The 257,711-nt window shown below is 45.3% G+C and overlaps 4 protein-coding genes and 3 pseudogenes across 6 annotated transcripts; 4 read left to right on the forward strand and 3 right to left on the reverse strand.

Annotated features, from left to right (window-relative positions):
• Window positions 1-13,285: 13,285 nt before the first annotated feature.
• PPFIBP2 (PPFIA binding protein 2) lies at window positions 13,286-124,427 on the forward strand. Of its 3 annotated transcripts, XM_065883166.1 has the most exons (24): window positions 13,286-13,349; window positions 31,760-31,974; window positions 63,890-63,982; window positions 68,127-68,240; window positions 80,115-80,246; window positions 91,293-91,385; window positions 96,074-96,185; window positions 98,656-98,717; window positions 99,811-99,886; window positions 101,001-101,104; window positions 103,205-103,272; window positions 104,832-104,889; window positions 105,822-105,863; window positions 109,851-109,989; window positions 111,161-111,193; window positions 111,623-111,764; window positions 112,447-112,575; window positions 119,544-119,694; window positions 119,978-120,089; window positions 120,290-120,378; window positions 120,690-120,812; window positions 122,007-122,132; window positions 123,062-123,250; window positions 124,233-124,427. In XM_065883166.1, exons 1-24 carry the CDS (start codon window positions 13,286-13,288, stop codon window positions 124,425-124,427), a joined length of 2,661 nt encoding a protein of 886 aa, XP_065739238.1. The 3 variants fall into 3 exon arrangements, with proteins under 3 accessions (XP_065739238.1, XP_065739239.1, XP_065739240.1); XM_065883167.1 differs by lacking the exon at window positions 111,161-111,193 and having other exon boundaries at window positions 80,115-80,252; XM_065883168.1 differs by lacking the exon at window positions 111,161-111,193.
• Window positions 124,428-137,505: 13,078 nt separating this feature from the next.
• Window positions 137,506-146,947, reverse strand: CYB5R2 (cytochrome b5 reductase 2). The gene is given in 11 exon segments (XM_065882402.1): window positions 137,506-137,666; window positions 137,669-137,677; window positions 138,559-138,658; window positions 140,011-140,054; window positions 140,057-140,074; window positions 140,784-140,866; window positions 141,475-141,614; window positions 141,887-141,993; window positions 144,755-144,827; window positions 145,083-145,211; window positions 146,933-146,947. Coding segments are annotated over 11 exon segments (879 nt in total).
• Window positions 146,948-184,428: 37,481 nt separating this feature from the next.
• OVCH2 (ovochymase 2) lies at window positions 184,429-200,350 on the reverse strand. Its single transcript, XM_065882404.1, has 14 exons — window positions 200,263-200,350; window positions 198,028-198,137; window positions 196,058-196,149; window positions 194,193-194,365; window positions 193,746-193,841; window positions 193,368-193,519; window positions 192,538-192,727; window positions 191,409-191,432; window positions 189,637-189,727; window positions 189,386-189,510; window positions 188,475-188,615; window positions 187,967-188,097; window positions 185,145-185,238; window positions 184,429-184,619 (listed from the first exon to the last, which is right to left on the reverse strand). Exons 1-14 carry the CDS (start codon window positions 200,348-200,350, stop codon window positions 184,429-184,431), a joined length of 1,698 nt encoding a protein of 565 aa, XP_065738476.1.
• An 8,641-nt stretch (window positions 200,351-208,991) lies between these two features.
• Window positions 208,992-209,891, forward strand: LOC136126778 (olfactory receptor 5P4-like; annotated as a pseudogene).
• Window positions 209,892-230,010: 20,119 nt separating this feature from the next.
• Window positions 230,011-230,950, forward strand: LOC136127210 (olfactory receptor 5P4-like). Its single transcript, XM_065882675.1, is given in 2 exon segments — window positions 230,011-230,466; window positions 230,468-230,950. Coding segments are annotated over 2 exon segments (939 nt in total).
• Window positions 230,951-239,730: 8,780 nt separating this feature from the next.
• LOC136127616 (olfactory receptor 10T2-like) lies at window positions 239,731-240,594 on the reverse strand (annotated as a pseudogene).
• A 2,113-nt stretch (window positions 240,595-242,707) lies between these two features.
• LOC136126962 (olfactory receptor 10Z1-like) overlaps window positions 242,708-257,711 on the forward strand; it is a 19,263-nt pseudogene continuing 4,259 nt past the window's right edge.

Genomic DNA, 257,711 nt, shown 5'->3' on the forward strand with positions numbered 1-257,711 from the left:
CTCACAAAAGAATACCATGGCTGCTTTAAAATTAGACCATTAGGGGCTTCCCTGGTGGCACAGTGGCTGAGAGTCTGCCTGCCAATGCAAGGGACGCAGGTTCGTGCCCCGGTCCGGGAAGATCCCACGTGCCGCGGAGCGGCTAGGCTCGTGAGCCATGGCCGCTGAGCCTGCGCGTCCGGAGCCTGTGCTCCGCAACGGGAGAGGCCACAACAGTGAGAGGCCCGTGTACTGCAAAAAAAAAAAAAGACCATTAATATATGAATTTCTGAAGTCTACGTTGGTAAAAGCCAAAGTTTGTTGGCTTTGGCTCACAGATCCCAGATAGAGGCCCAATTCTACATGCAACCTTCACAGTCTAATCGACATGGATGAGAGATGAAAGATTTTTGGTCCTTTGTAGGTAAATAACATAGTCTTAAATTCATTTCCTTTTCCCCTCATAGCATCTACCACAGGGTTTCACAGATGATAGAGGGGCAAATAGTATTTGTTAAATAGATAAACCAATCTAAAAAAAAATAATATATTGATTTTTGTGGGTTATGCATCTTTATGCGAATTGTTCTCCGTTCTGTGTATCTTTTTTCAGATAAGATACTGTCTTGTTAACAGTTGAAGCGGGGCAGCGGGCAGAGTCCCCATGAAGATACGCAGGACAGCAATTAGCAGAGAGTCTCATGGCCCCACGTGTTTGAGCTCTTTTGGTTTGGACTTGGAAACCAGCTTCGTCGTCTCCCAGCTCTTTACTGCATCGAGCAAATCTGCAGGACAGGGCAGTGTGGCAGGGAGAGCAGGCGGAGACTTAGATGACAGACAGGCGGGACTCTGGGAACACTTCAGAGGCCTTGGGACCTCGGCACAGTCTTAATACCTTGTGTCTCAGCTGCCTCTTTTGTACATGGGGCTGATAATTGTACTATATCCCTCACAGGGCACTGTGTCACCAGGAAGATTAAATGAGATAAGGAAGGCAAAGGCTTTTTACTGGGGCTGCCGCGTCTGTTCACCCTCTGTGAACTTGCAGGCAGGCGGCTTTTACAGACAGGTGGAGACTGCCTGGGCCTGGAGGGAGCTGCTGTCATTCGATGGACTGCGGCCAGCCAGCCGTGGGGCTGGGGCAGGCCACCAGATCTCAGCTAGATCTTCTAGCGGGCGAGGTGTTTGTCGTCCGGCCTGGTCCTTCGCATCCCAGCCTCAAAGGGGACTCTCTCGTTTATGTCTGCTCCTCAGAGCAACTCGTTCTGAGACTCTCAAAAGGAAGCAAAAGAACCTCCCAGCCCAGGTTCTCTGGGCACCTACAGGGAGTCCCACCGCAGTGAAGACACGGTTGTACTTGTCTTCGGCACAGTTTTGAGGGGCAAACTGGTGGGAGGCCTGGTGATGCTGTGCCCCTGGATGCTGTCTGGCCCCCCATCTCAGTCTTCCCAAAGGCACAGGTCCCTGCCTGGAGCCACTCCCCCCGCCCCCCATCCCTCTCCTTGTTGGAGCACCTGTATCCTTTGTCTTTTGAGACAAAATATCCCTAAGAATACTTAGGGCAGCCCAACAGGGAGTGGCTGGGAATGTCCAGTGCACGCAGCTCACCGATCTGCCCAAACTGTTCCTTGGCAGGCAGGTCTATTTTAAGGCCCACGGCCTTGGTCACTGAGATTGTCGTGGCCTCTTTACCACAGTGATAAATCCTTGAATTGGGGAAAAAGACCAGCTTGGGGACAGAATGTCAAGAGCAGAAAATGGGAGGTGAGCACAGTCAGGAAGGTGAAGCAGATGTTTAAAAATCTTGAGCAAAGGCATTGAGAGAAACTCGACATCACCTCTCCTGGCTCCTTCAGCCTAGAGGGTCAGCTGAGCGGTTTGGGTGTGGGTGTGACAACCTTGCACTGTCATACCAGTTTCCCGGCCAGAGCCCGTGTTCCTCCTTGTGGGCTGGGCTCGAGGTGTCTCAGGCTCGTGTCTTTGGAGTGGTGTTTCTCTGAAGAAGACTGCCCTGTCGAGGAGGAGGAGGATGGCACTCCTGTGTCTGGGGAAACAGCTAAGCCAGGAGGGGTCCAGCTCACGGTGCCTCGAGGTGAGGTTCAGTACCTGGTGCTCACTGAATTCCTTAGAGAACACTGTTCAGCTTTGGGACTGAGGCCCCTATTACACGTTGGTGGAAGAGCTGTTTGGGATCACGGAGCCCTGTTTAAAGGACGGTGGTTTGGTGAGAAGGGCGAGTGCTTTTCAGGTAAGTGCTTAAATGGAAGCATCTGGGTTCAGGCGTGCCACAGAAGGCTGCTGCAGGAGCGGTGACGTGTGACAGGAGCTGGGCTGGGCTTCAAATGGAAGGGCCAGAAAGCCGAAGCACTCCTTCCTATGGGCTCGGCAGAGCTGGGCTCCAGCGCAAGCGTTCTTAGGGAGCTTTTGGAACTCGCCCAACAGGGAGTGGCTGGGAGTGCCCAGTGCACGCAGCTCACTAATCTGGTCCAGCGGGAAGAAGACACTAAGCAAGAAATATTGCATTTGTCCCCTGTCGCCAGCCGGCACCGCCAGCCTGCTCCTAGGCTTAGGGCCCTTCAGGGATTCTGACTTATCTTGGCACCCACTGGGCTCAGCTTAACTGGCTCACTAATCAGAGCAGCTTGATCTGGGATGTTTAGGTGGGAATGAGATGCCTTAGGTGTGAAAAACATTTCTGAAGCCAAGAGCTTTAAATGAATGCGTGTTATTAGGAGCTGCCGATACCTCAATTCGACGGGGACAAGTTAAGTGTGCTTGTTCACCTTAAGTAGCATCCTTTTATTCTCTCCTGTGCAGTTTTTCTTAGGCTATTTAAGCTTCTAGTCACTGACAAAAGAAATTGTCTCCACCTCTTCACTTTTATTAGACTCAGTTATTCACGAAAGGCGGTCACCAGCTCTGACAGCTGCTTTCTCAGCAACCTGGCCCCTCTGCTCAGCTCTGACTCCCCTTCGTAGTGACAGGGTGTCTCTGTGTCTGGCTCCCCTGTCCTGATGGGAAGTTAATGCCCGTGGCCTTGTCCTTCGGTCCTGATACAGTGTTGGCGTCTATAGGCCCTGCCGTGGTCCTGAGGCCAGGTGTGCTGCTTTTCTGCACTGTCAGGCCCGTCCCCGTGGGATCAAAGACCTCAGGGCTGGACAGGACGTCAGTCGGGCCTCGGGGTCCGTGCAGACTTGCAGACTTGCCTGCCACCCCTAGGAGCCTCTCAGCTTCCAGTTAAGACCAGTGGCCTTTATTTCTTCCATTTTCTCCCTTCTGGAATGGGAATGTCTATCCTGTCCCTGTCCTGATGTACTTTGGAAGCAGATAACTTGTTTCACTGGTCCACAGACGGAGAGGAATTTTGCCCCTGGTCAGCCTCCAGCTGTCTCCCCCATCCAACAAATGTGAGTGGACGACTTGCTCTGTGCCAGGTCCTGGGCGCAGCTCTGGGCTCGGAGGCATGGCCCTGCCCACGAGGAGCTACCACTCAGATAAAGGATCCCACACTTGTAGTGGCCGGTGCTCTAGAGAGCTCTGTGAGGGAGTCTGTCATGAGCGTGGAGAAAGGGACCGAGTCCGGGCAGTCACTTCTATCTGGGGGAAGGAGAGGATCCCTGGAATCATGACGTTGGAATTGGGCCTGGAAAGAGGAGAGGGAATGGAGCAGGGGGGATGGGGGTCGTGGCCTAAAACATTGCATCCTAAGGGAGCCTTAGAGTAAAAGTAGTGTGGTAAAAATAGCTTGGCTGTTGTGTCTAATGGTTGGTGCTCAGGGCGGGGCCAGGTATGGAATCGTGACTGCCGTGGTTGTGAACTTGCACCCAGTTATGTGCAAAGGACTTCCACACGCATTATCTCATGGAATGTCCACAACCGCACCACATGTATATTTTCACCCGCATTTTATAACTAGGGAAATGAAGCTCAGTGATGTTAAGGGACTTGTCCAGGGTATAGCCTGTGATGGGAAGAACATGGATCCAAACGGAAGCCTGGCTACAGAGCTTACGCTCTTGACTGCCTCTCAGGTCCTTAACTTCCTCTCTGGTGGTTTCCGGGGTGAAAACTTGTACAGGCAGTGGGGTGCTATGGCTAGGTTTGTGAAATAGACCCACGCTCCTGGCAGCAGTGTAGAGGGTGGGAGTGAGGAGGTGGGGGCGAGGCTGCAGGCAGGAGAAGCAGCCAGGAAGCCGTTGCAGCCGTTCTGATGGGAGATGATGTGGCCTGAAGCTGGGCGGGTGAAGATGAGGGCACAGATCTGAGCGGGGGTGAGGAAAGAGACTTTACTGGCCATGGTGACCAGCTGGATGTGGGTGAGAGAAGGGAAGGCCAGGGATGACCCCCGGGTTTCTGGCTTGGTGACTGTCGTGGCATCACTGAGGTGAGATGGGGAGCAGTTTGGGGAAGGCCATCTATTGGGATCCACTGAAAGTGAGGGCATGGAGAGGGAGGGGGTGTCAGATTGTAGGAAGGGGGATGGGCCACCTGCCGCTCCTCCTCCTCCAAGCCCCCACTATCTCCCAGGCTTTAGTTTCCCACTGTTTTTTTTTTTTGTTTTGTTTTGTTTTTGCGGTACGCGGGCCTCTCACTGTTGCAGCCTCTCCCGTTGCGGAGCACAGGCTCCGGACGCGCAGGCTCAGCGGCCATGGCTCACGGGCCCAGCCGCTCCGCGGCATGCGGGATCTTCCCGGACCGCGGCACGAACCCGCGTCCCCTGTCTCGGCAGGCGGACTCTCAACCACTGCGCCACCAGGGAAGACCCCACCGTTTTATTTTATCAGTAATTAAAAGTTTCTTTGGGGCTTACAGAAGGGGGGATGCTCTCGGGGGCCCAGACCCGTGGAAGGCTCGCAGAGAAGATGGCTGTGTACAGCTGCTCTCACCCTTGTCCTGCAAGGTCAAAGAGATGGGGAGATCACGTTTAGGTGGGCAGGGTCAAGCACGGTGTTGGGCCGGATCCTGTAGGCCTACAAGGCCTGTGCTTGCCCAGCTTCAAGACCAAAGAAATAGCCCAGAGTCAACAGCAGAGACATCGGTGGTTTAATGGATGGGGGAGCTCACGTGTCTGAAGCAAGGTCCTGGAGCGACACCCCACCATGTGCAGCAGATGGCGGCAGGACATGGTGGCAGTCTTCGATCCTTGGGGAAGGGGAGAGTGCCAGTTATGGGGGAAACTGACATCAGATGGCCTTACTAGTCACCAGGGGAACCAGTAGAGGGGCACGCCCCTCACCACCCCTTTGGCAAGCTGTCATTAGCGGGGGCCTGAGGCAAGTATGTAGGAAGGTCAGTCACGTGCACAAGTTACGGGTAAAGCAGGCACTGGTTGGGCAGGGGATGTACAGAGAACAAGAGAACAGCCATCTTGAGTGGCCTAATCACACACATGGTTTTCTGGAAGAATTGGCTCGAAGAGAAAGTGGGAAGTTAGTAGGGAAAGCCTCTGGCATGGGCGTAAAAGCAGGAAAGCCACTGGTTCAGGCAGTTAACACCTAGAATCTGTCCCCTGATGCTAAGACATTTGGTTGGGATGGGGCAGAGGTTTGCCAAGGGATATGATGAGAGTTAGAGTTGCAGCTGAGAAGACTGAGTGGGCGTGGTAAGAAGCATAATTCTGCCCCGGCTGGTGGTGAGCCCCCAAGACTCATGACCAGGCAGAAGAGTGCCTGGCTGGGAGCTGCGTTTGCATTCCGTCAGTGGCTCAACTTCGGTCAGTCTCAGAATCGCCTGGCGCTCTTCTCCTTCGATGAGCCTGGGCCTCGTGCTCCACTGGCTCTCCAGGTGATTCTGACGAACTCCCAGACTCGAGGGGCACTGAGTAGGTGAGCCCCTCGTGCAGGTGAGCGAAGAGGCTGCCTGAGGCGGGGCAACCAGTCAGGCCCTTGCAGTCGAGGGGGAGGTAAGGGAGGGGCAGGTGGGGCTGTGAAGCAGGTGAGATCACCTCCAGCAAGCCTTTGGGGAGAAGATGGCCTCTGGTTCTACTCGGTAGCACTCGGCGCCCCTGATTTTGTCCTCTACCCTGAACGCTTCATTTGGTTTCTAGGGCACCCCTGTCTCGGTTCTCCTCTTCAGCCTCTTTCATTGGTTCTCCTCCCTGACTGCACGTTGGAGTGTTTCAAAGAGTCCTGGGGCCTCTTTTCTTTTTTTTTGGTCTTACACTACTTAACTTACTTCATGCAGTTGTTTTAAATACCACCTTTATGCAAACGGCTCCCAGATTATCTCCAGCCCAGATTTCTCTCTGAATATCAGACTTGAATATCCAAACGCCTACTCAGCCTATCTCTCTAGATATCCCGGGCATCTTAAACTGAGTATTTCCAAAACCAACCTCCTGATTTTACCCATCCCTCCCTTCCCCCCACCCCCCCCACCGACTGTTGCTCCTGCAGTTCTCCCCGCTCTCCCAGGGGCTCAGGGCAAAAGCCTTGTAATCATGTTTCACCCATCTCTCTCATGCCCACGCCCAATCTATCAGTAGAACTTACTGGCTTCGCCCTCATAGAACATCTACCATAATCATTGTGGTCCAAGCTGCTTTTATCTCTTGCCTGGTTTTCTTGTGTTCACTGCTGCACCGCCCCACCCTCCCCACCCGCACGCAGTTCAAGCAGCAGCCAAAATGATCCTTTTAAAGGGTAAGTTAGACCCTCCTGTGCTCAAAGCCCTCCACTGGGTTCCTGTCTCCGAAGAAATTTGGAAGGGAGGAAGAACAGTGCCCATCCTCAGGCACGTTGCTTAATCTGTTTGCTCCTCTGTAAAGGGGGAGAATAATTCCTAAGTGGCACGAGGGATTAAGTGAGATAATGTTGGATAAACTCTTAGCAGATAGCTAACAGACACCTGCCCAATAATACAGTAGCTGCGAGGAGAAAGGAGCGCACGTTAATCAAATCTCGACTCTGTGCCAGGCACACCACACATTTTATCTCTTTTAATCTTTTTGATTGTTTTTATTTTTTTCACTACTATATATCTGCACAGTTTAAAGGCTCACATAATTGTATATGATTTGTTAAAGTAGTCGTCTCCCCATCTACCCACCCCCATTGCTCTTCCTCAGGTGCAGCCACTTCAAACTCTTTTAGTATTTTTATCCATATGACTGGGAAAGTGGCTTGTTCTGCTACTTTATTACTTTTTTTCAGTTGTCGTTATCTAGTGACTTCTGAGTTCCCACCCTAGAAGATAAGGAATCAGCTCTCTCTCCAACCTTGTTCCCACCACTCACGAGGACTTTTCCATCTCCCCATCCTGCCAGTGCAATTTCTGTTAAATCCACACGTTTGTGATGTTTTATTGTAAGGACGAAGATTATTTTTACTTTTTGGTTTCCTCGGAGTTCTTTTGTCATTTGCTTGGTTTGCTATTTTCTTATCATGGAATTAAACAAATTCTTCACCAACTGTATAAGATCTCTTAAGATGTTCAGAGGCATCAGGTGTTCTGTTAATTTCCTATTACTAAAGAAATCTCTCCCAGAGCCTTTGGAAGCCCTCCAACATGGACCAACTGCCCTTTTCTGCTTGCTGCATAGCTGTCGCCCCAGCATCACCCTTATGTCTCTTATCACATTCTCCATGTTCCTGTGGGTTTATGTCTTTCAAAATAAATTCCTCTTGTTTCAGTGGGTAGCTAAAGTAGACGTTTGACTTCAATCTCCTATATTTATCTGAGCTCTACCTCTTGTTTACTTTTGCCCATAATGAGATTGGTTTTATACTGATTTTACAGATGAGACAGTTGAGGCTCAGAGAGATTAAGTAATCTCTTTAAAGACCCACAGCCATTATGCAGCAGAGCCAGGTTTTAACTCAAGACAGTCTGGCTATAAACCCTATGTTCTTACTTGTCCTTTAAAAAGAAGGTCAAGGGGCTTCCCTGGTGGCGCAGTGGTTGAGAGTCCGCCTGCCGATGCGGGGGACATGGGTTCGTGCCCCGTTCCGGGAGGATCCCACGTGCCGCGGAGCGGCTGGGCCCGTGGGCCATGGCCGCTGGGCCTGCGCGTCCGGAGCCTGCGCTCTGCGGCGGGGGAGGCCACGGCAGTGAGAGGCCCGCGTACCGCAAAAAAAAAAAAAAAAAAAGAAGGTCAATATTGGTCGATATGGGATGTGATTGAGAATGTAGGCACTGCCATCAATTTTCTTTGTATGTCTTCCCCATCTTTATTATTGTTTTTGTAATGCTGAAAATGGCTTCTTGCTCTACTATCCCAAAGAGATGTTTCCTATATCCTTTTTTTTTTTTTTTTTCCTATATCCTTTTAAGAGGCCATCTCCTCAGCTTAGGGATAAAAACAGGTATTCCTTTAAATAACCATTTGAAGAACGAGCCCCTGTGGTTTATGGGTGACCAGTAAATTGTGGGGAAGAGTCTTCGGTTTGTTGTGATGTGGTGATACTTCTTTACCACCTGTTGACCATTTGGGGCCAGGAGAGGTCTAAGATGAGTCTGAGTTTGGTGGTGGTGGGTTCTTGGCTGAGGGCTCCTTCCCCAGGTCTTGCTTTCTACGCAGGAATGCGGGCGCCCATCTGGCTGCAGCTGTGAGGAGTTGAGGTGCAGCCCCGGCAGGAGACCCTGGAGGGTACCAGGGACTCTAGATCTGTTCCTGATTCCTTCCTCCATCCAGGACAGTCCGAGCCTGCCCAAAACACTTGCATCCCTAACCACTTTTAGTGAGAGAAAAGTGGTTTATAAAATGGAATGGAAGCTTGCATTTCAGCGTGGGTGGGACAAGTTAAGATTTAGTTGCCCAAGACTTACTTAGTCAGCCATTCCTGCCTCCTTCTGATTCTCTGTTACTGAGCATGGGGGTAGTTAATACCGTATCTAAGTTACTGCCTTAGAGTCCACCAGGTGATGGGTGACTAATTGTGGCTCACTTTCTAAACTTCACCTAACCGTGCCTCCTATTCAGATTCAAAGTGCCAAACCAGCCTCTGTATGACGCAGATCATGTGACTCTGACACCTCTCACAGACACTGTCCTTCTAAAATGTGGCTGTTCCTTCCTCGCTGGCTAGTCTCACAGCTGCAGGGTTGTTTCCTCCCTGGCTGGTAGCAAAGAGGAGGGTCAAGCCCTGTATTAGGGGGGCCCAGCATCAGGTACCTTCACAGGTGGGCAGATGACAGCCTCTAGAGAGGCCTGTGGGGGAGGGGAAGGATGCATGAAGAATGGACCACACCTTTTCTTTCCTTAAACAACCTACCTTAATCTTTGCGGCTCGGGGTGAGCCAGTTTCTTGGTTTGAGAAGGCTACCTGCTCGTCAGGGTCAAATGCAGGGCTGTGTTAATAGTCCAAGTGTCCACAGAGAGTGAAAACCGCTTTCGGCCAATACGACGACTGTCACTGGACTGAGCGTGTTAAGAGCGCCGCGTCCTCCTCTACCTGCTCCTCTCCTTCCTGTGCTGGTGGGGCGCCCCCCCTTCAAGTCCCCAGGGCACACTCTCAGCTCCTCTGCTGTCCAGCCTGGGTGGCTGCCGCCGCTCCCCTCTCATGGGTGAAGAACTTGGTTTCACCTCCATTCCCCACCACCTGCTTAGAGGCTGCCCTGCCTTTCACGCGCCCCTTTGGAGTTTGCACTGGATCCTGCTCTCTTTCCCAGCACTTGGGTTACTGCCTCTTCCAGATGTGCCTCCCCCCCCCCCAGCCTCGTCACCTTACTCCTCTGCGGGGGGCCTCCTCGCACGCAGCTTCTGGTGCTTTGTGCACTTAAGCCTCACATCCCCGGTGAACCTAGGCTCCCGAGGGAGGTGCTGTGTCTCTGTGGGGATGAACAGATACACTGAGTGCAGCCGGATCGCACGTTTGCCTCTGGGACCCCCAGTTCCTTGAAAGCAGGGATTGATTGTCCCGGGGTGCGTTACTGATGGGGAGCTCTAACCTTGTGAGGGAAGGAAATGGCTGTAGCTGCCAGAATGGGAATGGTTGGTGAATGGAATCATGGCTTCCCTATTCCAGAGTGTCCGTGTTCACAGATGGGCCTGGAGGCCTAGCTCCTATGGCATATTTGGCCTTTCAGCGGTCCCCCTTGTACCCCACACCACTGACCCCTCATAGCTGCTCTGCATCAGAGGCTGGCAGAGCCCGTTCTCCCTGCATCCTGCCATCACCTCAGACCCAGAGCTGAGTTCCTCAGCCGCCCAAAGCAGGTTCTGCCTCCCGAGCGCTCAGTCTTACTGGCCCAGGTCCTGGGCCATAAGGATGATACACCTGTGACTCATGTTTCACTTCTCACCAGCTCCTACGGATCCACCCGACTTGCTATCTGCCAAGTACAAACTCATCCTCGGGCAGAGGGCCCGTGGGTCATCTTTTATGGCCTTTCTGTTGCAGGGGGCCTAGCTGGGCCCTCTGGGCTCACCACCTTCTGACTGCCCTCTTAGCTTTCACCCAGGTACTAAGGCCCCCAGTGGAGCCAGTCTGCTGAAATATGAGATCTTTCTTTTTAAAAATCTCTATCAAGTTTGCATCTGAGGCCACTCGAGTTGCCAAGCACGGGCGTCCAGATCCCTGAAGCCGTGGGTGTAATTCCCAAGCTGCTCTCGTTAATCGCCCTTATCACGCTGAAGTGAATTCCGTGGAGGGTTTTGACTCATGGTGAGCAGCCGGATACTCCTGTATAATTTCGTCAACCGTTCTGACATTTGCCAACTACATCCTGTCTTTACATGTTTTCCTGCCTTTCATGCACTGCCCCCTCTGCCTGGAATCGCCCTTGTCTACTGAGAAAGTTCCTACCCATCCTTTAAGGCCCAGGGAAATTGCGTACCCGCCTCTATCAGCATACCTCACACTGTGTCATCATTATTTGTTCATACTTCTGTCGTCTCCACTAGACTGCATGGTCCATGGGAGCAGGGATTAGGCCTGATTTATCAATATTCCCTCCAGTGTCCAGCACAACAGGGTTCAGGCCGTGTTGGCCACATGGATCCATCTTTTATTCACAAGTATTTACTCATAAACTCCCTTGTGCCGGTCACTCTGCTACGCACCGGGCACGTTGGGGTGAGCAAGGCCAGTTAGCAAGGAAATGTAGATGGACGAGATTCTTTGGAACCGCTGTGCTGTCAAGGGGCTGCTTTAGATGCAGGCATGCAAGGAAGGCGTCTCTGAGAAGAGACTTCAGAGCTGAGGCCCGAAGGCTGAGGCCTGATGAGCCGTCCAGAGAGCTGGGGACGTGAGCTCAGGACAGAGGGACAGCAGGTACACACTTGCAGAGGAGGAAAGGGGGCTTGGAGTCCTGGGGGAGCAGACAGGGACGGAGGCTGCCGAAGCATGGGGATCGAGGGGGAGGGCCGTGTGGGGTTGGCCTGGCCGGATCCTGCCGAGCTGCTTCCGTTAGGTCACAGTATGGACTTTGGATTTTTTTTTTGCTGGGAGCGGTTGGGAAGTCCTCAGAGGGTAGGACATGTTTCAGACTTTTAATACCCCATATGGCCAAGCAGATGTGCATGTGCTGAATGTTGCCCCCCTTCTGCTACCTCCCCTTGTCCTGCTGCCTCTTCTCCACCCACACTCCCCTCCCCAGCTTGCTTCTATTCGGACCCTGAGATCTGCGCCCACACTTGCTCTGTAGCGGTCTGGGCTGCTCCTATTTGCAGCCCTGCCTGGTTCCTGCCACAGCTCTGAGGTGCCAGTGAGGTTCCACCCCACCCCCCCCACCCGAAGCTCCTTTTCTCACTCCCCTGAGCTGATAGCGTGGCGGTTCTTGCACTGCTGCGGCTCAGCGCCCATTTCTGACCATTTCTGGGCCTTTGCACCTGTGAGTCACGCCCTCCCCTTCCACACGCATAGCTTATCTTTCTTTGCGTGCTTATCTCCTCCAAAGGACCAGCCTCTTGGGCTTCTTTGGGTTCTCCCTCCCGGAACCTACCCCATTTTAGTTTAAAATCCCTCATCCGGTGAGCTATCCTGGCACAAATACATCCTGAGATTATCTCCTCACTTTAAAAAGCAAAAAAAAAAAAAAAAAGGCTGAAGTTTATTGAGCCCTTACTACATGCAAGACATGCATTTTCAATGAAATATTAATTACTCATTTAACCATGACCTCAACCCTGTGAGTTAGGTGCTGTTATCATCCCTATTTTACAGATGAGGATACTGAGGTTTGGAGATCCCACGGTAGATGGCAGAGCTGGCTTTGAACCCAGGGTATTTAACTGTTCCTACCTGGTGCCGTCCAGTGTGGTTCTTTGTGGTCCTGACATTCTTATCCACAGCATCTCCAAAGCCACTTTCCGGTAGTTGCTCACTTTCCTCTCTTCACTCCAAAGGTCTAACTTCATGGGTAAGATGAGCAGCAGAACCCCTTGTTCCCTGACCTGTGCCACCCTTGGGTCCAGGAGCTCTGCCTCTTTCCTCCGTCGCACTTAGGCCTCCAGTTCACAGACGTGAGCTAAGCCTCTTCTTAGGATTACAAGTGCTGTCGTGTCAGTCTCTCCCTGCCACCCAGGAAGGGGGCGGGAAGCAAGAAAAGTGAGAAGAGGCTGTAAGAAGACAGTTGAGCTGAAAGACCTTTCTAAGAGGCAGAGCTGTCTGGAGATGGAGCCAATTACCACCTCTGCCATTAGAAGGGAGACTCAGCGTTAGGGGAGCGGCTACAGTGTATTTTTGGAGAAATTCTCCAGCCCTGGGAAGATGGGATTATGTACCTTGAATGGTGCTGGGTGGAGCAGAACTAGAATGGTAAGAGACAGTGCTCCTGGGTCCAGGGACGGTACTCTCCCCACAGCAGCGCGCCTGCAGCCTTCCTAGATGGGGCCCATTAGCCCACTTGAGAAGTGAAAGCTGCAGTTGAGGCCTCTCAGCCTGGGTCACACCTGCCCAAGGAGAGCATTGCAGGTGTGAGACAAATGCAGATAGAAGACCGCCAACGCCTGCTGCGACCCACGGCTGCGGGGCACATCCCGGCTTTCTTTTCCCCAGCCTTAGGGGAGCCTTGAGCCTCCCCCAGGGGTGGCTGGAGCTTCTGGAGCCGTGACTGTAATGATGGTAGGAGTGGCAATCGCTGTCTCGCTGCTGCAGGTCACTCCGGAGAGCCCTAGTGGCTTTTCATGACACAAGCACATGCTGAAGATTCATGGATTAAGAACACTTGTGCCTGGAGGGCGAAGCCATGGAGATGGCAGAAACCACACGTGGGCTACCGAGATTCCTATGAGAGAGCGGTTGTGATGGTGGAACTGAGAGGGCTTGGCGGTCTTGGGTACGTAATGTGGAACCCTGTAATTTTTCCTTTGTTCTGTATTTGAATTTTCAGTGAGAAGGAGGAGACTAAGCAGGGAAAAGGACTCATGGCTTCTGATGCAAGTCACGTGCTGGAAGCTGCCCTGGAGCAGATGGACGGGATCATTGCAGGTATGGTCAGGGGTCCTGGCAACCCACAGCTCATCCTCCGCGCTGAGAAACCGTTTCCTCTCATTGGACTTCTCTTTTGGGTGCAGAGAGAAGGCCCCTGTTGGACTTCTTTTCTTCTACTGTGTGTGCCATCTCTTTTTCAGCAGCGCAGACTTGGACTCTTTGATATCTGGTGTGAGTCTAGGGCCCTGTGGAGAGCACACATGCGCCATCTTTTAGCATCTGTATAACTGTATCGCAGTTTGGATCCTGGCTGCAACAGGTGCCGTGAGATTGATTTTATCGTCAAGTTTTCAGAGCACATCACGGCTCGCAGTGCAATCTCGCAGACTTTGCCCCGAGCACTGGTGTCAGCTCCCTTTCCCGGCTGGTCTCCAGTTTGTTTGAGAGTCAGGAAGCAGTTTCGTATCGATTCACCTAATCACCTGAAGAATGTTCTATATGTTTTTTATCCATCGTAACTGTTTGGCTTCATGTTTGCCTTAGCCAGTTAGGATTATTGTCTAGAAGAGATCCAACAAAACTGGTTAATTGGAAAGGACTGCCAGTGGGCTGTTTGGGCTGATTAACTCCTCGATGGGGGCAACGGAAGCCCATACTGGTTAGAATAAGCCTGTCATTTGTTGGAAATCTTTCCCTGCAGGCCCCAGTCCTTCCTTCTGTCCTTACCTGATACAGGTCGGTGGCCTTATTTGTTGACTGGGTGTGTTTCTTTGGGACTTTGCTCCTCATTGTATGGAGCTAGGGCTGCGGGAAGAAGGTTTGGGCTGAGTGTGGCTAGAGCCCAGGGCATGCACAGAGCACCGGGCATTGCCCCCTTGCCTTTCCTTCCGTCTGCAGATACACCTGACACACTGAGGGCTCTGGGTGTTTGCACCTGGGATAGAGGACGTGTTCTAGCTGTCATCTGTCAGGCTCTTAATTTCTCAGTGGACAGAAGGGTCCTTGGGAGGCCGTAACTAACATCCCACTTTTCAGAGGCTCCAGAGGTTGGGATGTCCTGCTCTAGATCAGGGTCCCTGAAGCCCTACTGAGAGGAAATGGCCAAGAGCATGGGTTTCCTAGCAGTCCTTTCAGAGAGTCGCATCTGGAAGCTTCTGGGGCCCCCTGTGCATTGAGATCAGAGCCACAGGGTCAGACTCTCAGACCATCTCAGGCTGTCAGCACTGCTGAGCCCCCAGCCAAGGGGCAAGGAAGAGACTCTGCGAGCCCCTGGAATGAGCAGAGCTCTTGGATGGCTAGGACGGATAAATGGGACACCGCCTAAAGAAGGTAGCCTTGTGTGAGGTCAGTTCCTCCTCCTGCCTCCTAATTTCCCCACACAGGCATTCCTGAAATAACAAAGTCTCTGGCAAAATCCCCTCTGTCTGTGGGAGAGGACTACACGTCTGGACCCTCGGGGCCTTGCCTCGGTTGGGGCTCTGCAGTGGGTGTGGAGGGCGGGCCCTGGTGTGGGTCGTGTGGAACCCGGAGCACCCATCCTTCTTCGCTTCCAGTACTACATGCTCCCTCCTTCTCCCATTTCCTTAGGCCTCCACCCTGGCAGGCTTCTTCTGGAAGGGTTCCCCAGACTTCTCTGGAACAGACATGAGAGTTTTGCAGAGAGGTGGTCTAAGATGTTCCAAGGCATTCTTTGTGGGTTAGTTGGGGGAGCATCTGTAGCCAGACTGCTTGGTTCAGATCCTAGCTCTGCATCAAGTTACCTGCATGAACCATGCCTCCGTTTCCTCATATTAAAATGGGAATAATAATGGAACCCACCTAAGAAGGTTGCTGTGCTTATACGTGTAAGGTGCTTAAAACAAAGCTTGGCATATAGTAAGACTGTAAAATATTAGCTCTTGATAAATTAATGAGGGACAAAAAGTCTTTACCACGCTAAGTCTTTTCTAGGGACACAGTGGAGTTCTCATTTATTCAGGTCCTTATTTCACCCGTCTGTGTTTTGTAGTTTTCATTGTCTAGCTAAGGCTTGTGCATGCCTTCTAGACTTGCCTGGGGTCTTCAAGATTAATGCATGGTCTCTGAGCAGTCTCTGCTCTGCTCTTGCCCCCTTGTAGCCTGTCTTCCACAGAGCAGCAGAATATTCAAATCACATCACTCTCCCCACAGCTCTTCAATGGCTTCCCATCTCAGGATAAAAATCTGAAGTCCCGGGCTTCCCTGGTGGCGCAGTGGTTGAGAATCTGCCTGCTAATGCAGGGGACAAGGGTTCAAGCCCTGGTCTGGGAGGATCCCACATGCCACGGAGCAGCTAGGCCTGTGAGCCACAACTACTGAGCCTGTGCTCCGCAACAAGAGAGGCCACGATAGTGAGAGGCCCGCGCACCGCAATGAAGAGTGGCCCCCGCTCGCCGCAACTAGAGAAAGCCCTTGTACAGAAACGAAGACCCAACACAGCAAAAATAAATTAATTAATTAATAAACTCCTATCCCCAACATCTGGAAAAAAAAAATCTGAAGTCAACACTCTATACGATTTGGCCTTTGGCCGCCTTTGTGGCTGCACCCCCTACACTTTCCATCTGGCTCGTCTCACTTTAGCACTGGCTGTCTCAGGGCCTTTGTGCTTGCTGTCCCCTCTGCTGGAATGTTCTCCTCCAAGTACACTCAGGTCAGATCTGTACTGAAATATCACCGTGTCCGAGGCCTTCCCTGACACTCTCTAATATAGCATCCCCACATCAGCCCCGTCCTTTTATCCTTTTTTTATTTCTTTATAGCACGTATCACCATCTGACCCATTACGTTCATATCCGTCTCTTTTTTTATCATGTGCCTCATGCATCAGAATGTAAGCTCTATGATGACAGGGGCTTTGTTGCTGCATCTTCAGTGCAACGCAGAACAGGGGTTTAAGAGATATTTGTCACGTGTATTTTATTTACTTTTGTGGATCAGCTCCCCTGTTCATTGGTTAGGAGGCAGTTACTGGTTTCCGTGCCTATGTCTTACCTGGCTGCATGCTGAACTTCGCTGATTATTTTCTCTACTTGTACCTTTGTTTGGCTGATTCTTTTGGAATAATCACTAATTTTCTCGAAGAGTCTGTGGTTGGCACCTCCCGTGAGCCATCTCTTACGCAGTAATTGGCTCACACAGACGTTTGAGGGGAGCTATTTGACAGAGAATGCAACACTGAGGTTATTAGCGAGTGTCTGGAGGGCATATGTTCTGTGCCATTTGCAATAAAAAGAATGATAATTACTGAATGCTTTTGTGTGGGATACTTTTCCTCAAGATTATTAAAACCATCCTCATTTTCAAGTTGGCTGGGCCAAATTGGGCCACAGAGCTTAGGGATTTTTGTAATTAATTAATGTAGACTGCAGAGTTAGAGGGGCTGTGGGGATTTGAATCCCAGCTCAGCCACTCACTACTAGCTGTGGAATCTTTGCGCGAATCGCTTAATCCCTCTCTGAGCCTCAGTTTCCTCATATATAAAACCGTGGCAATAACAGCACCCATCTCCTATTATTGGGAGGATTAAATTAAGGCAAAGAAGGCACTCAGCACGGTGCCTGGCACTTAGCAAGTGCTCAGCTGGTCTAGGTTACTCTTGGTTTTGTTGATATTAGTACTGCCCAAGCTATAGTGCTGGTAAATGACAGAACTAAAATTTGAGTCCAGGGCCATCTGAGCCTCTTCTGGGCTCCATTCACTCCCGGGTTGGTTTTATGGCGAAGTTTAGCCAAGCCCTGGGGTTCTGTGGGGCCATCTACAGGAGAAGAGAGTTAACTGGGTGGAGGGTCCAGTCCTTTTCTTGCCCATCCCCACACCCACCCCCGCCCCCTCCCCTTCTCTTGGCCACAGTGGCTTTGCTCTCTTCTCTTACACATTCGACTGCCAAGTGAGGGCTCCTTTGCTTAAGGGTGGAGCAGCTGAAAGAAAGTTTGAAGATTGTGGCAGCAAATCATGATACACAGATCCTGCAGAAGTGACGTTTTTGTGTTAACATTAAAATCGTCCTTTTTAAATTTCTATTCTCTCGTTCATTTGAAGTGGAAGGATGTCAAGTAGCACCACCAACACTTTCAACACTCAGTTGCTTTTGCATCTGTTAAAGTACTCAAGCAAGTGCGCGAGGACTGTATTCTCTCACTTTCTGAAAACACAATTACACTTATTTCAGTGGAAGAAATTTTTATGGGCTTCCTGCATGCCCGAAATAGCAAGCACTTATGCAGAAACAAGAGGGATTCCTACTAAAATAGACACAATTCCTTGAATAATGATTATTAATAATCATAACACTATATAACAAGGACTTTCCCTTTATTAATTACTCTATAGTATGATAGGCTACTCTTCACTTTCCAAAACTCTTTCCTTAGGGCATGTGATACCGCTGTTGATGTAATTAAGCCTTTAATGCAAAGAAGGTGCCCCCGTCCTCCAATGAATGTAAACAGTGTAAATAGTGCAAGAGATTATCGCTGGTAGAAGCAACCAGGCCGGGAACACTTGGAGGACATCCTGATACACAAGTGCCAAGTACACCCCTGCAGGGCCAAACATGGTGACCCTCATCTTCTCAAGGCATTCATCTGCTCTGGAGGTATGAGAGGAGGAAATGCCTTCTAAGCAGAAGTAGGAAATGAAGCAGAAATGTGAAGTGAAACTCCTTGCTAAGATGGATTCTTGAAACCTGAATAAGTGTATCCCAGGTGTGACTGTACTTAATTAGAACCCAAGAATTTTATAGCAGAAAGTTGAGAAGAGGTGACTGTTAAAAAACCCAGGACTCTTGTCAAAATGATTTGTTTCTAATACAAAAGACCATTGTTGTAAGTTCCAGTATGATGTTAACCTTTGATCTGGTCTTCCTCCTGATTAGTCCCTGTGATTCAGCCTACAAATAACACCATAATTGAATTACACTGTTGATGATCGAAACTGGACACTATACTGCTTAATTACACCCCTCTGGATAGCCCAGAGCAACTGCCGCATAAGCTAATTTTGCATAGGGCTTCATCTGTGGGCTAATGGGGTCAGCGGCTGCGTCTGTAATAGGACCGGAGAACCCCTGGTCAGGACCCAGGGGACCACTGACTCCTCTTCGCTGGGGCAGGAGGTTACTCCTGCGGTTATCTATGAGCTATACGTATTGATGAGGAATAGTTAGGAGGAATGTGTTTTATAACAGTTAAACAAAGAGGTTGCTCTGCCCTGGCCTTTCTGCCAATTCTGATTAGTGTCTGCTTTTTTTTTTTTTTTTTAAAGACTGTGTGAGGGCAGAGAAAGTTCTGATCAAGACTGTGATTGTTCACTTTGGCCCATGAATGATTTCAGCTGTGGTGTTAAAGGCTGATGACTGAGTCCAGGCTCTGAACATTTAGTTGGTCTTGTGGTACCCTCTCCGAGGCCGATCAGCACAGAGTGGTCCTTGGTAACACAGCCACCTGTTTCCCAGTCAGGACTCAGGTTGAGAGTCCTCGGCTATGAAATTGACCTGAGGAGAGTCAGGGTGGAATTTTAGAGGTGCCTAGCGGGCTGAGATGTCAAAGACTGCCCTTTGTGTGAAGAGGTCGAAATGGCCCACAGTTGGGGCTGCGAGTCCTATTCAACAGCCAACATTCTGTTTTCTTCCCTTGCTTGGCAGAGCCCATCTGTCTCTCCTTTATGGCTCTGTAGCCTCATTTTCTAATCTCTGAAAGAGTGTGAGTAAAGTTGGAATTATCATTTGTTCCTTAAATCCTTGGTTATAGTTGTAATTATAGGATCTGACCTGTAAAACCATCTGGACCTTGGATTTTCTCATTGGAAGACTGTCTTTTTGTAATGGTTAGGGACAGTCAGGTTTTAATTTTTTCTCTATTGAGTTTTGGCGCATTTTATTTTTCTAGACATTTGTGTACTTTACCAATGTTTTCCATTTTGTTAGCATATGGTTGCTTATTGTATTTTATCTTTTTAAGACCTGCTGCCTGTTATATCTGTTTTTTAATCCTAGTATTGCTTATTTGTGCCTTCTCTTTATTTTTTGATCAATCTTGCCAGAGACTTTTTTTTTTACTACTTTTTTCAAAGAATTGACTTGTTTTTGCTGATCAGCTACCATAGTAGGTGTGTATATTATTTATTCTGTAAATAGTTAAATGTGTATATGTATCAGCCCAGGTTCTTCAGAGAAATAGAACCAATAGGGTGTGTGTGTGTGTGTGTGTGTGTGTGTGTGTGTGCGTAGAGAGAGACACATAGACAGAGCAAGAGACAGAGAGAGAGAGAGAGAGAGAGAGAAAGAGAGAGAGAGATTTATTTTAAGGAATTGGCTCACATGAATGTGGAAGCTGGCAAGTACGAAAATCTACAGGATAAGCCAGCAGCCTGGAGTGCCAGCAAAGAGCCAGTGTTGCAGTTCAAATCCGAAAGCCATCTGTTGGAAGATCCCCACTTCTTCTAGAGCAGGGATCCCCAACCCCCGGAAACCCCTGTTAGGAACCAGGCCGCAAAGCAGGAGGTAAGCAGCGAACGAGCAAAGCTTCATCTGCTGCTCCCCATGGCTCGCGTTACCACCTGAACACCCGCCCCCACTCCTGCCACCGCTGGTCTGTAGAAAAATTGCCTTCCACAAAACCGACCCCTGGTGCCACAAAGGTTGGGGACCACTGTTCTAGAGAGGTCAGTCTTTTTCTATTAAGATCTTCCACTGATTGGGTGAGGCCCACCCACACTATGGAGGGCAGTCTGCTTTGGTCAAACTCTACTGATTTAAATGTTAATCTCATCAAAAAAATACCTTCACAGAAACATGTACAATAATGTTGACCTAATATCTGAGTACCACGGCCTAGCCAAGTTGACACATACAATTAACCATCACAGTATGTGTAGATAAATAGGCATTATGTATCTATGCTTAATGTATATACATATTTAACTTCTTTGAATATCTGTTCTTTATTGTTTATCATTTTCTGCTCTACTTACTTGAATGTATCTGTTCAACTTAACAAATCAACCAATAATATATAACAATATGTATTTAAAATTGATTGCTAACTTAATTCTGTTGTGGTTAAAGTGTTTTCTGATACTTACTCTCTGGAATTTATTGATACTTGCTTTGTAGCCTTGACAAGAACATTGCCAGTTTTCATTAATGTTCTATGTGTGCTTGCAAGGTGTGTGCGTTTTCCAGTTATTACGTGCCATGTTCTATAATTGTCCATTACATCCAACTTATTTGAATCTTCTCTACCAATACTGGTTTTTTTTTTTTTTTTTTTTTTGGTCTGCTTGATCTTACCAGTTTCTGAGAAATACTTATTAAAATCACTCTGCTAGATGCTGTATTTGATCCCCTATACTTGTGGACATTTTGCCTTCTATTTTGAAGGTGTTTTAAAATTTTTTATTTATTTATTTTTAAAAATTGAAGTAAAAAAAAAAAATTGAAGTATAGTTGATTTACAATGTTGTGTTGTTTCTGGTGTACAGCAAAGTGATTCAGATATATATATATATTCTTTTCCATTATAGGTTATTATAATATTGAGTATAGTTCCCTGTGCTATACACTAGGTCCTTGCTGTTTATCTATTTTATATTTATATATAGTGGTGTGTATCTGTTAACCCAAACTCCTAATTTGTCCCTCCCCACAGCTTTCCCCTTTGGTAACCATAAATTTGTTTTCGATGTCTGTGAGTCTGTTTCTGTTTTGTAAATAAGTTTATTTGTATCATTATTTTAGATTCCACATATAAGTGATATCATATGGTATTTGTCTTTCTCTTTCCGACTTGCTTCACTTAGTATGATAATCTCCAGGTCCATCCATGTTGCTGCAAATGGCATTACTTCATTCTTTTTAATGGCTGAGTAATATTCCATTGTGTGTGTATGTGTATATATATCATATCTTCTTTATCCATTCATCTATTGATGGATACTTAGGTTGCTTCCATGTCTTGGTTATTGTAAATAGTGCTGCTGTGAACATTGGGGTGCCTGTATCTTTTTGAGTTACAGTTTTCATCTTTTCCAGATATATGCCCAGTTGTGGGATTGCTCGACCATACAGTAACTCTATTTTTAGTTTCTTAAGGAACCTCCATACTGCTCTCCATAGTGGCTGCACCAATTCACATTCCCACCAACAGTGTAGGAGGGTTCTCTTTTCTCCATACCCTCTCCAGCATTTATTATTTGTAGGCTTTTTGATGATGGCCATTCTGACTGTGGTGAGATGATACCTCATGTAATTTTGATTTGCATTTCTCTAATAATTAGTGGTGTTATTGAGCATCTTTTCATGTGCCTGTTTGCCATCTGTCTTCCTTGGAGAAATGTCTAGGTCTTTTGCCTTTTTTTAATTGGGTTGTTTGTTTTTTTGTTATTGAGTTGTGTGAGCTGTTTGTATATTTTAGAAATTAATCCATGGTCGGTAGCATCATTTGCAAATATTTTCTCCCATTCCATAGGTTGTCTTTTCGTTTTGTTTATGGTTTCCTTTGCTGTGTGAAAAGCTTATAAGTTTGATTAGGTCCCATTTGTTTATCAACTATTTTATTTTTTGATTTCTATTTGTCCCGCTCTTTCTACATTTCCCTTACCCCCTTTTTTTTTTTTTTTTTGCGGTACACGGGCCTCCCACTGTTGTGGCCTCTCCCGTTGCGGAACACAGGCTCCGGACGCGCAGGCTCAGCGGCCATGGCTCACGGGCCTAGCCCCTCTGCGGCATGTGGGATCTTCCCGGACCTGGGCTCGAACCCGCGTCCCCTGCATCGGCAGGCGGACTCTCAACTACTGTGCCACCAGGGAAGCCCCCCTTACCCCTTTTTAATGTTTGAAAACATCAAATTGTTTATGTGTATTCTTATTCCAGAATCAAGGCCAAGTTTCCTTCCGTGGGGTGATTTTTTTCTAGTTGGTAGACTGAGGATACTGCCCTTTTGCATCCTGGCTTTATGCAGAGGTCTTCCATCTGACCTCTCCCTTTGCTCAGGCCCTAAGCTTTGTCTCCTGTCCTCAAGTGGCCCATTCAAGCTGAGGTGTTAAGCCACCAGGGAATTGGCCTGCAGGGCAAACACCAGCTCACATGCTCTCTTTCTCCTGAGCTACTGAGCTCTGAAAATTTCCTTCAGTTCAGTTGCTTTAAAAAGTGTATGTGTCAAAAAAAAAAAGTGTATGTATGTTTTTTAGTTTTTTAGTTTTGGGTGTCCTTAGGGATTTTTCTGAGCACAACTAGTCTGTTACCACCTGCCCTGTTGCAGCTATAATGCAGTTACCTTCCTTGCCTCATGGCCCCTTCCTCCATCTTCAAAGCCAGCAAGGTCAGGGCAAGTCCTCATGTCACGTCTCTCTGACCCATTCTTCTGCCTCCCTTTTATGATTTAAGAGCTCATGTGATTAAAACTCCAGGATAATATCTCCATCTCATGATTCTTAATCACATCTGTAAAGTCCCTTTTGCCATATTAGGTAACAAACACATTCATAGTTTCCAGGGATTAGGATGTGGGCATCTTTGGGAGGGTCATTATTCTGTCTACCACAAAGATTAATAAATAACATTCCTTACAACACTGTAAATCAGCTATACTTCAATAAAATATTTAAAAAGAATAACAGCCCATTATTCCCCTCCTAGTTTGGTTCTAGTCAAGGAACAGACAACGTAGTCAGACAGAAAGAGATCAAAATATCAGCTTTATCATGAGTTTTACTGATTAGGAAAGTTAGCTTGACCTGAAGCCACAGTCAGGAAGGACCTTGAATCCACTCATCCTACACACATACCCCAAACTGAACTCAATCCCAGGCTACAGACTTCCACCTTCTGGGGCAGAGCTTGTCTCAGAAAAAGCTTCCTCGGAAGCTAATGCTTGCATAAGGGGACGGGCAGCTCCAGAGAGAATTCCATCTTTTAGTTCTGTCATCAGAAGAGGCCTTCCGCCACTGAGGAAAAATTGAGTAAGGGGAGGCAGGTAGAAACCACTCTCCCCTCCCACAGAAATATGGAGACTGGAATAGTACCCATGATAGCGATTCTTGATTTTTGTCGAGGCTTTGTGTATGGCCTAGTCTATAGTCAGTTTTGAAAAAATGCTTTACATGTGCTTGAACACAGTGTGCCATCTCTAGTTGTTTGGGGTGTAGTTCTTTATGTGCCTTTTGCTGTTTTGATAATCACCACTTTATTTTTTAATTTTCTTTTTAGGTCTGCTTGACCCGTCATTTCCCAAAGGAGAGGGCCTTTTTTACACACTGTGGGATTTAGTTTTGTAAATTTGTGTTTAGGATTTGATATGTGAGTTCATCAGTGAGAAGACTCGTAATTTGCCTTTGTAGTACTCAGAACTTCTAAATTGTTAAGTTCCAGGGGCACCTTTCACACTCTGGTCTACAAGTTGTACTGGCAGGCTCTCCTTATCGAGACAGCTGGGAGCGGTCCATCCTTTTCTCTACTGAACACCAGTTAGATTAGAATTATTCACTTCCTGAACGTTGGCTAGAGCTAACTTGTAAAAGCATTTGGCCTGGTATTTTCTCTGTGGAAAAATATTAAATTATGGCTCAATTATTTATAGGTCTATTCAGATGATTTTTTTTTGTTTTTTATCATTTTATCCAGTGATTGTGTGTGTGTGTGTGTGTGTGTGTGTGTGTGTGAGACTGGTTTTAATATTTTGATCAAAAATACCTAATCCAATGCATGAAGTCCTGAGTTTTATTTTTTGAACACGTTAAATTTCACACATTCAGTGTCATAATTTTTTGTATGTCTCTCTTAATAACATCAAAGAACTGGATTACTTTTTCTCCATTCATATTTTTGCGTTTAAATAGGTGTTTAGTGCAAAATGGATGACTAATAAGAAAAATAAATAAATAAGTAAATAAATAGGTGTTTAGTGCATTTATAATTATTATAGTTACTAGTATATAGGTATGTGTGTACTTATTTCTCTGTTTTATGCTGTTGTTTCTTTTTAACTTTTTTTTACTTGCTTTTGGTTTTGCCTTGCTGGCTTCTGTAATATTGATCAAGTTGTTTTTAAATCTCTTTTAGGAAGTTAAACATCTATTTCTACTTTTTTTTTTTTTTTTTTGCGGTACGCAGGCCTCCCACTGTTGTGGCCTCTCCCGTTGCAGAGCACAGGCTCTGGACGCACAGGCTCAGTGGCCATGGCTCACGGGCCCAGCCGCTCCGCGGCATGTGGCATCTTCCCGGACTGGGGCACAAACCCGTGTCCCCTGCATCGGCAGGAGGACTCTCAACCACTGCACCACCAGGGAAGCCCTATTTCTACATTTTTAATGCTCATCCTTGCACTTTTTAATGCTCACGTTTTTAACATGCATCCTTAACACATAGGCTAAAAGATAAGTATCTTTATAGAATAATAATTCTGTCTTCCTCTTCAGTAATACCTGACTCTTAGAATGCTTTAATTCCCATCACTGCCCCCCATCTTCCACATTATTTTAGTTTTGTGTTCTGGTGTCATCTTGATTTATAGACCCCAAAATATTATGCTATTTATTTATTCATTTATTTATTATTCATTGAACATTTATTTTTATTGGATATCATAATGCATTATTTTACCTAATCCTTTTGAAACTTGTGAAAGATGAACAGTATTGCCACCCCCCCTTTTAAAAAAAATTAATTAATTTGTTTGTTTATTTTTGCCTGCATTGGGTCTTTGATGCTGTGTGCCAGCTTTCTCTAGTTGTGGCCATCAGGGGCTACTCTTCGCTGTGGTGCACGGGCTTCGGGCTTATTGCAGTGGCTTCTCTTGTTGCGGAGCACAGGCTCTAGGCGTGCGGGCTTCAGTAGTTGTGGCTCACGGGCTCTAGAGCACAGGCTCAGTAGTTATGGCGCACAGGCTTAGCTGCTCCGCGGCATGTGGGATCTTCCCGGACCAGGGATTGAACCCGTGTCCCCTGCACTGGCAGGCGGATTCTTAACCACTGTGCCACCAGGGAAGCCCTGCCACCCCCTTTTTACAGACAGGAAATTGAAGCATAGATAGCTTAACTAGAAAGCATAATTAGGAAAAAATACAAGATCCATCAGATCTCAAAATCTAAGTTCTTTCATCATCCATATTACATAAACTAGTCTTAGCTCTCAAAGGAAGGTGCTGAAACAAAGACCTTAGGTCTAAGTAGTTGTTAGAGAATGTACAGGACATATGGTCCAATGGTCTCCGTTCTGGGTCTTCAGTGGAGGTGTCTGATGGTGCCCAGGAGGCTGCAGATCTGTGTCTTGAGGGTGAAGCTGCAGCTCCTCTGGGATTCAAAGGCTCTGCCTGGGTAGCAACTTGCTATAAATATTCTTGTCTCATGCATTTTGTCATACTGTGTACCCCTGAAGAGCTTCAAGAAGAAATAGAAAATAGTCCTGGAGGCCAGAAAGTCTGAGATCAAGGTGCCAACAGGGTTGATTTCTGGTGCGACCTCTCTTCCCAGCTTGTGGGCTATCTTCTTCTCACTGTGCTCTCACATGGCCTTTCTTCTGCTGGTTTTGGAAGAGTCTTGCAGAGAGGCAGGAGGTGGCTGCAGCTGACCCTGGGAAACAGACCCTGGCTGCAGCCACTCTTGGATGCTCCCCCCGCCCCCCCGGATGTGTTTTTCATCCCACTCCTTTTTGGTTGGTGCAGTTTTTCCTGCTTCATGAAGTAGATCCTTTAAAATCCCTTCAGGAATAGCCTGCCAGTAATAAATTGCATGAGTCATTATGTGGAAAATGACCTTATTTTAGTCTTAATCTTGAGTGGTAGTTTGTCTTGTACAGGTTATAGGTTGGTAGCTACCTGTAGATATTATTTTGTGGTCATCGGGACTTTGCTGATGAGAAGTCTGTTGACAGTCTGTCTTTTATCTCTGGTTGCTTTAAAATTTCCTCTATCCTTGGTGTTCTTCAGTTTCACTGCGTTGTTTCTAGGATGGGTTTGTTCTGATGTATCATTTTTTGGGACTCAGTGTGTGTCTTTTTTTTTTTTTTTTTTTTTTGCGGTACGCGGGCCTCCCACTGCTGTGGCCTCTCCCGTCGCGGAGCACAGGGTCCGGACGCGCAGGCCCAGCAGCCATGGCTCACGGGCCCAGTCGCTCCGCGGCATGTGGGATCCTCCCGGACTGGGGCACGAACCCGCGTCCCCTGCATCGGCAGGCGGACTCTCAACCACTGCGCCACCAGGGAAGCCCTCAGTGTGTGTCTTTTAAACTGAGAAGACTCAAGATTTTATTTGTGACAAATCCATAGCCATTTTCTCTTTGCTGCTTCTGCTTCGCTCTATATACTTCCTTCCACTTTCCATTCCAGTAATTTTCTTACCTGTTATTTAACCTGCGCACTTAACTTCTCACTTGAATAATTGCATTCTTCGTTTTGGTTTCCAAGTGGTTCTTTTTCAAATTGTCCTGTTCTTTTCTCGCTCCTTCTTATTCTTTCATTAAAGTTTCTATTTCTCTCATTTTTTTCCTTCAATTATGTAAAACATATCATATATGTCCAAATAGATTCCCAAATAGACAAGTACTCATAGCATTAATTTATTGATTAAGTTACTTGTATATTTATAAGCGTTATGTAAAATAACTATGGATTTCTTATCTCACTGGCACATTTTTAATAATAATTTTATTCAAGCGTTTTACATTGATCTCCAACATACTGTGTTTATCATTATGAGAGCTGCTTGTTGAATAATTTTAACATCCCAGAACAGTTGAAGAGCATGTGGGGATGCTGATAAAATGTAGAGGTGGGGTCCGAGAGTCTGCATTTCCACCAAGCTCCCAGGTAATGCTAGTGCAGCTGACATGCACAGCACTTTTGATGTGCAGAGTTTTAGAGCAGCGGTCCCCAACCTTTTTGGCACCAGGGACCGGTTTCGTGGAAGACAATTTTTCCATGGATGGTGGCAGTGGGGAGGGGTGGGGGGAGGTGTTGGTTCAGGCGGCAATGCGAGCGATGGGGAGCGGTGGGGAGCGATGGGGAGCGGTGGGGAGCGATGGGGAGCGATGAGGAGCGGCAGAAGAAGCTTCGCTCTCTCGCTCACCCGCCGCTCACCTCCTGCTGTGCAGTCCGGTTCCTAACAGGCCACGGACCAGTACTGGTCTGCGGCCTGGGGGTTCGGGACCCCCATTTTCAGGCCCATCATCTTCACTTTTCAGTTGTTGTAAATACAGCACTTTAAAAATTCACATATGATGCTCTCAATAGATATTTCATCTTATGCCAGAGAACCCCCATCTGCATGATAAAGGATCTTTGTTTTTAAACATCCACAGATAAAATATTTTATTTATTTTTCAACAAATGGTGTTGGAACAATTGAATAGCCATAGTTAAAAAAAAAAAAGAAAAAAGGACCTTGACCTAACCCTCATACTTTGTACAAAATTAACTCTGGATCAATCATAAATCAAAATGCAAAACATGAAGCTACAGAACATTTAGAATAAAGCATAGGAGAAAGTCTCTGTGGCCTTGAGTAATACAAACAAGTGTATATTAGAGGTAAACAATAACGAATTTATGACAGTTTGGATGTGCAGGGTAAGGTCATAAAGTCCTGTTGTACTTGCCAGGGAAGAAGGGAAAGCTTCACAGTGGGTAGTGGTCAGTGGAGGAGAAGCAAGTGGAGGGTCCCTTTGGAAGCGACTTTTTTTTTTTCTTGTGCCATTTTTCATTAAGTGTTTATTAGCCTTTGGGGGGCTCTTGATAATCTTAATTCAAATTTCATTGCATAATAAAGCGACAGGGACATCCTGCCCTCAGCATGACAGCCAAGGGAGCTCTACAGATCCGCTCAAATGTGAAGCTGGAGAAAATCAGTTTTTACAAAATGCAAAGAGCCTTTCTCTGGAAATGATCCTGAGCCATTTCACTGAAGAGACATTTTATTCCATAGAATCTACCAGAACTTGGTAAGAACTATGAGCGTCTGTGGTCTTTGAACCAAGGTGTGTGCCTTCCCTCCCTGCTCTGGCTCAGCAGGGCAGAAGCCCACCCCAGGCTGGGGGAGCCACGCACACAGGGACCCCCGCTCCTGGCATCCAGCTAGCTGCTGGGCTATCTTCCCAGGAGGGCAGCATGTCAGCGTTTCTCATCCTGCCCCCCCAGAGACCTGTGTTTGGGGCTAAACACTGAGTGAATGTGGCTGAGAGGTGGGGGGTGGGTCCCGTCTCCGGCTCAGACCCCCTCGTGAGACCAGACTGCACACTGGGCTCAGAGCACTGAGGATGCTGGTTCCCTGTTACCCTTGCTGTGGCTTGTGGCAGGTGGAGTGGTCCATGCAGTAAAAGATCATTTTTTAGAAGTTTGTCTTATATGTATATATTTCTAAATTGTTCAACATATTTATTTTGTGTAAGTGAAGACAGGCTAAGTTATGCTGCAATAACAAACAGTCCCAGAATGTCAGCAGCTTGAAACAGGTTCCCCCCGGGTCTCCTTAGAGCTCTGGTCCACATCATCTTCCCTTTGGAACACGGGCTGATTCAGTCCCCACCGTTGCCAGAGACCAGAGCAAGTGAAAGAGATATGAGGAATTGTGCTCTGGTTCCTAAAGACTTTCTCCCAGAAGCGACACATATCACTTTTCATGTTTATTGCCCAGAGGAAGTCGTGTGGCCGTGAGTAACTTCAAGGGGCAGAAGTGTTATCCTACTATGAGCTTAAGTAGAGGAGAGCCAAAACATTTCTGAATAACCCTAATTACTACTACACCCATACTTAGTTGCTTTTGAAAGCGATCATTAAAAGGCTTTCAGTGAAATCCTATATTTGCATTTTATGTTGTCTTACCTTCCCCTAACAATTACTGAATCTGTATTAAATTTTGGTTGTGGGTGCTTAAAATAAAAATTCTCAGGTTGTCCTCTCTAAACATCAGAATTTGACATCGATCAGCGTTGATTTGCTAGTCAATGATTTCCACTTAGGCTGCACGTTAGAATCACCTGGGGAGCTTTTTGTTCTCCCAGGTCAGCCTCAGACCCATCAAATTAGAACCTCTGGAGGTTGGGACCCTGGCATCTGTAGTTTGTAAAACTCCCCAGGTGATTTCAGTCTGCATGTAAAATTGAAGTCCCCTGTGTTAATCTATCTTCCCTAAAGAGTGCTTTGTTGTTCAAGATAAAGTAATTGAGAGATTGCCCCCAAAGAGAAACTTTATTTGGGCTTGAACATGAGGTGAGCTGCTGTTTTCCGAGACGTAATTTAGGGGTCAACACCTTGCCTTATGTTATTGTCTCTTTTGTATTGTTTCGTTAAACCCAGGTATGAAGGCATGCATTTTCTTATTTGTTGCATCTGATACTCCGATTTTGATGTATTTTCCTCTGTGATTGTAGTTTTTCCATAGGAACTGATCATCTGTAGGGAATGTGTGTGGAGTATGGAACTGAGTCTTCTGGGTGACTGGTTTTTTGTTGTTGTTATTTCGGTCGCGCCACGAGGCTTGTGGGATCTTAGTTCCCCGAACCCAGGTCACAGCAGTGAAAGCTCTGAGTCCTAGCCACTGGACCACCAGGGAATTCCCTGGGTGATTGTTGCCTTTGCTAATGCTGGGCCTTAGGGGTTTCACCATTCTGGACCATTTTCTGAGCCTGTGTGTTGATGAAATTGCAAAGAAATAGAAATTAAAGTCTTTTACGTGTGTATACATGTGTAAAAATAGACACAGATACACATGTACTCATACACATTTACACACATACGCAATATTTGAATAGTAAGGAAGAATCCCAAGGATTTAGGGCAGGGAGGGGCCCAGAGAATGGAAGGAACTTGTCCAAGGCCAAGGAATGATATCAAGTGAATGAAAATCTCAGTCTTCCCACCTACTCCTGGCCTGACTTATCCTCCATTTATAAATGTGTGTGTGTGTCTGTGTGTGTGTGTGTGTGTTGAAGTGTGTCCAGGATGCAGAGGGATTACTTAGCATTTGTTTGGAGATTGGGGGGTCTTGCCCTGCTTCTGTTCATTTTCTTTCCTGACGTTTTTGGCTGTGGCCTCTCCTAGTCGACTCTAAATTGTATTTGCACGAGCCGGAAAGCGCTGAGCACACATCAGAGTGTGGGTAGTAGGGCCGTTTCCTAGTTCCCCAGAGCCATGAACTTGTTTGTGGATTGTGATCCGCGACTCCCTCTATCCTGCCCTTTCAGAAAGCAAACCGGCAATCAAATAGTAATTGTTTCCTTCTGTGTGGATTTCTCATTCCAAAGACTGCCATGGCAAGTAGGAAGTTGGCTTTTAAAAGAGCAGAGGAACCTGGAATTAGACGTCAGGCCTGCAGTGCAACCGTGGATGTGGTAGCCCTACAGCCCACATTTTCCAGCAAGAGTCCTGACTTCAAATATTTTATTCTGTTGGTTTTATAAACAATCCAAATGCCCTAGAAATTCCACTACGAACCATATTTTCTAAAGTGTTTCTTACTGATGAAAGGAGCACAGAAATCCTTTGTTAGACTCTGTTGCCCCAGTTCTGGTTTGAAAAATATATCACTGTACATATTAGGCAAAGAAGACTTTTTTTTTTTTTTTAATGGTGGGGTTTAGAAAGGCAAAAACAGTCCTATTTGGGACATACCAGTTTAGAAAAAGACCCAGTATCCCAGATCTCTGGGGAAATCCAGGTACTCTTCCTCTTAGCTATTCATCCAAGCATACGTACAGACATTCAGTCCAGTTCCCCCTCACCATCTACTGGTCAGGGGGCATGATGACTATGTTAGCTAACTATGACAGGGGCTCTGCCCTCAGAGACTTCACAGCCCATAAAGGGAGATGAGATATGGATACACACAGTAATAAATACAAGTCAGAAGTATACCCTCTGTATTCTATACCCTCTGAGTATGTCAGAGGGTATAGAATTTCCCAACTGGGAAGATCTAGAAAGATTTCGATTCACTCAACCTCACCAGACCCCACACAGCATCCCTTCCTCTTCATCCTGCTGATCAGAGCGAGTCACTAGACCAGCCCAGAGTCAGCATCCACCTCAGGATGAGGGGAGTAGAATGCCCACACGAGGATGGGATGGATTTTTGGTGGCCATCTGTGCAGTCTACCACATGAACGTAGAAGAGGACAAATTTATTAATATCAGAGCTGAAGACGGGCATCTCACCATTTTAGCGCACATGTCCTTGGTCGTGGGTGAGGTCTAGCTGTGCTTTCCCAGTTGTCTGAAGTTGTGAGCTTCCCTAAGCCAGTCCCAATGGGCACAGTCATGTGCCTCTCTCATGCCCAAGCCAGGATGAAAGGTGATTTCTGCAAAGTTCATGTTGTGAGTGATTCTGCTGAGGCAGAAGTGGTTCCTCTAGGCTTCTTATCCATCCCTTTCCTCTCCCCTTTCACTAACTTGGCTGTTTATCAGTTCCTTGCCCGTGGCATCCACCCTTCTTACCGAGGTTCCCGCCTCTCTCTTGTTCCAGGCACTAACACGGGGGTAGATATTAGCGATGGTACCTGTGAGCCTGGACTGGCCTCCGCGGCTTCCTACATGAAGCCCTTCCCGTTGCTCCATCTCGTCGAGGACTTGAGGCTGGCCCTGGAGACGCTGGAGCATTCTCAGGAGAGAGCAGCCCTCCTGAGCCAGATCCCAGGCCCCACAGCTGCCTACATAAAGGAGTGGTTCGAGGAGAGCTTGGTGAGTAGGCCCATGGCCTGGGTGGGGAACACGGTCACGGAGCCCCTGGCATGCCACCACCACCTGGGGCTGTTACTTCATCTGTGCACTGTCCAGTCTTTTCTTGCTTCCTGTCCAGATTTGGCCAACCCGCAGTGGGTGGTGGTCCTTCCCAGCAGAAGGGTAGGGCCTGGTCAAGCAGCTTAAGCTCCACAGTCAGCCTGCCTGGGCCCCTCCCGTTGTTCTCCTGAGAAGGGGAAATCCAGGGCCAGAGAAGAGCGAACATGGAAGGTGTTTCCCCCCAGATAGTACATGCACAATTTGCTGTGTTATAATCCCTAGCTGGGGTCTCTATTTTCAGCTGAACCCACCATGCCCCTCGTTTCTTACAACAAACTAGAACCTTGTTGCCTCATCCATCCCGTTATTGCTGTCCCTACTCTTCAGACCACCCTGCCCTAGAAGTCCTTCCTGCCCCTAGAGTGGAACGCAGGTTTCCTGACTCTCCTTCTGCCCTCTCTAGATCAATCCTGCACACCTGCTGGTCTTTAAGGGAAGCAGATGAGTAACCAAAGCTGTAAATTTTTGGCTTTTGTTACCCATCTCCTTCCCTGTGGAGACCAGCCAGTCAGCTTTAAAAGACGAGTAATAGCTGGGAATGGGTAAGGCAAGGAACCAGTCCATTCTGGAAATGATCTGGATTTGCACCCAGTCCAGGGCTGGTAAGCCAGAGGGAGCATGTGATTGTTACCCAAGCTGAGTCTGAGGATGAAAGCTGGGATGCAGTCTTCTAAAGCTAGAATCCAGTGGATCTGATTCAAAATCGGGAAGTATGCACAGAGATGGGATGACAGGAACAGGACCACTAAATTGGGAGGGGCAGGTTGGTGTTGAAAACCACAGACGAAGGAGGTTGAGATCCTCTTTTCTGGAGGCCAAGTCATTTGTGCTTAGACGGGTTACATCCCAGATGTCCTAGCTACTCCTCTTCAGGAGTCTGTCAATACAGTCTTATCCTCATGCCTTCCTCTGAGCACCGAAGAATTCTTTATTATATCCATTATATGTGTTGTTCAACATTTTCATTACATAGGTTGTCTGCCTGGAGTTCTGTAGCATACCCATAGGTAGGGAGAATAACAGCCCTTCAAAGATGTCTACATCCTAATGGCCAGAACCTGTGAATAAGTTACTGTATGTGGCAAAGGGGAAGGAAGCAGGTGGAATTAAGGTTGCTAATCAGTTGAGTTTAAAATAGGGAGAGCAGCCTGGATTCTCCAGGTGAGCCCAGTGTAATCACTGGCGTCCTTATAAGTGGAAGGGGGCGGCAGAAGACTCAGTGTCTGATGGATGTGGTGGGGGAAGGAGTCGCCCGCCGCCGCTGCTGGCTTTGAAGGCCGAGAACCGAAGGGTGCAGGCAGCTGCCGGGAGCTGGAAAACTGGGCTCTCCCCTGGAGCCTCCAGAAGGGAGAGCAGCCCTGCCAACAGCTTGATTTTAGCCCAGTGAGATTCATTTCAGACTTCTGACCTCCAGAACTATAAGGTAATGACTTTGGGCTTTTGCAAGTCACTACGTTTGTGGTAATTCGTTACAGTAGCAACCGATAATGCCCAGAGAGGAAGGTGAAGGTTGCTGGATGGGTCTCGGGTAGGCCTGTTACAGGTCAGGTTTGCAAGCTGGCTCCTCATTCCTCCCCCACATGAAGGCGGTTCTTGGGGGTCCTCTCAGACTTGTGCCGATAATGGGACAGAAGTCCCCACCTGCTTCTCCGCTCACACTCTTAACCAGGTTGGGAGTTGCTGGGGGATGGCTTCGGTAGTTTAGTTCTCCTTCCCACAGCAGAAGGATCCCCCTTTGCTTCGCTAGAGAGGAACTCTCTGGCTGTTACCGTACTTGCAGCTTCATGATGTTGATCCTGGCCTCTCCCCTGTCATGTCTCACCATCTTCTGCCCACCTCTCTTTGCAGCTGCGGCTTTCCAGCTCACTTTACACCTGGCATGGGCGCCCATCCCTCCCTGCAGTCCTGCTAAGTACTACTGACTCGGGCTGTAGTGTTTACAGAAAATTTTATGAAGCTTCAAGAAAATGATAGGTCCATAATTCCTCAGTCTGAAACCCTTGGGTCCACATGCATTTTAGAACTCAGAGCTTATCGAACTTTAGAAAGGTGAGACGGTGCCTGTGTACTGTACAGTAGGTACCATCTCTGGCAGATATAGGGCAGGAAACACGTGAACATTTCTTCAGCGAAACTTGTGAATATCTGCCTGAAGTGGGATAAAGAAAGACTACAAATACATAATTTACAGTGACTGTATTTTTACCTTGTATAGATGTGCCTGAATCTATGGAACCATTTCTCTAATGTTGAATTGAAATTATTTTTAATCTTTCACTAATGATACGGCATTGCTGCACAGACTGTCTAGAAATATTTGTTGTTATATCGAAAGATTTTCGGATAGAATCGTGAAAGTAGAATAATAGAGTTAAAGCAGGGTTAACGGACAAAATACAGAATGCTCAGTTAAGTTGGAATTTTAGATAAACGATGAATTTTTAATAAGTATGTTTCATACAGTTTGCTAAGTCTGGCAACTCTGATCAAAGATATTAATCTTTAAGCCTTGTGACGCGTTTTTCCAAACCACTTTTCAAAAAGATTTTACTCATTTATATTTTCATTGGCAGGGTTTGAGGTATATCCTGATCAACAAGCACTAAGATTGAAAAGATAGCTTTACTCATTTCATAGGAAAAAACGGCTTCATTTTATCTTTGCATTTCTTTGTTTAGGAAGGCTAAATTTTTTTATTAGCTAATTAGTATTCCATATTGTCTCCAAATTTTTGATTTCTTACCCCAATATGAAAAAAATTCCTTCTCCAAATACACATTCGTATATGGAAAATTGTCCTAATATATGTAAATTGTAAAACATAGTCCCAGATAGAAAATCCTTTTTAAAGGACAGGTTAAGGAAATAGCTCTAGAGACTTCCCTGGCGGTCCAGTGGTTAAGACTTCACCTTCCAGTGCATGGGGTGCAGGTTCGATCCCTGGTCTGGAAGCTAAGATCCCACATGCTTGGCAGCCAAAAAACAAAACATAAAAACAGAAGCAATATTGTAACGAATTCAATGAATATTTTAAAAATGGTCCACATCAAAAAAACTTTAAAAAAGAAAATAGCTCGAATATTTTCTTCACACACCTCCCCACCCCCACCCCTCCAGAGATCACCTTGAGTCCCTTGGGTGTGCCTGCCCTAGTCTGGTCTGTTAATATTTTGTGTTCTCTCACCCCCACCCCTATTAGGATTTTAGTGTTTTTCTTATGCTTAAATGACTTTCTACTAGCCCTTTGCTTTGTGGCATTTCTTTTCCTCACTTTATTTTAAAACGTGGTTTATTTATGGTGGTTTTTTGAGGCAAAGACTTTAAAAGGATTGTAACTAATTAATTTTATCAGTCTTTCCTGTTTGAATTTCTTCTTTTCTTTCTAGAAAGGCCCTGCCTGACCTCAGATCAAATAATATTCACCTGTATTCTCTCTCAGTAGGTTTAGTTTGATTTGTATCACATGGTTTACTCGAATTCATCAATCTTTTTAGTGTGTGGCATGAAGTATGGATCTAACTTCTATAATTTACCAAAAGAGATTCTTAAAAAATATTTTTGATCCCAAAGTAGTTGATGTGGTGTTTGCAAGATGCATGGCAGAAAACAGCTTGCATTCAGATTTGCAGATCTGTTTTGGGGGCTATTTACAATGGTTGGGGGAATGCTTGCCTTGGAGAGATTTTTCTAAAAGTTGTTGCATTCATAAAACTTTTTGGAGTAGTTATGGCCATCAGCAACCTATGAATGGTGTACTTTTAGGGAGGTCAGAAGTTCATATAAACATTCCAAGAAACCAGGGCTGGCTGTTTAAGGTTTTGATTCTAGACAGAGACCACCTGTGTATATTTTAGGTCTCAGAGACCTAAAGTCATTTTACAAGGCACACACATTCCATAGCAGGTCTTATCTGTATGGAGATAGAAGCCAAGGCCGTGAAGAAACCCACTGCTCCTCTTTAGATTGGTTTTAGATTGCCTTAGGTTGGTACTTTTAGTCAGAAGATGTTGCTGTACAAGTTGTGGTCTATGGACCAGCATTTTGGTATCACTTGACAGCTTGTCTTCAAGAAAAAAAAGTTAGAATTTGCCCCATCCACTGAACCATTTCCAGGTGATTCGTATTCACATTAAAGTTTGAAGCACTGCTTTAAACCAGAGACTCGCTTGAATTATTACCAAAAAAAAAAAAATCCCATGTGACTTAAAATTGGAGCTAACAAGGTAGCTCGAGGGCTCAGGCAGGTAGTCCTAATTCATGGTATCTGTACGTCCCTTGGGTGTTTGTGCTGTTCTCTTTCGTCGTAAACCTCAGTTACTGCTTTGTCATATGCTGGCCTGGCGTGATCCAACCCTGCCTTATGACACCTGTCAATTGGGATTCTTTCTCAGAGAAAGAATAAACAGTAAGGCATAAACAGTAAGGAGTTTTAAATGTCACTAACGAGATGTCCAGAGGATGGGCGGTCCCAGGGTTAAATCAGTGACTCTGGGATGACCTCAAGGGCTCCAGCTTTTCTTATCTTTCTCCCCACCATCCTCAGGGTGTTGGTTCTTTCTCAGGTGTGTCCCCTAACAGTTGCAAGAAGGCTACTGCAGCTCCGGGCAGCCTGTCCTCACACACACACAGCTGTGTCCAGAGGTAGAATATGTCCTCTTTTTATAAAACTGGGAAAGATTTCTCTGAACCCCCCTAGCTTCTCATATGGTCCCAATGGTCAGGATTTGTTCGCATGTGCATACCCTAGCTGCCAGGGAGGCTGGGGAACCAGTGTTGGTGCTTTCACTGATCATAGTGGAAGGGGGGGCGTCTGTCGGGAAGGAACCATGATGGAGGGGGGGAAATGTCCCTTAGGAAGACAGCTCAGGGCGACTGTCACATGTCCTTTAGGTGTGATTTTATTCTTGTTGACTGACAAGTTCTTATTTTCTCTGTGTGTGTGTGTGTGTGTGTGTGTGTGTGTGTGTTAACCCCTGAAGGAAAGAATCTCATTGGGTTAACTCATAATTTGAGCCAAGCCCTCCAGGTCTATGAAGAAATGTTAATTGCAAAAGAAATAGAAATTCAAGATTTTCATTTATGCTCAGCTGTGGTTGGTTTTGGAAGATGCATTGCAGAAAACAGCTTGCATTTAGATTTGCAGATCTGTTTCGGGGTCTGTTTACAATGGTTGGGGGAATGCTTGCCTTGGAGAGATTTTTCTAAAGGTTGTTGCACTGGATTAGCTGCCCTTGGGTCAGGTCTCCACCCAAGGGCCAATAATTAGCTGGGGTGAGAGGGTAGGAATCGTGGTCTCCTGTTACTGTTCAACAGTAAGTGTAACTGGGATATTCAGTCACAGATACTGGCAGCTGTAGCACACAGAAACAGGGGCTGCTGAAGAGGCCGCAGTGGATGTGGGGAAGCGGTTGGCTGTTCGAGCACATAGCGGACTAGTCCTGGGCCCCCGCCCTTATGTCTTGAACGGTGAGGGAGCTGTGGTCCTAGTGCAAAGTGGTCAGAAAGCCCGTGTGTGGGCAGCTGTTTCTTTACAGTGGGGCTGGTTCCTCCTTGCTGGGTGCTGGCAGGGCTGGACACAGATTGGCTGGCAGCAGCAGCGATTCTCGGCCTGGGAATAGTTACAAACAAGCCAGGCTTATCCTAAAGACAAGTATCCATGGAACAGAACTGCCCAGGATTCAGTGGTGCTAGGTGGTGGGCAAGTTTCCAGGGCTTTGGGGCCTAAAACAGGGTCCTCCCTTCCTTGGCCCCTAATAGAATGAGGAAAGGTGGGCTTCAGGCCTGGAAGGGTATGTGCGGGGCTCTCTAAGCTGGGGTCCCTCTGGGACTTCAATGAAGAAAGGAACAAAGGGCCTGGATTCCCCTGTTCTAGGAGAACTGTTACCCAACCAGGTCTGTTTCCCTGATGCACAGCAGGCCAAATGCTGAGATGCTGTGGTTTACAGCCAAGAGTTTATTCACAAGGCAGCCAAGTGAGAAGACTGGAGAATGTCTCAGATCTGCCTCGCTGAAGGCGAGGGGGTTGGAGTGTTTATGGGATAAGAGGGTGGTCTTAGGGGAGAAGTGGTTGGAAGTAGGAAAAAAGTGAGGAAATCGGTGTTCTGCGCAGGTGTACCTGGGTTAATGCTTCTGCATATTCCAGATGGAGGCCCTCAGCATCATCTGAGGATGGAGTTTTCCAGTCCTTTGATGTCAAAAGGCCACTCATTAGACATCTGCGCAGGCCCAGTTTTAGGGTGGTGCCATCCAGTCCCTTGCGGGCTCACACTGGGCAGGAGCTGACTCCAAGTTCCTGTAAAACAGCTGGGCTGCATGAAGCTGGGATGGTATGCAATTAAAGGGAGGAAAACAGAAAGAAAAAACAAGTGAACTTAATGAAGGCAATTTACAAGCAAAGGGGTTTTAGCAAGCTGTTCCCTTATCTGTTCTATAAGACAAGTTCAATCATTTCTATTATCAGCTTCTGTTAACTCTGTGGGGCACAGTTTCAGTATCTGAACTCTGGGCTTAGCCTCAGAAAGTTGGTGAAGTGCCAAAGCGCTTCGGATGGGGCTCTTGTATAGGAAAGGTTCCTGGAGACCAAGGCGAGCGGGGATCACGGAGCCTGGCCTGCAGAGAAGCATCAGTGAGGCTGTCCTGTGATAGCAGAAGAGTGGGAGCCTCTTTCATGGTTGGCAGACGGGGCTCGGCTCAGAGTCAGGACTCGTAGAGGATGAAGCTGAGGCCCAGGCTGGAAGGCTGCAGCATCTCTGCTGTGATGGGAATGGAGCTGAGTTCCGGAAAGGGGCCACCTGTTCCTCTCCCTGCAGCTGCCTCCTAGGCCTGTGGTGACCTGGGGGGATGAAGCCCTCAGGGAGAGTGGAGTCCGTAAAGGGCTGGTCAGCCAGCTTCAAGTGGGCCCTGCAGGGCTGGGGAAACAGCCAGCTAGCGGGGGAAGCGGGCGGGTGACCCAGGTTCTTGGGAGATGCCCAAGTGATACCAGAGCCGGCAGGGTCTGCAGATGGAGCAGCTCCGGGGCCTTCTCTAATAGTCGGGTACACACACTCCTCATCTGCAAGGCATCGGTCTGTTCCACTGTTTCATTACTTCAGATGTGGGTCAGGGAGATTTTTGAAGACCTGAGGCTTCGGAGGCTGAAGGTGAAGTCTGAAGAAAGGCAGGTAAACCCAGCAGCCGCGGAGTGTGGGCACGTCAGGGCAGAGCCCGGGCTCCAGGGCGGGGGGGGGGGGGGGGGGGCGGCTTGGCAGAGATGCTCCAGAGGGGCTGTTCTCTGTGCCGCCCTCTGGAAGCAGTGTTCGTGGAGTCGGTGTGGCCTCCCAGAGGGCCCATGCTCTCCTCAGCCAGGGTGCAGGTGTCCTGGCCAGCGTGCTTGGGCAGGTGGAGGGGAGCAAACCAGGGTGAAGCGGTGTGGGATGAGGCAAAAGGCCAGCTCTCTGCCACTCGCGTGTGGCCACGGGTGAACCTCTCTTCCCTCCTGTGGGACTGTTTCCCTACTGGAAAGGAGAGCTGGTCTGACAGTCCGTCTGCAGGATCCGGCCACGCATTTCAGTCCTGCAGTTTAAAGGCTATAGAGCGGCCCCCCCTGGTAGCCACCAGCCCCTGCTTTCCTCAGTCTAGACATTTAGGTTTGCAAAGGGGAGACAGGTTAGGGAGCCCCTCTAGGCACAGCTGCCCCATGTCGGGGCTCGGCCGAGGCCGCCATCTCTGATCATCTCCGGAGCCCTGAAATGGGAGGCCCTGAATCGGCAGCTTCCTCTGGGCCTGGCTGTAAGGGAAGTAAGGCCCCTCTGGGGTGTGTGCTGACCTGTGTCAGTCTGTCCGTCAGATGTTCGCGTGCTCTCAGCTACCTTCTTATCCAGTCTCTCCAGAAACAAAAAGACCAGCCCAGGAGGGTGCACGGCCACCCCCATTGTCAGTGCAGCCGCCGTGTCACAGATGGCGGCTCCTTCAGCTCCCGGCGCTCCGACGTTCCCGCTAGGTTCAGCCCTCAGTCTTTCATTCCGGCCAGAGAAGCAAATCTGCTCACCATATTAAAAAGCCAGAGGAGTTACAAAAAAAAATAAAGGCGGGGGGGGGGAGAAGCTGTTTTACAAATTATAAACCGTGAGCTTGAGTTTCTTGTGCCCTGCGATTCATCTCTCTTCTCCGCTCAGGGCCAGGAGCAAGAGATGGGTGGGGTATTTATGTGGCAAACATGTTCATTTTGAAAAGTCACAGACGGGAGTTTTATAGGAAAATCTTGGCTTTCTGGATGTTAGAAAAGGGGAACTTTGGTGATTGTTTTTCAAAAAAAGAAACAAGTGAAGCCTATGCGTGTTTCTTGCTCTCCCCACTATAGGTGTGAACTTGAGAGCTCGAGAGTTGTAGGTGTCAGCGCTCTCTTTCCTGTGCTTCTCTCCCAAGGGACTCCTGCTAGGCTGGTGTGCTGGTTGTGGGGAGGCTCTTTGTCTCTGTGCAATACTGGAAGAAGCCACTAGGTGGGAGTCAGGGACAAATGCTGGAAAGTCTAAAAGCCCAAGGAAGAAGGTATGGGCTTTTTGTGAGAAAATAGCTGCCTCCCCCGACCCCCTCCCAATGCTTAGAGGACATAAGTTCCTCTCATTAATGAAGCCGCTGGACAGTGTACCTGAGTCAGCTGGAAAAAAGAATTATTTTCCTTGGAGCCCAGTGGATAAAGGGTAGGCCCGGGAGGCCTCCACTGTTTGTGGCGGGGGAAGACCAGAGGGATGAGGGCCTGTCCTGGGAGCACAGAGTTGACCTTCCATTGTCAAAGGCGAGAAGATCTCTCCAAATACCCTTTTTTTTTTTTTTTTTTTTTTTTTGCGGTACGCGGGCCTCTCACTGTTGTAGCCTTTCCCATTGCGGAGCACAGGCTCCGGACGCGCAGGCTCAGTGGCCATGGCTCACAGGCCTAGCCACTCCGAGGCATGTGGGATCTTCCTGGACCAGTGCACGAACCCTTGTCCCCTGCATCGGCAGGCAGACTCTCAACCACTGCGCCACCAGGGAAGCCCTCCAAACACCTTTTAATTCCAGTGCCTTTTGCTGGTGCGCTATTAATTAGGGTGGCCTCCATTTGCTGACCTTGCGTCTGTCGGGCCCTGCCCTAGAGAAGTCTCCTGTACCTTGGGGGATTTTGAATACGTTTTTTTCCTGTCACAGCACCCCAGATTGGGGTCTTTCAGCCACTACAAACTTAGCAGTTTTAATTTTCCTGGGTTTTGGGTTTCTCTCCCCGCCGTCCAAGTAAATTGTACCTTACTAAATTCCAGAGATCTGGCTTCTTTCAGACTTGACTTGAGACTGTTTCAGTCCCTCAGAACCAATGTTTATAAGTGATCAAGAATGTGCAAACACTGGTGAAAGAGCAGATAAATCCTTCCCCGCTAAATCTCCTGCTTCGGGCCCAGGGGACGTGATGGGCAGTGTTGCCCGGTTAGCATGACCTGAGGTCTGAGCATATGGACACACCCCCAACCCTCCCCCCGCAAAGAGGGCTTTGCCAGCACACCACCGGGCCTCCTTCCCTTTCAGGCACCCGCTAGCAGGTAGGGAGGCTCCAGAGGAGTCCCACTTCCAGGCAGGACTGTTCAGTACACTGGGCTCCAAGACCTTCCGAAAGTAGTCTCCTAACCTCTTACTCCTCACATATGGTCCTGAGACCAGCAGGTTGAGCATCACTTGGAAGCCTGTTCGCGATGCACAGTCTCGGGCCCCATTCCCAACCTGCTGGGTCCGAATCTGCATTTTCACAAGAAAGCCCCTCTAGCCCTGGTGATTCCTCCCCCCGGGGTCAGCAGTCTATGGCCTGTACTTGGCCTACTGCCTATTTCTTATTCCCTGTGAGCTAAGCATAATTTTTCTGTGTTTCAGTGATTGAGAAATCACAGGAAGACAATTTTTTGATGTGAACATGATGTAAAACTTGAATCTTGGTGTTCACAAAAAAAAGCGTGGCTGGAACACAGCTACCCTCACTGCTTTCCACATTGGCTGTGGCTGCTTTTGCGCTACAAATGGGAGTCGACTGTCACAAACCATATGGCCCACAAAGCCTAAATCATTTGCCATCTGGCCCTTTACGGGCAGTGTGCCGCCCCTTCTGCTAACTCGTTTTGGAGGTGGGTCTTCGTGCTTGGACACCATGGGGACCTGGGCTGCGGTGGCCAGGATGCCTGTTTCACAAGCAGGACTTACTTGCCAGCCCCGAGGAGCAGTGACCTCAGGCTAGCTCTTCCCTCTCCTCCCCTTCCTCTTCCAAGAGGCAGGCCCACGGTGCAGCGCACCTGTTGAAGGGCACAAGCCCGTCTGACTTACTAGGTCCGTCCTGACACCTGTCACCGTGGCCCGGAGGCCAAGGCTCAGGGCTGCACTGGAGCTCCGGATGCCAGTGAGAGGTCAGCGGAATAGCACGTGACCCCTTCTCGGTCCAAAGTTGTGCCCAGTTAGATGCTGCTGACTCCTGGCCGCTGGCAGGAGGAGAATCTCAGGAACTCCATCCCCAATCATTCCCACGCATACATGGGATTCCGGCCAGATAAGTGACTTTCTTGGGTTCCCCTCCTGGACCCAGGGATAAGGAGGAGGGCAGTCAATATGAGTTCCCCTGACCACTCTGGCCTCTTAGCTGTGCTTCTGCTCCCCAAATGCTCAATTGCCTGCCCTTTGCCCTCAGCTGGCTGCCTCGTGTTCCAGACCGTAGTGAGTTGAGTCTGGTCGATGTGAGTTGCTTTCGGGAAGGCTCCGAGGGCCACAGGGTCACTGTAATGACTCCTATTGATGTATACTACGTGGTTCCTGAAAACGTCTCTCTTCAGTGATGGATCCAGGGAGTCCCTGGGAGTCTACTTCACAGGGCAGTGCTATAGAAGTAGGACCGCCCCCATCCCGCCTTAATAAGGGCAGCCTAAATCTTTCTGAGTAACTACTAAGACCAGATAAAACCCAGGCTTTCAATCTTTTGGGAGTCATGGATCATTTAGATGACCTGAGGAAAACTATTTCAGAGAAATAGTGATTTATATACATTTTATGAACGTACTCAAGGGCCTGTCTGATCCTCCGAATCCCCTCTGTGGCCTACGGTGAGGAGCCCCTGGCTGGGATGGCCTTCGGGGTGAGGGGCTGCAGCCATGGCTTTGCTTCTAGGCCTTTGGAGTGCTATCTTGTGGATTCTGAGTTGAAGTGCAGTATACTTAGGGGTTTCAAAAAAAAAAAAGCCTGAGGTAAGAATTGCTACTTGAGGATACCGTGAAAATATGTCAAGAATCTAGCTGCAGCGCGTCTGGATTCCCTCCCTCCCTCCTTTCCCTTTCTCCCCTCCTCACTCCCCACCCCATTCATCACACATGAGTTGAGCGAATAGATGAAGCTGGCTCTGTCTTGTCTTCTCTGAGTCGAGCATCTTCACCCTGGGGAAACTCGTTTTCTCCACGTAGAGTTTCAGGTTTATCTTTCCAGTCTCACCATTTGAGCCTCACTCTTTCACGCGGAGAATGTTCAGGTTCTTACCGTGTGCTAGGAATCATGCTAGGCGTGGAGATCAGAGCCGTCAATCAGGGCTCACGCGTGTGCTCCCGTCTGGTGAAGCGGTCAGATGTGTAAACAAGTGTGGTTCAGTGCCGCAGGGCAGGTGGTGACACGGGGAGGGGGGTGGGTGGGTGCCGGGGAGCCAGCTTCCCCAGAGACAGGTCGGAGTCAGCGAGGCTGAGGGGCAGCCATGTTGCCGCCTGGTCCCCTCTTTTTCCTCCTCTCACACCAGAACCTACCAGCGGACACTGATCCCCCCGCCAAGGGTGGGCAGACCTCTCCCCATACAGCCCCCAAATCAGCTGTCTTGCCTCTTCCTCCCCGGAGCCCCAGGAACACCTTTATCATGTACCGCGTGGAAGTTCTTTACCCAGGGCAAGAAGTGGGTTTCAGTTGCCTTGGATGCTGGGCAGACGTGTGTTGACCAGATGAATTCATTTGACTTTCCCAGGTTTTTAGACAGAAAAAAGTAAAATGGCCTACCCACCCCTGCAGCCTTAGGGACCTTGACTAACACATCCTATCCTAGTTCTGGGCAGGGAACCTTGGCGGGTGAGGCCCGGGCTGCATTCTGGAACTGAGCCAGAGGCCAGAAGAAGGCCCTAGAGCTCAGGGCATGGGCAGCTGAGCCTGCTTTTCCTTTCTGGCCTCTGATCTGGGTGTGTCTCCAGGAATTTACTCCTCCGCTCATGCCAGCTGCTGGCCAAAGCCCTCCTCCTGCCGCCTCTGTGTTCTGTGTGGGCTGGGCCAGCCTGCCGGGGACTGTGTGTGTTTTCTGCCTTGTCCTCGGGCCCTGCTTCTGGGCTGTGGACAACACCCAGCAGAGCCCTCTCTTGAGGTGGGAGCTCCAGGAAACCCCCTGGTGACCCCCAAGGGCGCCAGGGAGGCCCACGCAGTCACAAAATGTGTGTCTGCAAGTCATTTCGGGCAGCAGGGCTCAGAGCCCTTGCGTGTAACCACAGTTCCCATTGCACCCACATCAAAGCCTGCTTTCATAACCGGTCAGAGCCGAGGGCCACACGTTGAGGGCTGGGCAAGGGAGAAAAGCTGTTTTTAGGGGAGCTCTCAGAGGAGGCGGGAATGTGAGGAAGCGGGGGGCAGCCTGTGGGGAATGCTGGACAGACCACCCTGGCAAGCCAGCATGTGACCTGCCAGTAAGAAGGCAGATACAGCTCCCTGTCTCCTCAGCCTGCTGCCTTCCCAAGGCTCCCACCCAGAGTGCTCCCTAGATCTCACGGACACACGTGAGGTGGCCTCACCTGGCTTGTGAAGCAGCTAGTCTGGGCTGGGGACAGCCAGCGAGGCGGGCACTTGACAGAAGCTCTGCGGCCCCGGGGAGCCCTGTGGTGATGGCTGACAGCAGAGGTCTCGCAGCCTGCAGCACCGGATGGCGCCCCCAGTGCCCAGGACGGCAAACCCCCAGCAGGGCCAAGAACCCAGACTGGAGCTGCTTCTGAATTTGTTCTTATTTGGAAACGACTGGCTTCCCTCAGGGCACAGCCCGACACCAGCCTGGAGGAAGAGGGGTAGGCGTGGGCTGCTGGGTGGGAGTCAGGCTGTGTGTGGGAACCAGCAGTTCCTCCAAGAGCAGCGCTTATTTTTAGTCTTCTCCCCAGTCCCAAATAAACTGAGAGCAGCTGGGAGCCTGTGGGTAAATGCAGAGTGGAGCTGAGACAGGAAACCGGGGTCTCTCCCTAATGAGTTCCAGCCACTCCAGAAGGGGGAAGCCAGACGAGGAATTTTCTTCGGGACTGCTTCCCTCTGGCAGGCTCTGGTATTATCACCGAAAAGAATGTTCCCGTGTGTGTGTGTGTGTGTGTGTGTGTGTGTGTGTGTGTTTACAATTCCTGGCCAAGTCTGTCTTCCCCCCACCCCCCCACCCCCCTTCTGCTAGGTTCCCCTGCTCTGCAGGCTCTGTGTCCCTGAGCTGGTGCCTGTGTGTGTCCGGGGGGGTGGGAGGTGGATACAGGAGCAGCACGATCTGGTCTGAGCCACTGTGTCTCTGAAACTGTTTAGGGAAAGGCTGCCGGACGCAGGCCAGGGGACTTGGGGAAATTTGAACACAGCTTGACGTTCCTGAGGGGGAGGGGGCAGAAGCAAGGAAGAGGAGAGAATTTGGTCTCTGGCCAGAAAAAGGGCTTTTTCAACCAAGGAATCTAACTGCTGACATGGGTACCCAGCATGGATGGGGATATTGATGTTTACAAGCATTTCGCGTGGCTGAAGAGGGTAAGTGACTGGCTGCTTTGTCTGGGTCTCCGTGGAGATGAGTGAGGGGAGAGACACTGTGTGTGTGTGTGTGTGTGTGTGTGTGTGTGTGTGTATGTGCGTGCGTGCGTGCGCGTGCGGAGGGGGGAGGTGTTTGTCCAGCGAAGCCCTGTCGTGGCCAAGTTCTCCATGAGAATCTAATTATAGACAGTAGAGGAGAAAACAGTCAGCTGTCTTTGTTTCTCCTCTGACATTCTAGTGAATGAGCCTCTGCAGAAAGGCAAGAATGAAGTGAGGAGAGTTCGTTATTTTAACTTGAGCACGTGAACGGTTGGAGGCTCCAGACACCGTGACCTGAAGAAGGTGCCCACCACTTTTGGTGTGAGGATGCGGAGAGGCCGTCTGCCTTTCAAACGCACTGGATTCAGAAGTTGTTGGGCTTCTTCTCTGCTCGGAAGTCATCTGGTGTGGAGATTAGTCAGTGTGCTGTCAGCCAAAAGAGCTGCTGCGTTGCGGGGGGGAGGCTCTCTGAAGTCCTCTTCTGCGTGTTTCTCAGAGGCCAAGGGCTGGCGTTGCAAGTCGTTCCTGCCGACTCTGTAGGGGTTGAGCGTGAGAGTGTGGGGTGAGTGCTGGGGGCTGGAGTAGCGTCCGCACTCACAGAACCCAGGCTCGCTCTTCTGTCACCATCTTTGAGCTGCAAGGATGGGTATCCATCTATTTTCACACTGCGGCTGAATGTTTTCAGAGGGAGGAAGGGCAAAAGCAGCTGACAGATAAGAGATCTGACCTTGTAACTGTAGAACAGGAGGGACAGGAAGTGTCCGGCTCAGAAGGTCCCCGACCCCGGTGCCCCAACCCTGGGCCTGCTTTGGCGTGCGCCCTCTGCACTTCTCACTCCGCAAATATTTATCAAGTTCTGGGTACTGGGTGTCCAGTGGTGAGCACAAAGTAGAACCAGTCTCTGCTCTTGTGGATCTCCCATCTACCACTTGGGAGATGCCAGTTAAATAGTCCCAGGAAATAAGCCTGAAATTTACAAGTTGATAAATACAGCCAAGAAGAGGAACTGTTGGTAGCCATCATCAAGGGCTGTTACTGATTGAGAAGGAGTAGTCAGGGGCCCTCTTTGAGGAAGTAACACTTCATTGAAAACTGAAGAAGTAGGAGTGAGTCAGGTGGAAAATGGGGTGAAGAACACGTCTGAGGGCGGTGATGGTTAGGAGCTAGGGGTGGGTTCCGGATCACACAGGACACGGAAGGCCACAGTAAGGGTTGTGGGTGACGTCGTTTGTATAATGGGAGACTTGTAGTAGGGAAGTGTCATGAGATACGTTGGGGAATCTAATTTGTATTTTATGAAAATTACTCTAGCCGTGATATGGTGTATGGTAAGCTGTGTCACGAAAAGTGAGGCAAATGAACCAAATTAGAGAGCTCAAGGGCTTGTTGGGATCAACTAGTACAAACCCCTCATTTAAAAAAGCCCAAGAGGGGGGCTTCCCTGGTGGCGCAGTGGTTGAGAGTCCGCCTGCCGATGCAGGGGACACGGGTTCGTGCCCCGGTCCGTGAAGATCCCACATGCCGCGGAGCGGCTGGGCCCGTGAGCCATGGCCGCTGAGCCTGCGCGTCCGGAGCCTGTGCTCCGCAACGGGAAAGGCCACAGCAGTGAGAGGCCCGCGTACCACAAAAAAAAAAAAAGAAAAAAGAAAAAAAGCCCAAGAAAGGCTAGGAACCTCATGGCTATTAGTGTTATGGCTATAAGTGGTGCAGCCTGATCTTGAACCCTGCTCTGTCTCCCAGTCCAGTTCTCTTTCCTCATTTCTATGGCCAAGTAGGTAGAAAATTATGGGTTTGGAACCCAGCAGAAATCTGTTTGTGCTCAGCCCCATCCCAGCTTTGGGATGGGGGCATTGCTGTCACCAGAGAGCATGCTGAGGTGACCAGACATTTTGGTAAAAGTTCTCATCCATTGTCTTAAGAATTGAAAAAGCCTCGTTGAAAAGGTTTTGGAGGAAATAGGTGAGAAGTGCACTTCCCATCACTTTTTATTTTCTTGTATCCAACTGAAGCTTTTTAACCAGGAGGTCTTAACAGCCGCGATGTGCCTGGGATTGTAGGTGCCATGTCCCAGCCGCTGGGACAGATAACTTGTGCAGAAGTTGTAACTTGTGCAGAAGTTCTGTCTGTGGAGGAATTAATTCTGCATGCAAGGCAATGTAAGGAGGTTCTTTCAGTCCTGAGACCCAGGCTGTGAGCTCTGACTCTTTTGGATGGTGGGAAGTTGGCTGGGCGAAGCGCTAAGTGAGGAGACTTCAAACCCCCTGGGAAAGACTCATAGCAAAACATTTTTCTTCTACTTTTAAGGAGCATTAAAAAAAACACACAAAGTATTGGATATGTCATAGGCAGTATAATCAGTATCTTTCCTATTCTCTACCTGAAACACAACTGCCAGACTCTTCTTTTTAAAATCCCCTTTAAAAAAAAAAATTCTGGGCTTCCCTGGTGATGCAGGGGACACGGGTTCGTGCCCCAGTCGGGGAAGATCCCACATGCTGCAGAGCGACTGGGCCATTGAGCCATGGCTGCTGAGCCTGCGCGTCCGGAGCCTGTGCTCCGCAACAGGAGAGGCCACAACAGTGAGAGGCCCGTGTACCACAAATAAATAAATAAATAAAAATCCCTTTTCATCCTTTGACCCTGGTTGTAAGCCCCAGGATTTGCCCTTAGTCCGGACGAGAAAGCCGAGGCTTTTCTGCCTGCTTGGCTTTTAAGACTTTTTTTTTTTTCTTTGCGGTACGCGGGCCTCTCACTGTTGTGGCCTCTCCCGTTGCGGAGCACAGGCTCCGTTCGCACAGGCTCAGAGGCTGTGGCTCACGGGCCCAGCCGCCCCGCGGCACGTGGGATCTTCACGGACCGGGACACGAACCCGCATCCCCTGCATTGGCAGGCGGACTCTCAACCACTGCACCACCAGGGAAGCCCTAAGACATTTTCTTAACCTGGCCTCAACTTACCTTTTTAGTTTCATCATTTATATCTATTTATATTTACTTTAATTTCATCTTTTTATATCTGACGAGCTCCCACATGTAGTCCCTGCCTTTTCTGAGCTTCTACCTCCATATCCTCCTCCTACTTCCCACCCACTTCATCTGACTCCATCAGGGCTCTCCTTTTCCATCAGTCCTTTGCTGACCTCCTCCCTGTATTGCATGCAGTGGACTCCAGCCTGGGTGCCCAGCACTTTCCATCTGCCTGGCTCACCCACCCGCTTCCCACGTGCTTCCTCAAGCTGGGGTGGCTTGGAGAGCAGGTCTCTCTTAGCTCAGGTTTTTGAAGGTGGAAACATGCTGTTTCTTTCATGTTCCCACACACGGGGTGGTTCCAGCAGAAGAGGTGCCTGGATAAGGTGTGACCTGGTAGGCTGGGAACCCTTGCCCTTGGACCAGTCCAAGAGGTCAGTGCCTCGGAGCAAGAGAGTCTTTGAATTTTGGGACAGTAAGGGGAGATGCCTATGGCTAAGAAGGCCCAAAGCTAGAGGAGAAGCATTTGGTGAGAAAAGAGACATTGTCTCGTGGCCTTTGGAGGACGGGATACTGCGTACTGTTTAGCTAAGCACATGCGGTTTGAAGTAAAGCCTGGGTTGGGCTCTCGGCTTCGCCACACTTACTAGCTATGTGATCTTAGGCATATTATCTCAAATCCTGGAGTTCTTCATCTATAAAATAAGGAAGGTAATAGTGCCAGCCACATACAGGTTTTATGAGGATCAAGTAAGATAATGTATGTTAAGCAAAGACTGGCAGGAGACAGCTGGGACCTGGCCCACCATGAGTAGCCAGAGGCCCCAGTGGCTGCTGAGAGAAGGCTGACCAGGGCTGGTCCTCCAGTGCCTTCCCCGACAGACAGATCCCTGGGACAAGGTAATCTCCTACCACAAGCGTCCAGAGGGTCTCCGCCCCTCAGCTCTTTGGTTCCTGACTGACTCACACAAACAGCTCACACCTGCCCTGCTTTGAGATCAGAGGCTCCAACCCACATAGTCCTGAAAGAGCTTCTCAAAATAGCAACAAAGCAGGGTCTGTGGAGTCCAACCGCTGCCCTCTGAGCAGGAGTTTGTTTTCCCAGGAACAGAAATCCCAGTACTGTGAGCATCTTCACACCACTGCTGGCTTCTAGGACTCTGTGTTGGAGCCAAATTCCAAACCGAAGTCACAACCCCGTCCACCCCACCCCCACCCCCTAAGAAAAAAACAAAAACGGAATCATCATGGCTCCCCCATGCAATTGGCTTGGGTTCTGTAGTACAGTATGGGATGAACTCAAACTGCTAATGTGAGACTTTATTCTGTGTCATCTGGTGCTCAAACGGTTGATCCAGTAGCCTGGCCACTTGGGCCAGGAGAGCTGCAAAGACATCCTGGCCCCAGACATTGACTTGCCTTGTACTCAAGTCAGAGTGCAATTAAAGTTGAAGTAGGCAGCAGCTTCTGTGAAAGTTGTTTGCACTGGATAAGAACGCGGATCCTGTATCGAACTCCTTGGGTTCATATCTCAGCTCTGTGTGACCTTGGACAATTGATTTACTCTCCCTGGGGCTCAATTTTCTTGATTGTAAAATATGGATAATAGTTCAATGTATGTAAAGTGCTTAGAAAATGCTTCATAGATGTTATGGTGACGATGACCTCGGCAGACAGCCTCTGGTTACTCTAGAGCCATGCGCCCAAACTTGATTCTGGGCAGAGAGATTTTTTCAAGACCAGGAGGAGGATGACAGTGGGTATGGTTACCCAAGGGTTCTAGCTGTCCTCATTTTCCTAAGGGTACATCCCATCTTTAGCCAATGCACCCAAAATGTCCACCCATCATATTCTCCAGCATAGTTTAGGAGCTAGAATTTTGCCATCTGTGACTCCTGTCTGCCAGCTGTTTGGAGAGGCCCTCACACGTCTTTCCCAGCAGGGTTTGGCAAAGGGGCATCATACCAGGGTCATTTGCTGAATAGCTTGGGTGGGTGCTCCAGAGCAGCACAGCCATTGGTAGTTCCATGAACTGGCATCGGCACTTGGGGGGTGGTGTCCCTTGACTCATCCCTGCATTCTTCCCTCCCCCATCCCTGTATCAGCTCTTTCACACTTTTCCATTTGTCCCCAACCTTACACTCCCCTCTCAACTGATGTCACCACCTACTTCATTGAAAAAAATTAGCCACACATAGATGAACTTCTCATCTTCCCTCCCCACCACCACAAAAGGTAACAGTATTCATAGCCATCATTTTTCTTTTTTTAAGAGGAATATGAAAAGCGTGTTTTTTTTATATAAATTTATTTTTGGCTGCTTTGAGTCTTCGTTGCTGCACGTGGGCTTTCTCTAGTTGCTGCGAGCGGGGGCTACTCTTTGCTGCGGTGCATGGGTTTCTCATTGCGGTGGCTTCTTTTGTTGTGGAGCACAGGCTCTAGGCATGTGGGCTTCAGTCGTTGTGGCACGTGGGCTCAGTAGTTGTGGCTCATGGGCTCTAGAGCACAGGCTCGGTAGTTGTGGCGCACGGGCTTAGTTGCTCCGCGGTATGTGGGATCTTCCCAGACCAGGGCTCGAACCCATGTACCCTGCATTGGCAGGAGGATTCTTACCCACTGCGCCCCCAGGGAAGTCCCCACAGCCATCATTTTTCAACTTCCTTTGGTTTCATGGGTCAGGAGTCCCTTCTCTCCACCAAGGCTATCCCAGTATCCTGTTCTCCTGATCCAGTGCTATTCCACGTCCTGTTGTTCTCCGATTGTTTCTTCTCTTTACTCTGCCCTGCCTCCTTGTCCCATGTCCTTGGCAGAAAACGCTTCTCCTTGATTCTTAGAGAAAAACAAAACTGTCTCTGACCATGTACTTTGTCTCTCCATGCTGCCTTATAGAACTTACCCTCTTTTCACCATCAGGAATCTTGAAATCAAGAGCAGGCTAAAAACATCTCTACTCCTTCCTGGTCACTCCCAAACCCACTTCACATTGGCTTTGTCCCTAAGAAAGCTTTTGAAGTCCTTCTATAATGTTCTTATTGCCTCTAGTTCCCAAGCAACGTTTCCCATCCGTTTTCCCTGGAATTCATTCCCATTTGGGCATCTTGTAGGTTTAATGAAATTCCTGTGACCAAAGGACCAGCTCCTCTCTTTGGCCCTTACCTAATCCCACATTTTCCACCTGTGGATCTTTCTCTTACGCTATTTGATTGATGAAATGCCTGGACCTTCTATCTCAGGAGCCAAGATACATCAGGCCGTTTACTTCTAATGCCTCCAGGTGAGCTGAAACAGTCACAATCGCTCCTCCGTCCCCAACTCTGGCACCTGATGCTGCCCCTCTGCCTCCGACAGGCATTTTTAAGAATCATGCGTCAGTGTGTCTCTTGGAATTGGCCAGATGAGGAAAGAGCACCACTCAAAGAGCCTCCTGTTCTTCCTCTGCTCCTGGCTTTAGTATGCTCCCTTCACAAGATACTAGCACGCTTGTAAATACCACTTCTCCTACAGTCGAGTGCTGTAGGTTCCTTACGCATCCAGCCACCTGATCAAGAGAATTTAGCAAGGACTAAGCTTATGCCAGGCTATAATTTTGGAACAAGATCTTGGTGAATCCAGGGCATTTCTCTCACCTCCAAGTCCTGCTTCCCAGGATGATCAGTTAGGAGCCTTGGTGTGCATCACACCAGCCCCTTGGTTGGAAAGCTTATAGATAGACTGTCAAGAGATTCTTTGTTTTCTGTGTTAGTTCTGGGAAACCAGAATATCTGAAGGGTGGCGATCGTGGCTTCATGGATAGCCTATCTGTATCAGGAAGACTCTTTCCAAAGATACTGTTCTCTATTCTGGGGGAATTCCGTCGTAGCTTTCAAGACTCAGTCTTTCAAGTGGGGACTCCACTGTAAAGCCTCTCCTCCCCCTTGAAGGTATAATCGATTTGTCCCTCCCCTATGCCACTGCTGCTGGCTTACACACAACTAACTCTATTACTCAGCCATAAAAAGAGACGAAACTGAGCTATTTGTAATGAGGTGGATGGACCTAGAGTCTGTCATACAGAGTGAAGTAAGTCAGAAAGAGAGACAAATACCATATGCTAACACATATATATGGAATTTAAGAAAAAAATGTCATGAAGAACCTAGGGGTAAGACAGGAGTGGAGACACAGACCTACTGGAGAATGGACTTGAGGATATGGGGAGGGGGAGGGGTGAGCTGTGACAAAGCGAGACAGTGGCATGGGCATATATACGCTACAAAACGTAAAATAGATGGCTAGTGGGAAGCAGCCTCATAGCACAGGGAGATCAGCTCGGTGACCTCCTGGAGGGGTGGGATAGGGAGGGTGGGAGGGAGGGAGACGCAAGAGGGAAGAGACATGGGAACATATGTAGATGTATAACTGATTCACTTTGTTATAAAGCAGAAACTAACACACCATTGTAAAGCAATTATACTCCAATAAAGATGTAAAAAAAACAAAACTAAACTAACTCTATTACAGTACTTAATCACGTCTCAGTGTAAGACTACAGAGCTCTTTCAAGGCAGGGACTGCCTAGCACAGGGAGTGGCACCTAGTAGGTGTTCAGGAATATTTAGTCACTGAATAGATAGCTGAATTGAAGCATAATTATGTGAACATTGGTTGACCAAGCTATTTAATTTGCTATTCATGAACTTTGCCCGTCCCTGATGGTGGATCATTTGATAGTGACAACCCCACCAGCGACACTTAGCCTCCCCTTATATATAATTGCAACTAAGAGAGGTGGAGGGCATAAGGAGGTCAAGGTCAGGATAGGATCTCTCTCTCGTTGGGCTCCTGGTAGCTAAGGACCTGACTGTACTCTACTCACGCTGCATTTGAAGAAACTTCTTTACCTCTGTGCCAGAGGTAGTGGATGGGCTTGGCTATTGTTGGGAAAAAGTGGTTTTATAATAACTTCCAGAAAGGCCTTAAATTCCTTAACCAAAACATCTAGGAGAAGTTTTCCTTTTTACAAGCACCTGCTTGCATTCATTCTGCTTGATTCCTTTGGTGATGGGTAACCTGAGCCATGTAATAGAAGTTGTAGCTTCTATGATCTACTTCTTTTTTATTTTTTTGGTCCTCATTTTTTAAGGTCTGCATTTTCCAAGTTTCTCAAAAGCTTGTTATGTGAGTGGTGGTCCTGAGCTTGAAGTATAGCCTTACTGACTTTCACATCTCCCCTGTGCTTGGCAGCCATGGCTCTCTTGAGGTGGGTTTTCTGGATTTGATATGATCCCCTTGACTAGGAGCTGTCTCACAGGGGAGCTGACTTCCTTAGGCTTTTCCCACACTCCGTGCTCGCATACCAAGTGACACCCCCCACGCGACCTCTCCTCCACACCACTTGTTTGTTCTGGAACCAGCACTTTCCCCGTGTCCAGTGAAGTGCCATGCTGACAGGAGGTCCCGTGGGACATTGCCTTCACCCAGCATCCCCGAGAGTGTGCCAGAGCACGCTTGGAGGGCACACACAGGCCAGCAGAGGCCAGCCAGGTTGTGAAGGAGTCAGACTCCTGGGGATTCTGCACGGCCCCCATCCGTGCCACCAAGCACCCCCTCCAGAACTCTGCAGAGACCTAATATGGCCATCCCTTTGCCAAGCTACAGTGGAAGGACCAAGAGCGAGCAGGCATCGTGGAAGCTGACCAGCCACTAGAGTCAGAGGGTGATGGCTCTGAGGAGGCTGCTGGGGGCGGGGGCTGGTTGGTGGGGGCACAGCTCAGCTGGAAAGCTCATGTTTAACCTAAATTTGACCTGACTTTCAGATTGGAACAGAAAGAAAAATGCAAGTGTTGATGATTAGTCATTATTAGCTATTGAAATTTTCACTGTGCTCGTTATAAACTGTGCTCCTGTAGATGCAACTCCAAACATGGGCATCTTTTCAGAGACGATGGAAAGGGAACAGGTTCGAGGCTGTGCACCGCAGGCATGATTCCAGGGCTCTTAGCTAACAATGGGTTCTGTGTTGTCCCTTAGGCACTTGTTTTCTTTCCAGCCCGAAAGTATTTTGGTTATTGTAACTTTGGGTTGTTTGTTCAGATCTTTAGATACTTCATAGGTATCCTAATCAGAAATGTTGCCTTCTTTTGTTCTTTTGCACAAAACGAATGAGTTCATTAAAGCTGTCCGTGCAAGGGAAGAGCTGTGTCTTAACTGCATTTCAGTCTTTTAGTTTAAACAAAACCATTTCAATGAGTTCCGTGTTTCCGCGATCATTCAAAAACTGTTTATATTACATGGAGGAAATATTAGAGCATCCTGCTCTAAAGAGCTTTCTGCACTTTTTTTCCCACACGTCTTTGTTTTTAATGACCTAACTGATCATCTGTGTCACTCTGTGAGGTATGATCTCCTCTATTTAAAGGATGGGAAGCTTGAGATGAGGTGACCTACTTGAGCTTGTGCATGGTTAGTGCAGCCTCACCTCTTAATCGTTCCCAGCTATCATTCTGCACAGGAGGTCCTACCTTGTAGAGGAGAAGGCTGCAGGAATTCTGTACATGAATATGGAAGCCCCCAACAAAGTCCCCAGGGATCCCCTGCTTTGAAATCCAGCTGAGCAAAGGGTGGGAACAGGGAAGCTGCAGCTCTCAGACCTGGCATTTGTACAGCTATACAGGACGTGTTAATTCTTTCAATATAGCTTCTTAAACAGTTGTTAGGTGTTTTTATGTTCTTATAGCCCTTCATTTATTCATTTCCCATCCACCCTTATATCTTTTAGCCCTACTTTAGCTTCCTGTTTATTTCTTGTTGTGTTTTAACCTATTTTTGTTTATTTCATCTCCCCCCCCCCACCCCGCCAACACACCCCCGGTTGATGCCATGGGCCTGCTGCATCTTGTATCATTCCCTGAATTAACCTTCTTGTTCTGCTTGGGAAATAAGAATGGAGGCCAACAGGTGGTGGATAGAAAGTCATCCATTTCACACACAAAGGAGAATGGGTTCCTTTTTTATCCTCATGCATCCCACACAGACACACCCTCTGCCACAAAGTAGATCCCTATTAGCCCTTGATGATAATCTTGGTTTTAACTATATTTGGCCCAGAACTGACAATTCTGTCTTTAAGTTTACCAGTGCAAGCAAATCAAGCAATGGTAGGTAGAATCCCTTTGTAATTCAGTACTATATCCAAATAGCAGGAATGCTTTCTTGTAAGTCTGTTTCCAGAGGAGTGAATTTCAGTCAATTGACTGATCACCATTTGAGACAAATGCATTAGCCAGGACTTTTGGTTGCAAGTAACAGAAACTTGGTTTGAACCAGTGTAGGCCAAGAGGGGACCAATAGGAAGGGCAGGGATGTATCATTGCCTTTGGACAGCATGAACCAGGGGTGAGAATGCCACCAGTCTCTCTTCCTTGGCTTTCATTTGTGTGTTGGCTTCATAGCTTACTCCTGCTACAAACCAACTTCCTCCACCTGGAAGAAGACATGTCCACTGACAACGTTTGAACCTTGTAGCACAACTACTACCATCTTCTGTTTCCAAGTTTAAAAATGCAGAGGAAAGATTCCAACCCTCTAAGCTTTGCATCAGGAGGTTGGAAGGGGTGAGAATATCTCTAAGGAGATGGCAGCCCTCACTCCTGCCACATAGTTATAGCAAAGGTCATGCCCCCAGCCTGTTCCTTTCTCTTAGCAAGAGAGCAAGAGGGAAATAGACTAGTCTGGTTTTTTTTTTTTTTTTTTTGCAACTAATGATAAGGGTTTTGCCTGTGTGTGTGTGTGTGGGGGGGGGAACCTTAAATATCCTCTGATAATCACGTCCCTGATAAAAAGGCAATGTCCCCCAAGATATGGAAAACCTATTTTATTTCTTGAGTCTGCTAGCATTCAGCTCTTGGTGCATGAGGAACTTAACCGAGAGTAAACTCCTTATTCACTGACCCGTGGGAAGAGGTGGAGGCAGGACTCAGATTAGTCTAGTGTTTTTGTGTAGCCCCGAATGCCCTTTATATAGAGACTCTGTCCATACTGGAATCTTGGTGGTCAGTCCTGTGCTTCCTGGACCCACACGGTCCTTTCTCCATCCTCCCACTTCTCTCCTAATCACTGAGTCTGATTAACTATCGTGGTCAACTCCATGACCCCCAACCGTGGATCAGCCTGCACGGCTGCTACATCATCCTGAAGCCTCTCTCTTCCATTTAGAGATGGCTTAGACGATAGCCCCACTGTAGGCTGTTGATAGCTGGAGCTGTATATTAGGCCTGTGCAGTCTCAGCATCAACAGTGTCTTGGGTCTTCTAGAAAGAGGGCCACAGTCTGTAAGAGTCAAGGTGCTGTGTTGTCTCTGTTCCAGGAGACTCTCAGCAACGTCACTCTCAAGGCCTGGGGAAGACCTTTTTTTTTTCTTTTAATTGAAGTATAGTTGATTTATAATGTTGTGTTTTTGTTGTATAGCGAAGTGATTCAGTTATATAGATATAGACACAGATATTCTTTTTCAGATTCTTTTCCATTATAGGTTATTATAAGATGTTGAACATAGTTCCCTGTGCTATACAGTAGGACCTTGTTTATCTATTTTATATACAGTACTGTGTATATGTTAATACCCAACTTTTTTTTTTTAATTTATTATTTTTGGCTGCGTTGGGTCTTTGTTGCTGCGCACAGGCTTTCTCTAGTTGCGGCGAGTGGGGGCTACTCTTTGTTGCCGTGCGCGAGCTTCTCATTGTGGTGGCTTCTCTTGTTGCAGAGCACAGGCTCTAGGCACGTGGGCTTCGTTAGTTGTGGCACGTGGGCTCAGTAGTCGTGGCTCATGGGCTCTAGAGCGCAGGCTCAGTAGTTGTGGCGCACGGGCTTAGTTGCTCCTCAACATGTGGGATCTTCCCGGACCAGGGCTCGAACCCGTGTCCCCTGCATTGGCAGGCGGATTCTTAACCACCGCACCACCAGGGAAGTCCCCCAACTTCTAATTTATCCCTCCCCCATACCCCCTTTCCCCTTCGGTAACCACAAGTTTGTTTTCTATGTCTGTGAGTCTGTTTCTGTTTTGTGAATAAGTTTGTTTGTATCACATTTTAGATCCACATGTAAGTGACATCATATGATATTTGTCTTTCTCTGTCTGACTGACTTAGTATGATAATCTCTAGGTCTATCCATGTTGCTGCAAATGGCATTATTTCATTCTTTTCTTTTAATGGCCGAGTAATATACCATTGTATATATATACCACATCTTCTTTATCTGTGGACATTTAGGTTGTTTCCATGTCTTGGCTATTGTAAATAGTGCTTCTATGAACACTGGTGTGCATGTATATTTTTGAATCAGAGTTTTCTCTGGATATATGCCCAGGAGTGGGATTGCTGGATCATGTGGTAACTCTATTTTTAGTTGTTTTTTCTTTTTTTAAAGAAAGGTATTTTAATTTTATTTATTTTTGGCTGCGTTGGGTCTTCGTTGCTCGTGTGGGCTTTCTCTAGTTGCTGCGAGCAGGGGCTACTCTTTGTAGTGGTGCACAGGCTTCTCATTGCAGTGGCTTCTCTTTGTTGCAGAGCATGGGCTCTAGGCACACGGGCTTCAGTAGTTGCAGCATGTGGGCTTCAGTAGTTGTGCCTCGCAGGCTCTAGAGCGCAGGCTCAGTAGTTGTGGCGCACGGGCTTAGTTGCCCCACGGCATGTGGGATCTTCCCGGACCAGGGCTCGAACCCGTGTCCCCTGCGTTGGCAGGCGGATTCTCAACCACTGCGCCACCAGGGAAGTCCCTATTTTTAATTTGTTAAGGAACCTCCATACTGTTTTCCATAGTGGCTGCAGCAACTTATATTCCCGCCAACAGTATAGGTGGGTTCCTTTTTCTCCACAGCCCCTCTAGCATTTATTATTTGTGGACTTTTGCAGATGGTCATTCTGACCAGTGTGAGGTGGTACCTCATTGTAGTTTTGATTTGCATTTCTCTAATAGTTATGTTGAGCATCTGGGGAAGACCTTGATGTGACGTTTCTGAGCTGTGTTTTATATTTGCCTCCAAGAGATCTGGGTTTTAGAAGATGGATTCCTTTATTCAAGACTTTGTCCAGCCTCTTGAGGGTAAAATTTTGATAGAAGCAAAGGTGGTTTAACTTCAATAGTCTTGGCTAAAGTTTCTGAGTTATTGACAATATACACACAAAAAGAACTCCCCGTGCTGCTTCAGTTCTGTGATATGAGAGAGAGGGAGTATGTTTCACTGTGGCGCTCTTCAATAAGCGCCGCAAGAGGACGTGGAAATGTCAACCTGTAGTTGCCATTTCACCTCCATAGGGTATGCAGATCCCTGGCCTTCACAATATCTCTTGGTCCCACACAATATTATATCAGGTAACTAACGTGAATTATAGTTTCAGGGATAGCTTTGACGATGGAAAGTTTAGATGAGAAGATTCATTTTTCCCTGTCACATTTGTAGAAATAACCATCAAAACAGAAGAGAAAAATGTGATCAGATATATGTATATCACACCTTAGCACATCAGAAGTCCATTGTACAGGTCTAGCCTAGGGGCTTAACATCATTAGGTGAGTAAAAATGACCTCTTTTTAATTCATATTTATCAATGGGTTGAGCATCCTTAACAGGGTAGAACAGTATAGAACTCTCCTTTAGATCACTTGCCATCCCAGAGCGGGGAGGAATCGAAACTTAGCATGTAACATCCTTCGGAATTCGGTGTGACTTTGTCCTCCTCGGTGGAATGCTGGCATGGTTCTCTCCGTCTGACTTTATGCATAGAGAGCTGGGCAACTGCTCTATCACCAAGTTACCTAATAGAGAATATGGACAAGACTTTTCCGAGACTCCCAAACCTGGAATCACTCAGGGACCCAGTTGATGATCTCAGTATTGATCCAAGACTTCTACTACAATTCCACTGTTAGAATTAAGGAAGCAGATGTAGCCTCTGAGAAAGCAAGCGCTTCTGAAAGTCGGGCAAAACAGAGCTGTGTCCCGACTCTGTCTTTTTAAACATGTTTATCAATAATTTTCATAACCTTCTGGCCTTTTATGCCCTGATGATACAGCCATTTTATAATCCAAGAATGATGCCCAAAAGTGACTGAACCTGTTGCCTAATTACTGGAATAAGGAGTATGCATTTATTCACTCAAAACTCAAATCCTCACCTTTGGCTAATAAATGTTGGCATTCGACAAGATGTTCTTCTTGGCCCTGTTCTCAGTTGCTTTCCAGGTTCTTCAAGCAGAGGTGTGTTTTATCCTGGTCTGTGACCAGCTAAGGCTTGAGTGCAGTTTTCTTGAGAGCTGTCCGTCTTCTGTAGAATGTGACAACACAGGACTCTGAACTTCACCAAAAGCAAGGGATAACGATGTAGCAGACTTCTTTCTGGGACATTGTTTCCATCTCGCTCTTGTTTAATACCTTTCAGAAGCTTGCTAGAGAACAGCAGTGATTTTGGTCAACTGGATGAGAGGAAGATGCCCTGCTCGTCTACAATGGTGATTTGGGTCGAGGGAGGCACTTTTCTGCCACATGCAGCCCAGCCACATGGGCCAGTGTGACTGCTGGGGAAGGATGTGCCCCTCAAGTCTGTTAGGGGAGGAAAAAAGCACCGAGAACTGTTCTAGCTACTCAAACGGTGCTTCTAGATTTTAAAATATATTTTAATTACTCAAGTAAATAAACTTTTTTTTTTTTTTTGCGGTACGCGGACCTCTCACTGCTGTGGCCTCTCCCATTGCGGAGCACAGGCTCCGGATGCGCAGGCTCAGTGGCCATGGCTCACGGGCCCAGCCGCTCCGCGGCATGTAGGATCTTCCCGGACCAGGGCACAAACCCGCGTCCCCTGCATCGGCAGGTGGACTCTCAACAACTGTGCCACCAGGGAAGCCCAAACATATTTTTATAAGAAGCTCAAATATTATAGTTAAATCCCCTCTTGACCAAACCTCCCACTCCCAACTTTTCGTAGCCCAGAAACTTCCCCAAAAGAGAGCACTGTTAAGGGTCGTTCTGTAGCCTTCCAGACACTGGATCTATTTACCTTCATATATATATCAGTACTTGCGGAGCCGGATGGTACTGTTTTCTAGTATCACACCGCACGGTTCTTTGGGTCTTGCTGCTTTCACTGTCCAATATGTCTTGTATTTCTATGATGGTTCATAAAAATCTGCCTCGTTAAAATGCTACAGATTGTCCGTAATATGGGTGAACCACAGTTTATCCACTCCTCTATTAATGGATACTTAGGTTCAGACAGCATTTTTACACCTTATTTTAAGTGAACTTTCATACAATCACAATGTATAAAACAAAATGTATACTCATCTGTTCCTCAAGCTGTAACAGAGAGCTTACTGGTTTCGTATATGGTAACTTGGGCAAATAATCCATTTGTGCCTTGTTTGTATACTTTGTGTCTCAGTTCCTTTAAGTGTAAAATTAGAATAAAAATAGTACCTATCTAGCAGAGTTGTGGGAAGGATTAAATGAATTAATATATGTAAAGTGCTCTCGACAGTGCTTGGTACATGGTGAGCGCTGCCTAAGTGCCCACTTTGTGTCTAGAGCACGGTACTTGGACCACGTTGTATTGGTCTCCATAGAATTGCTTTGGTTTTTGGCCCACGTTATCCACTAACCTTTGACCTATTTTGAGAACATCACAGGAAAGCAGTGAGTTCTGCTGGGCTCCGTTTACTGTGAGGATATCATCACGAATGTTGTTTATCCCACTACACAGTCTCTCTGTGGAAACAAGGGATGGTTCTCCTTTCCTTAGGAAGAGCTGTGCTTCTCCTAGGCAGTTAGCTTGACTTTGCCACGCTGATCTGTGCATCTTTTAACTCAGTGGTGCTTCCCTTTTTCCATTGGCTGCTAGAGTAGATTCAGTTTTTTTTTTTAATCTACTTCTAGCATGTGTTATGGACTCTATGGCACGCATTTTGTGTATTAACTGAACTTACGATATCAACTTCCTTCCTTCCTCCTTTTTTTTTTTTTTTTTTTTGGTCAACTAGCTGCCTCTCTGGGTGATTGCGTGGGTAGGTCTTTTATCGTACGAACACACTGCACTCCATTTGACTGAGGCTCAGGTGGTGCGGTAGCTGGCCGGAGTCTTGTGGAAGGAGCCTTCCCTTCGTCTCCTGCTGGAGAAGTGCCAGCTGCCAGTGGTGGGTGGCCCTGTGCATGTGCTGACTTCGGCGCTGGATCCACACAGCTTCACTTGGGTGCCTGGGTCCTTTCTGTTCTCAGTTTCTCTCCTCTGAAAGTCACCATCATGTGGGTTCTTGGACAGAGGAGCAATTGACCTGCTGCTTAAGAGCTATTTCCTTTCTTTTCTTGTTAGGCTCTGAGAAATGTAGGTTCTAATTATATCTTTGGATACTAGTCAGTGTTTGACCGTGTGATGACTGGAATATTAATTAATGGAACAATAATAAACTGCTATCAACACAAAGAAGCCATTAGTGATTGCTAAGGCCCTTTGTTTATGGTATGAAAGAGCTTCCATAACACTGAACAAGATGCAGACTGGAGAGGGGCTAGGGGAATGGCAGGGGTGCCCTGTCTGTCTGGCCTGTGCCTGGCACAGCTGCCCTGGGAAGTGGCCCCTGGGCTCACCCTCCCGCTGCACCTTCGACAGACAGCCAGTGCTTCCCTCACAGGTGACACTCCACGGCTTGAATGCAGATTTCTTGGTCCCTGTTTCATTTTGGAACCAGGCCTGGCTCTGCCGCCTGCCCTCACCTAGGCAGTGCACTGGGGAAGGGATGGGATGAGGGAAGGCAGGAGGTATCTTTTCCTAATGGGGCAGGTGGGGGTGTGGTTGGAAAGCCCATTCTGAAGGTTGGAATGTGGCGAAATGGGCTCAGGAGAAGGGGACCACTTCTGGGCCCTTCTCTGTGCCTGGTCTCCTCTCTGACATTCTCCTTTTACAATCGTGACTTTCCTTTGGGATATAGGCTACCCGCCTTACGAACATTGGAGCATTGACTCCGCTGGACCAGCCCAGGTGTCAAGGAGTGTCATTTCCCCGTTTAGCAATAAGATCTGCTTTTTCAGACCGCTGAGCCCCTGGATGGCCTACTGTGCGCCTCTGGTTTGGGCCCTTAAATTCCTCGTGGAAGAAAGGTGTAGTCACAGCACTGGGCCAGTTCAGTTCCATTAGCAGCTACCTCCCTCCTCCCTGCCTACAACCAGGGCAGACACACCCAGGAAGTGACTGCAGCTCCTGTCTCTAGCTCAGGGCATTTTATAAGCTTTGCCTCTCGACTGCCATCTCAAATCTCCCTTTCCTCTGTTTTCCATGGTTTCCTACTACTTGGTATTTCCTGTGTTTTCCCTCTGCTTGGCCCTTGAGATCCCTCTGGCTGTCATTTGGGTTCTTCTCAAGACGTTTCATCTTAGCTTATTCCTCTCAGCTCTAACACTGTAGCAACTCCACGTGCCACCCTGGTTGCCAGAGCCCTTATTGAGGGGTGCGATCGGCCACTTCTGAAAGGGATGTGCGAGTAGATGAAGGGCCTTCCGTTTGGCATCCCTCATCCTCCAGGCTCCCTGCGATGTTCAGGATGGGCCTCCACGCCACGAGGTGTGCCTCGGCTCTGGAGAACTTTGGCGTGAGAGTCAGGAGACAAGATCTGTGCAGGAGTTGTTTCCATATAGTTCCTCAGTGAATGGTACCAGCTCCCTGGTCTCAAAGAGTAGACCCTTATTGCTATTGGTGCTTCTGGCCGGCTGTGCCTCCAGCTAAACCAGACCCAACACGCCCAGTCACGTCAAGCACCACCGGGTCTGGAGTTCCACCGAGGCCTTTCTAGCCAAAGGTGAGGTCACCCAGGGGGTGGTTTTTGCCACCTTTCATGGCATGCCTATCAGTGGCATCTGATCTGGTCCTCCTCGTAGTAGTTTTGAAATCCTGTGGTTTCCTGTTTAGGTGGGTGGTTTTGCATAGATAATGAGCGAAACTGACCTCACCAATTGCATACTTCATTTGGAAGTTGGTAAGATGTTTTTCCAGCCTTTTAAGTGTGTGTTTTTCTCCTCTTCCCTTTAGTCCCAGGTAAATCACCACAGTGCTGCTAGTAATGAAACGTACCAGGAGCGCTTAGCACGTCTAGAAGGAGATAAGGAGTCCCTCATATTACAGGTGGGTCCTTTTTGGTGGGAACCAGCTTATTCTGTTACCTCCAACTCTGTCGCTGCCTTAAGTAGGAGGGAAGTCCAAAGGGTTTTCTCTGTTGGATGTTTCCTGCTCCCAAAGTGTATGTTTTTCAAAAGACTTTTCCTGAAACAAAGGAGAAAGTAACTGGGGGCACAGTTTAACTCTGGCCTTGGCTTTTGGGGGCTGTGAATGGATTCATTTATTTATCATGGACTACAAGAGTGTCTGCATCTATACACTGGAAGCTCTGTGGCCAGGCTGATTAATGGGGCCCTGTCTTCCAGAAGTCTTGCAAAGGAGATGTGTCCTCATGTCACTAATAAAGCAAAGCCTCTTAAAAAGCCCCAGGGTGGATGCTAACAGGATCAGGCCCAGTTGATCCGGAGCTGGATCTAGACTGATCACTTTGAGGCCAAACCCCCTGGAGCTGTTAACATGGGTTAATAAGCCTTTGATGACTCTCTTACTTTGAAGAAAGGAACTCCAAAACTTTTCAGAGACAAAGAGTCAAAGACGTAGTTTCAGGTCTGAAAACTTGCATTGCATTCTGAAAAGTTGATCTTTCTCGTGGGATGCTTTTTGCTGAGGTAGGAGCTCTTTGCTGTGTTAGTTCTCAAACACATAAATCAAGCCTCAAGGACTGGTATGCCTCAGACACTGATTGACAATTAGAGAATAATAAGACTAATATCGTAATCCCAGCTCATTAAAAAGCTTGAAGGGTGGTGATTAAGACTGGTAAGTGGGATGGAAGCGAGGGGGCAGGGAGGGTTCTGGGACCCTCCTTAGACTATGGGCCTTAGCTTAGAGCACTAGAGTTAAGAGGCTGCAGTATGTTTGGCTTTTTTCCTTCTGTTTTACCTTATTTCTTTTATTCATTTCACTTCATTTTATGAATGTAGGTATAATGTCTGATTATTTTAGAAACTTTGGAAAGTCAAAAAGAATTTAACATGTTCGCCCTTTCTTCCAGTCCTTTTTTTTTTTTTTTCCTGTCCTGCCCCTATTTCAAAAAATTAAGCTCAGACCCAATATACAATTACACAATTTTGCATCCTAGGTTTGTTTTTTTTTCTTCACTTCATTGATTTGTTCATTAAAAACTATTTGCATGCCCACAACTCAGTGGATACTGGTTTTAGGTGCTGGGGTTGTAGCAGTGAAGAAAATAGACTAAATCCCTGTTCTCAAGCTTCCATTCGTGTGTGTGTGTGTGTGTGTGTGTGTGCACGCGTGTGTGCGCACGCACATACATGTACGATAAACAAACCAATTCACAAAATGTTTCCAGTGATGATAAATGCTATGGAAAAAAGTAAAGCAGGATAGGACTGTGTGGTCAGGGAAGACCTCCCCGATAGGAGGAGACTTAAGGACCTGGGGAGGGAGTCCCATAGAGACTGGGAGAAGCACGTACCAGGCAGAGGAGGTGGTTGGTCCAGCGAGCACCTTGAAGTAGGCATGTGCTTGGTGTGTGGGAAGCACAGGAAGGGGCTGTGTGGTTGGAGCTGGTGACCCTGAGAAGCCTGGGAACTGCCTACTGAGAGGTAGCAGGGGCCTGGTTATATAATATAGCACGTTAGAGTGCAGACATTTTGCGGGGTGTGTAATTGGAACCTCCATCCCAATGACACAACTGATGGAAGAGCGTCCAGTTTAGAATTTTGCCATAAACAGTATCAAGCTACAGACTAATGAACCCGGAACCTTCATGGCTGAAATGAGACATTTCTATTTAGAGGGTTACAATTTAATAAAGAATTCCTGTGTGATAATCTCTCTGATATTTTAAGAATTCCGAATTCTTGAATAATCCTTAATGAAATAACTCTAGCACAACTGGGGAGCTGCTTATCAGGAAAGTCAGAAGTGGATCCTAGTGGTTTCTGTCCCTCCAGGAGCTTGTGGGCGGACTCTCAGAGTTGCTCTTACGTGCTCACTGCCGTCTCTAGAGGCTCCACGGAGCAGCTTAGACAGATCCTCAGCATGGGGGAGCCACTTGCTTGATTAATTCACAAGACAGCTCAGCCAGACCGAATTCATTGGAGCCCTTGGCCCAGAATGTTCTCCTGGGTTTACTTGTGGAAGAACAAGGGAAATCACACAGGGCAAAATACTGTTTTCAGGATTAAACAACAAATTAAACCAAAATCTTGTATTTCTTCATTAGAATGTGACTTCTTAATGCAAGGATTTTCATCTTTTTCTTTTTCCCCCACTTCTGTGTCCCCTCGGTTTTTAAAATTATGCCTAGCATGTGGTAGGAGCTCAGAAAATATTTTTTCTTGAATAAAGGTCACATTTAGAACCTTTATACATTTTCTCCCAATTTTCTACACCTCTACATTCATAACCTAGACTATTCACGTTCATAAGGACCCCATAACCCGGTGTATCTCGAGTCTTAAGAGCAGCTGGGCTATGAGCTATAGAATGCCGGAGACCACGTTATTCCTCTTGGTACCTAAGACCACACGTTATTCGTCTGGGTACCTATTCCGCTGGGTATCGCCAGCCCATGGCCCCAAGGCGTGGTGCAGACTCTCTAAGTGTTAATCATCCCAGTAAGATTAACCACGACACATCCCCAACAGAAACTCTGGAACCCAGGGAGCAAAGGCCACCCCTAGCATCCTACTCTTTTGAAATTAGAGTTAGTAGTAGAAAAGGCCAGGGGCTTCCCTGGTGGCGCAGTGGTTGAGAGTCCGCCTGCCGATGCAGGGGACATGGGTTCATGCCCCGGTCCAGGAGGATCCCACATGCCGTGGAGCAGCTGGGCCCGTTAGCCATGGCCGTTGAGCCTGCGCGTCCAGAGCCTGTGCTCCGCAATGGGAGAGGCCATAACAGTGAGAGGCCCGCATATCGCAAAAAAAAAAAAAAAAAAAAAAAGAAAAGAAAAGGCCAGGACGGCTGATCATGTTAGGCAGAGAGGATAAGACGCCCATTTTTGGATTATAATTGAAATGTTAGCACACCATGCATCAGCTCCAGGAGTATGTTTCAATAATTCATTAATCACTTAGGAACGTAAAAATGGAAAGCTTAAAGCAGCCATATTCATTAAGATTAGTGCCTCTGTAAAAGGGAGCTTTATAATTCATAACTTTATTTAAGCATGCATAAGTGAATTCGCATTAACTCTCATGCTCCAGCTATCATTCCTTTACAGACTGAGAAATAATTTATGATCATCTTTATGTAAATGGTGATGAGTCAACCATTGGTTGAAAACCAAAAGGCTATAAAGGATCTCAATTTACCAGTCCTTGATTTCTTTATTTTGGGGGAGGTCACTCATGCTTTCTTCCTCTTCCTGCTCTGAGGCACCTTTTAATAATAATTATTTAATAGTAATACGGGAAAGGATTATTTAATAATAAGGAAAAGGGCTGTTTGCTGATAGAGGAGGCTTTGAAAATCTTCTCAGTCTGTATTTAGGGTATAATTTAAATGATTTATCGTAAACGGATTTTTATTTGCTAACAATTCCAAGAGAGAGTCTCGATGTTCTTCAGAAAGACGACTGTTTTCCTGCCACTGTATATGCAGCGTGGCTTGTGTATATTTATGACTTAGTCATGTTTTGGCCTGTGAAGCACAAAAACCTTTCTGCAGCCAAGTTTTGTCAGTGCTAATACATGCCCTTTACGTCCCACATTCCTTAATTGCTTCAGAACCCTCGCCTGATAGGTGAGCTGTCCTCACACCCTGATGAGAGGGGTAAGGTCATTGGCTACTCTGCACAGAAGTTTGGATTGCGCTTCCACATGAGGTGGCAGCAGCCCTGGCGAGCCAGCTGAGGTATTCCTTGAGGTCGGGCTGCCCAAGGGAGCTCTGTGAGAGGCACAGGGAGCCAGAGGCCAGCCCAGAGGCTGGCTGCTGGGTGTTTTTCTCCTGAGTCTGTCAAGAGCAGGAAATGTGACCAACCTGGTCCAGGTGGTGGCTGGGACTTCCCGGCCAGGTGAGAAAACAACCGGGGTTCCCTTCACCCAGGACACTTCCCCCACTTACCACCCACCAAAAACAGCAGCCATTCTTCTCCCATCTAGAATCAGTGGTGTGGCTTCACGGCTCCCCTCCAGCGGGGAGCCGGTCCCAGCCTCCACCCTTGCTTTATTTCCTGGGACAGGTGAGCGTCCTCACAGACCAAGTGGAAGCCCAAGGAGAGAAGATTCGGGACCTGGAAGTGTGTCTGGAGGGACACCAGGTGAAACTCAATGCCGCTGAAGAGATGCTTCAACAGGTAAGGGTGGGTGGGACCCAGGGCCTTGGGCAAGCCCCTTTCTGGGTCCACGTTGCAGAGCTGCTTCCATTCCCGTCCTGCCTGGAGGGGAGGGTTGGCTACTTAGCCTGTGGTGTTTACACAGCAGGTGAAACCGGAGGGGGGAGGGCAGGGAAGGGCTGGCCCGGGAGGAATAACTTGTTGGGCTGGTTTGACAGATTCCCAGGGCACTTTCTCCTGGCCTGGTTCAGTGCAGAGCTCTCTGCTGGCCATGTCCCCCTCATCTTATCACGCCAACCACACTGGACACACTTAACTAGCTAACTCCTCATAACCAAGTAACCCACGGTTCGGGCATGGCACTGTTGTCGCCTTTGCCCTGTAAGTGGCATCTGGGGTTTTCGAAAGTCGATTAACTTATTTTGTGCCTCTTTCCTTCCCTCACTCTTTCCCCTCTCACTCTGTGTGGCTTTCTTTGATAAAATCGATCACATATTACATAAATAATACTTTAATATAATTTAATACATGTTAAAATGAAAAAAATTAGCTGCTCTTCTACCATTCAGAAACATCTCTTAAATGTCTTCTTGTTTCTCTTTGGGCCTTTTTGTTATATGTACATATAATATACAAAACACTATTTGCACCAGAGATATGATTTAGTCCTCAGCTTTTCTATGCCTAACGTCATAGAGTGAGTTTTTTTCCATTTTTAAATTTTGCTGTATCGTTGTCTTCACTATCACTTAGACCTTTTTTACTTTTTTTTTTAGCAAAAGTATTATAATTGAACTGACTCTTCTTGAACAGTCTGACCCCATTGTAAATAACGAGCTGCAATTTTTAGGAAGTGGTGTTGAATTTTTATCAAAAGTCTTTTCAGAATCTGTTGAGATGCTAATTAGAAATTTTATTTTATGAACTCTAGTAATATATCTAATTTCCCTAACTTGCATCATTTTTGCACTTCAGTTATTTTGAAAAATAAACCACGACTGAAGTTTATGTGTGTATGCTTTGTAGGTCCTGGTATAGTACTTGGCACATAAAAGGTGCTCACTAATTATTTAAGGAATGAAAGTCCATTTCTTAAAATGAGTGGGTTCAATTAGAAGACTGTTTATAATCTCCCTCCCCCATCCCCCAAGCTCTAACTTTTTTTTTTTAATTGCTTTGGTCAGCAGAAAATTCAAATTGTTTCTCCACAGCATAGTAATGAACAGAGGCTTTGAATATGACCTTTGGTCTTAGGGGTAAATATCTTAGTTTCTAGGTGTTTCTTAGCTTTGAGTGCATTTGAAGAACTTCTTTTAAAATCAATATTTTTATGCAAATGTCTTTGTAGAAACTAGTTCTGACAGCTTGGAAGCTGTTATTAGTTTATCCTTTCATTGCTGATTAATAAGTTACCACATTCTTGGCCCCATTTGATTTTCTGTTTAAGTGGTATGCCATTTCTCTTGCTTATCGTATTCCCTGGAAATCCGAGTAGCAATAGGAGTGAATCTTTCTTTTTATTTACTCTTAAAAGTTGAATCTTTCTTTTGAAGACCCAGGAAAGAAAATAGCCTGATGGAAAAATCTCAAATGGCACAAAAGCATTTCCACAAGAGTGCATGGGACAACCCACTAGATTATATTTTCAAGACAGCAAAAGATGTGGTTCTGGGGTGGGGACCAGGGAGGAAGATGACAGGAGGGGCTGTAAAAAAAAAAAAAAAACCTAGACAGAGACCAAGAAAATTTGCATGTGGAAGGGAACACGTCAGAAAAACGGCAGAAGGCTGATGTTTCAGGAAGGCAGTGCCTGGTGAGTAACCACACGATTGGAGGTCAGAAAATGACCCCATCGTGGTGCCTGAGCTCTCTGAGGTTGTCTTATCCTTCTAAGCATTATCCCATAGACTGGATTTTAGACTTTTAAAAAAAGCCTTAAGCTCAACTGCCCCTTATATCCTGTTTATTCTAAATCTTCTTTCTTGTGTGCTGTGGCCGAGGTAGCAGTCATGTGGTTTGCATGTACCGTAGAGGTGAACGTGTCGGCTTGCTATATTCTGGAGTGCAGTAGCTCTTATTTGCTACCTCTGGGGTTGAAAGATCTTCCTGAACTTAACCAAGTTATTTTTATGCCCATAACTTTGACTGTATTCTCTCAGCCTTTCAAGGGTGAAATGAAAGGAGTTTGCAGTACTTTCCTGGAGAATTCTGAGTTCATGTCATAGGCATTTGAGGCTCCGCTCCCACTCGTGTTCTCTGGGCTTGATGGTGCCTGAACTGGAGATCATTGGGTTGCCAGCTCTAAATGCCACATTGAATGTTCTGCTTATGCTAATGCTTTCCGGAAATCTGCTTGATACTGTTTGAAAAGACGCTTAATTCTCGCATCACAGTGCTGATGTGATGCCATCTATATATAGCGTGGAGTACATACGTAAGTGTCTATGAACTGGGGATAGGCAGAGACTTGCCTGGTTAGACTGTGATATCCTGGGCCCCAGGGCTCATGGTAGGAGCAAGCATGACTCACGTCCTTAAGGCAGAGAATGGAGGCAAACAATTGCATCTTTCTTTCTTTTTTTTAATTAATTTACTTTATTTTTGGCTCCGTCGGGTCTTTGTTGCTATGCGCGGGCTTTCTCTAGTTGCGGCGAGTGGGGACTCCTGTTGTTGCAGTGAGCGGGCTTCTCATTACGGAGGGTTCTCTTGCTGCAGAGCATGGGCTCTAGTAGTTGTGGCTCGTAGGCTCTAGAGTGCAGGCTCAGTAGTTGTGCACGGGCTTAGCTGCTCCGCGGCATGTGGGATCTTCACGGACCAGGGCTCAAACCCGTGTCCCCTGCCCTGGCAGGAGGACTCCCAACCACTGTGCCACCAGGGAAGTCCACAATGGCCTCTTTCTGCCAGCCCTGAGCCAAGCCTGGCCTCCTGTTAAAGGCCTGAGGAGCTCTGAAGGAGATGCTTTCACTGTCACAGTGTGGGGCCTTCTGACTGCCTATTGACACTGCTTCCCGTGGGGAGGCAGCTCCTGCTAGCCCTTACACACTGAAAACATCCTTTCTAAAGGAGCCAGCAATTCTAGCTGACCACCCATGGAGGCCCGTTACTGCTTTTCACAAGAAGCTGGAAATCCAGATGTAAAAATTTAAAGATCAGTCTATTTTAAAAACATTGGCAACTAATTTAAATGAAAAAGAAGTATTGTGTGAACCACACAATATTTATTGTACCTTTAGGCCAATCCTGGCCCACCGATCCAGTCTGCAACCTCTATTCCAGACTTCGCCCCCTTGGCTGGCTAGAAGACCTCTGGGGGGACTTAAGGAAACCCAGACCCAGCCAGTATCGTCCAAACCCTGTGCATCCATGGGTTCCAAACCCCACTGCGCTGTCTCTCCCGACAGCTGTTCTCCTGAGCAATGTTCCCCACCCGACTCACGAGCCATGGACCCCTCAGCCTGGCTTGGCCTGGTCCCCTGCTAAGTGCTGATCTCTTAGCTCTCATCTGTTTTCTTCTACACATTAATAACCCATCTGGTCTCTAGAAAGGGAGAGCATGAAGATCCATGGGGTTAGACAGGGAAACCAGGACCAAACAGAATCAGCACAGAGGCAGGGCCACGTGAGCCACGCATAGATTATAGACACATTTGAGGGCAAAATATTTCTTGTCTGCAGCCTGTTGCAGGACACAGGGTGGGAACGGGGTAGCTACAAGCGTCTCTTGGAGCTGCCTGTGGAAACACCTACTCTGATACGGTCTCTGACTCACTGAGCGTGTCTAGATTCCCCAGGGAGCCTTCCCCATTAGGAAGAGACATCTACCAGGAAGTGTACAAGTGGGTCTTCAAAGACCCACAGCCTGAGTCCATTTTCATCTCCTTTTTTTTTTTTTTGCGGTACGCGGGCCTCTCACTGCTGTGGCCTCTCCCGTGGCGGAGCACAGGCTCCGGACGTGCAGGCTCAGCGGCCATGGCTCACGGGCCCAGCCGCTCCACGGCACGTGGGATCGTCCCGGACTGGGGCACGAACCCGTGTCCCCTGCATCGGCAGGCGGACTCTCAACCACTGCGCCACCAGGGAAGCCCTTCACCTCCATTTTAAGCAGGTCAAGGCGTTGCCCAGCTGCATCTTTGAGGGCTGCACACTGAACCATCCGAGCCCAGAGCCCAGAATAACACCCCAGGAACACACGTGTGGACCAGCGCCCTCCCCATTGTGATTGGCCTAGACCATGTTGGCAAAAAAGTCTATCACAGAGAGAGAGTTCCTTATGCTCTGTGATGTATTTGAAGTCCCTGGTGACTTTTTCTAAAGTGGCCTCCATGGGTTCTCTGGGGTTCTGTCGGTTCCTGCACAACAAGCTCCTCTGCCTCTGATCACTGACCCTTCTCCAGCGGGCGATGATTTCAGGGAGGGCAGCCAATGCTCTTCAGTGGAGAAGAGGCCTTATACAGAGCTGGCAGCCAAATGGAACACTGTCCAGAGGCTGGCCCTTGACAGGTGTGATCAGTGCCAAGAGCAGCAGCCATGTTTAGTGCCAGAAAGAAGACAGGGTAGGGAACCCAAGGGGGGAGGAAGAAAGGATGCAAAGCTCCTTGTGAGGACACAGCCCAGCTTTGGGGAAACATGGAAGGACACCAGGCTCTACCTCAGTCCTCCAACCTGAGCCGGAGCCCCAGGTGTCAGGCGACCTCGTTGTGTTGGCTGCCTTTTAGGTGAGGTGTGGAGAGTGACAGATTTAGGGGATTTGGAGTCCATGGACGTGACTTTCTGCAGATTTGCCACTTGTGGTTGATCTGGGGGAGTCAGTGAACCTGTGTTCTTATTTATAGAGAACAGAGGTGACAGTGTGGACTCTGCACTGCCCACCTCCTAGAGCTGTAGTGCAGTTGTTCCGGTTTTGTTAAAGCTGGACTATTGGGCTTCCATGGTGGCGCAGTGGTTGAGAGTCCGCCTGCCGATGCAGGGGACGCAGGTTCGTTCCCCCGTCTGGGAAGATCCCACATGCCGCGGAGCGGCTAGGCCCGTGAGCCATGGCCGCTGAGCCTGCGCGTCCGGAGCCTGTGCTCCGCAACGGGAGAGGCCACAACAGTGAGAGGCCCGCGTACCGCAAAAAAAAAAAAAAAAAAAAAAAAAAAGAAAAAAGAATGTACAGAACTGGACTATCACACGATGGCCAGGAGGTTACGGGACCCAGGACACAGGCCCAGTTCCTGCCCTTGAGTCGAGTGAGGGAACGGTGTGCCCAGGCGTGTGAACTAAGCAAAGCGTCGTCAGCACCCAGCTCATAAATTCCCCGAGAGCACCTTTAGGGAGGTGTTTCTACCTCAGGAAGGATATTAAACAGAGCTATATGCACCTGACCCTGTGGGAGCACAAATCTGTCCGAGGAGACAGGACACTTGAGCGAAGAAAAAGGGGATTTGCCACTTATTCCCTAAAACTCCCCCTGGGAGATTTGTGAGGCAGAGATAACTGCTTTCCTCAAGTTATCTCATTTGATGTTGGATCTCCAGACCATAGTGTGAGGTAGGTGCTTTACCCTTTTTTTTTTTTTTAAACAGATAAGGGGACTGAGGCTCAGAGAGACGATTTAGTTAGTGGGGACTGAGACTGGACTCAAGCCCAGGTTGACTACGAGCCCCTCTCCCTGAAAGAGGCTTCCCGGCAAGGCCTAGGCCTCTTACTTCAAAGGGCAGAGGGACATACTTTTCCTTTCAAGTCGTTCCATGGCCTGTTCTTTCATTCTGGTTTCAGGTTGCCAGTCTGGCTCCAGTCCCCCGTCATTGGTCAGAAACTCCCTGGGTCAGGTTCCACACTTAAAGTTGGAAGTAATCGCTTCAAGATGTGGCCCTTTACGGAGAGCAAAGTTGAAAGGCCAATTCTCTTTATCAGCTCCAGTCAGACACTGAGCTTTGGGAAAAGGAAATGATGGTTTGCTCTGAGATGGAGGCTTTTCTTCATCTCCCAGAAAGGAGATGTATTTGTCCTTCTGGAAGACGTTACTGGTAGTGGTGAAGTGAGGGGGCAGTGATCATTTTATTCGTTGGTTTTCTCCGTTACCCAGTTTCATGGTCCTGCCTAGTAAGAAACAAACCACCGTCCTCCCATACCACCCCGCTCATCCCTTGCCCTCTCATTTACACAGGCAGCCTTGAACCAATGAGGAGAGCAGACACTACTGCTGCTTATGAAACCTCTGCCCCTTATCTCCAGCCCCCTGCCTCCCCACTCCCCCCACCCCCCACCCCATTGCAGTAGCTCTGTGATTCCAAGAGCTCCCAGCAGGATTCCCACCCTGCAGGTCTCAGTAGGTGCCAAGCGTTGCCTTCCTGCTCTGGACAAACAGGCTGGACCAGATCACTGCAGTCTTGGGGATGGGAGCTAAGGATCCAAGAATGTTACTCTTAAGGGGTAGACAGGATAAAAGATGCCAGCAGCGAAGACAAAGGAGAAAAAAGAAAGGTCAGGAAAATGGGACTTCCCAGGTGGTCCAGTGGTTAAGACTCCGTGCTCCCAATGCAGGGGGGCCGGGTTCGATCCCTGGTCGGGGAGCTAGATCCCGCACACTGCAACTAAGACCCTGTGCAGCCAAAAGAAAGAAAGAAATAAAGGTCAGGAAAATGGAAAGGGAGGGCGGGCTCACACTAATGAGGGGATGCAGGGTGAGTCAGTGGGTTGGGAGCTGAGAGGTGAAAATTGCCTCGGAAAGTGGGGACGCTGGTCCCAGAGGCAGGGCTGTTTCTGCGTTCTGGGGAAGGCAGAAGCTGGGTTGCAGACATGCAGACGTTTTCCGAGTGGATTATGCTTTTCAGAGCTTGGCTGTGAGGGGGAGAGGGGAGGGAGGAGAAAAAGCTGGCGTTCACGCTCACACCACACCCAGAGTGCGTTTGCCTAGCCTGAGCACTAGGGAGCTGATGGTGGTCCCTGGAGGGGAAGGAAGGTCAAGAGGGAAGGTTCTTTCCAATGTCAGAAATTTGATCATGTTTATAGCCTGAGGGATGGAAGCTGATGGTGAGGGAGAGATTAAATGCCTGTCAGAGCAGATGATTAATGGGCCTACCCCAGAGTAGTGTAGACTTGGTGAGAACTTCCTCAAAGGCAGTACAGAGGGGAGGGAGGGCGCAGGTCCCTGTGAACAGGCGGCGTTCTGCACTACCGGCTAGAGGGAGAAACAGGACCAGGACTCGGAGAACAAAGCCAAAAGCTACTGGTTAACCAGGGAGTTACCTGAATCTTCATTCAAGCTGCATGAGGATGGCATGGAAGACTGGTCAGCAACAGGAAGGTGGGTCAGGTGGAGTAACTCAGCAGCAAACTCGGGAATCTTTGTGTCCTTTAACATGTGCTTTTAATGTGCAACCTGGAAACTTATTGGGCTGGGAACAGTTTTTAAAGATAGAAGAACAGAGAAGTCGGCTGTGTGCAGTTATGTCCGACTAACCTCGGAAAGGAGGTGCGGGCTTGCCTTCTGTAAGACACGGATTCAGGAGAGAGGAATGAGAGACGATTCTGGGAAATTTTGAAATAGGAAGGATGTAAGTTCAGTGACTGATCAGATGATCTTTTCAGTAAATAGGTTATTTAAGGAGAAGAAGGGGATAGGGTGGGGTTTAGGGCTCGAGGAGAACGGAAAAGATCTGGAACAATCTCTGAAAGGAACCAGCCAGAGATGAATACAAGTTTTGCCAGGCAGTGTTGGAAGATCAGCTGTAATTAGATAGCGTAAATTTGTGTGGAAACCAATTGGCATCATTAAGTGACTCTTACCAGCAATTCTCAGGCCGTGGGGAGTGGAAACATAGAAGTCTTTGAGGTTTGGCATGGAGTGGGTGCGGGTGAAGCAAGTACACTTCAGATCTAGGGGCAAGGATGAGTCAGGAAGAATTTTCTGATGCAGAAATGATACAACTGAAATGATAAGCCTTAAGGTACAGGGTGGGTAAGGAGGCAAATACTACTTAAAGGAAGTTGTTGGTAAACTAGGAAAATAGGGAGTTGTTAAGTAACTAGTAGCCACAGAAGAAGAAATTGAAGATGATTTGAGTGACTAAATGGGCCAGTTGGAAAGGATTGTGGCCAGAGGAGAGAATTTCAGAGGTGAAGATTTTAGAAGTGAAGGACACAGGTTCCGGATCAAGACGAGTGTCAGGCTGTGGCCATACTACTGAGAAGCTGAACTGAGGTGGAAGCAAAGCCTGTCGGTGTCAAGGTCAAGAAATGTGAAACCAGGGTGAGCCCTGACTGAAAGATTGATTAACAAGGATAATCAGTGGAAATGGGAGACTATCTTGGGGTCTGGGTATTTGGGGAAAACGTGACTTAACTGAATGGTGCTGCCTTAGAGGAGGAGGAGGGCAGAGGTAGGAGATCTGGAAGAAGCAGTGTTTAACTGGGAGAAAGGTGTTCTGTAAGTTGGGTTGCTGGAGCAGAACGGCCTCTACTTGAGAGGACTGGGAGGGACGTGTCATGTCATGCAGACGTCAGGGTTCGGTTTCTGCTGGAAGTAGAAAGAGCAGTTTAGAATGTAGGGTATTTAAATCCTATTAAGACAACTAGGATAGAGGTCACAGTACATAACAGTGGCTAGAGGCCATGCCGGGCCTGGAGATGGGGAAGTGGGGCTGGGCTGGGATAAGGCTGTCAAAGGCTGATTTTGAGTTCAGGGAGTCGGACGGTACTTATTGATGACAAGGACCAGGGGTGATGATAATGAAAGGGGGAAGCACACGCTAATAGAATCCAGGAGACAGTAAGGAGAAGTTTTAGTTATCAGTGGACTCTGTGAAATTAAGCAGCCCCAGGCTTCTCATTAAAACTTTGGTGTGTCTAATTGAAATGTCCACTTGGAATGTTAGTGTGACCAATCAGAACCCTGGCATGACCAATTGGAATGGCCATTGGAATTTTAATGCAACCAATTAGAATATTATCCTCCTTAACTGGAACATTGGTATGACCAATTACAACCTGGCAGTTAAAACAGCCAGAGGGATTCTGGAAATCATGAAAGCAGAGTAGATTCTTAGCTTTCAAGAGAGATGCCTTCTGAGGCATTGTTACATCCCACCGAGGCAGTATCTTGAATGCTGGTTGGTAGACAACTGCATTAAATACCTTTTTAAGAGACTCAGGAGCTCAACAGGGGCTGTACTTCTAACTCTCCTACCCCTAGGCCTTGGCATCTGGTAGTTGAACAAATGATGGAAGTCTCATGGAAGATTTTCTGAGTACTTAGCAGTCCAAAGCAATTGTTATTATCCCGTGGACCTTGAGTTCTAGAATTGTCCCTTTTTCCCTTTGCACTGCTGGCTGGGAAGCTCACATACACGTTGTACTCCATCTCCAGCTGTGAATAGAACTTTAGGGTATGAGTTTTATGCCGACAGTCACTCTGGCTTCAACTTCTTTCCTTACCCGCTTTAATTTTTATGGTTTATTTTTTTTTTTTTTGCAGTACACGGGCCTCTTACTGTTGTGGCCTCTCCCGTTGCGGAGCACAGGCTCTGGACGCTCAGGCTCAGTGGCCATGGCTCACGGGCCCAGCCGCTCCGCGGCATGTGGGACCCTCCCGGACCGGGGCACAAACCCGTGTCCCCTGCATCGGCAGGCGGACTCGCAACCACTGCGCCACCAGGGAAGCCCTATTTTTTCACTTGAGTTGTCTATTTTGCAAACTACCTCAAATCATTTCTGGAACAAAACAGCTAAATGAAAGGACAGAGAGAAAGAATGAGGTGGTGGAGACAAAGGAGAAGGTGGGGAAGAGGGAGAAGGATGTTCATAACGAGCAGGCGGCATTAGGAAGGATTACATCTTAAGATACTCAAGACCCAGAAATCCCATCTTCCTCACCCAGGGAAGAACATTTTTGGGCCTTTTATGGCCTGCATAGCCTTAGCACCAGGCCCTAGTAGATAGTATGTGTCCAACAAATTCTTAACAGTTTGAGCAGCTCTTTCCTGGGCTCAGTGAATATTTGTTGATTGGCTTTTTTCAACAGTTTTTTTTTTTTGTGGTACGCGGGCCTCTCACTGTTGTGGCCTCTCCCATTGCGGAGCACAGGCTCCAGACGCGCAGGCTCAGCGGCCATGGCTCACGGGCCCAGCCGCTCCGTGGCATGTGGGATCTTCCCAGACCGGGGCACGAATCCGTGTCCCCTGCATCGGCAGGTGGACTCTCAACCACTGCGCCACCAGGGAAGCCCCAGCATGTATTTTTTTATTTCCCTTGAAATTCTTGGACTTCTTTCTCTGTTTGGGAAACAGTGTGATACATTAAACAGAAATGAGTTTTGAAGCCAAACAGACTTTGGTTTTAAAACTAACTCTGCTGTTGATTGGTGTGTGCCCTTGGCCAAGACAGGCCAGTCTCTGGGCCCGTTTCTTCATCTGTAAAATAGGGATAGTAATGTTGACTGCCAAATCCCTGGGAGGGTTTATTGAGAGGATGTATGTAAAGTACCCAACAGTGTCTAGCACAGAGGAGGCACTCAGCGCATCTATGTCCACTCACCCCCAGTCCCAACACTGGACATACTTAGCTGGCTAAGTCCTCATGACCAAGCAGCCCGCAGTTCTGGCGTGGCACTGCGGCTGCCTTTGCCCTGTAAGCCAGCTTCAAGTCTGGCTGGCCCAGGAGGAGCTGGGCCCCTCAGCCCAGTACTAAGCTCATTTTGCTGAATTCCTTGGCTTCTGGATGCTCTCCCTCAGGTTAGCAGATGGACAGTTTGTAGCCCACCTTTCTGAGGTACTGATGGCCTTTTGCCCAGGGAGTCATGTTTTCCAAGTTAAAATCTCTGACTCATGCGGTTTGGTTTTATGAGTTGAGGACAGTTCAGAACGTGAAATCATGGCTGTAGGGTCAGATTGTTGAGATGACTGTTCTTGTACTAGGGTTGGGTTGCCTAAGATGATAAGGAAATTTCAGACCGTGGCAGGATGCTGTGTCCTTTCCATCAGCTCATTTGGCCGGTTACCCTCCTAGCATCGTATCGTGGTCTCCTTGCCAGGACCTGTGTATCCAGTGTCTCCAGGTGCCAAGATATGGGATCTCACACAACATCGCCTTTTGCCAATGGAGAAATGTTACCCCTGGACTTTGGGAAGTGCTCCTGGCTTTTGAGGTCCTTCATAATTCCTAGAAGTGCTGAGCAGGTGTTTCACCTATCACCTTTGTTTTGTCTTACTTACGCTTATTAAGTGTATATATTAATGGCTGGTTGTTGTCTGCTACTGTTTTAGGCTTGGCAGGACTACTAATAACCTCCCCAGTCTGTCCTCAAAATAAGCAAAGAACAATTTTCTTATTTACATTCTAGGAAAGATACATATCCCATAAATAAGATTCTACTGTAACCATTCAGTAAATACTCATTGAATATCTACTTTATGTCCTAGCTCCCTTCTAGGTTCCTTGCAGTAAGGTCTTCCAATGACATGTGTGGAAGACTGGGCCGAATATTGACTGAGCCCGGGAGGTGATATGGAAACTTTGGTTTTGAAAAATGTAATGTTAACCTAAGCTGGTCTTTTGTTTGTTTTGGTGGAGAGGATCTGCCGCTTTGCCTTAAAAATAGACATGGAGAAATTTCATTCGTTGAGCAGACCCATCCTTTTTTCTCTACCTGGAAAGAGGGAATAATGGTTTCTACGGACAAATGTGCTTTTTGAGAAATGTAGCTCACATTGACTCCCAGAGCACAGTGGGTAGCGTCGGGCCGTGCTACCCTTGAGTGACCCGGCATCAGCCCAGGCCTGTCCCCTCTAGGACTGTGGCTCAGATGTAGCGGTTTCATCGTACAGTGTAGAGATTGCCTTATGTCCTATGGATGGAGGTAGAGCTGTTCTTATGGCCATGGAGGTTTATGATTTTGAGATCTGTTTTTGCCTGCAGGAGCTGCTAAGTCGTACATCTCTTGAGACTCAGAAGCTCGATCTGATGACTGAAGTGTCTGAGCTGAAGCTCAAGCTGGTGGGCATGGAGAAGGAGCAGAGAGAGCAGGAAGAGAAGCAGAAAAAAGCAGAGGTGAGTGTGACACATCACCTTCTAGGGGTACCCATACAGTCCAAAGCTCAGATCAGGAGAAGCTAGCCTAATGTGGCTTCGGGCCATCTGGTCAACCCCAAGCCTGGCAGCCACTGGGTGCCAGAAACATCTATGCACCAGAGACACAATGATCTGTTAATACCAAGTTATCCGGTTTTGCTGTGGCTGCAGATTTCAGCAATGCCCAAACCACCCAGTTTTGGCACTAAGGCTGTACCCTCAAGCTGCTGACAAGGATGGAAAGGGAAGCAGTAGTGGGGGAAGGATCAGACAAGACTTAGAGAGACCAAGATGTCTTCTGTGAGCGCCAAGGTAATGACCGCGTATTGGGATGAAGTCAGCTGCTCAGTAAGCCAGCATCGTTGTTCATGGAGTCTAGAGACATTCTTTGATGTGCATTTCACAGACCCAGATGCAACCCTTAGATTACGTGTTTCTTTCCTCCTGATGGCTCCTGTGGGTGAGCCCATGCACAGGCTTTCTCTTAGAATGTTTTCCTGTATCTCGTTTTTGTTTTTGTTTTCTCAGGCTCCATATGCCATTGACTAGGGCATGCCAGACTCTTATTTTGGATAAATGTTTTGGATAAATTCTAGGCTCAGAGCTCAGAACAGTCCATTTTAACCTTAGATAACCACCTTCCGTGTGCCTCTACCTACAAGTTCCCTATATTTATACACCATGCATTGTGAGCTGTGGAAAGAATAGCCCTAAAGGTCTAGAAACACCTTGGCTCAATTACTGACCTAAATGCTTAATAGCTCTTTGAACTTCAGCAAGTTAACTACTTAATCTCTCTGAACTTCAATTTCTTTATCTGTAAAATGGGTAACTGTGTGATGAAGTCGAAAAAAAAAAAATCACCAAAGCTAAGTCTCTATCATAGGATCTGGCATCCTCTCTTCCATTCAGGCATCTCTAACATCTAAAGGTGGACGTTGTTCCATTCAGTTAAGCGCCAACACCATCATGCCCGGAAACCTGGCACATTTCTGTTTACTGGGTAAACACTGGTGATTGAGACACTTCTAATATGTGGGGCATATTCCTTGCGTTGCTTTTGAGAACATGCTCATTAGTAAGAAGTATAGTTGCCAAAAGAAAATTTATCTCCGTTAAGCTGAGGACACTATCTTCTAGTGATTAAGAACGCAGGCTTTTGAATCAGACCTCTTGGCTGGAATCCAAACTCAGCTACTCAGTACCTTTGTGATCTTAGGCAAGTAATTTAACCTCCCAAACCTCTATTTCTTCTTCTGTAAAACGGAGATAGTAGTACTTCCTGTTTGCTCAGTTGTTCCGAGGAAGGAATGAGATAATGTATATGTGTAGTCCTTAGCATAGTGCTGGATAACTAGCTTTTATCAGTTACTTACTGATTGTGTTTTTAAGCATGCGAGAAATGTAAATGTCGACCTAGCTACCGCAGAGTCAAAGCTTATCTGTGTGAAGTGTTAGTTAAATAGACTGTGCTTCTTAAATGTTCAGGGAGAAGCAATTCGATTTTCTACAGGTTTAGAATTATTTTACCAATGTTTCAAAATGTGTGATCACATGGGGATATACCTTCAGGCTTGGGGGCAGAATTGAATAAACTCTGTAAGAAGGCTTAGAGTGGTAGAGACAACTCAAAACCAAGGAAGGGAGGGAGGGAGGGAGCGAGGGAAACAAGGAAAAGAAAGGAAGGAAAGATGGAGAGGGTTATTAGGTCACACAACTGGAATAGTCTAGGGTTTTAAAAGCTGATATCACTAGATCCAGCTGGCTTTACCGTGTGGTTAGAAATCAGGCTTAGTGTCTCATTTGGTTCTGTTTTAGCCTTATTCTCAGGAAGGCTCTCTGTATGTGGTGACAAAGATGGCCATCAGCAGCTTTAGATCCTACTAGCCTGGCAACCTCTGCAGAGAGAGAGATTCTCTCTCTCTCTCAAAGATTCCAGCAAAACCCCAGGATTGCATATCAGTGGGCCAATTTGGGTCACGTGCCTGGTTCTGAACCAGTCGCTGTAGGGGACATGGGCCCACACATGGGTGTGTGTGGGCGTGAGAGTCAGTCCATGGTGGCAGAATGCTGAGTTAGTACCGAGCTGGAGCAGCTCAGTTCCTTTCTAGGGAAGGAAGGGGAGCTCCCACTTCTGGGCCAAGCACAGCTAAGGCAGAGTCATTCTACTGTTTGCTTTATTTTTTCTTTTCTGAAGGATTATTTTTCAATCTGAATTTTTGCTTTTGTTTTCCATTAGACTATTCGTGCATGAAGCACCATAGACCCTGAGCTGCTGGCCTCAGTCCTACCCGATAACAGCCCTTCCCAGTTGCTAGTACAAACATTAGGTTTCCACGTGGAGGAGTTTTTCAGGCTGTTCAAACTTGTGATAATCAGGGAACAACGGCCATATGACCTGAAGCAACATTCTCATTCTTGTCATTAAACATAATCTTTACTGGTATGCTCAGACTCTCTACCACTGTTTGTAACTGTCTGGAACACCCTAGGCTTACAACCATGGAGAGGGCTGCTGAAGCTAGCTGCACTGCTGTCGTGTGCGTGGTGGAGCTGCTTATTTTGAGGGAGACGTTTGGCTGGCTGGGGTCGTCAAGGTTGTAGTTGTATGAATAAAGGGAACGTTGCTTCCCATCCTACACTGCTGCTGTTTTTCCAGTGAATGTGCTTAGCCTAAAGCCTGATTGCTTGTGGTTTAAAAGAGGCAGGACTTTTCTGAGGTAGCCAGATCTGAAATACACTTTCTCTGTGTAGCTCAGGCTTTATCCTAAGCAGGTATCCTGCCGCCCTGTAGTCAGCTGTGGAAGTGATTACAAATGTTTGTCTATAAACCCAAGGACTTTGAGGTGTAGGTTTCTTGTTAAATGGAGACAATCCTGATAGCCAGCCTCGCTCAGGAGTCCGTGGTGACCCTTAGGAGATGTGGGTGAATACTGGATTTCCTGTTTACTGCACCTTTTCTCCTGAGCCTTTTGCAGTGGTTCTGGGCCATTTCAGGAGACCCAAGATTGGACCAGTTGGGTTCACTCCTGAAAAGCAGGACTGCAGGAAAAGTGACCAACGTGGAAAGTAAATACCACAGTTAGGAGGATGGCACATGAAAGAAAGAGATCCAGAGGCAAAGGAAAACCTCGGGGTAGCCCACCTATCAAAGGCATGTCCCTTGGAGAGATCTTCCTTGGAGAAGGGCATCTGGCTTCCCTAAGCACTGGGGATGCAGGGAGGCCTGCAGCTGGATCCCTTTGTGAGATCCAAAGGGTTCTGCATGTAGTAACAGAGCAGCCTTTCTAGAGGGGAACAGGGATCCAGCATCTGCTTGGAAATGAAGTCAGCCCAATTGATCAGGGATATACGTAAGCCTGAAGAGAACTGGAAACGAGCTCTAGGATTTGCTGGCAGAAAATGGAATGTCTTACAACACAGGTGTCCTGCTTCTTTCTTCCTATGGGTGGGACCTTGGAAGGGAGGGATTCTGATTTCTGAACTGTTGAACCTGGAGTACAGAGCAAAGGCTGGGAAGATAGTGTTTGCTCAGAGAACAGCTGGCCTGACTTAGGAGAGTTTTATTATTCTTTTTTTTTTTTTTTTTTTTTTTTTATGCGTTACGCGGGCCTCTCACTGTCGTGGCCTCTCCCGTTGCGGAGGACAGGCTCCGGACGCGCAGGCTCAGCGGCCATGGCTCACGGGCCCAGCCGCTCCGCGGCATGTGGGATCTTCCCAGACCGGGGCACGAACCCGTGTCCCCTGCATCGGCAGGCGGACTCTCAACCACTGCGCCACCAGGGAAGCCCTATTATTCTTGTTTTTATTTTGTTTACTCATTTTTGTTTGTATAGGAAATACACTCCAACAATTCAGAAATTAAGAGTTCAAATTAAGAGCCCCAAAACAAAAACTTTGACTGTTGGCAAAGCAAGAGTAATAAAGTGAGTTGAGATTACAGAACAGGGATTAGAACCTCATAAATGTCACCTGGACTTTATGATGTGGGACCCAAGATTGAAAACACCGCTACAAAAGCCTCTGCCCTATGGGAGAGAAAAGACCTATTAAGAGAGGAGAGGGGGGCTTCCCTGGTGGCGCAGTGGTTGAGAGTCCACCTGCCGATGCAGGGGACACGGGTTCGTGCCCCGGACCGGGGGGGATCCCACATGCCGCGGAGCAACTAGGCCCATGAGCCATGGCCACTGAGCCTGTGCGTCCAGAGCCTGTGCTCCACAACGGGAGAGGCCGTGATAATAAGAGGCCCGCACACCACGATGAAGAGTGGCCCCCGCTTGCCGCAACTAGGGAAAGCCCTCGCACAGAAACGAAGACCCAACACAGCCTAAATAAATAAATAAACAAACAAACAAACAAACTCGTACCCAACACCTAGATATTGAAGGGTTGGTTTTTGTTTTTACCTTCCACCCCCCCCCCCCATTTATAGTTTCTGCCCTGAATGTAGATAAACCAGGCGAACTGCCACCCTGGCTCTAATGCTGAAGCAAAGCTAGAAACTAGTTTATGAAGTGAAAGTGATGGGTCTCTTGAGAGAGTGGCCATTGTTATTTTGAGAGTTCATGACAGGGAGGGAGGGAAGAACGCGGCATAGCCAGACATGCACTGTGGACCTTGGAAATCATACCTTTGAAAGTTCAGAAATAGAATCGATGACTCAAGGATATTGAACTACATAAAAATATACTTATTTCTGACTGTGTAACCTCACAAGTAATATACCAGTAAAAAGGAAAAGGTAGAGGTACCTTGAGAGGAACCAGTTTTCAAAGGGGCTTGTACAAAAGGTAGAAAGGACAGAGAAAAGTGCACCTGCACGAACGGCATCAGGAAGACCAAGCCCCACCGAAAGGGACAGTTCTGAGGACAATGGGAAGATTTTCCTTTAAAGTTATGTTCTCAATAAGAAGATCAAAGAAAGAATGGGCTTGGTTCCGCTGATGCCTCTGACAGGTGCACAGAACTTAGGACAGCAGTCCCCAGGCTGCTTGTTTATAAGTGAATTTTAAGGAATTGGAGAAATCAAGTGAGTTGCTGAAAAACTGGAAGTAACCATTTTCTTCTCCTCCTCCTCCTCCTCTTTTTTCAAAATGGTAAAGAAAGTTAGAAGGGTTCTATAAAATTCAGTCTGTTGAGTTTGACATCAACCCTATGATGGTTTGTGAGAAGACAAAGTAGGGATCTGTGTCCATTAAGAGTAAGTTACGTCTAATTGGCCTCATTGGTTTGGCCAGGAGTGCATCTTGTAGTGGTAGGCTGGGTAAATGCTCACTTCAGTGAGGCACTACAAAAACATTGCTTGGGATAGTCTTGTGGATAAGAGAGGAATATAGGATGAATGCTAAAATAGGCATATCGGTACCCAAGTGATAATGAATAATACCTTAAGACTACCTCTAGGAAGACTTTTTTTGCAGAGGGTCATGTCATCTGCCTTTAGTCCTCCTGCCTCGTGTGCATTTTTAGTCCATAATTTGCTGATATAGAAGGCCTTCAAGTTGTGATGACAGGAAGCCAAAGGAAAACTAAATGGATGAGTTGACGTTGGGATTCATGAAGACCTACACAGACTGGAGCGATCCATAAGTTGGCAGGAAAAGAGTAAAAGAGAGGCCAGGAGAACCTGAGTAGTGCAGAGCTGCCGAAGGTAAGGAGTAAAACGAGGGAGCCACGCAGCTTGAGGACAGAGGATGCGTGTGTGGATCTGACCGCGAGGAGGGTGCTGACCCCTTGTGTGCTGGAGATAGAGCTGGAGCTCATCTGCCTGGAGAGTGGGGGTGGGATGAGGTGATGAAAATCAGGGCCAGCGGGTCTAGACCCCTCACTTGAGAGAGACAACAATGAAGGGAACAGGAGAAGAGTGAGGGTCGTGACATCCTTGAAACTTACATAAGAGAGAGAAGAGCAGGTGTGAAGACCGGCAGGGCCAGTGACCAGGAGAGACTAAAGGTTCTGGGAGAGTGGCCAGTAGGGGAAGCATGCTGGAGGGTGCAGAGCCACTGGGCTTTTGTTGTCAGCGATCAATGTCACATGGGCCTTAACTGTGTTGCATGACCTTGAGGTGTTTTCTGTCGCTCTCCCGGTTTCTCTCCTTCATTTCTTATGGATCAAACACTTGGTGGCAAAAGGAGAAGCAGTGGGGAAAGTGAACTCACATTTGTCAGAGGCCTCCGTGTGCCAGGGCACCATGTGAGGCGTTAACCAAAGTCAGATGAGCAGGTGAAGCCAACCCTCTGACGGCTGACTCTGGGGGAGGACAACGTGGGGCTGTCTCTGGGCTAACTCAGGTGAGCTAGCTCCAGGAGAGAGTGGCTGGGAGGCCAGGAGCCCGCTTATGACAGCGCTGCCTACGTCTGCAGCTCTCCCAGTTCAAGTGGCATCGCTGGAGGGAGAGCAGGCTGGCGTAGGGGCCCTAGCAGTGCCCTCTCAGACCCAAGCTGCCATCCGGACCCTCAGTTTTCCTTCTACATTTCCTTCTACATTCTTCTTTTAGGAAACACTCTTTCTATTGGGGATGGAAAACCTCTTTCTAGCATGCCTGGACAGTTCTCATGGTGCCAGGGGGAAGACCTCCCAGTACCAGGTGCCAGTGCTCAGAATGTCAGTAAAGGTGGGCAGAGAGGGGCTAAACACTTTAATTGGCTGCCACCCACCCACCCACCCCAGGCTCTGTTGGGATCTATTGCCAACTGTCTCCTTAACTCCATGCCCCTGCCCCGGCCCCATCAGCTGCCCACAGTCCTCCCCAGGCTCTTGGGTTTCTTGTTGCCATGAGTGCCACCATCCTCCACCCTGCCAGCCAGGCCCATGACTGCTCGTCCCCTTTACTTCCCCACACAGGCAAGGGATCTCGAATGCACCTACTTCACATCACTTAGACTCGTCCCATCTCTTTGTCTCGACCCAGGCGGAATTAGTCACTCACCGCTCCCGGGAAGCCCCATAGTCTTATTGGTGTAGCACTCACAGCCTGCTGTGATTGCTATTTGCGTGTTTCTCCTCACTCACCTGCGAGCGCCATTGCTTACCGTGGCCTTGGGTCTCTGCGGAGTGACGCTAGATGCCTGTGGAGTAGATAAAGGAAAGCCCAGCAGAGCTGCTAGCGCAAGGGATTCAGAACTGAGTAGGTATGAATTCCAAGGGTTGCAGTTATTTCCAAAGTTGCCATAAAAGGTCAAAATGTTCTTGAGGCTGCAGAGGAGTTGGGTCTGGCGTCGGGCGTGAGGAGCGTTTAGGGTGGGGGATGTAGGAGCGTGCACGCGCGCGTTGTGCGCCCTACGTCCCCTGTGCACGGGTGTTGGCACGTTTGGGGAGGGCATTGGCGAGTGCAGAAGGGGTGCGTCTGTATGTGATCCCATCTCCGCTCTTGCTAGACTCTGCGCCTCAGACACTGTCATGCAAGGACGGCCCCCAGTATGGCACGAAGGCCATACTGCAGACAGGCCCACGGATGGGGCGGGTCAGGGAAAATGCCACGTCTTTTGGTCCCTGTGAAGAGAGCACATGGTCACGGACAGCGACCGCTGTGTGCCCCCTGCCGTACACGTCCGGCCTCCTGTTCTGCTCTCCTAAGGAGTACCATGTCTGAGCGCTGACTGACCCTGCGTGCTTTTCTCCTCCTCTCTCTTCCTTCCTACAGTCGGTTCTGAATGCGATCAGTGAGCTGCAGCAGCAGATGTGTAGGCTGCAGCTGGACATCCACAGGCAGATTCAAGAGCGCCTCTCACTCAGTAGGGACCACCCTGAGGAGGTGGCAGCCGACGACGGTGCGGCCCGGCCCCAGCCCTGCGGCCAGGAGTGTGCCCGTTGGGAGGGGTCACCTGTAGGAACCACACTTAAGTATATCGGAGCATGCGTGTGTGTGGCATCTCGCTGGCGGAGGGGCTGGGGCTTCTCCTACCTGGAACAGCGTGTGCTGGCTTAACATGGATCCATGGTCACCTCTGGGCAGAGCTTGGGACTCGCTCCCCTCGGGATGTGAGCTGAGCTCCGTGACCCTCACTGAACGGGGTCTGAGCTGGCGAGGCCAACCCTCTGACCGGTGGCGGTACTCATCTCTCTCAGGGCTGGGAATGAGGTGTGTCAGGTGCCCCGAGTGACGGGGCGTTGGTGTAAAAGCAAGCTTCGGGTCCCCTTCCCAGGTACGACTCAGACACTGATTCTCCCTCCTGGGCTGGGAGGTTAAATGAAGTTTCAGCTCCCATGATTTTTTTTTTTTTAAATTAAGAAAAAAATAGTATCATAAAATAATCCTCTCAAGTTTATTTTTAAAGAGGTTTATCCCCAGTGAGAAAACAGAACACGAATGTCCATATGCTGTGACAACTCCCATCATCTGAATTTCCGGGAAAAGTTCTCCCGTGTAATCACATTCGAGGGATTTCATGACCTGTGGGCCCTATGGGGTGTATCTGCCTGGGATGCTGGACTTGGCCTCTTGCGCTGGTGTCACCAGGTCCTTTGTGATGGCAGCTGCACAGAGATGAGCCTGTGCTTCCAAGGCCCGCTATCGAAGAGGACTTGGAAGCCCAAGGGCAAGTCAAGGGCGTAGTAGCCATGTCTGTAGGAAGTTGTCATGATCCATCCTCAACTATGGGACATGTTGGAAATCTCCACCCAGACTTGGGCATGAGGGGAGGGGGCCTCCGTGGGGGAAAAATTGAGAGTCAAGATGTAGGTGTAGATTTGGAAAGGGAAGCTCTGAGAGGGATGGTGAGTGGGTTACCCCAGAAGGACTTGTAAAAGGAGTTACACTGTGCACCAGTGTTTATAGCCCACGATGGGCAACAAATGGCTTAGAAGGAAGGGGATGTGCCAGAGAGGTCACAGAGCCTGGAGGTCATCGTGCTCCGTGTCCCCACAGTGGCAGCTCCTCAGCAGGAACCTGCACACTTTCAGTTCTGCCATCAGCAGGCCTGGCGTCCCCTCAGGCAGGGCCAGAAACGTTCTCAGAAAATGATCCTGGACCTGCTACAAGTCACAACAGGCCTTAAAGTCTAACGTTGCAGATCACAGAGGCAGTTACCTTAGCTTGGAAGACACGTTTCTAAAAGGGCATCAACAAGTGTTCACCTCAGTTATAAGAAAATCTTAGTGAATATCCCTGCACAATGCAAGCGTAAGCAGTGTAACTCTGGTGGATTGTCTCGGGACGCAAAGGCCAGCTAAATGATGGCTTGAATTGCAAGTGTCCGTTCGTCAAGAAATAGTGCACACCTAACTACGTGCCAGAGGTTAGCAAAGCTCACGGAGTTCACTGTGTAGGAGAACTAGCCATCAGCAATCACACCAGTAACAGTTTAATTGCAAATGATATAAGAGATGATACAGATGCCACAAGAGAGTATAGCAGAGGGACCTGATGAAGTGTAGAGGTTAGAATAGCTTTGCTCATGGCGGCCTGAAGGATGGGCAGGGGTTAACCTGGCAGAAAGTTCCAGACAGAGGGAGAGGCATGTGTGAGGGCCCAAGTCAGAAAGAGGAGCTAAAAAGTATCCAGCATGGCTGGAGCATAACTGGGGAGAGACGGTAGTACAAGAGGCAGGCAGGCAGGGTGCCGGGTTAGGCCGGGCTGTACTGGTCGTGGGTTAAAGTTCACGAGCTTTGAGGAGCAGGGAAGGGCCAGGATCAGATTTGTGCTTTAATTGTGTTGTTCCCCTGGATGCCATGGGGGTCGATGGCTTCAAGAAGGGCAAGATGACAGAAGACCGACCAGTGGAGAGGCTGTCCAGGCTCTCAGCAGTAACTGCTAGTGATGGTAGAGTTGAGATAAAAGAGAGATTCAGGGGATTTCCTTGAAGGTAGAATTTAGAAGGCTCGGGGATGAGTTACGTATATAGCGGGGGAGACAGGAGGAGTGCCAAGGATGGAGCCCAGGTTTCCGGCACAGGATGGAGACGCCGTTTAGTGAGACAGGGATGTCTGTGAGGGGGAATTAAGGGTTACACTTGGGTCACGACAGTCGTAAGATGCCTCTGTGCCATCCACGTGGAGATGTTGTGGGAAGTTTGTTATGTGAATCTGGAGTTCAGAAAGTCTATGGAAGTAATCGCTTTTATGCTAATTTTTCTGATAGAAACCAGTCAGCAGGACCATTTGTCCATTAAAGGAACCTAGGTTTGGGATAAGGGTGCTCAGCGGCGTCTTTACTAAAAGGGGTACTTTAGAAAGCAGGGGCCCTGGGGTCAGAAGATACAGCCCTGATTTCCAGCTCCACCACCGGCAAGTTGTTTAAATGTCACTTCCCCACTCAGCAACCTTCAGGGGCTCCCTACTTGCTAAAGAATGGCATCAGATTGCCTCATATTCTCATCCCAAAGCCTTTACAGTAAGGCCCCACCGTTTCCCACTGAATGCTGCCCATCCTGTACTCCAGCCCAGCAGGCTGTCTGCCCTCTCCCTGGACGCCGCCTCCCTCCCTCCTTTCTTCAAGCCAACCCCTCCTCTGAACTGGAACAGCCAGACCCGCTTCTGCATCTCACACTTAGCATTTGTCCTTTTAGCGTTTTGTTTCTGTCCTCCTGGCTGTCACTTCCTCCGTGAAGCCTTGCAGGAACACCGGCCTCCTCCCCTGGGTTCCTCAACCCCCAGCACAGACAGATGCTCCCTGTTAGCCTGCTTCCTGCTACTTTGTCTGTAACAAGCTGCCTCATTTCTGCATCTCTGTTTCTCTTGCTCCCAACTCCTACCTGTCCTTCCCCCTACACATACGTGCATGATTTGGGCACACCCTGCAGGGAACACAGATGTCAGAAAGGAGCAGGGAGAACAAGTTCTGCAAAGAAGAAGAAAGTTTTCTCTTCCTTTTGTCTGGAACTCCCTGGCCTTTGTTTTGTAACGGGCACATAGCCTTTCCTGAAACGAGGACCGTGTTTAAAGATTGGAGCCAGCCACAGCGTGGAGCCTGACGCGGTCGCTCCTGCCTTGGTATCCGCTGTGCATGTGCTTACCCAGGGTTGTAGATCCCAGGAGCATCCTGTTCTTTAACCATCAGAACTCTGTCTTTCTTCCTCACCCGCCTAGGAGTTACTGCAGGAGCTCCGGCACCTCAAAATCAAGGTGGAAGAGTTGGAAAATGAACGGAACCAGTATGAATGGAAACTGAAGGCCACCAAGGTAAAAGGCGGTTCTGATGTTTATGGAGAGGCTTTGAGGCCCAGTGGGGAGGGTCTGGGGTGTGCCGTAGCCTAAGGCTGAGGAATGGGAATTGATCCCACTGTGTGTACACGCAACAGTGCCCAGATTGTGCGAGCAGACAGATTTAATCCAGGAGGGCTCTTTTCCTGGGGAAAGCCCATGAGATTATGAGCTGCTGAGGTCGCCAAGTCTCCTTCCTCTCTCTGTGTTCCATGGCAGCCCCCCCCCCGCCGCCCCAGGCTGACACTGGGCCAAGCAGGGCCTCTACGAGCGAGTGATGAGTCCTAGGGCAGATGAATGCCAACATTGTCTTGGCTGCATCATTTTAAATTTAGCAGCCCCTCTAATAATGAGTTTCTAAAAAGAGGTATGCTTTTATTTTTAGCAATTCCTAAAAATATATACTTGTAATAGTTTTGTAACCAAATCATGTTTCTGTTGAACTGGGGAGCTTGCTATTTAAAGGACACCCACGATACATTCTTTCGTGAAATAAATTTTATCCCTCCCTCCTTTGTTTTCTCTAATAGTTTCCTCCTTCGTTTCCTCTAACAGTTGGAATGGATTCAGCCCACACATTTACTGTTTTGGCCAGAGCGTTGTGTTTTAAAACGTCGAATTAGCTGTCACTTAAGCAGTAGGCAATTTCACATATACAGTTAGACTTCCACGCAGGCAGAGGAGGGACGCTCTGGGGTTGGGGGCGGGAAGCTTTAAAACCCTGAAGCAGTTTTTCCGCCTGAGGAGCTGGCCAGGCTCCCTCTGGTGGGTGGGTGCACGCCTGCCTTTCCACTGAGAGCTCTGCAGCGCCACCCACAGGTGTTACCAGATGGTCCTGTAGGCATCTTCATCTTTACTTCTTAGAGTTTTCTTAACATCTAGTTTGTACTTTCAGTTTTATTTTTTCTGTACCTTTAAGTGATTCTAAAAACAATAACCGTTATAGATAATTTTAAACCACAAAAATTTTAAAGAAGAAAAATCATTCGTATACTGCCCAGGAGCTACCACTATTAATATTTCCTTCCAGGCATTTCTCTTTTTGGGGTCTCTCTCTCTCTTAATTTTGATGTTGATAATTTATACACAGTTTTATACCATGCTCTTAAAAGAAAACTCCGAACATGATGGTGACGTCTATGTAATATTCTATTGCGTAAATGTGAGAATTTTCTTAACTGTTTGCAGATGAGGAAACTGAGGCACAGGGTAGTTAGGCAACTTTCCCAACATCTTACAGCTAGTCAGCTCCAGCGCTAGACAATCTGCTTGATCGTCTCCTGCTCTGTTCTTATCTACGTGTCCCCTTGTGTGCACTGTGCTTCACAACCCCCAGTTCCAGGAGCACCGTTTCTCTAAAAGCTCAGAACCTTCCATCCCCATGATCCCCTCAAGCGAGTCCTGTCTTGGTGAAAGCTTTGAAGTTGTACACTCCACCTTCTATTATAAAACCAAACAACTCGTTTGAAGCACCTAAGCGCTTTGCCTTGGCATGTAGACCTTTGAGATACTGTGGATTATTTAATAACCACCACGTCTGGAGACCCTCCTGTGTGCCAGAGTGTGTCCAGCCCTTTGTACACATTTTCTCATTTGGTCCATAAAATAACCCAGCGAGGTCTATTGATTTATTGTCCTCGTTTTCCTGGTAGGGAAACTGAGGCTCAGAGTGGCCAAGGTGAGGTTCTGATCTGGATCTGTGTCATTCCAAAACTCATGCTCTTTTCCCTCTGTTATCCTAATTCCCTGCAGTTGAAACCTGCCTTGTTTTTGAAAGTTCTTCCATTTTCTGTGTAAAGCTTCTCAGTCCGTCAGTGTGCTTCATCTTTCAGCGCAGCGGCGGTAGGGCAGGGTCCCTCGGTTTAATAAGGCCCAGCACCTGCAGGGAGGCAGAGCCCCCATCTCTGCCTGGCTTTGTCCCAGACCTCTCGCCACACAGCTCCAGCCTCAGTGGCCATGGCAGTAGCATACTTTCCCCCATGGTCAGGTGCACGGCCTCTGGGCTGTTGTAGACTTCCCAGCTTAGGGACAGATACCTTTCTCAGCGTAAGAGAGGACCTGTCATTTCTGGCCTATTCTGTGAAAATGGGCACATGGGAGATTGGGCCCAGCCACTTGGTCTGTAGAGTTGTAAATAAATGACTTCACCCAGAGGCAGGCCTCAGAGAAGAAGAGCCTGGGCTCTGCCTCGATAGCATCTCGTCACTGGTGTCCACTGTGGGGCCCGCAGACAAGAGTCAGGCATCCGGATTCCTAACAGAGACCAGCTCTCACCCTGTCTACGAAGAAGGGGAGAAATGGGTGTGGAAGGTGCAAGAAAAGTTAAGAGAATATCTTCCAAGAATATTCTGGCCCTTGTAGAAATGAGAGGCATTTGGATTGAGTCCCAAGGCTAATATTTTCAGAAGCCACTGTCGCCATCGATCGTAAGCCCATGGGCTCCAAGGCCCTGGGTTAGCTGTGCAAAGCTGCCCACGGCCGCGAGTCTCTGCAAGCCGTTTGGTACAGCTGGACCCAGCTCTCTGTCCTCTGTGGGTGGAAACCAAGCAAAGGGACAGTGCTCTGTAGGGACTTTGGGTAAGGAAACCCACCCCTTTGCCACCTCTTTGTTTTTACATGGGCCCATTTTGGGGATGTTAGGGAAGGTTTGTCCAGAACCCCTTGAGGTGGGCTCAGGGAGCCCTCTCCCCATAAGAGGAGCCCTCATCTGTGCTATTAACTCAGCAGCAGACAGCCCAGGCTGGGTGGAGCCCTGGCTTTCGAGCAGGCAGGGTTCACGTCCTGGCCTGGTCGCTGAATAGCTCTGTGACTTGGGAGTCGAATCCTTCCCTACTCCTGTTTTCTCCCCGGTGACATGCAGGGGTACTGCTTCATCCCATGGTTTCCTGTGAGGATTGAGTGAGGGTTGATGTAAGAACGCAGTGAGAATGGGGCCGATGGAGAGTAGGCTCTCAGCCCGTGTGTCCTGAAGCTGAACACAGGCCTGTTTAGTGGAAGGGCCACCAACAGGACCAGTGCTCATTTGATTACTTGACTTGTTCAAAAATGACCTCAGGATAGGACGAGCCCATACCGTAACCTTGCAGGGTAAAGGTGGGGCCCGATTGGGCTACCATATGGGGAGAGGGTGCCCAGAGTAGAAGCTTTTGCTGTGTGTGCCGTTGACTGGCTGGGAGTTAGTTCTCACCCCCTTTCTTAGTCTGTTTTGGTTTTTTTCCTTTTTATAGATTTTATTTTATTTATTTTTGGCTGAGTTGGGTCTTCGTTGCTGCGCACGGGCTTTCTCTAGTTGCAGCAATGGGGGCCACTCTTCATTGTGGTGTGCAGGCTTCTCACTGTGGTGGCTTCTCGTGTTGCAGAGCACAGGCTGTAGGCAGACGGGCTTCAGTAGTTGTGGCACACGGGCTCAGCAGTTGTGGTGCACGGGCTTCAGTAGTTATGGCTCGCGGGCTCCAGAGTGCAGGCTCAGTAGTTGTGGCACACGGTCTTAGTTGCTCCGCGGCACGTGGGATCCTCCTGGACCAGAGATCGAACCCGTGTCCTCTACATTGGCAGGCCGACTCTTAACCACTGCGCCACCAGGGAACCCCTCTTAGTCTGGTGTGATGCTCAGAGCACTAGCTAGTTATCCATAAGGGAAGGAGTAGGATGAGAGCAGCAACAGAAGTGGCGTTTATTGAGGACCTACTGTCTACTGAGCATGAGACTAAGTTGTTCATAACCCTTACCACATTTACTCCTTACTGCAGCCCCGTGTGCTAAATGCTGTTTTCCTGGTTTTATAGATGAACCAAGACTCAGAAATGTTAAACCACTTACCCAACTAGGAAATGAGAGAATCCAAGTTTAACTCCAAAGCCAGCGTGCCTCTCAGGATGGGACCTACCCTGTTCTGACCTTCTAATCAGTATGGGAGCACAGGGACCACCTGGCTTGCTGTTACGTGTGCGGTTTAACCTGCTGCTGCCCACGTGAACATGTGTGTGCGCCTGTGTTGATTTACAAAAGTACGTCCCCTCAGCACACCTGAATGCTGTATGCACTGCTTGTATGTAATTTCATTTGGGTAAAGGAGCATAGGAGTCTGAGGTTGGGCAGAGGCAGTGGCTATGCATTCAGGGTGGGAGAGTTTGAGGGAGGGAACGCTTGGCTCGCTCATTGTCTACTAGTAGCGATTTGATTTCCACTGTATTTCCTGTATGGGGTGGAAAAACGAAAGATGAACGTACTTGTTACAGTGGTTTACGGACATGCTACTGCAGAATATCTTGGGAGAAGGAAGACCATGTCCAGAAAGAGAATATCCATCTTTGGACCAAGGGCAGTCCTCCCATTGAGCACGTTCCCACCTCCTCAGGCCTCTGACTTATTTTGGCTGCAGAAGGCGTGGGAGGGAAAGAGGCTGGTCAGGCAGGAGGACGCAGGAGAAAGAGCAGGTGGATGGCCAGGGCCACGGGCACGTCCTCAACGGCCAGGAAGAGCGCGTTCATTCCGCAGAGCTCCACCTTGTGGGGAGGGCAGCGAACACCTCACTGCTCACCTCTGGCAGCTTTGCTCCTAACTTCCGAATGTGTCCTCGGACCCACTGGCCCTGGGCTCTGACTTGAGGTACTTGGTCGTGGTCTGGTAGTCCCTCTGAGCTGGAAGGATGGCTTTTTCTCTTCCAGGCTGAGGTAGCCCAGCTGCAAGAGCAGGTAGCCCTGAAGGATGCAGAAATTGAGCGTCTACACAGTCAGCTCTCCCGGACTGCAGCTCTGCACAGTGGCCATGCAGAGAAAGGTAACTGGGCTGACTGTGACCAAATGCAGTTTGCCCTTTGGCCCTGGGCCCTCTCTTATAGGTGGGCATGTGTGTCTCTGGGTGTGTGTACTGCTGTGTGAGGAGGCATGAAATGTGCACGTACGTGTGTATGTGTTCGTGTGTGCACGCGTGGGCCTATAAAGCCCAGCTCTGTTGTGGAATCATTACCGTGAACCCCTCCCCTGTTTTCGGAGGACTCAGTGGAATCATTACCGTGAACCCCTCCCCTGTTCGGAGGACTCAGCTCTGAAGGCTTTTCTCAGATGCACTCTGACCATTGAAGCTCTCTGTGCAGCTACCTCTGGAACTTTTACTCTTTCCCTTAATTGAAAGGACTTGTCTTTGTATCATCACCAAAGAAGAGGCTTTAGCAATTCACTCAGTCGTTGAATGGAGCCCTGCCTGGTACTCACATAAGAGCCTGAGGTTACAGAAACAGATTCGTTATTTCCCATCCTTTGGATCTCAACTCAAATGTTACCTCTCAGGAAGACCTTTCCTGGCCACCCTACCTCAGCTAGGTGCCCCCATTTTTCTCAAACTCAGCACTCTTTTTTTCTTTCATAGTACTTATTGTAATTGACCAGTGTTGTATTTTGTGAGGTCTTGTATAGACTGTCATCTTCCTTCTGGGGCAGTGACTGTGTCTCTCTTATTTGAGACCATATCCACAGAGCTTCACATGGCATTCAGCCCATGGCTCCTAAGAAATATTTATTGAATGAGTGAAAGGATGGTGAATGGTCCCTGAGGAGTTCAAGTCTTGCTGATTAAAAATAGAGGCTAAATCCTCAAGTATTCTTAATGCGTATTTGATATTTACAGCTATTTGCCTTATATACAAAATGATCACACACCCTCCAGCTTCTCCTCTGGCCCCCGGGCTGCAGAGCAGTGCTGGGGAGCCCTGTGAATTAGCCCCACTACAGTTGCAGCTGGGCCTCGGCACCGACACCACTTAGCTTGGATCCCTGGCCAGGGTGGGGAAGCTACGCAGCCCTGAAACAATGGCTTAGGCGGGAGGAGGAAATTAGTGACCCATGTGCTCATCCCTCCGCCAGCCTTTCTCTTGTCTTCTCAAGCCACTGAGTATGTCACCTACTTGCCATGGCTTAATGTGGAGGCCGGAGACCCCTGAGATACTCTAGACTGTCTGTGATGCTAAACTTGCATAAAGAGCTCCCCAGGCCCTGACTTCTAGGCCAGGCAGGCTTCCCCCTGCACTCCGTGCTTCCCCCACAGGCCTCGCCTTCCAGGCCCCACCGCGTTCCATCACCGGGCACCTCCTGGAGCTGATGCTCGGGGCCTTGCTCTGGCTGCGGCCTGCCCAAGGCATCGAGGTTTGCCAGTCTTCGTCTGGAGCTTACTGCCCTCCCCTCCACAGACTGGGTTGCCAAGCTGATCTCTAGCCGCCGAGAGCCTAAGATAGTGGACAGCACTCTGCACCTCCCTCTGAAGCTGAATCCCTACAACTAGTTACACAAAGTCCTAAATCCATTCTTCCTATTCTTGCCGGATGTAGCAAGCATCCCGAAAGGAGATGGGGTGACTATACATATTTTTGTCCCCTTGTCTGCTGTATTTCTCTTACGTAGACATCCCTATTCTCTGTAGTACCCAATTTGGGGACGGGTATAGGGCTTTGCTTGGAAAAACTAGCTATGTGTTAATTCTTAGACCTCCATATATTGGGCAGAAAGACCCCCAGCTCCTTTAGGCTTTAGCCTTTGACCTGGCTCTCCAGACTAGTTTGGGAAGAATTCGAGAGATTCTCTTGGGACCGAGGTGAGAGAAGGCAGTGTGTTGTCCACCACAGACTGACGAAGATCCCTTGGCCCATAGAGAAATTCTGCAGGCTTATGATGAACTAAGATTGCTTTCCGTAACAGTAGAGTTTATTTTAACATGTTTATAGATCCAGCTAAACACTGTTAGTCAATTCCGACTGTGACCTTCTAAGTTGAGCCAGTACCTGACTCTTTTTCACATAATCATTCTTTCCCTGTCTCTGTTCAGCTATAGACTTCCTTTTTTTTCTCATTTTAAATTCTCTTCTGCTACAATCCATGGGACAGTGTGATTCTCTCCAAAACTAGCTAGCAGCAGCCCAGGTACATGCCTACTCAAGTCATAGAGGATAAATGTCTGTTTCCTTGTGGAATGTCAGTTGTGAAAGATTTGGGGGTTCCTCTGTGCCACCCTTGCATAAACGGCATTTTGGGTTTTCCCCACAAATGTCTCTAAAGAAGACAAAATAGTAGGTTCATTCGTTTAATAGTCCAACAAATAGGTAACGAGACTGACTCTACGCCAGACACCATCATGGGCTCTTTAAAGAAGTAGGGAGCCACGTGTAACTTATTCATATGGAAAGTCTTAGCATCTTAGCAGGTGGGAATAGTTGTCTGCACTTACGTAAATAATTCTTCCTATACCTAAATTCTTGTAGACCAAGAAATCCAACGTCTGAAAATGGGGATGGAAACTTTGCTTGTTGCCAATGAAGATAAGGTAAGATGGCCATGGAGCGGCCCTGCCCTTTCCCTGCTGACATTCCTGGTTCTGTTTGGTCCTATTAGTCTCTGATATTTTGGACAGGGCTGTGCCCATCAGACCACCGACTCAGGGAAGTGTCAGGAGAATGGCCTCTGCCTCCTAGACACGTGGCTCAGCCACCTGCTTTTGGCTTTGATGCCTGGGAGCTTTGCCTAAATGGCATCTCCCAAAGGCAGAATAAAGCCATGCCTGTTCATGCAGGTGTAGGGAAAAAAATACCACTGAGGTTACTGCCAATATCATAGCTGCTGCTCAGACTACTAGCAAAACTCAAGAACGGTTCACCAATCTCCCACGTTCATGATCTGGTGATGGACCCATCGTAACTAGTGACACTTAATCATAAAATAGCCACCTCCATAACTAGAGAGTACCTGTCTGGCGAAAACATCAGCTCTAAGGATCACAACCCTGCATTTTACAGACGAGGAAACATACTCAAAGTGCTAATGTAGGTTTGCCCAAGGTCAGGTAACAGTAGATAGCAGAGCCAGGGTCATACCCAAGTTTATCTAGCTCTGAAATCTGTGTGGCCTCCCCAAGTCCCCAGCCTTTGCTGAAAGAAACGGTCTCCTCTGGGAATTTCCTCTATCGCATAAGGAGTCTCAGCCTCGGAGTAAGTGAGAGTTTTGAGAGAAACACGACAGCTTTATTTTAGTCTTTTTTTTTTTTTTTTCCACGTAGCTCCAGAGGACAATACTCGGACCAGGAGGCAGATTTCAATGGCTGTGTCAGGAGGGTAGGGAGACAGTGAGTTTCCTGCTTCGGGAAATGTTTGAGCCCCTCGAAGGCTGTATCAGACAGGGATTGTTTTATGACTAGAGATTGGACTCACAGCCTTCAGGTAGAGGCAAGAGTGCTTGCAGCCGCTCCGGAGGTAGACCACTGAGAACCCAGGGCCTGGACACTGTGTTTCCCTTTGGAATATTCTATGGCTTCCACACAACATTTCTTCTCAGTGTGCCCAGAACATAGCCAGGGCCCCCAGATGAAATCACCAGGTGCCAGTGGTGTTGTTTACATAGAAATCTGTCTTGTCCTGTGACAGGACCGTCGGATAGAGGAGCTTACTGGGCTGTTAAACCAGTACCGAAGGGTGAAGGAGATCGTGATGGCGACTCAAGGTAAGAGCAAGGGGGAGCTTTGCCATTTTCTCCCCCACATATTCCATCTCTACGGTGTTAAATCCAGGGGCAGACCTGCCAGAAGAGTCCTCATCTTCATTTGGAGAAATGCTCTGCTGGAGAATGGAGCTGGTTAGACTGCCCTGGGTGGGGGGACACTGGTAGCTGTTGCTCGCCAGAAGTTGTGGCAAATGGCAGAGTCAGTTCAGAGCTTCCAGGAGCTACCCAGATCGCCAAGGAAAGACAGCCTTCAACTCGAGCCATTGGCGATCCCTACCCTTGGAAGATCTACGCATCTGCCCAGGACACCTCTTAGAGGCAGTGAGCGCAGTCAAACCTGGATCCGAAGGCAGCTTAATACCCTCGTTGGGGATTAGAGCCTCCCCACCTCCTGGAGAATCTAAAAGCTTCCCCAGCAGACGCCAGGACACTTGGGGAGCCTTCTTTGAGTTGCCGGGTACCTGGGTTCCCATAGGAAGTCACAGGGCAGTGAGAGCTGTTTGTGTTGCCCTGAAGAATCTTCTGAATCACACTTTTAATGTCCCTTTATGTTTTTCTTTGTCCTTTTTTTTAATATAAATTTATTTATTTTTGGCTGCGTTGGGTCTTCGTTGCTGCACGTGGGCTTTCTCTAGTTGCGGCGAGTGGGGGCTACTGTTCGTTGCGGTGCGCGGGCTTCTCATTGCGGTGGCTTCTCTTGTTGCGGAGCACGGGCTCTAGGCACACAGGCTTCCGTAGTTGTGGCTCGCAGGCTCTAGAGCACAGGCTCAGTAGTTGCGGCGCACAGGCTTCTCATTGCGGTGGCTTCTCTTGTTGCGGAGCACGGGCTTTAGGCACACAGGCTTCAGTAGTTGTGGCTCGTGGGCTCTAGAGCGCAGGCTCAGTAGTTGCGGCGCACAGGCTTAGTTGCTCCGTGGCACGTGGGATCTTCCCAGACCAGGGCTTGAACCCGTGTCCCCTGCATTGGCAGGCGGATTCCTAACCACTGCGCCACCAGGGAAGTCCCTCTTTGTCCTTAACGAAGGAGAAACAACGTTAGGATTTTGTGGTACAATTATAGGTTTCTAAACAAGTCACGTGGTAGTAATTATCTCTTCTGCGTTAATGCTTCCAGGGCCTTCCGAAAGAACTCTCTCAATCAATGAGGAAGAACTGGAGGGAGGTTTCAGAAACTGGAACACTGCAAATAAAGGCCCTGAAGAACTTTTTAAACCAGAGGTACTGTGTTTCCGGTCATGATGTGGGGTTTCAGCAGGCCCCAGGAGCTTACCCTGGGCCTGGGGGAGGATCTAATCAGGTACCAGTCAGGTATGTCTCAGGTGTAAATCTTGACAGGTAGAAAAAATTAAATCAATGGAGTTAGCCCCCGAGGCCTTGGGAAGAGCACTGAGGCTTGGGAGCAGTCAGGGCCTGTGTTCCCGTTGGGAGGGACAGCATAGTGGATACTGGACTTCCCAGGATAGGAATGTTCTTTTTTAACTGGTTTCCTTGCTTATTTTTGCCTTTCCTCTCTGGACTATAAGCCTAGACCAAAGGTGTTCTTTGTTTTATTTACCACTGTCTCTCCAGGATTTGCAGTGATGCCTGGTACCCAGTAGGGTTCAACAGATATTTGTTGAATGAATGAATGAATGAATATTGCTCATTTGGAGGGATAGCTGAACTTTTGAAGTGATACATTCCTATTTCACAGACAACGTCCCGCCCCTACAACCAGCATACAGATTTCCTTCTTTCTTGTTTAAAATTTGATCCAGTTCTATGAACCTCTCTGGACTTAGTCTAGATACACGTAGGCAAATTAACTCATAGATACAGATCTCAGATGAAGAAGGGGTTTCAGCCCAGGATCCAAAAGGTTCTTGAAACTCCAGAACAGTCACAATAAAAAGGATCTTAGCGGTCCAACTCAACCCTTTTAATTAAGGGAGGAGCAAAAGTGTCACCCGGTGGCCCAGTTATGTAGTCAGAGCAGGCATCCCAGATTGCTGGCAATGATAGCAGTAACTGATGGCCAGTACCTCTGGGTGGTCCCTGCGATGAGCACGGCATGTGACTCACCTCATTTACTCCTCATGACCCCTTTGGGATTCTTCTTTTATTGTGTTGCAGCTGAGGCTCAGAGAAGGTAAGTAATCTGCTCTAGGTCACCCAGCAAGTAAATGGCAGAACTTGGACTTGAACACAAAAGCCCAGGTGTTTAACAGCTTACGTACTATGATGCCAGGGTTCTTTCTATGGTAGACCAAAAAGATACTGGGATCTAGAGAATCGAGGCAGCCCTTGCAGATGGGAAAGACATCAAATTGCGTCCTTATCTTCCACCAGATTAGCTCACGTTCATTCCACCCTTGGTACTCTTGCCTTTCTGGCCTCCTTGCTAAGCTCATTCTCATTTCTCAAGATTCAGCTCAAGTGTTCTCCCCTCTGAAGCCTTCCTAACCTTCCCACCAACAAGAAGGATCCTCTCCCTCCCCTTTATCCCCATATTATATTAGAGGTATTGGTATCAGAGGGACATGTTGCATTGCTCTTTCATCCTAATTAACTTACCTAACTCCCTGATGTGTGCGGTGCTTGCCCCACACCCAGCACAGGGCCTGGCAGGCAGTAGATGTTGCTCGTGTTTGTTGATTGACTATATTAATTACAGAGTTGCTCATTGCCAGCAGAAATCGACTCCGGCTGACCTTTGCCAGCAAGGAATGTTTTTTTTTTTTTTTTTGTGGTACGCGGGCCTCTCACTGCTGTGGCCTCTCCCATTGTGGAGTACAGGCTCCGGACGCGCAGGCTCAGCGGCCATGGCTCACGGACTCAGCCGCTCCGTGGCATGTGGGATCTTCCCAGACCGGGGCACGAACCCGTGTCCCCTGCATCTGCTGGCGGACTCTCAACTACTGCGCCACCAGGGAAGCCCAGGAATGTTTTTAAGAGGGTGTGCAGTGGCTCACTGAATGAAAGGAAAAGCTGAAGAACCAAGCTCAGAAAAGGCAGGGGCAGCCAGGGATTCAGGTCTCAGGACTGACTTGTCAGGACTCTACTGCTAGAATGTGAACTTAGGCCCTGGAAAGAGAGGCAAGTTGGCCAAGGTTGTTCAGTATACCTTCCTCCTTGTCTACAGCCATACCACCCTGAACGCACCTGATCTTTTCCAATATGTCTTCCTTTTTGGCATCTTAAAAATGCAGGGCATTGGAATTGATGTAGCCACCAGGGGTGAAGATGTAACTCCCCAAGAGGAATTGTCCAAAAAAGGGGAAGGATGGTGGGTAATCTCCAAACAGTATCTGTCCAGTGACTCTTCTGTTTCTGGTGCAGGTATCTCCAAGAGGTAGCTCTCCCACGGCAGGACCACCCCCACTACCGCAGAAATCACTGGAAACCAGGTAGGAGGCCCAAGCACCTCTGTGGAGCCACTGTGCTCTCCGGCCCCTCTTGGGGCTCCAGACATGGCAGTGAGTACAGCCACCATGTCCTGAGCACACCTGTCCTCCCTTTTGGCCCCAGCAGTGGTCAAAAAGGGCCAAAACGCTGGAGCAGTCATGAACCTTGCCTACCTGCCCTGGCCACAGAAGGCCTTCCCTTCCCACAGGCTGAAGGTCCGGGTCGTTGTCACTGAGAAAAGACTTGGCCAGGGGTTGGGGCCTCAGAGAAGAGGTGGCTGCACCTCATCTGTGCCCCCTAGTGGTTCTTCAGAGCATCTTGTGAGGTGTGCCTGTCATTCCCATCAGCCCCTCTGGAACGTCCTTCCTGCTCTCAGGGAATCTAGCCCTGTGACAATCCACATTCTCCAGGGAGGACCATTTCTCCTCACAGGGAAGTTGGTCCAGTTGCTTTGGGGAAGCTTCACATAGCAATGAGCTTATCACAGGCTGGCCTGTGGGGTCACTTCGCTGCCACCTGACTGATTCCCTCGAAAATGAACCTATTTCCAGTTCCCTACATCAGCTCTTTAGAACACATTTCCAAGTTATGGGGATCTGGAGCTTTACTGCCGAGAGTAGGCTGCCTTTCAGCCAAGGTATCTGGGGAAGACAGCCGCAAGTGTGGTGGGAGCTTCCCCAGAAGGGCACTGAGTCTTCAGAGGTCTGAAGCCTGTGAACTCTGACCCCGTTTCCAGAAAGCCATTGTTCCCTGAGCCTTTAGCCTCAGAGGAAAACAGCAGCGTCAAGGAGGGCCACTGGCCAGTCCTTAGTTTTTCAGAAGAAATTTGGTTGATGAGTTCACTCAGAAGTCGGCACTGAGTGACTCACACTGACCAGACTCACAAGAGACGAATGTACTAACAGATGCTGATGTATTCATATGAACTGAGAAATATCACTGCCCAGGAGAATTGACACAAGGTAACCCTGTCGCCTCTTCTCTATCCAGTTGGTGCCCTTCTCTGCCAAATAGCCCCGGAGAAAGCAAATTCCTCTGAGCAGACTGCTCAGGGCATACAGAGACAGAGCAGAGGGTTGAAGGATCCTAGCAGGTGACGCTTTGGAGCTGTGGCTGATGTGCTCTTCTCCACTCCAAGGTGGCACCACCTCCCTCGCTGGATTACTGTCAGACTCACAGACAAGGCAGGATTGGCTTTTGACTCCACAGACGTTGGCCTTCTTTTATGACCACACAACAGCCAGCTCCCACCGATGCCACTGAATTGAGTGTATTCAGGGTTTTTGAGGGATGCCAAGGTCTTTTGATTTGGATTTCGCTGATGGTCTCATGCCCTCACCAAGACATTGTCAGACCGGGCCATCCCCAAAGTGGGCCGTTCTCATCTTACGTGTAATGGTTATGATGAGAGGGTGTTTTGTTTTGGTTTTTTCCTGCCCTTGACCCTAAGCCCAAGATAGACTACCAGTTAGACATTTGAAGTGTCCTCTACACGAATGATACCACGTACCTCCTTCTCCAGTTACTGTTTCCTTATCGACTTTCTTTTGTGTTTTCCCAGGGCTCAGAAAAAACTCTCCTGTAGTCTCGAAGACCTGAGAAGTGCATCCGTGGATAAGGTCAGCCCATCAGTCTATCCATAAAGATGTCTGAGTTACTTCTTTGTGCCCCGCACGGTGCTGGGATACACAGGCTGGGTGCTGTCCCTACCTCGTGGAAGCTTTTATCAAGTTTGCTGGGCAGGCAGGAATTACAGGAACATTCTGAGAAAATGTTCAGGTGTGGTGTGGCCCAAGGCATCCTAGAGGCAGGGCAAGTCAGGACACGCTACCTAGAGCTGGTGAGAGAAGACGCTGAGGTGGGCATGGGCAGGGGAAACGGTGCGGAGTAGGAGGGAGTAAGGTCAGAGCCACGAGTCAGATGGAGCCAGAAGACATCTCGAATCCGGGCCCTGTTTCTCCAGGGCACTTGGGAGTGTTGCACAGATTCTGAATGAGGACATAATGTGGATAAAGGAGACCCCAGGGGTGGGTTATGGAATAAAGCAGATTGGAGAGGAATCTTTATTAAAGAGTCTAGAAAGGCATGAGGAGGGCTTTGTGGCCCCTCACCAGGTGGGTAACCCCCGTGCCGAAGGGGGGGTCACAGGCTCTTGAGCAGCAAGGTCATTGAAGATGCAGGGGTCCTGCCCTATAGACAACCTTCAGTGACCTTGCTGCATAGATCCCTTGATGTCCAGCAGTACACCAGACTCCCTGGTGATACAGTAGAAAACCAGGAAGGATGGAGCTGGCAGTGAGTGGCTTTGCTTCCACGATCATGTGCCTCTCGCTCCCCCAGTCAGATTGCTGGCAGCTGCCCGGGGACATGTGTCCATGAGGTCGTACAGTGACTTGTGTTTCCTCCACGGATGGTGATGATCTGACATAAAGACGGGGAGGGAGGGGTGAGCCTGGCAGGTTCAGGCAGGCAGGTGGCCCTGAATTGCTGTTGTGACTAACGCAGTTCTCCTTTTCTCCACATAACTGAAATCCTCCTTGCCATCCCATAGTGCGCCGGTGGGAACCAGCTGTCCCCAGTGGTAGAACCCAAGGTACATTAACCGCATGTCCCTTTCATCTATGTGAGCTTGTGCTGTTTGCCAGAGTCTTTTCACTTAGCAAGTTACAGCTCTGGTAACCTTACGATATGTTAACCGTAAGGGGTATCAGGGTGACAGGAACGACGAAACTTCCTCTCCTGTTTTCTTTTTATGTGCACCCAGCTGGATCCTGTGCTTTCATCTCTATTGTCTGTGGGACAGGATTTCTTGTCATCTCCTCCATCTTATAGGCTCTGATAATTCCTCTTTGACAAGGCAAAGTAGATCTGATCTCTGGGAAGGGGGATATTATGATCTCAGCACACAAGTAGAGGAATATGACAGCTCTCATCCTTTCTGCGCTGATAAGTCATGATTAAAAAACCCAGGAGCACTTCCCTGGTGGCACAGTGGTTAAGAATCCGCCTGCCAATGGAGGGGACACGGGTCCGAGAAGATCCCACACGCCGCAGAGCAGCTAAGTCCGTGCGCCGCAACTACTGAGCCTGCGCTCTAGGGCCCGCGAGCCACAACTACTGAGCCCACGAGCCACGACTGCTGAGGCTCACGCGCCTAGAGCCTGTGCTCCTCAACAAGAGAAGCCACTGCAATGAGAAGCCCATGCACCGCGATGAAGAGGAGCCCCCGCTCGCCGCAACTAGAGAAAGCCCGTGCACAGCAACGAAGACCCAACGCAGCCAAAGACAGATAAATAATTAAAACAAACAAAAAACCCAGGAGCACACTCAGTCTCGGGTGCAAGGATCCTTCTGTAGCGTCCCCTCACATGGGTGTCTGGCCCTTGCGTTCTGTGACTAAGAGCTCATGACATTGTAAGACACCCCCTGTGTTCTCTTCCAGCTCTGTCTGTTAGATCCATCTCTGGGCTTCCCTAGAAGGAGCATCTGCAGATCGGCTCTCGCTGTGGAGTCCGTGGAGTGAGTCAGTCTCCCCTGCTCCTCACAGTTCTAGAATTGGAGTCCCTCAGCCCCTCTCCGAGTTACCATCTTCTCATGGGCACAGGGCACAAGCCCTTAAAGTTCCTATTCTGTCACCTTAGGATGAGCTCTTGGTCCTCGCTGCGTGCTCTGCGTCGTGCCCTGGGCCACACTTGAGCCTGATACTGTAGATGGGGTCTGCCCCGTGCACGCCTCGCTCCAGGGACTGATGTCGTGGTTACTGCTGTCGCTCCAGACCCTGGGCAAAGGGTAATTCTCTGCGCCTCTGTGCCTCTGTTTAGTTCTGTCCTCGTGTGCTAGGCCAGAGGCAGGAATTGTTATTCTTTATTTAGAAACAATAAAACTGAGGTTCTGAGGGCCTAAAGAGAGTGAGGGTTTGGCCCGAGTCGGTCTGACTCACAGCCTGGGGTCTTCTCGCTCAGGTGTGCTACCTCTGTGCTGTTTTAGGGCAGCTGGGTCATCAGCCACGTCTGCTGCTCCTTGCCTGAGATTTCCATCCCCCACCCCTGCAACCAGGGTTGTTCCTCTCAGAGACTGCAGGCGCAGAACCGACCTCAGGCATTTCTGTTTCCTCTGTGTCGTGTTCTGATGTTGCACCCCTTTCTCCAGCAGTGAGTCCTTCCTTTCTAGCTTCTCTTCTTGGCTGAGCAGAGCTGAGAGAGAGCCCTTTCCGTTGCCCTTCGTTCCTTTCGTCGTCTTTCTCACAGGTCTCGGCCGCCTTTGAAGCCCGCCTTACAGGAGGCTCTCCCCTCTTTATATCTCAGATCCTCAGCGACCTCCCAAGGCAGCCCACGTGGGAGGCCTTGGTTGTCTCTGCCCTGTCTTAGGGAGGCCTGTGTGATGATGCAACAGGAGATCTGTTCCTGAGCCCTCCCCACTCCCACATCTCCTGTATAATATGGAGCTGGGAGGCATGCCCTTCAGTTCTCGAAACCTTTTGAATTCTGCCTTCCCCACCATCAGTGGTTCCCGGGCCTGGCTGTGCATCAGGGTAATTTGAGATTCATTTTAAACACAGACTCCCGGGGTGCCCTGCCAGAGTGTCCCAGGTGATTATGAAGCAGCCCTTGCATGGGCTAGTATTTGGAGACTGTTGGTCTTTTTTTTTTTTTTTTGCGGTACGCGGGCCTCTCACTGTTGTGGCCTCTCCCGTTGCGGAGCACAGGCTCCAGATGCGCAGGCTCAGCGGCCATGGCTCACGGGCTCAGCCGCTCCGCGGCATATGGGATCTTTCCGGACTGGGGCACGAACCCGTGTCCCCTGCATCGGCAGGCGGACTCCCAATCACTGCGCCACCAGGAAAGCCCAAGAGACTGTTGGTCTTGACCACAGGTCTGATCAGGTTCAGCCTGTACCTCGTGGGCCATCACGAATTTAAAAATTGTGTGGTCTCCATCTCTTAAGGTTCCCCTTATTTCCACTTCACCAGCCAGTTCCTTCAGAATCCCTTGAAAATGTAGCCCACTATTCTCGTATCTCTCCTTTCTGAGATGATTTATAGAGGATTAGGATTCAGTGTTCAATGACTGAATTGGATTTCAAACAATTTCCAGGACGTGCCTTTATAAGCAAACTGAATTCAGAAATTTATTGGGCACTTGGCTTTTAACTAAGTGAAACTTCAAAAGATGTCACCGCTGGGGACTTCCCTGGTGGCGCAGTGGTTAAGAATCCGCCTGCTAATGCAGGGGACACGGGTTAGAGCCCTGGTCCGGGAAGATCCCACATGGCACGGAGCAACTAAGCCCGTGCGCCACAGCTACTGCAGCCTGCGTGCCTAGAGCCCGTGCTCTGCAACAAAGAGAGGCCACCGCAATGAGAAGCCCATGCACCGCAACAAAGAGTAGCCCTCGCTCGCGGCAACTAGAGAAAGCCCGCACACAGCAATGAAGACCCAACACAGCCAAATAAATAAATAAATTTATAACAAAACAAAAAAAAGATGTTACCGTCACTGAAGTCTCCCATTACTTTTCTGACTTGTCAGTTCTGAAATCGGTTTTGTCTTTCTTCTTTTCTCCTTTTCTTCTGGGTCCGGTTAAGTGATCCACAGTTGATTACCTTGGTAACGTTGCTTTGATTTCTCTTTTCTTTTCACTCAAATGCATTCCGCTGTGTTTCCCTCAGGTTTGTGGATGTAGGGCCCATTAAATCCTTCTTGACCAAACAAGTGCCATTCTTCTTCCCCTTTAAATCAACTTGTTTCTTTGGGACCCTTTCTGTGGCTGGGGTCCGAGCACGGGGCCCACTGCACTGGGGCTGAACCTCACGTAGACTGTGGTCCTCAGTTCCTGGGGAGCTCCGTGCTGGCATGTAGCCCTCTGGCCCGCTTCTGCTCACACCTCCCCCCGAGTGTGTGCTTACCGTCTTGCTTCACCTTAACCTGGTATTTTTCAAAATAACTATCATCGTAATATATAAGTAATAGATAATATTATATATTCTAAACATACAATAAAGCGATAGGTATAGCTTTTTTTTTTTTTTTTTTTTTTTCCCGGTACGCGGGCCTCTCACTGTTGTGGAGCACAGGCTCCGGACGCGCAGGCTCAGCGGCCATGGCTCACGGGCCCAGCCGCTCCACGGCATGTGGGATCTTCCCGGACGGGGGCACGAACCCGCGTCCCCTGCATCGGCAGGTGGACTCTCAACCACTGCGCCACCAGGGAAGCCCATAGGTATAGCTTTTATTGGAATTCTGGTCTGTGTATTCAAAGAACTTGAAGGGTAGTTCACAGCTGTTGATTCCTTGAGCCTCTGAGCGCGAGGCCAAATGGCAAAGGCTTCCCTTTCTGCTTGGACTCGGCTGCAGTCAGCTCTGGAGGTGGGCTCAACTCTGTCCCCATCTCACTGTGTGGCTTTGGGCAAGTTTCTCTCTTAGAGCTCTGATCCCATTTCCTGGCCTGGAATAAATAATCTTTTTGAGGGGTCTTTGAGTCGGCCTAAGTTTAAAAATGGCTCTTAGAGAACGGGGAGTTGTTTCTGCATCCAGAGATTTCCTAACTGGGTTTGAGGCTCTCTCTCCCTCTCCTTCCAACAGGACGGCCCTTTCCTGGTGGAGCACAAGTACCCCACGTTACCTGGGAAGCTTTCGGGAGCCACGCCCAACGGAGAGGCTGCCGGATCTTCTCCCACTGCCTCCCCACATGACCCTGCAGGGAGCGGCCCGCTGAGGCTGAGTGAGTGTCCAGGTGCCAGGCTTGGCGGCCTCTGGAGCCTCGGCCTTGGCATTTCCACTGTTGCACGAGGTCCCTGCACCCCCCGCCATAGCCCACAATTGGAGAACGGGGGTGGGCACGGGTGGATGGGACAAGTCCTACCTCAGGGTGGTCCCACGTCCAGAGGTGACTGCTGTCTGTCTGGGCACAAGGTTTCCTGCCAGAAATACGTCAGAGCCCAAGAGAACCAGGGTGTGTACCCACCTTCTTTCCACCTGCAATTACTCTACCCCCATTGCCCCTCCTCCTGTCTTCCTTCTCTCTCCACCTGCTCCTGGCCTTCCCGTCATCCCTCTTTCCCTCCCGCTTAGACACCCCTTCCCCCCCACCACGGCCCTGCCCCCTCCTCCTCTGTTCTCCTGATCTCTCACCTGTCTCTGCCTTCCTCTCTGCAGCCTCCCTACTACCCATAGGATGATATCACGTGCTCTTCCAAGGGAGAGCGTTTCCTTAGAGAAGTGGAATCAGTGGCCACTGGGCAAGGCTGTCAGTCCCCAGGTATCCCTCTGGCGCTTAGCATCTGAAATGGAGGTCTCTGCACAGTAGGCTGTATCTCCCCAATAGCAGCAGAGGATCAGTGGGGCCCAGAGAGGAACGTTCTGGTCCCGACAGAGCCGTCCCTCCCCCAACTCCTCCTCCCTGGCGGAGGAGGGCTCGGCTTCCCCACTATGGGTTGGCTTCTGCCCTTGGCCAGTCCTGCCTTTGGCTGCAGGAACTCCAGATGAGTATGTCCTAGCGACACTCAGACTGGACTTCCTGCAGCTTCGGACCATTCTCGTCTGATCTAAGTGAGCTCTGGCACCCACACGGGAGCAGTGGGGGGCCGGTGTATTCAGTCCCCGCTGCCCCCCGCCCCTCCCTGCACGTGGATGCCTCACCGGCCAGGAAGCGACACCAGGAGCATTCAGTCCCCTCACACAGGGCTGCCTCTCGCCGCCGTGACCCTGTAGGTCAGGCTCAGTCACCATTCACCCCCATCCCTCCTCGTGGGATTAGTTTTCTTTCTGTTTGAGTTTTTCCCTCTTGCTTGATGACTCTTGTTTATTTCTTTGCTTCCCTGTAACTCTGTTGGGCTGGACTTTGGCCTCTCTTGCTTCTTCGTGTGGCTTCTCTGCTTCTTGGTTGGCTGGAGATCGTGGCCGGAGTGTCAGTGCCCCCGTGCTAGGTACTGTACCCTTCCAGGTGAGGTGGGGAGTGAGATTCCCTTATTTCCCTCCGGTGACACCCTCCCTTTCCTGAACATTCAGCCAGGTCCCCCTCCTGCTTGTATTCCCGCATCTCCCTGGGGGGAAAGAGAGGACGCTCCTTGCTGGAGTTACCCTGCAAGTTTTGGGACCCCAAACTCTTAGAATTTGAAGACATTTGCTCACCCAGATTTGAAACCTTAAGCTCGCTAACTCCCCAGAGAGAAAACCTGGAGTGTGCCTGAGCCCCTGCTGGTCTCTGACATCTTGCTGTAAAGCTCTGTCCTAAAGGCAGAGCTGGGCAGACTTCCTGACTCCCACTGAAGGGATGGCCCAGGCTCAGGGAGAAGGTTTGCAGAGGTCATGTTCCTTCTTGTCATTCACATACCATTCCATTCTTTCAATCTCAGGAGACACAGAAAGTGGTTGGGACGACACTGCTGTGGTCAATGACCTCTCATCCATGTCATCGGGCACCGAGTCCAGCCCCCAGTCTCCCCTGACACCAGATGGTAAACGGAGCCCCAAAGGCATCAAGAAATTCTGGGGAAAGTAAGTCGGTGATGACCGTAATTATATTGCTTGGAACTAATATTGTTCCTGAGTGGGCAGAATATCTCCATAACCCCCTGTATAATTAGATGCTGGAACAGCAGTAAGTACAGAGTGGTTATGTGTAGAGAGGAGACTTTGAATCACTTTTTAGGGCCCAGAGAAGGAGAACTATGAAAGGAGCCCATTAAATATAGCCGGTTGCCTTACGTGTCATTCATTTTAGGCATGCATCCGTCCCACAGACCCTAAGCACATCCTCTGAAGCTTACATATGTGCTTTGGAGAGGTACATGGGTGAGACCAGTTTCTTCCTCTGCAGGACTCAGTCTGTGTCTTAAGAAATCTTTGAGGACAGAAAGATGAGTCCTTTCTGGCCCTGCTGACTGAGTCTGTGAAATGAGACAGAAACTGGGGCCTCCTCTCAGGCAGCAACCTGCACTTTGACCCCCGGGGCGAGGGGTCCAATCCCAGAGGCAGGGTTAGAATTGAGGCTGGGTCTGGCCAAGGAGCTGTCACAAGTCTTGATGGTGGACCTCTGGGGAAGCACCGGGAGGCAGGGGTTCCATCCCAGTGCCCCAGAGCCCCGGTTATGGCTCGTGAGGCCCTGTGTGGGAGGCGTGCACTGACTACAGGCTTTCAGCCTGCCCTCTGACGTCTCCACGGATTCCTCTCCACACAGAATCCGAAGAACTCAGTCAGGAAATTTCAACACCGATGCCCCAGGGGTGGCCGAGTTTCGACGAGGTGGATTCCGGGCAACTGCAGGGCCAAGACTCTCTAGGACCAGAGACCCCAAGGGTCAGAAAAGGTAAGGCTCCCTCCAGTCCATCTCCAAGGAACTGTGTAAAATCCTGGTTAGGCTGGAGTGGGAAGGGGGGCTGGATGCCCCAGAGCCTCCAGAGATGGAAGGCAGGACCCCCTAGTGCAGAGCTTCTCGACCTTTCCCCTTTGACATATGTGGACATTGCTCATGATTATTTATAGGTGCACGGAGGTAAAGGCAGAGGCTGCCTACAGCCAGAGGTGCTGGGGCAGGAGGTGGCGCTCCGGCCCCCCTGAGAACCCCAGCAGCTCTGCACATCTGCAGTCCACTCTGGGCAGGGCCTTGGCGTGATAGGTTGAGAGGCTCCCCTGCAGCCATTCAGAGCACAGATGCTGGAGTCAGAGACCTGGGTTGGAATCTCTGCTTAACCACTTCCTAGCAGTGAGCCCTAAACCAGGTTCTGTAACTTCTCTATACCTCAGTTTTCTGATCTCTGAAGTGGAACGGGGGTGGGGGGGGGGGGGCGGCGGCAAAAGCAAGTATTTGTGAAAGTTCTTGTGAGGATTATGTGAGCTCCTGCACATCTAACTCTGGTATCAGCTGTCTGCCGTTCAAGCGTCACCTTCCCCTGGGAGACTGGGGAGAGAGCGGCACCTGCCTCTGGGGCGGGGTCCCCTCCTTCCACACAGACCTCTACAGAAGGGTGCCGGGGTGCCAGTCTGCCCTTATCCCTCATGACACACTGTACCACACCTTCCTGAAGGCTTAACTGGAGGGAGTTGTAAAGGGATCAAAATGGGAAGTGTTGCATGACTGTTCCCATCACGCCCTAATGAAAAAGCATCAGTAATGAAACTTTCCCAGAGGTCGCCCTGGTGGACCGCCTCCAGTCACCAGCTTTACCCCGCTTCCTCAGATCTCCCTGCTCTGAGAAGAGTGCCTCCCTTCCGACTTGCCCAAGTGAATCTTTACTCCTGCGTCTTAGGGAAACCCTCTTCTGCACCCTCTACTCAGGGTGATAATCCCCACAATACATTGTCTCCAGCGGAATATCTCCTGAAGTCTGAGTTACTCAGCCAAGGTCAGGCTTCTGGGGGCCTTCCTCAGGATTGGACTGTGACATTTTAAATCTAACCAGTGAAGAGTAAGATTTAACCCTCTTACATTTCATCCCCCTGAGATCGCCATATACCAGTGCCAAGTGCAGGTAATTACTGAGTCAGATATGCACGACTCACACGTTAATTCTAGAAACCATACAGTCTAGATCCCAATGAAGGGGGAAGAATGCTTCCCTGGTGCAACATATTGTTCACAGACCTGACCCCCGCCAAAGAAGGGAGCACACACGGATGCACCCTGCTTCCCCACTCAGCCCCCCTCAGGTCCCTAGGCTTGGCCAGGCGCGCTCACGTACACACTCAGGACCTTTGGTGAGCGTCCCCAGATCCATCCTTCAGGTGCCTTACAGAGAAACCTGAGGATGCGTAGCCTCCCGGTTCTGCTCCCCCAGGGTCGTGGAGTGATGTTTACGCTTCTAGTCACAAAAAATGCTCAGTAAACGTTAGCTTTTAGAGGCTAGAGGATCTAAGCACATGGTCTGAGAAGGCAGAGACCAACTCAGAGACATTAGAAAATGAGCCAAAGGAAGCATATCCATGTAGTCTATGAAAAGAGAATTCTAATCTACTTGGCAATCTTCTGATCTTAGGCGTGAGTGTTTCTGATGGTTCTGAGATGAAAAAATAAAGCCACCAGAGCTTGAGTGATGGATTTTTGTTCCACTTCTGGCTTTTCTTTAGGAATGATTTTTTTTTTTTTTTTGCGGTACGTGGGCCTCTCACTGTTGTGGCCTCTCCCGTTGTGGAGCACAGGCTCCGGAAGCGCAGGCTCAGCGGCCGTGGCTCAGAGGCCTAGGCGCTCCGCGGCACGTGGGATCTTCCCGGACCGGGGCACAAACCCGTGTCCCCTGCATCGGCAGGCGGACTCCCAACCACTGCGCCACCAGAGAAGCCCTAGGAATGATTCTTGAAGGGGGAATCGCTGGTCAGGGTGTAAAACTTTTCTAAGACCCTCAGGTATTTTTCCTTAGGGCCCATCCACCATCTTACGAGTCCCTTTGGTATGGGGCAACCAGTGTAGGGAACCTTCTCTGCCGAAGGCGAAACTGCGGTTCAGCCACAGGGTTGCTTTGTTTGGGTGTCTGTGTGCTTTGTAAACAGTAGCAATGGATGACAAGGAGAATGGGAATGAAGGCCTGATGAGACTGTATGTTTATCACCACTCTGCTTACGGTAACAAAAATGAGTTTGCCGGTGGGAAGGAAAGGTTTTTATTACTCTTAAACAGAAATGTGATCTAATTATATGCTAATGTCCTCTGGTATTTACAGTTTGTAGATATTTAGGTATAGCCTTAAAAAAATTTTGTCACCAACGTTCCTATAGGAAAAGTCCGTTGTTACTGAAAATCTCCAGCCCCAATCCGTTTTTTCCAGTGAAACAGTTGTTTTTTAATATAACACTTGATAATGACATTTCATAGGAACTCTCAGGTTATAAGAGTAAATTTTTTTATTTTTCCCCATTTTGCTGATTCATGTCCTAGTCGGCACTGCTGTACAGTGAGTGCTTGTTGCACCTACAGCCTTGTCAGCATTGTTATTGCAGCTTTTGTTTAAAGTTCTAGTTTTATAGACCTCCAAAAATTACATTTTTATTATTTAGTTTACATGTTTGTTATCTTATTTCTTTTGTGAACTGTGTGCATTTTTGCCCATTTTTATTTAGTTATTAATATCTTTTAATATCTTTCTTATAGATTTCTATCTGTTCTCTACATATTAAGATACTAAGCCACATCTAAAAGTTGTAACAAATCATTTTTTAGGTTTGTTGCAGAATTTTACTTTGATATATGAAATTTTCAGGTTTGTGTATAATGAAGTTCATCAACTTTTCCTTTGTGATTTCTTTCATTATTTTGTTTTAAAATTTTTTGCTGATTGTTTAAAAAACTGGTTTTAAACTATGAGTTTAAAGAAGTGATTTTTTAAAACTTTACAAGTTATCTATTTGGGGATTTATTTTGGTGTGTGGTGAGAGAGGTTTTTTTCCCCCCAAGAGAAAGCAGAGTGTAATGTTTAAGTCTTGAAAGCCACATGGCCGGATCCCATCCTTGTGGAGGGGTTTTCTGAGTTTGTCTACAGTGTATTGCCCTTAGGGACTCTAGCTTATGAGGGGTCTCTTATCAGACTGCTTCCCTGCTTCAGGCCCCATTTTACTGCCTTTCTCCCATATTCACTGTCAGTGTCAGGTTTATCATGAATGTAAGGAAGCTTAAGCTTCAAGGTCAGTTACTTGCCTAGACCCCTTCCATGGTCCAGAGAGGGTCCAACCGATGTATTGACAAGGCCGTGTGTTTTGAAATATTTTCATAAGTAAGATATTTTAAACAGTTTTAAGACTGCTGACTCTTTACTCCAACTTACCCTTGGTCTACACTTTACCTGATATCAGACGATGCTGGAATACCCATGGGCATTTTGGGGATCTGGCTATGGGGAGGTTGAGTTGGGGATCCATTTAGTTTGGATTTAGTGGGATTATGCTTATGTGGTTTGCAGTCACTTCATGTCTGGTTTACTTAGGTTTAGTTAATTAGCTGTCCTACTATAAAAATGGCTTCCAATGTGCCAGTGTGCCCAGCATGACTGATACAAAGATGCAAAGTCAGAGATCTTGTACCAAAATGAACTTGTCCTCTGGCATTTGGTTTCAGAAGTATGGGGTAGTGGAAAAAGAAAGAACATTTGCAATTTGCAAAACCAGAAGCCAGTCTGTGGAAATTCTTTCCAATCATCAGATTTGCCAAATCCTCAGCAGGAGATTCGGTTCTCTCAGATGCTTAGTCAAAACAGAAATCCTCTCTTTTCAGAAATGCACTTACTAATGAAATATATACATACAGTTGTAAGTGTACCGTGTTCTCCGTCTACCATGGGAATGGCCTATCTGATAAATCTCACATCATTTTAACTGCCATTTGGAAGGATGTTTTGGAACATGTCAATAAAACAAGTGGTTTGGCTGTATATGAAAGGTACTTTCTCTGTCATCTCTAAATTACTTAATAGCATGTTCAGCTGTGGCCCTGGACAAGAGTATGGGAGACCCTGGCACTGACAGAACCCCAGGAGTTAGGGAAGCTGGGTCTGCTACTGTAGGAGCATCACAGGCTTAGGAGAGCAGAGACCACTCACAAAGGGGGAAATGGGAAGACGATCGAGGGTAGAGGAGCATCAGAGCTCTAGGGTGTTATGAAAAGGTCTACAGGACAGAGGCTTTCAAATTACAGTCTCAAAAACACTTTATTTCCCCTCAGAACTGAAATATCCCTCTGATACATAGAACATTTGTTTCTTTCCAATTCCCAGAAACCAGAAAATAAATGAAATTGAAAACTAATAGGATATGAAATAAAGGTGATAAAATGAGCATTGAAATTGAGAAACTATTCTGATAATTTTTTTAAAAATCCCAGATCAAACCAAAAGCAATAATTCACTGAGAGCAACAGATAAATTCCAAACAAAAATAGTAAATAGGTTCCTAGAGTGTTGTTCATATAAAGTGAATTATATGAACACATTGGCAAAAGATGAAAATTTCTTCCTGATTTTACATGATATACTGACATTGACCAAGATGATGTTGCCTAATATGCAACAGCCACGAGGACATTAAGTAAATGTTATCAATTCAAAGAATAGAATATTTAAGATTAGCACTAAAAAACTTGAACGCTGTGGAATTTTACAGCTCGCATCTAAAAGACAATTGATAGAGGTTTTCCTAAATTTGATGATTCTAAAAATGTATTTGACAATACCATTTATAAGTTGTGAAGCTAAAACTTAAAAAAACTATCAAAATAACAAAAGAATATTGGTCAGTCATGCTAGAAGAAAGATGGAAAGCTTCTCACAGAAAATAGAGCCCCACCCCATCCACTCATTCAAACAACTGCAGATCGGATTTCCATTGGTTGAATCCGTGGATGCGGAACCCGCAAATACAGAGGGCTGAGTGAACTATGCCGTTTTATATAAGGGACTTGAGCATCCCTGGATTTTGGTGTCTACGGGGATCCCGGAACTAATCCCCTGGCAGATACAGAGGGACATCTGTTATAGAGTTGTTGACATATGATAAAGCAAAGAATATGCACCCCAAACGTGAAGGTAAAGTACTATAGAGGTATTTCTAGGAGTTAATTAATAAAAATATTATTTTTCTGGATTTCATGATCTTTTTCAGTTTGATTAGATTTGTAATTTTTTGTGATTTGTTTTCTTATTCTAAATAGTCATTTTGTTCCTAATTCCATATTCAAACTGTGTACTTTTCTTAGCGGGGCCCCCAAATTTCATAAGTTCCAGTTTTCACGAAACCTGGATCTGCACCTATTCGTGATTCATTAAAACCCAGGCTCCAGGCTGAGTGACCAGCACCTGCTCTAAGGTACACATCATCTCCAGCACTTGTTCTAGAATGGTGCTTTATGGTCATCCTGGCCCTTTAAGGAACACCCACCCTCACTTTAAGAAAATTTTTGATGCCTCATCTAGGCATTAAAAAAAAATTTTTTTTAACCATTTTAGGAATACTTTCTTGGAAGGAATCTTTTAGAATAGCTAGTCTTCTATATTCCATGAATCCTCCTTTAAACAAATGAATATAGGGCTTCCCTGGTGGCGCAGTGGTTGAGAGTCCGCCTGCCGATGCAGGGGACACGGGTTCGTGCCCCGGTCCGGGAAGATCCCACGTGCCGCGGAGCGCCTGGGCCCGTGAGCCATGGCCGCTGAGCCTGCGCGTCCGGAGCCTGTGCTCCGCAACGGGAGAGGCCACAACAGTGAGAGGCCCGCGTACCGGAAAAAAAAAAAAAAAGAATATAAAGTTGCTTTGTCGACCTGCATGCCCCGCCTGCCCCCAAGAGTCAACTGGGATTTTGAGTGTACCATTACCTTTACACTTTAAATGAAATTGATGTCTTTAAGAACTGATGGCTTTGTAATACCCAGGCTTCCTGTCTAGGAACATGATGTAGCTCTTCATTTATTCATGTCTTCTTTTATGCTGCTTAGTTGTGTGTCATAGTTGCCACCTCCCCCCATCCCCACACACGGTTACACAGGACCCACACATTCCTTATAAAGACAGATCCTAGACATTTCATAATTTTGGTTGCTGTGAGTGGATTATTTGAACAAAAATGTTAGTATCTGTGCATTGATGGTATATAGAAAATTGTTGATTTGTGCATGTCATAAACATTAGGAGTGTGTATTTATAACCAGCCACCTTCCTGAGTTCTCTTGGGTTTTCTAGGTGGGCAATCATATCATTTGAAAAGAATGGCTTTCTTTTATTTCTACCTTTCTAATAGCTATATTTTTATTTTTGTCTCTTCTTATATTTGCTGCAACTCTCAGACTAGTGTTACTAATGTGATAAAAAATACTGTCTTTTATTAACTTTAATGTGAATGCCCCTAGTGTTTCATTAGTAAATAAGGCATTAACTGTTGTTGATTGGAGGAAGGTTTTCTGTTTTTATTTCCTTTATGTTAGATACGCTTTTCCTAGTTTTCTAAGCATTTTCCTGAAAACGGTATTAAGCCCTGTGTAAAACATGATTCAGGTGTGGATCTTCATCCAAATGGGCTTTGGCTCGCGTGCATGTGGACTGATAGCACACGTGAGCACAGCTTCCTGAGGAGCATATAACTGCCCCAAGCTCCCGGCAGCTGCAGACTTGAGATTCAGACCAGGGGTTATCCCGGGAAACTCTAGAGTCTACCTCCGATGAGTGCATTGTAGTGGGATTTTGTTCAACTGGATCCCACGATGGGGGTTTTTGTTTAAACCTAGTCCCTTTTTGTGAGGCGCTGTTATGTTCAGCTGGAGCCCAGGCTCTCCCGATAACTGGGTCGTGCTGTTTCCTGCTTCCCAGCGATGCCAACGGCCCCTTTGCCCAGTGGAGCACAGAGCGTGTGTGTGCATGGCTGGAGGACTTTGGCCTGGCTCAGTACGTGATCTTTGCCAGGCAGTGGGTGACTTCTGGCCACACGTTACTGACAGCTACCCCTCAGGACATGGAAAAGGTAAGGGCTGAGCCCTGGGCTAGGAGGCTCCCATCTCTCCCCAAACCCGCGCACAGGGAAGTGAGGCCCCCCCACTCCTCCACTGCCCACCCACGCCCACACACAGGAGAGTTGACAAAGGAGGGCGAGATTCTCTCTGTCACTTCGGGTTGATCCCAGGGCGCTGGGCAGAGGTCCGCTTCCATGCTCCACCCAGGTGGAATACCTCCAGCGAGACACAGCATCCTCTGAGGGCCAGGCTGCCCGCCGAGATTTCACATCTGTCTTCATCTTTCACTTTCAGGAGCTGGGAATTAAGCACCCTCTTCATAGGAAAAAGCTGATTTTAGCAGTGAAAGCTATCACCACCAAGCAGGAGGAGAAGTCTGCACTACTGGACCACATCTGGGTGACACGTAAGGACAGGCATATGTGTGTGATGTTTCTGGCAGCCCCCTGGGAATGTGTGCCTCAAAGACAGCTGTGTCCTTGGGACAGGCAGACGGATTACTAAACTTTAGGGGAAATATAGCTGGAACTCAGAATGATAATGTGCTTTTTTTTTTGGCATCCACAGTCTCCCATTTTCACAAATTTCACTTCCCTGTTTCTGTAGGTTGGCTTGATGATATTGGCTTACCCCAGTACAAAGACCAGTTTCACGAATCCAGAGTCGACGGGCGAATGCTGCAGTACCTAACTGTGGTGAGGATCCTTCCTCCAGTGTTTCAGCTGTCCCTGTGAACACCCAACTCAACTTAGGTGTCCCCATGGCGGTATTTAAACTGGATTCCACACCTCCCTCATATCCCTCGGGTCTAAAACAGTGTCGTTTGTCACATAAGAGGTCCCAATTAGCAGAGTACGAACCATCGCTCCAAGGAAAGCTGTTACGTGTCCACATGCATTCCTGACGTGTAGTAGACCACTTGTCTGTGTATGATCTGGGAAGGACCCTCGGTGGTGTTTGTCACTTTGGAAGCTCTGGTTCATCAACCAAAACTTTACTTTTCCAGGATGATCTACTTTTCCTAAAAGTCACCAGCCAACTACATCATCTCAGCATCAAATGTGCCATTCACGTGCTGCATGTCAACAAGTTCAACCCTCACTGCCTGCACCGGCGGCCAGCTAACGAGGTGAGGGCAAGACACTGTATCTGTCCAGGTAGCCCTGAGCCAGGACACCTGTAAGATCGGGTGCGAGAAAACCAGAATGCCATGGCCAGAAAGTGGCTGCATTTTGGCCCATGGTGCTGCGGATTCTTCCCTTTACTAGGGCTTCATGGTGTCCCAACACGCCTGTGGCCTGAACTCTGCGTCCCACAGCAGCCACTAGCCCTCCAACTCCTCCCTCCTTTTGGGAGACATATGCTATGGGCTGGAGGGCAGTAGCAGCAAGTCTTTCAAAGCCATCATAGTGATTAAAGGAGATGAGGAAATGGAGGGAAGGGCAAGACAAAATGGAAAGATGGTGTCAGAGTAGGCAGAGGAGAGAAGAAGAGGAACCCATAAGTAACCAGACATTTCAGAACAGATCTCCCCACTCGTTGGTAGAAAATTAACTGACCTCCAGGCCCAGGCGCACAGGGAATCCATGATCAGGTTTTGCTAGAGAAGAAATGGTGGAGGTACACACAGCCACCCAAATCCTGGGGAATTCCCTGATAATGTCTCAGGAACCTCGGAGTTCGGGGTGGGCCCCAAAGCTACGGGATTGTCAGCCACACCCCGTCTCCTGTGTTCATGGGAGCCAAGACTAACCCTGCTGTAAGAGCAACTCAGCTTTCCAGGGGATTAAAAATTCATCTCTCTACTCTCCGTCCCCTCTTTTCTCCCTGTTGCACAAACACATTTTGAACCTTCTATATGTTAGGCACACTGCTGGGCATTTTGAAGACCCAGGTGCCACTTGAGGGTACCCGGGTGTAAGTATCTTAACATGTGTTCTCCCAAAACATTTGGCCACACCAGTGAGATCCCGATTCTATAAAACACTCAGCTCGTAACTGACAGTCCTCTTTAAAGTTCTGTTGAATCACTGAATGAATAACTCCGTGCTCTCATGTGTTAGTCCCAAAGTAACCAGAGTCAGGGAGTAACGGGATTCTGGAATCAGATATCTCAGTGTAGAAGTGCAAGTTCAATGAGAGCTTTATTTCTTGGAAACTGGGAGGGCTCTCAGGCAGCTGGCCTGGAGGCCTGGGTCTGTAGGCGTAAGGATTGTCTTCGGCAAGGCGTTCGGGGCCGGCTGACTCACAGGGACTGGCTCCACAGAGGACCCTGGTAGGACCTGTAGGCCTAACTTCTCCACTCTCCTTCTCTCTCTTACAGAGTAACCTTTCTCCTTCAGAAGTTGTGCAGTGGTCCAACCACAGGGTGATGGAATGGTTGCGGTCCGTGGACCTGGCGGAATATGCGCCCAACCTTCGTGGGAGTGGTGTCCACGGAGGTCTCATTGTGAGTGGCTCTTTGGGCTGGTCCACCTGCCTCGGTGACACCTGGGGTATTCAGAAACTGATGTCTTAAGGGCTAGACAGGCATCCCGGTAAGAAGTGTTGATACTTCACCTGAACCCCTTGCGTAAATTGAGTCTCAAAGTAGAATCTGATCATTTGTGGCTGAGAATTAATAGATTGCATGCAAACAAGATGGCTTCTGGAAAGACTTCCCGAGCCACAGACCCAGAGGAGTCCGGGAAAAAGGGGCTGCATGAGAACTGCCTGTTAACCAGGCAGCTCCAGCTGCTGCTGGAGGAACACAGGGCTTGGGAGGGAGGGGGAGGCCACCAAAATGGACCCTCCTGCTTGTCATGATACGATCTGCATCAGCACTTACCTGTCAAGTGGCAAAGCCAGCAGGGAAAGGAGGGAGGGGTGGCTCAGCTGTCCTCCAGATAGACCCTGGGAGACAAAGCCAGCAGGGAAAGGAGGGAGGGGTGGCTCAGCTGTCCTCCAGATAGACCCTGGGAGACAAAGCCAGCAGGGAAAGGAGGGAGGGGTGGCTCAGTTGTCCTCCAGATAGACCCTGGGAGACAAAGCCAGCAGGGAAAGGAGGGAGGGGTGGCTCAGCTGTCCTCCAGATAGACCCTGGGAGACAAAGCCAGCAGGGAAAGGAGGGAGGGGTGGCTCAGTTGTCCTCCAGATAGACCCTGGGAGATAGACCCTGGGAGATGACAGCCTTATCTCAGAGGGCACCGCTCTCTGCTGGTAGGTCACAGAGCCAGGCCCTGGGCCGGGGAGACAGAGGGGAGGGGGACACAGGACAAGTGGATGAGCCTCAGCCCCTGCCCTGGGGCCACCCGGGCTCCTGGGGGCCTGTTTCTCAGTGTCATCACCTAGAGCCACCGGTGGTCGCCACGGGGTGGCTTGTCTGTGGTTTCTTCTTAGATCCTGGAGCCACGCTTCACTGGGGACACGCTGGCCATGCTTCTCAATATCCCCCCACAAAAGACACTCCTCAGGCGTCACCTGACCACCAAATTCAATGCCTTGATTGGCCCTGAGGCTGAGCAGGAGAAGCGAGAGAAAATGACTTTACCTGCTTACACGCCGCTGACCACCACAGCCAAAGTCCGGGTGAGTCGCCAGGCCCTTTCTGGGGTGGCCACAGGGGCCTGCCTTCTGGCCCTTGAGTTGGGTAGCAGCTGACCCAGTGCCTGGAGCCAAACCCAAGTGGGCTGCCTGGACAAGGAGGCTCTCTTGGCTTCTGCCTTGGTTTCTACCTTCGGTTTGATTTTGTTACTTCTGTTAGCCTAGTTCCCGGCCACTCTTGAGTCCAAGGGTGCGCAGGTTTCTTTACACAGAAATGACATACAGGCAGCGTGGGGTCCTCTCTCCCAACACTGCCTTGACTCGCTGTGCAAAGCAGACAAGCTCCCGAGTGTGGGTTCCATTTGGTCAGACCCATCTGCATTCCACATGCCACGTGGGGTCCTGGTCTAAGCTGTCTTGCCAACATAAGGAGTGTCCCTGTGGGTAGCCAGCCGTGGCCACCTTGTGCTGTGGAGGTGGCCAGCACACAGCCATCCTGAGGTCCCGAGGTCATCCAAGCACCAGCGCCGCTCACTGGGGCTCTGAATCCCACAAAGCCCGTTCCACCTGCCTGAGCTGTCCTGCCAACTCAGGACAAAGCTGGAGCAGGGAGGAAGGGCCGCCTAGGGCTGTCCGTGTGGCTTCCCAAGGTGCTGTGAACAGAAGGCAGGGGGTGCTCCACGTGTGACACCAAGTCCTCTGAGCTCAGCCTCTGTACAGACTGTGGCAGCCTCTGGGAATCCCCAGTTCCCCCCGGGGAACGTGAACATCACTAGTGGGGCAGCAGGGCAGGAGTTTCAGGCACGGCGTCTTGGAGGAGCAGCTCTACTTGCTCACGATGATTTATCTGTTGGCTTTTCCCAAGAAGGGCAATTGCTTACAGGAGCTCTATTTTGTTAAGAGTTTTTCTAGAAGCGGTTTGCCTTATTCCTCTCCTCGTCGGCCTGTTCTAAAATGTATTGTCAGTACTAGCCGCACGCTAGCTTGATCATCTCTTTCTCATAGTCTTGTATCTGCTGTGTTTTAGCCAAGGAAACTGGGATTTTCACATTTTGGAAACATAAGAAAAAAGAAGTTCGATGAATCGACAGACTACGTTTGCCCAGTGGAGCCCAGCAACGGTGTCGGTGACAGTCACAGGGTCTGTATGGGCTACCAGGGCCTCAGCCCCCTCGATGCCCCTGAACTGGATGGACTGGGCCAGGTGGGACAGATTAGCTGATGCCTTTGTCACCTGTACTGTCTGTGCGTCCTGAGAGCTCACAGTAACTCCGTGTGTGTCACCATGTAACTGCACCTCACCCCCTGTGTATGTGCATGACTTGCAGAAAACTTTCCAGCCATTGTGTACCCGTGGGCCAGTCTTGCTCCAAAGCCTGCGGGTGGCCAGGTATGGAGCTGCATCTTTGCTAAGGGGCCAGCCTTGGGGACTCAGGAGGAAAGACATAAAGATGCTTGTAGGTTTTCAGTAAGTCTGAATGTCCACCTTCAGCACCAGTGGCAATACCTGAGCTTGGACACAGGTCCAGAGACCACGGACAATCCCGAGGCTGAGCTCTCAGGCCCCTCGGCTGTGCCCCCGTTGAGGGCAATCCCAAGCGCCTTAGGCCTGTGACCACAGTTTTGACTGAGGCTGAAGGAACAGCAGCAGGGACTTCTGCCCCAGTGACAGTGGAACTGTTGCGCCTTCCTTTGGAGGCGGTCGCTTCTTTCTGGTAATAAAGCCTATATTTATGTAGAAAGCAAATTGCACAGCATCTTTAATCTTGTCAAGGGAAGTGAGCTGGGCGCAGCTAGAGATGGAATGCTGCTCATCGTGCAGTTCGAGAGCCAGCGCTGCTGAGCTGGCTCAGGATTTGTGGGTGTCCTGGGTTGAGGGGGCTGGAGCAAGGAGGGACCCCCATCCTTTGGAGGTCTGTGGTGTTGCTTCGGGCTCCACTGGCCGGTGTGAAGCTGGGAGGCACTTTGTGTCTCACGTCCTGACTGGAGGTCACATCTGTCGTGCAGACCCCGAAGTCGGTTTCCATTCCAGCGGGATGGGCCACCTAGTGAAGGGGGCGTGGCGAGACCAGGTGGCATTGCTGGAAAGGCCCTCTGTCCTTTCACGTGTTGTGCCGCTCCGCTGTGACTGACCGTGCTGGGCCCGTAACCCCGTGGGGGCTGGTCTGGGTTGGCAGAGCTGGAACAGACCTGTCCTCCTGATTTAGAGGCTGACTAACTGGTAATGGGTCTTCCAGACGGGCCTGGCCTGGCCAAGGACAGGGGGAGGGACACACCTGCCAGTCTGGGCTCCTGCTCATGAGATCCCAGTTAGTCCCAGTGCAGCTTTTGGCTCTACTGGGTCCCCGGGCCTCGTCTGCAGAAGCACGACGGCAGCATCATAACTGTCTGGCGGATGGGGCAGGGCCTCATGACCCCAATCTGAACACTGATTCTGTCCCAGATGGAGGCGATGTGAAGATTTGCTTCTTAAACTACCATGAGTCTCAGGCCATGGCCTCCCGGCCTCCCCTGAAGTCCAGCCAGCAAGAGATAAGGGCACAGGCTTGCCAGCTGGCATGGCCGGAACCACTGAATGACAGGTGCTCCCCGGGGCTGATACCTGGACACTGCAGTTTAGAGCCACAGTCAGGGCGGGCTTTGTCCCTTGTTTCTTATCGTGTCCTGGTGGGAGAATCTCCGCATGTGCCTGCTTGCAAACCCTGCATGGAATTGTTATGTCACTAGTTCTCTGTGCAGCCTCGAGCAAGGCCTGTATCACTTTGTGGGCCCCAGTTTTCCTACCTATAGAATGATGGATTATACTCGATGCCCTCAAAGGGCAAATCTACAATGTCCAAATAGGTTTGGGGAAGAAGGAGCAGGCCAGCATTTACCTGAGAAGGAGAGGAGGCAGGGCCCTAGGAGTGAGGACGCCCTGGCTCCCTGAGGATGCCTAGCTGTGCCTATACTGGGGCATCAGTGTCTGGGGTCCTGCTGGTGCCAGAAATTTTCAGTGTGTCCAGCACCCTGACGGCCTTCATCCCTGCCCCTCTCTGCTCCTGGAAGTAGCTGGAGCACTGAACCTGTGCTAAAGGGTCGCTCTGACAGGGCCCGTCTGTGCCCTGCTCCTGTGTCCCCTTAGTGCTGGCGCCGGGGTGGGGACAAAGAGTGTGTGTGTGATGGTGTGGGACACTGGAGGCTCTGCCTTTCCCCCAGGGACAGAAGCAGCATGTGCTCCACCCGTCACTCCTCAGGGCCTGGCCCACTCCTTGCCCGCTCGCCTGCGGAGCATGCCTGCGCAGGATAGGACTTGCATGCCACCTCTGCGAATCACGAGCTCAGTCCACATGTGCTGACCAGGCTGCTGCCCGTTTTACAGATGGCACCTTCGGAAGGCACCCTGATGCAGATAGGGCTCCTCTCCCAAGACATTCACCGCCTCACGGTAGGACTCTGACCCTCTCTCCACAGTAGGACAGGTGCTGGGGAGGCCCCGGGAGTTTGGGGGTGGTGCTGGGCAGCCCCCGGGCCTACTCCAGAGCCTGTGGCGTCAGGGCCTCTGCTGGCGGAGAGCAGATGGGGCCGGGGGCTGGAGCCTGAACCAGCCGAGACGGAAAGCAGCCCAGAGGCCTTCTCTGTTGGCCTGCTGCCAGCCTTGAGCTGAAACCAGCTAAGGTGTGCTAGGTCTCAGGCCCTCTTCCCAGGCCCAAGGCTGGTGAGGAAAGCAAGATGCTCAGCAGCTCTGGGTCACCTGCCTCGTCAGCCCAAAGCCCAGGCCTCGCCCCTGGCTTGGTGGCCACTGCTCTGCCCTCTCCATCCATGAGACATATATTTCCTATCATGCCTCTGGCTTCATGGACACCACAGGCACGTGAGCACGTCCTGGCATGTCCAGTGGGGACAAGCCATACCATATGAAGCAGCTTGGACCAGGGGAGAGGAGGCACTCTGGAGGGAGGCTGGCCTGGTCCCTGTCTGGGACCTCGGGCAAGTCACTCTCTCCGAGCCCTGGCTCCCCTATCTGTCAAGCAGGGCTAATATCCTCCTTGCGAGGCTGCTAGGCAGCCCGGAGCTGGTGGTAAAAGGCCAGTCACAAAAAAGATTTACATTGTTGAGGCCCTGTGCCTTCCAGGGCCTCACGGTTCCTAGACAGCCCCAGCACTGCGCCCACCGGCCACAGCGTCCAGCCCGCTGGGGCCTTTGCTGATTTACTGAGGCAGGTTACGAAGGCTGTATCCCAGGGCACGATGGTCAAGGAGGGGGTGGGTCTCCCCGAATCCAAACAAGATCACTGTTTTCAATTTGTTTTTTTCTTGGCTCACACACTGAAACGTTCACCCAGCCTTGCGCTTATCACTTCTATAGGCCTTTGGTGGCCTTGAAATAGCAACTTTACTTCTAAAGGTAGGAGCAATTTATTGTTGACAGTGTTGTCTATTCTGAGCCAACACGTGGGGTGCCTGGGACACCATGAACTTACAGGGCGCTGGAGTCAGGGCCACACCCAGTGCCCCGCTGCTTCCCACATCGTGGCCGCAGGGCAGCCTTGACCAAAACGCCGTTGAACAGTGCCTTCGGCCGTGTCCTTTCAGACCATGCTCAGCCAGGACCAGCTGCTGACCGACTCCCGCCTGGCCGCTCCCAGCTCTGAGGACTGGTGATGACTGTCTTATCGCTGGCAGCCTAGAGAGGCACGTCTGATGGCCTGAGTCTGCTTCGATGGGAAGCTGGCCCATGGCCACCCGTGGAGCCCAGGCTGGGCTGCAGGGCATCTCCAACATGGGTGCTGACGGGACAAAGCGGGGCTGTGGAACAGATGTCCAGGAGGTGGCCCACATGTCTTCAACTGTGCTGTGCTCTTCGTCACAGCTTTTATACCTTTTGTACTTTTATACGTGGACTGCAGACCACTTTTGTGGGGAGGGCGATGAGATGCCAGCACAGACTCAATGACTCACGCCATCCCTGGTGACAGCTGGGGGTTCCTACACCCAAGGGGAAGGGCTGTGAGTCATAAAAGCTTTGCTGGAAAAATAATTCTGAATGTTCTGAGCAGGGCGAAATGGTAGGAAGCCCCCTCCTGGGCTGCTTCCATACAGAAACGCGTATTCTATTTCCTTTCCCAGGAATCTGGCTGGAGTGACAGCAGGGAAGGAGTAACGGACTCCCTTCCCGCTGTCCTCAAGCCACCCGGTGTCTCAGGGCTGTGGGGCCTCCCAGCACCTGAGCACAGGCGTCTTCGAAGCCTTTCCCTTCTCAGCCTCAGAGGCAACTGTCTGATCAAACGGCAACCCCCTCTCCCAGCCACCCCGAGGAAGGCCCTCAGGCACCCAAATCAACATTTCCACCGCAACACATCTCAGGTATGCCCTACCTCAGGGAGAGGTACCTGCACACGTACCGGCCACACAATCCCCACCCAACCAGCCTTCCCCCTTAGCGATGGCCCTTCTTCCTCCCTGTGGCGGCTCTAGCTCTGGCCTCATCTCTATCTAATTTCCATGGTGGGTCTCCTATTGGTCCCTCACCCTTCCTTTCCAGTTAGTCCCCTCCAGGTGTTCTCCACCCCATCCCCGGAGGGACCTTCCCAGAGCACTGTTTCATCCTGTTCCCTGCTAAGAACTCAGTTCCACAACTACCACAGATTAGTGTTCAAAAGCCTGAGCTGAAGCTTCGGCCTTCCACGCTCTAGCCTGTGCTCCTGCCTTTCCCTCCCCGTGGAATGTGCTCTTCTCCTAGTCTCTGTCACGAAGCTGAATCCTGCCTGCTGAGGTCCAGAACAGCCCCAGCCTCTCTCAGGAAGCCTTGGCTGGTGTTTGTTAGGGTTGGAGGTCTCTCTCTGTCCCACGGTGCTGACCTTGGGCCCGAGCACTTCCTGGCTCACCTTGAAGTAAGGTGTCATCTTTCTCCCCTTCCACACCTATCCTCAACACAACCTCACTGAGCACCTGCTATGGATGGGTTCCCGTACAGACAGGAGTAAGACCCAGTCCTAGCCCTCTGATGGCCCAGGAGATCCATGATGCTAAGCTCTCCATCCGCCCACTCCCTCATCTGCGCAGGTTGAGTACCTCCCATTCTGGGCTGAAGAGCACTGGGGCTACAGGCATGAATGTCAAGGTCCTTGCCTGAGGGTGGGGATGGTCCACTGTGGGAGTACAGATCTGTTTCAGACAAGAGTGTGCTGAATGATACAGATGCTCCAATAGAAGTGCCTACAGCCCCAAAGAGCAAACTGTCATTTTTAATGGAGGGCTGGGGACAAGGACTGAAAAGTCTCCAAGGAGAGGTGCTACTTGAATTTTGAAAGATGAATCAGCTTCCTCAAGTATGCCAGAGGGGAAAGGCACTCCAGGCAGAGGGACCTGAAACAACCCTGCACATCCAAGGAAGTACCCGAGGTCAGTATGATGAGAGCAGAATGTCCTGACCTCTGCACTGCTGTCGTTTGGGGTTGGGTAAGTCATTGTGCTCGGGGCTGTCCTGTGTGCTCTTGGATGTTTAGCAGCGTCCTTGGCCTCTCCCTCTACCCTCTAGATGCCAACAGCACCCCTCTAGTTGGGACAACCAAAAATGTCTCCCGACAAAATCACCTCTAGCTGAGAACCAGTGGGCCAGAGAATGGGGTCAGAGTGGGAGGCCCAAGGAAGGAAGAATCAGGTGAGGTCAGCTGGAGCCAGATCGAGAAAGGCTTTGTAAGCCAGGCTCCTGAAATTTATCTTGGGGACCCAGGGTGTCCGGATACGGACTAGTGAAAGCAGTGAGAGGTTTAAAGCAGGGGACAAGCATGGTTGTGACTGGTATTTAAGAAAAACATCTGAGGGTAGGACCTTCGATGTGCAGTGCCCAGCATTGTGTCTTCCTCTGAGTAGGAAACTCACTAAGGATGAGCTCAACAGGTGGACAGACGAAGGCTAAGCTGCTGCGGGGATAGTAATTTCATCTCTAAGCCTCAGTTTCCACATCTGTACCTTGGAGAACAAAATCCCCACAGATATTTCTGGTTCATTATCAGAATTATATAAAATCAAGAGCAGGGGGGGGAGAGCAGCCAAGATGGAAGAATAAAAAGACCCAGAGCTCACCTCCTCTCTGGAGCACCCCAAAATCACAACTGTCTGCAGAAAACCCATCAATGAAAAAGACTGGAACCTACCAGAAAGGATCTTCTACAGCTAAAGACTAACCACAACAAAACAGGTAGGAAGGGTGGGCTTGCAACATAATCAACTCCCATTTACACCCCCCCACCCCTGCTGAGGTGGGCAACCTGCAAACCGGAGAATAATTATATTACAGAGATTCTCCCACAGGAGCAAGAGCTCTGAGCCCATCAGGCTCCCAAGCCCAGGGGTCCAGCATGGGGAAGATGAGCCCCACCAGAGCAATTGTTTTTGAAGGCCAGTGGGGCTTAATTTCAGGAGCCCCATAGGACCGGGGGAAACAGAGACTCCACTCAAAGGGCACAGGCCAAATCTCACATGCACAGGGACACACAGCAAAAGTAATTTGATAAGAGCTTGGGCCAGACCTACCTGCTGGTCTAGAAGGGGCTCCTAGGGGGTGGGGGCGGTTCACCCTGGGGACAGACACTGGTGGCAGCCATACTGGGGAGCACTCAGGAGAGTGAACATGGTTGATGTTGGCAGCTGCCATCTTGGCTCATTAGCTCCAAGACAGGCCCCGCCCAACAGCCTACTGGTGACAATGCCTGGGATGCCTCAGGCCAAACTAACTAGGTGGGGACACAGCCTCACCCATCAGCAGACAGGCTGCCTAAAGAGCCCACAGCTGCCTCTGGGCTCACTACTGCTAGACACAGTCCTGCCCACCAGAGGGCCAAGACCCAGCTCCACTCACCACTGGACAGGCACTGGCCCCTCCTATGAGGAAGCCTGCACAAACCTCTAGACCAGCCTCAACCACCAGGCGGCAGACACCTGAAGCAAGAAAACTGGTTCCCCAACGCAGGCCAGACCCTACCCTGGGACCAGCTGGGCCCTGCCCACTAGCAGACCCATGCAACCTTCAGGACACACAGGACCCCCGTATTCAACTGTCAGGAACTGGTGCCCCTTCCACAAATAAGCTCTGGGGTCCCTGGGTACTTCAGCTAGACCCCAGGAAACAGCTCTGGCTGCCAGGATCTGGCACTAACCCCAGGACCTGGCTTCACATGCCAGTGGGTGGGCAGCAGCCCCAGAGTCTTTGGGACTCTGACTCCACCCACCAGTGAGCCACTGCTAGCCCCAGAGGACCCTAGGGTTTCACAACCAACCAGACTAGGGCTCAGCCAAGCCTCCCAGACTGCCTACATGGTCGGTCTACCACAACAGAAGCATCCACACAGCTCTCTTGGGGGGACCCTAGAGCATATGGCTTGGGTGACAAGAGGGATGTGCACTGCTGGGATGCACAGGATGCCTCCTACAGCGGGCCACCTCTCCAAGGTTGAGAAACATAATTACCACATACATAAAATTACAAATAGCAACATAGACAAAATGAGGCAATAGAGGAAATCACCACTGCTGAACAGAAAAAAGGAAAAAGAATGAAAAGAGGATAGGATGTGCACTGCTGGGACAACATCAAGTACACTAATATTTGCATTATAGGGGTCCCAAAAGGAGAAGAAAGGATTTGAGAAAATATTTGAAGAGATAATAGCTGAAAACCTCCCTAACCTGGGAAAGGAAACAGTCACCCAAGTCCAGGAAGTGCAGAGTCCCATACAGGATGAACCCAAAGAGAAACACACCAAGACATGAAGCAAAATGACAAAAATTAAAGAGAATACTAAAAGCACCAAGGGAAAAGCAACAAATAACATATGAAGGAATGCCCATAAAACTATCAGCTAATTTTCAGCAGAAACTCTGCAGGTCAGGAGGGAGTGGCAAGATATATTTAAAAAGTGTTGAAAGGGAAAAACACAACCAAGAATATTCTACCCACCAAGGCTGTCATTCAGATTTGAAGGGGAAATCGAAAACCTTATAGACAAGCAAAAGCTAAAAGAATTCAGCACCACCAAACTAGCTTTACAACAACTGTTAAAGGAACTTCGCTAGGGAAGAAAAGAAAAGGCCACTACAGGAAACATGAAAATTATGGAATGAAACAGCTCACCAGTAAAGGCAAACATACGGTAAAGGTAGGAAATCAGTCACACACAAAGCTAGCAGGGAGGTTAAGAAACAAAAGTGGTAAAACCATCTGTATCCACAGTAAGCAAGGGACAAACAAAACAATTAGATGTAAAATACGATCTCAGAGTAATTGTGAGGGTGGGGAGAGTACAACTGCAGCGTATTTAAAGTGCATTTGAAAGTAAGATCAGCAACTTAAAACAATTATGTATACGTACAGACTGCTATACACAAACCTCAAGGTAACTGCAAACCAAAAATCTATAATAGAAATACACACAAAATAGAAAAAGGAATCCAAACAGGCATCAAGTTACAGGAGAGCAAAAGAAGGGGGAAAGACCTACAAGAATAAGTCCAAAACAATTAACAAAATGGCAATGAGAACATTCATATTGATAACTACGTTAAATGTAAATAGAGTAAATGCTCCAACCAAAAGACACTTAGTGACTGAATGGACACAAAAACAAGATCCACACATTTGCTGCCTACAAGAGGCTCATTTCAGATCTAGAGACATACAGGCTGAAAGGGAGTGGAGGGAAAAAGGTATTCCATGCAAATGGAAATCAAAAGAAGGCTGGAGTAGCAGTATTTAGATCAGCCAAAATAGACTTTAAAGACTGTTAAAATCAAGAGATCAATCCAAGAAGCAGATATAACAATTGTAAGTATATATGCACCCAACATAGGAGCACCTCAATATATAAAGCAAATGGTAAACATAAAAGGAGAAATTGATAGTAACAATAATAGTGGACCTCAACACCCCACTTACATCAATGGACAGGTCATCCAGACAGAAAATAAGGAAACACAGGCCTTAAATAACACATTAGACCAAATGGACTTAATTTATATTTATAGAGCATTTCACCCGAAAGCAGCAGAATACACACACATTCTTTTCAAATGCACACAGAACATTCTCCAGAATAGATCATGTGCTGGGCCACAAAACAAGTCTCAGTAAATCTAAGAAAGTTAAAATCATATCAAGCATCTTTTCCAACCACAAGGCTATGAGACTAGAAATCAACTACAAGAAAAAAAAAAAACTGTAAAAAACAAACACGTGGAGGTTGTTAATGGATCAATGAAGAAATCACAATACCTGGAGACAAATGAAGATGAAAACACAACATTCCAAAACCTGTGAGATGCAGCAAAAGCAGTGCTAAGAGGGAAGTTTATAGTGATACAAGCTTACCTCAGGAAACAAGAAAAATCTCAGATAAACAACCTAACATTACACCTAAAGCAATCAGAGAAAGAAGAAGAAACAATCCCAAGTTAGTAGAAGGAAAGAAATCATAAAGAGCAGAAATAGAGACAAAGAAAACAGCAAAGATCAACGAAGTTAAAAGCTTGTTCTTGGAGAAGATAAAATTGATAAACCTTTAGCCAGACTCATGAAGAAAAAAAGGGAGAGGACTCAAATCCATAAAATTAGATATGCTAAAAAGGAGAAGTTACAACTGACATCACAGAAATATGAAGGATCATAAGAGATTACTCTGAGCAATTATGTGCCAATAAAATGGACAAGCTAGAATAAATGGACAAAGTCTTAGAAAGGTACAATCTCCCAAGACTGAACCAGGAAGAAATAGAAAATATGAACAGGCCAATTACCAGTACTGAAATAGAATCAGTAATTTTAAAACCCCCAAGAAACAAAAGTCCAGGACCAGATGGCTTCACAGGTGAATTCTATCAAACATTTAGAGAAGAGATAACACCTATCCTTCTGAAACTATTCTCCAAGAAACTGGAGAAAAAGGAACACTTTTGAACTCATTCTATGAGGCCACCGTCACCCTGATACAAAAATATCACAAAAAAAATTATAAACCAATATTGCTGACGAACATAGATGCAAAAATCCTCAAGAAAATACTAGCAAACCTACTCCAACAATACAGTAAAAGGATTGTATACCATAATCAAGGGGATTTATCTGAGGGCTGCAAGGATTTTTCAATATCCACAAATCAATCATTGTGATACACCACATTCACAAATTGAAGAATAAAAACCATACAATCATCTCAACAGATGTAGGAAAAGCTTTTGATAAAATTCAACATCCATTTATGATAAAAATTCTCCAGAAAGTGGGCATAGAGGGTACATGCCTCAACAAAATAAAGGCCACATATGACAAACTCACAGCTAACATCATACTCAACAGTGAAAAATTAAAGCATTCCCTCTAAGATCAGGAACAAGACCAGGATGTCCACTCTCACCTCTTTTACTCAACATAGTTTTGGAAGTCCCAGCCACAGCAATCAGAGAAGAAAAGGAAATAAAAGGAATCCAAATTGGAAAGGAAGAAGAAAAACCATCACTGTTTGCCGATGACATGATACTATACATAGAAAATACTAAAGGTGTCACCAGAAAACTACTAGAAGTCATCAATGAATTCAGTAAAGTTGCAGGATACGAAATTAATACACAGAAATCTGTTGCATTTCTATACATTAACAATGAAATATCAGAAAGAGAAATTAAGGAAATAATCCCATTCACCATTGCAACAAAATGAATAAAATAACCAGGACTAAGCCCAGCTAAGGAAGCAAAAGACCTGTACTGTGAAAACTGATAGGCTGATGAGAGAAATTGAGGATGACATAGATGGAAAGACATACCGTGTTTTTGGATTGGAAGAATCAGTATTGTTTAAATGACCATACTACCTAAGGCAATCTACAGATTCAGTACGATCCCTATCAGATTACTGATGGCATTTTTCACAGAACTGGAACAAAAATTTTTAAATTCATCCAGAAACACAAAAGAACCTGAATAGCCAAAACAATCTTGAAAAAGAAGAGTGCAGCTGGAGGAATCACGCTCCTTGACTTCAGACCATACTACAAAGCTACAGTAATCAAAACAGTTTGATACTGGCAAAAAAAATGATACATAGATCAATGGAACAGGATAGAAAGCCCATAAATAAACCCACGTGCTTATGGTCAATTAATCTACAACAAAGGAGGCAAGAATAGACAATGAAGAAAAGACAGTCTCTTCAATAAAACTGGACACTGACATGTAAAAGAATGAAATTAGAATATTCTCTAACACTATATACAAAAATAAACTCAAAACGGAATAAAGACCTAAATGTAAGACCAGATACTATAAAACTCCTAGAGGAAAACACAGGCAAGACAGTCTTTGACATAGAGCGCAACAATATTTTTTTGGATCCATCTCCTAGAGTAATGGACACAAAAGCAAAAATAAACAAATGGGATCTAATTAAACCTGAAAGCTTTTGCACAGCAAAGGAAACCATAAACAAAATAAAAAGACAACCTACAGAATGGGAGAAAATATTTGCAAATGGTGCAATTGACAAGACTTAATTTCCAAAATATACAAGCAGCTCATACAGCTCAATATCAAAAAAAAAATCAAAAAAATGGGCAGAAGACCTAAATAGACATTTCTCCAAAGAAGACATATAAAAGGCCAACAGGCCCATGAAAAGATGCTCGACATCACTAATTATTAGAGAAATGCAAATCAAAACTACAATGAGGTACCACCTCACACTGGTCAGAATGGCCATCATCAAAATATCTACAAATAATAAATGCTGAAGAGGGTGTAGAGAAAAGGGAACCCTCCTACACTGTTGCTTGGAATGTAAATTGCAGCCACTGTGGAGAAGTGTATGGAGGTTCCTCAAAAAAACTAAAAATAGGGTTGCCATACGTTCCCGCAATCCCACTCCTGGTCATATATTGGAGAAAACTCTAATTCAAAAGGATACATGCACCCCAGTGTTCATAGCACTATTTACACAAGGCAAACATGGAAGCAACCTAAATGTCCATCAACAGATGAATGGAATATTACTCAGCCATAAAAAATGATGAAATAATGCCATTTGCAGCAACATACTAAATGAAGAGAAAGAGAAATATCACATGATCTCACTTATATGTGCATTCTAGAAAAATGATATAAATGAACTTATTCACAAAACAGAAATAGGCTCACAGACATAGAAAGCAAACTTATGGTTACCAAAGGGGAAAGGGAGGGAAGGGATAAATTTGGAATTGGGGATTAACAGGTACACACCACTATATATAAAATAGCAAAGATCTACTGTATAGCAGAGGGAGCTATATGCAATACCCTGTAACAAACCTATAATGGAAAAGAATCTGACAAAGAATATATATATATATACACACACACACACAACTGAATCACTTTGCTGTACACCTGAAACATTATAAATCAACTATACTTCAAGAGCAGAAGTAATAAAAAAAAAATCAAGATTATAAGTGATTTTATCCAGGCACAGATAACAAAGCAACAGCATGTCATCCTGACCACAAACAACAGATGGTGATAGTGAACACTTATACCCTTTGCAATAAATATGAACGATTTGAGGAATAGCCTTAGGAACATAATTTTGTTTGCAAGTTCAGAAGCTTCTGTACTAACCACCCCTACCTGACCACACCAGAATTGGGCCTGGCATTTAGAGGGTCCTTAACAAAGAAGCACCCCTTACCTCCATTTGTGGTGTAAAGTGCAGGGAGTCCAGGATTCTTGGAGCCCACGTTGACTATTGCCCTGATGTGTATTTTTAACACCATTTCCATTTCAAGGGTCTCCTACAAGAGAAGAAAGAGTGCACATGGAGGGTGCCTGAGCCCTCTGATAGGTGTGACCTTAAAAACAACACTCTAGAAAGAGGGGTTAAAGAGAAATTGGGAGTTGACACGACCCCCCCTTGGGGACTCTCTCCTGGAGTTCTGCCCCAGTATCTTTGACCATTGTGACCCCCCCAAGGACACAAGATGCCAATTCACATGTGGGGCAGGCCAAGGCCTTCTACCTGTCTGGCAGGTCCCCCACAGAGCCACACTCAATGGCTATCTGCTTTGCACTGAATTTTATTTCAGTAAACTATGGAAAAAGATACTGAAATGGAATTCCTTCAAGGCTCTTCAAGCAAGGAGGCCTCAGAAGCTACTTTAGAGAGGAAGGAGTGCCAGCATACACAAAGATGCATTACAAGGGACTTTTGAACACTTCCCAGTATAACATGGTGAAGCTGAGCTCACTGTAAAACATGAACGGGACCAGGCAAATTTGCTAAGAGCAAGGGAGGCATTAGTAGGTGAAAATCATGTCCCTGGTGTAACCCAGTTTCTCCAAGTTAGGGTGCACGGCTCTCTGGATCAGGGGTGGTGGGCCACACACCAGGATGAACGAGAACCTCCCAGGAGGAGGGAGATGCTCTTTGATCGTGTCCTCAGTAATGAAGCCTGACTGTACTTCCAGCCTGAGATTAAGCAGAAAAAAGCTGTTGCGGGGGCCAGGTTGCGTCCCTGACCCCAGGCCCCCTGCCCGCCCTCCCTCAAGCCGGGAAGAGGAACACAAGGCTATGCGCCAAGGCGTAGACATCTGCACTACTGCTCTCCGCAGAAAGCTGGGAGTAGAGGGCGTGGGGGCCCCAGAGAGCCCTTTTCAGTACTTACCCCAGACCCCAGGCTCACTGCTGGGGCTCTGAGTCCCTGGCTGGTGTCTGTCTGCTGTAAGCACCGGCGTGGGTGAACGCCACCCTGAGACAGGTGCACCCGGGTGCGGCGTGAATCGAGGCGGTGAGCAGGAGCTGTGCCACGCAGAGGGTGTGTGGTTGTTTGGGGACTGGCTCGTTTGGGTGGCGCCCTCTGCTGGGCAGTGAGCTGTACGACGAGGCAGGCACAGCTCAGCGCTGAGTGGGAGAGGCAGCCTGTCAGCGTGAGGGCTCTGCGGGGTGCGGCGTGTGCGGTGGCGGCCGGGGCTCGGCTTATGAGGACTGCTGTCCTAGGTGAGGTGCGGGGTGCAGGGTGAAAGGGTCAGTGGCCGTACAGGAGGCAGTGTGAGTGATGGCTCTGCGGGATGCCGTGTGGAGTGGGTGTTCAGGGTGGCCCGGGGCCTCAGGGTCCCCCCTGACGTTCAGAGTAGTGCGTGGAGTGCCGCTGAGATATCGGACACCTACCCGATACCGCCCTTACAAGCAGGTCATCCCAAATCCTCTCTCCCTCAAATTCCTGCATTTCCCAAGTAGAGACATAGTCCAAGGCCTCAGCCACCCAGCCCAGAACCAACCAACCCAGGGACTGGCCCCTGACTGGGTCAAGGGTTGGAGCTGACCCACGGTGGGGACAACGGGGACCTTACCAACAGGAGGCCTGTCCAGGGTGTACCACAGGTTGAACTGCTTTGCGTGAGTTCTATCAACTTCTTCAAGCTCCTTTCTCACCAAGATCTCCTCCTGTGTCTAGAAAAGAAGCAACACGAGCCTCACCCCTCCAGGGCATCCCGCTTGTTCCCCAGACTCAGTACACAGGTCAGCACGTTCCCACCCCGGCCACCCTACTCTAGCTTGAGTGCTCCCTGCAGACTCTGAGCCAGAGTTCTGCTGAGGCTCCGACACAACAAACGCCCTCTGGTGGAGGGAGGCGTTGGGTGACTGCCCTCCAGCTGGAAGGCTGTGTCTGAACACTGGGGGTCCCAGCCCAGCTCCTGCATCCACCCTGAGCGCCAGGCAAGGCAAACCGGACTGGCCCAGGATCTCCTGCAGGGAATGCGAGCAGCTAAGGCAGTGATATATGACACGATATATATAATCTATGGCACTGGAGAGCTACAGCAGAGGAAGACAGAGGCTATAGCGTCCGCTGGGGAAAGTGCACAAAGCCAAAAGATCTGTTGCAGGCTCAGAGATGCTGCACACAAGACCTGGACCGTAAAACCCGTCACGATCGTTGTCCCAACAATTCCACTTCTGCGATTCTGCTTAATAAAATAATCTCAGCCTAGGCACAATTATTCCTCACTGTATCATTTATAACTGTGAAAACTGAAAACAACCTGAATGGAGGAGGAGATTTAGTAATGATGGTGCGACTTGATATAGACTGATGGAAATACTTGTAAAGAGTTTTAATGAGAAGGAAATGGGGGCTTCCCTGGTGGCGCAGTGGTTGGGAGCCCGCCTGCTGATGCAGGGGACGCGGGTTCGAGCCCCGGTCTGGGAGGGTCCCGCGTGCCGTGGAGCGGCTGGGCCCGTGAGCCGTGGCCGCTGAGCCTGCGCGTCCGGAGCCTGTGCTCCGCAACAGGAGCGGCCACAGCGGTGAGAGGCCCGCGTACCACAAAAAAAAAAAAAAAAAAAAAAAAAGAAAATGCCTGCGTGGTAATGTTGAGTAAAAAAACTAAAAATGAAAAACAACATATATATAATTGTGAATATATAGCATGTATAGAGCAAACAAAAAAAGAAGTAAATTATTTATATGCGTCCATATTTTCTGACATTTCCACTAAGGGCAAGGCTTCTATGATTTTACACTGGGAAAAGCACAGAATTATATATTAAAGAAAGAAGGAAAGCTTCGTGCTTATGGTTGTTTGGGGAGACAGAGTTAAAAAACAAAAACAAATGGAAAAACAGGCCTGGACTCAGCTTCTATGGCTGCCAGCAGCCCTACTTGAGGCCAGTGAGCCCTCCCATAGCTGCAGGCGCCCCGAGCAGCATGACCGTCGGGAGTGGGGAGGAAAAGAATGCAGAGGCCAGCTCAGCAAACAGTGGAACTTTCCTGCCTCGCTCAAGGCTGACTCAGCAGAACTGACCTGGTTGGCACAGACGAGGGACATCCTGGTCTTGCCGCTGGGCGCTGCAGCAGGGGCGTAACCCCTGGAACACAGCTGGCAGGCAGGCCGGGTTTCCCTTCCCCTCTGGTGCTCACCGTCTGTGGTCTGCAGCAGCTTCACAAGCTCCCTTGGCCCCGATTACTTCTCTCACTTCTGTCCCCAGAACTGAAAGGGCAGAACCACCCTTCGTTTTGGTTTTCCCTTCTAATGCAACAATCCATCGAAAGCACTTCTCATTTTCACATGGCAGCACTGGCTTTGAAACGACTGCATTTCACATCTAGCTCCCTGTCGGACTAAGGTGAGTCAGGCACCTGTCTGAGCTCTTCAGTGTCATTTGTAAAACAGATTTAATGGCAAGTAAATGTGATAGTTTAAAAAGTGCCCGTTACGGTGCCTGGCACGTTGTTCTCCTCACACGTTTGTTCTCATCTTTCAGGCATTCATTTTCAAGGGATGGGGAGCATCAGGCTTGAACAGGATCCAGGAGCCCTTGGGGCCTGTGTGGCCCTGCCCAGCCTGGCCCCCAGCCTCACCTTAGAGGCTCCAGGGGCTTGTGGGGCGGCCAGCATGTTGGTTAAGGAGAGCAGGGCATCCAGGGTCAGTGTCAAGACCTGTCATTGGCCCTGCATCCCCATCTCAAAGAGCCAGGGAAGGAATCTCTCACATCACCCCTTCTAGGACCAAATGACTCCAAAGTCAGAAAGGTCTCAGGGCTCACCCTGTGGATGAAGCCCCCAGTAGCCTCTTACCTGTGCCCCCAGCAATCATTCCCAGGTGATGGACCAGTTTGTTTTCAAGCTCACTCGTTTCGTATGTTTGAACGTAAACTTCCCTGAAAACACAGAGGATACTTCTGATGTCTACGGCTCTTGACTGAGAGCCCGCAAAACATCACTGAGTTCCTTGGGCCTCCCAGGAAGCAAGTCCACCTAAGCGAGTGGCTATGCCATTTTAAACCAGAGGAGCAAGCCAGGGTGGCCTCCTTAGCCAGCCCTGGTCCACCGGGGCCCAAAGTGGGAGTAGAGCCTGGGCACCCTTGGGGGAATAACTGCACCTTCTCTTCTGAGGAAGGAGAAAGACAGGCTGAAGTTAACATGGAGTGTCACACAGCTCTCTCGCCCACAGCAGCGAACGAGTAAGTGATGAGCATGTGAGCAAATGGATGAGTGTGCATTCCATCCATCCATCCACCCACCCTCCATTTCTCAGCAACAGCAAGTGCCTTTTGTGCATCAGGCATTGTGCTGGAGATACAGTGATGAGGAAACACCAAATCACTCCCTTACCTTCAGGGAGCTTATAATCTCATAAAGTGGGTGTGTGAATGAATGTATGAAGACTTCAGGGACAAGCCCATGTGACTCAAATCTGAGGAGCTTTCTAGAACAATGGAACAACCATAGGCATCTTCTTCCTCCTAGCTGGAGGCCCAGTGTGAACCCCCCAGTACCTGACCCATGATAGAACAGGTGCCCGGATGGCCCTTGAAAAAGGATGGTGTCCCCAGTTTTCATGTTCTCCAAGTACTGAGTCATCTTCCCCCCTTCTGGATGATTAGGGTGTACATTTTTGAAGTAGATCTGAAAAATAAGGCAGCATGGTTTTCACACCTTCAGCCCCGAGGCCACAGCCACACACAACTCAAGAATACACTTGCTACCAGAAACCAGGAAGAGCAAATCCTCTGCACTCACGGTTGCTCTAAAGCAACACCTGAAGACTTCACTAGGTCAACAGCTTCACTGTTAAATGACATCGCTGGGAAGCCCTGTCCAGAGTACGTGCCCCTTTTCCACCCACCCTGAACAAGCTTGTGACGGTGAGGCAGCTGGACATGGCGGGCATCATTTACCTTGATAGTTAAGTCCACAAAGCCTAGATCCTCATCAGTGGACACAGGCGTGTAAGCCCTGACCACCAACACACCATCCATTTTGGCCAAGAGATTAACATAGTTACCTACAGAAAAGGCACCAAATGTTAAGACTGAGCAGGGCCAGCCTAAACAGGACCAAGGATTTCTCTAAAGGACTGAGCTTTGGTGGCGGAGGGGGTGCATAGCGCGACAGGTGCATGGGAGGAGGGCCAAGCAGGGAAGAAGCCCAAGTCCAGGATGCCTAGATCCTAGGCCTGCCCTTATCACTCCATGTGCAAGCCTGGACAAGTCACTTCACCCCATATACCTGCCCTGACTCCATCACAGCGTAGCTGTGAGCTTCATACACAGGAAGCCTACTGTCGGTGCAGGCTTACCGTGTCAAAGTGCTCTGTGGGGCAGGAAGAGCTAATTAAAGTTGGAGGCTGAGCATTAAAAATTACAGAAAAGTGTTTCCTTTTTAAAGCAAAATATGTTGCCTTCGTAAAGTCATTTCTTCCTAAACTGTATGTATTACTGGGGTCTATGAATGAATCACAGCTCCCTCATCTGTATCCTGTCCCCTGGCATGGAGCAGGCCTGGTCTCACAGGTATGCAGGGCTCCAGGATTTAGACATCCATGGACCATGAGTTCCAGCAGCAGCACTGTGTCTCCCTGGCCCATGGCTCTGCTGAAGGACAGCAGTGAAGCTTTGAACCATGTAATTCTGTCCCCCCAGGGTAGACATGAACAGACCAGGGTGGCCAGAGACCTGTGGATCATGACTCCACGATCCAGTGTCACATGATGGGCTAGGCCACTCAGATTTCTGCTGCATCCAACATGGGAGACTTCAGTGACTAAGGCAATTAGTGGTGAGGGCAGAAGCTGCAATCAAGAGATGCCAAGGGGCTTCCCTGGTGACACAGTGGTTGGGAGTCCGCCTGCCGATGCAGGGGACACGGGTTCGTGCCCCGGTCCGGGAAGATCCCACATGCCGCGGAGCAGCTAGGCCCATGAGCCATGGCCGCTGAGCCTGCGCGTCCGGAACCTGTGCTCCACAATGGGAGAGGCCACAACAGTGAGAGGCCCACGTACCGCAAAAAATAAAAAAAAAAAAAAAAAAAAAAAAAAAAAAAGGGGTGCCAAGAGACAAAGGCAAGAGGAAGTTCTGAGCCAGAGTATCTGAGGGGGTAGAAGCTGTGTGTGCACAGGACAGAGAGAGACCATATGCAGACATAGCAGAGACCCAGGGAGAAGGGGCAGGAGAAGGGCAGGAGGGAGGGAAGGAGGAAAAGGAGGAGGGGGCACTGCAGGGGCAAAACCCAGTCTTTGAGGGGCCCCGAAGCCTGAGGTGCAAACGCTCTGGGTTAAGAAAGGACAGGCTTAGGATGGATAAACAAGGTCCTACTGTACAGCACAGGGAACTACATTGAATATCCTGTGATAAACCATAATGGGAAAGAATATGAAAAAGAATATATATATATATAACTGTGTCACTTTGCTGTACAGCAGAAAGTAACACAACATTGTAAATCAACTGTACTTCCATAAAATTAAAGAAAAGAAAGGACAGGCTCAATGACTCTGGCTATGCCCTGGCTGGGAACCAGGGATACCCAGGAATAAACACCTGTGGCAGCTTCCTGCTGAGAACTCATCTGATACTGGAAACCTTAGAAAGCCTCTTTCAGATGCAGCCAACCTGGGCCTGGCCTGGCAGCAGCCTCAGAGAAAACGGGGCTGCCCGGCTGGTCCCGCAGACGGCATCTCTAACCAGCTTCATTTCAGCAGGGCTGGCAAGCATGAGCGATCTCCGAGCCTCCACAGCAGACTCTCCCAGAAGCCTCTAAATTACCTTGTGCACTGACTGTGCACTGCCCACACCAGGGCTGAGGAGAGAGTGGGTCATGACAGTTTCTAAGAAATTCTGTTTCTCAGAGGTTTTATTCTTCTGCCTTCTTGCCAATAGGGCTGGTCTCACCAGCCAGGCAGAGGGCTGGAAGGCAGGCTGACACCCAGCTTTCACGGATGAAAAGGGACAGAGGAAGCAGCAAGGAGGCTCAGGGGCCAGGCTGGCTGCCTAGTGGGTAATTTCATCACCTGAAGAGGTGACATCAAGCTTTTGTCCCATGTACCCAGGACAAGTAGGCTATGGATGAGGATCTCCACCAGGAAGGCAAGCAGCACAAAGTTTCCGGCTGTGGGCCTAGCAGAGCGCTAAGACTGACTCAGCCACCTGGTGGTGGTACAGGTTAGAAATGATAACTTGGAACTCTAGGACTGCTAGGGCTCATATCCACAATGGTCCCTCCTTTCGTGCATGAGTCTGAGGTCCCTGCTGAGAATCCACGTACTGGAGGGGAAGGGCACCAACCCCCTCCTGCCCCTCCAAAACTTCTGGGCCTTTCTCTTGACAGTAGGGGAACATCAATTCCTCCCATCCGTCCTAAGTGCACAGCACTTTACAGTTTCTGAATTTTCACATCCATCAGTCACTTAATTCTCACAACAATGCAAGTAGCAGACAGGCCTGGGAAACCCCATGTCATAGACAGAGTCTCAGAGAGGTTGAGGGACTTGCTTAAGATTGCCCAGCAAGGAGCTGGCAATGGGATCTTAGACCTTCTGACTCTAGACTCAGTTCTTTTCAATGCTCATTAAGATATCGCTTTTGTGTCAGCCCCAATGGAACAATGAGAAAGGGAATGGACTGTCCCTAAGCCTATCTCCCTACCTCTTTGAGCTTATGTGGCTCAGGAAAGGTAGCAGGGCAACCTCTACACCTCAGCTGAGTTTCTGATAGGAGCAGAGTGCCCACAAGGCCCAGGTCCTGGTGATGACACTAAACTCCACTCACCTACAGGAAGCCCTAAGGCATGGTCCGGCGAGGGCAGTCCAAAGCGGAACCTCCGAGTGTTGTAGCTGATTTGCTAATAAAACAGAAAACAGAGGCAGGCTCAGTCAGCTTTCTGGAAGGTTTGCTGGGCAGCTCAGATGCCTGGGAAAGGAGCTCCCAGCACACATACACAGACAGTGGCAGTGGGGAGCAAACTAGAAGCCATGGAATGCCCATCCCACTGCCCTGGCCTCCCCAGCCAACACATTCCCCACCGCTTTGTCTTCCTCTCACATCACCCCCCCCCCATCCTGCCCCTGACAGCAGGGGGGGAGGGCTGACCCATCACCTCTTTCTCTGTCAGGGGCAGCAGGAACTTGGCTTCAGGGTGCTGTAAGGTGATAGGACGCCTCTTCTTTACATTCTTGTTCTTCAGGGCCAACAGGAGCGCAGTGATGGCGAGGAGCAGGGACGTGTCCTACCAGACACGTGTGAGCAGGGCACCTCAGGTCCTGCCTGCCCTGGGCAGGACAGCTCTCAGGCCCAGCGGCACCCACTCCACACCAGGGGCACGTATGAAGCTGGACTGTGCCTAAAAGACACTAGGCAGAGGTAAAGGTACTGAACTAGAAGGCAGGCTCAGCCTCCGGTGGACCTGGAGGCTGGGAGGGGCCAGCTACAGATTAGACAGGAGGGATGCTTTAAACTCCCAGTCCGATGGCTCAGGAGTGCTAATGTCATCAGGCCTTTCCTGCCCATCTGCCTCTATCCTGGCTACAGCCAAGCGTGCAAGCCCCGGCGGTCCCCTCCTTGAGGTGGAAGGGGTGAGGATGCTGCTTCCAGTACACAATTTGGAATGAGGGCCCCAACCCCCAGGGACAGAGCTAGGGAGGGGGGATTAGCTGCTGAGCTAAGAGGGATGGGGCTTGCTTCCTCCACTCCCCTCTTCCAGGTCTGGCTAGGGCAGGGGTAGGGGTGGGGTGAGTATCTCTGTTGCCAGAGCTGCTCCAGGTCTTTGCTCAAAACCCACCAACGCCCACCGTTAGGAGGAGTGAACATAAATTTTTAACTTGAAGGGTTCAGAGAAAAGAAAAGGAAGCTATACACACACACAAAAGAAAAAAAAAAAACAGATGGAACCAGCTGGGACCAATAGGGCAATGAATCTGACCTCCAACACACCCTGAGTCTCATCTTACTACATTAGCATATTAAATGATGCACCTATTGGTGGCCAGGACCTGACACTAAGGACCAAAAAAGGGGGTGGCACCCCAGTCCCTCAGAAAAAGCCCCACCCCTTCCCCTGTAGACTATTGCACATGCCTCCACATGGCTCGCCTCACTCCTCCTCCCGCTGTCTTTACTCTTTAAACCCCTCTCACCAGCTGGGTGAGAATTTGATCTGTGAACTTAGTTCCCACCTCTCCATTCTTTGGCCACTGAATGAAGACTGTGCTGGGTCAATCGCAGCTTGGGTTTTGTTATTCACCTACTTGAACCCAAACAGAAAAAAAACCCTCCCTCGCCAAGGCAGAGAGCCTCCACTGGGCTAGGGCTGGAGCAGGGCCCATACGACTTAATTCGGTAACAAATTTTGGCGTCCAGTGGGGGTCCCATTCCGTCTGGTAACTCAGGGCTTACTCGCCCACAAGGCAAGTTAAATAACTGGCCAGTTTGCTCCAATTCTGGATCCCTGAGCCAGTGAAGGTTACTAAATTAAGCCTGAGATCAAAAAGCAGCCAAGAGTCAAGCGGGGTGCTCCCCAGGTTAAGTCCCCACCCCCACCCCAGCACGTCTCCAAGGACACTTGCTACAGATTGGTGTAGTATCCAGGCGATGCCCAACACAGGGGGCGCTGACCCCACTTCGGTCGATAAGGCCAATGGCGGTTGTAGGGGTTGGCTAATTAAGGGAAAGGATCCTGGCCACGTGGTTGGAGCCAGACCTCTGCCGAGAAGACTGGACTGGACGGTTGGTTGTCTATATTGAGCCAATGCTCTGATAACGGGGGAGGCGAGACTGGACAATTGTTTGCCTGAATGGACTGGACGGGAAGCCCTCCAGGCCACCACACGGTAAGAGCATCTTTGTTTTGTGTGTGCAACGTAAGCCCTAGTCTCTGTTCTTGATCAGGGTGAAACTTCAATCTCTGTTCTGTGTGGTCTTGTTTGCCCTGATGTTCTGGGAAATACTTACCACAACTGTGGGCATGGGTCGAGCACTTAAAGGCCACGAGGGTGCTCTCCACTGGAGGACTCCTGTGAAAGGATAAGCCGGTGACGGACCGGGGTAGGTGAGCACTAGGTATCCTGCCGGCTGGAAGCAAATGTCCATGTGAGCTGGCACACTGTAAAACACACTCACAGCCCTGACCCCTGCAGCACTGCCGACTCTAGGATATAGTCCAAAAGCACATCTTCTGTATTGGTTCGTCTTGCCCTAACTTGCCATCCTGGGGCAGGGTATATGGCTCTGTTGGGTAGGTCTCTCCCCATTACCGCTATCACAGATCCCTAGGGGATCCTTCCTCTGAGACACAAACCCTTTAAAATTCTTATTTTTGCCAGATTTCCAGAAAATTACCATCTAGCCAGAGAAGGAAGAAGAGGACACCCAAATCATCCAAAGTCCTTGGGTCCTTGCAGCTGAGAGTCTAGAGAACTGTACACATTCCAAATGGGCATTCGGCCTCCCTGCTTGATTGCCTGTAACCAAGCAGGGTCAAGCCCTTTTTGAACAAGGCTCCTTGACTGCCAGAGAGGCTCTCCGAGCAATTTATCTGATTAGAGAACGCTTATTTATAACCCATTCCTCCTTTACCCTATCTCCGAGGACTGCTCGCTGAAAGCACTCACCTACATTGGGTATCTCCTACAGTCCCACAGTAGGCCTGGAAACGTCTACTTGCTAACTTAGAGGGGACTTTATAACTAGGGCTCTCTTAGACAGCATCTCCCCTTCCAGCCCCTGTGAAGATTGGTTCAGATTTCAGTTAGAGTGCCTAGACAACTTGGTGTGGGCCAGATCCTGTGGGATCTGTGTTGCTACCAACCCTAGGAAGAGGCCACTGGGAAGCTGGAAACACACCAGAAATAAGGACTCCCCATATGGGTAATCAAGCCTCTGTCCTGGTGAAATTGCTGCTAGGGTGCATTCTCTGTAACGGGAAATTCTTCGAGTACTGCCCACTACCAAAGAGACGGCTTATTTCCTTTTGCAACACCATGTAGCCCCAATATAAACTGGCAGATGGAGAAAGCTGGCCAACTAATGGCTCGCTAGATTATAATACTATTTTTCAATTGGATCTCTATTGCCAGCATTTAAAAAAAATGAGATGAGATCCCCAGGTACAATGTTTCATGGCACTTAGCCAAAACAAGGGCCTCCATAAAAAATGCAAGGCTAGTTCAAATCTCATTCTCTCTCGGTTTTCCTCTCCCGGGAACTAGTCCAATGCACGCCCACAGAGTTCAGTACCAGAACTCTGAATCAGTAAGCTATTCCCCCTTTGGGAGGTCCCCAATGGAGGGGGGGGGCTGACCACCATGTATGTACCCCTCTTTTTCTCAGATCTATACAACTAGAAGGATCAATCCCAGGGTTTATGGGAAGACCCCCGAGGGAGTCCTTAGTCTGGGGAATATTCCACTCTCATTTCCCCACTTGGGTGGATGTCCAAACCCTCCTAAAATATCTTATTCTCTGGGGAAGAAAAGGCAATGATTATAACTAATGCAAGGGAGAAAGTGGATAAGACCAATCAAAATTATGCAGGGCACACCGTATAATAGCTTGGAGCCCCAGCCATCCCCGACACGGACCCTGGGTGGGATCATCAGGAGGAAAACAGTTGGCAGAACCTCCCACATTTCAGGGATTTGATTCTTAAGGGCTTAGTCAGCGGGGAAGAGACCCATAAGTTGAAGTAGGGTACAGGGAGTCATCCAGGGACCGGAGGAAAATCCCTCAGCCTTCCTTGAGTGCCTAAGGGAGTGTCTCCAAGTGTTCACAATTATAATCTGAAGCCATTGGAAGGGCAGGCCACTCTTAAGTCCCAGAGGGCCCCAGACGTTGTGAGAAAATTACAGAAGTTGGGGAGAGGGCCCACCATGCCCACTTCCCGGCTGGTGGAATCAGCACTTCGGGTGTTCAACAACCGGGATCTGGAGGCGAATGCAAAGGAAGATAAACGAGCAGAATGAACTGCCGGTATTCTGGCTTTAGCGATTCAGGGTCAATCGACCTCCCAGGAATGACGGCCCCCCAAGGGACCCTGTGACATCGATGAGTCGCCCTGCATTTCGAAGACCACGCCCACAGTGGAGAGAAGGGCTTAAAACCAATCAGAGTGCAAACTGCATGGAGGAGGGTCATTGGAAGGGAGAGTCCCCCAAATGTCTCAGAAGGAAACTAGGTGGACCATTGTGTCCTGGCCCAACCTCACTGGTTGCGCACATAAAAGAAGAATAGAACTGAAGGGGCCTAGGTGCTCCTCAGAGCACCCTGGAAATTACCCCTGAGGAGCCTCAGCTGACCCTGACCATAGGGGGTAAAAAGGTTGACTTTTTAGTTGACACAGGGGCCACCTTCTTGGTCTTGAACACTCGACAAGGCAAAATGACCAAAGATAAATGTAAGATTATGGGAGTGGAAGGGAAGCCACAGGAGTGCAATTTTATAGAGCCCTTTCAGTGCGCTTTGGAAGGAAAAATGTTATCTCACTCTTTCTTATATATCCCAGAATGCCCAATTCCTCTAATAGAAAGAAACTTACTATATAAATTGGGAGCTACAATTTACCTCAGAGACAAAAACCTTATCATTGAAATACCCAAGACCACCTTCTATTCTGTAGCCCTAGCGCTACTGCCCTCTGACAATAATAATGGCCCAATGAACGCTGAGGGGATTAACCCCTCAGTATGGGCCCACGACAGAGCCCATACTGTTGGCAGAGCCAGGAGGGCACCACCAGTCATAGTCAAGCTGTGACCCAACTACAGTCACCCAAGTAAAAAGCAATACCCCTTAAACCAAAGAAGCCCTAGTGGGCATTAAGCCTATAATAGAAAGCTACTCAAACAAGGGCTTCTTAGATCCTGTCAGTCCCCTTGCAACACTCCTATTCTTCCGGTAAAAAAATCCAAAAAATGGGAAATACCGGCTAGTTCAGGACCTCCAAGCAGTAAATGAAGCTACGGAGGAAATTCACTCCTGGTGCCCAACCTGTACACATTACTCTCTACCCCAAACCCTGAGAGGATCTGGTATTCAGTGTTAGACTTAAAAGATGCCTTCTTTTGTGTGTCCTTAGCCCCAGTATCTCAATAGATTTTTGTATTTGAATGGCAGGATCCCTACAGCTCTAGAAAACAATCATTGTGCTGGAAGGTTCTGCCCCAGGGACTTAGAAACTGCCCCACCCTTTTCATTAAGGTTTTAGCTAAAGATCTTAGTGATCTTGAGTTAGAAGAGTGAACTATACTTCAATATGTGGATGACATTCTAATCGCCAGCCCCACCAAAGAGCTTTCTGACCGTAACACAGTTAGCACCTTATATCATCTGGCTGAGAGAGGATATAAAGTTTCAAAGCAAAAAGGCCGGATCTCCCTCCAGGGGGTAGAATACTTAGGATTTTTACTTGCAGCAAAAATAGAAATGAGATTTTTCTGATAAACAAGGAAAATAAGCAACAATGAACAGGCTGGGGAAACAGCATAAACAGGCCTAAAAGAGTTCAGCAATCTTGGTTATTCTTTAGCTGTTACTACAAACACACACTTGTAGCTAGACTTGTCCTTCACAAAGCTAAACAAAGCTAATGACTGTCTGATTCCATATGAATTGTACCCTGCACCTGGCATTTACTCTCTGCATTCTCTTGTAGCAAATTATCCCTTGTAGCTGTTTACATTTCAGAAAGAAGATTGCAGGCCGATAACACAGAGATGAATGGACCCAATTACCAGGCTGCCTGACAGCAGCAGTGACTGTTATAAAATATTGCAAGAAAAAGAAGAATGCAAGACCTTCACCACTTTGTTCCTTATCACTTATCCTGGACTGCGAGTTCCACCTATAAGACCCTCTGCAATTCCCCGAGACAGGGGGGCACAGTTCTTGAGGTGCTAGCCTACTGTGCCTTCCCTTCTTCCTGGCAAGAAAAATAAAGCCATCTCTCTCTTCCTCCAAAATCTCTGCCTCCGTATTTCTGTTTGGCATCGGTGCACAGGAAAGCTGAAATTTCGGCAACACACAGGGCACTATCTAAGGAGAAGAAGGAATTGGCTTGAAAGATGGCACCCTCTAGTATGAGAAAACAGCTCTGGGGGTTCCTAGGGATGGCCGGGTTCTGTTGTATATGGATCGCCAACTTTGGCTTAGGTACTAAGCCCTTGTATGAACAATTAAAGGGAAGGACCCTGACCCTTTTGAGTGGACCCCCAATTGTGACCGGGCATTCCTGGAACTGAAAAACCACCTCATAAGATCCCCCACATTAGCCTTACCCAACCTGAGCTGTCCCCTCCATCTATATATACTGAGAGAGGAGAAAGTGCCCTGGGGGTGTTTACACAGAAACTGGGACCTCTGACTCAGGCTGTAACCTATTTTTCTAAACAATTGGACCAAACCCCTAAAGGATGGCACCTATGCTTACAGGCTGTAGCAGCCACTGCTCAGCTTCTCAAAGAAGCTAACAACTTAACTTTTGGACAGCCCCTATCTAGACCAGCGGTCCCCAACCTTTTTGGCACCAGGGATGGGTTTCATGGAAGACAACTTTTCCACAGTCCGGCGGGTGGGGGTGGGGTGGTTTCGGGATGATTCAAGCGCATTACATCTATTGTGCACTTTATTTCTATTATTTTTACACTGTAATATATAATGAAATAATTACACAACTCACCATAACGCAGAATCAGTGGGAGCCCTGAGCCTGTTTCCCTGCAACTAGATGGTCCCATGTGGGGTGACGGGAGACAGTGCCATCCGCGTGTTGCTTATGTCCAGTCTACTTGGTAATCTCGTTCTGGTTGCTGTCACTGCAGAAAACCCTGCTTCACAAAGACAGGATGTCGGAAATGCAAGCAGGCTTTTCAGTGCCTTTGTGGCAACCTCAGAATATTCCGCCTTGACTTAAATCCAGAATGTATGGAGATCTGAAGTGGTCTCAAACAGACTTTTAAGGCCACCCTCACTTGCGATCTCAGGCAGTTGATCCTCTTCTAGCACGGACGAAGTCGATTCACCTGGCTTATTCACAAATGGGTCATGGATCCATTCCTTCCCAGTTCGGGGGTCTTCTGTGATTGGGAAGTAATGCTCAAACTCTTTTGAAAGCTGAGATAGGTGATCGTGCACCAGCTGGGAGAAAGAAGGTCCTGGCTTAGTCTCTTTCAAAATCTCTGTTAATGTCTGAAACATGTCAAAAATCCCAGTGTTCACTCGTCACCCCCATAATTCCAGTTTGGCTTTGAATGCAGCCACTTTATCTGCCGACTTGAACACGGTTGTCCTTCTCCCCTGAAGTGACAGATTGAGTTTGCTGAGCAGGTTGAATATGTCACACAAGGAAGCAAGTTTTGTGACCCATCTGTGTCACTGAAGCGTGCTGCCAGTGGTGACTGTTTTTCTAAAAGAAATCTCTGGAGTGGCACTCGTAACTCAAAAACTGGCCGGTGATCTGCCTTTAGAAAGCCATGTCACTCCTGTGTATAAGAGAAGACGTGTGTGCTCCGCCTCCATCTCCTCACAGAACTGTGCAATCGGACGTGAGTTAAGGGCATGTACTTTAACGTGGGTGATTAATCACATCCTGCAAAACGTTAAGTTCAGGAGACATTTTCCGGCTAGTCAGCATTTCTCTATGGATGACACAGTGTGTAGACTTACATTCAGAAGTGACTACTTTGACCCGAGTAGTGAAACCAGAAAGCCGTCTAGTCATGGCAGCTGCTCTGTCCGTGCATATACCGACACAAAATGACCAATTCAGTTTTCCTGATATGTAATCATTCAAAGACTTGAATAGTTCTGCAGCTGTGGTAATGGTTGGCAACAAAAGTGCACACAACATATCCTCGTGCACATCCTCCTGAAAAAATATATCGCACAAAAACAAGCATTGTTGCCTTGCTTGTCAACATCGGTAGATGTGTCAACCTGGATTACGTACATGGTGACTCACTAATCCTAACAATTGTGCCTCAATATCCTCTGCTATTTCATCAATTCATCTAGTTACGGTGCTAGTGAAAGGGGAACACGTGCCACCATTTGAACTGCAGCCTCTCCTGAAAGTCCACAGCAAATGTCCTTAGCAGCAGGCAGGATCGACTCTTCACCAATAGTAAAGGGCTTCTTAGGTGTATCCATGTGGTTAGCCACTAAGAATGATGCTCTCAGTGCAGACACATTTGATGAAGCGGTGGCCTTCAATAATTGCTTCTGGGGCTTCCCTGGTGGCGCAGTGGTTGAGAGTCCGCCTGCCGATGCAGGGGACACGGGTTCGTGCCCCGGTCCGGGAAGATCCCACATGCCGCGGAGCGGCTAGGCCCGTGAGCCATGGCCGCTGAGCCTGCGCGTCCGGAGCCTGTGTTCCGCAACGGGAGAGGCCACAACAGTGAGAGGCCTGCATACTGCAAAAAAAAAAAAAAAAAAAAAAAAAATAATTGCTTCTGTTCTTTGTGTTCACATTTTTTTCTTTTGAAAAACTCCAAAGGCTTGTCTTTTCATGCAGGGTGCTTGGTCTCCAGGTGGTGAAGCAGTTTTGGAGGTTTCATGGCTTTGTCGGATGGCCAGTCACCACATATTATATAAAGCGGTCTTGGAGAATGTGAATCACCTGTTGCAATGAACCCATAATTTAAGTAGAACTCTTGGTGTTTTCTTTTAAGTGCAGCTGTCTTTTTGTTGGCAGTCTTAGAGTCTTCTGCTATCTCATTATTGGGTCTTGCCCCTTTTCAAAGAAGCTTTCCAGTGACTTTTGTTTTTTACTCATTTGGCTACTGTTAGCTTGTGGGCTTAGCAAAACTGTGACTGAGACAACTGCAGACTAAATTAGGTGTCGCGTTCTGACTTAAAGCCTCCCACCAGATGCAGCTTCATTGTCACTTGCCACTCACTGATAGGGTTTTGATGTGAGTCGGCAAGCAATTGATTTATTATGGTCTCTGTGCATTCAAACCTCTCTGCTAATGATAATCTGTATTTGCAGCCGCTCCCCTGTGCTAGCATCACCGCCTCAGCTCCACCTCAGATCATCAGGCATTAGATTCTCATAAGGAGCGCGTAGCCTAGGTCCCTCGCATGCACAGTTCACAGTAGGGTTTGCGCTCCTATGAGAATCTAATGCCACTGCTGATCTGACAGGAGGCGGGACTCAGGCAGTAATGCGAGCGATGCGGAGCGGCTGTAAATACTGATGAAGCTTTGCTCGCGCACCTGTTGCTTACCTCCTGCCGTGTGGCCCGATTCTGGTCCACGGCCTGGGGGTTGGGGACCCCTGATCTAGACCTCCCATTGCCTCCGAGCCCTCATTAAGGAAAGCGGGGGCAGGTATCCCCTAGTTCTGAGGCAGGGGATAGATGGGCCCCAGGCTGAGCAGCTGAAATTTGTCTCCTGAGGACAGACACTTCAAGATAAACACAATGGCAGGAGCAGAGAGGAGCTAAGCCCTGCTTGGGTAAAAAGATAAGGAGGTTACATATTTCTCATTCTTGAGGTCAAGAAGACCTCCTAAACTTCACACGAGCAGAAATGATGCTCAGGGGTCAGGGAAGGGAAGGGATGCTAACCCATAATATGTCCTGCCAACCTCCCAGAAACCCTCACACTGGAATCCATCTTGGCTAAAAGATGTGAGCACGCATCGGGGAGAGCCTGACTCAGATCAGATATGGGAAGGGAGCAAGATGACTGGCCAGAGGAAAACAAAGACCCATAAAACTGACGCTATATAAGCAATTTAAGACACCCCCAAAGCGTGACTCTCTCTCTCAACTCACCCGTGTGTCCTTTTCACATGTACTCTGCTTCTAATAAAAGCTTTACCCACTTCACTACCTTCCGTCTCTCTGCTAAATTCTTTTTTTAAATTTACTTATTTTTTAATGTTTATTTTCTTATTAGTCATCCATTTTATACACATCAGTGTATACATGTCAGTCCCAATCTCCCAATTCATCACACCACAACCCCCACCCTCCAACTGCTTTCCCCCCTTGGTGTCCATACATTTCTTCTCTACTTCTGTGTCTCAATTTCTGCCCTGCAAACTGGTTCATCTGTACCATTTTCTAGGTTCCACATATATGCTTTAATATATGATATTTGTTTTTCTCTTTCTGACTTACTTCAGTCTGTATGACAGTCTCTAGATGCATCCATGTCTCTACAAATGACCCAATTTCATTCCTTTTTATGGCTGAGTAATATTCCATTGTATATATGTACCACAACTTCTTTATCCATTCGTCTGTCAATGGGCATTTAGGTTGCTTCCATGACCTGACTATTGTAAATAGTGCTGCAATGCACATTGGGGTGCATGTGTCTTTTTGAATTATGGTTTTCTCTGGGTATATGCCCAGTAGTGGGATTGCTGGGTCATATGGTAGTTCTATTTTTAGTTTTTTAAGGAACCTCCATACTGTTCTCCATAGTGGCTGTATCAATTTACATTCCCACCAACAGTGCAAGAGGGTTCCCTTTTCTCCACACCCTCTCCAGCATTTGTTGTTTGTAGATTTTCTGATGAAGCCCATTCTAGCTGGCGGGAGGTGATACCTCATTGTAGTTTTGATTTGCGTTTCTCTAATAATTAGTGATGTTGAGCATCTTTTCATGTGCTTCTTGGCCATCTGTATGTCTTCTTTGGAGAAATGTCTATTTAGGTCTTCTGCCCATTTTTGGATTGGGTTGTTTGTTGTTTTTAATATTGAGCTACATGAGCTGTTTATATATTTTGGACATTAATCCTTTGTCTTTTCAATAAGTGGTGCTGGGAAAACTGGACAGCTACATGTAAAAGAATGAAATTAGAACACTCCCTAACACCATACACCAAAATAAAGTCAAAATGGATTAGAGACCTAAATGTAAGACTGGGCACTATAAAACTCTTAGAGGAAAACATAGGAAGAACACTCTTTTTTTTGTTTTTTTTTTTTGCAGTATGGGGGCCTCTCACTGTTGTGGTCTCTCCCGTTGCGGAGCACAGGCTCTGGACACGCAGGCTCAGCGGCCATGGCTCATGGGCCCAGCCGCTCCGCGGCATGTGGGATCTTTCCAGACCAGGGCACGAACCCGTGTCCCCCCCTGCATCGGCAGGTGGACTCTCAATCACTCTGCCACCAGGGAAGCCCCAGATTAAGCTTTTATAGACAGAATGGATAAACAAGGTCCTACTGTACAGCACAGGGAACTATATTCAATATCCCATGATAAACCATAATGGAAAAGAATATTTAAAAAGAAGAATGTATATATATGTATAACTGAATCACTTTGCTGTACAGCAGAAATTAACACATTGTAAATCAACTATACTCCAATTAAAAAATATAGAGAGAGGGACTTCCCTGGTGGCTCAGTGGATAAGACTCCACACACCCAATGCAGGAGGCCCAGGTTCGATCCCTGGTCAGGGAACTAGATCCCACATGCATGCTGCAACTAAGACTTTGCATGCCACAACTAAGGAGCCCACGTGCTGCAACTAAGATCTGGTGCAACCCAATAAATAAAGAAATAAATGGGTAAACTTTAAAATATATATATAGAGAGAGAGATAAAAAATAAAAAGTAAAAACATTTCAAAAAAAAAAAGAATGGCTCGAGGAGTCCTATTCCTGTCATCCCTCCCACACCCAGAGGAATCCTCCCTGAGCAGCTCTGTCTGCAGAGCTACGCCAACCCTGCTAGTCGAGTTCCCCCCCAGTGTTTACAGCAGTTGCTTCAACTCTTCCCAAACGGCATCTGTTGTAGCAGGGCTGGGGTACAGCCTCCAGAAGGTAGTATGTAATTGTGAGTTCACAGCTTGGGTGGTGGAGACAACAAGGAGTAACTAGGACAGCTGATGCTTCCGGGGGAGAGTGCCACCTGCACAGATGGGGTGTGGCTGCCTGCCTGGGGCTGGGAGCCCCAGACCTATATTAGGAGAAAGGCTGGCCTCCAGGAAGGGAGAATGGAAAAACGTCCCAAAGAAAGAAATGAAAGAGAACATGCCTGCCTCCTAGTTGAACACAGGCGGTGTTTGTGGGGGCAATTTCTGTTGTTGCTTGTTTTTTAAAGCAATAACGAGTGAAGATGGAACAAATGGGCTAAACCCTCCATTCTGAGAATCAATATAAAACATTCTTTTTCATGGAACTGTAGGGTTTGCAAAGCATTTCCCATAGTGGGAGATATCCCTCTGAAATTGCTGTGATCCTTTCACAACCACTTTAGTTTGGAGAAAGAACCTCCGAGGGATTCCATGCCTTGTCCAAGGTCACAAAGCTAGGACACAAGCCCATGTTTCTGAATGTAGGTCTTTCCCCTATACCACGGCAACCTGTGATACAGTCAACGCATAAAAACATTTTTTTCGGGCTTCCCTGGTGGCGCAATGGTTGAGAATCTGCCTGCCAATGCAGGGGACACGGGTTCGAGTCCTGGTCTGGGAAGATCCCACATGCCGCGGAGCAACTAGGCCCGTGAGCCACAACTACTGAGCCTGCGCGTCTGGATCCTGTGCTCCGCAACAAGAGAGGCCGCAACAGTGAGAGGCCCGTGCACCGTGATGAAGTGTGGCCCCCGCTCGCCGCAACTAGAGAAAGCCCACGCACAGAAACGAAGACCCAACACAGCCAAAAATAAATAAATAAATAAAATTCAAAAACATTTTCTTCGTGATGCCACGCAAACTTAAACTGAATTCCTGACTTCAAATTTAAAGAAGGCTTCCATTTTTCAGGTGCCAAAGTTGAGGTCCAGAGATGTCAAATGACGCTCTTGGAGAAAGGACTCTGATTGGGTCATCTGTATTGAGACTTCAGTCTTTCGCAGCCTGCAGTTTAAGAGCAAGTATAACTTTCTTCCATGGTGGGAGAGAACTCAGAAAGTATAGAAATGTAGAAAGGCTCCTCTTTTCTCTGCCTTTCCTCCTGTTACTGTGTATCACCTGCTGTGTTCCCCTCTAAGTTCTCTTCCCCTCTTATCTGTTAAGGAACATTGCCCCAGCAATTCTTCCATCTTTTCCTCTCATTACCAGTTCCTTCTCTCTACTTGATAATTCCTGGCAGAGTACATGTGTTCTGTAATTTTTCTCTTATTAAAAGAGACATAAAACCTTCTCTTGACTTCCATATCCACATTTAGGTGCTACTCCATTTCCGTGTTCCCAGTTACAATAAAATTTCTTGAAAGAGTTACCTATACTTGCCATCTTCAATTCTGCCCATCAAATTCTCTCTTGAGTTTACTCCAAAAAAAGCTTTCACTCTCACCACTCCTTTAAAACTGCCCTTGTTGAGATTTCAATAACCCACATTGCTAAATGTAATGGTTAGTTCTCTGTCAATTCCTTATTTCCCCCCAACCCCGTAAACGCTGAAGAGCTGCAGAACTCAAATCTCAGTTTCCTTGGTGATCTTGTCCTATGTCATGAGTTTAAATAACAATAATATGCTGATGGTTTACATATGCAGGCTGGATCTTCCCCCTGAACTCCATGTTCGTATATCCATCTGTCTACTTGACATCTCCTCTTGAATGACCATAGGCGATTCAAACTTCACGTGATCAAATACAAACTCCCAATCTTCTCCCAGAATTCTTGTACCTTATAGTCATCTAAAGAAGTCATCTCGGGAGGAGAACACCCGAGATCAATACAGTCATATATAAACAGTTCAAATCCTTCCTATGCCGCATTGGTTAATGGACATTGTTCAGAATTTTTCATTTCAGGAAATGGCGACAGCATACTTCCAGTTGCTCAGGCCAAAACCACTGGGGTCATTTTTTACTTCTCCTTTTCAGACCTCACATTCAGTCTCTCTGGAAATCCTGTTGGCGTTAACTTTAATGTATATCCAGACTCTACTTCTCACCAGGTCCACTGCTACCACTCAGATGTCATTTTCTTGCCCTGATTATTGCAGTAGCCTCCCGACTGATCTTGCTTTGTCCCGTGCCCTCTCCCAACAGTCTAGTTTCAACATAGAAGCAAGAGTGAACTTGTTAAAATGGGCTTAACTGCTACTCCACTTGATGTCCTCTCATTCTACTTGGAGTAAGAGCCAATGTCTTTACACTAGCCCATAAGGTCCCACAGAAGCTGCCTTTCCCACCTAACTTCTCTGATCTCCCTGTGGTTATGCCTCTCCTAGCATACTGACCTTCCGGTGGGTTTTTATACATCTCAGACATGCTACCACCTCAGGTCTTTAGCACTTGCCGTTCTCTGTGCCTAGAATGCTCTAATCCCCAGATATTTGCCTAGCCTTCACCCTTACCGCCTTCAGGTCTTTCCTCAGTTGTCTCTTCATCAGTTCTTCCCTGACAATAGATTTTTCCTAATTGTAAATATCCTTCTATTTAGCATTCACTATCCCTAATCCCTGATTTATTTTACTCGATATCATTTATTCTCAACTGCTATATTTTTTACTTCTTTGCTTATTATCTGCCTCCCCATCCCCATTAGACTGTTTTTTTTTTTTTTTTTTTTCGGTACGTGGGCCTGTCACTGTTGTGGCCTCTCCCGTTGCAGAGCACAGGCTCTGGCCGCGCAGGCTCAGCGGCCGTGGCTCACGGGCCCAGCCGCTCCGCGGCATGTGGGATCTTCCCGGACCGGGGCACGAACCTGCGTCCCCTGCATCGGCAGGCGGACTCTCAACCACTGCGCCACCAGGGAAGCCCCCCCATTAGATTTTTGTCCATTTTGCTCACTGAAGTATCCCTCGTGCCTAGATACCTGGTGCAGATAGAGCCCCTTACAAATGCCTGTTGATTAAATGAAGAGATAAGCCTAAGAAGAACCTAAAGAACACTCATACCCCATCAACCCAAAGAAAATCCTACTAACCCCACGGAATACGTCCTTTTAGAGTTCTTATTCTGGATATTTACATTCTGAGTTGGACAGAAATTAGTGGCATAAAAGCAAGCCAGCCTCTCCCACCCCTTAAATTAGGAAAAATAGACCAAAACTTTTTCAAGATGCAAAAAGAGATATAAAATGCTCCAGAGGGACTTCCCTGGTGGTGTAGTGGTTAAGACTCCACACTCCCAATGCAGGGGGCCCGGGTTCTATCCCTGGTCAGGGAACAGATCCCACATGCGTGCCGCAACTCAGAATTTGAATGCCACAACTAAGGAGCCCACCTGCCGCAACTAAGACCTGGCACAACCAAATAAAGAAATAAAATGCTCCAGAGTGTATTAAAGTTATCGATAAATAGCAACGGCTGGAAATACTCATTTTTGACCATACTTATCATTTCAACTACATTATCACGTTCACAATCTTGTTCCAAGTCAATCTGATTTCACTCAAAGCAATCTGAAACCACAATCTTGTTGGAATGGGTTTCAGGATGCAAACACCTCAGATTAATACAGTCATCTATCAATAGTCTAAATTTTCCCTATTCCACTTTTGTTAGTGTATATTGTTCCAAATGACTATTATTCTGAGAAAACTAGAATGCCTACTATGTGTGTTGACTGTATATAGGGGCAAACTCATGTGGCCCTAGAACTCTTGAGGATGGCCTAGAATGAAAGCATTATGAGTGAGATTAGCTTTCTGTAATAGGTGGAGCTTTATTAACCATCCTTGAATGCCTACTATGTGCAGGCACTGGGCTAGCCTCATTACAAGCCAGGACATTCTTTATAAATAGATGACTGAGGATACTAGGGAACACCTGAACCTGATCACATTGTTTAGGGTGTACTGCACTGTGCATAGCGCCATTGTCGTGTCTGTGGTTAAGAAACCTATGGTCTGAGCCATTATTATAGTCTATCCTGAAGACGGGCAGTGTTAACATGAGACGGGTATTCATGGAGCCTGAAAGAAGGGAAATCAGAGAGCAGGTGTTTGCTACCCTGCCCAGCGTCATGAGCGTTCCGCTTACTGGAGCGGTGATGGGAGAATGCTTTCGTAGGTCTCCCCCACACCTGGATGAGATGCCCGAGGATCATGCCTGACCTTTGTTGTCCATCAGAAAAGTTTGGCAGCAGAAGTTGGGAGGGGTGGATGTACATATCTCATATCACATATTACATGCACTAGAAGTGAACTGCCCCGGTCCCACGCGAATACACCCACCTCTGTGTTTATATATCCTCCCATTGAGTCCGGGACTCATTTCCTGTGAGCCTCGTCACGGCGAGCATCTTGACACAGTTGAGTTTCCGGGCCGACAGGGCTGAGGACCTGGACTCTTAGGGCACCTCCAGGACTCTGCTTGAGGAGCCAGACCCCCTCCCTGAAACAGAAACAGTTTTTTCATTGGCTCTTAAATCAAGCTTCAACAGGCATTAAGAGCTTATTTCTTGCTTCTTATTTTTTGATCCTGTGCCCAGAATCTTAAGTGTAACATAGAAATTAACCCCAACAATTATGCTGTATGGACTAACTATAAGACATAGTTAATGTCCTTATGTATGAGTGGGTTTCAGCTTGAGTCTGAGCTTCAGACTTTGCCAGGGATGTTTGAACTGGTGGGATGGAATTAGCAGAAGTCTATTTGCTTAGGGCTGAAGAGACTCCTGAGGAAGAATTTATATTGGGGGAAGAATGATCCAGGTATAAAGAGTCTGAGGAGATGAAGAAACCTTAATCATCTTAAGGGGGCTATTCTGAGAACATCGTGGTGTCTTCCATTCTTTTTTCTTCCAATTAGAAAAAATGTAGTAAAATACACATAACATAAAACTTACCATCTTAACCATTTCTAGCGCACAGTTCAGTGCTTTTAAATACATTCTTATTACTGTGCAACCATCACCACCATCATCTCCATAACTTTTTTTCATCTTGCAGAACTGAAACTCTAACTCCCCATTCCTTCCTCTCCCCAGCCCCAGCAAGCACCTTTCTACTTTCTGTCTTTATGATTTTGACTATTCTAAATATCTATTGTAAGTAGAGTCAAACAGTTTTGTCTTTTTTGGCTGGCTTATTTCACTTAGTATAATGTCCTATAGTTTCATCTATGTTGTAGCATATGCTAGAGTTTCCTTCCTTTTAAAGGATGAATAATATTCTATTGTATGCATATACGACACTTTACCTAACCATTCATCCATCAATGGACACTTGGGTTGCTTTCCTGTTTTAGCTATTATGAATAATGCTGCTATGCATGTGGGTGTACAAATATCCCTTCATTGTCTCCCATTATTGACTCTGCTAGACTCATCCCAAAGAAAGCAAGTGTGAAGTCCTTAAACCAGAACTGAAAGAAGAATTTCACTGAAGTCCCTATTAAACAGTAGGATCCAATCAGTGCACATGGAGGGTAGCACAAAGCAGAGAGACGTTCTCCCTCATTTCACCAAGGAAATGACACCACTGGGGCTCCACTAACTCAGTGGAGAAGAGTGGGGACACAGAGGAGTGTGGTGGCAGTGGCCCTGAGGGCTGGTAACTGAGCAGGGAAATGCAGTTCCTGGTAGATCTAGGTTGGGAGGTGGAAGAACCACACTGCCTGATGGGAGCAGACTTGTGATGATCCAGAAAAGGAAAGGACAGGAGGATATTTCTGCTGGGGTCCAGGAGGGTTGGGCACTTGTAACAGCTGATTATGCCAGAGCCTGCTCTCTGCAAACTGATAAGGACCCCTGATGAGAATTAAAGGTTTGTGGGTCATCAATCTTGATATGCAAGCTGTACATTAATCTTGTGATATATTTTGTCTGCTAATTTAACTTTAATGTATGTTAATAATAAGTCTGGTGAGAACTGAGGAGCAATAAAGAATGTATGATTCTTCCCCAAATAGGATGAAATAAATCTTTTGAAGCCACAGAATTGCCTGCCCTACCCCATACTGCAACCAGTAGTGATTCAATTCCAGAAGCAAGGAAAAAGGAAACCAAAGCCCTGAAAATATAAGGAGAGGATCCTTTTCCTTATCTGGAGTACAACGTTTCTGAAAACCCAAAGGAAGCTTTTTTAGAAAGGACTATTCAATTCTTAAAAGATGGTTCTGGAAATTATCTACAGGGGGTCTCTGAGGATCCTGAAGGTTCTAACCTCCCACGGTCACAGCAGCTCCACCAGGGGCCCTTTTGTCAAGCCACCAGGTGACAACCAGAATCTTTCCCACAGGCTGCCAGCTGCCCAGTCCCCCAGGAGTGCTGCCAGAGAGGAGAGAGATGGTGGGTGGAGAACTTACCCAGAAGAAATCCTTGCCTCCCCCAGAAGGGAAGCCAGCACCAGTGCTCTCCAGAGCATCCATGGAGCGAGGGACACACAACACACCTGGCAGGCTTCAGAGGCAAGGATGGAGATGTTAAGCTGCAGAAACTTGCTGGACATCTCTCCACCTTGAAGGCAAGGAATCGCTTTTGTTAAAGTCAATGAATGTCTAGGAAAAAAAGCAGAATATATTTTCAGGGGATATTTGTGCATTTTATCCATAAAGACAAAAGGAAAGAGGATTCTACTACGTGGATTAGAAGGTATGTGATGTTTCTCGGCAAGCTGTCAAAGAAAATTATATTACCCGAAACGTTTATAAGAAGTGATGGCTATGAGAAAAAACAGTCCCCTGGAAGACTAAGGCTGAGAAATAAATGGTTATTAGGGTCATGCTAGTGTATTAGTATCTACGTCCTTGACTCCTGAACCCAGATGTATCAGCAGCCCAGAGACTAGCCACTGTACTTCGGGACCATCCTTCTGAAAAGGAAATCTATCTCTGTTGTTGCCTCTTTGTCACCTCCTGTTTATTCTCCTTCTTTAGCCATCAGATCATGGAATCCTGACTTAATGAGGTTACCTACAACATGCCAATGGCCAAATCAAAAGGCCTCTTTTCCCATTCTTGTAGGACTAGATTTTGTGCAGCATTTCACATTATTGACTACCCTTCCTCTTGAAACCTAAGCTCTCTCCCCAGCTTCCATGCTCTGTCCTGCTTCTCCCCCTGCCCTTCTGCTCATTCCTTTCAACTTCTTTCCTCAGGTTCTCCTGTCCCTTTGCTCCTTTTCCTCCTAAAATAGCCTTTCTCAAGGCTGCAACCCTCACCCATACTTGCTACCTCTCAAATCACATCATCCTTGGCTGCTTTCTTAATCCCTGGACAACTGCATCTGGACATCCCACAGGTACCTCCAAAATTACCAAATACAAACTTAATTCATCTTCACCCCTCACACCCTCCCTACATCTGCTGCTGCTATGATATTCCCTTTCTGGGTCAAGAGTAAATGCAGAGGCAGTATAGTGTTGGTTAGGAGCACCAAATTCTTCTAACTTCAGACAGTCCTGGGTTTGAATCCCTGTTAGGCCATGTATTTGGGCAAAGAAATTGATCACTGAGCTTCAATTTCTTCATCTGTAAAATTAGGGTTAATAATAGTACCAATTTCTCAGCTTTACTGAGAGGATTCACATAAAGGGTTTGCCCCAGAGTAAATAATAAATGCCAACTATTATAATGGTTAGCTTTTATCTATGCAATCACTTAAGTTCAGTACCTGGAAGTTGTGTGTGTGTGTATGTGTTGTGTGTGTGAGACATTTTCTTTCCTTTCCTCCATTTTAAGCGTTATTGGTCATCCAATCTTTTTTTTTCTTTCTTTTTTTTTTTTATTGGTCATCAAATCGTATTGAGTCTGTAGAAACAATGTTTTTTGAAATTACTTTTTCCTCCTTGTCACTCCTGTAGTCCTCATCATATTTTATTTGGGCTCTTATATCTATGCATCTCCTCACCTGCCAGATTAATTTTTCTTTAGTACAGGTTTTCTTTTCTGCCTCCTCTGCACGCGAAGGGCAATAGTTCCCATCACCGGGCTATAAGATAGAGTCTAACCTTCTTAGTGTTACCGAACCCGGGTCTGGCTGCTCACCGCTTGAAAGCCAATTCTCGACGGACAAGTGTTGGTAGGAAAGGAAAGGTTGCTTTATTTCAGAGGCTGGCAACAGGGGGAGAGGGTGGACTCCTGTCCAAAAACCAACTCCCAATTGCTGCTCAGGGGACAGGGGCTTTTAAAGGGGAGTTTCAGGGCTGTAGGTGGAGGGAGGGAGCAGCACAGCACAGTCAGCTCTGACAGGCATCCTCAAATCAGCAATGCGGTGGCCTGATCAGCGCCATCTTGGTTGTTTTAAGTACATTAACCTTTAGTTCCAGGGTTTGTTCCCATTTCTCTGAGGTCAGTTCTCGGAATTGCGTGAAGCGGAGCAGCTTATGTCACGGCTTCAATTTGGTCATCACGTTGTCAACCTCCTCCACCTGGTGGGGTCTTCGGTGTCTGCAAAAGTTAAGAGGATGTGGCTCAGAATATTATCTATAGCCCTTAAGGAGGAACTAAAGGTCCCTGACTATGCTTAATGATTAAACTATTATTATTTGGTCTCCTTTGACTGTTTTCCTTTGTTTCTGCATTTTCTCACTTCTCTGATTAAACTTATTCTTTGTCTAAAGTTTTTCCAAGACAAAAGGCAGGCTGAGGACATAGCGGGGGAGGCAAGGACCATAGGGTCCTGCTCTGTTTCATGAGCACCAAAATAAGACCCTTCACAACTGGGACTCAGGCTGTAATTTTAAATAAACTCCCCTCAATTCCCCGTCAAAGCACCCGCCACATAGAACTGCCACCTTTGCCCTGACTATCCCTCTGCCAATCCCTCTGAATGGAATGCCTTCCCTTCTCTGTCTCCCTGAAAGACTTCTGATTCTTTTAAGGCCCAGCCTAAGTGTCTAATCCTTAGTTAGGCCTTCCCTCATAGTCCTAGGAAGTCACCCCCTTCTCTGTTCCCTCGGAACATACTGCTCACATCTGTTACAGCGTCTTGTTCTGGGGACGGTTACACACAGTTCATAGATTCTATGCTAGAAATCACAGATTGGGTTTTACTTGCTTCTGCATTCCCAGAGCCTAACTGAGAGTGTGGCAAGAAGATGGCGCGCAAAGACGACTTGCACGTGACCATGTGAAAGAGTGCGTGACACGAGGGATCAGTCTCAGGGCAGGAAGGGTGGCACAGCGCCGGAGCGGTGCAGAATTAGTCCCAAAGTGGGGACGGTGCAAAGACGACTGTACTTACGCCGTGCCAAGCACAGGCTCTGTCTCAGCAGCTGTGTGACTCTGTCACTTCGACTTTACAAGCCTCAGTTTCTTTTCTTTTTGTGAACGTGGGGTAAGTGTCCTCGCCTGTTCACACCACAGGGGCAGTGTGAGAACCACTGAGAGAGGTGTGTAAGTAAGGAGTCTGTGAAGGGCTGCAGGGATGGACGTTTCCCAGGACCCTAGTGTGAGGGCTGATCGCAGACCTGGATGAGGGCGCCCCCCCTGTGGCTGGGACCGTGAAGGTGCCAATTCAAGTGAAGTGGGTCCACCAGTTGCGGCGCTGCCAAGTCATAATCCATAGTGGTGCTGCAGGAGCTAGGGTGGCTTATGAGGTGCGTGATGGACCTTTTCTGATAAGACAAAAAGAGCGTAAAGTAGACCCACTGAAGAAGGCAGGCTCGTGGAGCTTGGGTGCTTGAATTCTCCCCAGAAAGGAAACAACTTGAAGTGTGGGTACCTGGTCACCATGTGGGATGGTGTGGGACTCCCCCTTATGTTGTAAGTGCCCGCATGGCTCCAGGTGGACGAGGGTGTGAGAGAGGGTTTCCTAAATGACTGTTGCTCATTCTACAGTCCTGCAGGGCTAGGAACGGGAAAAGCTGACCTGTGGGCAACAGGAGGTTCCCAGGAGAAGAAGAGGACCTCCACTGTGAAGCTAGACACAATTGACAGACCTAGAGTTGGCTCTTCAATCCTCCCTATTTCTCTCTTTATAAAGGGAAAGAAAATTCAGTCCAAATCCTGTATTCTTCACCAGAAACATCTATGACCAAACCCAGGTCAGCACCGTGGGAACCACGTGATCTAGTGGGGCTGTGGCACTCACAGCGAATGCTGGTGGCCAGGAGAGGAGGGAAGCTCTGAGGTCTCTTACCTGAGGGGAGCCTTTGGCTAGATCATAGATGTTTGCATTCACCAACCAGGCAACTAGAAAGTAAGAAGAAAAGAAATTGAAGGTATGGCCTCATTAAAAAACATGGGGTTGGGAAGTGGCTCTCCAAGGACCCCTGGAATCAGAGGGAAAGCAAGGCTGCCATCTTGACCATCACAGTGAAGGCAATAGCCGGCCATTCCAGCAGCCCGGTGAGGCTCTAGAGAACGCTGTCTCTTCTATGTATGTAGATGTTCCTACGGCTCAGAAACATGACGCAGTCTGTCTGACATCACTTCATGAGTTAAGAGCTCTAAGAGGGGAGACCTTCAAGATGGCGGAGGAATAAGACATGGAGATCACCTTCCTCCCCACAGATACATCAGAAATACATCTACATATGGAACAACACCTACAGAACACCTACTGAACGCTGGCAGAAGACCTCAGACCTCTCAAAAGGCAGGAAACTCCCCACGTACCTGGATAGGGCAAAAGAAAAAACAGAGACAAAAGAATAGGGACGGGACTGCCCCTCTGGGAGGGAGCTGTGAAGGAGGAAAGGTTTCCACACACTAGGAAGACCCTTCGTTTGTGGAGACAGGGGTGGGTGGAGGGGGGAAGCTTCAGAGCCACGGAGGAAAGCGCAGCAACAGGGGTGCAGGGGGCAAAGCGGAGAGATTCCTGCACAGAGGATCGGTGCCCACCAGCACTCACCAGCCCGAGAGGCTTCTCTGCTCACCCGCTGGGACAGGTAGGGCTGGGAGCTGAGGCTCGGGCTTCGGTCAGATCCCAGGGAGAGGACTGGGGTTGGCGGCATGAACACAGCCTGAAGGGGTTAGTGCACCACGGCTAGCCAAGAGGGAGTCCGGGAAAAAGTCTGGAGCTGCCGAAGAGGCAAGAGACCATTGTTTCGGGGTGCGTGAGGAGAGGGGGTTCAGAGCACTGCCTAAATGAGCTCCAGAGATGGCATGAGCCGTGGCTATCAGCGCAGACACCAGAGACGGACATGAGATGCTAAGGCTGCTGCTGCCGCCACCAAGAAGCCTGTGTGCAGGCACAGGTCACTATCCACACCCCGCTTCCGGGGAGCCTGTGCAGTCCGCCATTGCCAGGGTCCCGGGATCCAGAGACAACTTCCCTGGGACGGGAACGCACGGCGTGCCTCAGGCTGGTGCAACGTCCTGCGGCCTCTGCCGCCGCAGGCTCGGCCCGCACTCCGTGCCCCTCCTTACCCCCTGCCTGAGTGAGCCAGAGCCCCCTAATCAGCTGCTACTTTAACCCCATCCTGTCTGAGCGAAGAACAGACGCCCTCCGGCAACCTACACACAGAGGCGGGGCCAAAACCAAAGCTGAACCCCGGGAGCTGTGCGAACAAAGAAGAGAAAGGGAAATCTCTCCCAGCAGCCTCAGGAGCAGCAGATTAAATCTCCACCATCAACTTGATGTACCCTGCACCTGTGGAATACCTGAATAGACAATGAATCACCCCAAAACTGAGGCGGTGGACTTTGGGAGCAACTGTAGACTTGGGGTTTGCTTTCTGCATCTAATTTGTCTGTTTTTATGTTTAACTTAGTTCACTATTTAGAGCTTAATATCATTGGTAGATTTGTTTATTGATTTGGTTGCTCTCTTTTTCTCTATATATAGATACATATATTTTTTTCCTTTTTCTCTTTTGGTGAGTGTGTATCTGTATGCTTCTTCATGTGATTTTGTCTGTACATCTTTGCTTTTATCATTTGTCCTAGGGTTCTATCTGTCCTTTTTTGTTTTTGTATTTTAGTATAGTTTTTAGCGCTTTTTATCATTCGTGGCTTTGTTTTGGTTGCTCTTTTCTTTCTTTTGATTACATTTTAATTTTTAACAATTAAAAAATTTTTTCTTTTAATACCTTTTTAATTTAATTTTGTTTTATTTTCCTTCCTTCCTCCCTCCCTCCCTCCCTCTCTCTCTCTCTCTCTTTCTCTCTTTCTTTCATTTTTTCTTCCTTTTCTTCTCACCTGTGTGGTTGACAGTGTCTTGGGGCTCTGGCTGCATGTCAGACCTCTGCCTCTGAGGTGGGAGAGCTGAGTTCAGGACACTGGTCCACCAGAGACCTCCCGGCTCCAAGTAATAACAAATGGCAAAAGCTCTCCCAGAGATCTCCATTCTCAACGCTAAGACTCAGCTCCATTCAATGGCCAGCATGCTCCAGTGCTGGACACCCCATGCCAAACAACTAGCAAGACAGGAACACATTAGCAAAGAGGCTGCCTAAAATCATAATAAGTTCACAGACACCCCGAAACACACCACCGGATGCAGTCCTGCCCACCAGAAAGACAAGATCCAGCCTCATCCACCAGAACACAGGCACCAGTCCCCTTCACCAGGAAGCCTCCACAACCCACTGAACCAACCTTAGTCACTGGGGGCAGACACCAAAAGCAACAGGAACTACGAACTGCAGCCTGTGAAAAGGAGACCCCAAACAGTAAGTTAAGCGAAATGAGAAGACAGAGAAACAAACAGCAGATGAAGGAACAAGGTAAAAACCCACCAGACCAAACAAATGAAGAGGAAATAGGCAGTCTACCTGAAAAAGAATTCAGAATATGATAGTAAAGATGAACCAAAATCATGGAAACAGAATGGAGAAAATATAAGAAATGTTTAACAAGGACCTAGAAGAACTAAAGAGCAAACAAACAATGATGAACAACACAATAAATGAAATTTAAAATTCTCTAGAAGGAATCAACAGCAGAATAACCGGGGCAGAAGAATGGATAAGTGACCTGGAAGATAAAAGAGTGGAAATAACTACCGCAGAGCAGAATAAAGAAAAAAGAATGAAAAGAATTGAGGACAGTCTCAGAGACCTCTGGGACAACATTAAACCACCAACATTCAAATTATAGGGGTCCCAGAAGAAGAAGAGAAAAAGAAAGGGACTGAGAAAATACTTGAAGAGATTATAGTTGAAAACTTTCCTAATAGGGTAAAGGAAATAATCAAGTCAGGCAAGCACAGAGAAACCCATACAAGATAAATACAAGGAGAAACATGTCAAGACACATATTAATCAAACTATCAAAAATTAAATACAAAGACAAAATATTAAAAGAAGCAAGGGAAAAACAACAAATAACATACAAGGGAATCCCCATAAGGTTAACAGCTGATCTTTCAGCAGAAACTCTGCAAGCCAGAAGGGACTGGCAGGACATATTTAAAGTGATTAAAGGGAAAAAACCTACAACCAAGATTACTCTACCCAGCAAGGATCTCACTCACATTCGACGGAAAAAATTAAAAACTTTACAGACAAGCAAAAGCTAAGAGAACTCAGCACCACCAAACCAGCTTTACAACAAATGCTAAAGGAACTTCTCTAGGCAGGAAACACAAGAGAAGGAAAAGACCTACAATAATAAACTCAAAACAATTAAGAAAATGGTAATAGGAACATACATATCAATAATTACCTTAAATGTAAATGGATTAAATGCTCCAACCAAAAGACATAGACTGGCTGAATGGATACAAAAACAAGACCCGTATATATGCTGTCTACAAGAGACCCACTTCAGACCTAGGAACACGTACAGACTGAAAGGGAGGGGATGGAAAAAGACATTCCATGCAAATGGAAATCAAAAGAAAGCTGGAGTAGCAATTCTCATATCAGACAAAATAGACTTTAAAACAAAGACTATTACAAGAGACAAAGAAGGACACTACATGATGATCAAGGGATCAATCCAAGAAAAAGACGTAACAATTGTAAATATTTATGCACCCAACATAGGAGCACCTCAATACATAAGACAAATACTAACAGCCATAAAAGGGGAAATTGACAGTAACACAATCATAGTAGGGGACTTTAACACCCCACTTTCACCAATGCACAGATCATCCAAAATGAAAATATATAAGGAAACACAAGCTTTAAATGATACATTAAACAAGATGGACTTAATTGATACTGATGGGACATTCCATCCAAAAACAACAGAATACCCTTTCTTCTCAAGTGCTCATGCAACATTCTCCAGGATAGATCATATCTTGGGTCACAAATCAAGCCTTAGTAAATTTAAGAAAACTGAAATCATATCAAGTATCTTTTCCGACCACAGCGCTATGAAACTAGATACCAATTACCGGAAAAAATCTGTAAAAAATACAAACACATGGAGGCTAAACAATACACTACTAAATAACCAAGAGATCACTGAAGAAATCAAAGAGGAAATCAAAAAAGAACTATAAAAAAGTGACAATGAAAACACGACCACCCAAAACCTAAAGGATGCAGCAAAAGCAGTTCTAAGAGGGAAGTTTATAACAATACAATCGTACCTCAAGAAACATCTCATATAAACAACCTAAACCTACACCTAAAGCAATTAGAAAAAGAAGAACAAAAAACCCCAAAGTTAGCAGAAGGAAAGAAATCATAAAGATCAGATCAGAAATAAATGAAGGAAACAATAACAAAGATCAATAAAACTAAAAGCTGGTTCTTTGAGAAGATAAACAAAATTGATAAACCATTAGCCAGACTCATTAAGAAAAAAAGGGAGAAGACTCAAATCAATAGAATTAGAAATGAAAAAGGGGAAGTAACAACTTACACTGCAGAAATACAAAGGATAATGAGAGATTACTACAAGCAACTATATGTCAATAAAATGGGCAACCTGGAAGAAATGGACAAATTCTTACAAAAGCACAACCTTCTGAGACTGTACCAGGAAGAAATAGAAAATATAAACAGACCAATCACAAGCACTGAAATTGAAACTGTGATTAAAAATCTTCCAACAAGCAAAAGCCCAGGACCAGATGGATTCACAGGTGAATTCTATCAAACATTTACAGAAGAGCTAACACCTACCCTTCTCAAACACTTCCAATAGATAGCAGAGGGAGGAACACTCCCAAACTCATTCTACGAGGCCACCATCACCCGGATACCAAAACCAGACAAAGATGTCACAAGAAAGAAAATTACAGGCCAACATCACTTATGAATATAAGATCCTCAACAAAATACTAGCAAACAGAATCCAACAGCACATTAAAAGGATCATACACCATGATCAAGTGGGGTTTATCCCAGGAATGCAAGGATTCTTCAATATATGTAAATCAATCAATGTAATACACCATATTAACAAATTGAAGGAGAAAAACCATATGATCATCTCAACAGATGCAGTAAAAGTTTTTGACAAAATTCAACACCCACTTATGATAAAAACCCTCCATAAAGTAGGCACAGAGGGAACTTATCTCAATATAATAAAGGCTATATCTGACAAAGCCATAGCCAACATCATTCTCAATGGTGAAAAACTGAAACCATTTCCTCTAAGATCAGGAACAAGTCAAGGTTGTCCACTCTCACAGCTATTATTCAACATAGTTTTGGAAGTTTCAGCCACAGCAATCAGAGAAGAAAAGGAAATAAAAGGAATTCGAACCGGAAAAGAAGAAGTAAAGCTGTCACCATTTGCAGATGACATGATACTATACATAGAGAATCCTAAAGATGTTACCAGAAAACTACCAGAGCTAATCAATGAATTTGGTAAAGTAGCAGGATACAAAATTCATGCACAGGAAACATTTGCATTCCTATACACTAATGATAAAAATCTGAAAGAGAAATTAAGGAAACACTCCCATTTACCATTGCAACAAAAAGAATAAAATACCTAGGAATAAACCTATCTAAGGAGACAAAAGACCTGTATGCAAAAAACTATAAGACACTGATGAAAGAAATTAAAGATGATACAGATAGATGGAGAGGTATACCATATTCATGGACTGGAAGAATCAACACTGTGAAAATGACTATACTACCGAAAGCAAACTACAGATTCAATGTAATCCCTATCAAAGTACCAATGGCATGTTTCACAAAACTAGCACAAAAAATTTCACAATTTGTATGGAAACACAAAAGACCCCGAATAGCCAAAGCAATCTTGAGAAAGAAAAACGGAGCTACAGGAATCAGGCTCCCTGACTTCAGACTACACTACAAAGCTACAGTAATCAAGACAGTATGGTACTGGCACAAAAACAGAAATATAGATCAATGGAACAGGATAGAAAGCCCAGAGATAAACCCATGCATATATGGTCACCTTATTTTTGATAAAGGAGGCAAGAATATACAGTGGAAAAAAGACAGTCTCTTCAATAAGTGGTGCTGGGAAAACTGGACAGCTACATGTAAACGAATGAAATTAGAACACTCCCTAACACCATGCCCCAAAATAAACTCAAAATGGATTAAAGACCTAAATGTAAGGCCAGACCCTATAAAATTCTTAGAGGAAAACATAGGCAGAACACTCTATGACATATATCACAGCAGGATCCTTTTTGACCCACCTCCTAGACAAATGGAAATAAAAACAAAAATAAATGGGTCCTAATGAAACTTAAAAGCTTTTGCACAGCAAAGGAGAACATAAACAAGAAGAAAAGACATCCCTCAGAATGGGAGAAAATATCTGCAAATGAAGCAACTGACAACGGATTAATCTCCAAAATCTACAAGCAGCTCATGCAACTCAACATCAAAAAACAACCCAATCCAAAAATGGGCAGAAGATCTAAATAGACATTTTCCCAAAGAAGATATACAGATTGCCAACAAACACATGAAAGGATGCTCAACATCACTAATCATTAGAGAAATGCAAATCAAAGCTACAATGAGGTATCACCTCACACCAGTCAGAATGGCAACCATCAAAAAAATCTGCAAACAATAAATGCTGGAGAGGGTGTGGACAAAAGGGAACCCTCTTGCACTGTGGGTGAGAATGTAAATTGATACAGCCACTATGGAGAACAGTATGGAGGTTCCTTAAGAAACTAAAAATAGAACTACCATACAACCCAGAAATCCCACTACTGGGCATATACCCTGAGAAAACCATAATTCAAAAATTATGTACCACAATGTTCATTGCAGCTCTATTTACAATAGCCAGGACATGGAAGCAACCTAAGTGTCCATCGACAGGTGACTAGATAAAGAAGATGTGGCACATATATACAATGGAATATTACTCAGCCATCAAAAGAAACAAAATTGAGTTATTTGTAGTGAGTTTGATGGACCTAGAGTCTGTCATACAGAGTGAAGTAAGTCAGAAAGAGAAAAACAAATACCGTATGCTAACACATATATATAGAATCTAAAAAAAAAAAGGTTCTGAAGAACCTAGGGGCAGGACAGGAATAAAGACACAGACGTAGAGAATGGACTCGAGGACACGGGGAGGGGGAAAGGTAAGCTGGGATGAAGTGAGAGAGTGGCACGGACATATATACACTACCAAACGTAAAATCGATAGCTAGTGGGAAGCAGCCACATAGCACAGGGAGATCAGCTCGGTGCTTTGTGACCGCCTAGAGGGGTGGGATAGGGAGGGTGGGAGAGAGACGCAAGAGGGAGGAGATATGGGGATATATGTATATGTATAGCTGATCACTTTGTTATAAGGCAGAAACTAACACACCATTGTAAAGAAATTATACTCCAATAAAGATGTTAAAAAAATGGAGAAAAGTAAATAACAATTTAAAAAAAAAAGAGCTCTAAGGGGAACATAAACAAGTCTCGCAGTTGCATTCTAGTGTCAACACGGGTTATAGCTGTGCCTGCCCATCATCTGCAGGAAATATCTCAGAGTCACGGTCCCCAGTCCCTGGTCAGCCTGCCTGTCTGGGTCAGCTGAAGTGACTCAGTAGGGTGCAGCCAGAAAAACAGGGCCATTACAAAAATTAACTGTTTTCTAAAATAAAAATAAAATTTCTATAAAATGATGATACTAGCTAGTCTAATTTTTTTTAAGATTTTAAAAATATACAAAATTGGAAAAGTAGAAAAGATCACAAAAGTATATAAGGAAATATTTTGCACAGCACAAAGCAATTAGTAGGAAAATCTGAGTGTTATAGCTATCACTAGGAGATTATAAATTGTCAAAATTGAGTGAAGGTGAAAATTTTAAACCTAAAAACCAGTAACAAGGAAGGAACTAAACAAGATGTTTAGTATATGTAATCACATGACATCATTAGTTATTATTCCCCCGTTATAAATTTATGCAAAGCATACAGAAGGAAAAAGAAAAGAAGGAAAGCTCTAAGAGAAAGTTGCTGAGAGTAGATCTTAAAAATTCTCATCACAAGGGAAACCAATTGTAACTGTGCATGGTGGTGGAAGATGACTACGCTTACTGCAGCGATCATTTAGCAAAAATACAAATATCAAATCATTTTATTGTACACCTGAAACTAATATGTTACATGTCAATTATACCTCAATTAAAAAAAAAAAGGAGAGCTCTCGAGTTCTTTTCATGAAGAGCACTGATACCAAAGTCTGACGGAGGCAGACGACAAAAAGAAAACTATAGCCAGCGGTTCTCAAATTTTGGGTCTCAGGACATCTTTACACTTTGAAAACAATCACTGAAAATCCTAAAGAGCTTTTGTTTATGTGAGTAATATTTACCAATAGTTAACATACTAGAACTTAAAGCAAAAGTTTTTTAGATTATGTTTTTATTAATTTAAGATAACCATAATAAAACCATTAAGTTAATACATAAATGACATGTATTTAAGTAACTACATCTTCGAAAATAAAAACTTTAAATAAGACTGGCATTGTTTCACGTTTTTTCAAAACCATTTAATGTCTGGCTAAACAGAAGACAGATGGGATTTCCTATCTGCTTTTTACACGCAATCTGTTGAGATATCACATGTTATATAGTCCCTGGAAAACTCTATTGCATACTGGTGAGTGAATGAGAGTAAAAGGGGATAATAATGTCTTAGTATTACTATGAAATCGTTTTGATCTTTTAGGGGGTCTCCCCTAAAAGGATCTTGGAGATCCCCAGCGGTCTCCAGATCACATTTCGAGAACCTCCGCTATAAGTCAATTTCAGTCATGAATGTTGATGCAAAAATCTAAGTGAAATATTAGTAACAGAGCCCAGCAGTACACTGAAAGACGAATGTACCATGTCTAAGTGGGATTCAGGGATGTAGGAATGTTAGGAAATCTATTAATACAGATTTAATATACTAATAAGTCAAAGGAGAGAATCAATCATTTCAACAGATGCTCGAAGTATTTCACAAAATTCAATATTCATTTCTGATTTAAAAATCCTAGGAACGAAGATATGATAAAATAAGTGTATCTCTATCCAACAAACAGCCTCATGTTTAATTAAAATATACTAGAAACTCAAGGTGAGGGGGTAGAAATTTCCTGAGCACTCAAGGAACTCAAGTTCTCACCGGGGAGGCGGATTGCCCATGATGGTGGTTGAACGGGGAAGCAGAAGCAGACCCTGATGGATGTCAGAGGTGGCAGATGAAGAATTAATGATCAGCCAACTTAAACCACGAGCTCTCACCATGTTCCACTCCCTGGGTGTACTTACATATTGGTGAAGCAATGAGCATGGGTGGCTACCCAGGTTTCCCAGAGATGCCTGGTGGCAATCTGCACACTGACCTGCTATGACCAAGGGCTGACTGCGGCCTCCTGCCTCCCACAGTCTGGCTGGAAAGGGATCTGGAAGTGGGAGGGGAAGTGGCTCCACAGAGCCCACCTGGTAGGGGGCCAAGAAGGCACAACTTCGTTACCCATGGGTCCTCCTCACCGTCAAGTCCAGGTCTGAGCATCTCCCTTGTGCTGGAAACTCTAATAGACACCTGGGAATAATGAGAAATGCTTATTGTATTCTAGAGAGATTTATATATATATACATATAGAGAGAGAAAGAAATGGATGCTTCACCCAAGAGTAAAACACATCAAGCCCACCCTTGACTTCCCACTCTTTTTTGCCTCAATTATCTAGTCACCAAACACTTTAGATTCTATATTCACAAAATATCTTGCATCCATCTCCTACCTTTGGGCTTGGGTCTTCAACATTGCTCACCTGGACTACTCTCCCTGGGGTTCAGCTTTCCCCATCCTCCTCCCACTCCCAAATTAACCACCAAAGAGCGCTTGTTTTGATCATGTCACTCCCCTAGTCAAAACCATCCCAGGGTTCCTCACAGTGTTGGGAATAATGTTGACATCCTATTTATCTTTGTGGGCCCCAGTCAAACACCGGTGTCTTAATCATCTCAGAAGTTATTTCAGTATTTTCTTGTATTGTGTTTTTCTGTGCACATTTCCCCTTTTGTTGTCAATTTTATTAAAGTATACACACAGAAAAATACTCAAGCAATAAAATACTTTGAATGTTATTCCAAGAAGTACAACCAGAACCCAGATCAAGAAACAGACTAGCAGAATCTCAGAAGACACTTCAGGAGCCCAGTCCAGTCACTGTTCCTGCAAAGCATAACTGCTATCCTGACATCTAACACCATATATTAGTCTTGAAGGCTCTTAGTTTTACATAAATCTACTCTCTATCTGTACATATAAGCTTCATTATTAGGATATAAATCCCTCGAATATAGGTTAGTACCTATCCTGTTCCTCTTTGTATCCTACCTCCCCCACTCCCTGGTCTCTGGTACAGAGATTTGTCCAGAGAGGACACCAAATCAGTATCAAGCCAGTGTGATGGGTTGTCAACAACTGAGGAATATAGGTGAAGGATAAACAGGTGTTCATTGCATTATTCTTCCATCTGTTCTGTAGATTTGCAAAATTTCAAAATAAAAAGCGAAGGAAGGACAAAATTACTTACTGAATGATTTAAGGAATCCAGGTTAGGTGTGCTATTTAAAACAGGACACATGTAAATTCCTGTTCTTGTCCTTAAGTTTTTATGTGTATTTGTATAAGGGAAGAAGGCCCTAAAGTAGGTGTGAGTTCAGGGAGAGGGAATCAGGAAAATTCCTCTTGTTGAGCTTTTACACCAGGAGCTATTTCTGGATTATTTAGTTTTATTCATCAAATATTTATGTGGCATCGCCTGTGTTCTGGGCACTATGGTAGGTGCTGTGGGATAAAATGACCAATAAATCTAGCCAAGTGTTGTAATGAGACTCCTTGGCAGGTACTGAGAGAAATGGCTCTGCTGAATATATCGCCCCCTGGTGGCCAAGGACAGGAACCACCGCAGACACACTTGACAAAGTTTCTACCCAGGATATATATGCATCCTGAGGTCCAAGAAGCCACAACAAAAAGACTCAGACGGCTTCTATCCCTCCTCATTAAAAGGAATACTCCTCTTCTACACTATTACTTTGTGTTCTAAGTGTCAGATAATTTATAAAACTAAAAATTTTTTTAAATAATTAAAAATTAGGTGTTTGATCTTTCTCTTGACAAACGATCAAAATGGCAAACTCTGAAAGCTTCCTTGTCAGTGGATGTCACGGAGGAAACAAGGAAAAGAGAAAGCCCAGCGCTCCTCAATGCTCACCAATGTGAAGACACAGCGGTTCACTCACTTCTTTTCCAGCGGATGGCTCTTGTGAGACCACAATCTGGCACACTATTTAGCCATCCCTACTGAATGAATCACTCAAGATGGGAATTTTGATTCTGTGACTGAAAATATTTCGGGGTTGCTTTGAGCAAAAGGGACAGGGACCACATCCCTTCCAGCTCTATGTGATGGCTTTTGTGATGCGGCAACTTGGCCAGGTTACAGCCCCCGGTTATTCAATCAAACGTTAGTCTAGATGTTGCTATGAAGGGATTTTGCAGATGTAATGCAAGTCCCTCATCACTGACTTTAGGTAAGGAAGATCATTCTGGATCATCTGGGTGGGCCTGACGTCATTAGTTGGAAAGGCCTTGAAAGCAGTGTGGAAGCTTCCCCCAGAGAGAGAAGAAATTCTGCTTGTGGAGAATGGCTTCAGCCCATGCCTGTGGAATTCCAGGGTCCTGTGACCTTCCCTTTCTGCCTGCTTGCCTTATGGACTGACCTGCTTAGTCAGCTCCCACAGTCGTGTAAGCCAATTCCTGGTGTATTAGCTTGCTAGGCAGGCTGTAACAAAATATCACAAACAGGGTGGCTTAGAAGACAAAAATGTATTGTGTCACAGTTCTGGAGCCTCGAGGTCCAGGATCAAGGTGTTGGGCAGGTCGATCCCTCCTGAGGGTGGTGATGGAGAATCCACTCCATGCCTCTCCTCTAGCTTCTGGTGGTTTGCTGGCAATCTTTAGCATTCTTTGGTTCATACATGATGTATCACTCCCATCTCTGCCTTCGTGTCCGTATGATGTTCTCCGTGTGTGCGTGTCTCTCTCCAAATTTCCCCTTTTATGAGGACACCAGTCATACTGGATTAGGGTCCACACTAATGACAGCATTTTAACTTGCTTGCCTTTGTAAACACCCTATCTCCAAAAAAGGTCACAGAATGTGACCTTAGGTACTGGAGGTTAAAACGCCAATATATGTTTTTGGGGTTCTTGGTTGAACCGAGAGTAGTAAAATCTGTATACTTCTGGCAGTGACATTCTCCAAACAGCTTACCAGAAGCACTGGATTCTTCAGCTAGCACATCCCGTGTCTCCAGAAACAGACTCATTCCCTAATCCGGAGATGGTAAAATCTGGGTATAAGCATAATACAACTGCTCAGTTCACACAAACAAGGCCAATGTTTGGGACTTATCAGAAAATTATTATTGTTAGAATTCTGGAACATCTCAGTCAGTTAGACTCTATGGGTATTTGAACTGGAAAGTGGAGTATTTTAACTATAACCTGGCTTTCCCATAAGCAGCTGTTTACCGCCCAATAAGAATGAACAACTTGAGAAGCCAATAACTGGCTTTGTAGGATTTGGACAGAGTGCTCATGGGGTGTGAGAGCTTGGAAGGAAGCTGTGCCTTCAAGTGTCTAGGGACTGGGGGTTGGTGAAGATATTTCACATTTCTGAGCCTCTCTTGTGTGTCACACACACACACTTGCTTGTGGCCAGATACACATCATCTGATTTAAGCCTCACTACATCTTTACCAGGCATGTATTATTCTCCCGTTGTAAGACTGAGGAGGATGAATCCTAGATGACACTTAGATCACACTTCTAGTAAGGACAGGCCAAGATTCAGACATACAGCTGATCTTCATTCTTCACGGATTCTGTATTTTTGAATTCACCTACTCGCTAACATTTGTTAACTCAAAACCAATACTCATGGTGCTTTCACGGGCATTCATGGACATATGCAGAGCAGTGGAAAATTTGAGTCACTTGATCACATGTCCTGGCTGAGGTCTAGTGAGGCCACACTCTGCCTCTTGTTTCAGCTCTCATACTATAAACAAGCGTCCTTCCTGTGGTCTGTTAGCGCCACTTTTTGTTTTGCTTTTTACATTTTTGCGCTTTGTGTTGGTGATTTTGGCTGACTGCGGCCTCCTGCCTCCCACAGTCTGGCTGGAAAGGGATCTGGAAGTGGGAGGGGAAGTGGCTCCACAGAGCCCACCTGGTAGGGGGCCAAGAAGGCACAACTTCGTTACCCATGGGTCCTCCTCACCGTCAAGTCCAGGTCTGAGCATCTCCCTTGTGCTGGAAACTCTAATAGACACCTGGGAATAATGAGAAATGCTTATTGTATTCTAGAGAGATTTATATATATATACATATAGAGAGAGAAAGAAATGGATGCTTCACCCAAGAGTAAAACACATCAAGCCCACCCTTGACTTCCCACTCTTTTTTGCCTCAATTATCTAGTCACCAAACACTTTAGATTCTATATTCACAAAATATCTTGCATCCATCTCCTACCTTTGGGCTTGGGTCTTCAACATTGCTCACCTGGACTACTCTCCCTGGGGTTCAGCTTTCCCCATCCTCCTCCCACTCCCAAATTAACCACCAAAGAGCGCTTGTTTTGATCATGTCACTCCCCTAGTCAAAACCATCCCAGGGTTCCTCACAGTGTTGGGAATAATGTTGACATCCTATTTATCTTTGTGGGCCCCAGTCAAACACCGGTGTCTTAATCATCTCAGAAGTTATTTCAGTATTTTCTTGTATTGTGTTTTTCTGTGCACATTTCCCCTTTTGTTGTCAATTTTATTAAAGTATACACACAGAAAAATACTCAAGCAATAAAATACTTTGAATGTTATTCCAAGAAGTACAACCAGAACCCAGATCAAGAAACAGACTAGCAGAATCTCAGAAGACACTTCAGGAGCCCAGTCCAGTCACTGTTCCTGCAAAGCATAACTGCTATCCTGACATCTAACACCATATATTAGTCTTGAAGGCTCTTAGTTTTACATAAATCTACTCTCTATCTGTACATATAAGCTTCATTATTAGGATATAAATCCCTCGAATATAGGTTAGTACCTATCCTGTTCCTCTTTGTATCCTACCTCCCCCACTCCCTGGTCTCTGGTACAGAGATTTGTCCAGAGAGGACACCAAATCAGTATCAAGCCAGTGTGATGGGTTGTCAACAACTGAGGAATATAGGTGAAGGATAAACAGGTGTTCATTGCATTATTCTTCCATCTGTTCTGTAGATTTGCAAAATTTCAAAATAAAAAGCGAAGGAAGGACAAAATTACTTACTGAATGATTTAAGGAATCCAGGTTAGGTGTGCTATTTAAAACAGGACACATGTAAATTCCTGTTCTTGTCCTTAAGTTTTTATGTGTATTTGTATAAGGGAAGAAGGCCCTAAAGTAGGTGTGAGTTCAGGGAGAGGGAATCAGGAAAATTCCTCTTGTTGAGCTTTTACACCAGGAGCTATTTCTGGATTATTTAGTTTTATTCATCAAATATTTATGTGGCATCGCCTGTGTTCTGGGCACTATGGTAGGTGCTGTGGGATAAAATGACCAATAAATCTAGCCAAGTGTTGTAATGAGACTCCTTGGCAGGTACTGAGAGAAATGGCTCTGCTGAATATATCGCCCCCTGGTGGCCAAGGACAGGAACCACCGCAGACACACTTGACAAAGTTTCTACCCAGGATATATATGCATCCTGAGGTCCAAGAAGCCACAACAAAAAGACTCAGACGGCTTCTATCCCTCCTCATTAAAAGGAATACTCCTCTTCTACACTATTACTTTGTGTTCTAAGTGTCAGATAATTTATAAAACTAAAAATTTTTTTAAATAATTAAAAATTAGGTGTTTGATCTTTCTCTTGACAAACGATCAAAATGGCAAACTCTGAAAGCTTCCTTGTCAGTGGATGTCACGGAGGAAACAAGGAAAAGAGAAAGCCCAGCGCTCCTCAATGCTCACCAATGTGAAGACACAGCGGTTCACTCACTTCTTTTCCAGCGGATGGCTCTTGTGAGACCACAATCTGGCACACTATTTAGCCATCCCTACTGAATGAATCACTCAAGATGGGAATTTTGATTCTGTGACTGAAAATATTTCGGGGTTGCTTTGAGCAAAAGGGACAGGGACCACATCCCTTCCAGCTCTATGTGATGGCTTTTGTGATGCGGCAACTTGGCCAGGTTACAGCCCCCGGTTATTCAATCAAACGTTAGTCTAGATGTTGCTATGAAGGGATTTTGCAGATGTAATGCAAGTCCCTCATCACTGACTTTAGGTAAGGAAGATCATTCTGGATCATCTGGGTGGGCCTGACGTCATTAGTTGGAAAGGCCTTGAAAGCAGTGTGGAAGCTTCCCCCAGAGAGAGAAGAAATTCTGCTTGTGGAGAATGGCTTCAGCCCATGCCTGTGGAATTCCAGGGTCCTGTGACCTTCCCTTTCTGCCTGCTTGCCTTATGGACTGACCTGCTTAGTCAGCTCCCACAGTCGTGTAAGCCAATTCCTGGTGTATTAGCTTGCTAGGCAGGCTGTAACAAAATATCACAAACAGGGTGGCTTAGAAGACAAAAATGTATTGTGTCACAGTTCTGGAGCCTCGAGGTCCAGGATCAAGGTGTTGGGCAGGTCGATCCCTCCTGAGGGTGGTGATGGAGAATCCACTCCATGCCTCTCCTCTAGCTTCTGGTGGTTTGCTGGCAATCTTTAGCATTCTTTGGTTCATACATGATGTATCACTCCCATCTCTGCCTTCGTGTCCGTATGATGTTCTCCGTGTGTGCGTGTCTCTCTCCAAATTTCCCCTTTTATGAGGACACCAGTCATACTGGATTAGGGTCCACACTAATGACAGCATTTTAACTTGCTTGCCTTTGTAAACACCCTATCTCCAAAAAAGGTCACAGAATGTGACCTTAGGTACTGGAGGTTAAAACGCCAATATATGTTTTTGGGGTTCTTGGTTGAACCGAGAGTAGTAAAATCTGTATACTTCTGGCAGTGACATTCTCCAAACAGCTTACCAGAAGCACTGGATTCTTCAGCTAGCACATCCCGTGTCTCCAGAAACAGACTCATTCCCTAATCCGGAGATGGTAAAATCTGGGTATAAGCATAATACAACTGCTCAGTTCACACAAACAAGGCCAATGTTTGGGACTTATCAGAAAATTATTATTGTTAGAATTCTGGAACATCTCAGTCAGTTAGACTCTATGGGTATTTGAACTGGAAAGTGGAGTATTTTAACTATAACCTGGCTTTCCCATAAGCAGCTGTTTACCGCCCAATAAGAATGAACAACTTGAGAAGCCAATAACTGGCTTTGTAGGATTTGGACAGAGTGCTCATGGGGTGTGAGAGCTTGGAAGGAAGCTGTGCCTTCAAGTGTCTAGGGACTGGGGGTTGGTGAAGATATTTCACATTTCTGAGCCTCTCTTGTGTGTCACACACACACACTTGCTTGTGGCCAGATACACATCATCTGATTTAAGCCTCACTACATCTTTACCAGGCATGTATTATTCTCCCGTTGTAAGACTGAGGAGGATGAATCCTAGATGACACTTAGATCACACTTCTAGTAAGGACAGGCCAAGATTCAGACATACAGCTGATCTTCATTCTTCACGGATTCTGTATTTTTGAATTCACCTACTCGCTAACATTTGTTAACTCAAAACCAATACTCATGGTGCTTTCACGGGCATTCATGGACATATGCAGAGCAGTGGAAAATTTGAGTCACTTGATCACATGTCCTGGCTGAGGTCTAGTGAGGCCACACTCTGCCTCTTGTTTCAGCTCTCATACTATAAACAAGCGTCCTTCCTGTGGTCTGTTAGCGCCACTTTTTGTTTTGCTTTTTACATTTTTGCGCTTTGTGTTGGTGATTTTGCTGTTCGCAATGGCCCTAAACATAGTGCTGAAGTGCCATCTAGTGTTCCTAAGGGCAAAAAGTCTGGGTTGTGCCTTACAGAGAAAATACACGTGATGGATAAGCTTTGTTCAGGCGTGAGTTATAGTGGTATTGACCATGAGTTCGGTGTTAATGAATCAGCAATGTATATTAAATAAGGTGACTTGAAACAGAAACCCACATAAAAGCAGAGGCTGAGAGGCCCCTAACTCTGAATTTCCCCAGGAGCAGTGGTTCAGGGGTCCCAGATTCAGTGAATCACGAGTTGATTATATCCGTGCTGGTCTCTAAATGCTGCCCTTTTTACCAGAGCAGGAGGATGAGACTTGAGACCTGAGGAGTTGGTGCCTCAATCTTCTTACCTGTTTTAGGAACGAAGGAGACTGTAGCCTGGAAGCCTCTGAAGGTCATGTTTTCATCGGACTGGAAGCTGACGGACATCACCCTGGAGATGCTCACCACAGGGGTGGGGACAACAAAGCCACACAGTCGAGCTGGTTCAAGCCCAGCCCCGGCATGACGTGGTCAAGGGCCCAGCAAACAGACGCGGCATTGGATAGAAGAAAACAATTGTCCTTCAGGTAACTGTTAAGAAATAAACCTTTCCAGTGTATGTCACAATTCATTTCCAAAATAGAAAGGCAGAGTGCTCCTTTGTACTGTGTATTTAACCCCACCAACATTTCAATTCTGTTTATCTCCCAAACACTCCCACTGGGAATGCCACTAAGGGAAGTTGTTCCAGCCACAGGGCTTATTTCAGTGTCACTTTCCCCTCTGACCCCTAGTTCATTGTGAGCCTTCCGCATTTTCTGATCAAATCGTTCTTCCTCGATTCTCCCTGAAGCTCTTCCCGCCCCTGATGGTGGAGAAGGAGGAGAGGTGGTGGGAGCATAGGACGTGATGGAGATGGTGCAGGGGAATGAAGGAACACTGAGCCACATTCCCTAAAAGGAGTCCCAAGAAGGACTGGGTCCAAATGCAAACCAGGGAAGCCGAGGCTCCCAGGGAACACAAACCTACTTCTTTCTTCCTTTCTACAGCCCTGTGCAGGCTCACATAGTCGGAAGTGCAATCTCCACTTTCTTCTACTTCCAGGTTCTGAAAGGAAAGCTGAGAAGACTCCATGTTACATCCAGAGTAAACAATATGAATGCATTACCTCATTTTGATCAAGGAGAGGAGTTTGGATTGTTCAACTTGCTCTACAGCATGACCTTAGATGAGAAATGTAACGGGGCATTCATGAGTGGGTTATATGACTTAGGAAATGATGCTAAACCACAGGCTCCCAAACCCTCTGAAACATCTAAGCACCCAATTACAGGCTGAATAGAAGGGTGGGGAAATGTGCAAATATTTGAGCTCCCCAGTTCCCTCCGTGGAGGAGCAAAGAAACAGCAAAGAACAACATTTGAGCAATCTGATAGCCCTAATTGAGAGGAGCAGTGGGAGACAGAAATGATGAGGTAGCAGCTTAGATATTTTATGCACAAATGACGCGGATTCAATGGAGCCCGAGCACTTGGCAAAAGACACAGGCCTGCGTGGCTAGGACAGAAGTGGAGGGAAAGGATGATTCATGGTGAACGAGACATGGGGAGAAGGAGACGTGTCAGAAACAGGATCCGTTCAAACATTTCTTAAACCCTTACTGGGATACTTTCTGGAAATAGACCCTTTTTGGTTACTCTGGCCATTGTGTCTTATGGAAAGGGTTTTAAGAAAAGGAGGAAAATTACATACATCTTTTTGTTTGTTTGTTTGTTGTTGTTTTTTTGTGGTATGCGGGCCTCTCACTGTTGTGGCCTCTCCCGTTGCGGAGCACAGGCTCCGGACGCGCAGGCTCAGCGGCCATGGCTCACGGGCCCAGCCGCTCCGCGGCATGTGGGATCTTCCTGGACCGGGGCACGAACCCGTGTCCCCTGCATCGGCAGGCAGACTCTCAACCACTGCGTCACCAGGGAAGCCCCCATAAATCTTTTTTAAACCAGAAATTTCCATCACAGGGGATCTAGAATGCCTATAATAAATAACTTACAAGAAAACTTAAAATATTTCTAAAAGTCAGATATACCTGTTCCTTTAATATCAATAATATTTAAAATTTAGAATTTAAAATGTTTGAAGTTGGTAAATGTAACTTGTAGAGAAATAAAATTTATGAATAATAATAATAATTTTAAAAAGACCCTTTTCTCTTCGAGTCAAATGGTGTGCACATAGTTACGACTTGTCCTACCAACTTACAAATGACCGTCCCGGATGGGTCCTGCAGGATGGTGCTGTCACTGGCCGAGTGTGAGTGCATCTTTTCACGGATGCAGAGCACTCAGGGTATTTTATTGCATAGGTGCTTTTGAATCACTTCTAGCTCTGATATGTTCGGATTTTCAACTAAATTTTGTCTTCTTCCTCCTTCCAGGCGTACGCTCATACTTAAGATTTTTCTCCTCTGTCAGTAACACAGTTTCCCTTAATCCTGCTTCATCCTGAACGGTCTGCCTTGACTCTGTTTGGGTTTCAGAAACTTTTAGAAAGACAACAGCTACACTTGTCTCACTTACTCCATGTCTCCTTCTCCTGTGTGATCTTGTTTCTGCACCTAACATCTGATTTCACCTGACCTTTCAGATGACACCTCCCCCACCTCCTCTCTACTGTTCAATTGTCCATCCCAACTCTTCTACCTTTTTATTGGGGGATGAGGTGGGGACTGTATAACGGGTGCTTAGTCCTCCCTCTCTTTATTTTTTAAAAAAGTTTTGTCTTTTTACTTTGTTAACATTTAAAAGCACATTTGAATAGAACAAAAGGTTTCAGAGCTGTACAATGGTTTCTCTGCAGAAGGAAGAGAGAAAGAAGGAAGGAGATCAAGATCTATCAAGAAAGAGAGAGAGAATGGAAGGAATGGAGGGAGGGAGGGAGGTGCTCCTCTTTCTCTTTAAACTCTAACTTGCTGTGGGAAATCCAACCTATTGGCCATACCTTTTTGTTTGTTTGTTTGTTTTGTTTTGTGTTTTGAATTAAAGGCTTCATTCTCTGGACTGTCATTAACACTGCACCAATTTGGTTCTATTCCTGGGTCTCAGATCTCTTTTGGACTCTTAAATATACAAGAACTTTGAGGTCTTGTTCACCCTTACTCCTTACCCGATATTTTATAGTTTACTTTGTCTCCATATACTCTCTTGCTTTCAATTATTATTTTAAGAGAAAGACTTCTAAATAATGCCTAATTCCAACCTCACCCTGACTGCAGTGTCATCTACCTGAAGGCATTTCTGCAGATGGCCCACTAGTGTTAACTGAACAAACACACAAATGGTCACAAACACCACGAATCAAAGGCTGAATACACTCTGTATCCTGACATTCAAAGCCCTCCATACTTCCATCTCAGCCTCGCCTTCCACCACTCCTCCTGCTATACCTTATGCCAGTCCCTGAAACTGTTCTGCACTGCACTTTTGTTATCCACTCTCCACAAGCTGTTTTGTTAGCAGTTTAATTAATAAGGAAGAAATGCTTGTTTCTAGAAAGGACTAGACACTGATGAAACAAGTTACCTGGTACAAAGATTAAGGCCACATTTCAACAAAATGTAAAGCACACAGTTGCCACCTAGCGGTAAGTGTGGGTAGTTACAGTAGAGAATAGGCTAGTCTGTTAGTCAACCAGTATCAATAATATTTATCAAGAAACTTGTGTGCCAGGTGCTAGGTTCTAGGTACTAGGGATAGAGCAGCAGATACATCAGATAAAACGTCTGTCCTCATGGTGTTTATGTGAGCGATTCTCTGGAGATCCTCGGCAAAGTAAGGGTAACCAGGGTCGGTACCTTAACGAGGTGATGTTTGGGGGCTTGAAAAACCCAGTTGCAGCTGGCCATGTTGCTGTAGTCTTCAGGATAGTGAAGACTCTGTATGAGGCCTTCTTCAAAAAGGATAGTTAAGGAGCTGCAGCCTGACTCTGCAACACAAGGGAGAACGTCCAAACAATGGCATCACCGCGCACAGAGGGATCGTCTTTGTTTTCCCCCTTGTGTCTCCCACAAGTGATGTCTGAACTGACTCTTAAGGCAGAGCCATCAAGAAGGGGGAGGTCTGTGCTCTGGTTCTCGAGAACTCATCAGGCCCTCTCAGCTCACTTGGGTAGGCAACAAACACGCTTTAGCAGGACTGCAGAAGGAGCCCCTGCACCCTGCATCTCACTTGCCTTGAGCGCCTCTCTGCTATGGAGCTCAGTGGGCCTTGGGTGGGGGGCTCCCTACCCCTCATCTCATTCCTATGGGTCCTCAATTTCTGCAAAAGGAATGCATAGTGTGTGATAAAAGCAAACGGTTTTACCAGGAAGGTAGTTTGGTTTAAGAGCTTTATACGTGAGATTAAACTCAACAGCATAATCTGTGGCATCAGAGATGAACCTCAGCCTTATAGCATTGGAGCCAACAAGAACCGATGAAGCCAGGCTGTTTCCACAGAACTTCCCTGCAACATAAGAATGAAGAGTTTTGGTTCAGAGCCTAGAAAACAGCACCCATGAAAAGACTTATGGGGAACTGAACTTTCGTGATAGTGCAGGCTTGTCTAAGTCAGGGTTTCTCAACCTCAGCACTACGGACATTTTGAACTAGAACGTTCTTGGTGTTCAGGCTGTCCTGCACATTGTAGGATGTTTTGCAGCAATTCTGGCCTCTACCCACTGGATGCCAGTAACATTCCCTCTCGTTGTGATAACCAAAAATGCTTCTAAGACATTGCTAAGTGTCTCCTGGGGGAGGGAGGGGGTGGGCAAAATCACCTGCAGTTTAGAACCACAGAAACACTCCTCCATTTCTGTTTCTTGTATAAGTAACCTTTATCTCCTCCTTGTGGCTCTCTGTTGGTACCTTCCTTCTGAACTGGACGAGGCAGGTAAAGGTCATTTTCATGCTTAGGAGAGCAGCATTCTGCCAGGGAGGCCCCAAGAGGCACTGCTATGTGTCTACATTTTACTCCTGATGGGCTCCAGGTCTGGCAAATGAGTCTAGGAAGCCTGTTTTCATGGGCAGCAGATGCTGTAAGTGAATTGTACTGTGGCCCTTACAGCCCTCACACAGGCTCAGATTTTGTTCCTTTCCACTGTCAATTCTAAGTCTCAAAATTGGAGACAGGAAGTGTGGTACTTATAGATGCCTCAGGGCCAGACATATTGTAACCAGGCCCCATTAAGTCCTCCTAGCACTAGTGTCCATTTGACAATGTGAAAATCCACTCACCAATAAGTGTGTCTTCTAAAGAATATATTGACAGGTAATTGTGGTGACAAGACTCTGCATCGAAGTGGGAAAAATTGAGGAGCACGTGCATTCCCTCTGGTACAAACAGGGTCCAGACACACAGTCTGAAGGTAGATACATTGAGAGGGTATTATTTCTAGATGGAAAGCGACTGTCACAGTCCAATGAGTGGGGCAGAGTCAAACTGGAGGTGGGAGTCAAGGGCAGGGGAGGCAGCGGGGGCTACTCACTGCTTGCTCTCATAATACAGGAAGGGGCTTTCTGGGAAGTGCAGCTCCCCTTCTGATGCTCTGATCACACGGTCCTGCTCACTGCATGCGGCTGGGAGGGAAAGCCACGCGAATCAGCGCTAACCGTGATGGCTATAGCCACAAGAGCCCTTTCCCTCCAGAACCGGTACAGACACTGCGGCCTCCTGGTTCTTCTTTACACACGCTTCCTTTCGTGGAGACATGAAATCTTTTGCTATCTTGGCTTCGATGATGCCTTATTTTTCGTTTCTTGTAGATCCTGCCTAACCTTGAGATTCTATGATTTCTTCTTCTTTACTCTTCTTTCTTTGACCCCATAATTCCACTCTATAGATGCAGGTATTCCCTATTTTCTATTCTTAGTTTTCATTTCTCTCTACACGAGCCCTCTGATCCACTTCATTCACACCATCAGTTTCAACTGTTATCTCTACCTGAACTTGATTTTTCAACCATCTCCTAGATATCTCCCCTGAAACTTAACATGCTACAAAGGGACTTCCTCTCAGTCTGCAAAACTGCTTCCACTTCTGATTTGATTAGCTTATGTGCCCTTTTCTTAGCTTTCCATGCTCAGAACTTTGGTGTCATCCTTCATTCCTTCCCTCCCTCACCGCTCGTAACCTTAGTGACTATCCTGGCCTAATTCATCCTGTTTCTATGCCTCCTTTTCATTCTCTGGCCATTGCCCTCGTTCAAGCATTATATTCTTGTCTCTTGAACTAATGCATAATCTCATAAGTCCACCTTGAATTATCGGTATTTTCCTCTCCAATTTATCCCCTATGTGCCGTTCTCATAGCACTAAAGTATAGCTCTAATCCGTTTATCTAATTAGCTTCCTATTACTCAATAAAGTCAAAATTTTCTTGAGTGGTGTTCAAAGTTTCCATATTTTGTTCTCAGGTTACCCGTTTAATCTTCTCCCTCATAAAAACTCATCACATAGCCTACACTTCAACTGATTGACTTACTGGGTCTCTATTACATCCTAAATTTTCATATCTCCATATTTTAGTATCCATCTTCTGATAAGGATGACTCCTTGAGCTGGAGTATTTTTCCTTACCTATATCCCATTTCCACCTGACAAAATCCTACTCATCCTTTTTTCTTTAATGTTAAGCTTAAAAGATGTCTGTGCTCCAAAAGCCTCCGTTGTCTTTTTTTTTTCCCCCAGCTAGAAGCAGCCACTCACTCCTCTGAGCTCTCAGGGTACTCTTTTTCCACTTTGCTCTTTGGAGATAGCTCCACAGACTCACAGAACCACTGAAGATTTGAGCTAAAGATGCCTTTGAGACCACCTGGCCCAAACTCTTTCCTTTTTGGATGAGGAAACTCAGGTTCAGAGGTAGGAAGGAGCCTGCCCAAAGTCACAGAGTGAATTCATTTCAGACCTGCAATGTAACCCTGGGGGCGAGTCCCCTATTCTTTCAGGACAAGGTGTGTAGCTTCCGGACCACATCTGCCATGCCCCACCTCCTCCCTTGTGTCTCGGATCCAAATCTGGGATTTGCCAACTGTTTTCTGAATTGAACTGGAGCTCTGGATTGACAAGTGAACTCAGAGGGAATGAGGCGCTCCTGGTGGCTGGGGATGAATGGCTGTGGGTGCTCCTAGTGATGGTTTTATACCTAGTGATTATGGAGAGCTCTTGCAGAGGAAGACTTTTGATTATAAAGGAACCGATATTCAGAAATCCTAGAGATTAATTCATGTTCCTGGAAGAACAGGCTACAGGAAATATCCACCTCTGGAGTGCTTTCTCAGCTTCCCTGGGAAAGAAAAAGAAAGATGCAATTCGAGGTTGTGATATCCTGAACAATATTTCAAGAAGTTAGCATCTCCCTGGCTCAAAAGTGCAGAGGTTGTTAAGTCAATTTGCAACTAATGAAAATATAATCTGTGGAAAGAACAGAAGGGATAAATTGACAAAGCAGCAAAGTGGCCTTTGTGCTTTAAGAAGATGATCTCACTCTTTATTAAGTGGGCTGCCTAGCTTGGGGATTACACAAAGCAAGAAGAGGTCATCTGGTCTACCCCTCTAATTTTTCATGAAAAGGGAGGCTAGAGATGGAAATAACACACCCACAACTGCTGGACAGCTACAAGTTGAACGGAGGACTCCGAAACCTGCTAGTGTACCATATACTTGAACACAAACCCAGGTTCTTCCTGAACTAATTTGAATTAACCCCTTTGGGAAAGAATAGAAGTCCTATTTTAGGCTGGAAGCCACCAGTTAAGGAAACAATTAAGTTGGATTTGGAGGCAAAAATGAAGTTTCAATTAACTCATTGGTGAATCTGGTAGAAGGACGTTTATAGACCCTGGCCTTTTCAGACTTATGGTACCTGGCTCTATGCCAGGCCTTCTCAACCACAACATTACTAACATATGGGACTAAATCATTCTTTGCTGTGGGAGGGGGGGCTGTCCCGTGCACTGCAGGACGCTTAGCAGGATCCATAGCCCCCACCCCCTAGATGCCAGTGGCACCCCTGTCCCCTGTTGTGACAACCAAAAATGTCTCCAGACATTGTCCCGTGGGGGGCAAAATTTCCCCTCATTGATAACCACTGATCCATGCTATATAGCTTGCTGAATCTTGCTAGCAGAGTTGAGAAGCAGTGAGACAGTTTCAATTAAAGGCAAACTTGACAAAGTCTAGGATGGATGTATTCACGTTTCATTGAATATTTGTACACTGTACCACACATCATAGTTTACCCTTGTTTGAGACTCAGTAAATACCACAGTCCTTATGCGAGACACTAAGAACAGAAGCAGAGGTTGTCTGCTCAGTGGTCCTGACTTGTGTAGACTCTGCTATGCTCTCTCTTTCCCTAGCTTCTTGACCTTATGTTCTGGCTTGATTACCAATTTGGATGTGTTTGTGGATCCAGGGAAGCACTTTAGTAAGATCTGTGAAGACCCCAGGGGATCCTTGATCAGCTTTCTGCAGATTATTTCTCCAACCTCGACCACAGCCCAAACCCCAGGAAGTCACACCAGCCAGAGTCCACGTCCCTTTCTTATTCCGGCACATGAGGGAGCCTCCTGAGTCTCCCTGTAGGGAGAAAAGATCGCTGTTACTGTCATTGTCAGTGTCTGTGCCCCACAAAGGCGCTAGATGAGGATTAATGAATCTCTTCACTTCTAATACGTTGGACTCAGGGGCCTGGGAGAATAGGCCAGCACAATTCACAGTCAATCCTCAAATACCATTGGAGCCTACCAAGTCCACCTCCATCTTCCCCATCCTAAGCTTTCGTCAAATATCAGATTGTTTCCTTCTCCTGTCTCATCCTACAGACTCAGAAAAGTCTTGTCCAGTAGTCAAATCAACCTCAAGTTTGGTCAGCAGGAAGGATGCAGGGAAAGAGAAAGCTCCCATTATACACAAACTGGAAATCTCTAAGTAGGAAAGCATCACCTGTCCTTCAGGGCCGGAGTACCCGAGTTCATTGTTGGCATCATCTCCATTATTTGGTCTTTTGGAAAGAGCAGAAGATCTCCTCTGAAAGCACAGTCTCTGCTAAAAACACGTTGTTTAAACTGTCCTCTATTTTGACTTGACCTCCCTTTTCAGTCCTGATCCTTCTTTCCCGAGTCCAGGCTTGCCTACAGCCTTCTTTCAGCCCCTCATCTGATGACAAAGCTGAGGGAAGCCCTGCCCGGGACCTGTCAGCCCAACCGTTCCTGCCTACCTGACACGCATCTCTTCCTCCATCTGGGAAGCCTGCGCAGAGAAAGGTCCGCCCACTAATGGGTTTCTGTAAGGTCAATAGAGCTGTAATACACTCATCCTGGGTCAAAATGGGCAGGTTCACTTCCTGCAAGACTTGTGGGACGACGCCACCTAGAAAACACAGAAATGAGAACCCCAGCAAGGCACTCTTTCACCTTTTCTGCGTTGAAGATGCCCCATTCAGGCCTGCGTCTTTTGGAAAGATTTGAATTTCGAAGCACAATGTGATAGTCTCTATTTTTAAAATGTCTACACAACTGTCTTTTTAAAATAGATTAAAAATTCTCTTTTCTGATTACCAACCAGAAACTTCTGATACGAGCGTAGGAGTTCTTACCTTCATTCAAGCGGCCCCAGCCTGTGGTTGTACAAATAAATCCAGGCTCAAATTGTTCCCCTGGCTCTGGAAGACACATGGGTCCCACAGACTGGTCTGCAGAAAAGAGCAAGGCAGGGCTTGTTTCATTCACGGAGAAGAGGATACCATAAGCCACTCACCAACTGGCATCTGGGTGGTTCCCAAAGAACTCGTGATATCTCTGTCTGGCACCTCCAGGGGTTACTTGTGAAACAAAGTGACTGACTCCACATGATCCTATGTCTAAAGCCACAAGCCAAGAGGATTTCAGGTAGGGGAGCCTCCAGCTCAAATTCCTATCTCAAAGTACATGATTCAGAATTCTTGGGCATATGCTACATAACTTATACTGTAGGGAATGTGCTATGGAACAGAAGTTCTGGAGCACATGGGGTAGACAATTCAGAGTGAGCTTCAAATGTTTACCAAAATGGAAAGCTCCAGCCATCTTCAAAAGAGCAATATCATAATCCATTGGTTTCTTGGTAGAGAAATCTGGGTGTATGATGATGGTTTCAACGGTGAGGGTTTGCTCTCCTGGCTCTATATAGCTCAAGTCATATTCTCCAGCAGTAACGTTGAAAGTTGATGCAATATTTCTATGAGGAAGAAAGAGTAAAATGGATGGATTTCATTGAACCTCTGAGTACAGTTGCAGTGGTTGACAAAATGACTTCTTCAAAATGACATGGATAGGGGCTTCCCTGGTGGCGCAGTGGTTGAGAGTCCGCCTGCCGATGCAGGGGACACGGGTTTGTGCCCCGGTCCGGGAAGATCCCACATGCCACGGAGCGGCTGGGCCCGTGAGCCATGGCCGCTGGGCCTGCACGTCCGGAGCCTGTGCTCCGCAACGGTAGAGGCCACAACAGTAAGAGGCCTGCGTACCGCAAAAAAAAAAAAAAAAGACATGGATAGATAATGTAGGTGTGAAGCTGATGAACAGAGAAAGTGAGAATGATTCCAAATGTAGAGGTTCCCAATGTGAGTGAGGGACTAGTAAAAAGTGGCCTCATATGGAGCCAATAATATGATAAATTGAATACCTTGCAGTGTTATTTGTTTAATGCCTAAGGGTGTATATACAGTATAATTCAGTGGTCTAAAGCTATATTCAGCTACCCCAGATGGCTGGCCTGGCCTCAATATCGGTGAGATCCTTTGGGAGTTTCTGGTGATTCCCATGAAGTATGCTGCTTTAATGTCAGAGATCTGATGCATAATGCATACCATGAAAGACGTAGTAGCACCGTAACTCTGATGTTCCAGAGGGTATGCACACTCAGGGCTTTGGGACTGATTAGAGCAATGGGAAGTGGGGATCTTCCCCTACTTCCTTTATGTTTGTAATTTAGAGATCTAGCATGACACGGGAAACATCATTCTATTCCTCTTCTACCCGCAGCAAAGTTATCTGAAAGGAACTTGATAGGATGCATTGAGGTGGATTAAGAGCTTTGCGCTTGCCATCTCTGGGGATCTAGAAGAGATGATTTTATACAAAATTGGAAAAGACATCATTTTCTCTTGGTATATTTCCCTGGCTCTTGGCTATATTAAATACCAAACCTAATACATAGCAACTCTCTAGCCTAACCACCTGCCACATTGCAGTGAAATTATCAGTTGACTCTTTTTTAGACTATCAACTCTCGGGGGGCAGGAATCATATCTTAGTCATCTTTGCATCTTTGATACCCACTAGTGTCCAGCACTGAGTAAACATCCAGGAGATGTTTGTGGAGAAAGAGGGCAAATAGGGGGATATATAATCTTCATTGCAGCTTTATGAATCTCAAGAGCACTGGCAACAGTAGAACATTTGGAGCATACAAGAAAATGGATAAGAGACGGAAATTGTTAGAGTGAAGTTCAGAGAGGCAGGGTCAACAGGAAAGAAGACACAGGAGCCTTCTTCGTGTTTTACTGTCCTCCCTTTGTTTTCTTTTATCCATTTATTAAGATGCATAATGAACTGGATGCTTTTTTTTTTTCACTGAAATTTAAGAAAACTAGGAGAGAACTTTCAGAACTCTATCTTTGGGATGCTTTTTTCCTCACTTGGATATTAGTCTTTATTAACTTCTAGCCCATTTTAAATAAGGAATGAATGTTTTCTACCAAGTTGTGTACCCTCGGACAATGACCTTGAGCCCTATCTGTATTATGCAATTAACATGTTCTCCCCTAAGGCATACATCACACCATTCCATATTTTAATAGAGTTATTGCTGCTGATTCCCAGGGAGAAGAAGGGTAATCTGACCTTCATCAATGGGCTGGGCTTTCCATACCTGTTTGCAACACAGTGAGCAGCCGTGATCACCCACTCTGCAGAGATGATGGTCCCACCACAGACATGCTTCTGCCTTTGTTTCAAAGACACCTGAATTGCAAAGACCTTAAATAGGAGTAAGTTAATGCCCTGGGATCCCCCCAAACCTGGAGATTGAGCATATTCTGAAAAAGAGACCCAGATATCTTACTCATAAATACCAGAAATCATGGACTGTGAAGTGGTAAACCAATCACACTATAGCTCAGAAAGAAGAGCAATGCTGGAACCAGAATATTCCTACTGCTGGCCCACAGGAGAGGTAGTTAACTTGAGATGATTGGCTATAAGGTTTTAGGAAGTTGGTAATAAAAATTGTGGGTATTTATTTATTTACATGATAATGTTTACCATCTGTTACTCTAACAATATGAATCATATCTGTGAATGAAGAGAAAGAAAAAGAAGCATAAGATACAGAACAGACCAGATGGAGAAGTTTGGGATAAAGACAAGGTGAGGGCTAAGGAAGTCTTCCAAAGTCTGTTCCAATTCCTCTGAGCCTCTTAGAGAAAGAGTCTGGATTTACAGCTGTCTTATAGTTTTTAACTATGTGACCTCTACAACTGCTTCAAGCTTATTTTTAATCTGTCTCTACGACAGATTTTCTATCTTTGGCTTGTCCTGTTCATGATGTTTGGCTTGACTCCAACACGACTTATAGGGTACAAGCAAATACTTTTAATTCCACTGTTTAAATTAGAAAAGAAGCAATTTATTAGAACTGTCTCCTTTTTGAACAAAAATTATTCAATGAGCAATTGAAAACAAAATTAATACAGAGAAAAGGCTAAGAACAGAATAAAGCACAAGTAAGTAAAAGTCAATGAGTCATCCCTGACTATGATTTGAATATGGACTTCTGAATTGACTGGCCAACCAACTGACCAACTAAGAATTTGATCAATCAACTCTTCAAACCAGGTAATTAATTCATCAGTTAATCAAATGACTATGATTCAGCCATTCCATCATCTCACTGAACACAGACTCAGTCAACCAATCGTTACCAAATATCCACTGATCTAAAAGTTAATATGGGGCCTCCCTGGTGGCACAGTGGTTGAGAGTCTGCCTGCCGATGCAGGGGACACGGGTTCGTGCCCCGGTCTGGGAGGATCCCACATGCCATGGAGCGGCTGGGCCCGTGAGCCATGGCCGCTGAGCCTGCATGTCCGGAGCCTGTGCTCTGCAACGGGAGAGGCCACAGCAATGAGAGGCCCGCGTACCGCAAAAAAAAAAAAAAAAAAAAGTTAATATGACTCACTGACTCAAGAGAAGTAAAAATAAAGAGCTATTGTTCTACCTACAAAATGAAGAGGCAAGAATACAGCATGGCTCCCAGGGTAAAGAAAATTGGGAGACTTTCAAAGACAATAAATGCCATAGGCTAAGGCAGAGGCACAAAGGCATTCTATGGCATAGGAGGAACAGGAAATTAGATTGAGACAGAATTCTTAGGACACTAACTACTACGGAGGCAGTACTCTTCATTATTCCCTGAAGGGTTCTATGGTATAGGTATGAATCTTACATCCCAAACATAAAAGTAGACCTATGGCTACACCTTCCCTCATCATCTTTAACTATAACAAGATAAGTATGTTTTAAATATATTTATTGAATCAGAAAATTATTTTTTAAATTATAAATTTGAAGTGGGGTTTTTGTATTAGGGACTGAAAGTTTGGGATGGCATTTCCAAATTTTGGAGCAAGCCAATAGCGCTTGTAACTATTCTGAACACACCTTTTCTAGAAGTCAAATGATGGACATCAGGAGCGTCTTGGATCCTTGTACTAACTCATGAGATCTCTGGTGATGAACTAAGCCAGAAGAGAGCATACTGATGAGCAGCATGGGTTCTGAGAGATCCAATCCTGAGACAGCTCACAATCCAACCACAGGAGAAGGTTCCCTGAGACTCACCTGCCAAGGGTAGGAACCCTTTTCCACTTGTCTTCCCCCAACAATGCGACTGAAAATGTTAAGGTCATTCAAAGGCCGTGACTTAACCAGACTCTGCCCACAAGTGGCAGCTGGGGGAAAAAAGACAATAATTTAGTGATTAGGTATCTCTTAGGACGGAGGGGTACAGGAAAGTCTTCTGAGCAAGAAATACTGTAAGACATGGAGCATGTTGCAGTACTATAAAATGGCTTTAAGTTACTTGTGGAATTTGCTGTGATTTGCGGTACAAGGGTTGTTCCACTTTTTCACATAGGACGTGCATATCATGAAGAGATCTACTTTTCTGACATGAAGATCTAGGGCCTCAGAGGTAGATCTCCACTGGGTTAGTGCAAATACAGTCCCCTTTTGATACTGAGCCATCTGACCCCTTAGAGGCTCCTCACAGCACTCTGTGCTTCTGTGACATTTATCACATGCTGTTATGGTTATCTTTCAACCCCACCAGACTGTGAGCTCCTCAGAAATAGGAACTTAATCTTGAAATATCTGTATCTACAGTATCTAGTGCAGTTCCCAATTCATAGAAGTTGTTCAATTAATTGGTTGAATGGGTAATACTATAGCCTGCCTTAGACTGTAATTTTGTTTGCATCTTTTCCTCTGCTTGACCAAAGAGACTAAGTCTGAGATCTTTGACTGTGTGCCAGGCACCACTGACCATGATCAGTGGATTTAATTTGCTGTAAGAGTGGAAAGTATCACGTTGTTCAATGATAGTGGAGTAGAGGGAAGACAGTGTCCTGATTCACACACCGGAATGGTGTTAGGGTAGAAGGGTTGCTAGGTAATGGGAGAAAGAACTCTTTCCTTTCTGTGGAAAAGATCTTATCCTTGAAAAAGTTGCATTTACTTACTTATTCTCAATATTTGTTCTGCTTTTTTTTGTTTTGTTTTGTTTTGTTTGTTTTTGACTCTTCAGCTAAGAGATGGGCTAGATTAAGATGCTGAAGACTGCCTGGTAATTTAAGGATGGTCCATGTTCTGTCCCTACTGCAGGTCCTTCTTTTCTGCATGTTCTCTAGGAGGGCCTAGCATGCCCTGTCTCATAATCACCCCACTTCTTTACATAGTTGAATTCTCTAATCCCTATTCTTCAGCTTGGAGATCACTCCAACTGAGAACTCTTCCTTGATTTCCTCAAACTGTGTTAAGTGTTTCTCCCCTGTAGTTCCTCTCCCCTCTTATAGTTTCTGCCATGCAGTATTATGATAGTGAATTGTTTGTCTCCTTCATTGTACTATGAAGTACTTAAGGAAAAAAAAAAAACCCTATGTTTTATTCACCTCTGTATTTCCAAGGTTTAGCACATTCCTAGCATACAGTAGACACTTATAAAAGTTGGAAGGAAGAACAAATGATTTTTCTGGAAAATATATCCTTGAAAGCATAGCTATTTAGATTAATATGTTAAAATATACAAAACTCTTTCAAATAACTTCTCATTTAAGGCCCATTCTCTGCCTGTGAATCAAGCACTATGACCCCCACATTACTGATGGGAAAATGAAGAATCAAAGAGATACACAGCTAATTAATGACAAAGCATGGATGTAACACTGTCTTTTGATTCTGAACCCAATACAGGTATAATATTGAATCAAAGCTTATTTTCTAGCTGTTTCTGTTGACTGAATCATAAATACCTTAGACACAAAATTTAGTATTTCCTGAACTAATTGAAGCAAAGATAGAAAACATGATAATTCTTGAGGCTGGTACAAATCTGACTGTGAAGAAGCCTGCCAAGAACTGTTCTCAGATTATGTTACTTGAGGAAAAAAAGACCATTTATATATATATAAATAATAGACTACAGGAAACATGCTTCATATTTCCCAGCAATATAATTTTTTAAAAGATTACAAATGCTTCCAAATTTATGCTGATTTCCAGAATTTGCTACATGAAAGGAGATGGGATTGTGGAATGTGTCCAAATAAGTGAACAATTCCAGTTTTCTCCAGATCAGTGCAACTTGTCCAAGTTGTATTCCATTAATGTTCTATTCAGTTTAATATGATGATTGCAGGAGAGCAATCCAAATTAATTACATGAAAACTAATTAGATCTCCAAAATATATTTGTCTCTCCTGTTCTCCCAAAGGAATATGGAGTGGAACTGTGAGAGCCACTGCCAGCAAAGTTTATTTCTTCAGATAAAGGTAGTTACAGAGATCGTTTGGAACTTACCTTTGGGGAGAGAGAGAGTTGCAGATTTACTCTGTTCCAAACAGATCATTCCAAGCAGTAAAATGAGCTTATTCTTGCTCATATGCATTTTGAAACTCAAGAGTTTTCCCCTGGAATTTTAGAGAGACTAAAGAGAACCAAAACAGAAAGCCTTGTGAGAGCAGCAATATACCAACTTAAAACAAAGTTACTCATTAACCAAGACACGAGGCATTCAACCATGTCCATATGATGTTTCTGAATGTGGTTTCTTGCAAAGATCTTTGCAAGATGTGGGGAGTCAACCACAGAAGCATAGTCTTGCTCAAGCAACAGTACATGTCCCATTACACCCACATCCATTCATTGCTTCCCCCAGAGTCTATCTGGCTAGCCAAGTTGTTGGTGCCTAAGGCCTCCATTTGCAAACATTACTTGCTTCTTGTGACAGGTTTCCACTTTCTACAAAAGGATTGAATATCAAAGTTGTCCCTGTTGGCAAGGATAGGCTTTCCTACATGCTTGCAAACATCCCATCAGAATATGCTAAAACATTTATCTTTCTCTTGTTTTCCAAATGTAAATGGATGGTTATAGCCAGGTGTTAGAGGAAAGATAATTTGGTAGCACACTCGGGAACTCAATTTAGGATATTGTCCATTGAGGCATTTGTGAATCTACATTCTTTCACCATTTTTTTGTATTTCTGGAAGGCAAAAACTAAATCACTTTTGCTTCTAAACCTGGTAGATAATGTGGCATGGGGGAAGTGGCTCTGATTATACTTATCTTCCTTTTCCTTGGCTGAGTTGTGGGGACGTGGTCAGTGTGTAAGAAACACTTGTGGATTGGCCATTGCCATGTATGAGCACACCGGAATGTGAATTTTTTTGTTACCTTTTACAAATTACCTGCCCAAAACAGTCATTGTCAAACCAGAAATCTCTTTCTTGTGGCAAATTTTGCCCTTCTACAAAATAAATCTATAAAAACATAACACATACAACTAATATACATGCAAAACAAATAAGTTTTAAAACCTAAAATTTGGTGAGAACTGCAAATTTAGGGAACAGTCAAGACTACAACCTTAAGAAAGACACGCAAACACCAATTGAGGATTTATCCACAAATATTCAGTAAGAAAATAGTATCTTCAAAGTGCTGAGCAAAAATAACTATCAACTTAGAATTTTATGCCCAGCTAAGTGATCATCTAAGAATAAGAGTGAAATAAAGATATTTTTAGGGGAAAAAAAACACTTGAAAGGATTTACTAACAGCATACCATTGCTAAGAGAGCCACTAATGCAGAAAGTTCATCAAAGACAGAAATTAAGTCCAGGAGGAAGGAGAGGGATATAAGAGGAAATGATGAATAAAGAAAAAATGGGTAAACTGTATGTAAATCTAATCAAGCATTAAGTAACAATAGTAATGACTAATTTGAGATTATATCGTGAAGGTATCTAGTTGTCTATCCAATATATAGTCTCCCTTTTTTTTTTCTTGGAAACAGAGCCCTGATTTTGTTGGGTCCTTCAAAGTGCCCAATTTAAAAACAAAACAAAACACATTTTCCAGCTTCCCTTGCATATGATGAGGCCTTGTTACTCAGTTCTTGTTGTTGATTTAGGGTTCATGGAATATTCTATAAAAGGGTTAGATGGACTCAGCTGACATAAACATTTTGGCTCTGGACTTTTTCCCTTCCTCCTTCCTGAAAAATGAACAAAATGGTTAAAGCTGGAGCAACCATTCTGTAGCCCCAAAGCAAGAAGCACAAGGTAAAGATGGCTGAGTGGAAAGACAGAAGTCTAGGTACCTAATATTTTGTGGAGCTGCTGCATCAAATTTCTCATTATGTGCACAAATAAGCCACAGTTGTTAATTTTTAGTTTGCCTAATTATCGGTGACATCAAATGTATTTAACAGTAATTAGTGTTTATTTTTCCATGTATTGCAGTTTTGTACCCTTTGCTCATATTTCTACTTGGTTATCCTTTCACCTTTTTGTGATGGAAAACTTAAAATCTCTATAAAAGTAGAGAGAATAGTATAATTAACCTCCATGTACCTATCACTCTGCTTCAACAACAACCCACATTTGGCCCATTTTATTTCTTTTACAACTTTCTCACAACTCTATAATCTTATACATATTTTTGAAGTATAGTTAACTTACAATATTACATTAGTTTCAGATGTACAACATGGTGATTCAAAGTTTTTATAGATTATACTCCATTTAAAGTTGTTATAGGGCTTCCCTGGTGGCGCAGTGGTTGAGAGTCCGCCTGCCGATGCAGGGGACACGGGTTCGTGCCCCGGTCCGGGAAGATCCCACGTGCTGCGGAGCGGCTGGGCCCGTGAGCCATGGCCGCTGAGCCTGCGTATCCGGAGCCTGTGCTCCTCAACGGGAGAGGCCACAACAGTGAGAGGCCCGCGTACCGCAAAAAAAAAAAAAAAAAAAAAAAAAAGTTGTTATAAAACATTGGCTATATTCTTTGTGCTGTACAATATATCCTTCCAGCTCATTTATTTTATACATAGTAGTTTGTACCCCTTAATCCCCTACTCTTATCCTGCCTCTACCCTTTTCCATCTCCTCACTCATAACCACTAGTTTATTCTCCATATCTGTGACTCTGTTTCTGTTTTGTTATATTCATTCATCTTATTTTTTAGGTTCCACATATAGGTGATAACACACAGTATTTGTCTTTCTCTGTCTGACTTATTTCACTAAACATAGTATCCTCCAAGTCCATTCATGCTGTTGCAAATGGCAAAATTTCATTCTTTTTATGGCTGAGTAATATTCCATTGTGTGTGTATATGTATGTGTATGTATACGTGTGTATATATATATATATATATATATATATATGCCACAACTTCGATGGTTTCCTTTGCAGTTCAAAAGCTTTTTGGTTTACTTAGGTCCCCTTTATTTTTGCTTTGTTGCCTTTGCCTTAGGAGACAGATCCAAAAAATATTACTACAATATATGTAAAAGAGTGTTCTGCCTATGTTTTCTTCTAGTAGTTTTATGTTTTTTCAGTCTTACATTTAGGTCTTTAGTCCATTTGAGTTTATTTTTGTATATAGTGTGAGAAAATGTTCTAATTTCATTCTTTTACATGCAGCTGTCCAGTTTTTCCAGCATCATTTACTGAAGAGACTGTCTCTTCCCTGTATATAGTATTGCCTCCTTTGTTGTAGATTAATTGACCATAAGTGGCCATATTTCTGGGCTCTCTATTCTGTTCCATTGATCTATGTGTGTGTTTTGGTGCCATCACCATACTGTTTTGATGACTGTAGCTTTGTAGTACAGTTTGAAATCAAGGAGCGTTGATACCTCCAGCTTTGTTGTTCTTTCTCAACATTGTTTTGGCTATCTGGGGGTTTTGTATTTCTGTACAAATTTTAGAACTATTTTCTCCCTAAATAGTTCTGTGAAAATGCCACTGACATTTTTATAGGGATTGCATTCAATCTGTATATTACCTTGGTAGTATGATCATTTTAAAAATAATAATTATTCTGGTCCATGAACAAGTTGTATCTTCCATCTGTATTGTCTTCAGTTTCTTGGTCAGTGTATTATAGTTTTTAGAGTACAGATCTTTTAACTCCTTAATTAGATTTCTTTCTAGTTTTATTTTATCCTTTATGATGCAATGGTTAATGGGAACGTTCTCTTAATTTCTCTTTCTAATAGTTCATTGTTAGCATATAGAAATGAGACAGATTTCTGTATACTGATTTTGTGTCCGGCAACTTTACCAAATTCATTGATGAGATCTAGTAGTATTTTGGTTGTGTCTTTAGCATTTTCCATCTATAATCTTCTTTTGAAACAAATCCCAGGCATTATTTTATTTCATCTATAAACAATTCAGTATCTCTCTCTTTTTTTTTTTTTTTTGGCGGTACACGGGCCTCTCACTGTTGTGGCCTCTCCCGTTGCGGAGCACAGGCTCTGGACGTGCAGGCTCAGCAGCCATGGCTCACGGGCCCAGCTGCTCTGCGGCATGTGGGATCCTCCTGAACCGGGGCACGAACCCGTGTCCCCTGCATCGGTAGGCAGACTCTCAACCACTGCGCCACCAGGGAAGCCCAGTATATATCTCTTATATATAAGGACTCATTAAAAACATAGCTACAATAGCATTAGTAAATCAAAAAAATGATAATTCTTTAATATCAAATATTTGGTGTTTGAATTTTTCCAATTGTCTTACAATATATATATTTTTTACAATTGCAGTGAGTTAAAATCTAAAGGTCTACCCATTTCATTCAGTTGCTGTATCTAATTGTTAAGCTATAGCTTCCTTCTCTCTTGTTTTTGCAATTATTTTTGTTGAAGAAATTGGTTATTTAGTCCTATAGAATTTTCTGCATTATGTGCTTCGCAGATTACATAGCTATTGCCTTTATGACCTCTGTGTGAACTGTGAACTGACAGGTACATCTAGATAGAGTCTTAATCAGATTGAGGTTAGATTTTTAGCAAGAAATTTTATAGTAGGGCTGTATATTTCCTATTGCATCATATCATGAGGCACATAATATCTGGCTGTCTTTTCTATGATTTTAAAATTAGTAAGTAGGTTCAGATTAATTCAGTATAAAGTCCTTCATATTTTTTTCATTTAATGACTTTAAACAGCTCTTGAAAATCATTGCCTAGATCCACTATTTCATTAGTGGTTAAAGAATGATGATATTGTAATTTTATCATTCCTTCTGTGTTTATCAACTAGAACTATTTTATAAAGGTTTTCCTTTCATCAATTATATAAGCACCTTAGAGTATATTTGATATTTGAAAACAAATCCTTGTTTTTTTTCCCCTCTATGAATCATTTTGAAGAATAATGAGTTCATTTCCTGGCATCCTCCAAAGATGATCAACTAATATTTCTAGCATCATTGTGAAGTAATGTACATATTACAATCTAAACAATCCCATAGAATATCATTCCACTAGGTATTCAAGAAAATCCCAATCTTTGTTTATGTTTGGATAAATATGTTTTTATCCATATTTTCAATTATGGAATATAAGACTCAAATAGACTTTCATGGACTTTCCCAAGGCTACACAACTAGTAAATGCTGGAGTGCTGATTCACTTTTTTTTTTTTTTTAACATCTTTATTGGAGTATAATTGCTTTACAATGGTGTGTTAGTTTCTGCTTTATAACAAAGTGAATCCGCTATACATATAAATATATCACCATATCTCCTCCCTCTTGCGTCTCCCTCCCTATCCCACCCCTCTAGGCGCTCACAAAGTACTGAGCTGATCTCCCTGTGCTACGGGGCTACTTCCCACTAGCTATCAACTTTACATTTCATAGTGTATATATGTCCATGCTACTCTCTCACTTAGTCTCACGTTACCCTACCCTCTCCCCGTGTTCTCAAGTCCATTCTCTACATCTGCATCTTTATTTCTGTCCTGCCCCTGGTTCTTTAGAACTATATAAAAAATATATATATATTTTTTAGATTCCATATATATGTATTCGCATACAGTATTTGTTTTTCTCTTTCTGACTTACTTCACTCTGTATGACAGACTCTATGTCCATCCACCTCACTACAAATAACTCAATTCCGTTTCTTTTTATGGCCGAGTAATATTCCATTGTATATATGAGCCATAACTTCTTTATCCATTCGTCGATGGACACTTAGGTTGCTTCCATGTCCTGGCTATTGTAAACAGAGTGGCAATGAACATTGTGGTACATGACTCTTTTTGAATTATGGTTTTCTCAGGGTATATGCCCAGTAGTGGGACTGCTGGGCCGTATAACAGTTCTATTTTTAGTTGTTTAAGGAACCTCCATACTGTTCTCCATAGTGGCTGTATCAATTTACATTCCCACCAACAGTGCTAGAGGATACCTTTTTCTCCACACCCTCTTCAGCATATATTGTTTGTACATTTTTTGATAATGGCTATTCTGACAGGTGTGAGGTGATACCTCATTGTAGTTTTGATTTGCATTTCTCTAATGGGGTTTAGAGACCATTTCACTAATCAGACCATTTCACTAATGGGTCTGATTAGTGATGTTGAGCATCCTTTCATGTGCTTGTTGGAAATCTGTATGCCTTCTTTGGAGAAATGTCTATTTAGATCTTCCTCCCATTTTTGGATTGGGTTGTTTGTTTTTTTGATAATGAGTTGCATGAGCTGCTTGTAAATTTTGGAGATTAATCCTTTGTCAGTTGCTTCATTTGCAGATATTTTCTCCCGTTCTGAGGGCTGTCTTTTCATCTTGCTTTTGTTTTCCATCACTGTGCAAAAGCTCTTAAGTTACATTAGGTCCCATTTGTTTCTGTTTTTATTTCCATTTCTCTAGGAGGTGGGTCAAAAAGGATCTTGCTGTGATATATGTCATAAACTGTTCTTCCTATGTTTTCCTCTAAGAGTTTTACAGTGTCTGGCCTTACCTTTAGGTCTTTAATCCATTTTGAGTTTATTTTTGTGTATGGTGCTAGGGAGTGTTCTAATTTCATTCTTTTACATGTAGCTGTCCAATTTTCCCAGCACCACTTATTGAAGATACTGTCTTTTCTCCATTGTATATTCTTGCCTCCTTTATCAAAAATAAGGTGACCATATGTGTGTGGGTTTATCTCTGGGCTTTCTATCCTGTTCCATTGATCTATATTTCTGTTTTTGTGCCAGTACCATACTGTCTTGATTACTGTAGCTTTGTAGTATAGTCTCAAGTCAGGGAGCCTGATTCCTCCAGCTCCGCTTTTCTTTCTCAAGATTGCTTTGGCTATTCGGGGTCTTTTGTGTTTCCATACAAATTGTGAATTTTTTTGTACTAGTTATGTGAAAAATGCCATTGGTAATTTGAAAGGGATTGCACTGAATCTGTAGATTGCTTTCGGTAGTAGAATCATTTTCACAATGTTGATTCTTCCAATCCAAGAACATGGTATATCTCTCCATCTGTCTGTATCATCTTTAATTTCTTTCATCAGTGTCTTATATTGTTCTGCATACAGGTCTTTTGTCTCCTTACATAGGTTTATTCCTGGTATTTTATTCCTTTTGTTGCAATCGTCAATGGGAGTGTTTCCTTAATTTCTGTTTAATATTTTTCAGCATCAGTGTATAGGAATGCAAGAGATTTCTGTGCAGTAATTTTGTATTCTGCTACTTTACCAAATTCAATGATTAGCTCTAGTAGTTTTCTGGTAGCATCTTTAGGATTCTCTATGTATAGTATCATGTCATCTGCAAACAGTGACAGCTTTACTTCTTCTTTTCTGATTTGGATTCCTTTTATTTCTTTTTCTTCTGTGATTGCTGTGACTAAAACTTCCAAAACTATGTTGAACATAGTGGTGAGAGTGGGCAACCTAGTCTTGTTCCTGATCTTAGAGGAAATGGTTTCAGTTTTTCACCATTGAGAACAAAGTCGGCTGTAGGTTTGCCAGGTGTGGCCTTTATTATGTTGAGGTAAGTTCCCTCTATGCCTCCTTTCTGGAGGGTTTTGGAATTTTGTCCAAAGCTTTCTCTGCATCTATTGAGATGATCATATGGTTTTTCTCCTTCAATTTGTTAATATAGTGTATCACATTGATTGATTTACATATACTGAAGAATCCTTGCATTCCTGGGGTAAACCCCACTTGATCATGGTGTATGATCCTTTTAATGTGCTGTTGGATTCTGTTTGCTAGTATTTTGTTGAGTATTTTGCATCTATGTTCATCAGTGATATTGGCCTGTAGTTTTCTTTCTTTGTGACATCTTTGTCTGGTTTTGGTATCAGAGTGATGGTGGCCTCGCAGAATGTGTTTGGGAGTGTTCCACCCTCTGCTATATTTTAGAAGAGTTTGAGAAGGATACGTATTAGCTCTTCTCTAAATGTTTGATAGAATTCGCCTGTGAAGCCATCTGGTCCTAGGCTTTTGTTTGTTGGAAAATTTTATTTTTTATTTATTATTATTATTTTTTGCGGTACGCGGGCCTCTCACTGCTGTGGCCTCTCCCGTTGTGGAGCACAGGCTCCGGACGCACAGGCTCAGCAGCCATGGCTCACACGCCCAGCTGCTCCGCGGCATGTGGGATCTTCCCAGACCGGGGCATGAACCTGTGTCCCCTGCACCAGCAGGCCGACTCTCAACCACTGCGCCACCAGGGAAGTCCCAGTTTTTGCATTTTTATGATTAAACCTACTCATTAATTTTTTGTTAGGTGAAAAGACTTCTTGATATTTTTTACATTTGTGTATTACTCTTTTGCTCTCATGTGGCTGGTATAATACACACATGTAGGCATTTTGTCAACATATTCTAATATATACCTTACTCATGTATGACTATGAAATGTATTCTTTTGTTAGATCTACACAGTACCTAAAGTATAATTAATAATACAATTGCTGTAAGTGTTCATTCAACAACCTGAATTGATCAAATGATACAAACAGGAGTGCTGTGTTCTGATCTGAGTCATTGGTCCCTTTGTGAGTATCTCTGGCCTTAAGGTAATGGACATTAATATTCTCAAATCATGCATAATGTACATACATTTGGAAACATTTTGTAAAGTGAAAGCATTAGACAACAGTGAGGTCGATGTTTTGATTTTCTGATAGGTTGGCTGGTAAAGTAAATATATTAATTATGAGATCATTCAATTCATTTTAATATCCACTGGGTTTTATTTCAACAGGCATCATTTCAAATAAGATAGAGCTTGGAAACCACACAATGATGACAGAATTCACTATTTTAGGGTTAACAGAGAATCCTATACTTTGTTCCATCTTCTTTGTGGTTTTTCTTGGACTCTATGTTGCTACCATGTTGGGCAATACCAGCTCCACACCCCAATGTACCTTTTCCTCAGCCATTTGGTCTCTGTGGAACTTGGGTACTCCTCATCAGTCACACCTATTATGATTGTGAGTTCCCTAAAAGAAAGAACTACTATCCTGTCACTGGCTGCATAGCTCAGCTTGGCTCTGATGTTATCTCTGGAACGGCTGAGTGCTTCCTGTTGGCTGCCATGGCCTATGATCGTTATGTGGCCATCTGCTTCCCACTTCTCTACTCTACACACATGTCTCCCAGGGTCTGCATCATCTTACTGATTGCTTCCTATCTGGGAGGATGTGTGAATGCTTCATCATTTATCGGATGTTTATTGAGTCTGAGTTTCTGTGGACCAAATAAAATCAACCATTTCTTCTGTGACCCGCCACCACTAGAGAAGCTTTCTCGTACCCGTGTTTATGTTGCTGAAATATCTCCTGCCATCTCAGCTGGGTCAATCAGTGTAATCACACTGTTCACCAAAACAGTTTCATATCTGGACATCCTCCACTCAATCCTGAAGATACACTCTACAGAGGGAAGGCACAAGTCCTTCTCCACTTGCACTTCCCACCTCACTGCAGTTACTTTGTTTGATGGGACAGTCACATTGTTTACATCATACCGAAGTCGAGCCACTCACCTGAACATATTAAAGTGGTGTCTGTCTTCTACACAGTGGTGATCCTCACGTTGAACCCTCTGATCTACAGTCTGAGGAACAAAGAGGTGAAAGAGGCCATGAGAAAATTGATAGCTAGAATACATCAGTCATTTTGAAATGAATACAATGTGAATCCAGAAACTAGAAAACAATAATTTCAGGAACATATGTGATGGGCGTTTATGTTGTCCATTAGTCTTATTTTATGTGAAGAACTATCTTAAATATAAAATACCTGAATGTCGATTAATGCCAACTTTAACTTATAATTTTCTAGAGTCACAAAGTGTAGCATTTTCACAAAAATCTGCTGGGTTCAAATTAAGTGTGTATATTTCAGGTTGAAGCTACCTGGAGAAACATAGTTTCACTTTTTCCTCTCCTCTGTTCATTATTTAGGGAGTCTGATTAGAGGGTGTTTTCTTTTTCTTCTGTTAAATTATACATTTAAAAAAATATCACCTTGTAAATGAACATCTCAGAAGGTATCATGAACTCAATTGGAAATGCAATTGATGGTGGTGTTGACAGGCCAGGTTACTTTCTGTGGAAGACTTGGTGTCTCTTATACAGGGTTATCATTATCTTTGGAAATAGTGATGCTGGGATCTAGAAGAGTTTCATTTCCACCTAATGTAAGCCAGACCAAAATAATTCCACAGTATTGCCACCAGGAGACTAGATCCAGATAACAAAGAAGGAACTCTGAGGGCTTAGCCTTTGAGAGTTCCCTTAAGTTTTTCCTACCACTCAAAGGTTTGTTTGCAAAGGTTGGCTCGCAAAGGTTTGTCTTTGAACCTTTGCAGACAAGCCTTTGAGTAGCAGGAAAAACTACTGGGGAGTGGTGGTGCGGAGGGGGCTGAGGCACAGTGGAGCTCTCTTTCAGCAAGCTAGCTGGTATTTCCAGGGCATAAAATTACAGATTAACATGCTTAGGCTGATGCAGGCATGAAATATGCATGCCATCCTTCTTTGTAATATCTCTCAAGAAGGTGTTTATTGCTACCACTTCTGTCACTGCCTTATTCTAGGTGTGTAGCATAAGCCCTGACAGTTGGTCTTATTTGTTTGTTTGTTTTCGTAAGGCAAGTGTCAGATTTAAGCTTTAGTGACTGAGGCAGCCACTTCAGATATTTTGAATAAACACTGCCAGCCACACAACTGAAGAACCAGGCTGATCCCCACTCCCGAGTTCCTTAGATAACTGACCATTTGGACTACTTGTATTTTCTCTTCACTTGCTTTAAATTCCTGCTCTTATGTTTCAAAGTCATCAATAAAGAGTGAGCCCGTCAAACCCTAGGCTCCCATTCTCTACCCCAATAAAAGCAGAACCCTAAGATCTCTCTCTCTCTCACTCTATCCCATGACCCTGTGCGACGCCAGGTGTGCTACATGATTTCCAGGACTTGTAAGTAACAAGCTTTGTCTCTTTCAAAGTTTCCTGATGGTTATTGCTGAAGGCATCTTGCAATAAGAACCACAAGGTCGTCACAGAGCACCGAGCTGAGCTCCCTGTGCTATACAGCGGGTTCCCACTAGCTATACATTTTACACTTTAACATATTTATGTCAAACCTAATCTCCCAATTCGTGATGACCTAGATGGGTGGGGTGGGAAGGATGGGAGGGAGGTCCAAGAGGGAGGGGATATAGGTATACATATAGCTGATTCACTTCATTGTACAGCAGAAACTAACACAACATTTTAAAGCAATTTTACTCCAAAAATAAAAAATAAAAAGAACCACAAGGGCCAGTCCAACCACAAGGGTCAGGGATATGAAGACAATCTATGGAAAGAGCTGGCTTAAAGGAGTCCCAGTAACTCAGCACTTTGGTAGACAAAAAGTTATATATCCACATTTGTTAAAAAGGATAACATCAGGACTTCCCCTGTGGCACACTGGTGAAGACTCCACGCTCCCAATGCAGGGGGCCCGGGTTCAATCCCTGGTCAGGGAACTAGATCCCACATGCATGCTGCAACTAGGAGCCCACTTGCCGTAACTAAGGAGTCAGCGAGCTGCGACTAAGGAGCCCTAGAGCCGTGACTAAGGAGCCCACCTGCTGCAACAAAGACCCAGCACAACCGAGTAAACAAATAAACATTTTTTTTTTTTTAAAAAGGATATCACCAAAAAAAAAAAAAAAAGGATATCACCATAAAATCCAGGGATAGACAAAATTTTTCACAAACAAGTACGCAGTGCTCACTCTCATCTCCCTGGGCCTCTTATGTTAAGCATTTAAAAATATATATATATTTATCAGCTATTTGTATGTCCTGTTTTGTATAATGTATCGTCAGGTCTTTTACCAATTTTATTCTCAGATTGAACTTCTGTTATTTATTTGTTCTTATAATCTGTCTACAAATCCTTTTGTCAGATTTATACATAAAAGGTATACCCTTATTTTGAAGTATGCCTTGTCACTCTCTTAGCTGTATGTTTTGATGAACAAAATTTTTAATTTTAATGGTCTAATTTATCAATATTTTCTTTAATGTTTAATGTTTTAGTGACAAGTTCAAGAAATCTTTGCCTAATCCAAGGTCATAAAGATAGTCTCTCATGTTATCTTCTAGAGGCTTTATACTTCTGAAACTAAGCATTGAACAGCAGTTTTAGACTTTTTTCTTTCATCTATGAATGCAATAACATCTATTTGCTGTGAGGCTGTGTGGGACTATATGATTTCTCTCTTATTATCAGCTCCTCCTCTGTTGCTGCTTTAGGTAACACCCTTGGAGCATAAGGGAAGGGAATTTTGGGGTGAAATGATTTGTCTTTGCATTTGGCTTTCTTCTAAATTTCTATCTGTCCAGACAGTATACACTGTCACCCAAGAATTGGCTGATGCCTTCTCATCCCTTCAAATTGTCTGTCTATGACAGACAAGACTATGCACTTGTCCTTAGGTGTGCAACCTGCTCACCTATATGGATGTCAGTTCATCAGGTGTTTTTTTGTTTTTTTTGTTTGTTTTTTTTTGCAGTACATGGGCCTCTCACTGCTGTGGCCTCTCCCATTGCGGAGCACAGGCTCCGGATGCGCAGGCTAAGTGGCCATGGCTCACGGGCCCAGTCGCTCCACAGCATGTGGGATCTTCCCGGACCGGGGCACGAACCCGCGTCCCCTGCATCGGCCGGTGGACTCTCAACCACTGCGCCACCAGGGAAGCCCCATCATTAAGGCTTTCTTGAATCCTCTACTGGTTCATCGAATATATGGGTATGATTTTCATTTCATCAAGGTTTATCTTGTTACCATATGATCAAATGTTTTTCACATCTTTGTACATCCTAATTCAGAGATGCAAGTACAACTTTGATTGATTTATGAATACTAAATCAATCTAGAATTCCTGGAATAAACCCAACTTTGGTTGCTTTTTTATCCATTTTATTATCATTGGATTTGATTTGCTAATACTTGGTTTAGGATGCTTGCATCTATGTTCATGAGAGAATTTGGCCTATCATTTTCCATTCTTGAAATGAAATTTTCAGGTGGGGATATCAAAATATAAAAATGATTTGGAAAGGGTTTCTCTGTTCTCTATTCTCAAAAGAACTTTTACAGGATAAGTGATATTTATTCCTGTAATATTTGTAAGACTTCAATACTGAAGCCATCTGGGCTTTCCATTTTTGTGGAAAAGTTTTTCACTGTAAGGCTCATTTTCATTAATGAATACAGAAATATTTAGTCTCTCAGTTTATTTCTTTGTCATTTTTGTTAACATATTCTTCAAATTAGTTTTCCAATTCCTTTATGTTTTAAAATTATATCTTATTTTTATTTTCTGTAAGATTTGTAATGTTGCTCCCTTTTCATCCCAATATTGTATTTTCTATATATATTAATAAATCTTGCTAGTGGTTTATCAATTTTATTAGCATTTTCAAAGGATGAACTTTTGATTTGTGCCTTTCTGTATTGTACATTAATTTTCTATTTCATAAATTTATATTCTTTATTATTTTATTCTTTACTTCTTTGGGTTTAATTTAAAGTTCTTTATTGAGAACTTGAGAAGGCTTGAGAAAGACATTTTCATAATTTTCAGTCCTTTTTTGCAATATAGCATTTATGGTTATAAATTTCCTTATAGTTGTTGTTTTAGTGGTGTCCAGTAAGATTTAACATGTTGTATTTTAGTTATCTAACTGAACACATCTAATTTTTACCATGATTTCTTTCTTAAATTTTGTATTATTTACAAATATATTGTTTATTTTCCAAAAGTTTGGCTATATTCATTCAAGTTATATATATTATTGACAAAGGATGTATAATGAAAGATTTAAATACCTGAAAAAAAATTGAGACTAGATTTGTGATCAACTTTTGTAGTAAAGCTGTTACCAGCTTAAAATAGATCATTATAACTGTAAGATATTTTATGTAAACTCCTTAGTTACTGCAAAGAAAATACATACAGAAGTTACACAAAAGAAAAAGAGAAAGGAATCAAAACGTATCAGTTTAAAAACACACACACGAGATGAAGAAAGACAGCGAGAGAGAAAAAGTGGGATACAATAACTATCAGATAAACTGAAAATAGTTAACAAATGGCAACAGTAAATCCTCCATCAATAATCACTTTAAATGTAAATGGACTAAACTCCCCAATAAAAAGACACAGAATAGCTGAATGAATAAAAAATCAAGATCCATATAAAAATCAAAAAATTCACTTTAGTGGCTCTGCTAATACCAAAGTAGACTTTAGGTCAAAAAGACTTTTGTCTCTAGAAACACGGAGGATGATTACATAATGACAGAAGGATCACTTCAACAGGAAAATATAACAATTATAAATATATATGAACTCAACATCAGAACACCTAATTATATGAAACAAATATTGATAAATCTGAAAGAAGAAATTGACAACAATACAATCATAGTATTTTAAAATACTTCAATTTCAATAGTGGATAGAACATCTTGACAGAAGATCAATAAGAAACAGTGTATTTGAACAATACTATAGACCAAATGGGCCTAACAGACACTACAGGACTTTTCATCCAACAGCAGAAGAAAACACATTCTTCTCAAGCAGACAGAATATGCTTCAGGAATGATCACGTATTAGGTCACAAAAAGTTTTAACAAATTTAAGAAAATCGAAATTATACTAAGTATATTTTCCAACCACAGTGGAATGAAACTTGAAATCAATGACAGCAAGAAAAGGGGAAAACTCACAAATACATAGAAATGAAATAACACACTGTTGAACAACCACTGAGTCAAAGAGGATATCAAAAGAAAATATAAAAATATCTTGAGGTCAAGATGGTGGACTAGGGGGACACAGAATTCACGTCTCCACACAACTAGGGCACCTACCAGGCACCGGTGACAAACCACAGACACCTAAGGGGACGGGAGGAAACGCCAGTGACCAGGTAGGACGTGGGGTGTTAGGGGGAGGAGGGAGGAAAAGTGGAGGCGGGGGGGACTGGTGCCCCTGAGGGGCAGTTGGAGGAGGGGAAGGGATCCCACACCCGAAGGGGGAAATTGGGGGACCACTGGGGGGGCAGAGGTTTAAAAGGGAGTGTGGCCAAGTTTCCCCTGACCACTTGGGCCCCCAGGAGCCTGCCAAGATCCCAGATCTGATCCCCTGCCCACCAAGGCCCACTCCATGCGTGTGGGTACTGAGGGAGTGGGAGGGATGGATCTGGGAGCAAAACTAAAGGCCAGACCTCTGGGACCAGCAGCCCTTAGGGGTGCTGAGGGAGGGGAGGAGTTCCTACACCCAGTGGGACACACCTATGGTTAGGGGTCCAGGGGGGATGGGGGAGACCCGGGGGTGGGGCACAGAGGAATGCGAGGGAAAGTGGCCAGCGTGTTCCCTGTCCACTTAGGCACCGGGGAGCCTGTTGGGCTCCCAAGCCTAATCCTCTGCCCTTGGAGCCTCCCTCCTTCTGTGCAGAGCCCAAGCCCCACCCCTGCACCCCCACCCAGGGCCCTACATCTACACTCAGAGACCCCATCTGGGACCCCCTCCAAACTTGCTGGGCCTAAAACCCACCCACACACCCTCACCCAGGACCTTACCTCCAAACTCTGGAACACCACATTCCGGAGGCCCCCCTTTGGACGTGCTGCCTCTCACCTTCCACACAGCTCCTAAGCAGAGGTCTCGCCCCACCCTAAACCCCACCTCTGCCTAAGTTCCACCCCCCGCCTAAACTCTGCCCGCATAGCCAAGGCTTTTTTTTTTTCTTTTTTCCTCTTAGATTGGGGTTCTGTTTTACCTTGCTGTTGATTCATTAATATTTTTATTTATTCTAATAAATCTTTTATTTTTCTAATTTTATTTTATTCTTTACACTTTGTTACTGTTCTGCTCCTTATGGCTTGTTCCCTATTTTTTTTTCCTCTTTTTTCTGTTCAGGTTTTGTTTTACCTTGTTACAGTTGTTTCAATTATATTTTTATTTTTCCTAATATATTTTTTATCTTTCTAATTTTATTTTATTTTTTATCCTTTATTATTGTACTGCTCCTTTTTTTCTTTTTATCTTTTTTTTGGCCACAACACATGGCTTGCAGGATCTTGGTTCCCAGGTTGGAGGTCAGGCACGAGCTCCTGTGGTGGGAGTGATGAGTCCAAACCACTGGACTAACAGAGAACCTCAGACCTCAGGGAATATTAATCAGAGTGAAGCCTCCTGGAGGTCCTCATTTTGGCACCAAGACCTGGCTCTACCCAACTGCCTGCAAACTCCAGTGCTGTACACCTCAGGCCAAGTAAACGGTAAGACAGGAATACAGCCGCACCCATAAAAAAAAAAAATGAAACTACAAAACAATATGTTACAGATGAAGGAGCAAGGTAAAACCCTACAAGACCAAATAAATGAAGATGAAATAGACAACTTACCTGAAAAAGAATTCAGAGTAATGATAGTAAAGATAATCCAAAATCACGGAAACAGAATGGAGAAAAGACAAGAAACGTTTAACAAGGACCTAGAAGAACTAAAGAGCAAATAAACAATGATGAACAACACAATAACTGAAATTTAAAATACTCTAGAAGGAATCAATAGCAGAATAATTTAGGCAGAAGAATGGATAAGTGGCCTGGAAGATAAAAGAATGGAAATAACTACCGCAGAGCAGAATAAAGAAAAAAAATGAAAAGAATTGAGGACAGTCTCAGAGACCTCTGGGACAACACTAAACGCACCAACATTCGAACTGTAGGGGTCCCAGAAGAAGAAGAGAAAAAGAAAGGGTCTGAGAAAATATTTGAAGAGATTATAGTCAAAAACTTCCCTAATATGGGAAAGGAAATAGTCAATCAAGTCCAGGAAGCACAGAGAGTCCCATACAGGATAAACCCAAAGAGAAACATGATGAAACACATATTAATCAAATTTTTAAAAATTAAATACAAAGAAAAAATATTAAAAGCAGCAAGGGAAAAGCAACAAACAACATACAAGGGAATCCCCATAAGGTTAACAGCTGATCTTTCAGCAGAAACCCTGCAAGACACAGGAAGCGGCAGGACATATTTAAAGTGATGAAAGGGAAAAACCTACAACTAAGATTACTCTACCTGGCAAGGATCTCATTCAGATTCAATGGAGAAACCAAAAACTTTACAGACAAGCAAAAGCTAAGAGAATTCAGCATCACCAAACCAGCTCTACAAAAAATGCTAGAGGAACTTCTCTAAGTGGGAAACACAAGAGAAGAAAAGGACCTACAAAAACAAACCCAAAACAATTAAGAAAATGGTCACAGGAACATACATATCGATAATCACCTTGAATGTAAATGTATTAAATGCTCCAACCAAAAGACAGAGACTGGCTGAATGGATACAAAAACAAGACCTGTATATATGCTGTCTACATGAGACCCACTTCAGACTTAGGGACACATACAGACTGAAAGTGAGGGGATGAAAAAATATATTCCATGCAAATGGAAATCAAAAGAAAGCTGGAGAAGCAATACTCATATATCAGATAAAACAGACTTTAAAATAAAGACTGTTACAAGAGATAAGACACTACATAATGATCAAGGGATCAATCCAAGAAGAAAACATAACAATTATAAATATTTATGCACCCAAAATAGGAGCACCTCAGTACATAAGGCAAATACTAACAGCTATAAAAGAGGAAATCAACAATAACACAATAATAGTGGGGGACTTTAACACCTCATTTACACCAATGGACAGATCATCCAAACAGAAAATGAATAAGGAAACACAAGCTTTAAATGACACAACAGACCAGATAGGTTTAATTGATACTTATAGGAAATTCCATCCCAAAACAGCAGATTACACTTTCTTCACAAGTGCGCATGGATTCTCCAGGATAGATAACATCCTGGGTCACAAATCAAGCCTCAGTAAATTTAAGAAAATTGAAATCATATCAAGCATCTTTTCTGACCACAACGCTATGAGATTAGAAATCAATTACAGGGGGAAAACACAAACACATGGAGGTTACACAATACATTACTAAATAACCAAGAGATCACTGAAGAAGTCAAAAAGGAAATAAAAAAATACCTAGAGAAAAATGACAATGAAAACACGATGATCCAAAACCTATGGGATGCAGCAACAGCAGTTATAAGAGGGAAGTTTATAGCAATACAAGCCTACCTCAAGAAACAAGAAAAATCTCAAATAAACAATCTAACCTTACACCTAAAGGAACCAGAGAAAGAAGAACAAACAAAACTCAAAGTTAGCAGAAGGAAAGAAATCATAAAGAGCAGAGCAGAAATAAATGAAATAGAAACAAAGAAAACAACAGCAAAGATCAATAAAACTAAAAGCTCGTTCTTTGAGAAGAAAAACAAAATTGATAAACCATTAGCCAAACTCATCAAGAAAAAGACACAGGACTCAAATCAATAAAATTAGAAATGAAAAAGGAGAAGTTACAACAGACACTGCAGAGATACAAAGCATCCTAAGAGACTACTACAAGCAACTCTACGCCAATAAAATGGACAACGTGAAAGAAATGGACAAATTCTTAGAGAGGTATAACCTTCTAAGATTGAACCAGGAAGAAATAGAAAATATGAACAGACCAATCACAAGTAATGAAATTGAAACTGTGATTAAAAATCTTCCAACAAACAAAAGTCCAGGACCAGATGGCTTCACAGGTGAATTCTATCAAATATTTAGAGAAGAGCTAACACCCATCATTCTCAAACTCTTCCAAAAACTGCAGAGGAAGGAACACTCCCAAACTCATTCTATGAGGCCACCATCACCCTGATACCAAAACCAGACAGAGATACTACAAAAAAATAAAATTACAGACCAATATCACTCATGAATATAGATCAAAAATCAACAGAATACTAACAAACAGAATCCAACAACACATTAAAAGGATCATACATCATGATCAAGTAGGATTTATCCCAGGGATGCAATGATTCTTCAATATACACAGAACAATCAATGTGATACACCATATTAACAAATTAAAGAATAAAAACCATATGATCATCTCAACAGATGCAGAAAAAGCTTCTGACAAAATTCAACACGCATTTATGATAAAAACTCTCCAGAAAGTGAGCATAGAGGGAACCTACTTCAACATAATAAAAGAAATATATGACAAACCCACAGCAAACATCACTCTCAATGGTGAAAAACTGAAAGCATTTCCTCTAAGATCAGGAACAAGACAAGGATGTCCACTCTTGCCACAATTATTCAACATAGTATTGGAAGTCCTAGCCATAGCAATCTGAGACAAAAAAGAAATAAAAGGAATACAAATAGGAAAACAAGTAAAACTGTCACTGTTTGATGATGACATTATACTGCACGTAGAAAATCCTAAAGATATCACCAGAAAACTACTAGAACTAATCAATGAATTTAGTAAGGTTGCAGGATACAAAATTAATGCACAGAAATCTCTTGCATTCTTATACACTACCAACAAAAGATCAGAAAGAGAAATGAAGGAAACAATCCCATTTACCATCACAACAAAAAGAATAAATACCTAGGAATAAACCTACCTAAGGAGGGAAAAGACCTGTACTCAGAAAACTATAAAATACTGGTGAAAGAAATCAAAGATAACATAAACAGATGGAGAGATATACCATGCTCCTGGATTGGAAGAATCAGTATTGTGAAAATGACTATACTACCCAAAGCAATCTACAGGTTCAATGCAATCCCTGTCAAATTACCCATGGCATTTTTCACAGAACTAGAACAAGAAATTTTGCAATTTGTATGGAAACACAAAAGACCCCGAATAGCCAAAGCACTCTTAAAAAAGAAAAACAGAGATGGAGGAATCAGGTTCCCTGACTTCAGACTATACTACAAAGCTACAGTAATCAAGACAGTATGGTACTGGCACAAAAATATAGATCAATGGAACAGGATAGAAAGCCCTAAGATAAACCCACACACATATGGTCACCTTTGATAAAGGAGGCAAGAGTATACAATGGAGAAAATACAGCCTCTTCAATAAGTGGTGCTGGGAAAACTGGACAGCTACATGTAAAAGAATGAAATTAGAACGCTCCCTAACACCATACACAAAAATAAACTCAAAATGGATTTAAGACCTAAAGGTAAGGCCAGACACTATAAAACTCTTAAAGGAAGACATAGGCAGAACACTCTATGACATAAAACACAGCAAGATCCTTTTTGAGCCAGCTCCTAGAGTAAGGGAAATAGAAACAAAAATAAACAAATGGGACCTAATGTAACTTAAAAGCTTTTGCACAGCAAAGGAAACCATGAACAAGACAAAAAGACAACCCTCAGAATGGGAGAAAATATCCGCAAATGAAGCAACTGACAAAGGATTAATCTCCAAAATATACAAGCAGTTCATGCAGCTCAATATCAAAAAAACAAACAATCCAATCCAAAAATGGTAGGAAGACCTAAATAGACATTTCTCCAAAGAAGACATACAGATGGCCAAGAGGCACATGAAAAGATGTTCAACATCACTAATCATTAGAGAAATGCATATCAAATCCACAATGAGGTATCACCTCACCCCAGTCAGAATGGCCATCATCAAGAAATCTACAAATAAATGCTAGAGAGGGTGTGGAGAAAAGGGAACCCTCCTGCACTGTTGGTGGGAATGTAAATTGATACAGCCACTGTGGAGAACAGTATGGAGGTTCCTTAAAAAACTAAAAATAGAACTACCATATGACCCAGCAATCCCACTACTGGGCATATACCCAGAGAAAACTATAATTCAAAAAGATACATGCACCACAATGTTCATTGCAGCACTATTTATAATAGCCAGGACATAAAAGCAACCTAAATGTCCATCAACAGATGAATGGATAAAGAAGATGTGGCACATATATGCAATGGAATATTACTCAACCATAAAAAGGAATGAAATTGAGTTATTTGTAGTGAGGTGGATGGACCTAGAATTTGTCATACAGAGTGAAGTAAGGTCAGAAAGAGAAAAACAAATACTGTATGCTAACACATATATATGGAATTTTAAAAAACGGTACTGACAGGGCTTCCCTGGTGGCGCAGTGGTTGAGAGTCCGCCTGCCGAAGCAGGGGACGCGGGTTCGTGCCCCGGTCCGGGAAGATCCCGCATGCCGCGAAGCGGCTGGGCCCGTGAGCCATGGCCGCTGAGCCTGCGCTCCGCAACGGGAGAGGCCACAACGGTGAGAGGCCCGCGTACAGCAAAAAAAAAAAAAAAAAAAAAACGGTACTGACAAACCTAGTGGCTGGGCAGGAATAAAGACAGACGTAGAGAACGGACTTGAGGGCACAGCGGGGGAAGGGGAAGCTGGGATGAAGTGAGAGAGTAGCATTGACATATATACAGTACCCAATGTAAAATAGATGGCTAGTGGGAAGCTGCTGCATAGCACAAGGAGATCAACTTTATGCTTTCTGACGACCTAGAGGGATGGGATAGGGAAGGTGGGAGGAGGCTCAAGAGGGAGGGGATATGGGGATATATATATATATATATATATATACACACACACACACACACACACATACATACATATAGCTGATTCACTTTGTTGTACAGGAGAAACTAACAGAACAGTGTAAAGCATTTATACTCCAATAAAGATGTGAAAAAAAAACCCTTGAGACAAATGAAAAGGGAAATGCAGCTTAGGATATCCAGCTAAAGCAGTACCAAAAAGGAAGTTTAGAGTGATAAATATCACATTAAAAAAGAAGAAAAATAAACAACCTGACTTTACATCCCATGGAACTAGAAAAAGAAGAAAAAACTAAACCCAAGCAGAAGGCAGGAAAAAATAAAAATCATAGCAGATTACTTTCAATACTCCCTGAAAGGAGTTCAGGGTGGAGAGGAGAAATGAGGCACTCTGTGCTCTGGAAAGAACTGGGTGAACAGGTCTTCAGATAGTTAGATATTTTCAGGAGTCGATTTTATGAGCCCAATTCTTATATCTCTTCATAACTAGAAAAGCACTAAAATCCTTCATGGTGACGTCTGCTCCTCATGACTAGCAGAAACCTTCTGCAAAAAAATGTGTGCTTGATTGCATGTACTCCCCCTTCACCAAATTCACATATATACTGACCTTTCCCCCCAGTCTCCTTGGAGCAGTTTCTCAGAGCTATATGGAATGCTGTTTCCTGGGCCATAGTCCTCACTTTGTCCCAAATAAAACATAACTCATAACTCAAAAAAATTAATTAATTAAAGATCATAGCAGAAATAGAGAATAGAAAAATAATTTTTAAAATCTACAAAATTAAGAGTTGTATTTTAAAAAATAAACAAAATAGAGAAATCTGTAGCTAGACTAGGGAAAAAAGAGGCCTCAATAAATAAAATCCTAAATGAAAGAAGAAACTTCCCTGGTGGTGCAGTGGTTAAGAATCCGCCTGCCGATGCAGGGGACACGGGTTTGATCCCTGGTCCAGGAAGATCCCACATGCAGCGGAGCAACTAAGCCCGTGCACCACAACTACTGAGCCTGTGCTCTAGAGCCCACAAGCCACAACTACTGAAGCCCACATGCCTAGAGCCCGTGCTCCACAACGAGAAGCCACTGCAATCAGAAGCCCGCACACTGCAACTAAGAGTAGTCCCGCTCACCGAACTAGAGAAAGCCCATCACAGCAACAAAGACCCAATGCAGCCAAAAATAAATAAATTTATTTTTTAAAAAGTGGATGCCTCAGAAATAAAAAGTATTATAAGGGATTATACAAACAATTATGTGTGAACAAATTGGATAACCTAGAAAAAATATATAAATGCTAGAAACGTACAACTTATCAAGACTGAATCAAGAATAAAGTTAAAATAGAACTATCATATGTTCTAGCAATCCCATTTCTGGATATATACCTGAAGGAAATGAAAACATCATCTCAAAGAGAAACATGCACTCCCATGTTTACTGCAGCATTATTCACAATATCTAAGACATGGAAATAACGTAAGTGTCCATCAACAGATGAATGAATATTATATATATATACACACACACATATATCATAATGTATACACACACACACACACACACACACACACACACACACACAATGGAATATTATTCAGCCATAAAAAAGCTATCCTGCCTTATGTGACAACATGGATGGACTTTGAGGGCATTAAGCTAAGTGAAATAAGTCAGACAGAGAAAGGCAAGTACTGTATGTTCTCACTTATATGTGGAATCTTAAAAATCCAAAATCATAGAAATAGAGGGTACAATAGAGGCTGTCAGGCTCTGTGAGTGGGGAAACAGTGAGATGTTTGTCAAAGGGTACAAACTTCCACCTATAAGATGAATAAGTTCTGGGGATCTAATGTGGAGCATAGTGATTTTAGTAAACAATACTGTATTATATACTTGAAAGTTGTCAAGAAGGGAGATCTTAAATGTTCTCATCACATACACACACAAAAAGATAATTATGTATGGGGAGGGAGGTACTAATTAACCATATTGTGGTAATCATTTTGCAATATATATGTGCATCAAAACATCACACTGTATTCCTTAAAGTTAATTATGTTACAGGTCAATAATATCTCAATCAATTTGGGGGGAAAAAAAGAGAAAAAGAAAGCCTGAACAGACCAATGACATATAAAGAGATTAAATCAGTAATCAAGAACCTTCCAACAAAGAAAAGCCAAAGATAATTTGGCTTCATGGGTGAATTCTACCACACATTCAAAGAAGAATTATACTAATTCTTCTTAAACTCTTCCAAAAATAGAAGCAGTGTGACCACCTTCAAACTCATTTTATAAGTGCAGCATCACCTCAATAGCAAAGCCATACAAAGACACTACAGGAGTCATCTTCTTCATGATCATCCTAATGACCATATCTGGAAATCTCAGAGTAAGCTTGTCCTTAGCCAGGGCAATTAGACAAGAAAAAAAAAAAAAAAAAGGGTGTACAAATCAGGAAAAATTGTCCCTGTTTGCACACAACATAATTTTATATAGAGAAAACTGGAAAGTCCATCAAAAAATTGTTTGAACTAATAAATTCAATAAAGTTGCAAGATACAAAATCAACACATAAAAATCATTTTCATTACTCTACAATAACAGTGAACTATCTGAAAAGGAAATGAGGAAACAATCTCATTTACTATAATACCAAAAAGAAGAAAATACCTAGGAATAAACTTAACTAAGGAAATGAAAGACGTGTATACTGAAAACTGCAAAATATTGGTAAAAGAAATTAAACAAGACTCAAACATTAAAACATCCTGTGTTCTTGGGTTGGAAGACTTAATATTGCTAAAATATCCATTCTACCCAAAGCAGATTCAATACATCCTATCAAAGTCCCAATAGAACTTTTTACAGAAATAGAAAAAACAATTCTAAAATTCACATGGAACCACAAAGAACTCCAAATAGCCAAAATAATCTTGAGAAAAAAGGACAAAGCTGTAGTCCTCACACGTCCTGATTCCAAAATATATTACAAAGTTACAGTAATTAAAACAGTATGGTACTGGCATAAAGACACAATACAGACCAATGAATAGAGTAGTGAACCAAAAATAAATGCACGCATATACAGTCAACTAATTTTTGACGAGGGCTTCAAGAATACCCAGTGGGCAAAGGATAGCCTCTTCAATAAATAGTGCTGGGAATACTGGATATCCCTAGAGAATAAAATTGACAATTATCTTACACTATACAAAAAAATCAACTCAAAATGGAATAAAGACTTAAACCTAAGACCTAAAACTGTAAGAGTAAAACTCCTGGAAGAAACCATAGGGAAAAGGATTCATGTCATTGGTTTTGGCAATGATTTCTTTGAGACCAAACCAAAAGCACAGGCAACAAAAACAAAAATAGACTCGTGAGACTGCATCAAACTAAAAAGCTTCTGCACAGCATGGAAATAATCAACAGAGTGAAAAGGCAACTATAGACTAGGAGAAAATATTTGCAAACTATATATCTGATAAGGGGTTAATTTCCAAAATATATAAGGAACTCATAAAACTCTACAGCATAAAAACTAATAACTTGATTAAAAAATGAGCTAAAGACTTAAATAGACTTTTTCCCAAAGAATACATAGAAATGGCCAACAGGGATATGAAAAGGTGCTCAACATCACTAATCAGCAAGTAAATGCAAATCAAAACCACAATGAGATATCACCTCACATGTGTCTGGATGGCTATTACCAAAAAAAAAAAAAAAAGACAAGTGTGGGCCAGGATGTAGAGAAAGAGGAAGCTCTTGTACCATTTTGCTGGGAAGGCAAAATGGTGCAGTTGTTATGGAAAACTGTAGGGAGGTCCCTCAAATAATTAAAAATAGAACTGCCATATAATTCACTAATCCCAGCTCTAGATATTTACCTAAAAGAACTGAAATTAGTATCTCAAAGAGATATTAGGACTCCCTTGTTCACTGCAGCATTATTCATACTAGCCAAGATATGAAAGCAATGTAAATGTCCATCAACAAAGAAATGGATAAAGACATTTTGGTAAACACATACAATAGAATATTATAGTCTTAAAAAAAGAAAGAAGTTCTATAACATGTGACAATATGGATGAACCTGGAGAACACTATGCTAAGTGAAATAAGCTGGTCACAGAAGGACAGTACTGCATGATTCTACTTTATAAGCTATCTAAAAGAGTCACGTTCATAGAATCAAGAGTGGAATGATGGTTGCCAGGGGCTGAGGATGGAGTGAAATGAGGAGTAGCTAATCAATACACATAAAGTTTGAATTAAGCAAGATGAGTAAGTTCTAGACATCTGCTGTAGAACATTGTACCTACAGTTAACAATACTGTATTGTATACTTAAAAACCTACTAAGAGGATAAGTCTCATGCTAAGTTTTTTTTTTTTTTTAAAGCAAAGGCTTTTTTTTTCCTTTAAGCACTTTATTTATTTTTGCGCTGCGCTGTGTGTTCGCTGCAGCACGTGGGCTCTAGTTGAGGCATGTGAGCTCAGTTGTTGTGGCTCACGGGCTTAGTTGCCCCATGGCATGTGAGATCTGAGTTCCCTGACCAGGGATCAAACCTGCATCCCCTGCATTGGAAGGCAGATTCTTTACCACTGGACCACCAGCAAAGTCCCTCGTGCTAAGTATTCTTACCACAACAGAATAAACATGAAAAAATCATTAATTTATTCACTCACCCATTCATTCATTTAGTACTGCTATGTACCAGGCACTCCGCAATGTTCTAAGAATAAACTGTTGCACAAGGCAGACATGACCCCCTCCCTCACGGGAGTTGTAGGATAGTAGATAAAAAAGACAAATGCAATTATTTGCTCCAGTACCTATAAAATTAAAAGTGTGTACATGCAAAACATATTTCAGGATTCTTTGAAATTGTTCGCCAGGAGAATATGACTTAGTCTACGGTGTCAGGGGAGGTTTCAACAGTGAAATTTAAACCTGAGAGCATAAAGGTGACTAGAAGTTACTCTTCCATTAGAAGGGGCTCTTGAGTGATGAATACAATTATAAAATGGTTTGTAGTTGGGTAAAGATCGAGATGTGGGAGTATCTATTTATCTTTAGGTCATAACACAATGTCTGATACATAGAAAGACTTTTTAAAAATTGTTTAACACTAATTTAAGAAACATCTATTTACTGCCATCTATATTCCCAATATTGCACCATTTAAAAAGGGATACAGAATAATTTGTCACGGGCACTACATCTTCACTCCAGGGAAAGAGCAAGATCTTCAACTATAATGGGTAATAATTAAATGGTGTGAACAAAATGTTAGGAGGAGGGCAGGGGTGAAGGGAATTTAATTCTCCCAGATGTCATCTGGAATGTTTGTTGTATCACTCATCAGCCACAGTTGGGTTTCCTTAAAGCCTAAAGGAGCTGTGTCTTTCCAGGAGAGACGGAACCTCGCAGCATGTCCATTTCCTAACTTGTTGGAGTTGAGGTCTTTGAGCTGTCAGACTCTCATGTGGATTATCAGGCTTAACTTTGTTCTGAAGGTTATTGATCTATAGGCTCCTTCAAGCCCAGAATCAAAGGAGCCTGACCTTCAACCTAGAGAGTGTTCTGCTATGTGGCCATGGTCTAAGAACACAGCCAGAATCAGAATCAACTGTGGCCATGTATCTTGGACAACCTGCTAGTGAACGTGGCAGCTGTGTATGGCAGGGTGATAAGAAAAATGTTAGTGTGAGCTTCATGGTTTTATTAGAACGCATACATGTTGGTAGGTCACTGGGGAGAGGGAAGGCCATGTATGTGAGAAATGTCTACAGCCAACAAGCCCGGTGTGTATCTCAAGTGTCCTAGTACAATTCTATAATACATATGGAAAATTTATACAATTTTAAAAAATGTATGTCACTTAGAATGTTGATAATAATACTGCAATTCCATTAGATGCCTATTTGTAAACTAAATTGTACTAGCGAATCCAAATCTAAACACACGTGATATGAAAACCTGGACCACTGACTACAGCCACATTTCAGAAATGCCACAAATTTTCACAACCATATTAGTCATGTTGATCTAATAATCAACTTCAAGGATAGTAAAATGTTATGTTTTACAATTTAATTAAACCGAAATTTTCATTTTTTTCCATTTAACTAAAAAAATTAATGGAACCTGAGGGTATTTAGAAAATATTTTACTTATACACTTGAACATAATCATGTTTACATGTTACTTCTCTGCCCCAGTAGATGTACACATGTAATTTCTCTATCCCAAGTGATTCTCAATGAAGTTTTCCAAAACAAGTGAAGTAATTAATTTGTAATTACAAGTGAAATAGGTGATTTGGGCCTTATCCTAAATGACACCAACCTCCCTTAAATATGCCTTTGCTGTACAGCAACAATTCCTTGGAGACTATCACTAGTGTTGCAGTGGATGTATCACTAGTTCATACTTGTTCATTTTTAAGGATACAGACATATTTGATTCTCTTCTATGTACCAGAAATTACAAGTTGGTTATTTCAAGCAAACTATTAGTAATTGAGCATTTATTTGTTGTGTTAACAGTGCTTGGAGTTATCACCCACATTATGCAATTTAACCCAAGAATCACATGAGGTGTGTATTATCTCCTTTTTAAAGGTAAGGAAAAAGAAGAGCAAACATTTCTTGTAACTTGCCTATGTTTCATAGACAGCAAGAAGCAGAGCTAGAAAGTGATCCTAGGTCTGCATGGCTCCAAAGTCCATGGTATTCTGCATGTCACTTTGCCTTCCACGCTGGTACTCATATCCAACTTTGAAAACATTTGTGTGTTTCATACATCTATTTTCTTTAAAGATATAAAATTCGTTTCAGGTTTGGGTCTTTGTCTAGTTAAAAAAGCCAGAACTTGATAATTCATATACATAATCCTAGTACCATTCATACTATAACATACCATTGTCATGATTCACATGTAACACTGAGTAGAATGTGCGTGGTCGCTGACAGTATGTATATATGTTTTCTTAATTCTTCTTTAGAGTTTCTTGAAAAAACAAATTATTCATAAGAATATGTTGATCTTTAAATTAGAGGAGTCATAGGAATGACTGAAGGTAATTAACACATTCTCACCTGCCCTTGATCATGTGATCTATTTTGAAGTAAGGGAGCATTATTCCGAAATACTAATCTTTCTTTTTTTTTTTAATTTATTTTTTATTTTATTTTATCTTTTTAAATTTTTCTTTCAGTCTAATTTCCTAGCTTTCCTTGCTGGCTACCTCTATTCCTACCCCCATAACTACCCCTTCCTCCCATCCTCATCATATGCCCCTACTTCTTATTTCTATACAGTTGCTTAATAGAACTGAAGAAACCAAAACTTAACTAACCCAAGTCCCAAGATATTTCAGTTCACTTTGCATTTAATCCTCGCCCATAAAAATATGCAGACTCTTCTTATTGTTTCATACAATCCCATAAGTATGAAAAGGTATGGTATAGAAGGTAAGTCCTGGAAGATTCTGCAAAATATCCACGATGTTTATCTCATAAAAACAGTAAAAATTCTATTTGCCTTCCATCTTGAACATGGACACCTTCTTGCCCTCGCTATCAAATATTATAACTAAGGATGTGATATTTTTTATTCCAGGAAAAAGATCAAGTAAGAAAGAGATGTCAAAGTCAACATCATATTTTTTGGCCCAATCAGTTGCATAAATGGAGACAGCATTTACTAAGGCAGACATTACTGAATAGAAGCACATTTGGGATGGGGCTGGAAAATCAAGAGCTGGTCTTTCTTTGAAAATGTAGGTTATTTACAGTTCATGTTATTACAATCGATACTGCTGTAAACATTCTTTTACATATCGCCCATGCACACGAGTAAGATTTATACAGCTTCTTCTGTGTTATCTGGGTTGGATCTTCTAATTGTCAAACAGAGGAATCATAATCTTTGCTTTGGCTTAAATAAAGTAAAAATAAAGAGTATGTAAATAGGAGTAAAATAGCTGAGTCCTAAGGTAATCAAGTCTTCAGTTTCAATATTTTCATGGAAATTGAAAAGAAAATTTATATGCACAAAGTATTCGATAAGTGAGGCAAATTTACCATTTAACTTATTTATAAGGTTATATTTAGGTTATGTTTAGGTATATAAATGCAGGGTCATTTCAGTCAATTTAGTCTCCTCTGGTTCTGATTTCAGTAGGCACTGTTAAATGAATAGATGGAGACTGCAAACCATACAACAGTGACAGAGTTCATTATTTGGGGATTCACAGATAATCCCACACTATGTGCCATCTCTTCTGAGATTTTTCTAGGAGTTTATACAGTTACCGTAGTGGGAAATATTAGCATAATCGTCTTAATCCGAAGTAGCCCTCCGCTTCCCGCGCCTACGTACCTTTTCCTCAGCCATCTGGCCTTTGTAGACACTGGGTATTCCACATCAGTCACACCTGTCATGCTGATGGGCTTCTGAAGAGAGAGAACTGCCATCCCAGTCACTGACTGTATAGCTCAGCTTGGCTCTGATGTCACCTTTGGGACTACAGAGTGCTTCCTGCTGGCCACCATTGCCTACAATCACTATGGGTCCATTTGCTCTCGCCTGCTCTACTCCACCCACATGTCCCCAGTGGTCTGCTTCTTCCTGTTGGAGGCCTCCTACTTGGGTGGATGACATAAATGCTTCTTCACTTACAGGCTGTTTGATCAATCTCTCCTTCTGAGGACCAAATAAAATGAACCATTTTTTCTGTGACCTCTTCCCACCCTTGAAGCTTTCTTGCGGCCATGTTTCTATTGCTGAAATATCTCCTGCCATCTCTTCTGCATCAGTCCTCATAAGCTCACTATTAACCATAATCGTGTCCTACAGCTACATCCTCCACTCAATCCTGAAGATGCACTCCACTGAGGGGAGGAAGAAGGCCTTCTCTACCTGCATTTCCCACCACACTGCGGTCACTTTGTTTCACAGGACAGTTTTGTTTGTTTACGTACTGCCCAAATCGAGCTATTCAGCGGATCATGTCAAAGTGGCATCTGTAATCTACATAGTGGTGGTCCCCATGCTGAATCCCCTCATCTGCAGTCTGAGGAACAAGGAGGTGAAAGAGGCTATGAGAAAACTAATGGCTAGAGCACATTGGTTTTCCTGAATTAAATCAGATATAAATCTATAAATAACAAACCATTAATTTGGGGAACATTTTTGATGGATATTTTAATGATATTTATCATTAACTTTACCACTTTTATAGTGATAAGCTCCCGTAAATATAAAAATCCAATGTTTACTTCTATTTATAAAGTTAAGTGTATCATTAACATGGATGTCTGCTTGGTTCAAATTAAATATAGAATTTTCAAGTTAAGAATACCTTTGGAAAATAATTTCTACTTAAAATTCCATTTACCAATGATAGAGTCCTATTTAAATGGAGAAAGATCTCAACCAAAGATCAAATTTACTTGAATACCATCTTGTAAAATAACATTCAGGAAAGAAACTTCTCCCCAACAATGTATAATAGGTGATGATATTGACAGGTCAGCAGTTAAGGGTACTTCCTTTAAAGGTACTGCCCTCCCTTGGTCAATGGATATTTCAACTTTTGGAAACATAGGTGTTAGTGTCTCAGAAAAGCTTTTATTTATTTTTACTTTATTTAAGCCAAAGCAAAGATTATGATTCCTCTGTTTGACAATTAAAAGATCCAACCCAGATAACACAGAAGAAGCTGTATAAATTTCAGCTGACTCCTCTCATAGGTGGTCTTACCAGATGAATACTAGAGTAGGATTTTGGACGCTGACATTTCTTTGGAGTGGGAGACTGGGATGTTGGGACTTTCTTTTAACAGTCGAAAGGTAGGAAATATGAAATTTTGTTTTAGGCAAAGAATATCCACCACACACTTTGTACTATTTCTCAAGGAGTTGTCCACTGTCACTACTTCTTCCACTGTCCTTTTTGAAGGTGCTTATGATCCAATTTGGTTATAGCAATTGTCTCTAAATTGATTCCCTTCCTCCTGTACTCCTTTCACAACGCTTCTGATTAATATTTTAGCTAGTATATTTTATTTCTAGCATATTAATAATGTCAGACAAAGTCTGAGACAGTTTGGAGGGATCACTTTACAAGCTGACTTCCTATTCCTGGGCTCTTCACTGACCAGATCAAGGGAACTTTCTGCCTGGAAGCCTCTTTGTGGGATTTCTCTGGTCCCGTTTCCCCATTCATACTTCTTACATCAATTATAGGCCTATACTCCCACCAGTGCAATAATTCTGGGGCAACAGCCAGCACAGACATTGTCCCCTGCAAAGAGAAGGAACTCAAAGGTACGACTTCAGTCTTGGAAAGGGCCATCTTAGAGTTGTGGTGGGTGCTCTGCACTCTGGTGGTTGATGTTTTATACTGTTTCTGGCAGTCTTCCTCTTTACATTTCCCATTATTTCTTGCTTTTCACAAGTTTATCCTTAGCCCTCTGCCTTTCTCTCCATCCCCCATGGTCTTCTTGGGTGAGCTCATCTTCTCCCATGAGCTCAGCTACCACCTGTAAGGTGACAGTATCCCTATCTCCAAATAGAACCTTCCTTGGAGGACAGATGAACTTCTTCACTGGCCTTTTCCTCAAGACTCTCAAACTCGTTGTACCCTCACTGAATTTTTTTTTTTTTTTTTGTGGTACGCGGGCCTCTCACTGTTGTGGCCTCTCCCGTTGCGGAGCACAGGCTCCGGATGCGCAGGCTCAGCAGCCATGGCTCATGGGCCCAGCCACTCCGCGGCATGTGGGATCTTCCCGGACCGGGGCACGAACCCGTGTCCCCTGCATCGGCAGGCAGACTCTCAACCACCGCACCACCAGGGAAGCCCATCACTGAATTTTTTATATTTCTCCCCAAACTATTCCTTCCCTTCTGTTCCTTTCTCAATAAATGGCAACTCTTTTTTTAAAAAATTAATTTATTTTTATTTATTTATTTTTGGCTGTGTTGGGTCTTTGTTGCTGCGCGCGGGCTTTCTCTAGTTGTGGCGAGCGGGGGCTACTCTTTGTTGTGGTGCGTGTGCTTCTCATTGCAGTGTCTTCTCTTGTGGAGCACAGGCTCTGGAGCACAGGCTTAGTAGTTGTGGCGCACGGGCTTAGTTGCTCCATGGCATGTGGGATCTTCCCGGACCAGGGATTAAACCCATGTCCCCTGCATTGGCAGGCGGATTCTTAACCACTGCACCACCAGGGAAGTCCCAATAAATGGCAAATCTTTGTGAGGTTTAGTACTCCAACAAATTTAGGGTGACCCTCACTGCACACCCATCAAAATGGTCTACTCCCCTCCATCCCTTTCCTTCTCTCAGATGAAATACATGTCACATGTTGACCTCCTCCTTATCTATTTTGTGCAGGCACATAAACAGTCTCTGATTGATTGTGATAAATCCATGCATTTTTCCTTTTTATTTCCACTCTAAGGGAATTCAAATAATTCAATCACCCAGATGTAGGGAGTGAGGTGTGGCACTATTACGGTCTTTATTGGAGAGGATATACATTGCCATTCTTTTTCTAGAACTTCTAAGATTACCAGCAAACCACTAGAATCTAAGCAAGAAGCATAGAGCAGATCCCACAGCCCTCAGAGAGAACCAACCGGCCGACAACTTCATCCTAACTTTTAGCCTCCAGAACTGTGAGACAATACATTTCTGTTGTTTAAGCCACCTACTTTGTGGTACTTTTGTTACAGCTGCCCTCACAAACTAATACAATTGCATATCTAGTTTTCCCTTCAAAATCTACCATCAACTAATTTAATCCTAGAGGAAGAGGAAGTGAAGGCTTAGAAAGATGTCAGGAATGTTATGCTAACAGATGTCGCTCCATAAAGGGAAAAAAGAATATTAGGAGTGGTACAAAGCATCTTCCCTAAACAGTGTGTCAAAAACTAAGGATCAAGAACACCACTGTGGGGACAATAAAAAACTCCCTTTGTAAGATTTCTTTTGGGAAGTTCCCTACTTACTATGGATTATAGATTGTTACATAGAAGGTAGGATTTGATTGGGGAAATTTTAAAAGATCCTGAACTGTTGTGATATTAAAAGATTCTTAGTCTATATAAATTTCAGGAAGATTTTCTTCTTCTGAAATGGACTGGGACTTATGAAGTCATTGACATTTCCCAGATTCTGTAAAATACTCACTCTGTAGTGGAGTGCTGGAGAAGACTGAAAGCAAAGGGGCAAGAGGTAACTTCTTGGGGGTGAGGAAATCACTGTATATTGCAATTGGGTTGGTGGTTATACTTGTCAAAAGTCAAAAGTCATCAACCTGTATATTTAAACTGTTCATATGTAAATTACACTTCAATAAAGTTGCTATTTTAGAAGGTATTACAAGAGAGTACTCTTTCTTTTTCCCATTTTAATCTGAGTCTATAGGAAGTGGTGACAGTATCATCATCTACCTACCCATGTAAGCCAATAGAGTTTCCTAATTATTTCTCAAAGATGTTCCCTTACCTAGTGTACCTTCTCTAGTTTCCTATATATTTATTCTTTTTGCTGACCTTCATTCCTTTCTTTAAACCTTATACATATATCAGCATTAATTTTACTTCTGCTTTAAAAAACACTCTATTATTTCTTCTTCTAATGCAGGTTTGCTTGTGATGCATTTTAACAGATTTTTTTAATCATAAAAAAGGTCTTGGGCTTCCCTGGTGGCGCAGTGGTTGAGAGTCCACCTGCCGATGCAGGGGACACGGGTTCGTGCCCCGGTCCGGGAAGATCTCACACGCCGCGGAGCGTCTGGGCCCGTGAGCCATGGCCACTGAGCCTGCGCGTCCGGAGCCTGTGCTCCGCAATGGGAGAGGCCGCAACAGTGAGAGGCCCGCATACCGCAAAAAAAAAAAAAAAGGTCTTTTTTTTTTTAAACACCTTTATTGGAGTATAATTGCTTTACAATGGTGTGTTAGTTTCTGCTTTATAACAAAGTGAATCAGTTATCATATACACATGTTCCCATATCTCTTCCCTCTTGCATCTCCCTCCCTCCCACCCTCCCTATCCCACTCCTCTAGGTGGTCACAAAGCACCAAGCTGATCTCCCTGTGCTATGCGGCTGCTTCCCACTAGCTATTCTACGTTTGGTAGTGTATATATGTCCATGCCACTCTCTCTTTGTCACAGCCTACACTTCCCCCTCCCCACATCCTCAAGTCCATTCTCTAGTAGGTCTGGGTCTCCATTCCCGTCTTAGCCCTAGGTTCTTCAAAAAAGGTCTTTATTGCACCTTCATTTTTGAGAGATATTTCTATTTTAGGTAGAATTCTAGGTTACTAGTAAAAAATCTTTGAGCACTTTTAAGATTTAATTTTCTTGCTTCCATCAATATTTTCCAAAACTCAGCTATTAGTCATTTGATTCTTTTTTGAAGGGAATATGTCTTTTACTTCTCCTCTGGAAGCTTTTAACATTTTTCTTTTGTTTTGGGCTTCCTGTAGTCTTTTTATGATTTCCTTGAGTGTGGTTTTTCTTATACTTCTCATGTTTGGAATCTGCAAAGTTTCTTGAATTTGTAGCTCATGGTCCTTCATCAGTTTGGAAAATTATCATTGAATATTTCTTCAGAAATTTCTCAACTTTTTTCTAGAAGTTCATTACACATATGGTAGATCTTTTCATAATTTCTTATACAGCTCTCACACTCTTTTTGTATTTTTGATAATTTTTTCTTTGTCTTGTAATGTGTATGTTTTCTACTAACCTACCTTTCAGTTTACTGATCATCTTTTCTACTGTGTCCCATCTACAATTAACCCAACAGTTGAATTCCTAATTTATTTTGTTTTTCATTTTTAAGATTTAAACTTGATTCCTTTTCTTTTTCTTTTTGTATTCATTTCTGTGGTGTGACTCTTCATATTATTCCCCTATTTTTCTTAGATGTATTAATATTTATTTAATATTTAAGTACCTGGTTTTTATGCATTTGGTCCTATCTTGTGGCATATCTTATCTTTTTTTTTTAATTGATGAGCAATGTGGATAAAAAATTTTAGAGGTTCTAGATGAGATTATCTTCTTCCGTACTGTTTTCAATTTTATTCTAGCAGAAAAATAAAGCACTGGCTTGATCCCTTTGAGGAAATGAAAATAGAGTGCCCAAAGGGGTCATTCACATAAAAAAAGGACTGATGCCTCCATGTACAGTATAACTCCTAAACTGCATCCTAATAGAATGTGGTGGTTGGGTGTTGTACTTTGTTGGGGATAATCTATTTTTCGTTTGACCTTATTTCTAGGATGCAGCAATTCCTCCTAAGGTGTAGTACTTCAGGACTCTCAAATAAAAGCACAAGGTGTTGTGGGGCCCTCTACCTTAAACAGCCTATCTATCAAACTCTATCAAACCAGCAATGCAAAATGCCAAAATCTCTGCTAAGATCATCAGGCTCTCATAGGCTGATTTCCACTTGGTGTTTGATATCTCACCAGCCCAAGTGCAACTTGGGAGTAGTCAAATTCCATAATGAGGAATTATATGTAGAATTTCAGGCTCACTTCTCTATAGCTTTTTCCTCTACAGGATCTTGGCCTCACAAGTCTTAGGTATCGCTGACCTCAAAGTTCTATGTACTTACCCTACCTCACTGCCAAAAGCCCCAGGCTGTGTCTTTTTGCTCAGTCTCTATTCCTCATAATATCATTTGGCAAACGCATTTATTTGTGAGGCTCAAGAAAGGCTTTACCAGAGAAATGACATTTAAACTGAGACATAAGGAAAAAAAGAGTTAACTGGTCATTGAGAGCTGGTAATGCAGTTGCAGAAACTTTGGTGGGTGGGTAAAAGTAGTGATGTGGGAGGTTGAACTAATTATCCTTAGCTCAAAGTACAGTGTCTGGTACACAGCAAGCATTCAACAAAGTCTGTTGGTTAAACATTAACTCTAATTCAATGAATAGTCATTTAGTGTCTCTTTTATTTCTAGCACGAGGTTATGAAATGAGGAAACAAAGTTAAATAGGTTATGTGCTTTTCTTTCAAGAAGTTCACAACAAAGAAATGTTTCTTAAAAATACAATGGTTTCCATTTAAGCGGTATGAATAAAGTGCTAGTTGACATGTTCTTTTAACTTTTAAAACAATTTTAAGATGTGTTTATTTTTTTAATAAAACTTATGATTTAAAGTGTTCAGCATGATTTTTTTTTTTTTTTCGGTACGCGGGCCTCTCACTGTTGCGGCCTCTCCCGTTGCGGAGCACAGGCTCCAGACGCGCAGGCTCAGTGGCCATGGCTCACGGGTCCAGCCGCTCCGCGGCACGTGGGATCCTCCCGGACCGGGTCACGAACCCGTGTCCCCTGCATCAGGAGGCGGACTCTCAACCACTGCGCCACCAGGGAAGCCCCAGCATGATGTTTTGACGTACATATACATAGTGAAGTGATAAATATAACCAAGCTAACATATCCATCTACTCACATCTCTTTATCTTTTTTAGGTGTGATAAGAGTAACTTAAGTTTACTCTTAGAAAATATCCAGTATAAAATACAGTATCATTAACTACAGTTATAATGCTCTACATTCGATCTCTAGAACTTATTCGTCCTATATAACTGTAACTTTGTACCCTTTGACCAGCATCTCCCCATTCCCTCCATTTCCCCAACTCTGGTAACTACCATTCTATTCTCTGCTTCTATGAATTTGACTTTCTTAGATTTCACTTATAAATGAGCTCATGCAGTATTTTTCCTTCTGTGTCTGGCTTATTTCATTTAGCACAATGTCTCCAGGTACACCTACGATGTCACAAATGGCAAGAGTTCCTTCTTTCTTAATGGCTGAATAATATTTCATAGTGTATATATTCTACATCTATTGACACAATCACGTGGTTATTTTTCATTCTATTAATATGGTGTATCATACTGATTGATTTTCATATGTTAAACCAACCTTGCATCGCAGGGATAAATACCATTTGGTCAAAATTTTGAGTCTTAAAATAATGAATGAAATTAAAAGTTTAGATAATTACATGAGGAGGCGGAGACTTTTACACTAAACAAGGACATTTGTGAAAATGGAATGGTGAAGTTTATGAAATGGTTGGTCAGAGAACCTCTAGCCAAACTTTAATTCAATGTTGAGCAAAGAATGAGAACTGTAGACCCAATAGGCTCTGACACCACCTATAGTCAATGGAGCTATGATTTGAATCTCAGCTGCAAGCCTTTTGGGAGCTCTCTTTGCCAGTATTCACTTATTCACAACTCTCGGCTTCATCTCTTTGAAATTCTCTTTGTTTGCTGGGGTTTCTCCTATATGTTTTACGTTCATTCTGGAAATCTCCTTTCTATTCCACCCATGAACTTTTCCCAGAGTACATGCTCCATCTCTCCATCTTAACCAAACCTAGTTGTCCGAGGAGGGCACATAGGCTTCTCAGCAATGTTGAAGAGAAGCTGCTCACTCCTATTCTACAGATATCTGCACACAATGTCGACATTCTCCTAGCTCCTTACCATATTTCTAAATCATTTACTGGCAATCTGCATGACAAAACATTTCACTCATTGACACAAATACTATCCAGATATGAAACAATATACTATTGTTTTCAGAGTCTTCTACTGACCACCCAGTTTCTTCTCATTTATTAAAGACTTTGCCTCCAGCCCCTTGATTCTTTCTCCCATCTCAGTCCCTCAGTCCTGCCACAGCATTGGTAACATCACTCACCATACAAATTTGCCATTAGACAATGTGACCTCAAAATGCCAAGCCCTCCCTACAGCATCTCCCTAAGTATCCACGTGAGAACCTTACGACAATGGCCTCGATTAGATTCAGTTATTTATAGCACCTTCCACCTCTGTGGTTTTCATAAATTCCAAGCTATTTATCTTTGTCTATGCTGTAACTCAAACAGCATTTGAATTATTTGCTTTTTGTGGAAGTTCATTTTGAAACCATCTAGTCTACTCTTTGTTGGGGGTTGGAAAGAATAGCTCTTTGACAGACGTCTATATTATTCCTGGAATTTGGTATGTTAAAAATGCATATTTCTTCTGCAGTAACTTTCATCATTTTATTTTTCAGAAATTCATCCATTCCCATCTAGTTTCCATGTTTCTTTGAATAGAGTTAAACAGGTATTTTCTTAAAATGTTTTGAGGGTGGGATAGGGAGGGTGGGAGCGAGGGAGATGCAAGAGGGAAGAGATATTGGAACATATATGTATAGCCGATTCACTTTGTTATAAAGCAGAAACTAACACACCATTGTAAAGCAATTATACTCCAATAAAGATGTTAAAAAAATAAAAATAAAAAATGTTTTGAAATTCCTCTGCATTGTGGTCTTTCACTCATTTCAACGCTAAATTTCTGTTTGTGCTTTCTCCTTTTTTGATTAAGTAAATCAGTGATCTTTCTCTTTCCCCTCCTTCTCTCTCCCTCTCGCTGTCTCTCTCCCTCACTCTTTCCTTCTTTCTTCTTTTCCTTTTTTTTTTTCTTTTCCTTTTTAATATAATTTTCTTCCTTCTCCAAAGGAAACCAAAATTATGAAAATAGAATATTCTAAAACACTTTTGATACATTTACTACATACATATGTGCATGTGTGTATGCATGTATGTCTGTATATGTACATATATATGTAATATTTTAGAATATTTTATTTCACTTTAAAATATTTTAAAACTACATCTGGTTTCATAGTAAGAAAGAAGTGAGACCAGGGCATATCAGGCAGTTAGAATACACTTTAATTGCTTTGTATACAAAGTGATGATTTTCATTGGAAGTACTCTACTTTCTCCACTTTAATTTATCAATGCTCTGTAAAAATTTTAAAAAGTGTTCAGAGCTCTTTTATTTACCATCTAGGGGAAAACCTACATATATTGCCTAGTACTTTCTTTCTAAACAATGGGATTAAGCAGAGGTGTCAGTACTGTATATGTCACAGCCATCAGCATATCTTGACGGAATGAGTCACTGTCCTTGGGTCTCAGATAGACAAAGCCAGCAAATCCATCGTGTATGCACACCACAGTGAGGTGGAAGGAGCAAGTTGAGAAGGCCTTATACCTCCCCTGGGCAGATGGCATCCTCATAACTATGGACCCAATGAAGACACAGGAAATCATAAAGAAAATAAAGCTTCCCAGCAAAACAAAGGCAGAGAAGGCAAGAAGAACCATTTTCTGAAAAAAGGTGTCATCACAGGCAAGGGAGACTACAGATGTAATGTCACCAAAAAAAAGTGCTTGACAGTGCTGGAGTCACAGAACGACAAGTTGAATACTACAAGGACAATGCACAGTGACACCACAATCCCAGTAACACAAGAAGCTGTCATGAGCTGAAAGCAGATCTTGGGTCATCAAGATGGTGTAGTGCAGCGGGCTGTGAATAGCAGGGTAATGGTCACAGGACATGGCAGCCAAGAGTAAGCAGTTGTTAGCTCCCAAGCCAGAGAAGAAAAACATCTGTGTGCCATGCTCAGGAAGAGAAATGGTCTTGCTTTCTGATAGCAAGTCCACTAGCACGCGGGGGGTGATTACCATAGTGGTACAGGTTTCTGAAAAGGACAAACCACAGAGGAAAAAGTACGTGGGGGTGTGAAGATTGTGATTGAGCTTGATGGCCACCATTATGGACACATTTGCAACTAGGATGGTCACATGGGAGAAGAAAACCATCACGAAGGAGAGATCTTGCCCGTCTGGGAAACTGGAAAATCCCCACAGAAGGAATGTGCTCACTGTGGTATGACTGTCCATCCTCCTGGTGCACATACCAAGTCTCCTCCAAAGGTGCAGAGGTTCTTGGGGTCAAGACTCTGATAAGATTGTAGAAAGCACTGACGTCACCTGGCCTTTAATCGAGGACATTGACAGACAACTCTTAATGAGAAAGCCTGAGAAATGGAAGTTAAATATACCTGGGTGAATTCCAGGTCAGGACTCAGAGTGATGAAGAAAAAGATTCTCATAGGAGAATGTATGTAAATGCCATACAGTAGCCCCCAATATATTCTGGGAACCCCCTCATTTATCACCCCTTTCTATCTTCTACAGTCAGAATCTGAATGAATGAGGGAAATATGAAAAAAAAAAGTTCATTTTCTCACCTACAGGAGTATGAGGAGTAAAGGGTATACAATGTTTATGTGTGGTCTAATCACAGCCTGGCATACATAAGTACTTAACAATGTTGACTGAATCAATACTAACTTAAGGAGAAGTAAGGACAATTTTTCGAATGGCTTCCAAACATTCTTGGAAATTAATTCTATCCTCAGAGGTGCTCTCCAGAAGGCAGTGGCTGCTTGGCTGACAATTATGCCAATGACTTAATAAGTGAATTTACCATTCTGAAATTTGTACTATTTTCTGCACATAACGATGAGTTGAAGTGGAGTTTTTCAATAATTGTCTGTCATTCCGGCAGATCTTGGAAGCAAAATGGTTATGGATAGACTATTCTCATCCTGGATGGCTCATTTGGTTCATGATGTTATGATCAATCCCTGAGCTTTCAGGAGAACTTCCAGGATAAATCTAGCTGATATACTGGTGGACAGGACTTCTTTGCAGCACAGCTCTTTTAAGAACTCAGCTTCCCCAGGTCATTTTCATCCATTGTTAAAATTATCCACTCTGTGTTTGAGACGACAGCATGAAAGTAACGTACAGAGTTTCCAAACAACACATAGCTTGGTTTCAGGCACTAGGGAATGAAAGGAAAACAGTGAGAAGACATTGGTGTGGAGTTGTAGGTTGGGGAAAGACTGGTAGAGACAACACTGGAAAGTATTTTGTAGGATCCACAAAGCTTGAAGAAAAGAGAAAATATACCTTTATCTGGAAAGTCTTTGTGTTCTTTATGTACTGAAATACTGGAAAAAATTTACAAGGCAGTGATGCAGGTAACCAGTATTTATTCAAAATCTGAAATATACTGGACAATACGCTGTGTGTTTGATAGAATTTTCTCACTAGGTTTCTCCCAACAATTCTGTGTGGTAGGTATTTCAATCCTGATGCTACAAAAATTGAAACCAAGGTACAGGTTGCTTAATTGACTATGCAAAGTCAATGAATTAATTCAAAAGATATTTAGTTAATGTCTATGATGTATTAGTCAATTCTCTGATGGGAAATATAACGTGATAAGACACATATGACCTCTCCTATCTCAGACTGAGAAAAATGCCATGAAGAGAATTAAAGGAAAGTGATATGACAGTGTGGCTAGGTGGCTACTTCCGATTGTAGATAGAGTCAGGAAAGCCTTTTCTATGGAACTGATACTTACTTTGCGACTAGCATTGATAAGCATGTACCATATAAGATCTAGGGGTAAAACATGACACTTGCAGGAAACACTACTGCAAAGACCCCACGGTGTGAATGAGCTTGACGTATTTAAAGAATATCAAGATAGCCAATGTAATCAGACCATCTCTCTCATTTATTGTAGATAGAGTTGTAGATAGAGTCAGGAAAGCCTTTTCTATGGAACTGATACTTACTTTGCGACTAGCATTGATAAGCATGCACCATATAAGATCTAGGGGTAAAACATGACACTTGCAGGAAACACTACTGCAAAGACCCCACGGTGTGAATGAGCTTGACGTATTTAAAGAATATCAAGATAACCAATGTAATCAGACCATCTCTCTCATTTATTCTCTTAAATACCTTACGAGATAAATAGTAGTATTGTGTTCATGTTTGAAATAAGGAAACTATGGCTTAGGGAGTTACTTAATTTGTGAAGGTGATAACGTTTGTTAAAGGAGGAGCTGGTATTTATACCCAGGCAGAGTCACTTGGGAGAAGACCTTCTTAACTAGTAAAGTTAAAGTGTCCCTGCAAGTGCCCTAGCATGGCATTCAAGGTTTACCTGTCCGTCTCATCTTCTGCCACCAACCTCCTCTACATGGAAAGCATCCCATCATCTCCCAAGCACGGAAGGCCCCTTGGTGGCTCTCCTACTGTGCACACATTGTTTCTCTATTTGCAGTGTTCTTCCCCCCTGCTTCTTAAACCACAGTCTTTGTTTCAAACCCAGTTTAAATGTCACCTCCCTAAATGTAAATTGGTGCAACCACTGGGGAAAACAGTATAGAAGTTTCTCAAAAAACTAAAGCTAGAACAGCCATATGACCCAACAATTCCACTCCTGGGTATAAAACCCAAAAAACCCCCAAAACGCTAATTCAAAAAGACACATGCACTCCAGTGTTCATAGTATTATTTACTATTCCCAAGGTATGGAAGAAAGCTAAGTATCCATCAACAGATGAATGGAAACACACATGTATACACACCATACATACACACACACACACACACACAAATGGAATACTACTCATCCACAAAAAAGAATGAAATTTTGCCATCTGCAGCAACATGGATGGATTTTGAGAACGTTATGTTAACTGAAATAAGTCAAACAGAGAAAGACAAATACTGTATGATATTACTTATATGTGGAATCTGAAAATACAACAAAGTAGTGAATAAAACAAAAAAGAAGCTGACTTACAGATATAGAGAACAAACTAGTGGTTACCAGTGCAGAGAGGGAAGGGAGGTGGGGCAATAAAGGGGTAAGGGGGGAAAAAGGCTTATTATGGGATTATACAAAATCACGTGTGTGAAACTTTTAAAACTGAAAAGCACTATAGAATTTCAAGAATCTTTCATTCAGTAAAATAATTTCATTACACATATATATGTTACAGAAAAAATAGTTTCATCTTGATTGCTTTTGAATTTTATTAAAATGGAATTCTACCAAAAAAAAAGTCACCTTCCTAAAAAATCATCTTCAATCACTCTGATTAAGTTAATGAGTTCTGTGTTCATATCTGATTGTATTAGGATGACATTTTAACATATCTATCTGACTTCTATACTAGTTAGAGCAGAGGGCTATTTCACCATTTCATATCCTACCTGCAGCAAAATATGGTAAATATAAAGGTTTATGTCGTGAGAGTTCAGTGAGTAAATGGAGTGCCATCTTCCCCCAGGAAGCTTCCCTTGTTTTCTCTCTAGATGCACTAATTATTTCCAATTAAATTGTTTTCTCTGTCATTTAGTTAAATGGGACATGTACTAAATGTTGTTCACTGTCTCTTTCAATACATTTCGAGACCCATTAAGATATAGCCACATCACCTAGCAATGTGATAGTATCAATACATACCAATAGCACTTACAACAAACCCACAGCTAATATAATACTCAAGGCTGAAAAGCTGAAAGCCTTCCCACTAAATTTTATAACAAAACAACGATGCCCACTCTCATCTCTTCTATTCAACATAGTATTGGAAGTTCTAACCACAGCAATTAGAAAAAGAAATAAAAGGTACCCCAATTGGAAGGGAAGAGGTAAAATTGTCATTGTATGCAGATGACATGATACTTTATAGAAACCCTAAAGACTCCACATAAAAACTATTAGAACTAATAAATGAATTCAGCAAGGTAGCAGGATACAAGATTAATATGCAGAAAACTATTGCATTTCTCTATACTAACAATGAAATATCAGAAAGTAAAAAAAAAAAATCCCATTTAAAATTGCGTCAAAAAAAAATACTTAGGAATAAACCTAACCAAGGATATGAAAGACCTATATGCTGAGAACTAAAACATTGATAAAGGAAATTGAAGATGATACAAAGAAATGGAAAGATATCCCATGCTCTTGGACTGCAATAATTAATATTGTTAAAATGGCCATACTACCAAGGCAATCTACAGATTTAATGTGATCCCTATCAAATTACCCATGACATTTTTCACAGAGCTAGAACAAATAATCGTAAAATTTATATGGAACCACAAAAGACCCAGAATTAACACAGCAACTCTGAGGAAAAAGAACAAACCTGGAGGCACATCCCTCCCAGACTTTAGACAATACTACAAAGCTACAGTAATCAAAACCACATGGTTTGGGCACAAAAACAGCCATATGATCAATGGAACAAACAAAGACACCCCAAAAATAAACCCACACACCTACAGTCAATTAATCTTTGACAAAGGAGGCAAGATGGTACAATGGAGAAAAGACAGTCTCTTCAGCAAGTGATATTGGGAAAGCTGGGCAGTCCCACGTAAATCACTGAAGTTAGAACACTCTCTCTCACCATACACACACACACAAACTCAAAATGGCTTAAAGATTTAAATATAAGACATGACACCATAAAAATCCTAGATAGAACAAAGGCGAAGCATTCTCAGACATAAACTGCAGTAATATTTTCTTAGTTCAGTCTCCCAAGGTAATAGAAATAAAAGCAAAAAAAAAACAAATGGCACATAATCAAAATTATGTTTTTGTACAGCAAGAAACCAAACAAAATGAAAAGACAACCTATGGAATGGGAGAAAATATTTGCAAATGATGCTACCAACAAGAGTTTAATTTCCAAAATATACAGACAGTTTACGCAACTCAATATCAAAAAACCAAATAACCCAATCAAAAATGGGTAGAAGGGCTTCCCTGGTGGCGCAGTGGTTGAAGGTCCGCCTGCCGATGCAGGGGACGCGGGTTCGTGCCCCGGTCCGGGAAGATCCCACATGCCGCGGAGCGGCTAGGCCCGTGAGCCATGGCCGCTGAGCCTGCGCGTCCGGAGCCTGTGCTCCACAACGGGAGAGGCCACAGCAGTGAGAGGCCCGCGTACAGAAAAAAAAAAAAAAAAAAAATGGGTAGAAGACCCAAATAGACATTTCTCCAAAGAAGACATACAGACAGCCAACAGGCACATGAAAAATAGCTCCACATTAGCTAATAATTAAAGAAATGCAAATCAAAACTACAATGAGATATCACCTCACGGCAATCAGAATGGCTGTCATTAAAAAGTCCACAAATAATAAACACTGGAGAGGTGGTGGAGAAAAGGGGACCCTCCTACACTGTTGGTGGGAATGTAAATTGCTGCAGCCACTATGGAAAATAGCTGGGAAGTTCCTTAAAAAACTAAAAATTGAGTTACCATATGATATTCCAGTCCTGTGCAATATTGGGAAAAGATGAAAACTCTAATTCGAAAAGATACATGCACCCTTATGTTCAGAGCAGCACTATTCACAACAGCCAAGACATGGAAGCAACCTAAATGTCCACTGACAGATGAATGGATAAGGAAGATGTGATATATATATATATGTGTGTGTATATATATATTATACACACACACACACACACACACAAATGGAATATTACTCAGACATAAAAAAGAAAGAAATAGCGCCATTTGCAGCAACATGGATGGACCTAGAGATTATCATACTAAGTGAAGTAGGTCAGAAAGAGAAAGACAAATTATATGATATCACATATTTACAATCTAAAAAAAAATACAAGTCAACTTATTTACAAAACAGAAGCAGACTCACAGACATAGAAAACAAACTTATGGTTACCAAAGGGGAAAGGGGAAGGGAAGGGATAAATTAGGAGTATGGGGTTAAAAGATACATACTACTATATATAAAATAGAAAACAACAAGGATTTACCGTATAGCACATGGAACTATATTCAATATCTTGTAATAACCTATAATGGAAAAGAATCTGAAGTTGTACACCTGAAACTAACATAATGTTGTAAATCAACTATAGTTTAACAATAAAAAAAGACAGGCAAAAGACTAGGAAACTAGGGATGAAATTAGTTAAAGTAAATAAATAAATGCATGACTCAGCAAAGAAAAAAAGTAAATACATACCAGTATTTAATACATGTTTGTTTAATGAATAAAGTGTATTTCCCCTATCCCCCTCTAAACTTGGAACAAAGAAAAGAGGACTATTACCTTCCGGCCTGGACAATATGCTTCACTTTCTGTGGCATCAAATAAGACACAATTGCCATAACTGCTCCTATAATAGGGAGCACAGAGGAGGAACCAAGATGGTGGAGTAGAAGGACGTGCTCTCACTCCCTCTTGCAAGAACACCAGAATCACAACTAGCTGCTGGACAATCATTGACAGGAAGACACTGGAACTCACCAAAAAAGATACCCCACATCCAAAGACAAAGGAGAAGCCACAATGAGACGGTAGGAGGGGCACAATCACAGTAGAATCAAATCCCGTAACTGCTGGGTGGGTGACTCACAAACTGGAGAACACTTATACCACAGAAGTCCACCCACTGGAGTGAAGGTTCTGAGCCCCACATCAGGCTTCCCAACCTGGGGGTCCAGCAACGGGAGGAAGAATTCCTAGAGAATCAGACATTGAAGCCTAGTGGGAATTGATTGCAGGACTTTCACAGGACTGGGGAAAACAGAGACTCCACTCTTGGAGGGCACACACAAAGTAGTGTGCGCATCGGGACCCAGGGGAAGGAGCAGTGACCCCAGGGGAGACTGAAACAGACCTACCTACTAGTTTTGGAGGGTCTCCTGCAGAGGCGGGGCGGGGGGCGCTGTGGCTCACTGTGGGGACAAGGACACCAGCAGCAGAAGTTCTGGGAAGTACTCCTTGGCATAAGCACTCCCAGAGTCTGTCATTAGCCCCACCAAAGAGCCCAGATAGGCTCCAGTGTTGGGTTGCCTAGGCCAAACAACCAATGAGGAGGGAACCCAGCCCCACCCATCAAGAGTCAAGTGGATTAAAGTTTTACTGACCTCTGCCCACCAGAGCAACAGTCAGCTCTACCCACCACCAGTCCCTCCCATCAAGCCTCTTAGATAGCCTCATCCACCAGAGGGCAGAGAGCAGAAGCAAGAAGAGCTACAATCCTGCAGCCTGTGGAACAAAAACCACATTCACAGAAAGACAGACAAGATGAAAAGGCAGAGGGCTATGTACCAGATGAAGGAACAAGATAAAACCCCAGAAAAACAATTAAATGAAGTGGAGATAGGCAACCTTCCAGGAAAAGAATTCAGAATAATGATAGTGAAGATGATCCAGGACCTCGGAAAAAGAATGGAGGCAAAGATCGAGAAGATGCAAGAAATGTTTAACAAAGAACTAGAAGAATTAAAGAACAAACAAACAGAGATGAACAATACAATAACTGAAATGAAAAATACACTAGAAAGAATCAATAGCAGAATAACTGAGGCAGAAGAACTGATAAGTGACCTGGAAGACAGAATGGTAGAATTCACTGCTGCAGAACAGAATAAAGAAAAAAAGAATGAAAAGAAATGAAGACAGCCTAAGAGACCTCTGGGACAACATTAAGCGCAACAACATTCACATTATAAGGGTCCTGGAAGGAGAAGAGACAGAGAAAGGACCTGAGAAAATATCTGAAGAGATTATAGTTGAAAACTTCCCTAACATGGGAAAGGAAATAGCCACACAAGTCCAGGAAGCGCAGCGAGTCCCATATAGGATAAACCCAAGGAGAAACATGCCGAGACACAAAGTAATCGAATTGGCAAAAATTAAAGACAAAAATTATTGAAAGCAGCAAGGGAAAAACGAAAAATAACATACAAGGGAACTCCCATAAGGTTAACAGCTGATTTCTCAGCAGAAACTCTATAAGCCAGAAAGGAGTGGCATGATATAATTAAAGTGATGAAAGAGAAGAACCTACAACCAAGATTACTCTACCCGGCAAGGATCTCATTCAGATTCGATGGTGAAATCAAAAGCTTTACAGAGAAAAAAAAAAAAAAAAAGAAGAAGCTTTACAGACAAGCAAAGGCTAAGAGAATCCAGCACCAGCAAACCAGCACTACAGCAAATGCTAAAGGAACTTCTCTAAGTGGGAAACACTAGAGAAGAAAAGGATCTATAAAAATAAACCCCAAACAATTAAGAAAATGGTCATAGGAACATACATATCGTTAATTACCTTAAACGTGAATGGATTAAACACTTCAACCAAAAGCCACAGGCTTGCTGAATGGATACAAAAACAAAATCCATATATATGCTGTCTACAAGAGACCCACTTCAGACCTAGGGACACATACAGACTGAACGTGAGGGGATGGAAAAAGATATTCCATGCAAATGGAAATCAAAAGAAAGCTGGAGTAGCAATTCTCATATCAGATAAAATAGACTTTAAAAGAAAGAATGTTACAAGAGACAAGGAAGGACACTACATAATGATCAAAGGATCAATCCAAGAAGAAGATATAGCAATTATAAATATATATGCACCCAACATAGGAGCACCTCAATACATAAGGCAACTGCTAACAGCTATAAAAGAGGAAATCGACAGTAACACAATAATAGTGGGAGACTTTAACACTTCACTTACAACAATGGACAGATCATCCAAAATGAAAATAAATAAGGAAAGAGAAGCTTTAAAAGACACAATAGACCAGACAGATTTAATCGATATTTATAGGACATTCCATCCAAAAACAGCAGATTACACTTTCTTTTCAAGTGCGCATGGAACATTCTCCAGGATAGACCAAATCTTGGGTCACAAATCAAGCCTCAGTAAATTTAAGAAAATTGAAATCATATCAAGGCATCTTTTCTGACCACAACGCTATGAGATTAAAAATGAAATACAGGGAAGAAAACACAAACACATGGAGGCTAAACAATACGTTACTAAATAACAAGATAACACTGAAGAAATCAAAGAGGAAATCAAAAAATACCTAGAGACAAATGACAATGAAAACATGACAATCCAAAACCTATGGGATGCAGCAAAAGCAGTTCTAAGAAGAAAGTTTACAGCTATACAAGCCTGCCTCAAGAAACAAGAAAAACCTCAAATAAATAATCTAACCTTACACCTAAAGGAACTAGAGAAAGAACAACAAACAAAACCCAAAGTTAGCAGAAGGAAAGAAATCATAATGATCAGAGCAGAAATAACTGAAATAGAAACAAAGAAAACAATAGCAAAATCAATAAAACTAAAAGCTGGTTCTTTCAGAAGACAAACAAAATTGATAAACGGTTAGCCAAACTCATGAAGAAAAAGAGGACTCAAATCAATAAAATTAGAAAAGAAAAAGGAGAAGTTATAAGACACTGCAGAAATACAAAGCATCATAAGAGACTACTACAAGCAACTCTATGCCAATAAAATGGACAACCTGGAAGAAATGGACAAATTCTTAGAAAGGTATAACCTCCAAAGACTGAACCACGAAGAAACAGAAAATATGAACAGACCAATCACAAGTAATAAAATTGAAACTGTGATTAAAAATCTTCCAACAGAAAATGGGCAGAAGACCTAAATAGACATTTCTCCAAAGAAGATATACAGAATGCCAACAAACACATGAAAGAATGCTCAACATCATTAATCATTAGAGAAATGCAAATCAAAACTACAATGAGATATCATCTCACATCAGTCAGAATGGCCATCATCAAAAAATCTAGAAACAATAAATGCTGGAGAGGGTGTGGAGAAAAGGGGACACTCTTGCACTGCTGGTGGGAATGTGAATTGGTTCAGCCACTATGGAGAACAGTATGGAGGTTCCTTAAAAAACTACAAATAGAATTACCATATGATCCAGCAATCCCACTACTGGGCATATACCCTGAGAAAACCAAAATTCAAAAAGAGTCATGTACCAAAATGTTCATTGCAGCTCTATTTACAATAGCCCGGAGATGGAAACAACCTAAGCGCCCATCGTCGGATGAATGGATAAAGAAGATGTGGCACATATACACAATGGAATATTACTCAGCCTTAAAAAGAAATGAAATTGAGCTATTTGTAATGAGATGGATAGACCTAGAGTCTGTCATACAGAGTGAAGTAAGTCAGAAAGAAAAAGACAAATACCGTATGCTAACACATATATATGGAATTTAAGGAAAAAAAAATGTCATGAAGAACCTAGGGGTAAGACAGGAATAAAGACGCAGACCTACTGGAGAACGGACTTGAGGATATGGGGAGGGGGAAGGGGGAGTTTTGACAGGGCGAGAGAGAGTCATGGACATATACACACTAACAAACGTAGTAAGGTAGATAGCTGGGGGGAAGCAGCCGCAAGACACAGGGATATTAGCTCGGTGCTTTGTGACAGCCTAGAGGGGTGGGATGGGGAGAGTGGGAGGGAGGGAGACGCAAGAGGGAAGACATATGGGAACATATGTATATGTATAGCTGATTCACTTTGTTATAAAGCAGAAACTAACACACCATTGTAAAGCAATTATACCCCAATAAAGATGTTTAAAAAAAAAAAAAAAATCTTCCAACAGGGCTTCCCTGGTGGCGCAGTGGTTGAGAGTCCACCTGCAGATGCAGGGGACATGGGTTCATGCCCCAGTATGGGAAGATTCCACATGCTGCGGAGCGGCTAGGCCTGTGAGTCATGGCCACTGAACCTGCATGTCTGGAGCCTGTGTTCCGCAACGGGAGAGGCCAAAACAGTGAGAGGCCCGTGTACCGCAAAAAGAAAATCTTCCAACAAACAAAAGTCCAGGACCAGATGGCTTCACAGGTGAATTCTATCAAACATTTAGAGAAGAGCTAACACCCATCCTTCTCAAACTCTTCCAAAAAATTGCAGAGGAAGGAACACTCCCAAACTCATTCTATGAGGCCACCATCACCCTGATACCAAAACCAGACAGAGATACTACAAAAAAACAAAATTACAGACCACTGTTACTCATGAATATAGATGCAAAAATCCTCAACACAATACTAGCAAACAGAATGCAACAACACATTAAAAGGATCATACACCATGATCAAGTGGGATTTATCCCAGGGATGCAGGGATCCTTCAATATACGCAAATCAATCAATGTGATACACCATATTAACAAATTGAAGAATAAAAACCATATGATCATCTTAATAGATGCAGAAAAAGCTTTTGAGAAAATTCAACACCCATTTATCATAAAAACTCTCCAGAACGTGGACATAGAGGGAACCTACGTCAACATAATAAAGGCCATATATGACAAACCCACAGCAAACATCATTCTCCATGGTGAAAAACTGAAAGCATTTCCTCTAAGATCAGGAAAAAGACAAGGATGTTCACTCTCACCGCTATTATTCAACATAATTTTGGAAGTCCTAGCCATGGCAATCAGAGAAGAAAAAAATAAAAGGAATACAATTTGGAAAAGGAGAAGTAAAACTGTCACTGTTTGCAGATGACATGATACTATCCATAGAGAATCCTAAAGATGCCACCAGAACACTACTAGAGCTAATCAATGAATTTGGTAAAGTGGCAGGATACAAAATTAATGCACAGAAATCTCTTGCATTCCTATACACTAATGATGAAAAATCTGAAAATGAAATTAAGGAAACACTCCCATTTACCACTGCAACAAAAAGAATACAATACCTAGGAATAAACCTACCTAGGGAGAAAAAAGACCTGTATGCAGAAAACTATAAGACACTGATGAAAGAAATTAAAGATGATATCAACAGATGGAGAGATACACCATGTTCTTGGATTGGAAGAATCAATATTGTGAAAATGACTATACTACCCAAAGCAATCTACAGATTCAATGCAATCCCTATCAAATTACCAATGGCATTTTTTACGGAACTAGAACAAAAAATCTTAAAAATTGTATGGAGACACAAAAGATCCCAAATGGCCAAAGCAGTCTTGAGGGAAAAAAACAGAGCTGGAGGAATCAGACTCCCTGACTTCAGACTATACCACAAAGCTACAGTAATCAAGACAATATGGTACTGGCACAAAAACAGAAACATAGATCAATGGAACAAGATAGAAAGCCCAGAGGTAAACCCACGCACCTATGGTCAACTAATCTATGACAAAGGAGGCAAAGATATATAATGGAGAAAAGATAGTCTCTTCAGTAAGTGGTGCTTGGAAAACTGGACAGCTACATGTAAAAGAATGAAATTAGAACACTCCCTAACACCATACACAAAAATAAACTCAACATGGATTTAAGACCTAAATGTAAGGCCAGACACTATAAAACTCTTAGAGGAAGACATAGGAAGAACACTCTTTGATATAAATCACAGCAAGACCTTTTTTGACCCACCTCCTAGAGTAATGGAAATAAAAACAAAAATAAACAAATGGGACCTAATGAAACTTCAAAGCTTTTGCAGAGCAAAGGAAACCATAAATAAGACAAAAAGACAACCCTCAGAATGGGAGAACGAATCAATGGACAAAGGATTAATCTCCAAAATATATAAACAGCTCATGCAGCTCGATATTAAAGAAACAAACAACCCAATCCAAAAATGGGCAGAAGACCTAAGTAGACATTTCTCCAAAGAAGACATACAGATGGCAAGAGGCACATGAAAAGCTGCTCAACATCACTAATTATTAGAGAAATGCAAATCAAAACTACAATGAGGTATCACCTCACACCAGTTAGAATGGGCATCATCAGAAAATCTACAAACAACAAATGCTGGTAAGGGTGTGGAGAAAAGGGAACCCTCTTGCACTGTTAGTGGGAATGTAAACTGATACATCCACTATGGAGAACAGTATGTAGGTTCCTTAAAAAACTAAAAATAGAACTACTATATGATCCAGCAATCCCACGACTAGGCATATACCCAGAGATAGCCATAATTCAAAAAGACACATGCACCCCAATGTTCAATGCAACACTATTTACAATAGCCAGGTCATGGAAGCAACCTACATGCCCATCAACAGACGAATGGATAAAGAAGTTGTGATACATATATAACATGGAATATTACTCAGCCATAAAAAGGAACAAAACTGAGTCATTTGTTGAGACGTGGATGGACCTAGAATTTGTCATACAGAGTGAAGTAAGTCCAAAAGAGAAAAACAAATATCGTATATTAATGCATATATGTGGAACCTAGAAAAATGGTACAGATGAACCGGTTTGCAGGGCAGAAATTGAGACACAGATGTAGAGAACAAACGTATAGACACCAAGGGGTGAAAGCCACGACGGGGTGTGTGAGGGTGTGATTAATTGGGCAATTGGGATTGACATGTATACACTGATGTGTATAAAATTGATGACTAATAAGAACCTGCTGTATAAAAAATAATAAATAAATAAAATAAAAACAAACAACCCAATCCAAAAATGGGCAGAAGACCTAAGTAGACATTTCTCCAAAAAGACATACATATGTCCAAGAAGCACATGAAAAGCTGCTCAACATCACTGATTATTAGAGAAATGCAAATCAAACCTACAATGAGGTATCACCTCACACCAGTTAGAATGGGCAGCATCAGAAAATCTACAAACAACAAATGCTAGAGTGGGTGTGGAGAAAAGGGAACCCTCTTGCACTGTTGGTGGGAACATAAACTGATATAGCCACTATGGAGAACAGTATGGAGGTTCCTTAAAAAACTACAGATAGAACTACCATATGACCCAGCAATCCCACTACTGGGCATATACCCAGAGAAAACCATAATTCAAAAAGACACATGTACCCCAATATTCATTGCAGCACTATTTACAATAGCCAGGTCATGGAAGCAACCTAAATGCTCATTGACAGACGAATGGATTAAGAAGTTGTGGTACATATACATGATGGAATATTAGCCATAAAAAGGGATGAAATTGGGTCATTTGTTGAGACGTGGATGAATCTAGAGACTGTCATACAGAGTGAAGTAAGTCAGAAAGAGAAAAGCAAATATCGTATATTAACGCATATATGTGGAACCTAGAAAAATGGTACAGATGAACCGGTTTGCAGGGAGAAATTGAGACACAGATGTAGGGAACAAATGTATGGACACCAAGGGGGGAAAGCAGCGGGGGGTCGGTGGTGGTGGTGTGATGAATTGGGAGATTGGGATTGACATGTATACACTAATATGTATAAAATGGATAACTAATAAGAACCTGCTGTATAAAAAAATAAAATAAATTTTAAAAATTTAAAAAACAAAATGTAGAAAGCATCTATATATGTGTTGGCAATGCTACATGACATTATTCTTAAAACTATTTAGAGAGAAACCATCTATGTTTAGTACACATCAAACAAAATAAATACTAAGGAGAACAAGTGGCATATTGAAGAGGGGTTAACAAATGCACTGAAGTGTAAGCATGGACGCTTTCTGGAGAATATGGATTTTTTTCCCTATAGCCTCTCAACTAACCTTAGTGAAAATTCTCCAGTCACTAGGCTCAGCATGCAAGTTGGGGCATACAAAATTTTCAAACAAGTCTCTGCTCTGTGTAGTACAGGAGTCAAGCACACACACAAAACAACCCAAACAACAAAAACCCAACCTCCTGGGAATTCCCTGGCAGTCCAGTGGTTAGGACTCCACGCTTCCACTGCAGGGGGCACGGGTTCAATCCGTGGTTTGGGAACTAACATCCCACATGCCACATGGCAGGAAAAAAAAAAAAAAACCCAACCTCCTCACAATAAAATGATGTAAACCTAAAAGAAGAAATGACTAACACACGTAGGGAGGTTTGAGGAGAATTCCGAGGGACAAGACATTTGAATTGTCTTTCTAAGAATGCTGTTTTTAGCAGTCATAAAAGGGCAAGAAGAACACTACAACTTATAGAAAACAACATGTACAAAGTAGAAGAGTCACAAAGGATAAACTGTTTTTTGGAAACAGTGGGATGGTCCCCATATAGGGGAGGTTTGAGGCAGGAAATACGGTTAGTGCAGTTGCACTGAGGGAAGCCTTATAATCAACTAGCCAAGCAAGTGGCTCTCTAGACTCTGACTGCCTTGCTGTGTATATGTTATACATGTACACTTACCAGCTATATCACTTCTGGCAGACTAAGTAACTCTCTAGGCCATAGGTTCCTCACTACAAACATGGTCGTGATAATGGCACTTATCTCTTGGGATAGCCATGAGGATATATGAGATAGTTTAACTGAAAGCATGCAATGAAGCCTAGAAATTATTAGAATTATCTACTTTGTAAGCAAAAGGTACCTAAAAATCTAAAATGGAATGTACAGTGATTGTAGATTGGACGTAGGAAAGCTGGTAGCAGATGAAGGAAAGGACTGGGAGAGGGAAAAAGTAGAGGCTGTGGCAAAAACCCACGAATGAGGAAGTAGAATGCGGGAGACATTTCTTATTCAGGATCCTGGAATCTAGAAAGTGTGGACAACAAGAGAGGATGAGGAATCAAAGTAATCCAAGCTGGGTCCTGAAAAATGAGTAAAAGTCTATAGGAAACAAAATGGAGGAGGAGAAGTTGGGGCAGAGGGAACCCCGCATGCAAGGGCACAGCAGCACGAAGGATCATGATGTGTTTGGAAAGGAGAGGGCACTACTGTCTGCTTTGAGTGTAGGGTTACTTAGAGGGATGTGATGGAAACTGAGCCAGGAGCAGCGTCTAGGGATCTATTTGTGATGAGCATCGAATAACATGCTGGGGTGTTTGGATTTCCTCCTATAAGCAGTGTAGAGTCATTCACTGTTTTTGACACTATTAGTGACTTAATATATCCTCTGTTCAGGAATCCAATATCTGGTCACGATGTAGTGAATAAAAATGCAACGGATTTGTGACTAATAGAAAACTACAGAGGCACCATAGTCACCCTATCGGATAGGTCAAGGACAATGGCAGAGAGAAAAAAACAAACAACAAAAAAGGTGATGGCAAAAGGACATCTGGAATTTTGGAAGTGAATTTATGTGTAAAAAGGCGAGGAAGAAATCAAAATTGGGGTCTGACGGTAGCTCTCTAATGACTGCAACTAACTCAAATAGGAAGTACAGGAGAAAAGTCTGACATGTGGGGGAAATATGACCAATTCTGTTCTGAAAATCTTACATTCAATACTAGGAGGACATTTTGGCCCGGAAATGTGCCAAAGAAAATTGGAGATTCCTTTACGGTAGAGGTTAGAATCGCAGAGTTATACAAGGTGAGTGATAGCTAAAGCAGTAAGAATGGAAAAATGTTTCCTTTAGAGGAAACAGACTGGAAAACCTCCAGAGGAAAGAGAGTGGAGTGGTCTCAAAGACAAGCCATTTGGGTCTAGCCTGAAGATTGCTTAGACGGATGAGTGTCCCACCTTAGCGTCTTTGACTTAGCTGTGAAACATGCCAGTAATGCCCTCTCCCCTAATCTTCACCTGTTGGTTGCTTTTGCCACTGTTTTCCATTTAAGCACATCGCCTCCTCAGAGAGGGCTTCCTTGACTCCACAAACCAAAGCAGTCATTCACTCTTTCATCACAGAGATCCTGTGTGTCTGGTCACATTTTGTGTTTCCCGTGTATAAAATTGCCTGGCCCATCACATGCATTTAGTCAGTATGTGTTGAATAAATTCACAACTTTTATAGTCACTTAAGCACTCTATAACTCACTTGATGTTTTATAAAATCGAAATGAAATTCCAAGCACATAGACTTGTGAGGATGACATGAGACACCTCTGTCTAACCCCAGCATATTGTCTGGCACATTATAGGTATTAGGTGCGTGCTGGTTACCTGGCCTGAATCCTCTTGTATTCTTTGCCCATAACTACAATGCAAAGAGAAAACAGCAACCCTTCACATCACAATATATTTGTTAGTCCTACAGAATAATTTCCAGCCTGTGTTTCTTTCTCTTGCATACTCCTTCATTTTCCACTGCTGATTCCTTACTATTTTTCTTCCCCTTCCCCTTTAACAATGACTGAAGTTAAAATCAAAATTCCATGGAGTGTCTTCATGTCATTTTTCTGCCCTTACCTCTTCAAGATTGGAATAATAGTTGAAATAAAAATATGATTTACAAAATTGATCTGAGGAATTGGAGTTTATTCCATTCAGGTCTGTACTTCAAAGCAAGCCACGTAACAAGTATACCTGCTAGAAAATGTCCTGGAGGTTTTGCTAAAAAGTCCAAAATTTGATTAGAACATCATGACCAGAATATGCCACTCCAAATGAGA

Source organism: Phocoena phocoena, chromosome 8, assembly GCF_963924675.1.
Source record: "Phocoena phocoena chromosome 8, mPhoPho1.1, whole genome shotgun sequence".
NCBI lineage: Eukaryota > Metazoa > Chordata > Mammalia > Artiodactyla > Phocoenidae > Phocoena > Phocoena phocoena.

Bases quoted from the DNA above. Each gene is read 5' to 3' on its own strand.
- OVCH2 (XM_065882404.1), bottom strand. From the start codon at position 200,350: ATGCATATGAGCAAGAATAAGCTCATTTTACTGCTTGGAATGATCTGT. The intron at 188,616-189,385 runs GTGAGTGGATTT...CTTATGTTGCAG, and splicing joins TTTAGAAGACACACTTATTG to GGAAGTTCTGTGGAAACAGC. The intron at 184,620-185,144 runs GTTTGTGTTCCC...GGCTTGAACCAG, and splicing joins AGAAAGGAAGAAAGAAGTAG to CTCGACTGTGTGGCTTTGTT.
- PPFIBP2 (XM_065883166.1), top strand. From the start codon at position 13,286: ATGGCTTCTGATGCAAGTCACGTGCTGGAAGCTGCCCTGGAGCAGATG. The intron at 111,194-111,622 runs GTACTGTACCCT...TTTCAATCTCAG, and splicing joins TGTCAGTGCCCCCGTGCTAG to GAGACACAGAAAGTGGTTGG. The intron at 119,695-119,977 runs GTAAGGGCTGAG...TTTCACTTTCAG, and splicing joins CCCCTCAGGACATGGAAAAG to GAGCTGGGAATTAAGCACCC.